A 261820-nucleotide genomic window follows, 5' to 3' on the forward strand; every position below is an offset into this window, starting at 1 on the left:
AATCGCTTAATAGAGAAATTGAGAAAAGGAAAAACCGAAAATTTCGAAACGTCAAAAATTGAAATATTGAAGAATCGAAAAACTGAAATCGTAAAACTGAAATATCGGAAAATCGACAAATCGAAAAATAAAAAACCGAGAAATCGAAAATTCGAAAAATCGAGAATTTGAAGAATCAACAAATTGAAAAATCCTCAAACTAAAACGTTGAAGAATTGAAAAACCGAAAAATTTAAAAGAGAAAATTCGAAAAACGGAGAAATTGAGAAATCGAAATTAAAAAATTGAAACATCTAGAAATCGAAACATCAAAAGATTGTAAAATTGAGAAGCCCAGAAGCTGAACAATCGAAAACAGAAAAATTTGAAATTCAACTTAAAAACCCGATAAATCGAAATATTGAAATCTCGATAAATTGGAAAATCGGAAAACTAAAAACAGAAAAATTTAAAAACCAAAAATTCAACACTTGAAAAATCAAAAATTTTAAAAATCAAAAAATCGAAAAACTGAAAAATCTATAAGCTACAAGTCGAAACATCAAGAGATAGAAATATCTAAAATTTAGAAAAACGAAAAATTAAAATGTCGAAAAATTAAAAAATCTAGAAATCAAAAAATTCGAAAAATAGAAAAATCGAGAAATCGAAAAGTAGAGAAATCAAAAATATTGAAGAAGCGTAAATATGTATGAAATATCGGAAAATCGATAAATCGAAAATTCGAAAAATTGAGAATTTGAATTATCGACAAAATGAAAAATCTTCAAACTCAAATGTCGAAAATTGAAAAACCGAAAAATCTAAAAGCGAGAAGTCGAAAAATCGAAAGATAAAGATATCGAAACATCGAGAAAGTGAAAAATCGAGCATTAAAAAATTCGAAAAATTGAAAATTGAAAACCGAAGTACTGAAAACCCGAAATACCGAAAAATCGAAATATCTAAAATTAAAAAAAAAAAACGAAAAATTGAAGAATCGAAAGATTGAATTAAGTAATCAAAACACCAAAAAATCAAAACATTGAAAAATTGAAATATCGAAAAATCGCAAAATTGAAAAATCCAACAACCGAAACATCGACAACTTTGAGAAATCGAAAACTCAAAAAATGAAAAAGTCGAAAAGTCGGGAAATCGAAAATTTCGAAATGCCAAAAGTTTATCCGACGGAATTTTGAGGTAACGCCATCAATTTTTTGGGAGGGGATAAACGAATAAATTTTACCCAACGATTTTCCATGATTACGATAACCTTAAAATGTTTACAAGATTTCAGAGCAATCGGTTTTGCAGTTTCAAAGTCATAATGCAAAATATTGTTATTCAGTTTTGAGTTTTTTCCAAAAATTCTGAATGTTTAATATACATTTTGGAAATGACGTCATCTCATTAGCCAAATTTTAGTTAGCATGTAACCTACATGATACTCCTAATATACACACAAAATGTGACAACAATCGGTCCAGTAGTTTCGGAGATTACTTGTCTAATATAAATGGGTACAAACACTAGACAGACCGACAGACGGAAATGGCAAACCAGTTTTTTCGTACTTTAGAGGTCATGACACGTCGAGAAAATACAAAAGTGGCAAGTCGGCCGATGGACTCGATTACTATACTTCCTTAGCTTACGCTCGGGAAGTAAAAATCGAAAAATTGAGCTGGAAACTCAAAAAAAATGCAAATCAAAATATTGGAGAAAGGAAAATCAAAAAGTTGCCAGTCGAAAAATGGTACGCCACTGCTTCCGATAAGATGATCGGCTAACGGTGGCTGATTCTTTTTATAAATATTATCATCACACTGTTAATGTATGTTTAGCAGTTGCCTCTGTTTAAATTTTAAGTCACACTTAGCCACATAATAATAGGAACTATTGTTGTTACAGTTATTTCCACAACAAACAACTGTCACTTTAATTGATGCAACCGGCTATGGAATATTTTTTAAAATATATACAAATATCTTCTAAAATAAAACTTACAAAAGCGCTAAAATGTTTCGTAAACAAGTTTTAAACAGATAAATATTTTATGACAAATTGTGATTAGCCGGTCAAGGTGAACCGATGTTCGATTGAATCCGGCCCTGTCCAGGGGGATGAACCTGGTACCTGATGACCCACCTTGGAATGCGTCATCGCGCGGGGTGCCCGCTGGTACTGGCGGGAAACAACGAAGGTCATTATGTCTTCGGCTCCCATTATTACATAACTCGAGAACCATCGACCAATATTCCCGGAAATTGGGTCCCTCATTACCGGAAACGCACATGTCTGTACCGCGAGTAATTTACATCGAAAGGAACAGCTAAAGTGCATAGGAAGTACCGTGGGAGAATCCGTAATTGCTTTCCCGTCGCCCATATGGGTCGATGGTAAACAAAGAATGACAGGTGTTTGAAACACGCGCACCGCTGGTGCCAATGTGGCGCCGCGAGCCGCCAAAATCCCCATAAGTTACTAAGTTTTTATTGGTAGGTGTAACTTCACGTTTAGTTGATTCTATATTTATTTTTTTGTCTATTTTTAAATCAGTAGTTGAGTAAGGCCGTCGTAAATTAGTTTTAATTTGAAAATCGAACCGTAAAATGTCCAAAGTAACAGACAGACCGAACAGTTATCAAACTTATAAGTTGGTTATTGTGGGTGGAGGAGGTGTCGGAAAGTCCGCAATAACGTTACAATTTATACAGGTAATTGCATGAATCACGATTATGTTTCCCTTTGTGAGGTCCCGACCGGGAAAAGGCCGTGTTCTGGCGAACAACCAGGTGTTGTTGTCCCTAATTACACTTTTCTTTATATGGAGTGAAGTGCGATTAACCTTGCATTAAATCCCACACCAGCCATCTGACACACTTCAAACGATTTCAGAGTTATTTCGTGACGGACTACGACCCGACAATCGAGGACTCCTACACCAAACAATGTGTCATCGACGACATTTCCGCCAAACTAGACAGTAAGTGCCCCCACAACCAAAACCGCTCCTAACCCCCAAGCGTTACAGTCTTGGACACCGCCGGCCAAGAGGAGTTCTCCGCCATGCGGGAGCAATACATGCGCTCAGGTGAAGGCTTCCTCTTGGTCTTCTCCGTGACCGAACGCTCGAGCTTCGAGGAAATCTACAAATTCCACCGGCAGATCCTTCGAGTCAAAGACCGCGACGAGTTCCCGATGCTCATGGTCGGCAATAAGGTAACACACGACCGGTTCTCGCCCCTCTTTAATCTCGTTCGCACAGGTGGATCTCGAGCACCAACGGGTCGTTTGGCAAGAGGAGGCCCAGCAGCTGGCCAGACAATTAAAAATTCCGTACATTGAATGCAGTGCCAAAATGAGGATGAACGTGGATAATGCCTTTTACGAACTGGTCCGCGTCGTGCGGAAATTCCAGTTGTCGGAAAGGCCGCCTTTGAAACCCGGGTACATCAAAAGAAACAAGAAAAAGTGCTGCATGCTGTGAGCCTGCACAACGCTTATTTTTGTGTACATCACTTAAGGTTTTTATTATGATAATTACACGTAATTAGGACATATCTGCACAGTTTTGCGTTGCGAGGCGGAGGTTGGACAAATGGGGCTGAGGCGGGCTGGTTTTGGGAAATTTAACACTTAGGTTGGCGACAGTGGCTTAGTTTGTTTATTTTTGAGTCTGTGTCTTTAAGGCGAAGTTGGCGCTGGAGAGGTTGACATTTACACGTTTTTATATAGAAAATTTGTTACAAATTTTGCAATAATCAGTTTAGCTGTTGTAGATAGTGGTTGTTATACTTGTGCTAAAGATGCAGTGACACTAATTTATTCCACTGCAGACACAAATTAGGCAAATTAGGTCCTTATGTAATCTGCAGATTAAAACGTTGCGCATTGATTTCAGTTATTAACAATTTATAAACACTTTCTTAAATCATAAATTCAATTCAGTTTTGTCAGAGGTTTGTCCATTTTAGTTCATTCGTTAATTAGTTGGCTTTGACATATAATGGCGCAGTTTACATAACCTTTATTTGCATTGGACTAATAGCTTGTAAGTATTAAACAATTCTTTCTTAATTGATATTTTGAAAAGCTTTTTTGCAATTTTCACTGTTCATACACTATGATAGACAAAATTTTTGTTTAGAGTAGGCCGTGATCATCGCACGTGGGGTATGACAGATGGTGGAAAGAAAAAGGATAAACTTACGTGTACTTATCACAGTCTTTCTTTATCTAAAATTTTGTAGGTCATAGTTATTTTATACAACGAAAATTTGATATTTCTTTTTCAGACAATTATACCATGAGTGACATCCATATTTACGATTAAATGACTTAATTTAAATAAAAATTGGTTTAACATGATGTTTATAATCACATGGAACCATACCGCCCACCTAGAATTTGTATTATTAAAACTATAGTCAAAATATTGCAAGAAGTCGCTCGAAAAAAAAGTCGTGACAACCACGCTGTTTACGGCCACTACGTCAAGCGACTTCTTGCAATATTTTTAGTATAGCAGCTGCCATGAAGAGATTAAAAAGGACTTAATTGCAACAACTCATTTACTCATTTGGTAGTAGTGCCTACATCTACTATATCTGTGATTTATTTCTTTGCAACAATATCAAAAACATAGTTAATACAGATTAATTTTTTTTTGCTTCAGGAAAAGTTTTAATCACTTTTTGATGTTTACATTACATGGATACAATATACAGTGTGTGTCACTTTAAGCAAGCGTTTGTTAGAGGCTTCCAATAACCACTTTTGGAAACTGAAGGTCAGTATTCACCAATTCCTGGTCTCTACTATACCGTCTAACAATAAGTTCGATCTTTGTAAGAGATTTGTTAAACAATGTGGGGAAGTATGAGGTGAAACACGCTGTATATTAATGTTTCTGCAATATTTGTTCATCTATGAGCTGTCATTCACATCACAAGTCAAAGTGAGATCAAAACTAAAAGAGTGAAAATCAGAATAAAAAAATCTGTGATAGCGTTCTTGTGCAGAATTTGATTAAAGTGACCTTGAATCTATTTTCAAAAATGAGTTGGTTGAATGGACCAAACCAAAGTACAGTTGTACGTGTCAGTTAACAGCGAGGGGCCCCATTTGTGCAAATTCCGTACTTTCCGAAACTTATAAATAGTGTAAATAATTTGTATAGCTACAAACGGGCAGACTTATTATTACTTTGTTAGATTGTTTTCTCTGTAAGACGCTGGTCGGTCGGTTAAATTATTAAAATTTAAGCGCTCGCCAGTGCTTCACGACTCGCAATTTTTTAATTTTTTTGTAAATATTTTCCCCGAGAAAATAGAGTGACAAAACACCAATTTTATTTTTATATAAATTATATTTTTCTAGGCGTGTAGCTAGAATAGTTCAGTTGCGTTGAGACAAGGATTGCCTAATGTTGTTCATTTAGAGATCTCTATGAAATTATTTCAATCCCTATTGAAGTAATTTTATGTACAATGTGCATCACATAAGTCGACGATATTTAGAAGATTATGTAATTCCGATGAGGACACTGCCATTTATATGATTAGGCAGATTTAACCCAAGAGTGTCAATTACATCTAAAGCGGTGTTACTAATGATATTTAGTTAGGAGATAATAGACTTGAACTTAATATTTTTTGACAATTTTATGTACCAAACACATTTTAATTTCAACAAAATTGTCTTCCGTTTTATTTGCTTTTTAACCAAGTAACCTTAATTGCAAGTACAGTTAGATGTAATCAACGGTGCTATTTATCACGGGCACACTATCATTTAAACTCTAGAACTGTGTGTTCTGTTAACAATAAATGTTTTAATGTACAAAAATTTATTTAAACAAAAATCAGTGCACTGGAGCTTTTCTCACATGGTACAGTCCCGAGAAGGCGTCCTGCAGCGCCCTCATGCACGCTATATTCGACCTAAAACCGCCCGCTCTCTCCTGCTCGTTCTCTGATCTGACGTGGTTGGTGTAACCTTTAATGATGACGTCTTCGTCATTGGGTAACTTAGGCCCGTCAGTCTGCATAACGAACGGTTTATAGACAAACAAAGGTCCATCTTCTGCAGGCACGGGCAAAAAAGTCGACTGCGACTGTCTCCCAATTTGTATCCCAGAGGAAAAATGGGTTTTCTTCGCCGGGGCGGCTTTAGCCTCCTCTTCTTTCGCTTCTTTGGCTTGCTGGGCGAACGTTTCGACGATGTTTTTGGCGTTTTCAGTCGAAAACATGAGTTCGTCAATGAGCGCCTCCTTCTCTCGAATTTTCTTTTTCTTAGTTTCTGTTTCTTCCATGATGATTTCTTGCTTTCGTAGCTCGGTTTGCTGCTTCTCAAACTCCAGCATCTCCTCCAATTCGTACTCCTCTCGTCCGAGTTTGCCTTTACTTTTAAGTATCTGCTCTCTATTGTCGCGTTTGTATTGTTCTATTTTTTTGTTAGTGTTAACGATGTCTATGTTATTCGCCAAGTTATAAATTATCGTTTCTACTTCCTCTAAATAGTCGTTGTATTCCGCTAAAGAGCCAAAGTCCTCTTCCTTTTTATTAAAATCGCGCAAGACGCGTTTCCGGATGTCCACTTCTTTTTCGACATTCGCGTCTTCAAATAACTGGATACGGAAGTTGTTGCGGCGTAAAGGGATGCGACATTCGGGGCAACTTCCTGAACCTGGAATGAACACGTTTTGTGAATTTGGACAGCCGCAGGGTCGCCGTACCTTTGAGAAAAAGCAAATCCACGCAGCTTTCGCATAACCCATGACCGCATACATTTACCATCATTTTGAGGGATGGGTTTTGGAATTTTGAGGTTTTGCATCGTGGACAAGTAAAATCTTCCATTTTGAGGGCCGACTGAAACGTGGATTTTGATTTCGCACCGTTACATCTCCAAATAACAAAGCAACATAACCTAAAAATTCTTAAATCATTTGACAGGTAAACATGCGGCGGTTGGTGGAAGTGGCCAAGATTCCGCGAACGGGAACGCTGCACGGAAGTATTTCCTCCAATCTTTGAATACCACTAGAATAAATAAAATATATGAACCAGGAAATATTGCACAATGTCAATTATCATTTTTATGATTTTGATGAAAAGACAAACTCAAAAAAATCGTCCATTACGGTAGGTTTTGCTTCTAACATAAAATGTGAAGTTGTTTGCAGTGGTTTTGAAATAGTATTTAAACGATTACATCACTTTGAAATATGCAACTGGAAATGTTTTAGAACTGTAATGGATACTGAAACAAAATTGTACGGTAATTCTGTATACTAAGTGTTGTCTGCTACAAGGTGCACTTTGAGCGTAAACATGGTATTTTTTTATACATTAGTGCATTCATTATTAATAATATTACGCATTTATAAGTGCATGTTTCCGTTGTTGCTACATTTCAAAAAGACTTTTCTATCTTGCTTGCGTGAACAGTTTTCCTAGCGTGTGTGTACGATCCAACATGAGAAGCCTAAGACATCATTTTGAGCACACATTAAACGCGATTCAAAGAGCCTCAGTGTTGGAACCAGGGTTTATATGTTTTGGAATTTTCAGAACGCTACTGACAGTTGCGCACAGCTATCAATCATCCGATGCCGCGTGCTTGGAAACTTTGAAATTCAATATCACAGTGTGTAAATTAATTACAGGACGTCGTATGGACAATATTACCCAAACGAACGAATTCGTCACTATCATACGCGCCTACACCAGTGACGTCTCGTTCTGGAGTAAACCAGTCTCTGTCGTAATAACTTTTGTGGTGGTGTCTACAAGCTGCGCCCTAAGCGACTTATACCAACGGAGAAAACCCTTCATGATGATGGCAGTCGTAGGAGAATTGCTCTCAGAACTTTGTTTGTTCATCTGTTATTGGTATGAAGGATGTTCGCTGCAAATTTTGGTAGCAACCGAGGTAGTTTCTGTGCTTTTTGGGGGCCAACAGTTGTTTTGGACTATGTCTTGGATTTTCGTAATTCAAAATACGCATCCAGAAAATCGAACTCCTCGTTTGTTGTTACTTCAGGCATCAAAAAATATCATCTACACGTTTTGTTTGTGGTTCAGTATAGATGTAGATTTCACTTACTTACAAGTGCACACCATGATTTTAACTTTTTTCTTTCTGACTGTCTTGTACTTCGTTTACGTCGTAAAGGACGAGAGACCCGAGCAAGAGCTGAGATGGGATACATCAGTATTTAAACAAATTCTGATTTGTAGCGTTATTGCAGACGGCATAAGCCACTTGAAGAAAATTTCGGCGAAGAAATTGTTTATTTTGGTAGCAGGATATTTAATTTTTTTCGCAAAGAATTCTTGGTCTGATGGTTTTTCTTGGACGTTTTGTTTAAGGGCAAAAACATGCCGGTTGTGTAAATTTCTGCAACGATACTGAAATTGTCGACATGTTTTTGTCCTTGTGATATTTACTTAATGACGTATTTTAGGAGAATATAGTAATGTCCTCGCTACTTATATTTACGGCATACTAGCTTGGCCATATGAAAAGGTAGCTCATTTAATATACTGTCAACACGGCTCGGCAGCAATAAGTAAGTGAACTAATAACACTGTTACTGAATCCTTTAAATAATCATTTTTTAGTTATGATCATTGTTAGTTTCATATCAAAGAAATTTCAACTGGACGGTTACACGATTCTGATTTTCGTTTATCTCAACAAAGTTTTTGGAAATGTTGTTATAGCGTCCGTTTCAAATCGAGTGATCATATTTATAGGTATGCAGATTCTATATTTGAAGTAAAAGTTCTCGTTTTTAACTTGTAGTGATAAAGTTTCAGCTATTTCTAGTGTAACTACATTTTATATGGAAACTGTTCTTTATGTAGCAATTGTATCAAAAATGGTATCGTCGGGAAACATTGGAAAATTACAGTTGTTGTTTCGCATGAATGACATGCTGGAGCCTTTAAGCCTTGCAATATCCTCATTCATTTTTGATGAACTTCTTAGTGATAAGCATGCCCCCAACACATTTCTTTATATCGGAGCTTTTATTTATTTGGTTTGTCTTGTCGTAGCGACGTAAGTATGTTGTTTCTAAGTAAAAATACTCAAATTTGATTTTTTGTTATTTCAGAATACTTTTGTGGCACAAAAAGCAGCATTCGAATGACGTACAGGTGTTCAGCAAGCCTAAATCTTAGGTTAAATATTTTTTACTATTTCCATTTTTTGATTAGAAGCACTGCACTGTCACACTAAATTCAGTCTGTTGTTTGACATTTTCGCTTTGAAAATGTACACACAGCACGTAATCCCCTGAAAGTTACTTTAAACGCGCTCACTAATTGAAAAATAAAGGTTACGTAGTGTTGCCGTCTATAGTTGTAGAATCACAATTAATCTGTTTCTAACAAAAAAAAAATTGTTTCAAAGTTGCAATAAATGGATCAATCACAAATTTCGGTTTTGATTTATTTACCTACTGTGGACGCTGTCGTCCTCAGTACTCTTTATACTTCACCATATACCATTTATATGGTACTAGAAAAAATGTAGCCAAAAGTATTGTTACGAAATAAACCCATACGCCGCCCCGGTACGACGCTTATGGGTTCTAGTATGTACAGCGATGATGACGCGGAAGTCGCATGGGCAATCCAGAAAAACCTCGAAGCGGCGTTCTCGATCGATCTAGAGGGACGTATAGGGAACGAGGATTATTCAGTTAAGGGGACTCGCTAGACGAGGTATAACATTTTTTTGGTTTGAAAAAATGATATTAATATAGATGTATCATACATAAAACTGCAGCTTTTTTCATATTCTAGAGCGCAGAGACCAGTTCAATCAACTAAAAAAATATGGATGAGAAATATCGTAAAAAAAAGCACCATTGTATGTTTTCTTTTCAAGTTTTTTGAGTCATAACCATCATAGAATCGCTTGAAAATTCGCACATGGATAAAACGTCACTTTTTACAGGGCGCAGAGTCATTAAATCTTTGTTAGTGGTACAATTTGTTTAAATAATAATGTGTTTATTAAAATCAAAATATACCACAAATTAATGCAAAATACGTCGAATAATTTTAACAGGAATATCAGAGAAAAATTAATGATCTATTGGTTAGCAGAGTTTTTAACAAAAACTAACAATTATTGAAAAAAAATGGGTATCAATTCGACAAAGTGCTCGTATATGTTTTCATTTGCCGAGAGATCATTTTCAAAATATATTTATCACAAAAATATGCAAGTCTTGGTGATGAAAAATGTAGGTACTCCTAATAAATTATTAAAGTACATAAAAAATAGAAACAAATTTTATTTATTAAAAAAAAATCTCTCGCAAAGGCAGGTTCCTCTTTCTTCTTGAATCAATTATTTCAGGCAATAAAGCGCCAAAGCAAAATCTGCCAAGTTTATCTGCCATCTTTTTACATATATTTCTTCGTCTTTATAAATTTTTTCTATATTTATTCCTTTGGATGTCCATACAACAAAATAAACTTGTGAAATATCCGTAACAAGCATTTGTCCCTGGACTTGAAAGTAATAATTATGATTCTCTTTTTAGTTTCAATTCTCTGTCTGTCAATGTACAAAATTTGATTATTTTTTTTTCTAACCGCTTCTTCGGGAGACAAATCTTGCGATTTTGAAGGGCATTTATACTTGTCCAAAAGGTATAAGGTTATATGACCATCATAAAATTAGTTGACCGCAAATAAATACCCCCTTTGTGTGGTTCGTACTAAGCTTACCGGTTGGCAATAAATCGTCTTCTAAACATTTCTTGCTCACATTTAACAGGGCCGGCTTTCAAAGCGAGTGGTTATTTCGGAACCCTCAGCGGTTGCAGGTAGTAAAGAAATAGTGGTGTGGTGGATTTTCATATTTATTGAAATCCCCCCCTGAACGAAACCACAACAGCCGGTCGAGCTGCAGTGGACACGTTATTTACAACCCTAAAACCTTTTCTATTTTAAACAACTTAACTTCGACACAATGGGATGATTTTATGATGGCCATATAACCTTATAGCTCTTGGTCCACTATAATTTCGACTAATGCACTCCTATCCTCTAGAACCCTGTCTGGACTAGCAGCCAACTAAGGAAATTGTTTTGAAATAAACAAGCCACACCGTTCAGTTTAAATTTTTATTTATTTCAAAATACTTGACAGCTTTTTCCTCACTTTGCTGTCCATAGTATGACTGTTACTTCTAAATGTACTGTACAACAGAGACTCCACAGTTTTAGCTATTGCTGTAGTCGGTCTAAGTTTGTAAATACGTCCAAAATTTGAAACCGTAACCCTAATTTCTCTTTCTTTTGCCCAAATGTGCCTGTTGCCTAGTGTCTATTTCAATTTGGTATAAATTCAAAGATAATTTTCTCAAAAAAACCTCTTTGGCTGTCACAAATGTTTCTACATTCATAACAGGATTTTCTAAAAAATATTTAAACCATAATCGCAGTCGGGACCAGCATACGTAAATTTTTTTACGACATATTTTTTTACGAATACTTTGTCTAAGACGAACTTGTTTTATAGACGAACAATATTTTTTTGTTATTAAACCAAGACCGTTTTAATCACAATATATTTACTTATCCCCTCTAAAAAATTGATGACGTCACCTCAAAATTTTGCTGTATAAATCCTATCTAAATTGTATAAAATATGATGAGTCTCTTCTTGTGATTTATCATTCCATTCATGTTTTTTGGATTTGCATATACAGGATGACCCCAAAAATTAATGAATGCGTAAATTTATTTTATTGATTTAATCAGGAACTACAGAACCCAATGCTTTGAAATCTTGCAAATGTTTTAAGGTTATAAAGAACATAATACATTTTTAGCCAAAATATATTTGCTTATCCCCTCCAAAAAAATGATGACGTCAGCTCAAAAGTTTGCCGTATAATCCTATTTAAAGTTTACAAAATATGATGAGTGTCTTCTTGTAATTTATCATTCCATTCATATTTTTTGCATTCGGATATACAGGGTGACTCAAAAAATTTAATGAATGCGCAAATTTATTTTATTGATTTAATCAGGAACTACAAAACTGAATGCTTTGAAATCTAATGTGAAAAAAAAAAAACATAATAGGCATGCAGTCGTCACGTTTCCGATAGCGAGGGAAGTACTGTCTAAACTCTTTAGACCAATTTTTTTGATTTTCCCATTTTTCCATTTCTCAGTGTTTCAATGTTTCAGTTTGGGATTTTTTCACTGTTTCGATTCTTTAATTTTCCTTCCATTTTTAGGTTTGTCAATATTTCAGCTTCGGAATTTTGCAATATTTCGTTTCTTCAATTTTCAAATTTTTGATATTGTGTTTTCTCGGTTTTTAAATTTTTCGATATTTTAATTTTTCAGTTTTTAAAGTTTTAGGTTTTTAGATTTCTTACTATCTCGACTTTTCGATTTTTCAGTTCCATGATTTTTCAATTTGTCGAATTTTTAAATTTTAGATTTTTTGTTCTCGATCATTCAATTTTCTGAGTTTTCAGGCTTCAGATTTTTTTTGTTGTTCAATTCTTGAATTTTTAAAATTTTTGTTTTTAAAATTTTCCTATTTATCAACTTACTGGGATTTCAATATTTTGATTTTTTGATTGTTCAATTTATCGATTTTATATCTCAGTTTTACGATTTTAAATTTTTTATTTTTAGTTTTCAATTTTTGACGTTTTTAAATTTTTCGATTTTTCAATTTTTCGATTAACTGATTTTTTGCTTTTCCCATTTCTCTATTTCTTGATTTTTCAATTCTTTCTTCAATTTTTCAATTTTTTCTTCAATTGTGATTTTTCAATTTTTCGATTTTTAAGTAATAAGTAATAAGTAAATTTAAGTAAATTTATTTCCAGCAGACAATTATGTCTCTAGTGGATACAACAACATTACAACACAGCAACTACAATTTTCAGTATCTTATTCCTAATCCCAACGTTACAAAAATTATTAAAGAAAATGTCAATATTTTGATCTCTGCTAATAATATAATTATACAAACGAATACAAGCTATTAGAGGACTATTGAAGTGGTGAAGTGTGTTTGGAATGTTATATGAAAAACTTATCTGGATGCGGCTGCCTAATCTGGGTACATTAAATTTAATTTCATTGAGAAGAGTTTGACTATAAATTTGTCCCGTTACAATTTTTTGTAAAAATATCAAACATGACATATTCCTCCTACTAAGTAGAGAATTTTCACTAACAATGTCAAGTAAACTACTTTGATCACAGTGTCTGACAGGATATCTACCAAACATCTTAAAATATACATACTTCGCAAACTTTCTCAGTACATTCTCTAATAGATCTATATATGTTACATGGTAAGGTTTCCATACTGTACAGCAATATTCTAATTTTGCTCTAACCAATGTATAAAATAATAATTTAATGCATCGAGTATTAGAGAAGTCTTTCGTATTTCTATAAATAAAACCTAATAGTTTCATAGCATGTTTTGCGATATGTATAACATGTGAATGAAAAGAGAGCGTACTATCTATAATGACACCTAAGTCTAATACTTCTTTACAGTTTTCTAGAACGTATCCTCTAATGTTATAATAAAAATTAACTGGATTATGTATTCTGGCAAACGTTATTTTTTTGCACTTAGTTTTATTAACAGTTAGCAAGTTATCATCACACCAGTTAAGTAAACGATCTAAACTATTTTGTAATTCAATGCAATCTTCAACATTCGTTATAACCTTTGCCATTTTTAAATCATCTGCATAAATAAGTGTCTTACAGTTTAAATATTTCACAACATCATTATAAAATATATTAAACAAGAGTGGTCCTAGGTTTGACCCTTGTCCCACACCACTGTTAACACAATACCTATTCGATTTAAATCCACCATAACTCACAAATTGATGTCTGCCTGTTAACAAAGATCTAAAAACAAATATTAAACTATCACATAAACCAAAACTTTTCAGTTTTTTTAATAAAATACAATGATGCACCTTGTCAAATGCCGCACTCAAGTCAGTGTATATGGCATCCACTTGCAAACGATTGTCTAACGCTTCTGATACAAATTGAGTATATTCAAACAAATTAGTCACTGTTGATCGCCCCTTGACGAAGCCATGCTGTTCAGGCGCAATGTTAGGTGCAACATGTGAATAAAGAATATCAGACAGTATACATTCAAATAATTTTGCGATATTTGAAATAAGAACAATAGGTCTGTAATTTTTTACATTTTCTTTATCACCTGACTTGAATATGGGAACTACACGAGAGATTTTCCATACACTCGGACATGCACATGATTGTAGAATTAAATTAAATATGTGACATAATGGCGGCAACAGGTAATTTATGCAGTCGACAATTAGAGATTTCTGGATTTTTCAATGTTTCAGTTTTGGATTTTTTCATTTTTCCGATTCTTCAATTCTCTTTCCATTTTTCAGTTTTTCAAGATTTCAGTTTTGAATTTTTTCACTTTTTCGATTTTTCAATTTTCCTTCCATTTTTCAGATTTTCAGTATTTCAGTTCTGAGATTTGCAATGTTTCAGTTCTTCAATTTTTCCATTTTTTGATGTTTCGGTTTCTCGGTTTTTCAATTTTTCGATAGGTATTTTAATTTTTCAATTTTTAAGTTCTAGATTTTCCGTTAATTTTATTATTTTCCTTGATGTTTTGATTTCTCGATTGTTCGATTTTTCAAGTTCTCGGTTTAGATTTTTCAATTTTTCGGTTTACCGATTTTTTTCATTTAAAATGTTTCAATTTTTCAATTATTAAGTTTTCGATTTTTCAATTTTGGTGTAATTTGAAAACGGTATTAATAATACATTTAGGCGAATAAACTAATAGACGGGCTTGATAAGCCTTGTTTGCTCTACAGTGTCTAAATTGTGTTTGAATAATATAATAATTATCTCGAATATTAAAATTAATATGTCAAAAGAATACGAGAAATGATTATTCTGTGCTGAAGGTATGTTGTGGGCCGCCTGTCATAAATTATCATTATTCTGCATTATCGGCTTACGACGCTTTTATGACCCACGTCCGGTAGTCGTGGTTGCGTTTAAGGCAACAAATGGCGCCCAATTCAAACTTGTCTCTCGTCTAGCGTTCCCCCTTAACGGATCGAGTTGAGCGAAAATGTGTAAATTTGAGTTACTACTCGTAAGAAATAAATTGTTGAGTTTTACCCACGCCGATTTTTAATCACCGATCATCGTAACACTGGTGTCAGGAGTGAGATCCAAGATTAATAATTGACTTTACGAAATATCTCCGGAGAAGAATTGTGAAGATTTATGCCTATCGAGACTACAGCTCGGACTGCAGCAATTGAGGATAAGATCATGACTGTGCTTGCAAAAATAGGCGAACAAATGAACCCAAAAATAGAAATAATAGACGTGAAAATAAATAAGTAAATCAGCCTAACTGAAAACATTTCAAAAGGAAGTAAAAACAAATTTGGAAAATATGGAAAATATTATCGGACGAAATATGATCTCAATGGAGGATCAGCTAATAAGTGAGTTAGAGAAATCAGTGCATGAATGCATGGAAGATCGAATAAAAAATATAGAAGATAGAACGGAGAACAAAATAAGAAGAATCGAAATGTTAATAAAAAATGAAAATAATAAAATTGTTCTATTCTTACTGCTTGCCCACCCCTTGCCTTAGTTCCCTTATCTTCCGTACTTCTTTCATCCAGGCCAGTCCTCTTCCATCCTCGTTTAGCACTTCTTCCCTACTCCTTCGATTTTTTCAATGCTTCACATCCTTCCAGTATATGGTCTATTGTTTCTCCCTCTCTCCAACATATCCTACACCTTCTGTCAGTTTCATCCATCCAAAAATTGTTCTCTTTCTCTTCATTTCCACACCTAAATCTCGCCATCATTCTTTTCTCCTTTATACTCTCTCTCTCTGTACTTTGGTACTTCATCCTTTACTATTTTTCTATACTCTGCATTATATCTAGACTCCGCTATTCTCGATCTGCGTTCTTGCTTATCCTTATCTCTTACACTCAGTTCTTCTTTCATACTCCTTCCCATTTCTCTCATTCTCTCTATTTCTTCACATGCATATCTTTGTCGTTCATAATACTTGTCTCTTTCGTTCCAAACATGTTTTCCCCCTTCGTTTCTTATTTCTTTCCAACATTCTTGCAATATTTTCCAATCACCTCTCTCACTAAACTTCTCTTCAAATCCAACCGCCCTTTTACCTGCTTCCCTCGCATTTTCTCCCTTTTTGTTTCTTCTCTCACTATATACCCCGCCGTATACTTTTCCAATCCCTCGGTAGTTTTTCACATCACTTTTTTGTCCCTTTTTAAATAATGGGATTATTATACCTTCTCTCCACTGCCGAGGAAACCCTTTACCATTCCAAACTCCATCTACCACTTCCCATATTCTTTCTTTCACTCCTTCTGTCCCGAACATCCACGCTTCGTTCTGGATTCCTCTTTTCAGTCTTTCAATCTGTCTTCCTATTTCATCTTCTCTTATTTCCGAACCTCTCCACCTTTCTTCCGTCGTTGTGATTCCTTTATTTATTTTGCAGCATTTTTCCTCACAACCTCCCAATAATTCCATAAAGTGTCTTTTCCAGTCATGTATTTTGATTTTCCAACTGACTTAAGTCTTCCTTCTCCGTTCCTTGTTTATTTATCTCCATACTTCTTCTTCTGTTTTCAAGGACTTTATTGTCTTCTCTTCTTCTTCTCGTTTTTCTCTTTTTCTTTCCATTTTCTTAATTTTTCCCATGCTTTTCTCTTCAACTCACTACAGTCTCCGTTCCATCCATTATTCTTCCCTCGCCACATGTATATCTTTCTTTTTTCCGTAGCTTCTACAATTAAGTTGATCAGTTCTGATATCATAGCTTCTATATCTTCTTTTACTTCGAATTTATTTTTTTCTAATCTACTTCTGTATCTTTGAATGCCCTCTTCATCTCATATTCTTTTTTCTATTTCTTTTCTTTCGTTTATTCTCTTTTGTTTTTCGTACTCTTGCTCTTTTCCTTTGATTTTTATTTCTAGCGGCATGTGCTCCGATTCTACCCTTTCTCCCGCTTTGAAACTCTATTTCTTCCCACGCCTCTTCGTTGACAATCCCATAGTCTATAATTGATTCTCCCCTACCCTATTCAGTTAAGTAATGAATCGAGTTGAGCGAAGACAGAGTACAGCCAAGTTGCGCCGGAATTATTTTGTACATAATCGCTGTGTAATTAGACGTATAAATTTGACAAAAACTTTTTACAGAATCAAATCTCATATCGTAGTTAATCATATTCTGCAAAATAATTTGCAAAACTTCTGAAAGCTTAAACTGTATTGGTTATTTTAAAACTTGAACAATATATTATAAAACTAATGCAGCGGTTTTGAAATAGTTTTTAAATATCATTACATTACATTACATCATTTTGAAATATAAAACTGATGGAAATGTTTTAAAATTGTAATGGATATTGATACTAAATTGTCTTGCGCCATATATTTGTTCTTGATGTGGATGACCTACATATCAAATGCCTAGCTTAATTTTTGTTTTCTGAACGAATACTCATACACCACTTTATTTTTTAAATGGTTTAACCACTAGGCCTTTAACCAACTACGAATTTATTACTACAGGTTTTGTGTCGCAATTATTTTTGTTTTTTGAAAATATTTCGTTAAGGTTAATGAATGAATCTGTGGCAGAAGTTTGAATTTATTATAACTTGACAGTAACATTTTAATAACGTTTTTGTTACCAACGTCGCTAATTCTAAAGTATTGCTTTGTTACAAATATAAAGTGCACTTTGAGAGTAAACATGGGATTTTTTATACATTACTGCACTCATTAATATTAATAATATTCACATTTATAGGTGCATATTTCCGTAGTTGTTGCATGTCAGAAAGACCTTTATGCTTGCGTGAACAGTTTCCAAAGTGTGTGGGTCTACGATCCAATACGATGGCTATTTTAATGAGAAGCCTAAGAAAGAATTTTGAGCAGACATTAAACACCATTCGAAAATCATTTGTGATAGAACCAGGATTTATATGTTTTTTGGTTAGCATAATGTCACTCGTAACTCTTCAAACTTCTCAATTATACAATGCCGCATGTATGGAAACTTTCAATTTCAATATCACAATGTGTAAATTATTCCTAACACGTCGTGTAGGCAATGTTTCCCAATTGGCAGAATTCGAGATTAAGGTACAGGGCTACGTCGAGGACGTACTGGTCTGGATTAAACCAGTCTCAGTTGTAATAATTTTTACGGCGGTGTCTACAAGCTGTGCCCTGAGCGACTTACTCCAACTGAGAAAACCCTTCATTATTCTGGCAATCTTAGGAGAAATTTTATCAACAGTTCGTTTGTTTATGTGTTATCTGTATGGATGGTGTTCGATGCAATTTGTGGCGATAACTGATACAGTTGTTCTGCTGTTTGGGGGTAAATACTTGGTTTGGGCTATGTCTTTCATTTACATAATCCAAAATACGGGTTTGGAGAACCGAACTTCTCGTTTGTTGTTACTTCAGGCTTTAAGAGTTGCCGTTTTCATGACGAGTTTTAACGTTATGTCAATTGTTGATAGCAGATATGCACCAGCTTACATAGTGACTTTCACTTTATTCCTTGTGACTCTTTTATACTTTGTTTATGTCGTGAAGGAGAAAAGATCCGAGCAAGAGATGAAATGGGATAAATCAGTATTAAGAAAAATTTTGATTTGTAGCGTTATTGCAGAAGCTGTAGGCCACTTGAGGAAAATGTCGGCGAAGAAAGTATTGGTTTTGGTGGTAGTATATTTACTTTTTTTCGCAAAGAATTCTTGGTCTGATGGTTTTTTAACAATTTGTTTAAGGGCGAAAACGTGCTAAATTTCTGTAATGATACAGAAATTGTCGGCATGTTTTGGTCCTTATGATATTTACTCAATATGTATTATATTTTAGAAGAATATGCTACTATCCTTTTTACTTACATTCACGGAATACTATCTTGGTCATCTGAGCAAGCAGTGCAGTTAGTATACTGTGAAGACGGCACTGCATTAATAAGTAAATCAACCAACAGCGCTGTTTTGATTTTTTTATAAATAATCATTTTTTAGTTATGGTCATGGTTAGTTTCATATCGTATAAATTTCAAGTGGATGACTATGCGATTCTGATTTTCATTTATTTCAACAAAGTTTTAGCAAATGTTGTTATTGCTTCTGTTTCAAATGATCTGATGATTTTGATAGGTATGCAAGTTCTATATTTTAAGCAGTGGTTGGAAGTAATTCAATTACAAGTAATTCATTACTGCAATTCAATCAAGTAATTTGGTCGTACAAAGAACTTAGCTTCGTTGTAAAAGTTAACGTACGCAGACTTCTATCTCTAGATCTTGTATGGATCTTGTTTTCCAAAACTGACATCTCGCGGCATTTTATCAAATATCCATAATTGCATTGCAGAATTAAATCTTTTATGTGCACTTAACTGGACGTTAATTAACGTCGCCTTTAATGTGTAGTGATAAAGTTTCAGCTATTGCAAATTCAACTACACTCAACACGGAATTTATTCTATATCTGGCCGTTGTATCGAAAATGGTCTCATCAGGAAACGCTGGAAAATTACAGTTGTTGTTTAGTATGAATGAGTTGCTGCAGCCTTTAAGCCAAGTAATATCTTCAATAATTTTTGATGAACTTCTTAGTGATAAGCATGCCCCCAACACATTTCTTTATTTGGGAGCTTTTATTTATTTTGTTTGTCTTATTGTAGTGACGTAAGTATGATGTATCTAACTGAAAATACACAAATTGATTTTATTTTTGTTTTAGGATTCTTTTGTGGCACAAAAAGAAACATTTAAATGACGTACACGTTTTCAAGTCTGAACCTTAGGTTAAATATTTTTTACCATTTCCACTTTTCATTAGAATCACTGCACTAAATGTAATTTGAGATTTGATGGTTTTTTACACTGTTACGTAAGCCATCTTTAAACTTCAACACATATTCAATCACAACTCACAAGTTTAGTAATTAATGTGTTTCTAACATAAAATTTGTTTCAAAGTTGCAATAAATGTATCAATTACAAATTTCGGTTTTGATTTAATTATCTACTTTGGACGCTGTCGTCCTCATACTCGTTATACTCAATATATTTAGTACCATGTATAGTACTAGAAAAAATGTAGTCAAAAGTTTGACGCTAGGAAGTACTTCTTGATGAAAATAAATTTCTTATTGTTTAATATTTCTACAGAAAAAAAAGCAGACAAAGCTTAAATTGTATTGGTTATTTTAAAACTTGAACAATATTTTATAAAGGTAATGCAGCGGTTTTGAAATAGTTTTTAAACATCATTGCATTATAAAACTGATGGAAATGTTTTAAAATTGTAATGGATATTGATACCAAATTGTTTTTTAAATGTTTTTTTTTAATATTGTGTGTGGCAAATGAAAATAAAAAAGAGGCAACAAAAGAGAGAAATAAATGGTTAGAATGGGATATAAAAAGTTAACTGTAGATGGCAGAAATTTTGAATGGAATCAAGAAGAGGGCAGACTCAAGAAGGTAGAAAATTTTTAGTAAAAAGCCAAAAGAAAAGGAGGAAAAATGGAAGGAAACAATGCAAAGGAAAAAGAAAAGGAATAAAGGATGCAGATAGGGAAATCGGAAAAAAGGAATCTGGTACAAAATTAGGAGAAAAAGGGGTGAAGGTACTGTTTTGGAATGTCCAAGGGTTGCGAAAAAAGGAAAAGGAGTTCTGAGACTACGTGTGAAAATTTGATGTGATGAGGCTAGTACAGACATGGTTACAAAGAGAAAACTGGGAGAAATTTGAAGAGACACTACCACAAGAATATGTGTGGGAGTGTCAAGGGGCGACAAAGCAAAAGAAAAAGGGGAGAGCAAGCGAGGGAATAGTAATGGGAATTCGAAAAGAAATGCAAGAATTGGAAAAGGGAAGTAATAATAAAAACGGGCTAATGAAGAAAGTAATGCAGCTGGATAACAATCGATGGGAAATAATAACCGTTTATAGCAAGAAAATCAAGGAAACCAAGATAAACATAGAAAAGGAAACAAAAGAAAAACGAGATGAAAAAATACTTATAGGTGGGGATTTTAACGCAAGACTGGGCGATAAGGGGACAAGAATAATAGATAAAGAAAAGGGAGAGAAAAGAGGATCAAAAGACAAAGCAAATAACAAAGAATGGAAAATATTGTGGAAGATAATAGAAGAAATGGGATGGGAAATTTTGAATGGAAACAAGGAAGGAGATGAAGAAGGAGAATGGACGTACGTTGGGGCTACGGAAGAATCAATTATAGAGCTTCAAAGTGGAGGAAAGGGTAGAATCAGACCACATGCCACTAGAAATAAAAATCAAAGGAAAAGAACAAGAGTACGAAAAACAAGAGAGAAGAAACGAAAGAAAAGAAATAGAACAAAGAATATGGGATGAAGAGGGAATTCAAAGATACAGAAGTAGACTAGAAAAAAAGAAATTCGAAGTAAAAGAAGATATTGAAGCTATGATAGCAAAACTGATCAACTTAATTGTAGAAGCTACGGAAAAAAGAAAGATATACACATGGCAAGGGAGGAATAATGGATGGAACGAAGAATGTAGTGAGTTGAAGAGAAAAGCAAGGGAAAAATTAAGAAAATGGAAGAATAACAGGGGGAGGAAGGAAGATTACTTAAAAGCAAGAGAGAATTATAGGATAAAATATGAAGAAAGAAAAAGAGAAAAACGAGAAGAAGAAGAGAAGACAGTAAAAAGTCTCTGAAAACAGAAGAAGTATGGAGATATATAAACAAGGAACGGAGAAGGAAGACTGAAGTCAGTAGGAAAATCAAAATAGGTACATGAATGGAAAAGACACTTTATGGAATTATTGGGAGGTTGTGAGGAAAAATGCTAAATAACAGAAGATGAAATAGGAAGACAGATTGAAAGACTGAAAAGACGAAAGACACCAGGAGGGGATGGAATCCAGAACGAAGCGTGGATGTTTGGGACACAAGGAGTAAAAGAAAGAATATGGGAAGGGTAGATGGAGTTTGGAAGGAAAAAGGGTTTCCTCGGCATTATTTAAAAAAGGGGAAAAAAAGTGATGTGGAGAACTACGGAGGGATCACCTTGCTCAATACGGCGTACAAGATATACGTAATGATACTGGATGAGAGGTTACAAAAGGAGATGGAAGCAAATGGTATGTTATCAGACGGTCAGGCAGGGTTTAGGAAAGGAAGAGGTAGGGGAGACCAGTCCAAAACCGTATACCGGGGTAAAACCGTATAGTGCCCTTAGAACTGCTGGTTGTTTGAATTTGCTGCTCAAACTTCTGTCAATGGGATCTACCAATGAGCGCCATTTGTCGACAAAAACTTGTTAATGCTGCCACGCTCGTTACAAAATTAAATAAATTTAATATTTTTCGGGTGCTGTAATCTAATTATTAACTAAATAACCACTGCAAGTGTATACTGTTAACGGAATTCAATGTAAGTACGCAATTTACGATATCATTGTATGTGTTTCTACTATTATTTTCAGTGTTTGTCTTAACCGATTTTTTTTGTGTTTGTTGTGGTGAGCAAAATGTTCATTTGAGCTTACCTTGGGGCAGAACCGTACGGGGTAAAATCGGTTAGTATAAAAACGAGCTTCTAAGTAATTCGCAGTCGAAAATTAAAAAACCAAAGTTGAATCTGTCAGAAACCAAGAAAAAAAAAAGATAAAGTAGAAAGTAAAACTGGAGATAGTAAACATCTTTGTCTGTACTGTCTTGAAAAATATGGTCAAAGTCGCATGGATGAGGGTTGGATACAGTGTACTTCCTGTAATGGTTGGGCCCATGAAGGTTGTACAGGTTACGGTTCCGATGGTCTTGATGATTTTTTGTGCATTAAATGTTTGGTGTGAACGTTGGAGCAAAATCGTATATTGTGTACGGTTTTGGACAGTACACGGGGTAAAACCGTAATTAGAAGTGTTTTTGTTTTAATATTTTTATTTCGTAGATAAGTTATATCTTTCGATTTTTGTTCTTACAATTATGTACCTGATAAGACTGGTCAATAAAAATGTTGATTTGACAATTCTATTGTGTATTATTACAGAGATATATACATTTCCGCTTAGCTATACGGTTTTGGACAGGTCTCCCCTACTATGGACAATGTGTAGGTACATCCTGCGGCATTTAGTGGGAAGAGAAATAAGGAAAGAGAGTGGACGAATGTACGCATTGTTCATAGATTTGAAAGCAGCGTTTGATAGCGTGAATAGAGAGAAAATGTGGGAGTATTTGAGGAGAAAGGGAGTAGATGCGTACCTGGTAACGAAAATGGAAGAAATATAGGAAGAAACAGTAAATAAGGTGAGAGTGAATGAAATAGAGAGCGAGAGTTTCTATACAAATAGAGGAGTGAGACAGGGATGCCCACTCAGCCCCGCATTTTTTTGCAGCTTATCTAGGAGATATAGATGAAATGTTCAGAAAAGCACAGACAGGAGGGATGGTAGTGGGCAAAGAGAAAGTGTGGTCGTTGGTGTACGCAGATGATTTGATGATTGTGGCAAAGAAAAGAAAAGAAATGAAAACAATGATTAAAAGTTTCGAGAAGTACGTACAAAAAAAGGAATTGGAAGTGAATGTGGAAAAAACAGAAATGATGGTGTTTGGGAAGAAAGTAAGAAAGGAGAAGGAAGAGTGGACATGGAGAGGGAAGAAGATTGAACAGCTGAAAGAACTCCAGTACTTAGGATATACATTAAAGAGCAATAACTCAAATAGAGCGCATAAAAAATAATTATGCTAGAAGGAATTAAATTTCTTATTGTTTAATGTTTTTAAAAATTCCAATCCAATGTCGTAATAATCTGAAAAACTGTTGAAAGTTTAAATTTCATTGGTTATTTTAAAGCTTGAATACAAAATTGCAAAGCAGTGGTTTTGAAGTAGGATTTAAACAATTAGATCACTTTAATCTATAAAATTGGAAATGTTTTAGAATTGTAATGGATATTCAAACAAAATTGTCTTGTTAATATTGCCCCATATATTTATTTTGTATTTGATGCAGATGACCTACATATCAAATGTCGGACTTACTATTTGTTTTCTGAGCGTATGTTTATAGATCACTGATTGTTTTTAAATGGTTTCCACTAAGCGTTCAGCCGTATGACAATTTCTCTGAGTGGATAAAATCTTGAGTATACATTTTTTGTTATACTTAATGTCGATTTTTTTACAACTTGCAAAGTGTTGCTTTAGAAACGGCATGCTACAAACATAAAGTGTACTTTGAGAGTAAATATAGAATTTTTAAACATTACTGCATTCATTAATATTAATATTATTCACACTTATAACTACATGTTTCCATCGTTGTTGCATATCAGAAAGACCTTTATGCTTGGTTGAACAATTTCCAAAGTGTGTCGGTGTGCGATCCAGCAATGGCTACTTTAATGAGAAGCCTAAGGAAACATTCTGAGCACACATTAAACGCGATTCAAAGAGCTTCCGTGTTAGAACCAGGGTTTATATGTTTTGGAATTTCCAGGACACTACTGACAATTATTCAGAACTATCAATTATTCGATGCCGGGTGCTTGGAATCTTTGAAATTCAATATCACAATATGTAAATTAATTTCAAGACGTCATATCAACAACATTACCCAAGCGCAAAAATTCGCCAATATCGTACGCGTCTACAACGAAGAGGTATTATTCTGGAGTAAACCAGTGTCTGTTGTAATAACTTTTGGGGTGGTGTCTATAAGCTGTGCCCTCAGCGACTTATACCAACGGAGAAAACCCTTCATGATGATGGCAGTCTTAGGAGAATTGCTGTCAGGAGTATATCCTTTCATTTGTTATTTGTGTGAAGAAAGATGTTCAGTGCAATTTTTGGCAGCAGCCAGGCTGATTGGTGTGTTATTTGGGGGGCAAGAATTGTTCTGGGCTATGTCTTGGATTTACGTAATTCAAAATACGCGTCCAGAAAATCGAACTCCTCGTTTGTTGTTACTTCAGGCATCAAAAAATATCATCCACACGTTTTGTTTGTGGTTCAGTGCAAATGTAGACTTCACTTACTTACAAGTTCACACGATGATTTTTATTTTTTTCTCTCTGACTGTCTTGTACTTCGTTTACGTCGTAAAGGACGAGAGACCCGAGCAAGAGCTGAGATGGAATAAGTCAGTATTTAAACAAATTCTGATTTGTAGCGTTATTGCAGACGTCATAAGCCACCTGAAAAAAATTTCGGCGAAGAAATTGTTTATTTTGCTAGTAGGATATTTAATTTTTTTCGCCAAGAATTCTTGGTCTGATGGTTTTTCTTGAACGTTTTGTTTAAGGGCAAAAACATGCCGATTGTGTAAATTTCTGTAAATATACTCAAATTGTCGACATGTTTTTGTCCTTGTGATATTTAATTAATGCCGTATTTTAGGAGAATATAGTAATGTCCTCGCTACTTATATTCACGGGGTACTATCTTGGCCATATGACAAGTTAGTTCATTTAATATACTATCAACACGGCTCTGCAGCAATAAGTAAGTGAACCAATTACACTGTTACTGAATCCTTTAAATAATCATTTTTTAGTTATGATCATTGTTAGTTTCATATCAAAGAAATATCAACTGGATGGCTACACGATTCTGATTTTCATTTATTTCAACAAAGTTTGTGGAAATGTTGTTATAGCGTCCGTTTCAAATCAAGTGATCATATTTATAGGTATGCAGTTTATATATTTTAAGTGTAAGTTGTCAGTGTGTATGTACAATTGTTTAATTATTATATGTATATATTAATATCGTTTTTAACTTGTAGTGATAAAGTTTCAGCTATTTCTAGTGTAACTACATTTTATGTGGAAATTGTTCTGTATGTAGCAATTGTATCAAATATGGTATCGTCGGCAAACACTGGAAAATTGCAGTTGTTGTTTAGCATGAACGAGATGCTGGAGCCTTTAAGCCATGGAATATCTTCAATAATTTTTGGTGAACTTCTTAGTGATAAACATGCCCCCAACACATTTCTTTATTTGGGAGCTTTCATTTATTTTGTTTGTCTTATTATAGTGTTGTAAGTATGTTGCTTCTCAGTAACTAAAAAATACTCAAATTTGATTTTTTTTTAATTTCAGGATACTTTTGTGGCACAAAAAGAAACATTCGAATGACGTACACGTTTTCAGCAAGTTTAAATCTTAGGTTAAATATTTGTTACTATTTCCATTTTTCGATCAGAAAGATTGCACTGTGACACTAAGTTTAATCTGTTGTTTGACATTTTTGCTTTTAATAAAAAAAAGGCGTAATTTATGTGGACTTATTATCCGTTCACGATCTTTATATAGTAGGGTTGGCCATGAAAATCTAGTGAGTTTGTTGGTATTCGATACAGAAGGATAAAAGTTCCCTGAACTTTTTTCGTTAGGTTATGTTTTATTAAATTAAAGGTTAAAAAATATGCCAGAATTATAAACATTGTTGCGGATACTTTCAGTTTTCAGTAGCAATGACCAAGTTAACGGTGTCCATTTCTTAGAAAGCATAAAACTGTACGCTATTTAAAACAGTTATTCGGCTTTTCGTAAGTGTTTATTTCATATGTAAGGAACAAACACTAAAATTTCACTTAAACATTGTTTTTATATGAATGGGGGTTCAACATACGACTATTGTCGCACGCCACATTTAGCATCTCATCTTTAATTCTCAATCATCAGTTCGTTCTGCTCGCCCACTCTTCTTAGAAATGGAAATTTAGACCTTTGTGAACAGCCTATTTCCATATCTTCCAACTTCTTTTTTCACTTTTCTAAGATTACTAAAAGGGTTGGTAAAAGACAACAACCTTGCTCTAGTGCTTTGATGGGTTTAGCTCTTCTGAAACATTTTTCCGGCCTTAAATTGAATGATTTATCTATATAGCTATTACTAATGCTTACGTAAGTGGTCTTTATTTGCTTTTACTAAGTGCTTCCAAACGCTTATTAATAAGAACGTTACTATACGCCTTCTCCAGGTCCATGAAGAGTTACAAAAAAAAATGAAAAACCTAAAAATTTTCAAAACTTAGACATATCCTTTAATTCCCTATATCTTGTTAAGTACAAATCTATAATTATTAAAGAACTAAAATTTTTTTATATAAATAATAGATAAATAATTAACTCTCAAGTACTCAAAATACGTCATAGTTTCTAGTTTTTGCAAGTTTTGGCAATTTTAGAACTAGCAGAATGTAAAAGTTAAAAAATGGAACATTTGAGGTAGGATTTTGAAAATTTTTATTTTTTCTAAACTGTTGCAGAAAAGTCAGTCTTACCGATAGGTATTTAGCTAATTTTCACATTTGAGCCAGTTTTGTCTATCTTGGTTCAGAATTTGATGAGTTGTTAGAAAATTCGGAATTTTTAAACTTTTAGTGTTCTTTTTTAATTCTCTTTATCTTTTTACTTGCAAATTCAAAGTTATTCTGGAATTCCTTCTTATAGATAATTTTTCACCTGTTCAAGATATATTCCTATTTTTGTCTTCTTGGAAGAAGTTCAAATCAAAACAACGTTGAATTTTTTTCCTTTTTATTCTAGAAGATCTTATATTATAAAAGAATAAATCATCAGAATCGAGATAGGGTGGGTGGGCGGGCTTACATTTTGCCTTTTTGTTTTAACATGTGTAAACTTCTTTTCACAACATTAAACTTAAAACATGTTTGAAATAAAAAAATTGTATCAGGAAATATCGATTTTGCCATTAGGCTCTGCCCCATAGTTGCAAAATCCATATTTCCTTGCAAAAATGTACCATTTAACCATGATTTAAGTTCCTTGTGAAAAGATGGCTACGCATGTTAAGAAAAAAGAGGCAAAATATAAGCCCCGCCCACCCACCCTGTCTCAATTCTGATGGTTTTTTTTATTCGTCATGAGCCAAGAGGGCGGAGCTCAACTGCAAATTCCTTATTTCTCTACACAGTTTTCGATAACTTGATCAGTTTTATTGAATTTGTATCATAATTTCAAAATTTCTAACTAACCTAAAAATTTTCAAAACTTAGACATATCCTTTAATTTCCTATATCTTGTTAAGTACAAATTTATAATTATTAAAGAACTAAAATTTTTTTATATAAATAATAGATAAGTAATTAACTCTCAAGTACTCAAAATACGTCATAGTTTTTAGTTTTTGCAAGTTTTGGCAATTTTAGAACTAGCAGAATGTAAAAGTTAAAAAGTGGAACATTTGAGGTAGGATTTTGAAAATTTTTATTTTTTCTAAACTGTTGCAGAAAAGTCAGTCTTACCGATAGGTATTTAGGTAATTTTCACATTTGAGCCAGTTTTGTCTATCTTGGTTCAGAATTTGATGAGTTGTTAGAAAATTCGGAATTTTTAAACTTTTAGTGTTCTTTTTTAATTCTCTTTATCTTTTTACTTGCAAATTCAAAGTTATGCTGGAATTCCTTCCTATAGATAATTTTCCACCTGTTCAAGATATATTCCTATTTTTGTCTTCTTGGAAGAAGTTCAAAGCAAAACAACGTTGAATTTTTTTCCTTTTTATTCTGGAAGATGTTATATTATAAAAGAATAAATCATCAGAATCGAGATAAGGTGGGTGGGCGGGCTTACTTTTCGCCATTTTTTTTTAATATGTGTAAACTTCTTTTCACAACATTAAACTTAAAACATGTTTGAAATAAAAAATTTGTATCAGGAAATATCGATTTTGCCATTAGGCTGTGCCCCATAGTTGCAAAATCCATATTTCCTTGCAAAAATGTACCATTTAACCATGATTTAAGTTCCTTGTGAAAAGATGGCTACGCATGTTAAGAAAAAAGAGGCAAAATATAAGCCCCGCCCACCCACCCTGTCTCAATTCTGATGATTTTTTTTATTCGTCGTGAGCCAAGAGGGCGAAGCTCAACTGCAAATTCCTTATTTCTCTACACAGTTTTCGATATCTTGATCAGTTTTATTGAATTTGTATCATAAGTTCAAAATTTCTAACTAACCTAAAAATTTTCAAAACCTAGACATATCCTTTAATTCCCTATATCTTGTTAAGTACAAATCTATAATTGTTAAAGAACTAAATTTTTTTTATATAAATAATAGATAAATAATTTAATCTCAAGTACTCAAAATACGTCATAGTTTTTAGTTTTTGCAAGTTTTGGCAATTTTAGAACTAGCAGAATGTAAAAGTTAAATAATGGAACATTTGATGTGGGATTTTGAAAATTTTTATTTTTTCTAAACTGTTGCAGAAAAGTCAGTCTTACCGATAGGTATTTAAGTAATTTTCACATTTGAGCCAGTTTTGTCTATCTTTGTTCAGAATTTGATGAGTTAGAAAATTCGGAATTTTTAAACTTTTAGTGTTCTTTTTTAATTCTCTTTATCTTTTTACTTGCAAATTCAAAGTTATACTGGAATTCCTTCCTATAGATAATTTTTCACCTGTTCAAGATATATTCCTATTTTTGTCTTCTTGGAAGAAGTTCAAAGCAAAACAACGTTGAATTTTTTTCCTTTTTATTCTAGAAGATCTTATATTATAAAAGAATAAATCATCAGAATCGAGATAGGGTGGGTGGGCGGGCTTACTTTTTGCCTTTTTGTTTTAATATGTGTAAACTTCTTTTCACAACATTAAACTTAAAACATGTTTGAAATAAAAAATTTGTATCAGGAAATATCGATTTTGCCATTAGGCTCTGCCCCATAATTGCAAAATCCATATTTCCTTGCAAAAATGTACCATTTAACCATGGTTTAAGTTTCTTGTCAAAAGATGGCTACGCATATTAAGAAAAAAGAGGCAAAATATAAGCCCCGCCCACCCACCCTGTCTCAATTCTGATGATTTTTTTTATTCGTCGTGAGCCAAGAGGGCGGAGCTCAACTGCAAATTCCTTATTTCTCTACACAGTTTTCGATATCTTCATCAGTTTTATTGAATTTGTATCATAATTTCAAAATTTCTATCTAACCTAAAAATTTTCAAAACTTAGACATATCCTTTAATTCCCTATATCTTGTTAAGTACAAATCTATAATTATTAAAGAACTAAAATTTTTTTATATAAATAATAGATAAATAATTAAATCTCAAGTACTCAAAATACGTCATAGTTTTTAGTTTTTGCAAGTTTTGGCAATTTTAGAACTAGCAGAATGTAAAAGTTAAAAAATGGAACATTTGAGGTAGGATTTTGAAAATTTTTATTTTTTCTAAACTGTTGCAGAAAAGTCAGTCTTACCGATAGGTATTTAGGTAATTTTCACATTTGAGCCAGTTTTGTCTATCTTGGTTCAGAATTTGATGAGTTGTTAGAAAATTCGGAATTTTTAAACTTTTAGTGTTCTTTTTTATTTCTCTTTATCTTTTTACTTGCAAATTCAAAGTTATGCTGGAATTCCTTCCTATAGATAATTTTTCACCTGTTCAAGATATATTCCTATTTTTGTCTTCTTGGAAGAAGTTCAAAGCAAAACAACGTTGAATTTTTTTCCTTTTTATTCTAGAAGATCTTATATTATAAAAGAATAAATCATCAGAATCGAGATAGGGTGGGTGGGCGGGCTTACTTTTTGCCTTTTTGTTTTAATATGTGTAAACTTCTTTTCACAACATTAAACTTAAAACATGTTTGAAATAAAAAATTTGTATCAGGAAATATCGATTTTGCCATTAGGCTCTGCCCCATAGTTGCAAAATCCATATTTCCTTGCAAAAATGTACCATTTAACCATGATTTAAGTTCCTTGTGAAAAGATGGCTACGCATATTAAGAAAAAAGAGGCGTGGAGAATAGTAAACCTTGATCCTTTACTTTTAATTTTGGCGAGATTGCCTTTTAGATCAGTATCGTGCACCCAGCGACGAATGGACGAACCATTTTGATAGATCCATGTTTCATCCAAATACACGAAAGTCAAATTTTCACAAGAATTTAGAAACTGTAAATATGTTCTCAAAAAACTAATTTTGGCTGCAACGACATGTTTTTGTTCACATAGAATTTTACGACCATTTACTTCCCTGTGTTTATAACCCATTGACTCAAGAATTTTGCATAATGTGGTCGCCCCCCTTTAAATTCTAACTGTTCCCTAGAATATGCCAAAAGAGTATCTACAGTGAAATATTCATTTTTTTCATTAAGTTGCCAAATTTGTCGTTACAGGTCTTTCCGAAACATATAATTTGTAAATAAATCCGTTGGTTTTCGCTTGCCAAATAGTAATGTTTTTAAATTTTGGTCCCATGTTGATAAAATTTTCGGCACAGTTGATGTTCCCACCTATGAGAAAAAAAAAAAAAAAATTTACAGCGTATTTTTACGTTACAGAAAATATGTTCGAGACCCTCTTAGTTACTTCTTCGAAAGAAAGATCGGGTCTGTCTTTTCGAAACTGCAAAAAACATCTTTTTATTAAATAATATCGCAAAAAAAAAACCGAAATCATCAAATCAGTTTATCCAACTTAAAGAAAAAATATCAAACCCTAGTTTAATATATAAAGATCGTGAATGGATAATACATATCACTAATTGTTTTTTAAATGTTTTTTTTTTGAAAATATTGTGTGTGGCAGAAATTTGATTCTATTATAACTTAACAGTAACATTTTAATAACACTTTTGTTACAAACATCGGTAATTATAAAATTTTAAAGTGTTGCTTTAGAAACCGCACGCTACACATATAAAGTTAGAGTAAACATAGGATTTTTATAGATCACTGCATTTATTAATATTAATATTATTGACACTTATAAGTACACATTTCCGTAGTTGTTGAATGCCAGGAAGACTTCACTAGCGTGAACAATTTCCAAAGTGTGTGTGTGTAATACAGCACGATGGCTGTTTTAATGAGAAGTCTAAGGGAGAATTTTGAGCATACATTAAACGCCGTTCGAAAAGCCTCTGTGATAGAACCAGGATTTGTATGTTTTTTGATTGGCGTATTGTTACTCGTAATTCTTAAAAATTGGCAATTATACGATGCCGCATGTATGGAAACCTTGAATTTCAATATCACAATGTGTACATTAATCCTAGGACGCTATATAGACAATAGTACCCAACTGGCAGAATTCGACATTCAGATACAGGGCTACATCGATGACGTACTTGTCTGGATTAAACCAGTCTCAGTTGTAATAACTTTTGGGGTGGTGTCGACAAGCTGTGCCCTGAGCGACTTACTCCAACTGAGAAAACCCTTCATTATTATAGCAATCTTAGGAGAAATTTTATCAATAGTTCGTTTGTTTATGTGTTATCTGTATGGATGGTGTTCGGTGCAATTGCTGGCAATAACTGACAGAGTTGTTCTGCTGTTTGGGGGTAAAGAATTGTTTTGGGCTATGTCTTTCGTTTACATGATCCAAAATACGACTCTGGAGAACCGAACTTCTCGTTTGTTTTTACTTCAGGCTTCAAAAATTACCGTCTTCATTACGAGTTTTTACGTTACTTCATTGGTTGATAGCAGTTCTGTGCAAGCTTATATGGTGACTTTCATTTTTTTCCTTCTGACTCTTTTATACTTTGTTTATGTCGTGAAGGAGAAAAGACCCGAGCAGGAGATGAAATGGGATAAATCGGTATTAAGAAAAATTTTGATTTGTAGCGTTATTGCAGAAGCCGTAGGCTACTTGAGGAAAATGTCGGCGAAGAAAGTGTTGGTTTTGGTGGTGGTCTATTTAATTTTTTTCGCAAAGAATTCTTGGGCTGATGGTTTTTTAACAATTTGTTTAAGGGCGAAAACATGCTAAATTTTTGTAATGATACTGAAATTGTCGGCATGCTTTGGTCCTTATGACACTTACTTAATATGTATTATATTTTAGAAGAGTATGGTAATATCTTTTTTACTTACATTTACGGAATACTGTCTTGGTCATCTGAGATGTTAGAGGTGTTACTATACTGTCAAGACGGCACTGCATTAATAAGTAAATCAAACAACATCAATGTTACCGATTCCTTTATAAATAATAATTTTTTAGTCATGATCACGGTTAGTTTCATATCGAAAAAATTTCAAGTGGACGACTATGCGATTCTGATTTTCATTTATTTCAACAAAGTTTTAGGAAATGTTGTTATTGCTTCTGTTTCAAATGAACTGATCATATTGATAGGTATGCAGAAAACATTGCAGAATTACAGCTTTTGTCTGCATTTAATTGGACGTCGCTTTTAATGTGTAGTGATAAAGTTTCAGGTATTGCAAATACAACTACACTCAACACTGAAAATATTCTGTATGTAGCAATTGTATCAAAAATGGTGTCGTCGGGAAACGCTGGAAAATTACAGTTGTTGTTTAGTATGAATGAGTTGCTGCAGCCTTTAAGCCAAGTAATATCTTCAATAATTTTTGATGAACTTCTTAGTGATAAGCATGCCCCCAACACATTTCTTTATTTGGGAGCTTTTATTTATTTTGTTTGTTTTATCGTAGTGACGTAAGTATGTTGTATCTAACTGAAAATACACAACTTGATTGTTTTAAATTTTAGGATTCTTTTGTGGCACAAAAAGAAACATTTAAATGACGTACGCGTTTTTAAGCCTAACCCTTAGGATACATATTTTTTACCATTTTCACTTTTCATTGGAAGCACTGCACTGTGATACTAAATGTAAATGGTCGCTTGACGTTGCTACCTACAGTTGTGGAATCACAATTCACAAGTTTTTTAATGAATCTGTTCCAACATAAAATTTGTAATAAATCGATCACAAGCTTTAGTTTTGATTTAATTACCTTGTACTATATATCCTTCCGCCGTGAAGGAAGTTAGAGACAAAGAGGTAATGAGTAGTGAAGGGACAAAAAGAAAGAAAAGGGATAGAAAAGTAGAGTCGCCGAAAGAGAACGAGCAGGTCTGCAATCGATAAACAAGAAAAATCAAGACGATATAGAGATGGAGGAGGTCAAGAAGATGATCAACGACCTTGCGATACAAATCAGAAATCAAAGATGATATGAGAAAAAGTAATAAACAATTATTGAAGGAATGGAATACACAGCTTAAAGAGGAGCTTAAAACAGTAAGAGAAGAATTAAAGCAAGCAAGAGATCAACTACAGCAGCAAAATGAAGAAATTCGAGATAAGCATGAAGAGTGGAAGCAGCTAAGGAAGAAATGGGAAAGAGAGTGGATGAAGTAGAAAGTCAACTAGATCGAATGGAGAGAGAAAAGAGAAGAAACAAAGTAGTGATGATATATAGATATAGAAGCTATGATAGCAGAACTGATCAACTTAAGGGGACTCGCTATACGAGGTATAACATTTTTTTGATTTTTTGTATGAAAAAATGATATTAATATAGATGTATCATACATCAAACTGCAGCTTTTTTCATATTCTAGAGCGCAGAGACCAGTTCAATCAACTAAAAAAATATGCTGAGAAATATCGTAAAAAAAGCACCATTGTATGTTTTCTTTTCAAGTTTTTTGAGTCATAACCATCATAGAATCGCTTGAAAATTCGGACATGGATAAAACATCACTTTTTACAGGGCGCAGAGTCATTAAATGTTTGTTAGTGGTACAATTTGTTTAAATAATAATGTTTTCATTAAAATCAAAATATACCACAAATTAATGCAAAATACGTCGAATAATTTTAACAGTAATATCAGAGGAAAATTAATGATCTATTGGTTAGCAGAGTTTTTAACAAAAACTAACAATTATTGAAAAAAATGGGTATCAATTCGACAGAATTTGAGCAGTTAGTTCAGTACTTTGCCGATAGGAGCGCACTAAAATTTACGGAAGCGACTTTCCAGGTAAAACCCTTATCGCCTGCTCCACCATAAATAAGCTGATTGTTAGAGTTCTCGGCTGATTTTTCTAATTTATCGCAAGGAACTCAGTTTTATAACAAGCCGCCAGGACCGGCCATAGTAATCTGTTGTTAAGGAAATTAACTTTTACGCAATGAGGTACTATCATAAAACCGAATTAAAACTAGGGAACTATAATATTTTTACTCCACTCAGGATCCTGAATTCAATACACATGATTACTAAAAATTCATTCTAATATTATTGTTAATATATATTTTGCTTTGTTAATTAATAAAACTAATAAACATATTTATAATAATAATAAAAAATATATAAAATACAGCTTTTGTTTAACACGTATAAGTAGCTAAGTATATATACTACTTATCCCTGAAAGGAGGTGTTTTAAAAAAGCCCTACGCCCAGTAACTTCTCCCTTCATTGTTTACTCGAAAAAAGTGCTCGTATATGTTTTCATTTGCCGAATTTTCAAAATATATTTATAACTAGCTGTTACCCGCAGCTCCGCTTGCGTGGTTTTCGCAATTAGGACCCATTATTTTTGACCCGCTGATTTATTTTTTGATTTCAATTTTATTACTTTTTAAGTTTGTGCAAGTCTTCATTAATAACAATATATAAAAGTATTTGTCCTTCGGCTAACTGATTCATTAACATAACTACTGGAGCTAGAAACACGAAATTTGGACAGAAGGTTCCTTTCGTTATGTAAGCATCAATTACCCCTAAGTGGGTGAAATAAGGACTGAAAGTTTGGAGTTAGGGTCCCATGAATTTTGTAATTTGGGTTATCTTTTGTCGATTTGATTAAAAGTCATGTTTTAAATTAAAGGATATTTCTTTAAAAAAGTTAAAATATTTGGATAGTTTTGTCGCTAATATTGTAGGCAGCCATGTAAAAACAGACATTTACCTGACCTATCTAAAACTTGGTTGTAAATTTGATATTGTTCTGTATTTAATAAACTTTCGTTGTGCCTATAAAAGTATGTCATAGCTAATCACTCTGAGATAGTCTCTGTTTTGTATGACTTCTTCACGTTTTACAGGCTGAGGCGAACCATAATACTTTAAACTTTGTCTTCCTAAAGACAGCACCGTGTCTTTAAAGGAAATCACACACTTGTACATTTCATTTATAATATGAACACTCTCTTGACACTCTGGCTGAACTTGACAAATCCAAAGCTTTGCATGAGGAGTGATATGCGGGATAAGCGACACCATCAATAGTTTTTAAATCCGAGAATGATGTTGGCCCTCTCATTTCTTGAAGAAGAAGACCAAGGTAGAAACATTCGGCGTTATTAGGGTGAACGGTGTACACTCTGCCCAAAGTTTGATCGCTTTTGACTCCCGGCCAACCATCAACATTTTTTCCACGTTTTTGTCTCTCAAATTTGGTACTTTTCCACACATAGTATGAAGGGACTTCAACATAAAAAAGGATTTTTGCAAAATTATTCGTTTTGTAAAGCTCAAAAAATGCTAGAAAAGTAGTTTTCTGTGAATTATTTACCTTTTCAGTTACATTATTAAAGTCGTTAGGATTAAAACAGACAGCAGGCCATTTTTCAAGTGAACTGTGAGATGAAAAACCGCTGGAAATTGTTCATGTATAGGAAAGGGTCAGGATTCTCCAGACAGTTTCAAAGCTGCTAATATATCGACCACTTTCATATAATTTGACCTCATCATTGTCATTTTCAAGACCAAATAATCCTGGTTGGAGTTTGAGAGTTACAATACTCTATGTTGATGTGAGCAGCAAAAGTTCAAGATAAAAGTGGATTGTACGGTACCACCCATCTGTTATATAGGGTTACAACATGGAATTCAATCGTGAATCCACCATCCGCGGAACCTCTTCGCCGGTATTGAGGGTAGCTGTCTTCGCCTGTTTGGGTTTCTTTCAGGAGAATTCGAGGATATTTTTTGCTACAGCTACATCCTTTCATTTCATTTCCACCCAAATTATATTCCGTTGGGGATGAATTTCAAAAAAGAATTAAAATCAGTCAGTCAAGACAAACAATTTTACATGATTACCAATTTTCAAGTAACAAATGTTAACAACATTTCAACTAAATATCGCCATACAAATATTTTTTCTCATATAAACTTTGTCACCTCATTTGATCTTCTTAGGGGTAGAATCTCAAAAACAGCTGAAATACGCGTTACATTGTTTGTGTTGAAAAGCATTAATATCAAGTTCCAAGCAAAAATTTACAATAGAAATATTTTCCCATACACAATTAGTTACCACTTTTTACCCCCTTAGGGGTTGAATCTCGGAAAATGCTGAAATACGTGTGTCATTATATGTGTTGAAGAGCATTAATACCAAGTTCCACGTGAAAATGTGCAACAGAAGTAGTTTTCCCGTACAAACTTATCCACCACTTTTTACCCCCTTAGGGGTTGAATTTCGGAAAATGGTGAAATACGTGTTTCGTTATTTGTGTTGAAAAGCATTAATACCAAGTTTCACGTAAATATTTACAACAGAAATAGTTAGGAAATAGTCTTCTTGTACAAACTTTACCACCGCTTTTGACCCTTTTAGGGGTGGAATTTCCCAAGTTCCTTTCTTAGTGGGTGTTTACATCACAAAAGGAAACTATTGTCCAAATTTCATGTTTCTAGCTGCAGTAGTTTAGGCTCTGCGTTGATGAATCAGTCAGTCAGGACAAACAATTTTATATGTATAGATAAAAATATGCAAGTCTTGGTGATGAAAAATGTACTCCTAATAAATTATTAAAGTACATAAAAAAATAGAAACAAATTTTATTTATTTAAAAAAATCTCTCGCAAAGGCAGGTTCCTCTTTCTTCTTGAATCAATTATTTCGGGCAATAATGCGCCAAAGTAAAATCTGCCAAGTTTTTACATATATTTCTTCGTCTTTATAAATTTTTTCTATATTTATTCCTTTGGGTGTCCATACAACAAAATAAACTTGTGAAATACCCGTAACAAGCATTTGTCCCTGGACTTGAAAATAGTAATCATGATTTCTTTTAGTTTCAATTCTCTGTCTGTCAATGTACAAAATTTGATTATTTTTTTTCTAGCCGCTTCTTCGGGAGACAAATCTTGCGATTTTGAAGGGCATTTAATTTCGACTAATGCACTCCTGTCCTCTAGAACCCTGTCTGGACTAGCAGCAAAGTAAGGAAATTATTTTGAAATAAACATGCCACACCGTTCAGTTTTTATATTTTTATTTATTTCAAAACACTTGACATCTTTTTCCTCACTTTGCTGTTCATAGTATGTATGATTATTACCTCTAAATGTACTGTACAACAGAGACTCCACAGTTTTAGCTATTGCTGTAATCGGTCCAAGTTTGTAAATACGTCCAAAATTTGAAGCCGTAACCCTAATTTCTCTTTCTTTTGCCCAAATGTGCCTGTTGCCTAGTGTCTATTTCAATTTGGTCTAAATTCAAAGATAATTTTCTCAATAAACCCTGTTTGGCTGTCACAAATGTTTCTACATCCATGACAGGATTTTCTAAAAAATATTTAAACCATAATCGCAGTCGGGACCAGCATACGTAAATTTTTTACGACCTATTTTTTTTACGAATACTTTGTCTAAGACGAGCTTGTTTTATAGACGAACAATATTTTTTTGCTATTAAACCAGGACCGTTTTAATCACAATATATTTACTTATGCCCTCTAAAAAATTGATGACGTCACCTCAAAATTTTGCTGAATAAATCCTATCTAAATTATATAAAATATGATAAGTCTATTCTTGTGATTTATCATTCCATTCATGTTTTTTGGATTTGCATATACAGGTGACCCCAAAAATAAATGAACGCTCAAATTTATTTTATTGATTTAATCAGGAACTACAAAACCCAATGCTTTGAAATCTTGCAAATGTTTTAAGGTTATAAAGAGCATAATAAATTTTTAGTCAAAATATATTTGCTTATCCCCTCCCAAAAATTGATGACGTCAGCTCAAAAGTTTGCCGTATAATCCTATTTCAAATTTACAAAATATGATGAGTCTCTTCTTGTAATTTATCATTCCATTCATATTTTTTGGATTCAGATATACAGGGTGACTCAAAAAATTTAATGAATGCGCAAATTTATTTTATCGATTTAATCAGGAACTACAAAACCGAATGCTTTAAAATTTAATGTGAAAAAAAAAACATAATAGGCATGCAGTCGTCACGTTTCCGATAGCGAGGGAAGTACTGTCTAAACTCTTTAGACCAATTTTTTTGATTTTCCCATTTTTCCATTTCTCAATTGTTCAATGTTTCAGTTTGGGATTTTTTCACTGTTTCGATTCTTTAATTTTCCTTCCATTTTTAGGTTTTTCAATATTTCAGCTTTGGAATTTTGCAATATTTCGTTTCTTCAATTTTTCAAATTTTTGATATTGTGTTTTCTGTGTTTTTAAATTTTTCGATATTTTAATTTTTCAGTTTTTAAAGTTTTAGGTTTTTAGATTTCTCACTATCTCGACTTTTCGATTTTTCAGTTCCATGATTTTTCAGTTTGTCGAATTTTTAAATTTTAGATTGTTCTCGATCATTCAATTTTCTCAGTTTTTAGGCTTAGATTCTTTTTGTTGTTCAATTCTTGGATTTTTAAAATTTTTGTTTTTTAAATTTTCCTATTTATCAACTTACTGGGATTTCAATGTTTTGATTTTTTGATTGTTCAATTTCTCGATTTTTTGAATTTTTAGTTTTTGATATGATTTTTTTTTTCAAAAATTTTCAGTTTATCAATTTATCAACTTTACGATATTTCAGTTTTACGATTTTTAAATTTTTTAATTTTTCAGTTTTCAATTTTTGACGTTTCTAAATTTTTCGATTTTTCAATTTTTCGATTAACTTATTTTTTGATTTTCCCATTTCTCTATTTCTTGATTTTTCAATTCTTTCTTCAATTGTGATTTTTCAATTTTCCAATTTCTGGATTTTTCAATGTTTCAGTTTTGGATTTTTTCACTTTTCCGATTCTTCAATTTTCTTTCCATTTTTCAGTTTTTCAAGATTTCAGTTCTGAGATATTGCAATGTTTCGGTTCTTCAATTTTTCCATTTTTTGATGTTTCGATTTCTCGGTTTTTCAATTTTTCGATAGGTATTTTAATTTTTCAATTTTTAAGTTCTAGATTTTCCGTTAATTTTTTTGTTTTCCTTGATGCTTTGATTTCTCGATTATTCGATTTTTCAAGTTCTCGGTTTAGATTTTTTGGTTTTCCAATTCTTCGATTTTTAAATTGTTTCATTTTTAGATTGTTCAATTTCTCGATTTATAGATTTTTCAATTTTTCGGTTTACCGATTTTTTTACTTGAGATTAAATTATTTATCTATTATTTATATAAAAAAATTTTAGTTCTTTAATAATTATAGATTTGTACTTAACAAGATATAGGGAATTAAAGGATATGTCTAGGTTTTGAAAATTTTTAGGTTAGTTAGAAATTTTGAACTTATGATACAAATTCAATAAAACTGATGAAGATATCGAAAACTGTGTAGAGAAATAAGGAATTTGCAGTTGAGCTCCGCCCTCTTGGCTCACGACGAATAAAAAAAATCATCAGAATTGAGACAGGGTGGGTGGGCGGGGCTTATATTTTGCCTCTTTTTTTTATATGCGTAGCCATCTTTTCACAAGAAACTTAAGTCATGGTTAAATGGTACATTTTTGCAAAGAAATATGGATTTTGCAATTATGGGGCAGAGCCTAATGACAAAATCGATATTTTCTGATACAAATTTTTTATTTCAAACATGTTTTAAGTTTAATGTTGTGAAAAGAAGTTTACACATATTAAAACAAAAAGGCAAAATGTAAGCCCGCTCACCCACCCTATCTCGATTCTGATGATTTATTCTTTTATAATATAAGATCTTCTAGAACAAAAAGGAAAAAAATTCAACGTTGTTTTGCTTTGAACTTCTTCCAAGAAGACAAAAATAGGAATATATCTTGAACAGGTGAAAAATTATCTGTAGGAAGGAATTCCAGCATAACTTTGAATTTGCAAGTAGAAAGATAAAGAGAATTAAAAAAGAACACTAAAAGTTTAAAAATTCCAAATTTTCTAACAACTCATCAAATTCTGAACCAAGATAGACAAAACTGGCTCAAATGTGAAAATTACCTAAATACCTATCGGTAAGACTGACTTTTCTGCAACAGTTTAGAAAAAATAAAAATTTTCAAAATCCTACCTCAAATGTTCCATTTTTTAACTTTCACATTCTGCTAGTTCTAAAATTGCCAAAACTTGCAAAAACTAAAAACTATGACGTATTTTGAGTACTTGAGATTTAATTATTTATCTATTATTTATATAAAAAAATTTTAGTTCTTTAATAATGATAGATTTGTACTTAACAAGATATAGGGAATTAAAGGATATGTCTAAGTTTTGAAAATTTTTAGGTTAGTTAGAAATTTTTAAATTATGATACAAATTCAATAAAACTGATCAAGATATCGAAAACTGTGTAGAGAAATAAGGAATTTGCAGTTGAGCTCCGCCCTCTTGGCTCACGATGAATAAAAAAAATCATCAGAATTGAGACAGGGCGGGTGGGCGGGGCTTATATTTTGCTTCTTTTTTCTTAATATGCGTAGCCATCTTTTCACAAGAAACTTAAATCATGGTTAAATGGTACATTTTTGCAAGGAAATATGGATTTTGCAATTATGGAGCGGAGCCTAATGGCAAAATTGATATTTCCTGATACGTTGGATGGTTGTACACAATTTTTTAAATTCAAAAAATAACGATAGAGACTATCATAAAACGATGGACGGGACAACTTTTCAAAATTGGGTGGTTAATCAACTCATTCCTGCTTTGGCAAAGTTGAAACAAAAATGTGTGGTGGTTTTAGACAATGCACCGTAGCATTCGGTTCAGTTGGATAAACCACCCACTTTTTCTAGTAAAAAATATGAAATGGCTATTTAAACATAGTGTTGAATTTGACAAAAAATTTTCGAAGAAACAGTTGTGGGATTTAATTAAACCCTTCAGAAACAATAGAAAAAAAAGATATTTGGTAGACAAGACATTAAGATAAAGTGGCCATGAAGTTCTTAGATTACCTCCGTACCACTGTCAATATAATCCAATTGAAATGGCGTGGGGATTTTGTAAGAACTATTACAAGAAGCATATAAATTCTCAACCTTCATTAAAAAATAGGGTGGAGAATTTAGGGCTTGAGATTCTTTCTAAATGTACTCCAAGCATGTGTCAAAATTTTTGTAAACATTGTGAAAAACTTATTTTGGCAAATTGGGAAAAAAATATGGGAAATCTTTCGTACGAATCTATACCTCCTTTCATTATTTCGCTAGGTGAATCTCATTCAGAATCTGAATTTGAAAATGACGATGATGATATAGATTTTCATAGCGAAATAATGGAAATAGAGTGAATTGTAGCTTGTCGGGGGGTGATATTTTTACGCATCTTCCGTTCTAAATTTATCAATGTAGTATGTGGAAAACTACCTGACGTACAACAAAATAAGTATAATTTTAGTTAGACCATCCACGTTGTTACTTTTCACCAAATTTTAATTTTTATAAAAAGCCGAATAACTTAAATAGCGTAAAGTTTTATGATTTCTAAGAAATGGAAACCGTTAACTTGGTCATTGCTACTGAAAACTGAAAGTATAAGTAACAATGTTTATATTTCTGGCATATTTTTTAACCTTTAATTTAATAAAACATAACCTAACGAAAAAAATTCAGGGAATTTTTATTCTTCTGCATCGAATACCAACAAACTCACTAGATTTTCATGGCCAACCCTACTATATAAAGATCGTGAACGGATAATATATGAACATACACTCAGAAAACAAAAATTAAGCCAGGTATTTGATATGTAGGTCTTTCATATCAAGTACAAACGCATGGCAAGACAATTTGGTATCAATATCCATTACAATTTTAAAACATTTACATCAGTTTTATATTTCAAAATGATGTAATGTAATGATGTTTAAAAATTATTTCAAAATCGCTGCATTAGCTGTATAATACTCGTATATTGTTCAAGTTTTGAAATAACCATCAATACAATTTAAGCTTTGTTTTTTTTCTGTAAAAATACTAAACAATAACACTTTATGGAATTATTGGGAGGTTGTGAGAAAAAATACTGCAAAATAAATAAAGGAATCACAACGACGGAAGAAATGTGGAGAGGTTCGGAAATAACAGAAGATGAAATAGGAAGACAGATTGAAAGACTGAAAAGAGGAAAGGCACCAGGAGGGAATGGAATCCAGAACGAAGAGTGGATGTTCGGGACAGAAGGAGTGAAAGAATGAATATGGGAAGTGGTAGATGGAGTTTGGAAGGGAAAAGGGTTTCCTCGGCAGTGGGGAGAAGGTATAATAATCCCATTATTTAAAAAGGGGCAAAAAAGTGATGTGAACAACTACCGAGGGATCACCTTGCTCAATACGGCGTACAAAATATACGCAATGGTACTAGATGAGAGGTTACGAAAGGAGATGGAATAAAGCAAGAAAGGAGAAAGAAGAGTGGACATGGAGAGGGAAGAAGATTGAACAGGTGAAAGAATTCCAGTACTTAGGATATACATTAAAGAGCAATAACTCAAATAGAGCGCATAAAAAATAATTATGCTAGAAAGAATTAAATTTCTTATTGTTTAATATTTTTAAAAATTCCAATCCAATATCGTAATAATTTGAAAAACTGTTGAAAGTTTAAATTTCATTGGTTATTTTAAAGCTTGAATACAAAATAGCAAAGCAGTGGTTTTGAAGTAGGATTTAAACAATTAGATCACTTTAATCTATAAAATTGGAAATGTTTTAGAATTGTTATGAATATTGAAACAAAATTGTCTTGTTAATATTGCGCCATATATTTATTTTGTATTTGATGCAGATGACCTACATATCAAATGTCGGGCTTAGTATTTGTTTTCTGACCACTGATTGTTTTTAAATGGTTTATCCACTAGGCGTTTAACCGAATGACAATTTCTCTGAGTGGATAAAAACTTGAGTATACATTTTTTGTCGTACTTAATGTCGATTTTTTTACAACTTTTAACACTAACTTTTTAAAAACGTTTATATTACCAGCGTCGTTAATTCTATGTACTAAAGTGTTGCTTTAGAAACGGCATGCTACAAACATAAAGTGTACTTTGAAAGTAAATATAGAATTTTTAAACATTACTGCATTCATTAATATTAATATTATTCACATTTATAACTGCATGTTTCCGTTGTTGTCGCATATCAGAAAGACCTTTATGCTTGGATGAACAGTTTGCAAAGTGTGTCGGTGTGCAATCCAGCAATGGCTACTTTAATAAGAAGTCTAAGGAAACATTCTGAGCACACATTAAACGCGATTCGAAAAACTTCCGTGTTGGAACCAGGGTTTATATGTTTTGGAATTTCCAGGATACTACTGACATTTATTCAGAACTATCAATTATTCGATGTCGGGTGCTTGGAAATTTTGAAATTCAATATCACAATGTGTAAATTAATTACAAGACGTCGTATCAACAACATTACCCAAGCGCAAAAATTCGTCAATATCGTACGCGCCTACAACGATGAGGTATTACTTTGGACTAAACCAGTGTCTGTTGTAATAACTTTTGGGGTGGTGTCTACAAGCTGTGCCCTGAGCGATTTATACCAACGCAGAAAACCCTTCATGATGATGGCAGTCTTAGGAGAATTGCTGTCAGGAGTCTATTTGTTCATTTGCTATTTGTATGAAGAAGGATGTTCGGTGCAAGTTTTGGTAGGAGCCGACGTAGTTTCTATGCTGCTTGGGGGCGAAGAATTGTTTTGGACTATGTCTTGGACTTACGTAATTCAAAACACGCATCCAGAAAATCGAATTCCTCGTTTGTTGTTGCTTCAAGCATCAAGAACTGTCATCTATACGTTTAATTTTTGGTTCAGTGCAAATGTAGATTTCTCTTCCTTACAAGTTTACACGATGATTTTAATTTTTTTCTCTCTGACTCTTTTGTACGTTATTTACGTCGTAAAGGAGAAGAGACCCGAGCAAGAGCTGCGATGGGATAAATCAGTATTTAAAAAAATTCTGATTTGTAGCGTTATTGCAGAGGCTATAGGCCACTTGACGAAAATTTCGGCGAAGAAATTGTTTATTTTGGTAGCTGGATATATAATTTTGTTTGCAAAGAATTCTTGGTCTGATGGTTTATCTTGAATGTTTTGTTTAAGGGCAAAAACATACTGATTGTGTAAATTTCCGTAACGATACTGAAATTTTCGGCATGTTTTTGCCCTTACGATATTTATTTAATTTCATATTTTAGGAGAATATGGTAACATCCTCGTTACTTATATTTACGGGATACTAGCTTGGCCATATGAGAAGGTAGTCTATTTAATATACTGTCAATACGGTGCTGCAGCAATAAGTAAGTCAACCAATAACACTGTCACTGAATCCTTTAAATAATCATTTTTAGTTATGATCATTGTTAGTTTCATATCAAAGAAATTTCAACTGGACGGCTACACGATTCTGATTTTCATTTATCTCAACAAAATTTTTGGAAATGTTGTTATAGCGTCCGTTTCAAATCAAGTGATCATATTTATAGGTATGCAGATTCTATATTTTAAGTAGAAGTTCTCATATCCATAAAAACGTCGTTTTTAACTTGTAGTGATAAAGTTTCAGCTATTTCTAGTATAACTACAATTTATATGGAAATTGTTGTATACGTAGCAGTTGTATCAAAAATGGTCTCGTCGGGAAACATTGGAAAATTACAGTTGTTGTTTATTATGAATGAGATGCTGGAGCCTTTAAGCCATGGAATATCTTCAGTAATTTTTAACGAACTTCTTAGTGATAAATATGCCCCCAACACATTTCTTTATTTGGGAGCTTTTATTTATTTTGTTTGTCTTATTGTAGTGACGTAAGTATGTTCTGCGTAATTAAAAATACACAAATTGATTTTTTATTTTAGGATTCTATTATGGCACAAAAAGAAACATTTGAATGACGTACACATTTTCAAGTTTAAACCTTAAGTTAAATATGGGTTTACAGTTCTACCATTGTTTAAGTATATTATAGTTGGACAACCTATACGGACAATCACTTTCCCATGTAGAAAAGAATGAACATATATTTTCATCTCACTCGCTTCACTATGAAGTGGCGGTACCTTACGAAAGGGAGTAAAAATAGTCTGTAAGCACGTGATGTCGATAAGGTAGTAAACGGACGTATTAGTCAGTACGTTGTACGGGTAGCAGTCACAAAATAAGCAAACCTACGTGTTGAGGACTTTACATATATGTAATATATTGTAATATGTCACGCAGTAAATCCTCGAAATCGAATAATAAAAAAATCAAAAAAATAAAAATTGGAAAATCTAAAATTTAAAAATCGAAAAATTGAACAATCGGTTAATTCAAAAATCCAAACATCGAAAAACTGGAAAATCGAAAAATAAAAAAAATTGGACAATCGAAAATTTAAAAATTCCGAAAATTGAAAAATTGAAATATAGAAGAACTGAAAACTCAAAATATCGAAAAAAACTAATAATTTAAAAATTGAAAAGTTAAAATTGAGAAATCGAAAAACTGAAAAATCACAAAATTGAACGAAATATTCAAAAATTAGGGAATTAAAAAATTGAGAAACAGAAAAGTCAAAAAAGCAGAGTCGAAAAATCGCAAACTTAAAAAATCGAAAAATTGAAAAATCAAAAACCTGAATAATCGAAAAATTGAAGAACTGAAGAACTGAAAAATCGAATCTTTGGGAAATGGAGAAATGGGAGTATAAAAAAATAACATTAATTGAGAAATCCGAAAACTAAAAATTCAGAAACGTCAAAATTTGAAAAATAAAAAAATATTGAAGAACTGAAAAATTGAAAAATCTAAAATTTAAAACATTGAAAAGTTAAAATATCCTAAAACTGAAAAATGGAGAAATCCAAACATCAAAAAATCAAAAAAATAAAAATTCGAAAATATAAAATTTAAAAATCGAAAAAGTGAAAAATCAACGAATCGAGAAGTCGAAAATTGAAAAAAATTGGAAAATTGAAAAATCGGATAAATCAAAAATTGAAAAATCGAGAAACCGAAGAGCAAAAAATCGAAAAAGCGAAACATCGCAAAATTCAAAAATTGAAAAGTTGAAAAATTGAGAAATTGAAATATAAAACAATCGAAAAATTGAAAAAACGAAAGTACAAAAAATGAAAACCTGAAGAATCAAAGAATCGAAGTATTGAAAAATATCAAAACTGAAATAAATGTCCAAAAATTGAGAAATCGAAAAACCAATAAAACGAAGTCGAAAAATCGAAGAATTGAAGAACTGAAAAATCGAGAGAAGTGGGAAAATCAAAAATAGATTCTTTGAGAAATCAGAAAACTGAAAATTTAACGTAAAAATTTGAAAAATTGAAAAATTTAAATCCTGAAGTTAACTGAAAAGTCAAAAAATCGAGAAATCGAAAAATCTAAAATTTAAAACATTGAACAATTAAAATATCGCAAAACTGAACAATCGAGAAATCCAATTCAATTTAAAAAATTAAAAAATTGAAAAATCGGGACATTGAAACATTGGAAAATCCAGAAATTGAAAAGCTCAAAAGCAAAAAATCGAAAAACCGAGAAATCCAAAGATCGAAACATCGAAAAATTCAAAAACTGAGACATCGAGAAATCGAAAAATCGGAGGATCGAGAAATGGAGGAGTCGGAAGCCGAAAAGGAAAGTTAAAAATTGAAAAGTTGATAAATTGAGAAATTGAACAATCAAAACAACGAAACATCTGAATTCGATAAATTGAGAAATTAGAAAATTGAATAATCGAAAAATTTTAAAAAAGAAAAACTGGAAAATCGAAAATTAAAATTAAAAAAATCGAAAAATTGAAATATAGAAGAATTGAAAACTTGAGATATCGAAAAACCTAGAATTTTAAAAAATGAAATATTAAAATATCGAAGAGTTGAAAAATTGAGAAATCGAATATAAAACAGTCGCAGAATTGAAAAATCTAAAGTTTACAATAAATTGAAAATCCAAAAAGTAAAAAATCGAGAAATCAAAAAAAATCCTTCAATTCAAAAATCGAAAAGTCGAAAAATTGAAATATTGATAATCTCGTAACTGAAAGAAATATTCAAAAAATTGAGAAATTAAAAAATTGGAAAATTGAGAAATCGAAAATCAAAAAAAGCAAAATCGAAAAATCGTATGCTTAAAAAAATTGAAGAATTGAAGATGTGAAAAATCGAAAAACCGAAAATTTAGAAACGTGAAAATTTGAAATATTTAAAAACCGTAAAATTGAAGAGGACAAAAATTGAGAAATCGTATCATTGAAACATCGAAAAATAAAAAAATCGAGAAATGGAAAATTTGAAGAATGGAAGAATTGAAAAAGCCCAAAATTGAAATATTGAAAAATTGAGACATTTAAAGTTATACTTAAACAATGGTTCTACACATAATCCCCCGAAAGTCAATTCAAACGCGCATCCTTAACTAATCAAAAAATAGGTCACTTGATGTTGCTAGCTACAGTTGTGGAATCATAATTCACAAGTTTATTAATGGATCTGATCCAACATAAAATGTGTAATAAATCGATCACAAGTTTTTGTTTTGTTTTAATTACCTTGTAGTAAAAAAAATGGCAGGACGAAAAAGTGTCCAAAAATATTGCGCTAGAAAGAATAATCTCTTTGTATTACGGGACAAAGTTTTGAGTAAGATATTATTAAAATTATCTTCCTAGATACCAATGCCACATTACGTATAATTAGAGACAATAAACATGACGTAATTATTTTGTTGATTAAAAATATTTTCAAAACAAAAATAGCCATTAGTTAATGATCCAACATACGCATTTATTATTACCCGTGATGTATTCGCGCGATTAATTTAATTAGTTAATTACTCATTGTCCAACATTTTTTATCTTTGTACTATGTTCATTTATGCGGAAATTTCCCCACAATCATGCTCTTTTTACCACACCATCCAAAGATTCCAAAGTTCAAACAATCACGGCGATCATCACTCGAATCTCATCTCACCTCGCGGAATGTCATCTTTTTTACGTTTCTTCTGCAATATCCTTAAACTTTCAAAGCCGCCAAACAGGTTCTCGTGAGAACCTCTCAGTAATACCGCGCAATCATCAAAAACAGCATGCCCAAACAAAAACAGTGAAGTGACTCCTAAAAATGGCTTCTACGGCCGATCTAGTGACCGAATCCGTGGCGGATTTCCGCCACAAAAACCAAAAAACCTTCAAACAACGCCTTTTGTACGTGAAGGAAGTGATCACAGTCGAGCCGCTGATCGCCGCTTATGTGATGGCGGCGATTATTTGCGCCCCAGCGTTGTACAACCTGGAGTTCGAAAAGGGGTGTAGAGCCGACTTGGGGTTGAACGATAGTGTCTGCGACGCGATTTTGAGCGGGGAAAGCCAGAATTACACCGAGGAGAACGACAAAATACAGATTCTGATTGGAAACATGCATTCTTGGCAGCTGCCTCTTCAGAGTGTGATGCCACTGATTTTGGTGCTGTTTCTAGGGTCATACAGCGATAGACACAAGTTACGCAAACCCTTTTTGCTGATACCGATTTTCGGGGAGTTCTTCGCGGTGGCTGGATGCATTTTGTGTGTTGTGTTTATGAAGGAGTGGCCTCTAGCGGTACAGGGTATAGCTCAGACAGTGGTGCCATCTTTCTTCGGGGGACAAACGATGGTAGTGATGGCTGTTTTTGCGTATATTGCTGACGTGAGTACCCTGGAGATGCGTACACTTAGAGTTGGGGTGGTACAAATAGTTTTGAATATTTGTACGCCAGTGGGGCAATCCGTCAGTGGAATTTTGTTTGATAAGATTGGCTACTATGGCGTTCTGTCAATCGCCGCAGGGTGTTACTTGTTTGCTGTGGTATATGGCATTTTCTGTATCAAAGAACCGAAGAAACCTGACGTCGTTTTGAAGAAGTCGTTCCTTGTGGATGCGTTCGACCCCAAACATGCAATCGACACTTTTGGGTTACTTTTCAAGACGGGTGGTGGCAATAATCGACTGGATCTAGTGGCTGTGTTGGTTATCTTGTTTGTTTATAGTACGGTGGTTACAGGTTGGTACTCCTGTCAAGTTTAATGTAATTTGACTGAAGTGCCGTAGGTGAGGGGGTCGTTTTCTACTTATACGTTCAAAAATTCTTCGCGTGGACGCCACTGGAGTACAGTTATTTCATAACTATTAACACTGTCATCCATTTAGTAGGTACGTAAAAGTCGCGTAAAAATGGCGATCAGTGTCACCAACTTAACTCTTTTACTGACAGGAACATTTATCGGGGTTCCTCTATTCACGAAGTTTCTAGAAATGGGGGACTTGATGATTCTGGTGGCTACGTTCGTCGATAAGATTCTCTCTAATATTGTTTTCGGTTTGGCGCAAACCGTCAGCATGTTATACGTTGGTATTAATTAGTGTTTTTTTATTTGTTGTGTTGTTAATTTAGTGATTTTTAGCTTCTGCTGTTAGTATTATTACTGGTATTTCCCCGATTGCTATCAGGTCGTTGGCTACCAAAATCGTCTCTCCTGATGACTTAGGCAAGGCTCAGTCTTTGTTTGGAATTTGCGAAGCTATAGGTCCTGCAGTTGCCGCTCCTTTGTATAATGAACTCTACTTGAAAACTTATAATACGTTACCGGCAGCTTATTTTTATTTTGGGGCAATTGTATACGCCCTGTGTGTGTTTGCGGTCATGTAAGTACTTACATGTAGCGCTACACTTACAAAATATTAACTGTATTTTGGATAATCTTTTTCAGATGGATGTACTTCGTGAACAAAATGAAGCAAAATAAAGTGCAAACGGAAACGCCAAATGTTATGAATGGAAAATCTGACGAAGTGCAGATGACACATATATAAATATTAATTATTATTGATATTAATAATTAACTGTACATTAAATTGTTCTGTTATTACTAATAAAATGTTACTTTTTATGTTGTGGCATTTATTGTGTAATAAGTGTTGCCTAAATTACGCAATATGACAATTTTGACATGAAATTTTAGTCTGGGGACTTTTCAGTTTACTCCTATTTATTTTTCAATTTTTGGATTTTACAATTTCTCAATTTTTTAATTTCTCGGTTTTCAGTTTTTTTCTTCAATTTTTCGATTTCTCAATTTTTCGATATTTCAATTTTGGGATTTTTCAGTTTTTCAATTCGTCAGTCTTTCTTTCATTTATTAGTTTTTCGATATTTCAGTTCTAGGATTTTTCAATATTTCTGTTATTCGACTTTTCCATTTTTGAGTTCTGGATTTTTCGATGTGTCGACTTTTTTGTTTTTTCGATTTTTAAATTTTAGATTTCTCAATTTTTTGGTATTTAAATTTTTCAATATTTAAAATTTTAGATTTTTCGATTTCTCGTTTTTTCGTTTCAGCTCTTCAATTTTTCAAATGTTTCGATTTCTTGATCTTTCGAGTTTTCGACTTCCCGGTTTTAGATTTTCTGTTTTTCAATTGTCGTTTTTTCAATTTTTCGATTTTTAAATTTTAGATTTTTCGATTTCTCAATTTTTCATTTCAGTTTTTCGATATTTCAGTTTTTTAAGTTTTCGAATTTTTCAAATGTTTCGATTTTTCAATTAATCGATGTTTTGATTTTCCCATTTCTTGACTTTCGAGGGTTTCGATTTTTCAGCTTTTTGATTTTTGATTTTTTAATTTTTTTAAGGTTTCAATTTTTCGACTTCACGTTTTGGATTTTTCTATTGCTCAATTTTTCGACTTTTTAGGTTCTCAGTTTTTGGATATTTCAGTTTTCGGATTTTTCAGGTTTTCCATTTTTCAGTTTTTCGATATTTCAGTTTTGGAATGTTTCAATATTTCGATTCTTCGACTTTTTGATTTTTGGCTTCTGGAGTTTTCGATATTTTTTTACATTTTCAATTTTTCAATTTTTCGATTGCTTAATCTTTCGATTTTTCGACTTCCCGGTTTTAGATTTTCTGTTTTCAATTGTCGTTTTAAATTTTTCGATTTTTCAATGTTTTGATTTCCCGATTTAGTTTCCCATTTTCAGTTTTTCTTTCATTTTTCAGTTTTTCGATATTTCAGTTTTGGGACTTGTCAATATTTCGATTCTTCGACTTTTCGATTTTTGACTCCTGGATTTTACTTTTTCGATTTTTCAATTTTTCGATTTTTAAATTTTAGATTTTTTAATTTTTAAAATTTTAGATTTTTCTATATTTCAATTTTTCAAGTTTTCAAATTTTTCAAATGTTTCGATTTCTTAATCTTTTGATTTTTCGACTTCCCGGTTTTAGATTTTCTGTTTTTCAATTGTCATTTTGTCAAATTTTCGATTTTTTAATTTTTCAAATTTGACTTTTATAAACTCTCAGTTTTTCGATTTTTCAATTAATCGATATTTTGATTTTCCCGTTTCTTGACCCTCGAGTGTTTCGATTTTCCTGTTCTTCAATTCTTCAATTTTTTGATTTTTCAGGTTTTTGATTTTTCAATTTTTAAGGTTCCTAATTTTCGACTTCACTTTTTTGATTTTTCGATTTTTCAGTTTTTAGATATTTCAGTTTTAGGATTTTTCAATATTTCAGTTCTTCGGCTTTTCTATTTTGACTTCTGGGTTTTTCGATGTGTTTACCTTTTTACTTTTTCGATTTTTCAATTTTTGGATTTTTAAATTTTAGACTTTTCAATCTTTTGATATTTTAATTTTTCAATATTCCTTAATCTTTTTGTTTTTGACTTCCTGGTTTTAGATGTTCTGTTTTTCAATTTTTCGATTTGTTAATGTTTCATTCCCGATTTATCGTGATTTGATTGTTCAGGTTTTCGATTTGTCATTTTTTCAATTTTTTATTTTGGCCTATTTCGGTTTCTCAGTTTTTCCAGTTTTCCATTTTTTCGTTTTTTGATTTTTTCGCTTTTCCAATTTTTCAACTTTTAACTTTTTGTTTGTCGATTTCTCTATTGTTCGATTTTTCGACTTCATTACTTTTCGATTTCTCGTTCTTTGGACCTTTCAGTCTTTCAATTTTTCAATTTTTCGAATTTTTAAGTTTTTTGGTTTAATTGTCAATTTCTCAATTTATAAATTGTTCAATTTTTTAAATTTTCGATTTTTCGTTTTTAACCAATTTAGGTTTCTCAATTGTTCGACTTTTCGACTCCACGATTTCTCGATTTTTCCTTATTCGGTTTTTAAATTGTAGATTTTTAAATTTTACATTTTTTGGATTTTCAGTTCTTCGATATTTCGATTTTTCAATGTTTCGGTTTTACGACTTTTTAGGTTTCGAGTTTTCGATTATTAGATTTCTAGATTTTTCGAATTTTGTATTATTTTAATTGTTCATTTTTTCTCACTGTTAATATCATACAGTGTATCGAAAACAACCACAAAAATTGTCACTAAAAACATTAAAAAAAAAATCATACAAAATAGAACACAGTGTTTCCAAAACGTTTTCCCGAAAAAAATCCATTGGGTTATTGCGATTTCAACAGTATTCTTTGTTTAATTCACTTATTAGTCGTTATAAAAACCGACCAAACAACTATTTCCCGCCAAATTTACGATTAAAAAGTGGTGTTTCAATAGAAATGGCAAAGACTACAGTTATGATTGTTACCCTACTACGCAAAAAGTTAAATCCGCCCCTGGTCCTGATTTTATTAAAATGAACAACAAGTAGGCTATCAATTGTTGACAACTTTGACATTACAGCCAACGCCTACTCCGGGCAATCTTTCGCACAAGCGAAAAACCAGTTATTCCGTTAAAACCCATGTACCAAAAAAACGAACCCGATCGATCGGGTACATTTTTTGATCTTTTTAAATTTTTGCGTCATCTGGGCATGCTCCCTGGCGCCTGCCACCACGTATCCGCCCCGAATCCGCCATATTGCAGCTGTCACCGGCAGCTGTCACTGCCTGTAGTCGGTCTTGTGAAGTAATTCTGTGTTTTATCGTGTGATTTTATTTGTACCCCCATGGGGGACTCTTTGGAAGGGAGTGAGTCCACTCCCGAGCCTCAAAATGTGACCATTGTCGATTTTAACGCCTTTACGAATTTTTTAACAAAAGCCGCAACGGTGCTCCTCCCTGAAGACAACCAATGGGAATTAACGAATCTTCGGGCAGCCCTCGACGACAAAGTCAATCAAGAAATAATCCGGAAGTTCCTGGCGGATTCCCAGGTGTCCATTCTTTATTTACAGAGGAGTCCTTCGAAAGGTATGAGTAATAACTGACCTTGAACTCGTTCGAGATGACTGATCATGTATGTACAGTGTGTGCCTAAAGTGTTGAACACATTCAGATCTCTGATTTTAAATTCTTGCAGATGATGACAGCGACCAGCCTCCAGAGGGCGAGGAGGAGAAGGAACCCGTCACCTTCTACATCAGCAACGAAGTGCACTACTCCAGCTCGAAGATGTCCAGCCTCGTCTGCATCAAGCGCGGTGCCGTCATCGAGGCCGACAAGAGCATCCGAGCCCAGGTGCGCCTGATGAACTTCAGCGACGGCTCCCCGTACGAAATCCTCCACTCCTACATCAGTAAAACCGTGGCTCCGTTTTTCAAATCCTACGTTAAAGAATCGGGTCGTGCCGACCGCGACGGCGACAAGATGGCGCCCTCGGTCGAGAAGACCATCGCCGAGCTGGAGATGGGGCTGTTGCACCTCCAGCAGAACATCGACATCCCGGAAATCACGCTCCAGGTGCACCCCTACGTGGCGAGCTTGATAAAGCAGTGCGCCGACGAGGGCAGGAAGCCCAAAGTGGCCGATTTCAGCGACAAGGTGGAGGATTCGAACTTTTTGAACCAGCTGCAGCACGGCGTCAATCGCTGGATCAAGGAGATCCAGAAGGTGACGAAATTGGATAGGGACCCGTCGTCGGGGACGGCGTTACAAGAGATTAGTTTCTGGTTGAATTTGGAGAGGGCGCTGCATAGGATACAGGAGAAGCGGGAGAGTATGGAGGTGGCTTTGACCCTGGATATCTTGAAACATGGGAAGAGGTTCCATGCGACGGTGTCGTTCGATACGGACACGGGGCTCAAACAGGCGATTGCGACGGTCAATGATTATAACCCCTTAATGAAGGTGAGATAATTAATAATAATAATAATAATAATAATAATTTATTGTCTGTAAGGGCTGCGTACAATTGCAATCATTAGACTTGTCAAATTTAATAATTAATAATATAAAAAATACAAAAAACAGAGATGCACATATAAACGTACAATCGCACGCAAATGTTTTGAGCCTATGGGCGGATCGTTTTTGTCTGCCCTCACCGAAGAAGGCGGTCCAAATCCTTCAAGGGCAGAATTTGTAGGTAGGCTCAAACTACAACGAAATTCACATTTTACCCTATAAAATTTTATTGACAATAACGGGACGGACAGTAGTTCTATATATATTTGGTAAGAAATATTTATGGCTTACACCAGTTCTCTCGAATTTGTCGGAGAAGATTTAGCAGGTAGTTGTTCCCATAAAATAATGGTCACTTTCGTTCGTGAGTAACGATGGTCCGGACATGAATTATTTTGCTTTCTAACATCTTTCGACCAATTGTTCCGTATAAAAAATTTCATCACTTTTTCAAATAAAATACTCTTAAAAAAAAAACGATATTGTCGTTGAGTGACATGTAACTGGCATAATAATAAAAACGTGCCATTTTTGTTAACTGATATTTTTTTCATAAATGTCGCAAAATTATTAAATTTGTCTAATCATCCCCACCAATGTGATGACGTCACTTCAAATTTATGCATAGTAAATGGGTTTTAAATTGTATACAGTAACATAGTCCTACACATGTAGTTTATGACTCCGTGTTGAGTTTTTATCCAAAACGTCCAGATTTTTGGAAAAAAAATCAAAATTATAAAACAATATTTTGCAATTTAATTTTGAATTTGCAAAATCGAATACTTTGAAATCTTGCAGATGTTTTAAAATCATGATAAACATGATACATTTTTAATTAAAATATATTTGTGTATCCCCTCTAAAAAATTTATGACGTCACCTCAAAATTTTGCAGAATAAATCCTATCTTAAATGTATAAAATATGATGAGTTTTATACTTGTTATATCACTGCATTCATATTTTATAGATTTGGTTATACAGGGTGTCTCAAAAAAGTTAATGACTGAGTCAATTTATTTTATTGAAGAAATCAAGAATAGCAAAACTGAATACTTTGAAATATTGTATATGTTTTGAAGTTTTTGTAAGCATGGTAACTCTTTCGAAAATTTGATTAATCAAATATGCGCAAAATCAAAAATCGGAAAAACTGAAATTCACTAATGCAAAAAACAGAAAATCGAAAAATACAAATCGTAAAAATCGAAAATCTAAAAATGGCTAATCAAAAAATCGAAAATTCAATGAATCAAATACCTAGGTCGATCGAAAAGTGGAAATTCACAAACCTCAAAAATCGAAAAATCGAAAATTGAAAAACGGGAAAATCAAAAAACCGAAAAGTCAAAAATTTGTAATATTGAAAATTAAAAAAATCGAAAACAAAAATAAAAAAATCGGAAATTAAAATAATCAAAATATATAAAGTAAAAACAATTGCAATGCCTAAAAACTGAAACGAACAGAAAAATCGAAAAAGCAAAAAATTGGAAAAACAAAAATTCGAAAAATCTAAAATCGAAAAAGTGGAAAATGGAAAATCTGAATAAAGAAACTTGAAAATTCTGAAAATTGGTAAATCGAAAACCAAAAAATCGGAAAGTAACAAAATCTAGTCTAACAGTTGCGAATGGAAAAATTGAAAAACCGAAAATTCTAAAAGTCGACAATGGACAAATTGAAAATCGCAAAATTTAAATTAAAAAATTGAACATAGAAAAATTGATGAATTGAAAAATCGAAAACTCGACTACTCAAATTTTTTAAAAATCGAAAAATCATAAAACTGAAAAATCCAAAATTCTAATCATCGAAAGTCTGAAAACTGAAAATCGAAAATTCTGAAAAGCGGAAAATAGAATATCGAAAAATTTAAAAGAAAGAAAATTGAAGTCTAAAACCCGAAGAATGGAAAAATTAAAAATCAAAAATTCGGAAAATCAAAACCGAAAAATTCAAAGATTTAAAAAGAAAATCGAAAAATCAAAAATCTGAAAATTGAAACTCGAAAATTTGGAAAATCGAAAAGTAAAAAAATTGAAGTCTAAAAGCTGACGAACAGAAAAATCGAAAAATCGTAAATTCAAAAAGTGGAAAATCGAAAACTGGAAATTGAAAAATCGAAGATTGGAAAATCGAAAATCGGAATATCGATAATCGACAAATTAAAAAACCGAAAAATCGAAAAATTAAAAAATCGGAAATCGAAAAATGAAAAAAAAACGAAAATTCAAAAATCAAATAATCCGAAACTAAAATAATAGAAAAGTGGAAAAGTAAAAATTGCAAAGTCTCAAAACTGACGAACAGAACAATCGAAAAATAAAAAAAAATCGAAAATTCGAAAAATCGAAAATTCGATGAAACAAATACTCGAAAAAGCGAAAAGTTAAAAAATTGCAAGGCCTAAAAATTGAAAAATCAAAAAATCGAAAAAATGAAAATCGAAAAAACGACGATGGAAAAAAAATAAAAAAAACGAAAAGTGGAAAATCGGAAAGTAACAAAATTGAAATCTAAAAGCTGCAAATTGCAGAACCATAAAAACTGAAACAAACAGAAAAATCGAAAAACCACAAAAGCGGAAAAACGAAAATCGAAAAATCGCAAATCGAAAAATCGTAAAATCAGAAAATAGAAAATCGAATAATCGAAAGTTGAAAAATCGAAGGTCGAAAAATAAAACAACCGAAAAAAATTTTATGATTAATGGAAAATGGAAAAATCGAGATAAGAAGAATTAAAAAACCGGAAAATTGAAAAATCGGAAATCGAAGAATTAAAAACGTAAAATCGAGAATTCAAAAATCATAAAAATCGGAAAGTAAAATATAATCGAAAAATGCAAAAAAATTGCAAAGTCTAGAAATTGACGAACAGAAAAATCAAAAAATCTAAAAATGGAAAGACGAAAAATCGAAAATTGAAAGAATGGCAAATTAAAAAATCGAAACACCGAAAAATCAAAAAACGAAAAATTAAAAAATCGAAAAACGAAAAAACTGAAAACTCGAAAAATCAAAATACCGCAAATTTGAAAAATCAGAAAATTAGAAAGCGTCGTCTTCGTTGATTCACTATTAAAGTCTCTCCAATCCCCCACTTTTTGACACAATTTGACATCATGTATTACAGTTTTTACTTGAAAAAGAGGAAAAATTTCGGTACCGGTGCCAAAGTCACAACGCCATGGGCGTGGATGGTCTGCAAAGGGATATGCAGTAGGAAAGTTTTTCTTTGAGGTGTTTACATTGTTATCGGAATGTGTCTCAGGAATTATGAAGCTGCATTCTGGATCACGTTTAGTACTTGCTGGGGAGCTTGAAGAAGTAGGCACAGGTAGCGGTGACTTAGAACCATGGAGGAACAAAGTAGGAACAGAGCCGGGTTTAAGTCTTTTATTTGTATAATAACAACTTCTCTCAAAGTGTTTACCACAAATGTATAAATTATTTGCAATATTATCACCTGAAATGGTTTTAATGGCTACACATTCCCTTAGGTAAAAGATTCATGTGGGGGTACCTACTTGTAGCATTAAAAACCTTTTTGCACCACAACCTTTTGTTCACAGTGTTTGAAGGGAATCTTTGCATTATTTTGTGGTCTCTAGGATCCTTGATTACCCCACAAGCAGACACAGAGCAATATTTTTTGGACATTTTGATAATATCAATTCAAGCACAAACTGTTTTGGCGCGTGATAAAACAGATTCATTGCAGGTTCCTGTAACTCCCGAAGGGAGTGACATCTTTTGATATTTTCCCTTTTGACAAGTCGGACGATTGTAACCAATTGGAGAGACTTTAATAGTGAATCAACGAAGACGACGTTAGAAAGTAATAAAATCGAAAAGTTGATAGAAAAATGGAAACTGAAAAATCTAAAATCGAAGTGACGATATTTCTTAGCCATATTTTTTTGTATGATTGATTGATCTCTGCGCTCTAGAATATGAAAAAAGCTGCAGTTTGATGTATGATACATCTATATTAATGTCATTTTTTCATACAAAAAACCAAAAAAATGTTATACCTCGTCTAGCGAGTCCCCTTAAGGATGCTATATCATTAGATGTAACAATTGCGGATGAATCATCTGCAAATAGTCGTAATGAATAGTTCTTTTGGGAATGTATACAATCATTAATAAAGATTATAAAAAGGAGCGGGCCCAATATGCTGCCCTGAGGTACACCGGTGCTAATGGCTTTTTTATCTGATAAATATGGTCTCTGATTGTAAGTAACTTTTACCACCTGTTGTCCTGTTAAATAATTTTTTACCCATTGTAAAACTACACCTCTGATTCCGTATGCTTCCAGTTTATCACATATGAGGTTACGATTCAAAGTATCAAATGCACGGCTTAGGTCAAAATATATCCCTACTACTTTCTTTTTATCATCTAAAGAATCAAATATCTCCATTAACTTTGACACAATAGCATCTTGTGTTCTTCCTCCTTTTTTAAAACCAAATTGTTTGTCACTTAGAATATTGTGTCTTTCTATGAAGGAATATAATCTACGATAAAAGGCCTTTTCAAAAATTTTTGAAAAAATTGACAACAATGCAACAGGTCTGTAATTATTCATTTTTGATGTATTACCTTTTTTATGTATAGGTACAATTATTGCTGTTTTGAGCTCATCTGGGAAAATTCCCGTACTAAATGAAGTATTTATTAAATTTGTTAACACAGTTATTGTGGTTTCAGGAACATATTTTAATAAATAATACGGTATCCCATCTAGTCCTTTCGATTTTTTATTAGCCACAGATGAAATAACGTAATATACATCTGGTATTACTACAGGATCTAAAAACATTGAGTATCTATCAAATGGAATATTTTGTAGTCTATTTGTGTTATCATTACGGGTATTTTTAAAAGTTTTTGTTATATTCTGTATTGAATTAATAAAAAAGGAATTGCATCTATTTGCTACATTTAAACAACCTGTTATATTTTCATTTTCAGATTTTTATAATGTGTCTGGTAAATTATTTATTTTGTTATTAGGACGATGCGAATTTATTATTTTCCAAGCATCCTTACCTATATTCATCGATGTTTTTAGAATATTGTCATAATAATCTTTTTTTGTTTTTTTTTTTGACTAGAATTTTATGTTGATTTTGAAGGATCTTGTAGTGTTTTAGAACCTCAGGGTAAATTTTTGTGATTTTATGCATATCTTGTAATCTTCGGCTACTGGCAATAATTTCATTATTAAGCCAAGGTTTTGGGTGGATGTTTTTTTTATATTGATTTCTTTTTCTTGGTTGGGAACTCCAAATCAAAATAGTAGTCAAATAGTTGAAACATTTTTTGGAAGTTTTTTGGTCCCGAATTGTTATAAACGTCACTCCATGATTCCGATTATAACAGATTCTTAAATTTTTCTATATTTTTTTTTGAGAAATTTCTTTTATAAACTATGCATTTTTTATTGTCGTTTAATTTATTAATTAAACCATTAATTTGGAGCAACTGCCCGTAATGATCTGTGATATCGTTTTCGATGATATTAGTACTGGCTTTGTTGAAATTGTTCGATCAATGGTTGTTTTTGACTTACCGCAGACTCTGGTCGGTTCAAAGACATATTGTTCTAGACCATATGGTGATAAAGTATCAAAAGTCCCCACACAGGACTGTTTTCGTAGCTGGTTTATGAAGCTTTTTCAACAGGTCCTCAAGTTGCAGCATAGAAGCCCTACAATCTCCTCCAGACCTGTAAATACTTATTATAGTAATTGCACATTTGCTTAAATTTAGTTTGATGCAACAAACTTCAAACAATTTCTCACGTGCAAATTTTTTTACGTCAATCTCCTCAAAGAATAAATCCTTACGTACTAAAATAATAACACCTCCCCCCTGTTGTCCAGAACGGCAGAAATGAGCTCCGACCTTATATCCGTCAAATCGAAGTTCGTTTACTTCTTCTGTTGACAGCCATGACTCAGTGAAGCACAACACTTCAGGAAAATCCAACTCGTACACATATATATTTAGTTCGTCAACTTTGTTGCGTAAACTCCTTACATTAAAGTTCAATATTCTCAAGCGCTGGCTCGAGTCGTCATTGTCTTCTCGATGGTTTGGGGTACGATCTTTTATCCTGTCTGGTTTATGATTTTTCTCGGATGAAAAAACCGGGATATTTGAGCTCCTTTAAAATCCCACTAGACATTTTGTGACTCCTTTTCATACTTTCTAGGACTTCCCAATCAACGACCTTCTGTCCGCCACCGAATTGGAACGAATCCGCGCCGCAGTCCAGCTGATCTTCGCCCATCTGCGCAAAATCCGCTCCACCAAATACCCAATCCAGCGTTGTCTCCGTCTGGTCGAAGCTATTTCCCGCGATTTAGGCGCTCAGCTGCTAAAAGTCCTCGGAACACGAAGACTAATGCACATCCCGTTCGACGAATTCGAGAAAGTCATGACCCAGTGCTTCGACGTCTTCACCATCTGGGAGGACGAGTACGAAAAACTGCAGGCTTTGCTGAGGTACTAAGTGCGAATCAGTGACCGTTTACCCACACTTGCTTGAATCTGACTTTTTCCGCAGAGACATAATCAAGAAGAAGCGCGACGAACAGATGAAAATGGTCTGGCGCATTTCTGCTCAGCACAAGAAACTGCAGAACCGCATGGAGCACATGCGTAAGTTCCGTCGTCAACATGAGCAGCTGCGCACTGTCATCGTGCGCGTGCTGAGGCCGTCGGTGCGCGACACTAGCGCCCCGGTCGAAGGAGAGGACCTGGAGCAGTCCAAGCCGACGTTGTCGCTGGACGCGGCCGACGCCAACGCCATCGAGGAGGTCAATCTGGCGTACGAGAACGTGAAAGAGGTGGATTGTCTGGACATCACGAAGGAAGGCCAGGACGCGTGGGATGCGGCGGTCCAGCGGTACGAAGAGCGAATCGATAGGGTGGAGACCAGGATCACGGCGCACTTGAGGGATCAGTTGGGTACTGCAAAGAACGCGAACGAGATGTTCAGGATTTTTTCGCGCTTCAATGCGCTGTTCGTGCGGCCGCATATCAGAGGGGCGATCAGGGAGTACCAGACGCACTTGATTCAAAGGGTGAAGGACGATATTGAGGCCCTGCATGAGAAGTTTAAGGTAAATTCAAAATTAGTGTCCTGGATTCAAAAATGACTTTAAATTGTTTGATAGGTCCAGTACCCCCAGAGTAATAGTGCGAGGATTAGTAAGGTAAGGGACTTGCCTCCGGTCGCCGGGTCGATTATATGGGCACGACAGATCGATCACCAGCTAACGACTTACCTCAGGAGGGTCGAAGATGTGTTAGGTGAGTGACATTACTATTATTCAACTTAAATTTAAAAACTATTTTTACAATGTAACGTAGGTAAGGGCTGGGAGAACCACATCGAGGGTCAAAAACTGAAAGCCGACGGTGACAGTTTCCGTATCAAGCTCAACACGCAAGAGATCTTCGACGATTGGGCTCGCAACGTCCAGCAGCGCAATCTAGGGGTGACGGGACGCATTTTCACTATCGAAGCCGTGCGTTCGAAGAGCGGGCGCGGCAACGTGCTGAAATTGCGGGTCAACTTCTTGCCCGAAATTATCACCCTGGCTAAGGAAGTGCGCAATTTGAAGTGTCTAGGGTTCCGAGTACCACTGGCCATTGTTAATAAGGCTCACCAGGCAAATCAGCTTTATCCGTTTGCCATTTCGTTGATCGAGAGTGTGCGCACTTACGAGATGACTCTGGAGAAGGTAGGTGGGGGAAATCGCGTGTGCTATAGTTGTTTGAATCATCAATAGGCCAGTCTTCAGAGAGTTTCACTTTCGAGCGTAAGCGTCTATTTTACGTAAACGCTAAATTTTTCTGGTCATCCCATCAGAAATCTGATGACGTCACCTCAAAGTTTTGGTGTGCTAACTAAACTCTAAGAAATAGTGAGGTTTTGCCTACGGTTGTATCATTATTCACATGATCATGTTTCAGAGGAAAAAAAAATTGTCGAAAGTTGTTTCGACAGAACTTCCCTCGCATCGAAAGTATAATGAGTACGTTGTGAGTTGAGTTTTTACTTTACACAATTTTGTAATGACCTCATCAACGGGGACACGTATATGAACTTGGATTGGTGCAGCGTAGACTCCTTCTGGCCAATTACATACCTAAGGAAATAGAGGGCGGGTGGGCGTAGCTAGTATTTTTTAAAATGAAATTGATTTTGGTAAATGACTGAACAATATTAAGAGTATTAATCACTGGAATGTAGAGGGGGTGGATGGGCGGGGCTATTGCTCGGTTATAAAGGATTCTGTAGGAAAAAGTTAGACTTAACCCCGCCCACCCAACCGTTCTCTCATTTTTTTCTTGAAGTAAGAAATAGTTGCAAATAATTTTTAACAGTTCTATTAGTTCGCATTCTTATTTTACGAAAGAACATGTATGTATTTCACCCCGCCCACCCTCTCAGTGATTCATTTTGTCTAGTCCGAATGAAAGGTTGATCTCAATTGAAGAGAGATAAAATCGTTACAATGAGAGCAGCGTGTGTGGGCGGGGCCAATTTCTGCTAAGAGAAGATTGATTTTAGTAAATGAGATCCTCTAAGAAAATAAAGGGTGGGTGGGAGGGGCTGCTACTTGCTAAGATAAGACTGATTGTGGCAAACGACATATCCTTTAAGAAAATAGAGGGCGGGTGGGTGGGGCTAGTACGTATTAAGATAAGATTGATTTTGGTAAATGACATATCCTCCAAGAAAAAAAAAGGGGGCGGGGTAAAACTTGGTAAGATAGTAATGAACAATATCAAGAGTAGTCACTGGAACGAAGAGGGGGTGGGTGGGAGGGGCTATTGCTTGCTTATAAAAGATTCTGTAGGAAAAAAATAAACTAAGCCCCGCCCACCCGCCCGTTTTTTTCTTCAGAAATAAGACATAAATGTTATAACAAATAAGTAGTATAACAAAAAATTACGAACATCTCTTTTTTTTTAACAGCCTACGTTCTATTAGTTCCCATTCACATTTTACAAAAAAATAATATTCACCCCGCGCACTCACCCCGCCTCCATTTCAGTGATTCATTTTGTGTAGTCCGAATGAAAGATGGATCTCAATTGAAGAGAGATAAAATTGTTAGAATGAGAACAACGTGTGTGGACAGGACTGCTATTTGCTAAGATAAGACTGATTGTGGCAGACGACATACCTTCTAAGAAAATAGAGGGCGGGTGGGTGGGGCTAATACTTATTAAGATACGATTGATTTTGGTAAATGACGTATCCTGCAAGAAAAAAAAAGGGTTGGTGGGCGGGGATAAAACTTGGTAAGGTAGTAATGAACAATATTAAGAGTAGTCACTGGAATGAAGAAAGGGTGGGTGGGCGGGGCTACTGCTTTATCTTAAAACTATAAACAAGCTAAATTTACCCCCCTCCCCCCACTTCCTTTCTTATTTTCATTGATTTATTTTATTTAGTGTAAAATGGAAATTGAAAAATAACAGTATTGTATTCCCAAATTTTTTTCGGAAAATGGAGTGATTTTTTTGAGCCACCTTTTTAAGCAAATTAAAAAAAATCACAAGTAAAAATACATCATATTTAGCACATTTTTGCAAGGACATGTATATAACCTTGGATTTGTCCAGTGTAGTACTTACTAAGATAAGACTGCTTGTGACAAATTAGATACCCCTTCAGAAAATAGACAGCGGGTGGGCATAGCTAGTATTTATTAAAATAAGTTTGATTTTAACGAAATGACTGGACAATATTAAGAAGGTGGAATGAAGAGAAGGTGGTTGGGGGGGCGCTAAAATTTAGCCCCGCCCACCCACCCGTTCTTTCATTTTTTTCTTCAGAAATAAATACAGAGAAATCGAAAAAGAAATTAGTCAAAGTTAGCCATGCACGAAAAGCCGTTTGTCTTAGTTTAAAATAATTTTTTATTAAACGTCACGTTGACAGAAGGTTGACAAGAGTAATTTGCAAAGTTATGAAACGAAATTAAAGCTTTTTTGTTAGAATCTTACTTCAGAAATGGGACAAAATTGGAAAACGGTGATTTTGATTCCTTTTTATGTGTTTTACAAGTAGGTATCATAATTCTAATTTTAAACTGTCAATTTGACATTTAATAAAAAACTTTGACTAATTTCTTTTTTGATCTGGCGGTATTACAGCAAATAAGTAGTATAACAAAAAAAAATACGATTAACTTTTTTTTTTTAACAGTCTACGTTCTATTAGTTCCCATTCTCAATTTACAAAAGAATATATAATTTACCCCGCCCACCCACCCCTGTTGCATATCAGTGATAAAACTTGCTAAGATAGGAATCAGTATTAAGAGTAATCACTGGAACGAAGAGGGGGTGGGTGGGAGGGGCTATTGCTTGCTTATAAAAGATTCTCTAGGAAGGAGTTAAACTAAGCCCCGCCCACCCACCCGTTTTTTTCTTCAGAAATAAGAAATAAATGTTATAAGAAATAAGTATAACAAAAAACTACGGTTAACTCTTTTTTTAACAACCTACGTTCTATTAGTTCTCATTCTTATTTTACAAAAGAACATAATTCACCCCGCCCACCCACCCCGCCTCCATTTCATTGATTCATTTTGTGTAGTCCGAATGAAAGATGGATCTCAATTGAAGAGAGATAAAATTGTTAGAATGAGAACAACGTGTGTGGACGGGGCTAGTATTTGCTAAGATAAGATTGATTTTGGTAAATGACATATCCTCTAAGAAAATAAAGGGTGGGTGGGAGGGGCTGCTATTTGCTAAGATAAGACTGATTGTGGCAGACGACATACCTTCTAAGAAATAGAGGGCGGGTGGGCGGGGCTAATACTTATTGAGATAAGATTGATTTTGGTAAATAACGTAAGAAAAAAAAAGGGTGGGCGGGCGGGGATAAAACTTGCTAAAATAGGAATCAATATTAAGAGTAATCACTGGAACGAAGAGGGAGTGAGTGGGAGGGGCTACTGCTTGCTTATAAAAGATTCTGTAGGAAAAAGTTAAACTAAGCCCCGCCCACCCACCCACCCGTTTTTTTCTTCATTGCAAAAATGTGCAAAATATGATGCGTTTTTATTTGTGATTTTTTTATAAAGATGGCTAACAAAAAATTAATGAATGAGTCAATTTATTTCATTGATTAAACCAGGAATGCCTCACTCCATTTTCCGAGAAAATTTTAGGATTGTAATACTGTCAGTTTTCAATTTCCATTTTACACTAAATAAAATAAGTCAATGAAATGGAGAAAGGAAGTGGACTTTGAGTAATTTTAAGAGAAAGCAGTAGCCCCGCCCACCCACCCTTTCTTGGTTTCAGTGATTACTTCTAATATTGTTCATTCGTATCTTAGCAAGTTTTAGCCCCGCCCACCCACCCTTTTTTTTTGAAGGATATGTCATTTACCAAAATCAATCTTATTTTAATAAGCACCATGTATATGACCTTGGATTGATGCAGTGTAGTACTTGCTAAGATAAGACTGCTTGTGGCAAATTACATACTCCTTAAGAAAATGACTGAACAATATTAAGAGTAATCACTGGAATGAAAAGGGGGTGGGTGGGCGGGGCTACTGCTTGCTTATAAAAGATTCTCTAGGTAAAAGTTAAACTAAGCCCCGCCCACCCACCCGTTTTTTCCTCAGAAATAAGAAATAAATATAACAAATAAGTAGTATAACAAAAAACTACGCTTAACTCTTTTTTTAACAATCTACGTTCTATTCGTTCCCATTCACATTTTACAAAAAAATAATATTCACCCCGCCCACCCACCCCGACTCCATTTCATTGATTCATTTTGTGTAGTCCGAATGAAAGATGGATTTCAATTGAAGAGAGATAAAATTGTTAGAATGAGAACAACGTGTGTGAACGGGGCTAGTATCTGCTAAGATAAGATTGATTTTGGTAAATGACATATCCTCTAAGAAAATAAAGGGTGGGTGGGTGGGAGGTGCTGCTATTTGCTAAGATAAGACTGATTGTGGCAGACGACATACCCTCTAAGAAAATAGAGGGCGGGTGGGCGGGGCTAATACTTATTAAGATAAGATTGATTTTGGTAAATAACATATCCTCCAAGAAAAAAAAGGTGGGCGGGCGGGGATAAAACTTGCTAAGATAGGAATCAATATTAAGGGTAATCACTGGAACGAAGAGGGGGTGGGTGGGAGGGGCTATTGCTTGCTTATAAAAGATTCTCTAGGAAAAACTTAAACTAAGCCCCGCCCACCCACCCGTTTTTTTCTTCAGAAATAAGAAATAAATGTTATAACAAATTAGTAGTATAAGAAAAAATTACGATTATCTCTTTTTTTTAACAGCCTACGTTCTATTAGTTCCCATTCACAATTTACAGAAAAAACATATAATTCACCCCGCCTCCATTTCAGTGATTCATTTCGTCTAGTCCGAATTAAAGGTGGGTCTCAATTGAAAAGAGATAAAATCGTTAAAATGTGGACGGAGCTGCTACTTGCTAAAATAAGACTGATTGTGGCAGACGACATATCCTCTAAGAAAATAGAGGGCGGGTGGGCGGGGCTAGTACTTATTAAATAAGATTGATTTTGGTAAATGACATCCTCCAAAAAAAGGGTGGGTGGGCGGGGCTAAAACTTGCTAAGATAGGACTGAACAATATTAAGAGTAGTCACTGGAACGAAGAAGGGGTGGGAGGGTGGGGGTACTGCTTTCTCTTAAAATTACTTAAAGTCCAGTTCTTTTCTCCATTTCATTGACTTATTTTATTTAGTGTAAAAAAATGGAAATGGAAAAACAACAGTATTGCATTCCCAAAATTTTGTAAGAAAATGGAGTGAGGCATTCCTGGTTTAATCATTAAAATAAACAGCCATTCATTAATTTTTTTGGGCCACCTCTATAAAAAAATCACTTGTAAAAACGCATCATATTTTGCACATTTTTGCAAAATGATCGAAAATGTCAAAAGTGCCAAAATCAGTTTTACCCTATCAAATACTAGCCCCACCCACCCTATATTTTCTTAGAAGGTTTGTCATTTGCCAAAATCAGTCTTATCTTATCAAATACTAGCCCCGCCCACCCGCCCTCTATTTTCTTGCAAGGTATGTCATGTGCCAAATCAGTCTTATCTTAGCAAGTACTAGCTCCGCCCACCCCCTCTCTTCTTATTCTAACGACTAATTTTATTTCTGTTCAATTTCCGCAGAAACGAAGCCGAAAATGACTTCTGGATATCGAAATCTACAAAAAAATGTTTTCAGCTAATTTTTGAAAATAGTTGAAAAATGGCAGGAATTGCCGAAAGTGCCAAAATAAGTCTTATCTTATCAAATACTAGCCTTCCCCAACCCACCCTCTTCAAGTAATTTTTGAAAATAGTTGAAAAATTGTCGAAAATGGCGAAGTGCCCAAAATCAGTCCTTTCTAATAAAATATTAGCCCCGCCCACCCACCCTTTATTTTCTTACAGGGTATGTCATATGCCAAAATCAGTCTCATCTTAGCAAGTACTATGACCTTATTGCTTGCTTATAAAGATTCTATAGGAAAAAGTTGAACTTAGCCCCGCCCACCCACCCGTTCTCTCATTTTTTTTCTTAAAAAAAATAAATACAGAGAGATCGAAAAAGAAATTAGTCAAAGTTGGCCATGCACGAAAAGCCGTTTGTTTTAGTTTAAAATATTTTTCTATTAAACGTCACGTTGACACAAGTAATTTACAATGTTATCAAACGAAATTAAAGCTTTTTTGTTAGAATCTTACTTCAGAAGTGGGACAAAATTGGAAAACGGTGATTTTGATTCATTTTTGTGTGTTTTAAAAGTAGGTATCATAATTCTAATTTTAAACTGTCAATTTGACATTCAATAAAAAAATTTAAATTTCGACACGGCTTGTCGTGCATGGCCAACTTTGACTGATTTATTTTTCGATCTCGCGGTATTATAGCAAATAAGTAGTCTAACAAAAAAATTACGATTAACGTTTTTTTTACAGCCTATGTTCTATTATTAGTTCACATTCTCAATTTACAAAAGAACACAATTCAACCCGCCCACCCACCCCTCCTCTATTTCAGCGATTCATTTATCTGGTCCGAAAGAAAGGTGGATCTCAATTGAAGAGAGATAAAATCGCTAGAATGAGAACAGCGTGTGTGGGCGGGGCTAGTACCTGCTAAAATTTTTGGCTGATTCATTTTGAGTCATCCTGTATAAGGAAATCTAAAAAATATGAATGCAGTGATAAATTACAAGTTTAGACTGATCACATTTTGCACATTTTGGATATGATTTATTCGGCAAAATCTTGCGCTGACATCATCAATTGTTTGTTGAGCAAATATATTTTGACTAAAAATTCATTATGCTTATTATAACTTTAAAATATGTGCAAGATTTCAAAGCATTCGGTTTTGCAGATTCAAAATTAAATTGTAAAATGTGTAGGACTATGTTATTTCATACAATTTAAAACCCATTTACTATGTACAATTTTGAAGTGACGTCATCACATTATTGGTGGGGATGATTAGACAAATTTTGGTCAGCGTTTTAATGATTATTCCTAATATAAATACAAAATTTGAAAAAAATCGGCCCAGTACTTTCCGAGATTATCTTTTTCGTACTACAGGGGTCATGAAAGGTCGAGAAAACGAAAAAATGGAGAGTCGGCCGACAGATTCGCTTACGCTCGGAAAGTAAAAACCTTCCATTTTCTCTATACAATATATGTGCGCAACTCGCTTCGCTCGCGTAACCCGAAGACTGGTCTATTGTCAGTGTAGAACCAACAAGATAAAGCGACCAAATACAAGCAGTGTGTTTTATTACGTAGCTGTCGAACAGGATTAGTGCTCAAAGCGGTACTAAGGTAGCGTTTAGCTTGCCTCAGTTTCGGCATGTTAAGTGTACTTCTTTCTCGGTCCATAAACGCATGCCTGTAACCGTCAACCCATTCTTCCCCCTTTTCACGATCATTCTCTTCGCATGATCGTCCCAACCACCTTTGCGACTCTCTACATCCATTTTTCTTCACACAGATCGAAGACAAAGCCAGCATTATCCCCCTAGTGGCGGCCATGCGCAAAGAGGTCCAGCAACTCATAGCCGAAGGCATACAGCTCGTCTGGGAGAGCTACAAACTTGACCCTTACGTTCAGCGTCTCTCCGACGCCGTGGTAAGCTTCCAGGAACGGGTCGAAGAACTGGTGATCGTTGGCGAACAACTAGAAGTGGATGTGCGTTCCTTGGAAACTTGTCCTTACTCGGCTAACACTTTCGCGGATATTTTGTCCAAAATCCAGCATGCTGTGGATGACTTGTCGTTAAAGCAGTACTCGAATTTGCATATTTGGGTTAATCGATTGGACGAAGAAGTGGAGAAGAATCTGGCGAGACGGTTACAAGCTGGTATTGAAGCGTGGACGGATGCTTTGAACGGACAGAAGAAGGAAATCGATCATAGTATGGATACGGATGCGCCGGCGCAGCCTACGCATAAACCGGGTGGTGACCCGCAGATTCAAGTGGTGGTTCATGAAGTGAGAATCACCAATCAGACGATGTATTTGTACCCGAGCATCGAAGAGGCAAGGTTCCAGATCATGCAACAGTTATTCGCATGGGAGGCTATAGTTATGAGCCAGCAGAGACTGCAGAGCAGTCGGTACCAAGTCGGTGTGGACAAACCCGTCGCGGAAACATACAGGAACATCTTGACGAAGTTGCCGAACAAATCGGAACCACTGGAGAGTGCGTACCGAGCTATAGCTTCTAAGATCAAAGAGATACAGAATTACGTCAACGAGTGGTTGACCTATCAGAGTTTGTGGGATTTGCAAGCCGACAATTTGTACGGAAAGTTAGGCGATGACATCAGCAAGTGGATGGAGTGTCTCAACGATATTAAGAAAACTCGTACCACGTTTGATACTTCGGATACCCGTCGCGAGTTTGGTCCAGTCGTCATCGACTTCGCCAAAGTCCAGAGTAAAGTATCTCTGAAGTACGACTCTTGGCATAAGGAGACCCTAAGTAAATTCGGTACTTTGCTCGGAAACGAAATGGTGACCTTCCATAGTACCGTCTCGAAATCTCGAAGCGACCTAGAACTACAAAGCATCGAAGCAGCTAGTACCTCAGACGCCGTTTGCTTCATCACCTACGTCCAGCAGCTCAAACGCAACATGAAAGCCTGGGAGAAGCAAGTCGAGATCTACCGCGAAGGCCAGAGGATTCTCGAACGACAAAGATTCCAATTCCCGACGAGCTGGCTCCACGTGGAGAACCTCGAAGGCGAATGGGGCGCCTTCAACGAGATCATCAAACGCAAAGACTCGTCAATCCAAACCCAAGTGGCGAGCCTCCAGCAGAAGATCGTCTCCGAAGACAAAGCCGTCGAGAGTCGTACCAACGACTTCTTGAACGACTGGGAGCGAAGCAAACCAGTTGAAGGCCACCTCAAGCCCGACGACGCTCTCACCCAACTCCAACTCTTCGAGAGCAAGTTCGCTCGTTTGAAAGAAGAACGCGACAACGTCGCGAAAGCCAAAGAAGCTTTGGAGTTGCAAGAGCCAGGCGGTGTTAGTACCAGCGAAGACCGCATGCAAGTGGTTTACGAAGAGTTGCAAGATTTGAGAGGAGTGTGGTCCGAGTTGGCTAGAATTTGGACCCAGATTGATGAAACTAGAGAGAAACCGTGGTTGTCGGTACAACCCAGGAAGTTGCGTCAGCAACTGGACGCGATGAGTGCGCAGTTGAAGGAACTCCCGGCTAGGTTGAGACAGTACGCGTCGTACGAGTACGTCAAGAAGACGTTGCAGAACTATACTAAAGTCAACATGTTGATAGTGGAGTTGAAGTCCGACGCGTTGAAAGAGAGACACTGGAAGCAACTGATGAAGCAGTTGAGGGTGAATTGGGTACTGTCGGATTTGACTTTGGGACAAGTCTGGGACGTCAATCTTCAGAAGAACGAGTCGATTGTTAAAGATATTATTTTGATCGCGCAAGGAGAGATGGCGTTGGAAGAGTTCTTGAAACAAGTGAGGGAGTCGTGGCAGACGTACGAGCTCGATTTGATCAACTATCAGAACAAGTGTAAGTTGATTCGCGGCTGGGACGATCTTTTCAATAAAGTCAAGGAACATATTAATTCGGTGGCCGCCATGAAGTTGTCTCCGTATTACAAAGTCTTTGAAGAGGAAGCCCTCACTTGGGAGGAGAAGTTGAATCGCATTAACGCCCTCTTTGATGTTTGGATTGACGTGCAAAGACGCTGGGTTTACTTGGAAGGGATCTTCTCCGGGAGCGCCGACATCAAGACCTTGCTTCCCGTTGAAACGTCGCGCTTCCAAAGTATTAGTTCTGAATTCTTAGGTCTGATGAAGAAAGTAAGCAAATCCCCGATGGTCATGGACGTTTTGAATATTCCCGGGGTGCAACGAGCCCTCGAGCGTTTGGCTGATCTCCTTGGCAAGATCCAAAAGGCTTTGGGCGAGTACTTGGAACGTGAACGTACTTCTTTCCCCCGGTTTTACTTCGTCGGAGACGAGGATCTCCTCGAAATCATCGGTAACAGCAAAAACGTGGCACGTCTGCAGAAACACTTCAAGAAGATGTTCGCTGGAGTCGCTTCCATCATCCTGAACGAAGATAACACAGTCATCACTGGAATAGCATCGCGCGAAGGCGAAGAAGTCGTCTTCGGTTCACCCGTCTCAACTATTGAACACCCGAAAATCAACGAATGGTTGACCCTAGTTGAGAAAGAAATGAGAGTGACGTTAGCCTCAAGTTTGGCACAATCCGTGCAAGACGGGAAACAGTTCAAAGACGGAATCGACCCGAAACAGTACATGACGTGGGTCGACAAGTACCAAGCCCAGATTGTGGTACTAGCCGCCCAGATTCTATGGAGCGAAGACGTGGAAGCCGCACTCGTCAAAATGAACGGAGAAGCCCAGAAAGGACCCCTGGAGAAGGTGTTGCAGCAAGTGGAGAACACCTTGAACGTCTTGGCTGACTCAGTACTACAAGAGCAACCACTCTTGAGACGCAAGAAACTCGAGCACTTGATTAACGAGTTCGTGCATAAGAGAACTGTGACTAGACGCTTGATGGCCAATGGGGTGTCGAGCAACAAGGCGTTCGAGTGGTTGTGCGAGATGCGGTACTACTTCGACCCTCGCCAGACCGAAGTCCTGAAACAACTGACGATTCATATGGCCAACGCCAAGTTTTACTACGGTTTTGAGTACTTAGGGGTACAGGATCGGTTAGTGCAGACGCCGCTGACGGATCGGTGCTACTTAACTATGACGCAGGCGCTGGAAGCCAGATTGGGTGGTTCTCCGTTCGGGCCTGCCGGTACCGGTAAAACCGAGTCAGTCAAAGCTTTGGGTAACCAATTAGGTCGTTTCGTTCTCGTGTTCAACTGCGACGAAACGTTCGATTTTCAAGCGATGGGGAGGATCTTCGTTGGGTTGTGTCAAGTGGGAGCGTGGGGGTGCTTCGATGAGTTCAATCGTTTGGAGGAGAGGATGTTGTCGGCGGTGTCGCAGCAAATACAGACGATTCAAGAGGCGCTGAAGTCGCAGAAAGAGAGGGAGAGTTCGGATTCGGTGTCCACAGGAAGTGAGTAGGGTGGGTGGAGTGGATAGTGTGACAGAGGTGTGTTTTAGGTATCACAGTCGAGCTGGTGGGAAAGCAAGTCCGGGTTTCGCCGGATATGGCGATTTTCATTACGATGAATCCGGGTTATGCGGGACGTTCGAATTTGCCTGATAATTTGAAGAAGTTGTTTAGGTCTTTGGCGATGACTACACCCGATAGGCAACTGATTGCGGAAGTTATGTTGTTCTCGCAAGGATTCCGTACGGCTGAGAAGTTAGCTTGCAAGATAGTACCATTCTTCAAGTAGGTATTAGTCGACGGGGTTGTACCTTTTTTACTTCCCGAGCGTAAGCAAAGGAAGTATTGTAATCGAGTCCGTCGGCCGACTCTCTACTTTTACGTTTTCTCGATCTTTCATGACCCCTAGAAGACGAAGAAATAGGTCTCCCATTTCCGTCTGTCTGTCTGTCCGTCCGTCTGTCCGTCTGTCTGCCGTCCCGGATTTTTTTTAGACAGATAATCTCCGAAAGTACTGGACCGATTGTTGTGAAATTTTGTACTTATATTAGGAATATCATGTAGATGGTAAAACGCTAACCAAAATTTGTCTAATCATCCCCACCACTAATGCGATGACGTCACTTCAAAATTGTACATAGTAAATGGGTCTTAAATTGTATAAACTAACATAGTCCTACACTTGTAGTTTACGACCCCGAATTGAGTTTTTACCCGAAATGTCCAGATTTTTGGGAAAAAATCAAAGTTATAAAACAACATTTTGCAATTTAATTTTGAATCCGCTAACCCGAATGTTTCGAAATGTTGCAGATGTTTTAAGGCTCTAAAGAGCATCATAAATCTTTAGTCAAAATATATTTGGTTATCCCCTCCAAAAACTTGATGACGTCAGCTCAAAAGTTTGCCGAATAAATCCTATCTAAAATGTACAAAATATGATGCGTCTGTACTTGTGGTATATCACTCCATTCATATTTTTTGGATTTGCATATACAGGGTGACTCAAAAAAATTAATGAATGCGCAAAATTTATTTTACTGATTTACTCAGGAATTACAAAACCGAATGCTTTAAAATCTTGAAGCATGGTAAATTTTTTATCAAAATGTATTTGGTCCTCCCCCCTAAAAAGTTTATGACGTCACCACAAAATTTTGCTGAATAAATCCTATCTAAAATGTACAAAATATGGTGAGTCTCTTCTTGTGATTTATCATTCCATTCAAATTTTTTGGATTTGCATATACAGGGTGACTGAAAAAAATTAATGAATGCGTCAATTTATTTTATTGATTTAATCAGGAATTACAGAACCGAATGCTTTGAAATCTTGGAGATGTTTTAAAGTTATTATAAGCATGGTAAATTTTTTATCAAAATGTATTTGCTCATCCCCCCTAAAAAATTGATGACGTCACCCCAAAATTTTGCTGAATAAATCGTATCTAAAATGTACAAAATATGATGAGTCTGTACTTGTGATTTATCATTCCATTCATATTTTTGGATTTGCATATGCAGGGTGACTCAAAAAAATTAATGAATGCGTGAATTTATTTTATCGATTTAATCAGGAATTACAAAACCGAATGCTTTGATATCTTGGAGATATTTTAAAGTTATTATAAGCATGGTACACTTTTGTTCAAAATGTATTTGTTCATCCCTCCTAAAAAAATTGATGACGTCACCCTTAAATTTTGCTGAATAAATCCTATCTAAAATGCAAAAAATATGATGAGTTGATTTATCATTCCATTCATATTTTTTAGATTTTCTTAAGAGGTGGCTCAAAAAAATTAATGAAGTCAATTTATTTTATTGATTAAATTAAAGGCAACACTTATTATTAGTATTACATTGGACCAACCCAATTTGGTAGACACAAAATTTTTTAAAGTAAAAACTCGGTTGAAACATAAGGGTAGCACGCTTATTTACATCGACTTTAACATTTCAGACGTGCATTTGTTTTATGCGCTGACTAGGTTCCGCGAATGTGGAATAGACATGTTTATAATCAACCAATCGTGAATTCCACCGTCAAAAATTAAAATAAAACCCAATGTTTTATATAATAAGCGGAAGTCGAAGCAATAAAACCGATGGTCGTTTTGTTTAGAGTTTCTCTGTTTGACTCTCACGTATGCTGTTACGCTTGTCATCTTAAATTAAGAATGTTTATACATAAACGTTTTTCAGTTGCCTCTCGTTATTTTATTGATTATAACAAATCAATATTCAAAACGACCCAATTCATTTTCCCGAAAATTTGGGAATACATACAATAATTTTATTCTTAGTATTACACTGATATACTTGTCCTTGCAAAAATGTTGATGACGTCATCGCAATTTTTTTTAAATTCCCACTACAAAAATGTAATGAGAAAAAAACACAATAGGCATGCAGTCGTCAAGTTTCCGACAGCGAGGGAAGTACTGTCTAAACTCTTTGGACCAATTTTTTAATTTTAAAATGATACGATTTTTCAGTGCTGCAATTTTTTTTTGAGATTTCCGTTTTAGATTTTTTACAATTTTTCGATTTCTCAATTGTCCAGTTTTTAGTGAATCAGTTCTTCAATATTTAATTTTTCAGTTATCAAATTTTCCAATTTTTCAATTTTTCCGTTTTGGAATCATTAGATTTCTCAATTTTCCGATTTTTCATTTTTCAATTGTTCGTCATTTTTACTGCCTAATAATTTTCGATTTTACAATTATCCAATTTTTCAATTTAAAATTGCACAATTTTTCAAGTTTTTGATTTTTAACTGTTCAAAATTTCGACTTTAATTTTTCAGCTTGTTGATTTACCAGTGTAATTATTTTACAATTTTCCGTTTTTGAAGGTATCAGACTTTTCAGTTTTTGATTTTTCCATTACCCAAATTTCATTGTTTCGGTTTCCTAATTTTTTGATTTTTAATTTTTCAAAATCTCGATTTTGAATTTTCAATTTCACGATCTTACAAATTTTCGATTTTCCAATTTGTAATTTTTGTGATTTACAATTGTCTGAATTTTCAATTTAAAAATTATACGATTTTTCAATGCTGTAATTTTGCAATTTTTTTTGTTGTCAATTTTATATTTCTGCAATTTTTCGATTTTTCAATTGTCCAGTTTTTAATAAATTAGTTCGTCAATTTTTGATTTATCAATCATCAAATTTTCTAATTCTTCGATTTTTCAATTTTGAAATCCTTAGATGTTCTATTTTTCAGTTTTATAATTACGCAATTTTTCGATTTTACAATTATCCAATTTTTCAGTTTTAAAATTGTACAATTTTTCAAGTTTTTGATTTTTAATTGATCAACATTTCGATTTTGATATTGATTTTCCAGGGTAATTATTTTGCATTCTTCCGTTTTTGAAGGTATCCGATTTTTCAATTTTTGATTTTTCTATTACCCGAATTTCATTATTTCGATTTCCAATTTTCAGTGTTGTAATTTTGCAATTTTTTTGAGTTTTCAGTTTTATGTTTTTACAATTTTTCGGTTTCTCAATTATCCAGTTTTCAATGAATCAGTTGTTCAGTTATTGATTTTTCAATTTTTGGAATCCTTAGATTTTTGAATTTTCCAATTTTTCATTTTTCAATTGTTCTACATATTTTTCAATTTAGTAATTATGCAATTTGTCATTTTTAGAGTTTAATAATTTTCGAATTTACAATCATCCAAAATTTCAAATTTGAGATTGTACAATTTTTCAAGTTTTTGATTTTCAATTGTTCAAAATTGCGATTTTAATTTTTCAACATATTGATTTCCGAGTGTAATTATTTTGCAATTTTCCGTTTTTGAAGGTATCCGATTTTTCAATTTTTGATTTTTTTATAACCCGAATTTCATTGTTTCGATGTCATAATTTTTTCATTTTTAATATTTCAAAATTTTGATTTCCAGTTTTTTGAGTTTTTGATTTCTCAATTTCATGATCTCACAGTTTTTTGATTTTCCAATTTTAAAATTGTGTTGTAATTTTGCATTTTTTTTTTGAGTTTTCAGTTTTATATTTTTACAATTTTTCCATCTCGCAATTTTTGAATTTTCAGATTTTCCAACTTTTCGGTTTTTCATTTTTCAGTTGTTATATTTTTCAATTCAATAATAATGAAATTTGTCATTTTCACAATTCAATAATTTTCGATTTTACAATTATCCAATTTTTTTAATGGTGGTTTGTAGGTTGTGCGACGAGCAACTATCGAATCAGTCTCACTACGATTTTGGGCTGCGTGCCCTCAAGTCGGTTTTGGTTTCGGCTGGTAACGTCAAGCGCGACCGAATCCAGAGAATCAAAGAAGGGTTGAAGCAGAGGGGCGAAACCAACATAGATGAAGCCAGCATTGCCGAAAATCTACCCGAACAAGGAATATTGATACAGTCGGTGTGCGAAACGATGGTACCGAAACTGGTAGCCGAAGACATACCTTTGTTGTCAAGTTTGTTGAACGACGTATTCCCGAACGTCCAATACACTCGAGCAGAAATGAAAGGTTTGAAGGACGAAATCCGCAAGGTTTGCCAAGAAGAGTTCTTGGTTTGTGGTGAAGGGGACGAGCAAGGATCACACTGGATGGAGAAGGTAGGTACTTCCGAACACTAGTCGTAGTTGTTTTTTCGAATGCAAAGATTGTGACGTTGTGTGCACTTCATTCCATGCTGCACAGAGAACGTACGTAGGAGAGACTTGGATTCAGAAGGTACTACTTCACCTAGTTCCATCCGTAGCTGTAACTTTGGTACCAATCATGTCTTAACTTGTCTTTGTGTTAGGTTCTCCAACTGTACCAAATCTCCAACCTCAACCACGGTCTGATGATGGTAGGCCCGAGTGGTTCCGGTAAGAGTACCGCCTGGCGAGTACTCCTCAAAGCTTTGGAAAGATTCGAAGGTACCGAAGGTGTCGCTCACGTCATCGACCCCAAAGCCATCAGCAAAGAAGCTCTTTACGGTGTCCTGGACCCCAACACCCGCGAATGGACCGACGGCCTCTTCACCCACATTCTCCGTAAAATCATCGACAACGTCCGCGGCGAAATCAACAAGCGCCAATGGATTATTTTCGACGGCGACGTCGATCCAGAGTGGGTCGAGAACTTGAACTCGGTCCTCGACGACAATAAACTCCTGACTCTACCGAACGGCGAACGTTTATCGCTACCTCCGAACGTCCGCGTCATGTTCGAAGTCCAGGACTTGAAGTACGCAACTCTGGCTACCGTCTCCCGGTGCGGCATGGTCTGGTTCTCCGAAGACGTCCTCTCAACTGAGATGATCTTCGAAAATTATATGTTGCGGTTGAAGAGTATTCCTTTGGAGGAGGGCGAAGACGATAGTTTTGGGAAGAAATCCGAGAATAAGGAGGATTTGTTGTCGCCGACGCTTCAAGTTCAAGTGGACGTCGCGAATATTTTGCAGAGTCATTTAGCCCCGGATGGTTTAGTCGTGCGGTGCTTGGAGTACGCGATGGAGCAGGAGCACATCATGGATTTCACCCGATTGAGGGCGTTGAGTTCGTTGTTCTCGATGTTGAATCAGTGTGTGAGGAACGTGCTCCAGTACAACCATTCGCATGTCGATTTTCCGTTGTCGAACGAACAACTGGAGAAGTATATACCGAAGTGCCTGGTGTATTCTTTGTTGTGGAGTTTTGCTGGGGATGCGAAATTGAAGGTGCGGTCGGACTTGGGTGACTTTATTCGATCGGTGACGACCGTGCCGCTGCCACCGTCGAACAACATGCCCATAATCGACTACGAGGTCAACATAGAGGGAGAATGGTCACCGTGGTCTAACAAAGTACCACAGATTGAAGTGGAGACGCACAAAGTCGCGTCGCCGGATATAGTAGTACCGACGCTGGATACAGTACGGCATGAGTCGTTACTGTACACGTGGCTGGCGGAGCACAAACCAATAGGTGGGTATAGTGATCCGGCTCAAACCACAAAAAACAATTTCAAATTAATCAGTTACCGATTTTGTGAAAAATGTTTGCTCAAAGAGCAGCACCTTTGTAGGAAAAATGTAGAGAAGAAAGAAGTAGTGAATAAAAAACTCGGCACAATTGAGAGAGGGTGGGTGGGCGGGGATTTTATTTAGTGTATTATTTTTAATATACGAAATGCTCTTTTCCCAACCAGAAACTAAAAACATTTAACTATCGTGTTGTTTAAAGAAAACTATATGTTACTAAAAAAAGTCCCGATCTCAATTGCGATTAATTTTTTATTCGTTGTCAGACCGAGGGGCGCAGCATAATTGCAAAATACATATTTCTCTACAAAAATTTTGAACACTTTAAGTTTCTTGTTGTGAAAATGAGACTGTGTATATTAAGAAAAAAGGGCAAAATATAAGCATCAACCAACCACCCACCCTATCTCAATTGTAATGATTTTTTTTATTCGTTGTCAGACCGAGCGGTTGAGTTTAATTCCAAATTCGCGTTTCTCTACAAGATTTTACTCGTTGAAGAACATATTTCGCATGGTAATTTCTTATAGAAGTATGAGGATTTTGCAACTAAGCCTCGCCGTCGGCTCACAATGAATAAAAAAATCATCACAATTGAGAGGGGGTGGGTGGGCGGGGCTTATATTTTGTACGTTTTTTCTTAATATACGAAGTCTTATTTTCGCAACAAGAACTAAAAACATATTTAACTATCGTGTTGATCAAAAAAAACTATATGTAATAAAAAAAAAGTTCTGACTTCAATTCTGATAAATTTTTATTCGTTGTCGAACCGAGGGGCGGAACTTAATTGCAAAATACGTATTTCCCTACAAAAGTTTTGAACACTTTAAGTTTCTTGTTGTGAAAATGAGACTGTATATTAAGAAAAAAGGGCAAAATATAAGCATCACCCACCGACCCACCCTATCTCAATTGTAATGATTTTTTTTATTCGTTGTCAGACCGAGCGGTTGAGTTTAATTCCAAATTCGCGTTTCTCTACAAAATTTTACTCCTTTAAAAACATATTTCGCATGGTAATTTCTTGTAGAGATATGAGGTTTTTGAAGCTAAACTCCGCCCTTGAGCTCACGATGAATAAAATATTCATCACAAGCGAGAAGGGGTGGGTGGGCGGGGCTGTACATTTTTTCTTAATATACGAAGTCTTATTTTCGGAACAAGAACTAAAAACATATTTAAGTATCATGTTGTTCAAAGAAAACTATGTGTAACTAACGAAAGTCCCGATCTCAATTGTGATGAATTTTTTATTCGTTGTCAGACCGAGGGGCGGTGCATAATTGCAAAATACATATTTTCATATACAAATTTTGAACATGTTTTAAGTTTCTTGTTATGAAAAGAAGACTAAGTATATTAAGAAAAAAGGGCAAAATATAAGCCCCGCCCACCCACCCTATCCGAATTGTAATGATTTTTTTTATTTGTTGTCAGATCGAGCGGCGGAGTTTAACTGCAAAATCCAGATTTCTTTACAAAATTTTACTGTTTTAAGAACATATTTCACATTGTAATTTCTTTTAGAAAAAGGAGTATTTTGCAACTAAGCTTCGCCCTCAGCTAATGATGAATAAAAAAATCATTACAAATGAGAGGGGGTGGGTGGGCGGGCTCATATTTTGCACATTTTCTCTTAATATAAGAAATCTTCTTTTCGCAACAAGAACTAAAAACATATTTAACTGTTGTGTTGTTCAAAGAAAACTATATGTAACTAAGAAAGTCCCGATCTCAATTGTGATGAGTTTTTTGTCAGACCGAGGGGCGGAGCCTAATTGCAAAATACATATTTCCCTATAAAAATTTTGAACATGTTTTAAGTTTCTTGTTGTGAAAAGAAGAGGAAGACTGCGTATAATAAGAAGAAATAGTAAAATATATTTTGTATTGTAGTGCTATGTGGACCTCCCGGCTCCGGTAAAACCATGACACTCTTTTCGGCTTTGCGGGCCCTACCGGACATGGAAGTAGTCGGTTTGAATTTCTCCTCGGCCACGACTCCCGAGTTACTATTGAAGACATTCGACCACTATTGTGAGTACCGGAAGACACCCAACGGCGTTATCTTAGCTCCAGTACAGGTGAGTACTACCACCACATCGCGTGACCCATCACTAACCCCTATTTGGTAGTTGGGCAAATGGTTGGTACTCTTCTGCGACGAAATCAACTTACCCGATATGGATAACTACGGTACTCAGCGAGTGATCATGTTCCTGCGCCAAATCGTCGAACAGCGAGGTTTCTACAGAGCGTCTGATCAAACCTGGGTTACTTTGGAACGCATTCAGTTCGTGGGAGCGTGTAACCCACCTACTGATCCCGGCCGAAAACCTCTATCCCACAGGTTCTTGAGACACGTCCCTGTGATTTACGTCGATTACCCTGGTGAGACCTCCTTGAAACAGATTTATGGTACCTTCACCCGAGCTATGTTGAGACTGACTTTGGGTTTGAGAGGGTTCGCCGAGCCTTTGACCAACGCAATGGTCGAATTTTACCTGGCGTCACAAGATCGGTTCACCCAGGATATGCAACCCCACTATGTGTACTCACCACGTGAGATGACCCGATGGGTCCGTGGTATTTGTGAAGCGATTAGACCTTTAGACCACCTTAATGTGGAAGGGTTGGTGAGGTTGTGGGCCCACGAAGCGTTGAGGTTGTTCCAAGACCGGTTAGTAGAGGATTCGGAAAGGCGATGGACCAATGAAAACATCGACGCTGTAGCTTTGAAACATTTCCCGTCGGCGAATTGCGACAAGGCTTTGGAACGACCTATACTTTATAGCAATTGGTTGAGTAAGGACTACGTTCCGGTGGACCGCGAACAACTAAGAGAGTACGTGAAAGCGCGGCTTAAGGTGTTCTACGAAGAGGAATTGGACGTACCGTTGGTACTTTTCGATGAGGTACTCGACCACGTGTTGCGAATCGACCGTATCTTCAGACAACCACAAGGTCACTTATTACTAATCGGGGTTTCGGGTGCTGGTAAAACTACTCTGTCGCGCTTTGTGGCCTGGATGAACGGGCTGTCAATTTTCCAAATCAAGGTTCACAATAAGTATACCGCTGAGGACTTCGACGAGGACCTACGTTCGGTTTTGAGACGCAGCGGTTGCAAGGATGAGAAAATCGCCTTCATTTTGGACGAATCAAACATGTTGGATTCTAGTTTCTTGGAACGGATGAACACGCTATTGGCCAATGGTGAAGTACCTGGGTTGTTTGAAGGTGACGAGTACACCACTCTCATGACTCAGTGTAAAGAGGGTGCACAACGTGAAGGTTTAATGCTGGATTCCAGCGACGAGTTGTACAAGTGGTTTACTCAGCAAGTCATGCGTAACTTACACGTGGTGTTCACTATGAATCCGTCGACGGATGGTTTGAAGGACCGTGCCGCCACGTCTCCCGCTTTGTTCAATCGCTGCGTCTTGAACTGGTTCGGTGATTGGTCGGATGGCGCCTTATTCCAAGTAGGCAAGGAGTTCACGAACAGAGTCGACTTAGATAAACCGACTTGGAAAGCACCTGACTTTTTCCCGGCGGCTTGTACTTTGATTTCTGCCACCCCCACGCACCGAGAGGCGGTGATAAATGGATGTGTGTACGTCCACCAAACGTTGCATAAAGCCAACGCACGATTGGCGAAACGGGGTAGTCGCACGATGGCCATCACACCTCGACACTACCTGGACTTCATCCACCACTTCGTCAAGTTGTACAAGGAGAAGAGATCGGACTTGGAAGAGCAGCAGCTGCATTTGAACGTCGGTTTGAGCAAGATTGCAGAAACCGTGGAACAGGTGGAGGAGATGCAGAAGAGTCTTGCGGTGAAATCTCAGGTAATTGTTTTGGTAACGATAAAATATCGGTACCGATAAAATGTGGTCGTCTTTTTCTTTCGCATCTGGAATTTATAATTTCGTCCTTGTCATTTATCGCTTCGTTATCGTTATCGTTGGGGTCAATTTTTTTTTTATTATCGAATTACGCTTTGTGTTAGGAACTGCAAGCCAAGAACGAAGCTGCCAATGCCAAGCTGCGCCAGATGGTCAAAGACCAGCAAGAAGCCGAAAAGAAGAAGGTCCAGAGCCAAGAGATCCAGCTGCAGCTGAGCGAGCAGACCATCCACATCGAGCAGAAGCGGCAGGAGGTCATGGCCGACCTCGCCCAGGTCGAGCCCGCCGTCATCGACGCCCAGAACGGTGAGTTTGCGTGTCGTCTTAGTTCTGATGATTGTAGGTAATGATTATCGCTAGCCGTTAAGTCTATAAAGAAGCAGCATTTGGTCGAAGTACGTTCGATGGGGAACCCACCAAACAGCGTAAAGATGGCGCTGGAATCGGTGTGTTTGTTGCTGCACGAGAACGCCAGCGAGTGGCGTTCTATAAGATCGGTTATCATGAGAGACAACTTTATCGCTACTATTGTTAACTTCAGCAGTGAAAATTTGACGTAAGGCTCGTCGCAGCCGATAGATGTGTATTGTAAATGTAAATTTGTGCCTGATCATGGCTTTGTCCCGTAGACGTATTCGCTTCTATTGTTATCTTTTTTGGTTCTCTCTCTATCCTGCATTATTGTTTTTTTGTTTTTGCACAGCCGTAAAGTCTATCAAAAAACAACAGTTGGTCGAAATCCGTACGATGGCAAATCCCCCTGCGGTGGTAAAATTGGCCTTAGAATCCATTTGCTTGTTACTCGGTGAAAACGCAAGCGACTGGAAGTCTATTCGAGCGGTCATCATGCGTGATAACTTCATCAATACTGTAGTCAACAATTTCAATACCGAGGATATTAGGTATGCATGTGCTTCACCTTCAAGATGGTGGCTTCAGCAACACTTTGTGTATTATAACCATTATAGATTTACTATACCAAAGCCTTATAGTTCCTGAAGACACCATCCCAGGACTGTAGATGCTAGCATGCACCCTTATCTCTAGACTCTTACTATTGTTTAAGTATATTATAGTTGGACAACCAAATACAAATTTTACGCGCATTTTCACTACAGTGAGCCAATGTATTAGGTTTATTTTACTCTCCATCAGATGGCGCCATCAAACATTAGCAAAGGCAAACACCCTTCACTCTGCTCTTATACGAGGAGTTATCCATAAATCCATAATTAACATTGTTCCGTAAACAGTAATGTGTATAAACATATATGTACAAAATATGAAAATATACTTGACATTAAAAATATGAAGCAACGCGTTGTAACGTGGTACGAAAGAATTGTATTTAAATGAATTTGACGCCTATTTTTATTTGACTATATCTGAAGACTGACAGAAACTTTCCAAAGGTTTTTAAACTGGTATAATTGTTTAGTTTTACAAGATTTAGTAAAATTTAGATTTGTGGTGTTACAAAAATATTAACACAAAATGAAAATATATGTTCAAAGTAAATAACAGAATGACATAAACTTTGGGCGTTGACATTACAAATAATTACAAGACAGAAAAACAAGCATTAAAAACTTAAGAGGCATGTTTGTAATATCGAGTTGTTAAAGGCTGCTTTGAAGACTGTTTGTTTCTATGAAAAACAATTGCTGTTATCCGACGTTTTGGTAGATTTTGTCCCAAAAATACGAGATAACTAATTGTTTCTTGAACTAGTTTCCGTAACTTCTAAAATTTAAAAAGGATACGCCGTTCTGCTGTAGTAAAATCTAGAATAAAGGTTCATTCACAATGACAAAATTAGTAATTAGAATTAACATTAGAATTAAGCTCAAAACCTTGCAAGGTGAAATATCATACAAACATTCACAATGAAATAAATTAGTAATTACTCTTAGCAATTAACGCAGAAGCTTGCAAGCTCCAAAGTTTTGCGTTAATTTCTGTATTAATTTTAATTTTGCGCCTGCGCACGAATGTTAACTAGTGTCCTAACCTACAATAAAATTGAAGAAACTCGGGAAAGAGTCAATTGTCAATAATGGTTTCAAGACGCAAAACATTACGACTTGCTGTGGCAGTGTTGTCAGATTAATTACTTACTATACGCAAAAAACAACGAAGATGGTGGGTAAGTAAAGCCAACAACCAAAAATACAGAATGCGATAGAGAATCTGCGTGCTACGATATTTGTATCATAGAGGGCGCTACAAAAATTAGTTTATTAATTTTATCATTGTGAATGTATGTTTTTGGAGATTTTCTGAGCTTAATTCTAATACTAATTCTAATTACTAATTTTGTCATTGTGAATGAAGCTTAAGGTCAAAATCAGACTAATATTACATCTAATTTTGTCAACCACATGAATATAATTTACATTAAAATAAGTTACAGACATTGTTTGAAATATTTATTATATTTGGAAAACAAGATAAAATAAATAAATAAATAAAATGTGCAGTTTATAAACTTCAGAATATTGAGATTTTTCGAGTTTTCGATTTCTCGATTTTTCAACTTTAAATGTCTCAATTTTTCAATATTTTAATTTTGGGCTTTTCCAATTCTTCCATTCTTCAAATTTTCCATTTCTCGATTTTTTTTATTTTTCGATGTTTCAATGATACGATTTCTCAATTTTTGTCCTCTTCAATTTTACGGTTTTTAAATATTTCAAATTTTCACGTTTCTAAATTTTCGGTTTTTCGATTTTTCACATCTTCAATTCTTCAATTTTTCGATTTTTTAAGCTTACGATTTTTCGATTTTGCTTTTTTTGATTTTCGATTTCTCAATTTTCCAATTTTTTAATTTCTCAATTTTTTGAATATTTCTTTCAGTTACGAGATATCAATATTTCAGTTTTTCGACTTTTCGATTTTTGAATTGATGGATTTTTTTTGATTACTCGATTTTTTACTTTTTGGATTTTCAATTTATTGTAAACTTTAGATTTTTCAATTCTGCGACTGTTTTATACTTCGATTTCTCAAATTTTCGATTTTTTTAATTTTAATTTTCGATTTTCCAGTTTTTCTATTTTAAAATTTTTCGATTATTCAATTTTATAATTCCTCAATTTATCGAATTCAGATGTTTCGTTGTTTTGATTGTTCAATTTCTCAATTTATCAATTTTTCAATTTTTAACTTTCCTTTTCGGCTTCCGACTCCTCCATTTCTCGATCCTCCGATTTTTCGATTTCTCGATGTCTCAGTTTTTGAATTTTTCGAGGTTTCGATTTTTGGATTTCTCGGTTTTTCGATTTTTTTCTTTTGAGCTTTTCAGTTTCTGGATTTTCCAATGTTTCAATGTCCCGATTTTTCAATTTTTTAATTTTTTAAATTGAATTGGATGTCTGGATTCTTCAGTTTTGCGATATTTTAATTGTTCAATGTTTTAAATTTTAGATTTTTCGATTTCTCGATTTTTTGACTTTTCAGTTCTTCAGTATTTAAATTTTTCAATTTTTCAAATTTTTACGTTAAATTTTCAGTTTTCTGATTTCTCAAAGAATCTATTTTTTTTTCCCAGTTCTTCAATTCTTCGATTTTTCGACTTCGTTTTATTGGTTTTTCGATTTCTCAATTTTTGGACAATTATTTCAGTTTTGATATTTTTCAATACTTCGATTCTTTGATTTTTCAGTTTTTCATTTTTTGTACTTTCGATTTTTCAATTTTTCGATTATTTTATATTTCAATTTCTCAATTTTTCAGCTTTTCCATATTTTAATTTTTAAATTTCTGGATTTTTCGGTTTCTCTAGTTTCCAGTTCTATATTTTAATTTTTCAAATTTCCGAATTTTTAAATTTTTTGAGATCTCAATTTATTGAAATTCGGATGTTTCGATGTTTTGATTGTTCAATCTCTCGCTTTATCAATTTTTCCATATATTTGCCCTATTTCGGTTTCCCAATTTTTCGATTTTTGCACTCCTAGATTTTTTGGTCTTTTGATTTTTCGATTTGTTGATTTTTCGATTTTTTGCTTTTCGGTTTTTCGATTTTTCGATGTTTCAATTTATCCGCTTTTTCAATTTTCCAATTTTTTAAATTTTCGACTTCTCGATTCGTTGATTTTTCAGTTTTTCGATTTTTAAATTTTATATTTTCGAATTTTAATTTTTTTGATGTTTTGATGTTTGGATTTCTCCATTTTTCAGTTTTAGGATATTTTAACTTTTCAATGTTTTAAATTTTAGATTTTTCGATTTCTCTTTTTTTTTTGACTTTTCAGTTCTTCAGTATTTAAATTTTTCTATTTTTGATTTTCCCACTTCTCTCGATTTTTCAGTTCTTCAATTCTTCGATTTTTCGACTTCGCTTTATTGGTTTTTTGATTTCTCAATTTTTGGATTTTCTTTCAGTTTTGATACTTTTCAATACTTCGATTCTTTGATTTTTCGACTTCTAGATTTTCGATTTTTTATTTTTGGATTTTCAGTTTTTCATTTTTTATACTTTCGATTTTTCAATTTTTCGATTGTTTTATATTTCAATTTCTCAATTTTTCAACTTTTCCTTATTTTAATTTTTCAAATTTCCGAATTTTTAAATTTTTTGAGATCTCAATTTATTGAAATTCGGATGTTTCGATGTTTTGATTGTTCAATCTCTCGCTTTATCAATTTTTCCATATATTTGGCCTATTTCGGTTTCCCAATTTTTCGATTTTTCCGCTCCTAGATTTTTTGGTTTTTTGATTTTTCGATTTCTCGATGTCTCAATTTTTGAATTTTGCGAAGTTTCGCTTTTTCGATTTGTTGGTTTTTCGATTTTTTGCTTTTCGGTTTTTCGATTTTTCGATGTTTCGATTTATCCGCTTTTTCAATTTTCCAATTTTTTAAATTTTCGACTTCTCGATTCGTTGATTTTTCAGTTTTTCGATTTTTAAATTTTATATTTTCGAATTTTTATTTTTTTGATTTTTTGATGTTGGGATTTCCCCATTTTTCAGTTTTAGGATATTTTAACTTTTCAATGTTTTAAATTTTAGATTTTTCAATTTTTCAGTTCTTCAATATTTTTTTATTTTTCAAATTTTGACGTTTCTGAATTTTTAGTTTTCGGATTTCTCAATTAATCATATTTTTTTTATACTCCGACTTCTCCATTTCCCAAAGTTTCGATTTTTCAGTTCTTCAGTTCTTCAATTTTTCGATTATTCAGGTTTTTGATTTTTCAAGTTTTCGATTTTTAAAGTTTGCGATTTTTCGACTCTGCTTTTTTGACTTTTCTGTTTCTCAATTTTTTAATTTCCTAATTTTTGGATATTTCGTTCAATTTTGTGATTTTTCAGTTTTTCGATTTCTCAATTTTAACTTTTCAATTTTTAAATTATTAGTTTTTTTCGATATTTTGAGTTTTCAGTTTTTCAATTTTTCAATTTTCGGAATTTTTAAATTTTCGATTGTCCAATTTTTTTTATTTTTCGATTTTCCAGTTTTTCGATGTATGGATTTTTGAATTAACCGATTGTTCAATTTCTCGATTTTTAAATTTTAGATTTTCCAATTTTTATTTTTTTGATTTTTTTATTATTCGATTTCGAGGATTTACGTACGTTTGCTTATTTTGTGACTGCTACCCGTACAACGTACTGACTAGTACGTCCGTTTACTACCTTATCGACATCACGTGCTTACAGACTATTTTTACTCCCTTTCGTAAGGTATCGCCACTTCATAGTGAAGCGAGTGAGATGTAAAATATATGTTCATTCTTTTCTACATGGGAAAGTGATTGTCCGTATAGGTTGTCCAACTATAATTACTTGAACAATGCTCTTACGCTTCATGTCAAACACTACCAATGGTGGTACTACCATTGGTTCTCAAAGTTTTAACGTTGTTAATTTTCCATTGTTTGACATGAACCGTACCACTCGGTACCACCCTAACATCGCCTACTTCTAGCGACGACGTCCGCGAAAAGATGAAAACCCGCTACCTCAACAACCCCGACTACAACTTCGAGAAGGTCAACCACGCCAGTAACGCCTGCGGACCGCTAGTCAAGTGGGCGATGGCCCAAATCCTCTACGCCGACATGCTAAAGAAAGTCGAACCCTTGCGCCAAGAACTCAGCTCCCTGGAAAAACAAGCCGAAACCAACCAGAAACGCGGCGAAGAAGTCAAGAACTTGATCAGCCAACTGGAACTAAGCATAGCCTCGTACAAGGAAGAGTACGCCCAGTTGATCGCGCAAGCGCAAGCCATCAAAACCGACCTAGAGAACGTCCAAGCTAAAGTCGACCGCTCGATCGCTCTCCTCAAGAGCTTGGTGATCGAAAGAGAGCGCTGGGAGGCCACGAGCGAGACCTTCAGGTCACAGATGTCCACAATCATCGGCGACGTACTCCTATCAGCCGCGTTCATAGCGTACGGCGGGTACTTCGACCAGCACTACCGCCAGAATCTCTTCAGTACGTGGTGCCAGCACTTAACACAAGCCGCGATTCAGTACAGGCCGGATATAGCAAGAACTGAGTACTTGTCGAATCCGGACGAAAGGTTGAGGTGGCAAGCGAACGCGCTACCTTCGGATGACTTGTGTACCGAAAACGCAATCATGTTGAAGAGGTTCAACCGGTACCCGCTTATCATTGACCCATCCGGACAAGCCACCGAGTACATCATGAACGAATTCAAAGACAAGAAGATCACGAAAACGAGTTTCTTGGATGACTCGTTTAGGAAGAATTTGGAGTCGGCTTTGCGGTTCGGTAACCCGCTTTTGGTACAAGACGTGGAGAATTACGACCCGATTTTGAACCCGGTGTTGAATAGGGAGTTGAGACGTACAGGGGGACGGGTTTTGATCACTTTGGGTGACCAAGATATTGATTTGTCGCCTTCGTTTGTCATTTTCTTGTCGACGAGGGACCCCACTGTGGAGTTTCCACCGGATATTTGTTCTAGGGTCACTTTTGTTAACTTCACGGTGACGAGGAGTTCTTTGCAGAGTCAGTGTCTCAACCAGGTACTGAAAGCGGAACGACCTGACATTGACGCGAAGCGGTCGGACTTGTTGAAGTTGCAAGGGGAGTTCCACTTGAGGTTGAGACAGTTGGAGAAGTCGCTGCTACAGGCGTTGAACGACGCTAAAGGAAAGATCCTGGATGATGATAGTGTGATTACCACGTTAGAAACGCTGAAGCAAGAGGCAGCTGAGATTGGTCAGAAGGTGGAAGAGACTGATAAGGTTATCTCGGAGATTGAGACGGTGTCCCAACAGTACTTGCCGTTGTCACAGGCTTGCAGCAACACGTACTTCACCATGGACAGTCTCAACCAAGTACACTTCTTGTATCAGTACTCACTCCAGATGTTCCTCGATATGTTCAGTAGCGTCCTCATGAGTAACCCCCATCTGGACAACATATCCGACTATCAAGCGAGACTTAACATCATCACTACTGACCTCTTCTCCGTGTGTTACGAAAGAGTGGCCCGGGGAATGTTACACAACGATCGTCTTACTTTTGCGATTTTACTGTGTCGCATACACTTGAAAGGAGTACCCAATGAACCTAACCTGGATCAAGAATTCAGCTTCTTCCTACGCGGTAAAGAGGGAGTGTTTAGTACTTCGACGGCCCCTCTAATCGACGGTTTAAATAGTGAGCAACAGGAAGCTATGATGCGGCTCGCCGCCCGTCTCCCCACTTTCAAGAAACTATCAGAGAAGATCAAAGAAATGCCGGAGTTTGGGGCTTGGTTGCAACAAAGTACCCCTGAACAGTGTGTCCCGAGATTATGGATCGAAGAACGCCAACTTAGTCCTATTGGTACTTCCATGTACCAGTTACTGGTGATCCAGGCGTTCCGCCCGGATCGAGTGATCGCGGCAGCTCAACTTTTCGTCTCAGCGGTACTGGGCGAGAACTTCATGCCGAGTGCCGAAAAGGAGTTAGATTTGGCCGACTGCGTCGAGAAAGAAATTCGTTCGAACGTCCCGGCACTACTTTGTTCGGTACCAGGTTTTGACGCGTCGGGACGCGTTGATGACTTAGCAGCAGAACTGAATAAGCAGATTTCGAGCATCGCCATTGGTTCAGCCGAAGGTTTCAACCAGGCGGATCGGGCTATCAACATGGCGTGTAAAACCGGGCGCTGGGTGATGTTGAAGAACGTACATTTGGCACCGCAGTGGTTAGTCCAACTGGAAAAGAAGTTGCATTCGTTGCAACCGCACGCCAACTTTAGGTTGTTCCTAACCATGGAGATAAATCCGAAGCTTCCGGTGAACCTATTGAGAGCTGGAAGGATCTTCGTGTTTGAGCCACCTCCAGGTATTAGAGCGAATTTGTTGCGGACGTTTAGTACGGTTCCGGCTAGTCGGATGATGAAACCACCGAACGAGAGAGCGCGGTTGTACTTCTTGTTGGCTTGGTTCCACGCCATCGTCCAGGAAAGATTGCGGTACTCGCCTTTGGGATGGGCCAAGTACTACGAGTTCAACGAGTCGGATTTGAGAGTGGCGTGCGATACTTTGGACACCTGGATTGAAACTACTGCGATGGGTCGTACTAATTTACCACCGGAGAAAGTACCGTGGGACGCGTTGGTCACTTTGCTATCTCAATCGATTTATGGTGGTAAAATCGACAACGACTTCGACCAGCGATTGCTACACTCGTTCCTAAACAAGTTGTTTACCCCGAAGAGTTTCGAAAGCGATTTTGCGCTAGTGGCGAATATTGATAATGGTCCGAATGGGAATAGGCACATCACCATGCCCGATGGTACTAGAAGGGACCACTTCTTGAAGTGGATTGAAGGTTTAGCGGATCGGCAAACCCCGGCTTGGTTAGGCTTGCCGAACAACGCCGAGAAGGTACTACTCACGACGCGAGGTACCGATCTTGTCAGTAAGTTGTTGAAGATGCAACAACTGGAAGACGACGATGAGTTGGCTTACTCAGTTGACGAAAACTCTCCAACGGACGCCGCGCAAATTGATGGTAGACCATCATGGATGAAGACTTTGCACAATTCGGCCATCACTTGGTTGCAATTGTTGCCGAAGTCGCTGCAAACCCTCAAACGTACGGTGGAGAATATCAAAGATCCGTTGTATCGGTACTTCGAACGGGAGGTCAATTCGGGGGCTAAATTGCTCCAGGATGTTATTCACGACTTGAAGGACGTGGTTCTGATTTGTCAAGGCGAGAAGAAACAGACAAACTACCATAGGATGATGCTTGGAGAGTTAGTAAGAGGGATTCTACCGGTGAATTGGCGCCGCTATACGGTACCAAGGGGTTGCACGGTCATTCAGTGGATCACTGATTTCAGTCAAAGGGTGAAGCAGCTGCAGCAGGTGTCCAAACTTGTATCAACATCTGGTGCCAAAGAACTACAGGTACCATCAATGGAATTTAATTTCGTGTAGTTGAATTTGGTTGTTGCAGAGCTTCCCAGTCTGGTTAGGAGGGTTGTTAAATCCAGAGGCTTACATCACGGCAACTAGGCAATGCGTGGCTCAGGCTAACAGTTGGTCGCTGGAGGAGCTCTATCTTGAGGTTACCATCACGGATTCCAATGATCATGCCTCCGTTCCACACGACTGTTTCGCTGTCACAGGTAAAGTCCGGATTACAATAATTTAACGAGTACTTAAGGCTCCGCCACACAGTCATTAAAAGATGCCAAAATAAGGCAAAACGTCAACCCATTTTGCGCCTTTATTTTAACAGTTGAAGAGCAGGGCGATACATGTGCGTGCTCATGACATAAAAATCTTTAAGGAAGAGTCTTGTATTTTTTAAAAAACGTAGCAGTTTTTAAAATAAAAAATAAAGTGCGTAAAACCCCAGCGGATTTTTAGCGAAAACTATAACTCGGTGTGCTTTTAAAAAATATCGAGGTGATAGAGAATTTTTTTCTACTTTAGGCGCCATTCTTCGTTTTCTGTTAAAATTTTAGTTCTTTTAGTTATTGTAAAAAAACTGCAAAACATTTTGGGCAAATTTTGGTAAGTTAGGCAACCCAAAATATTAGCTGAGGCGGTAAGCTGTAATTTATGGCCCACACTATTGTGTGAGCACCTTTTAAATACCTTAAGTTTATTTGACCACCCTTTGAAGTACCTGACAATAGCATTAAGAAGGATATGCACTGGACCCTGTTATACCTGATACATACCTATAGTTGTGGTTCGGGTTCAAACTAGGTAATTGTAATAACTGCCTTTACTGAACAATAAATTAATGATTTTATTTTTAATAGCTTTTTAATATTTTTACTACAAGCCGCATATGAACATTTAATCTCTGCAATTGAATTAGAATTTATTAACCCATCTGGAGAAGCTCCTAAAATTTTTTTTCAAATTTGTTAGAGCTTCAAATTTTTTTTTGGCCTTTTCTTCATTGTCAATAGCAAATTGTATAGACTTGGACAATTTTTTCATAAAGTTTTATCGGAATGCACAATACTTTTAACGGTATTTGCGATGTTAATTCCGTCTCTCATTTTGTCCTTTCTTTACTCCATTCTCTACACATTCGCTGACCACAAGTACCTTTTTCAATAGCGTTTACGTTACTCTGTGACAGCTTTATTAATAAATCCGATTTTTTTCTTTCATACACTTCAGGTAATATATCTGCAGTTTTCGTTTGTTCATCGTTGACGATATTATTTTTACCGGAATCCAGACTTCGGATACGCAATTTTTTAATAGAGGTTTCAGTTTTATTAATCGTTTTTGTTTTTTTCAATTTTTGTTCCACAAACGCCTTCGTATACTAACATTGGCCTCCCCATTTTTTTTTTTTTTTTAATAACGGAATTAGGAACGTACCCTTATTATTATAACTTATTGCCGCAGCAAAGCATCACCCTTGATACGATCCTCGTGCAGAAAAACTTAAAAACTTATTCTTTTTCCTCCCACAAATTTATTAACGACAGAATTGTAGCATTCCACAGCATTGTTCTCAATATCAAAAAGTAAACTAGACGACAAAGTTGCAATTCTATTTAAAACTTGTTTGTAAGGTTCGTATAAAACACCATTTGCGAAAGTAGAAAATAAAATATCATTTGACTGTCTACTTTTATAACAAAAATAACTTGCACATTGTTCATGATTGCCAAATATATGCTGGAAAAGAAGGAAGAGGTCTCATTTTTGCTAAATTTAATAGCTGTTCTAAATTTATTCTAAAATTATTTTTAAAAACATTTTTAATAGTGATATCTGCTTTCGTTGTTTTAACTATTTCTCTAATTTTGGAACAATAATTACGAAGTATGTGATTTCTACATTCAATTTTTTCTATAAAATAATATGCATCATTTGGTTTTGCAGCCCGAACTTTTTTTAATACGCTACTATCCTCGTCGCCTATAATTCTCCTATAAAGTATCTGAAGTAAATCCCTCTGAAACTTCCATGGACATAGATGTTTGCTCCTAGTTTTTAAAACAGTTATGTGTTGGAATTTCTTTTTTCTGTTTCATATAGATTTTACAGAAACTACAAAGTTTGCTTTTGACTCCTACATAAAGTATTTTTTTAGTTCTGGCACCAATTATACGTCCTACCCCAGACAGTGCATTGTAACGGTAGTATATGGGACGCAATCATTATCTACCTCCCTCGCCTTCACAGCTAATCGGTACTCTTCTTTACCTGCGTTTTGGTTTGTTCTTCGAAAAGTGCTTGGATGCTCTTTAGAACTCTAGCCTCGGCTTTACGATATGTCGCCTGGGGTATTTGAGGGATATCTAGAGCTGAACAAAATTCTGAAATTTGAGAATAACCTACGACCGTTGATCTAGCTCCACAAATAGGTGCATAATTGACTTTGTATATATGATTTTCAGGTTCAGTACAAAGATTACCGAATATTCCGTACATATGAAATTTGTAGTAGAAAACAATTTTTAAAGGATAACAATTTTCATGAGTTATTTCAATATTATCTAAAGTACTGATTGATTTCAGTGTTGGTAATAAGTGGCCTATGTCAACAATTCTACGTCCAGTACTACTTCCCGACGTGTCATGACTTCTAGAGTACGAAAAAAGTAGTCTCCCGTTTTCGTATGTCCGTCTGTCTATCTGTCTGTCTGGTGTCTGTATCCATTTTTTATTAGACAAGTGTTCTCCGAAACTACTGGATCGATTATTGCCATATTTTATATGTATATTAGAAATATCATGTAGATGGTTAAACGCTAACTAAAATTTGGCAAATCATCTCCACCACCAATGCTATGACGTCATCTCCAAAATTTATAATACAAAGTTTTTTAAATTTGATAAAATTAGATACTCCTGCACTTGTGGTGTGTAAATCCGTGTAGAATTTTCACCCTAGACATCTAGAATTTTTTGACAAAATTTTAACATATCCGGGTTCTCATAAAAAAATAAAATTCGCATAATCAAATTTTATAATTTTTCGAAAAAGCTGGGTTTGTTTTATTCTGTCGAAATAACCTTCCACCAATTTGCTTCATTCAAAATACATTCCGAGAGGTAACTAGGTATGTACCTACCTAAATTTCTAAGATTTCGGGTTGAAAAATTCCAAGATTACTAAGAAATACTCACAATAACGAACCTTCGTACCTACAATAAAATATTCTTGGGAATTTAATTTTACTTTTCTACCTACTTACAGAATATGCCCAACACGTACGAATTTTTATGGAAACAGGAATTTAAAAATAAGAGGAAGAATTATGGTCGGAATTATATATATGAACAAGCATTTTTTTGTTGTGTGTATTGCGAGTAAAGATCTCAACAGTCTCTGACAATGATTTTATTAATTTATTTTAAAACACACATTTGGCTTTTTTCTTTTCTTATGATAGTAAATTAGGTTAAACCGCATATCAAAAATTCTCTTTCAAGGGACTTTATGCTAAAAAAAGGTAGGAGGTGCCATTTAAAATATTATCGATGACGTCATACACCTGTCAAATATCGCTCAAAACTTTTGAAACTAATATTACAAAATGGCAATTTTTATATACCAGTAGACGTGTTTTTGCGTTTTTACTTCTCGAACGTAAGCTAAGAAATATTGTTTGTTTTCTTTCATAGTAGATAAATATTTTAGTTAGTTCCTTACTCTGCTCTACCCGTTGACAATAGCAGTAATAAAACTAGTTACTTATTGTAAACGAAGTAAACGATTTTAAGCCTTAGAGATGAGTAGCAGCTGTCATAACGAGGTAGCATGGGTGTTTTACAAGTTGCATATCTTTTAAAATAGAAATTTTCTTGAGGTGTGGTAGAGCCTTAAGTCGGTGTTTGGGAGTATTTTGTCTGTTTACTGAACAGATGGAGCGATGACGATGTTAATATTTTTACAGGAATTAAGCTACAGGGCGCTCAATGCCGCAACAATCAGTTGCTTCTAACGTCTAGCATCATGATGGAGTTACCTATAACTCTGATGCGCTGGATTCGGGTTTCTGGCGACGAAAAATTATCCACCAGCAAACTATCGTTGCCCATCTACTTGAATTCCACGCGCACTGAGCTGTTGTATACCGTGGACCTCAATATCGCACCTGGTCAGGACCCCCACAGCTTCTACGAAAGAGGCGTCGCTTTACTTACATCTACCGCACTCAACTAAGTTTTAATCTATGCTACATTTACATTAAAAATATATTCTTAATTTTAATAACCACCAAATGAGCGTTTCGTTCCCCCTAAAAATAAGACCACATTCATCTACTGCGATTTATTGAATAATGCAGGTACTGAACATCGAATAAAAAGTACAAACTTTGAGAGATTTATTGCAATAACTTAATAAAAAAAATATAGTGTCCCTTAACAAATAAAAAAAATATCACAATGTCGAAGTGAATCACTAATGAAAAAGCAACGCACGAACGGTATACAAGTAGAGTATTTAAGCCTAGCCTTAACAATAAATTGGTAATCAGTATATCACAATGTCGTTATTATTATAATATACAACAGTGACAGCTACTTATCTAAAAGCCGCGTACGGTAGGTAATGGACATCGAAAGCACAACAATAAATACTGAATCGATAAATGCAGACGAATCGCCATTTTACGCGACTTCCGGTAGTTCGTCGACCACCGGAAGTGGGTCGCGCCAGTACGCGAACTGCGAGTAATCATTGGCCGCTTCGATGAGGGGCGGGAACAACTGGTCGACGTAGTACGTCATGGTGGAATATCTGCAACAAGAGAACCAATCAGAGGGCGCCACGAGTCCACGCACGGAAACAATAGCCAAAGCGACATACGCACACACCGACACACTCTCTCAAAGCTTACCATGTGAATACAACCATGGTGCAGCGACGAAGATCAAGACAATAACATTTAACAAAACACAATAAGTAAACTTTGTATTTTATCATGTCAAGTGTTCCTGGGGATGGTTATAAAGCGCTATCACCGTTAGTTGCAGCGTGAATCATGATTTGTATGGGTATAAAATACAAAGTTTAATAGCTATCGCTCAAATCTGACTCTATTTCATCACTGCTACTGTCATTGTCTTTTAGTTTATTTACTAGCGGAGGAAATACGTCATTGACGACCAGTGACTGACCCGTGTAACTGTAAAAATTAAACGCAAACTTAAAAATGCTGTCCTAACTAACTGGGTAAAATAAAGCACGCCCGTTGTAGTTTTTTTTACGAAAATGGGGATACTTACGTCGATTGGAAGGTTTGAGTTAGTTCGTGTTTGAGCTCTCCTTTTGGATTAATGGTGAAGATCCTAACTATTGGAATACCCACGGCTCTATACGCCCATACGTCCTATAAACCGACAACGTGAAACGTTAGTCGTAAAAATGCGTATTACTTACATTGATCCTATTTCCATATCCTGCGTAAAACGGATTGGATGAGGCCGGAAATAGCGCCTTGATATCACTCATACACGAAATTTTGAACAACTCTGGCTTCTTCTCGATCACTTCTCGATGGAACGCGGTGATCAGCGACGTCGGATTGAGGAGAATGGGCCCATCGGGCATCGTCAGATTACCCTGTTTGATGCTCTTCAAATACTCCCGCGTAATCCGGGCCTGGCCTATCGCCCTCGCACTCAAATACAACAACTTATACCCATTATCCTTTATCTTGTTGAACAGCTGGGCCACCCCAGACTGCGCCCAATCTTTACCAACGATGGGCAAAATGTGCCCCAGGACGTCCGACTTCGTGATGGTCCCATCGATGTCCGAAATAACGATCTTATCGTCCCACTTCCACTTATACAAGTGACAAGTGCACCTGGTGGTCCCTTGGTACGCCGTCGTCACGCTGAAGACTATCTCGTTCATGCCCTCCCTCAGATTCAGCGACGCCTAACCCCCAAACAAACATTACTCAGTCAGTGCTAAGTTTGCAACACTTACGATCTGTTTCGAGCTTAACCGCAACGTCTTCTTGCACTTTTCGTTGAGCGCCTTCGGCGACAGCTCAATAGTGACCTCCTTTTCCTCGTGCGACTGCGTAACCACAACCAGCTCGTCGTCGCCGATCTCTATCGAAGTCTCTTTGGTTTCTTCGGTTTTCCGCGCTTCCACGGCAGGCGTGGTCTCCCGCGACGTTTTGGACCGCCGCCAGTGCCACCACGACGTTTTGGCTTCCGTCTTCGTCACGTCTTTGATCGACTGGTTCGACGGCATGTGCATGTTGCACAGCTGGTCGACCGAGGCCTGGAGGAGAGGTCGGTTGAACACCATCAGACTCGAGATTATGGGGGCGGCGACTTTCCAGTTGTAGTACTTCCCGCGGAAATTCACCACCAAATTCGAGTTCTCCAAGAGCATGGGGTTGTTGCAGAAGTCGCTGAAGGTGACTGCGTGCTCCTCGAAACGTGCCGCATCCGGTTCTGGGTCCCAGCCGCATAGGGACAACGTCACGTCGTTGCGCCCTCTATTGATAACAATATAAACCGAATTAAACTCAATTTATTTGATAAGCTTGAGGAAAAATCTCGACCGTATTTGTATTTATGGGTCTCGGATGGTTGAAAAACTCGGCACAAATTGCATTCTCTAAATTGCCGCCTCCGGCTAGCTTTCCAAGTCGGAATTTCCACAAAGCGATCTGTTGCTAGCTCGAGGCGACTCAGAAACTTCCCGACCCGAAACGCTCGGTTTTACTCACCCTTTGATGTGCTCGTCGAAGTCGGAATCGATCGACTTGCAACCTTCGGCACTGTTGGGGCTCTGCGCCAGTGAGGGACCATTCCCTGATTCACAATCCATGTCGGCATCTGAATGTTTACACGACAAAGACACTTAATAAAAGTAACAGAAAAAAGAAAAACTCTAGGATCTACTGAATCAAAGGAAGACGGCTAACCTGCGTTTGTCTTGTCTTTGGATTTGGAGAAGTAGAGCGCCTGGACCTCGGGTTCGACGGAATTGATCTCCGATAAGTAGATGCCATCGCTCTGGTGGGCGTGCGATTTTTTCATGAACGAGAAGACGTTGCTGAGGGCGAACTGGTCGTTCTTGGTGATGGCCTGCTCGCTGGTGGGGGAGTTGGTCTGGGAGACGTTGGGGAAGCCGCCCCACTCCCAGCTTTGGCCGTTGTTTACGTTGTTGTCTGCAGATTGTTATGTATTACATAGTCGCGGTCGCAACGCCATGGGAAAAATTATTATTTGATTTGGTAAAAACAACACACTATTAATAAGTATTTGGTTAGTAGTACCTTTACGATTTTTCACTTCGAACTCCGAATCTGACTGCACCGCTTCCACCTGAATGGGGGAGTCCGCCCGAGAGTCCACGACGTTGGTTGTAAGCTCAGTATCGCTGAAGAAGTGGAAGTCCGGGTCCCGGATCTTTCTGTTGTTGGTGGATGGGCTTGGTGCTGGTCGGTCATGGTTCCTAAAAGCATTACCAACACAATTTAAAAACAATCAATTTTAAAAATTAGGTTAAAGAAACATGAAAAAAAGAAGAGAAAAAGAATCATAGAGGGAGGAGGAAAAAGTGAAACCAATAGAACATGGAGATAAATTCCTTTCAGATTCGTGCAGATTCTTCTAGATTCTTTTAGAGTTTTCTATATTCTTCGAAATTCTCCTAGATTCTCTCAAGTTCTCTGAGATTCTATCAGTCCTACAGCTTCCCTTAGATTCCTTCAAATTTTTCCGAATCTCTCTGATTGTTCCAAATCTTCTAGTTTCTTTCAGATTCTCGCAGATTCACCTTTCAGATCGTTTCAAAATCTTTGTAGAACCTTTTCAATTTTTCTGGTACTCTTCCAGATTCGTCCAGATTTTTCTAGATTCTTCTCGATTCCTCTGGATTCATCACTCCTCCATTTTAAGAATCTTTCAGATCCTTACAGATCGTTTCAAATTTTTTCAAATTTTTCCAGATCGCTTTGGATCCTTTCAGATCCTTGCAGACGGTTCCAGATTCTTCCAATTTTTTCTAGATTCTTCTAGATTCGTCTAGAAGCCTGAAAGTTTCGCGACCCTTTCTGATTCTTTTTGATTCTTTGTTTCATGTTCCTTTAGATTCTTTCAGATTCCATGAAAGTAATGAGATTTTTCCAAATCTCCTAGTTTCTTTCAGATTTTCACACATTCTTTTTGACTCTTTCGGATTCCCTTAGATTCTCTCAGATTTTTTCAGATTTCTTTGGATTTTTGTCAATTCTCTCAGATTCCCTCTGATTTTCTCAGAATTTTTCACATTTCATATCGTTTCAAAATCCTTTCAAATTTTTCCAGATGGCTGCATTTTCTTACACTCTTCCAAATCATCTAGATTTTTTAGATTCTTCTCGATTTTTCTGGATTCTTCACTCCTTCATCTTAAGAATCCTTCAGATCCTTACAGATCGTTTCAAAATTTTCCAGATCGCTTTAGATCCTTTCAGATCGTTGTAGACTGTTCCAGATTCTTCCAAATTTATCTAGATTCTTCTAGATTCATCCAGAAGCCTGAAGTCTCTCGACCCCTCCTGATTTTTTCTGATTGTTTCATGTTCCATTAGATTCTTTCAGATTCCATCAAAGTAATGAGATTTTTCCAGATCTCCTAGTTTCTTTCAGATTTACACACATTCTTTTTGACTCTTTCGGATTCTCTCGAATTCCCTTAGGTTTTCTCGGACTTTTTCAGATTCCTTCAGATTTTTGCCGATTCTCTCAGATTCCCTCTGATTTTGTCAGAATTTTTCACCTTTCAGATCCTTTTAGAATCCTTTCAATTTTTTCCAGATGGCTTCAATTAATTGCACTATTTCAGATTCGTCCAGTTTGTTCTAAATTTTTCTAGATTCTTTTGGATTCATCCTCAGAATCTTCCAAATCTTACAGATCTTTTCAAATCTTTTCAAATTTTTCCAGATTACTTTAGATCCTTTCAGATTCCTGCAGATAGTTTCAAATTCTTACAGTTTTTTCTAGATTCTTTTAGATACGTCTAGATTCCCTGAGACTCTCAGATTTCTTCCAATTCCTTCTGATTCTTTGTGATTCTTCCCGATTCTTTGTTTTATATTCCTTCAGATTCTATCGGATGCTTTCAGTTTCATTCCTCCTTTCGGATTCTTTCTAATTCTCTCTTCGAGAGTCTTCCAAATTTTTTTAGATTCTTTCAAAGACATAGCCAGGAATCCTCAAAATTCTTAAAAAAATTTCAGTTCTGTACAGATTGTTGCAGATACTTTCAAATTCTCACAGGTTCCCTCAGATTTTCTCAGATTCCTTCAGAATTCTTCAGAGTCCTTCAAATTCTTTCCGATTCTCTCGGATTCTCGCAGATTCCCTCAGATTTTCAGAATGTTTCTTGTTCAGATCGTGTCAGATCACTGCAGAGTTGTCCAGATTCTTGCCAATTTTTCTAGATTTTTCTAGATCCTTCCAAATTATTCTTGATGCGTATAGATTCTTCTAAATTCTTCTAGATTCCTCTAGATTCTTGTATTTTCTTCTAGACTCTTCTAAATTCTTCGAGATTCTCAGATTCCCTTGGATTATCTCAGATTACCTTAGATTCTTTCAGACTCCTTCAATTTTTTTCTGGTTCTCTCAGATTCTCTCCGAATCTCCCAGAAAGAAAAGGAGAGAAGACAGAGGAAAAAGACAATAGAAGAGGGGAGAAGAGAAACGAGAGAGGAATGACAATAGAGGAAGGGAGAAGCGAGAAGAGAAAAGAAGAAGAGAAAGCAAAAAAAGCGAAGAGAGTAGACAGAATAGACAGGATAGAATTGAGAATATGAAATAAAGAACAGATAATAGAGAGGAATGGACAGAAGAGAGAGGAAGCAGAGAGAAGGGAAAGAAAGAGAAGACAGAAGAGTGGGGAAAGAAGAGAAACAAAGAAGATATGAAAGAAGGAAAACAAGAAGTAGAGAAAGGAAAGAAGAGGGATGATCGAGGAAACATGGAGAAGAAAAAGAAAAGGAGCGAGAAGAGGAAGAAAAAAATAAAAGAGAGGAAAGAAGAAGAGCTTGAAGAAAAAAAGAAAGGGGAAGCAAGAGCGAAGAGAGAAAAAAAGAACGCAGTGGGAGGAAACAAGAGTTAAGAAAGAAGAAATAGGAAAGGAGGGAAATGAGAGAGAAGGGAGGAGAAAGAGAAAGCAAAGAAGAAAAAAATAAAAACAGCAGAAACAGACGAGAGTAAAGGAAAAAAAGAGGAAAGGAGAGGAGAGAAAGGGAGCAAATGGGCAGAAGGTAGACGAGACAGGAATGACTATAGAAGAGGGGAGAAGAGAAAGAGAAAAGAGAGACAAAAGAAGGGAGAGGAAAAAATTGAGAGGAAAGAAAAAAGAGAGAGAATGAGAGTAGAAAATTGAGAAGTAAACGGAAAAGAGGCGAAAAAATATAGAATAGGCAGGAAAGAATTAAGAATATGGAGTAAAGAACAGATAATAGAGAGGAAAGGACAGAAAAGAGAGGAAAGATTAGAAAATATAGAAGAAAGAAGACAAAAAAGTGGGGAAAGGAAAGAAGAGGGATGATCGAGGAAACATGGAGAAAAAAAGAAAAGGAAAGAGATGAGATACGAAAAAGAGTAGATAATAGGGAATAAAGAAGAGAGAATACAGAGGAAAGAAAAAATAAGAGAGAGGAAAGAAGAAGAGCTTGAACGAAAAAAGAGAGAAGAAGCAAGAGCGAAGAGAGAGTAAAGAAGAGCTGAGTGGGAAGAAACAAGAGCTAAGAAAGACAGAGGAAAGACGAAAAGAGGGTGATGGGAGGAAAAAGAAAAGAAAGAAGGGTAGAGAAAGAGAAAACAAAGGAGAAAAAATGAAAAAGAACGGAGACAGACGAGAATAAAGGAAAAAAGAAGACGAGAGCAAAGCAAAGGAAGCAAATGTGAGACCACAAAGACGAAAAAATAGAAGAACGAAAAGAGACTTTTCTCGCAAATGAGAGAGCACGAGTAGGGGAGAAAAGGGGACAGAAGTGAAACGAGAGAGGAATGACTATAGGAGAGGGGAGAATGGAGAGAAAATAGAGACAAAAGAAAAGGGAAGGAAAAATAGAGAATATGGAGAAAAGAAAAATAGAGAGGAAAAGGAAAAGAAGGGAGAAGAAATACAAAAGCAAAGAGAAGAGGAAAGAAGAGAGAAGGAGAATGGAAAGAATAGAAAATACGGAGGAAATAATAAACGAGAGAAAGAGAGAAGAGAGTACAAAATGGAGAAGTGAACGGAAAAGAGGAGAAAAAAATACAGCATAGACAGGAAAGAATTAAGAATATGGAAGGGACGAAAGAGAGAGGAAAGAAAATTAAGAGAGAGGGGAACTGAGGAGAGAGGAGAAAAGAGAGAAAAGAATAGAAAATATAGAAGAAAGTAGAGAGAAGACAAAATAGTGGGGAAAGTAGAGAAAGAAAGAAGAGAGAAAAGGAGGCAAACAAGAAGTAGAGAAAGGAAAGAACAGCGCAGTAGGAGGAAACAAGAGCCAAGAGAGAGGAAAGAGGAAAGGAGGGAGATGGGAGAAAAAGGAAGAAAGGCAGAGGAATAAATAAAAAAGAACAGAGACAGACGAGAATAAAGGAAAAACGAAGAGGAGAGGAGAGGAAGGAAGGAAGGAAGAAATGAGAGACCACAAAGACGAAAAAACAGAAGAATGAACAGAAACTTTTCTCTTCTCATAGATGGGAGAGCACAAGTAGGGGATTAGAGGGGGCAGAAGAGAGAAGAGGAAAAGGGAGGGGGGAATCGAAAGAGGGTTGGAAAGAGGGATGTGTGAAGAAGACGAGGGGATACAGAAGTAGATTGCAGACAAGGAAGGGGAGGGGGGGATCAAAGGGAAAAGGGGGAAGAAGAGGGAGATTAAAGAGAACGGGGAAATTAGAGTAGAAAGGGAAAATAACCCAAAAAAAAACGATTAAAGGGAGAGAGGAGAGGAAGGTTAACGCGAAGGGGGAGAAAATAAACAGGAGAGATTATAAAGAAAAGGCAAAAGGCAGTAGAGAGAAAAGTGAAAAGTAGACAAGAGGGAGAAACAAGAAAGAAGAAGAGTTAAGAACGAAGAATCAGGACACAGGGAGAAAAGAGAAGCTAAGGAGAAGGAAGGGAGACACAAAGACAGAGGAGGAAAAAAGAGTAAGACAAAAAAGAAAGAAAACTAAGACATAAAAAGAAGAGAAGAAATAAAAGCGAGAACGGCGAAAGAAGGAAAAGGAAGAGCAGGCAGAAAACAGATACGTAAATGGAATCAAACGTGAGTAACAAGTGACAAGAGGAAAGATAGATAAAGGAGAATATTATAAGAAACGGCAAAAGAGAAACGAAGATTATATAAAAAAACAACAACAAACGATGAAAAAGAGAGACATTGTTTGTGTCTGTTGTTTCAAAACATCATGTTTTAATGTTAAACACAGATGTTGAACTGTTATAGTAATTTTTGCTATAGGCAACCAATAATACTGCTATGTATAATCATTAAAGTTGATACATAAACTTTTTTGAATATTTGTAAAGCAGAGTGGTTTAAATTAGAATATAATGCGCTTTTTTGAGTGATGGCAAGTCACCAAAGTTTAAACTAGTTTAAACTACATTAATATCTCGTTTCCAACTTCAATTCTACACTTCATCATATATTTTAAAATATAATAGAGAATTTTGAAACAGCAGACGTCTTAAATGAATAAAACTAAACAAAACTCACTGCAAATCCTTCAGCTCCGGATCGGACGCGTTGCTCTCAATCGAGCTCGGCTCCGTCGTCGCCGAATCATTATTCTTGTCCACCTGCTCCACCGAGATCTGGTTCACGCTCGAGCTCTTCCTCGGCGCGTTCTTCTTCTTAGTTTTCCGCCTCTTCTTCTTACTGCCCCTGCTCTCCCCGCTCACGTCCTCCTTCACGCTGCCCTCCTCCTTCGGCACGCACTCCGACCGACTCGTGTCCATCTCCAACGAGTCCATCTTGAAGATCGTGTCCGAAATATCCGCGCTCTTGCTCAAATCCTCGACGCTCTCCTTCGTGTTGCTCTGCATCGACCTGGACATCTCCTGCTCCGACATCTCGCCGATGCCGATGTTGCCCAAGACGATCTGCCGCTTGAGGAAGTCGCGCTCGCGGTCCTTGGCGTTCTCGTTGTCGGCGGTGTTGCGGCGCTTCGTGTAGTCGTTGACCTGGTTCTCGAAGGCGGCGGGCAGCTGCTCGGTAAAGCTGCGGCGGCGCGTCTGCGACGTGAAGATGTTCTCGAACTCGCTGACCGGAATGGGGGAGGTGGCGAGGTGCTCGGGGATCTCGTTCTCGTCGTCCTCGAGCTCCTCGACGAAGAAGGCCTCGCCGCTCTCGCCGAGCTTCATGTGGATGTCTTGGGGTTCGCCGTTGATCTCGATGTCCACCTGGGGGCCACATTTAATTAAAATTGAAAAATTAGAGGAAGTTATACACCCACCACTTTCTCGCGACTCCTGAGCACCCCCAGCTTGCCGAAGCGGACGTGGAACGGCGAACAATTGTAATTTCCATCTTCTTGTTCCACCACGATCACGTCTATAGCGCCCGTCAGCGTCGCCGTGTTGATTTCATTGTAAAACTCTTTCACATTACTGAACAGTTTTCCAATATTGTACGTCATCGAATACATGATGAAGTGACCACTCTGACTCGTCTCACTACAATGATCGCGCGAAACAAAAGCGCGTTTTTTATATCTGTCGTCGTTATCCTGGCGCACGTGTCCTGCGCCGCCCGATCTAAAAAAGAAATATCTGATTATGCACAGATAAAAAATCATCTGACGTACGTTTCATGTATTTTTGTGACGATCGATAAATTTCGTAATAGGTGGGGAACGACTGGACGCCCTGCATGACACCGGCTACGAACGATTTTTCGTGTCACGCAAGGTACAAGTGGAGTGCAAAGTCTAGGTACACAACGTACAATTGATCGTTTATTAGACTCAGTGTCGCATGATCTTTGTTATCTTAGCAACAATGATACTTCCTGCAGGCGGCCGAATAAGGAAATCGAAATCGTGTGTCAATAGAGAACGCTGACGTTTGCGACGGAGATGAGGTCAAAGAGTCATTTGCATTATGCAAATTTTACGTAATGATCGATTGAAAATGAGTTTTGATTTGTTTGTGGTTGGTTACATTTAGTTATCCGACGCCGGTTTTGCGATGATAGTTGATTTCGGTCCAAGGTCAAGGATGTAGTGCAAAATAAAGTCGACATAATTTAATACAGAGTGTTTTCACACATTTGATTACTTTTTCTGGCAGCTGAAAGGCAAGACGGCTCGCTTAATAAGTTTATTGTTTACAAGTTGTATTTCGGTGACGTATAATATTATCTCTTGAATATTTAGAATGGTTGTTTTTGTACGAAAATCTTGCTGTTTACGTTGTTGGTGGTTTTTTCTAGCTTATCGGTGAATTATCACCTTTAACACATTCCGATTTAGAGCCGCCGTTGGCGAAACCAAATTACGCGAATTTACAATGGAACTTTTCGCTGCGGAAAAAGTGCTAATAGTGAGTGGTAATTACGTAATTAAATGGTGTGATTAGTGAACCTAAAAAAACATCAACTACGCTTTGTATTGTTACAACTAAAGTACTTGGACATTTTAACACACCTGGCAACTTAGCACCTGTACATCACCTGCCCTGTTTTTTTTTTAAACACAAAACCTCTAAACTTTCTTTTTAATCGAAACTTTTGCCACTTAAGCTTGCTCAAACTTCGAACATTATTTTTTTTAAGTCGAAGTCGTTGGAAACAACAAGCCTATTTTTTATTTTTAAATGACAGAATTCAAAGTCTACTAAAAGCCATAATTTTTACAGTGCAATCACACGTTGCGTTATTATTATTGTTACTAACGTAAGTACTCGTACGTCACGACTTGATTGGCGCAGATACAAATTTATAAAATATTTAGTTATTTACACAACTTCCCTGCCTCTGACAAACAGCACCTACGTCAGGGCGCATTTTGCGATAAGATTTATTTAATAATTTTTCGGGATTGCGTCACTAAGTCAGTTGGGAGGGGTAAATATTTAATAAATTTTAGTTTATTTGCGGCTTATCAAAATTTCAACGAAGTCCTCTGTAACTGTACAAGTTTTACTGTATTTTACTGTATTTTGGGCATTGGATTTACCAAGGTCGGCGAGTACAACGGTTTTGCCATAAATATTCAATGCATGGAAACAATCAAGCTAACCTTTTATGCATTTTTAAAGCTTTCCGCAAACCTTTCAAATGATCGTTGAAATGAAATTTGCTCAATTCTTAATTAATTTCGCCAAGTATTGTTTGAGGTTACGTCATCGACGTTTCGGAGGAGATGCACGACAAATTTTGTAGATAGACGAAGAAATAGAAAGCCTACATTTTTGTATTCTACCAAAACGGAAGTGGCGAGAAACCAGAAACTAGTATTTCTTCATTTTTAGGAATGAAAGTAACTTTCGATTTTCATAGTAAAGCCAAGGTGGAAAGCTTCACCTCAGATGGGATATTAATAGTAGGCTAACTCAATTTTAAAAATAGTCAGGTGAATGAAGTTGCTTACATTATTAATTCCCGAATAGTTATTTTTCTTTGAGTAACAAATTTTCTTTAATCGAGAAAGGTGCTTTAAATTTTTCAGTGTAGTTTAAAAAAAGTCGCTGATAATGGAAGCAAATAAAAAACTTAACCCTTGTTTTGGTCTTTTGTCACAGTCCTGTATATTTTAAAACAAAACAAAAAATGTAGTGATTTTCGCACTTATTGTTGTCCGCGTTTTCTTAACCCCTGCATGATCGATGAAACACTCTGTACATTTTTTAGATTTGTTTGTCAATATTCGTTTATTATAGTGCTATTAGTTTGTTTAAGAAGTATATCACCCGACTACAAAAAATTCAAAAATTACTTTTTTTTCAAAATTTAGAAGCAAATGGTAAAAAATTTTGAAAAATCGAGATTTTTGAAAAGCTACCTAAAAATCCCCAAAAAATTTTGGTAAATAAACAGATCTCGACCAGCTGATTCGAAAAAGAAAAAATGTCATTAGTTCCGGTTCCACATATAGATTTTCCAGTAGTATCTACTAAAATAAGACCGATTTTGGCAAATGAGATAGCCTCTAAGAAAAGAGAGGGCGGGTGGGCGGGGCTAGTACCTGCTAAAATAAGACTGATTTTGGCCAATGAGATACCGATTCGATGAATCGAGAACTTGAGAAATCAAAAAAATTGAAAAGTCCAAAAACTGGAAAATGGAAAAGTTGAAAATTCAACAAATCGAAAAGTAAAAAAAACTGAAAAGTCTAAAAATTGAAGAATGTCATTGTAAAATCGAATAATCACAAACCGAAAAGTTTAAAGATTGAAAATTCGAGTAACGAAAATCGAAAACTCCAGAAATCAAAAAATAAAAAAGTTGAAAAGTCTAACAAGAACTGAAGAACGGAAAATTGAAAAATCGGGACATCGAAAGGGAAATAAATTGTGAAAATTCGAATATAGAAAACTCGATGAGTCAAATATTCGAAAAGTGAAAATCGCCATTTTTCGTTTTATCGATTCTAGAAAAATTTTTGGAATTTTCGAGGAAATGAAGCCGGAAATAACATCTACAAGTCGAAATCTATAAGAGAACGTCTTTCAGTAATTTTTGAAAACCGATAAAAAATTCGCAGAAAATTTGATATTTTTGAAAATACCTAAAAATCTTCGAAACATTCTTCATCTCGACGAGTTGATTTGAAATATACAAAATGTTATTAGTTCCGGATCAAGATTTTCCAAAATTTTGGTTCGAAAATGAATTTTTTTTCATTTCGAAAATTGTCATTATTCATTTTCCCAATTCTGAAAAAATTGCTGGAATTTTCGATGAGATGAAGCCGAACGAAAGTCCCACAAGTCGAAATCAACAAGAAAATGTCTATAGCCAATTTTCGAAGGCTGTTCAAAAAATTCATACACTGAAATACAGAAACTTTTGAAAAGTTGCATAAAAATTCTCAAAAAATTTGAGATATAGATCTCGGCGAGCTCATTCGAAAAATATAAAATGGTAATAGTTCTGGAGCAAGATTTTCCAAAAATTCGGTTTCAAAACGATTTTTTTTAATCTCAGAAATTTTCATTTTCGTTTTACTGATAGTTCTGGAGCAAGATTTTCAAAGATGTGGTTTCAAAATGAATTTTTTTTTTTCAAAATTCTCATTTTTCATTTTACCGATTCTGAAAAAATTGTTGGAATTTTCGAAGAAATGAAGTTGAAAATAACTTCTACAACTTTTGGTAAATTTCGAAGGGTGCTCGAAAAACAGTCAACAATTTTGAAAAATTGGGATTTTTGAAAAGTTGCATAAAAATCCACAAAGAATTCTGGCATGTAGATATCGACGAGCTGATTCGAAGAACGTGAAATGTTAATAGTTCTGGAGCAAAATTTTCCAAAAATTCGGTTTCAAAATGTCTCGAAAATTCTCATTTTTCGCTTTACCGATTCTGAAAAAATTGTTAGTTTTCGAAGAATGAAGTCGCAAATAACTTGTACAACTCGAAATCTACACGAAATTGTCTTTCGGTAATTTTCGAATAATACTCGAAAAACAATAAAAAATTTTGAAAAATTGAGATTTTTGAAAAGTTGCATAAAAATCCATAAAAAATTCTGGCATACAGATATTGGCGAACTGATTCCAAAAACATAAAATGTTAACAGTTCTGGAGCCAGAATTTTCAAAAATTTGGTTTCACATTGATTTTTTTTATCTGGAAAATTCACATTTTTCGTTTTACCGATTCTGGAAAAATCGTTGGTATTTTCGAAGAAATCTAGCCAAAAATAACTCCTGAAACTCGAAATCTGCAAGAAATTGTCTTTCCATAGTTTTTTAAAGATGCTCGAAAAACAGTCAAAAAATTTGAAAAACTGAGACTTTTGAAAAGTTGTATAAAAATCCACAAAAAAAATTGGCATATAGATCCTGGCGAACTAATTCAAAAATCAAAATGTTAATGATTTTGGAGCAAGATTTCCCAAAAATTCGGTTTCAAAATGATTTTTTTATCTCGGAAATTCTCATTTTTTGTTTTACCGATTCTGGAAAAATCCTTGGAATTTTCGTGGAAATCAAGCCGGAAATTTGAAATCTACAAGATGTTGTCTTTCGGTAGTTTTTCAAAAAGCAGTCAAAAATTTTATAAAATTTGTCACGAAATGTCAATTGTTCTACACCGAAATTTTCCAAAAATTCGATCTGAAAATAACTTTTTTTTGACTTCGAAAATAGTCATTTTTTTAAATTACCGATTCTGGAAAAACTGTTCGAAGAAATAAAACCGAAAATATCTTCTACAAGACTAAATTTACATAAAATGTAATTTTGGGAAGTGTTCGAAGGGTCCTGGAAAAACGGTGAAATTTTTTTTAAATTCGATATTTTCGAAAAATTGCCCAAAAATTCTCAAAAAATTCCTGCACATAGATGTCGACCAGCTAATTCGATAAATAGAACATGTTATTGGTTCCGGAAAAAGAATTTCCAAAAATTCGGCTTAAAAATGAAATTGTCAATTTTGATTTTATCAAGCCCGAAAAAATTGTTGAAATTTTCGGAGAAATGAAGCCGAAAATAACTCCTAAAACTCGAAATCTACAAGAAATTATCTTTCCACAATTTTCCAAAGATGCTCGAAAAACAGTCAAAAATTTTGAAAAACTCAGCTTTTTGATGTATTGCATAAAAATCTACAAAAATTCTGGGATACAGATATCGACGAGCTAATTGAAAACACAAAATGTCAATTGTTCAAGACTGAGATTTTCCAAAAATTCGGTCTGACAATAAAATTTTTTTCATCTCGAAAATTGTCATTTCTAAAATTATCGATTCTGGAAAAACTGTTGGAATTTTCGAAGAAATGAAGAAAATAACTCTTAAAACTCCAAACCTACAAGAAATTATCTTTCCACAATTTTCCAAAGATGCTCGAAAGACAAAAAAATTTTGAAAAACTGAGACTTTTGAAAAGTTGCATAAAAATCCACAAAAAATTTTGGTATATAGATACTGGCGAAGTAATTCAAAAAACAAAATGTTAATGATTCTGGAGCAAGATTTTCCAAAAATTGGGCTTCAAAATGATTTTTTTTATCTCGGAAATCCTCATTTTTGGTTTTTCCGATTTTGGAATTTTCGTAGAAATCAAGCCGAACAGTAATCTACAAGAAGTTGTCTTTCGGTAATTTTCCAAAGCTGGTCGAAAAACAGTCAAAAATTTTGTAGAATTGAAATTTTTTATGCATTGTATAAAAATCCACAAAAAATTCTGACATACAGATATTGACGAGGTAATTGAAAAAACAAAATATCAATGGTTCCACACCGAAATTCCAAAAATTCGGTCTGACAATAAAATTTTTTTCATCTCAAAAATTGTCATTTTTCAAATTATCGATTCTGGAAAAACTGTTGGAATTTTCGAAGAAATGAAGCCCAAAACACTTTCGACAAGACTAAATTTACATCGTCTTTGGAAAGTTTTCGAAGGGTGCTTGAAAAACGGTAAAAAATTTTGAAAATTCGAGATTTTCGAAAAGTTGCTTAAAAATTCTTAAAAAATGTCTGCACATAGACGTCGACCAGGCGATTTGGTAAATATAAAATGTTATTGGTTCCGGTACAAGATTGGGATTTTGGAAGTGTTACATAAAAATCCACAAAAATTTCTTGCATGTAAGATAATCATATCGACGAACTGATTTGAAAAAACGAAATGTCAATTGTTCTAGACCGAGATTTTCCAAAAATTCGGTCTGACAATACATTTTTTTTTCATCTCAAAAACTGTCATTTTTCAAATGATCGATTCTAGAAACTGTTGGAACTTTCGAAGAAATGCGGCCAAAAATACCTTCTACAAGACTAAATTTACGAGGAAGGATCTTCGAAAAAAGGTCAAAAATTTATAAAATTCAAGATTTTCGAAAAATTGCGTAAACATTCTCAAAAAATTCCTGCACGTAGATGTCGACTAGTTGATATGATAAATATAAAATGTTATTGGTTCTGAAAAAAAAATCCAAAAATTCGGCTTGAAAATGCAATTTTTTCACCTAGAAAGTTGTCAGTTTTGATTTTATCAGATCCGAAAAAATTGCTGGATTTTTCGAAGAAATGAAGCCGAAAATAACTTCTACAACTCGAAATTTATAAGGAATTGTCTTTCCGTAATTTTCCAAAGATGCTTGAAAAACAGTCAAAAATTTTGAAGAATTGAGCTTTTCAAATGTTGCATAAAAATCCACAAAAATCTGGCAGGGTCCTTGAAAAACGGTCAATTTTTTTTAAAATTCGAAATTTTCGAAAAGCTCCCAAAAATTCTCAAAAAATTCCAGCACAAAAATGCCGACCAGCTGATTTGATAAATATTACATTAAAATTCGATTTGAAAATGAAATTTTTTCATCTCGAAAATTGTCAGTTGATTGATTTTATCAAGTCCGAAAAAAATTGTTGGAATTTCCTAACATTCTAAAATACATTTTAAGGATGCCTTAAAAGAATTTGGAGCCGAAAATACTTTTCATAAGTCTAAGTTTACAAGAAAATGTCTTTAAGAACTTTTCGAATGGTACTCGAAAAAAGGTAAAAAAAAAAAAATTCAAAAATTGAAATTTTTTAAAAGTTGACAAAAAATCCCCAAAAAATTATGTCATATAGATCTCGATGCGCTGATTCGAAAAACATAACGTCTTAATGGTTCGGGACCAAGATTTAAAAAAAAATCGGCTTGGTATTCGAATTTTTGAATATTTCGAAAAATTTTCATTAGATCATCAAGGGTTTAATAATCGATTTGTCCATTTTTGGAGGACAAACACACATTTTAAGGAAGGAAGGCTTTGAATTAAATATATCTTATTTAAAATGTGCAAAAAATGTAGGTGTAAAAAAATAAAAAAATAAAAAATAAAATTCACAAAAGCAATTTTTTTATCTAAGAAACTAGGACTTGTCAAACTAATTTTGCATCAGAGAAAGTTCTGCATCAACATTTTAAGACCAATTTTTATTTAATTTTATTGCATTCTTATTTTGGAACAAAACAAGTTTATCAAGAAGGTTTCCAAAACTATGCTACTGCATAGTTTTGGTAATCTAGGCCGGAGGTTAAACATTTTCAAGCCAATTTCAAGCACTTTTTCGATGTAATTATTAGTTTGGTTCTACAGAAATCCAGTATTCAGAGACCGGGGCATCATCTGGGAGGAAAAGAACTTGAAATTTAAAGCTGGAAGGTGTTTTACTATTTATATATTTACATACGTGGAAATTACCAGTATTCAGGCAACACATATATTTTGAATCAATTTTCAAAAATACACGATTTTATTTAGATTAAAATTGTACATAAATTTCAAACACTTTTTTTAACGTTGTTTACTGGCTTCGCAAGAAATTCAAAACATAGGTAGACTCATAGCCTCAAGGACACACAAGTCAAAAATACCCCGGCCTTCTTGACCAGACCATCGCAAAAATAATAACCCATTATTGTTTACTACGATCGAGTACACGTGCCACACTAATAATAATAAAACGCACTTCCAACCTATAAACAAACAACTTAACTCTTATTACAATTAAAATTTTTATTATCTCCTATTACGCTCCAACAAACCATCGCGAATTCCACCTCCAGCCCACCGCTAATCGTCCAAACAACCTATTTTAAGCCGTTCCCAGAAAAAAAAATCAACAATTCAAGTGCCCGCACGCGCTGCACTTTTGTTTTTGGTCCTTGAGTCTGTTTTGCGTACCGGACACACCTCCAGTTTACCGTATGATCAATGGACCCACGTGGTACGACTGATGTTGTGGTGTCACTCCGCGCGTCCAATGGCGAAGTCGGACGACCTTATCGTTCGATGACGTCACGGACTTTCACGTGTCGCGTGGCCTGATTGCGGCGGCCGAATCCGGGCGGGGATGGGTTTTTTGGCGAGGATCGGCGTTTTTCCGGGATGTCGGGATGATGGATCGGGATTTGGGCTGGCGCCTAGGAGAGTCCACGATTTCGGGATGGAGAGGTCCTGCCACACGTGCTGCGTTTGTTTTTCGCATGCCGTTTTGATGTGTTTGTTTTGGCGAGGCGGCCTTGGATGCTGCGAATATTGTTTTGTTTACTTTTGCGCCTGATTGGTGACAATGGAAATGCGTTTGTTGGATGAGGTTTAGATGAAAAGTTGATTGGGGGATCGGGGAACGGGGTCTTGGGTTATGAGGAAGAATAAAACCAAAACAATATCTTTTAAGACAGTCGGTTTTGGGGAAAGATTCGACAAAATTTTAAAAATTCAAAAAAATTTTGTGTAATAATAAGTAATTAGCAAATCAGTTATTAATTAGCAACAATTACATGTACGTAAACGTAACTAAATAAAACCATATAGGAGTAATTAGCAGCGTATTAACTTTTATTAGCGCCATTATAATCGTAATCAAACTGATCGTGATTAGTTACCATAATTAATTGCAAATAATTGTAAATAACCCCAAGTACGCATAATTAATAAAAATTAAGATCTAATTACTTAGTAATTCGATGTAATTAACAATAATTCTATCATGAATATAAAGATTCTAATTTGAAAATCCCGAAACTGGAGTTTGAGTAATTGAATAATGGGGGTTCTGAATCACTTTTGGCGGGAAAATATGAATTCGTGCGCATGCTCGATTTGCACCCAGCCAAAAATTGAACCAGAACCCCCAATATCTAACTCCTAGGAGCATTTTCTTGAGTTTTCGAAAATTAATAATCTAATAAATGATTAACCTTGAAATACTTTGAGATTTACTGATTTTTACACTAATGATAACTGATGGCTATTTTAAAAAATTTTATCACTTATCTACTCATCAAAATTTTCTTTATTAAAATGTTTAAAAATATTTTTGAGTTAAGCTCTCTTAAGTGTGTTTCTTATTTTTTATTATATACAAAAGCATTAAAGTATTATCAACACATCGAACTGATTACTTTGAAATTTCGAGTGCATTTAAAAATTATCGTGCAGATTGTAAAAGATTTTCACTATTCATCCTCTCCAAAAACTGCCAGATCAACTTTTTGAATTTATCTCTGAGATTATATATTACCAAACTCTTATGTAATACTTTACTTAATGAGTATTTTTTTCTTGACGTTTCATAGCTGTTACAATATGAAAAAGTGGGTCTCCCGTTTCCGTCTGTCTGTCGTCTGATTTGATTTTATTACGAACACTAGGCCCGCCCACCCGTCCCCTATTTTCTCAGATGATATGTCATTTGTCAAAATCAACTTTATCTCACCAAATACTAGCCCCACCCACCCACCCCTATTTTTCCAGGGGATATGGCATTTGCCAAAATCAGCTTTATCTTACCAAGTACTAGCCCCACCCACCCACCCCTATTTTTTCGGAGGATATGGCATTTGCCAAAATCAGCTTTATCTTACCAAGTACTAGCCCCACCCACCCACCCCTATTTTCTCAGAGGATATGGCATTTGCCAAAATCAGCTTTATCTTACCAAGTACTAGCCCCACCCACCCACCCCTATTTTTTCAGAGGATATGGCATTTGCCAAAATCAGCTTTATCTTACCAAGTATTAGCCCCACCCACCCACCCCTATTTTCTCAGAGGATATGGCATTTGCCAAAATCAGCTTTATCTTACCAAGTACTAGCCCCACCCACCCACCCCTATTTTTTCAGAGGATATGGCATTTGCCAAAATCAGCTTTATCTTACCAAGTACTAGCCCCACCCACCCACCCCTATTTTCTCAGAGGATATGGCATTTGCCAAAATCAGCTTTATCTTACCAAGTACTAGCCCCACCCACCCACCCCTATTTTTTCAGAGGATATGGCATTTGCCAAAATCAGCTTTATCTTACCAAGTACTAGCCCCACCCACCCACCCCTATTTTTTCAGAGGATATGTCATTTGCCAAAATCAGTCTTATCTTACCAAGTACTACACCCTCCTACTCGCGCTTTATTTTCTCAAAGGGTAGTAAATACTAGTACTTACTAAAATAAGTCTTCTTTTGGCAACTGACTTATCCTCTGAGAAAATAGCGGGCGGGTGGGTGGGGCTAGTACTTGATAAGATAAGACTGATTTTGGCAAATAACATATCCTCTGAACAAATAGGGGTGGGTGGGCGGGGCTAGCACTTTCTATGAAAATACTGATTTTGACTCTATTAAACTTGTAAAAAAGATTTAGCAATTTAACTCGTTCTATGGAAATTTGCAGGCATAATCCCTGAAAGTATCGGACCGATTGTTGATGTCAAATTTTACATGTAGGCAATGACTTCACCTTAAAATTTTGCATAGCGAACGACATTTCAATTTGATAAAATATTATACTCCTGTAGTTGTGCTTTATGAATCCGCCTTGTTTTTGTTTATTATTAATGTACTTATATTTTGGGGCATTTACTAATTTTATTATTAATCGAGTCTCCGCTTCTTAGCATTCGTGGAGAAGTGCTTATTGACAGTTTCAGTTAACAGTGTGTTTTCGTAACATAATGCGTTCGAATCAGAGCCAGTGGCGGAGTATGGGTAAGGCCGAATTGCCGCTTAAATGTTTTGTCGACGTGTGATGACCTCTAGAACACAAAAAAAATGGTCTCCCGTTTCCGTCCGTTTGTCTGTCTAGTGTCTGTATCCATTTTAATTAGACAAGTAATCTCCGAAACTACTGGACCGATTGTTGTCACATTTTGAACGTATATTAAGAATATCATGTAGATGGTTAAGCGCTAACTAAAATTTATCTAATCATTCCCACCACCCATATGATGACGTCATCTCTAAAATTTATAATAGTAAATTATAATTTTTAAATTTTATAAAATAATAAATAAGACACTTTTGAACTTGTAGTGTGTGAATATTTTTAAATTATTCGATTTCTCAATTGTTTTATTCTTCAGTTCTTCGATTTTTTTATTTTTCCATTTTTCGAATTTTGCGTTTTAGAATTTTCAAATTGTCGTGGTTTCGGACTTTTCGATTACTCAACTTTCGGTTTTTAAATTTCTCGATTTTTCGTATTTTCAATTCCTGGATTTCTATTTCCCGATTGTTCCATTTATGGATTTATAAATTTTTCAATTTTTCGATTTTTAGATAAAAAGTTGTGTCGATTTCTCGATTTGGTTTTGTCTTTCAGTTTGTTATTTTTATTTTTTAACTTTTTTTGATTTTACGATTCGATTTTTATATTTTTTAGTTTTTCGGATTTTTTCAACTTTTTAAATTTTAGAATATTGGGTTTCTCAATTTTTTTTCAATTCTCTGGTTTTTCAATTTTTTGAATTTGCCGATTTTTAACATTTCAATTTTAAGATTGTTCGTTTTGTCGATTTCTCGTATTTTTTTGTTGTTTTTCAATTTTTCCATTTTTAGATGCGTGGATTTTTCAATTTTTTAATTATTTCCCGCTTTTCAGCATTTGTTGGTTGTGTCGGTTTCTCGATTTGATTTTGTCTTTCAGTTTTTTGTTTTTATTTTTTAACTTTTTGATTTTTACATTTTTAGATTTTACGATTCGATTTTTATATTTTTTAGTTTTTCGGATTTTTTCAACTTTTTAAATTTTAGATTATTGGGTTTCTCAATTTTTTTCAATTCTCTGGTTTTTCAATTTTTTGAATTTCCCGATTTTTAACACTTCAATTTTAAGATTGTTCGTTTTGTCGATTTCTCGTATTTTTTTGTTGTTTTTCAATTTTTCCATTTTTAGATGCTTGGATTTTTCAATTTTTGAATGATTTCCCGCTTTTTCAGCATTTGTTGGTTGTGTCGGTTTCTCGATTTGGTTTTGTCTTTCAGTTTTTTGTTTTTATTTTTTAACTTTTTGATTTTTAGATTTTTCGATTTTACGATTCGATTTTTATATTTTTAAATTTTTCGGATTTTTCAACTTTTTAAATTTTAGATTATTGGGTTTCTCAATTTTTTTCAATTCTCTGGTTTTTCAATTTTTTGAATTTCCCGATTTTTAACACTTCAATTTTAAGATTGTTCGTTTTGTCGATTTCTCGTATTTTTTTGTTGTTTTTCAATTTTTCCATTTTTAGATGCTTGGATTTTTCAATTTTTGAATGATTTCCCGCTTTTTCAGCATTTGTTGGTTGTGTCGGTTTCTCGATTTGGTTTTGTCTTTCAGTTTTTTGTTTTTATTTTTTAACTTTTTGATTTTTAGATTTTTCGATTTTACGATTCGATTTTTATATTTTTAAATTTTTCGGATTTTTCAACTTTTTAAATTTTAGATTATTGGGTTTCTCAATTTTTTTCAATTCTCTGGTTTTTCAATTTTTTGAATTTCCCGATTTTTAACACTTCAATTTTAAGATTGTTCGTTTTGTCGATTTCTCGTATTTTTTTGTTGTTTTTCAATTTTTCCATTTTTAGATGCTTGGATTTTTAAATTTTTGAATGATTTCCCGCTTTTTCAGCATTTGTTGGTTGTGTAGGCTTCTCGATTTGGTTTTGTCTTTCAGTTTTTTGTTTTTATTTTTTAACTTTTTGATTTTTACATTTTTCGATTTTACGATTCGATTTTTATATTTTTTAGTTTTTCGGATTTTTTCAACTTCTTAAATTTTAGATTATTGGGTTTCTCAATTTTTTCAATTCTCTGGTTTTTCAATTTTTTGAATTTCCCGATTTTTAACACTTCAATTTTAAGATTGTTCGTTTTGTCGATTTCTCGTATTTTTTTGTTGTTTTTCAATTTTTCCATTTTTAGATGCTTGGATTTTTCAATTTTTGAATGATTTCCCGCTTTTTCAGCATTTGTTGGTTGTGTCGGTTTCTCGATTTGGTTTTGTCTTTCAGTTTTTTGTTTTTATTTTTTAACTTTTTGATTTTTAGATTTTTCGATTTTACGATTCGATTTTTATATTTTTAAATTTTTCGGATTTTTTCAACTTTTTAAATTTTAGATTATCGGGTTTCTCAATTTTTTTTCAATTCTCTGGTTTTTCAATTTTTTGGATTTCCAGATTTTTAACATTTCAATTTTAAGATTGTTCGTTTTGTCGATTTCTCGATTTGGTTTTGTCTTTCAATTTTTTGTTTTTATTTTTTAACTTTTTGATTTTTACATTTTTCGATTTTACGATTCGATTTTTATATTTTTTAGTTTTTTGGATTTTTTCAACTTTTTAAATTTTAGATTATTGGGTTTCTCAATTTTTTTTTCAATTCTCTGGTTTTTCAATTTTTTGGATTTCCCGATTTTTAACACTTCAATTTTAAGATTGTTCGTTTTGTCGATTTCTCGTATTTCTTTGTTTTCAATTTTTCCATTTTTAGATGCTTGGATTTTTCAATTTTTGAATGATTTCCCGCTTTTTCAGCATTTGTTCGTTGTGTCGATTTCTCGATTTGGTTTTATCTTTCAGTTTTTTGTTTTTATTTTTTAACTTTTTGATTTTTACATTTTTCGATTTTACGATTCGATTTTTATATTTTTTAATTTTTCGGATTTTTTCAACTTTTTAAATTTCATTTTTCACGATTTCTCGTATTTTTTTGTTGTTTTTCAGTTTTTTGGTTTTTATTTTTTGAATTTTTGATTTTTGCATTTTTCGATTTTTTGATTCGAATTTTTTATTTCTCGATTTTTATATTTTCTAGTTTTTCGGAATTTTTCGACTTTTTCTTTTTCGACTTTTTAAATTTCAGATTATTCGATTTCTCAATTTGTTTATTTTTCCGTTCTTCGATTTTTCAATTTTTCGATAATTTAATTTTTATATTTTTTGATTTTTCGATTTTTCAAGGGATAAATTTTATCATACTTATGATAGGCGTAAAACGTGTCCAAGATTTCTGACCACTAGATTTTGCAGTTTCAAAACTAATTACAAAATGTTTCATACGTGTTTTTTTTAATTTGTAATCAAGACGGATTCATAAACTACACGTGTAGGAGTATATTATTTTATAAATTTAAAATTTGAATCCGTGTCGAATTTTCACCGTAGACGCATAAAATTTTTGGAAAAAATGCAGAATTGGATAACAATATATATTTTGGATTATTAATTAAATTTCTTAGAGAGTATCTAATTTGCCAAAATCACTCTTATCTTACCAGGTACTAGCCCCGCCCACCCACCCTCTTTTTTCTTAGAGGATATGTCATTTGCGAAAATCGGTTCTATCTTAGCAGGTACTAACACCGCCCACTCGCCTGCTATTTTCTTAGAGGGATCTCATTAGCCAAAATCAGTCTTATCTTAGCAGGTTCTAGTCCTCTAAGAAAATAAAGGGCGAGTGGGCGGGGCTAGTGCTTGCCAAAATAAGGCTGATATTGCCAAATAACATACCCTTTAAGAAAATAAAGGACGGGCGGGTGGGGCAAATACTTGCCAAGATAAGACTAATTTTGCGAAATGATAAACCCTCTACTCTGTTATTTTAACAGGTACTAGCCCCGCCCACCCACCCTCTTTTTCTTAGAGGATATGTCATTTACGAAAATCAGTTTTATCTTAGCAGGTATTAGACCCGCCCACCCACCCTCTCTTTTCTTAAGGGTATGTCACTGCCAAAATCAGTTTTATCTTAGCAAATACTGTAAAGTAAGTCGGAGGTATTCACGCAAAATTTATTTGTTTATCCCATCCCAAAAAATCGATTACGTCATCCCAAAATTTTGCCGAATAAAGTCTATCTAAAATGTGTTTTTTGTACAGGGTGACTCATAAAAATTAATGAATGAGTCAATTTATTTTATTGATTAAATCGGTAACGGCTGACTCCATTTTCGCGAAAATTTGGGAATACATCTCTATTTTAACTTATAAGTTATACGAGTTTTCATACATAAAATTCAAATAATCATAATTATTATAAATTATTATTATTATCATAATAAAAATTTGATAATTTTTTGACAAACTGGATTCGTTTTATTGTATTCGAAAAACTTAATGACGTCATCTAAAAATTTTGTTAAGTAATTCTCGACTGGGATTTTTTGAATTGTTTATACAGGATGTCTCAAAAATACTCCCAAAAACCGGTTTATTTAATTTTTCTGGAGTCGTTGCACTATATAGTTGGCGGTATTCAACTATAGGTATTAAAACTCACATTTGTCTCCAGTAACAAAATTGATGGCGTCACTAGATTTTTTTTTAAATTGATTTGAGGAAACTTCCGGCTAAGTAATTTTATACCTTTTTTTAGATGCAATAAGCTTACTTAAAATAATAATGAAAAAATTGATCTAACGAAATTTAGACAGAACTTCCCTCGCTCTTTAACAAATAGACATTCTTGAAAAAATTATGAAATTAAATTTTGCGAATTTTATTTTATCAAGATATGTATGTGTGGACGTTTAAGCATGCAATGCATATGTTACAAGTGAGTTTTTCCATAACAAAATTTTGTGAAGACGTCATCCCATTCTACATATATATCAATTTGAATAGATGCAGTAACACTAATAATAACGGTACTGTATATCCAAATTTTTTTGAATCACCCTGTATAAGTAATTCGAAAAATGTGAATGCACTGATAGACCACAAGTATAAATTCATAATATTTTTCATATTTGAAATAGGACTCATTCGGCAAAATTTTGAGATGACGTCATCACTTTTTTGGGAGGTTGTTACGTTATATGTTGTTATATAATTTTGATTTTTTAAAAACGTAAAATTCGTAGCTAGTCGCCCGATGGACCCGATTACTATACTTCCTTAGTTTACGCTCTAGAACTAAAAAAACAAAAATGTTAATGACTACGAAATTTCGCAATACTTGATTAAAAATTATAATTAGAATATAGAACTATGCATGGAATAAATTTAAATAATTTTAAACCAATAACATTTTAAATTATAATTAGTTTTAACGAATTCATGCACGGAATATGTCAATAACAATACGTTTATTAACCACTTTATTGGCAACAATGTTTCGAATATTTTTTTATAGAATTAAGCATTTTTAATACTTTTTAAAGTGCAATTTAAAAAAAATTATAATACTGTCACCTATATAATAAATAATAGTGTATGAGTCAGTTTATTTATAAACGTATAAATCTTCACAATGACCACTTTACTTTTATCTTATCAAAACTGTTTAAAGATAAACTGAAGTATTTTCCGACAAATACAATTTAAACTCTTGACAAACAATTTAATTTAAAATTTTTATTTAACCACTATTGTTTTCATTAATTTTATTATAGTCAGATATACTTTGCTTGAGTACATTAAATCCAAGTTTATTGAAAAAACTCAAAGCGGATTCATAAACCACAAGTACAGATGTATGCCATTTTGTAAAATTTAAATGGTATTTGCCAACAATTGGTCCCGTAGTCTCCGAGATTCTTTTTTTTTAGAAATTCTCACCCATCGAAATCTTCAAGCCTTGAACTTGGCGACCCAGCAACAACCAAACGGACCCATGACCCCACCAGAACCCATAAAAATCCCCCAAAACCGCTTCATCATTCCACTAAATCGCCTTTTTCCGTGCGTACGTAATCACCGCACCACCACACGTCCTGTTGCCAAGCCTTTAAAAGCCAACATCTCGCAAAAATCACGCTATTGTTAGAACCACAAACCGTCACCTTTTGGCAAAATCCCCCACGATTTCCACTTATTTATAAACCTGAACTTAATTGGTCAAATTAGCGCATCCTGCTCCAACGCGTGCCACCCTCCCCTACCTCGCCAAAAGCGAAAATCGCCAATTAATCCATCCATTGAGCGAGCAAGCAGCGAAAGTGCGGTTTTCTAGCACCGACGTGCCACTTCTGGCCAAGGCCGCGTCAAATCCTCGAACAAGAGCAGGTATTAGATAATTCCAGAGACGGCTTATTGGGAGTTCGAATTCAGCCGACCGCATCGCTGTCCTGAATTTTTTTTCGTTTGGGTGAAAGTGTGCCGGTTATATAATTGTCTTCAGTGGCGCGGATTTGGTATGATAATGGGAAGGTCAAAGCTACCATAAAATTCGTGCTTTTGAACTTTCAACCGATTTTTTGTCACTCATTCGCGTGATATGCGCCAGGAGGAGGTTAGCTTTTTATAGATGCAGGCGGAATTTTTCCGCATATTTTTTTTTTGGAATTTTTGCGAACGGTATTAGTAATTGGCAGCCGACGCGAGAATCTAGTGGAATTAGTCACGCAGTTGAAGGGTACGAAATTTGAAAACAATCGGTTCAAGAAATTTTTTAAATGTGAACACACGCACAGTGATAACAATAACAATAAACGCGTTCTGTAAATATCGCTCACAAGGCCGCTAGGTATATTGAATGCAAATTGTTTACCTGTTCATGTCGAACTATGCAAATCTGTAATTATAAATGGAAAGTCCGGCACTGCAAATCACTCGTAAGTGTCTTTTACGATTTTACTTATCAGCAGAGATAAATTAGAAAATCGACGACGAGTCTCATACATTTGAAAACTTCGACGTTTTCCTTGATTCGCGAAATAGGTCAAGTGTAGAGCGATTTCCTGTTCCATTTGTGTTTTATTTTTTTAGGATTTGAAGGCGCATTTTAGCTCTAAAAACACAAAGAGGCTGATTGTAACTTTGGTTGAATGCCAAAGTATTTATTTGTTTAACATTCATAGCATTTAGCATTTACGGCATCTGCTGCAACGAGACGAAAATAATCTTATTTTATTGATCATTTTTAATTTCATGAATAATGAGGCGTTTTTCTAATATTATACTGAAAGTGGCGTCTATTGTATGTGTATTTTGAACAGTAATCCAAAAAACCTTCACCGGGTCTTAAATTTTCATTTTAATGTCGCTGCGCACACTCATAAAAAACACCTTCTCCAAAATACTTGATTTTATTAAAAATAAAGTGTTTTGAAATTTTCAAAAATCACTATTTTTAGCGTTTTGAGTTGTATGTTTATGCTTCACAAAATACTGTACAGAGAATGTAATTTTTAATAGTATATTGTAGCGTCAATCTTTTTTTATCTCGGTAGCCTACATTTTACGTTCACAGAAATATCGTTGTGAGACAGTTGAAGAACACTACATTTATAACTGGAATGTCCGACATCTGTTAATAAGTGGAGCAGAGTTGAGCATTCGTTGTTAAATAATCAACTTACTTAAACAGGTATCTTAATGTGTCCGTAAGTTTATTTACTTAAGAACATTGTAAAATTTATCAAAGTAAAAACTGGCTTGGTTGAAATTGCGGTCTTTGGTGTTGGAATCCTTTTTGGCACAATAATAAACAAATTGTTTAAGTAGTCGATGTTCGTCGGGATTGTTTAGACGTTTAAATCGTGCGAAAATTAACACGTCGAAACTCACCGTAACATCTTCCAGAACGATTACTCACCCCTTCCGAGAGCTTTGTGACGTCTTTTCATATTTTTTTAGTTAAATTTAGTTTTAAAATTATTGGAGGGTTTTTAATTATACATTCCTTATAAAAAGTTTATGAATAATGCGACTCTGGATCCCCGTATTTTTCTTAATTGCTTAACCAGGATGTGCTAAAAATGTAAATATATTGCTTAACCCAGGGCCAGCTCACGTAATTTCGTTATAATTTTTCCATTTGATCCGCACCCAAAAAAATTACGGTCTTTGGACGAATTATTACATAATTTTGTTTTTGAAATATTGCATTGGCAGTTTGACGGTGTTTGAGGGGCGATGAATGTTCGATTTTACAATTTAAAATTTTTCAATTTTACATTTTTCCGTTTTTAAATTTTTCGATTATTTAATTTTTAAAAACTTTTGATTGTGTTTCTCGATTTTTAATTTTTCGTTTCTTCAGTCACTCAAGTTCCTATTTTATTTTTTTATGATTCAGTTTATTTTTTGGTTTTTCAATTTTACAATTTTTCGATTTAGATTTTTTCATTTTGTGTTTTCAGTTTTTGATTTTTAATTTCCCTTTACTTAATTTTTCGATTTTTCATTTTTGCGTTTCTGAAATTTTTCGAATTTTTCGATGTGCATTTTTTCATTTCTTCAATTCTCCAGTTTTGCAGTGTTTCGGTTTTAAATTCTCTTGTTTTAATTTTCGATTTTTCAATTTTTCGAATTTACAATTTAAATTTGGAATTTTTCGACTTTTCAATCTTTGAGTTTTTAGATTTCTAGATAATTTAAATAATTTAATTTTTCGTTTTTAAAATTTTTCAATTTCTCAGTTTCTAAATTTTAATTTTTCATTACCTACTTCAATTATTCAAGTTCCAATTTTAAATTTTTAAATTTTTCAAGATTTAAATTTTTTCATTTATTTATTTTTTCAATTTTGCAAATTTTCAATTTTTTGAGATTTCAATTTCAAGTTTTTCAATTTTTCGATTTTTGAAGTCATGAATTTTTCGATTTCTACACATTTTAATTCCTTTTTTCAATTCTTTTATTTTTCCGTTCATCGATTTTTCCATTTTTTTATTTATTGAAATTTTGACATTTCTCAATTTAGCAATTTTCGATTTTTCAGTGTTAAAAATTTAACACTGAAACTTGAATATTCACTTATAAATTTTTAAATTTTTCAATACATATGTACATATATTTCAATTTTTCAATTTTTCGTTTCTTCAATTTTACGATTTATCAAGATTTTCCGTTTTTTATTTTTCGGTTATTCAATTCTACAATTTTTCGATTTAGACTTTTCATTTTAAAATATTTTAATTTTGGGTTTTTTTAGTTTTGGATTTTTAATTTCTCTTTTCTTAATTTTTCGAATTTTAATTTTTGCGTTTCTTCAGTTTTTTGATCTGCAATTTTTGAAATTTTCAATTTTTAAGTATTTCAACGTTTCAATTTTCAACCTCGAATTTTCTACTAATGAATTTTTCGTTTGTTCAATTTTTCGATTTTGCAATTTTTCACTGTTTCGTTTGTCCAATTTCCAAATTTTCGTTTGTTCGATTCTCTAGTTTTACAATTTTTCGGTTTTAAATTCTGGTTTTAATTTTCGATTTTTCAATTTTTCAAGTCTTCAATTTAAAGTTCCTAAATGTTCCGATTTTTCAACTTTTGCATTTGTCAATTTCTGGAAATTCTAATTTTTCATTTTTTCAATTTTTCAATTTATCAATTTTTAATTTTTCATTACTCCATTTATTCATGTTTCAATTTTAAATTGTAAAATTTTTCAAAATTTGTATTTTCCATTGTTTTGTTTGTTCATTTTTTGAACTTTTGAATTTTTCTATTTCTAGACATTTTAATTTCTTTTTTCAATTTGTTCAGTGTTAAAATTGGAACTTGAATATCCAATTTTAAAATTTTATATTTTTCAATTTCCAATTTCCCAATTTTTCGTTTGTTTCATTGTTTTGGTTGTTGCAATTTTTCAATTTTTCGGTTTTAATTTCTCTTGTTTTTAATTTTCGATTTTTCAATTTAAAGTTGTTAAATGTTTCAATTTTTCAACTTTTGAATTTTTAGATTTCTAGATGTTTTAATTTTTCGTTTCTTCAGTTTTTTGATGTGCAATTTTTCGAGTTTTCAATTTGAAGTTTTTGATTTTTCAACTTTTGGATTTTTCAGTTTCTTGGTGTTTGACTTTTTCATTTTTTCACTTTCTCAATTTTTAATTTTTCATTACTTCAATTATTCAAGTTCCAGTTTTAAATTTAAAAATTTTTCAAGATTTGAATTTTTTATTTTTTCGTTTGTGCATTTTTCCAGTTTTGCAAATTTTTCATTTTTCGGGATTTCAAGTTGAAGTTTTAAAATTTTTCCATTTTTGAATTTATGAATTTTTCAATTTTCACACATTTTAATTTCTTTTTTCAATTTTGATTTTTCAGTTCCCCGATTTTTCACTTTTTTATTTATTCAATTTAACAATTTTTAACATTTCTCAATTTAGCAATTTTCGATTTTTCAGAGTTAAAAATTTAAAATTGGAACTTGAATACCCAATTTTAAATTTTTAAATTTTTCAAAATTCAAAAATTTTCAATTTCTCGTTTGTTCAATTTAACGATTTTTGAAGATTTTCTGGTTTTTTATTTTTCGATGTAGACTTTTCCATTTTTAAGTATGTATTTTAATTTTTAATTTCTCTTTTCTTAATTTTTTGTTTTCATTTTTGCGTTTTTTCCAATTTTCTAGTTTTTTACTTTTTCGTTTGTCCAGTTTCCAATTTTCCAATTTTTCGTTTGTTGAATTCTCCAGTTTTGCAATCTTTCAATTTTTCGCTTTTAATTTCTCTTGTTTTAATTTTCAATTTATCAAGTTTTCGTTCTGCAATTTTTCGAGTTTTCAATTTAAAGTTTCTAAATTTTCGATTATTCAACTTTTGAGTTTTTGATATGCAATTTTTCGAGTTTTCAATTTGAGGTTTTTCGATTTTTCAAATTTTGAATTTTTCAATTTCTGGATATTTTAATTTTTCGTTTTTTCGATTTTTCAGTTTCTCAACTTTTAATTTCTCATTACTTAAATTATTCAAGTTCCAATTTTTAAATTCTACGATTTTCCAAGACTTTTTGTTTTTTATTTTTCGGTTTTGCAATTTTACAATTTTTCGATTAAGACTTCTTCATTTTTAAATATTTTAATTTCTGTTTTTTTAGTTTTTGATTTTTAATTTTTTCTTTTATTAATCTTTCGATTTTTCATTTTTGCGTTTCTTCAGTTTTTCGATTTGCAATTTTTCGATTTTTTAATTTCTCGATTTTTAAATTTTTCGACGTTTCAGTTTACAACATCGAATTTTCAACTTTTGAATTTTTAGATTTTTCGTTTGTTCAATTTTCCAATTTTGCGATTTTTCATTTGTCGAATTTCCAATTTTCTAATTTTTGTTTAGTTCTCCAGCTTTTCAATTTTTCAATTTTTGAGTTTTTAGATTTCTACATACATATTTTAATTTTTCTTTTTTCATTTTTTTTTTTATTTTTCAATCCTCGATTTTTCAATTTGAGGTTTTTCGATTTTTCAACTTTTAATTGTTCGATTTCTGGATATTTTAATTTTTCGTTTCTTCAATTATTCAAGTTCCAATATTAAATTTTTAAAGATTTGGATTTTTTAATTTTTCGTTTGTTCAATTTTACGATTTTTCAAATTTCGATTTTTTAGTTTTCAATTTGTTATTTCTCGGTTTTTCAAGTGTGTATTTTTTCGATTTAAATTGTTTAACTTTCAAATGTTGTAATTTTTGTTTAACCAATTTTTCATTTTTAATTATTTCTCTTTTCTTAATTTTTCGATTTTTCAATTTTTCCTTACGCCAGTTTTTCGATGTACAATTTTTTGTTTTCAGTTTCAGATTTTTCAATTTATCTATTATTCAACATTTAAATTTTTCGATTTCTAAACATTTGTTTTTCGTTTTTCAATTGTTCGATTTTTCAGCTTCTCCAATTTTTGAGTTTTTTTAATTTTCCGGTCTTGCAAATTTTCAATTTTTCATTTATTCAATTTTACGATTTTCCAATTTTTGAGATTTCATTCGGTTTTTTGAATTTTTAATTTTTAAATACATATTTATTTTTTTCTATTTAAAATTTTTCTGTTTTTATTTTTTTTTTCGATTTGCGATTTTTCGTTTCTTCAATTTTTCCACTGGCGATTTTTCGAGTTTTTTATTTGGTATTTTTTCGATTTCTAAATATTTTAATTTTTTGTTTTTTCAAATTTTCGATTTTTCGGTTTTTCCATTTTTTCAACGTTTTCGATTTTTCGTTTGTTCAATTTTCCGCTCTTACAAATTTTCAACTTTTCGGTTTTTAATTTTTCTTGTTTTAATTTTCAATTTAATTTTGTTTTAATTTTCCGTTCCTCGATCTTTCAATTTTAATTTTTAATTTTCAGTTTGTTCTGTTTTTTGATCTGTAATTTTTCGAATTTTCGATTTGAAATTTTTAAGTTTACGATTTTTCAGTTTCTATAATGTTTCAATTTTGCAATTTTTCTTGTTTTCAGTTGTACCATTTTACAAGTTTTAAATATTTTGATTTTTTGTTTTTTCAATTTTTTGTTTCTTTAGTTTTTCGATTGTCAATTTTTCAGTTTAGAGTTTTTTAATTTCTAGATTTTTGTTTTGAATAATCTCTAGATCTTTACCCTTTTTTCCCACATCTCCATTTTTCAGTTTCTCGATTTTTCAATTTCGAATTTTCAGCTACTGAATTTTTCAATTTTTCGTTTGTTCAATTTTATAATTTTAAGATTTTTTCCAATTTTTTATTTTTCAATTTTGCATGTTTTGATTCGACAAATTGCGAATAGATCCATATTTTGATTTTTCTTTTTTCAATTTTTCGTTTCTTTAATAATTCTACGATTTTGCAATTTTTCGATTTTTTTTTAATTATGCAATTTTGGGGCTTTTATTATTATTATTACTATTTTTTTGTAAAAATTTAAAACTTCTAATAGCTGATATTTTCAAAACTGTGTACAAACTTTTGATGACATGCTACATTACTTTTCGAATTTTAGCATTTAAAATGAAAGAATCTGGAGTAAACTTACAATTTTGGAAAACTGTTAAAGGTTTTTAATTTCTGCAAAACCCAACTCTCTCCGGTAACAGTCATAACTTCCTGATTTGCATAATCTAAGGTGCAGATATTTATAGTTTTCACAGTACAGTTCATTCTGTGGCAGACTTTCATAATTAAAGTTTCCAAAATTAGTTAAGATGAAGATCAGCAATTAACATTTCCTTGATCTGTGGAACAAAACTGACTTCGAAACTTGTAAAACTAGGTTTCAAATAATCATACTGCAAACACGATTCTAATTAACTCGGTGTAATAAATTAAAACGAATGTACCAAAAAATTTAATTCCTAATTAAGTTATCTTGTAAACTTGAGTCCATCACTAACGCATTTTTACAAAATAATTACGAAACCACCTTGCCACCGTATCGTACGTCCTCATTATGCAAATATATTCGCAAATATATTGACAAATCCTTCAATATTAAAAAAAAAACTAAACATTTCCACCACTCGATTGCACAATATTGTGGGCGCAGTCTCACCAACTTCACGTTCGCCTCAATTTACAAACTTCGCCTCACTCGATCCAAATTACAATCCCATATTGCCTCAAATCGGATTTCTCAATTCTTTGTAGGTCGACGCTCTATAATGAAAAAACTCTGTTTCTTTCCACAACTAGAGGCACGATTAATGTGCACTGATTCCATTCACTACCAAACTTAATAAAATAATTAATCCTGTCATAATCTCTTTTCACAGTTTCTAATTTCTCTCAAAAACTGTCTCACCACATAACAATCCAAAACACCGATCTCGATCAGTGACGCAAATCGTAAATCACCGACAAACCATACAATATAAATCATAAGAAGCCTCATTTCCGCCTCTTTGTTTATCAAAGAAGTAAACAACCTTCGCTTGAACTGTCGAAGTTGTTTTTAGGGTGAGCCGCTGTTATCGCTCGCAAAATTGAAAAACAAAGCAGATAAGCGAAGACAATGGCAAAATTCGGACCAGAACGCAAACAATTTGGCACATTTTCAAAACGCATGCAGGTTTATTTAGCTTGAGCAAGTACAAGGACGTAGTACCGCATAATAAAAATAAATAAATCTGGCGAACCTTTGCCATGAAATCGATGCTGATAATAATGAGTCATAAGTCTTTGTTTGTTGAACCGGCTTTGATAATGACCAAAGGTTAACGATGTTGTAAAAACCTGACTCGGGAGACTGCTGTTACTAAAAGGGTTTTTTAATGAGATTCGTTGGGCTGCAAACAGAGTATTGATTGATCAGCTGACAGCCCTTGAAAATTTCGGGGAAGAAAGGGACTGACAACGCGTAAAAAACTCGGTGGTGGCTACAGAACGATAGAGAGTGTCGAGACTTACCTAATTTAATTGAATTTACTTTGTATGTTTCCCCTTAAATTAAAAACGGCACTAGAAAACGAACACGAACAAACACCACCGACACCGACTAGCAACTGACAGATAAAATATTGACAAGTGGGATTGTTCAAATGTTTGAGGAGGGGCAGGATAGGCAACCGGTGAAAGTCCCTAGAAAAGTAGGCAACCAGTAATACACACGTGCTAATTTATTTTTGATAATAATACAATAGTTTTTAGTCAAGAATCCTTCGATCCGGAATGATAACGTAGTCGTCGGTCTCCCAGTCCTCCTCCTTCGGACTGTTAGTTTCGTGGGGGCGCAAAACCGTCTTCAGGGGCTTACCGTCAGGGCTTAGCGAAAAGTACGATTTGATAGCGGGGGGAATAGCCGACAAAGGTCCCGCGTTTTGCGAAAAAGGAAAATCTTCCAAAGTGTCTAAGAAGTCGACTTTTGAAAACTGGAAGTTCTGAAACAATAAGTAAATATGGTGTGTAATGAATTTGAGTTGGCGAAATTTTGGATAAATGTTCATACCTCTGGTAAACAATGATGATGCAAACAGTAGTAATTTAAATTCTTTTCACGATGGCACCACGTCCCGTCTGGAAAGTACGGAGAAACCCCTAAGTCATTCAGTTCCATCCGAGGGGTGTAGAAACCACCAGAGTCGGCTCGTCTACAAAATATGGCGCAACCCATCCAAACCCGTCCTACAATAAATATATAAATACGTTATTTGTGTTTTTTTTTATTGCTACCTTCTTCATGTGGTGCTTGCAAACCTCCACCTTGTGGGTCTAGTTCTGGTAACAATTTTGAAAATTCTTGACACTTCTGAGAAGCGTAGTCGGTTACGCTGATTCGTTTATTTTTGCATAGCTGTCAATAAAAATATAGATAAATGGTTATTTATTGATAAGTAGTACCTTTTCGTCTTTACAAATTCCAAACTCTATACTGGACCCCTGGCACCCCGAATCCGTGCTAACAGGTCTTGGATTATTACACTCCCTCTTCTTCGTCTGGAACCCCCTTGATTTCTCAATACACCCTGAACTACATTTAGTTTCCTTCCACGGTCCCCACCCCCCGGGCACCACTTTAATCGGTTTAGGAGGCGACTTCTTCACACACTCACCCCCATAACAATACTACAAACACCCATCCATTACAATCCCCCAAAAACCCCCACAAATACTAACCCTCTTACTACCACACTCCGTCCCATCTAAAGCCGGTCCTGCAAAATAATACCCGCTCCTGTGCGGCGTCTTACACTGCAAATTAAAACAAATCGAGGACAACTCTTGATTAGGAGCCACCACGGCATGCTTATCCCTCAACAAAATCTCACACTGCCTTTTAGCGGTGTAAACCTGGCCTGGGCTATCCAAAAAATGCGAATGATCTAGGTTTTTGGGTGGCCTTGCCGAGTCCTGTAAACATTTAGCCCATCCCAGTTTCGACACGACTTCTGCACTGCAGTGTGACCACTGGGTTTCGCCGTTGGTGCCCCTGGATGGCGACATAACGTAGCCTTCTTTGGGACAGGTGTTGCCTACGCTGTCGTGGTGCATGCCTAGGCTGTACTAGGTGTTATCTAGGTTTGAGGAGAGGGGGAAACGTACTTGTGGCCGATTTCGTGAGCTAAAATGTAGACGCTGGTGAAGCCTGCGCTTGGGTAAGGTTTGCCGAAGACGTTGGTGGTGCCCAGTTCGGCGATCAGGCAGTTGTATTTGTCCAGGCAGACGCCGCCTACGGTGGCCAGGCCCATGGTGACGCCGCTTTTGCGGCCGTTTTCGTAGGCGTAGAAATCAAGGCTGAATTAATAAAAAAACCTAAAGATTGTCTAGGCGTTTTAGAACTGCATACCCAGAAACGTAGAGTGCCATATCCCAGTGGTTCGGATCTTCATCATCTTTCTGATTTAAGCCACTTTGGTAGGCACAGAATGAGTCCAGGAGTTTAGATCGCTCACCATTGTAGTGAGGCATATTTGAATGTTGTTTTTTCATGATATCTAGACGCACAAGGACGAGTTCTATGGAAGTGCCGAGACTCGGGTGGTGGTATAGCGCTTGGACCTGTACTCAGGGTATTATACAAGGTTAGTACAGGGCTTTTTAAATGATTCTAAGGGTGTAGTTGGCCATGTATTTCAAAAATCCCGCTTCGCTGAAATTATGCCTCAATATACCCCCCCCCCCCCCCCCACCTTATCTCAATTGTGATTATTTTTTTGTAATCGTCGAGAGCCAAAGGAGCGGAATTTAATTGCAAAATCCATATTTCCTTACACAAATTTACCATTTTAAACGTATTTTGAGTTTCTAAGAATAAAAAAATCATCGCAATTGCGGTGGGGTTGGTGGGCGGGGTTTAAATTTTGCTTTTTTTTTCTTAATATACACAGTATTCTTCGAACAACACGATATTCAAAAATATGTTTTTAATTTATTGGAAAGAAATACGTATTTTGCAGTTACGCTTCGCCCTCTTGGTTCACGGCGAAAAAAAAATTATTACAATTGAGATTGGGCGGGTGGGCGGGCTTACATTTTGGCGTTAGGTATCCCTTATGAAAATTTCGACCCATTTTCGACGATTTACGAAATTTAACTAAATACATTTCGGGCCACAAGAGTCATTTCTGGCCTCATTTCTTCGATAACTTAAACAGTTTTTCCAGGATTGTTCATTGAAATATCGCAATTTAAATACAAAGTATTCTTATTAAGCTAGAATGGATAATAGATATTCAAAAATATTACTCCGTTATCATCAACACGCTATATTTTTGGAATCAGCATGTCGAGCTCTACGTGCATGAATTTTTTCACAATTTTTAGACGACTTCTTTAAAAGTGAAATTTTTTCAATTTTGACATTTTCGAAACTCAACTAAATACATTTTCGTGTAGATTTCGAGCTCTAGAACTCAAATTCGGCTTCGGTTTTTTGATACCTGCAACCGTTTTTCCAGAATTTAGCGTTGAAATTTCGAAATTTTTGAAATTTTCAAAAATTCGCATTTCGCAGCGATTTTTTCGAAAATGTTGCTTCGTGACCATTAACATGCTATATTTTTGGAACCAGCGTGTCGAGATCTACGTCCCAGAATTTTTTCATAATTTTCAGACCACTTTTTTAAAATTGAAATTTTTTAATGGTCCCCCCTTCTTCAAATTTCGCAAAAATTTTGGCATTTTCGAAACTCAACTAAATACATTTTCTTGTAGATTTCGAGCTCTAAAACTCAAATCCGGAATCGGTTTTTTGATACCTGCAACCGTTTTCCCAGAATCGACCGTTGAAATTTCGAAAATTTTTGAAATTTTTAAAAATATGCATTTCGCAGCGATTTTTTGGAAAATGATGCTTCGTGACGATCAACATGCTATATTTTTGGAATCAGCGTGTCGAGATCTACGTCCCAGAATTTTTTCATAATTTTCAGACCACTTTTTTAAAATTGAAATTTTTTAATGGTCCCCCCTTCTTCAAATTTCGCAAAAATTTTGGCATTTTCGAAACTCAACTAAATACATTTTCGTGTAGATTTCGAGCTCTAGAACTCAAATTCGGCTTCGGCTTTTTGATACCTGCAAACGTTTTTCCAGAATCGACCTTTGAAATAACGAAATTTTTTGAAATTTTCAAAAATTCTCATTTCGTACCGATTTTTTCGAAAATATTGCTCGGTGACCATCAATATGGTACATTTTTGGAATCAGCATGTCGAGATCTACGTCCCTGGATTTTTCCGCAATTTTTAAACAACTGTTTTATTAGTGAAATTTTTTCATAATATAATCTACATATATGTGGTTAATTTTTATTTATAATAAGACTGATTTTGACAAATGGTGTAGTTTCCAAGAAAATAAAGGGTGGGTGGGCGGGGCCAATGCTTGCCAAGGTAAGACTGATTTCGGAAAATGAGATACTCTGTAAGAAAAGAGAGGGTGGGTGGGCGGGGCTAGTACCTGCTAAGATAAAACTAATTTTGGCAGATGACAAACCTTCCAAGAAAAGAGAGGGTGGGTGGGCGGGGCTAGTACCTGCTAAGATAAAACTAATTTTGGCAGATGACATACCTTCCAAGAAAAGAGAGGGTGGGTGGGCGGGGCTAATACCTGCTAAGATAAAACTAATTTTGGCAGATGACATACCTTCCAAGAAAAGAGAGGGTGGGTGGGCGGGGCTAGTACTTGCCAAAATAAGACTGATATTGGTAAATGACCTAATGTCTAAGAAAATGAAGGGTAGAGGGTATATCATTCGGCAAAATCAGTCTTACCTTAGCATCTACTGGCGAAGGAAGTATTGTAATCGAGACCGTCGGTCGACTCTCTTCTACTTTTATGTTTTCTCGACCTTCCATGATCCCTAGAGTACGAATAGGTCTCCCGTTTCCGTCTGTCTGTCTGTCTGTCTGTTTGTCTGCCGTCCCGATTTTTATTAGACAGATCATTTCCGAAAGTACTGGACCGATTTTTGTCAAATTTTGTACTTATATTAGAAACATCATGTAAACGGTAAACCGCTAACCAAAATTTGTCAAATCATCCCCACCAATGATGTGATGACGTCACTTCAAAAATCCAAATTTATAAAACAACATTTTGGAATTTTGCGGGATAAATCCTATCTAAAATGTCCAGAATATGATGAGTCTGTACTTGTCATTTATTATTCCATTAATATTTTTGGGAGTTGCTTATACACGATGACTCAAAAAAATTAATGAATGAGTCAATTTATTTTATTGATTAAATCAGGAACGGTTCACTCCATTTTCCCAGAAAATTTTCGGAATACAATAGTTATTTTATACAAATTATTTTTCAATTTCCATTTTACACTGAATAAATTAGTCACTGAAATGGAGACAAGAAGTGAGCGAAGATGAGTTTAGGTTTTTCTAAAGAATTTTATAAGCACCTAGTAGCCCCGCCCACCTACCACCTCTTCATTCCAGTAACAACTCTTAATATTATTCAATCTTATCTTGGCAAGTACTAGCCCCGCCCACCCACCCTCTATTTTCTTAGAAGGTATATGATTTGCCAAAATTAGTTTTATCTTAGCATGTACTAGGCCCGCCCACCCACCCTCTCTTTTCTTAGAGGGAATGTGATTTGCCAAAATCAGTCTTATCTTAGCATGTACTAGGCCCGCCCACCCACCCTCTCTTTTCTTAGAGGGTCTGTGATTTGCCAGAATTGGTTTTATCTTAGCAAATATTATCTTATTCTTCAAATTTCGGCCATCGACACACCACATTTTTGGAATCAGCATTTCGAGCTCTACATCTCTGAATTTTTTCACAATTTTTAGACAACTTTTTAAAAGTGAAATTTTTAGAAATTTTCAAAAATTCGCATTTCATACCGATTCCTTCGAAAATTTTGATCCGTGACAATCAAATTAAAAAAAAAAGCTTTTCAAATAACAAAATTGTTCAATTGTTCCGCGACTTTATACAAACACTGTATATTTATACATAATTTATAGGTAATTATTTGTAAATAATTCCAAGACTGTTTACGAGTGACTTTCTATGCAATTTGCAATAAGTTATTTAGACCGGAACACAACTACATCATGTAAATAAGTAAATTCTAGTAAATAACAAATGTTACACTTTTCGCATTTATTTATAGCATTGTACTTTTTCCTACACAGCGGCACACTGCAGTTATAACTCCGCTCTTTGTTGAAGCGAGCGGCAAATCAGACTTACACAATCGTCCATAAAACTTACCCCGTTCATATACGCCAACAACATGTCTTGCAACTTCCTGTCATCATTACCCAAAAACGGTGAAAAAATTTTGTATGCAGCTTCGTCGAAAAACATGGCTACTTCTACAGTCAAAGCACTGGCCGGTCTATGACTTGCCGCTTCTCTAATATAGGGCATAATTTCCCCGGCTATGGGAAAGGGGTAAACGTCATCGTTATGTGAAATCATATTGGCCCGTTTGATAATGTGGGGGGTTGAACTATCGAGAGAATTTTCCAAAAGGGGCTCTCTTACAAGGGCTTGCAGGCGTTCGGTTAGAGGGTGAATTTCGAGGGTGGAGTCTTCCAACAAGATGAGTCCTTGCTGGAAAGATATAGTTAGGGATCTTGATCAACGGGGTTGGAAAACCTACCATGGTTCTAGGTTCACACGAGCTAATGGCCGCCACTGCGTCGCCATTTTGACTAATAAAGTGGCAACTTTTGGGGGGTTCAGGAAGAAGGGTCTGGAAATCGTCTTCTATTAAGAAGGTTTGGAGGTCTGGAGAAGCCAGGTGGTTGTTTTTTTGTAATTGTAAGCGAATTGGTCTGAAAAATTATTATTTTTATTTTTATTTTTTAAATAGATTTCTATATTTACCTTTGAAAAGCGTCAAACTCATAGTGGAAAGTGTCTTCATCTGAACTCAGTTCCACATTTGGTAAATTTACTACTTCATACTCAGGTATAGCGTTTTTGTCCCCAGTTTGAAAATAATACGCTAGTTCAGACTCAGTCATGTGATCATGCAAAGCCTCAATTACAAACCCCTGACCCAAACCCACGCAAAGCCCCACCAAACACAAACCCACCAACATCTTAATTTACTCTAAACCCCCAATTAGCCCGCCTAATTTTATATAATTTTTGTGTTTGTATTGACCATTCTGCTGGTACTCGGCGTTAAAATTTCAGAATAATTAAGATTAAGGCGCTCGTAATCAAGAACAACGACCTGAACAGGTGAAAAATTTATTAACAATTAGTTTTTTTAATTACAGAACGGATTTGGGGGAAACTTTTTCGTTCCATATCGTGACCCCATCGCAGGCACATATTGTCTTGGGGTTTTCGAAAAGTCCGGCCGATCTGGCGATGATTCCACAAATTATCCTTCTGTCGTTTGAACTGACCACCAAAGCTCGTCCGATTATGTTGGAAAGCTGCAAACGGGAGTTTTCTTTCTTGAACAGGGAACGGCCGGTGTTGGAGACCTGGATAGGGCCTAAATCGCCGCCTTGAGAAGGGTCGTAGACGTCTCCGACGCTCGCACAGCCTATAATTAAAAAATTGTAAGCGTTCTTTGATTTGTTACATTTGCTCCATTGTGGTGCGTGCTTCAGACAATTTTAAGTCTGCCAACATAAAATATAAAAAGTCCCACCTTGTGAAAGGTCCCCACACTCATGCACCGCCAGTTTTAGTTCTTCCCCGGGCTGCAACCCATCGATGGTTCCGTCAATAATGCACGAAGAGGGCGACACTTGTATAAATCTGACGACTCCCTGTATATTGGAAATACCGGTGTCTAAAATGGCAACACCCGCTGAACTTCCGGCGTATCCCCTAACTACCACTTTTCTCCCTGTGGATTCAAGCTTCTCCTGCACTTCCAACGTCGGCAACGTCGTGTTCACCACCACCGACCCTTTCTCCAAATCCACAAAAACATCCTTAATCCCGGGCTCACCCCCTAAAGCCTTCTTCACCGCCTCCACGCAGGACTCGCATGTCATCTGCACCGCAAACTCAATCTGGCTTTCTGGCATCGTGCCACAAACCCTCACAGCATGACAAAGCAAAAAAACGAACTTTGAGTTTAATTTGTTAAACAATTCGAGGTTATGTCGCTCCTAGGGGATTCGGCCGGGCGGTCGCCTACAGATGGCAACACCGCCTGTCACTTGTCCCTTGTCATTCCGCCAAAAATGACGATTTAATATTTAATTCGGAATTCTGTTTTTGAGGATGGAGCACGACGAAATCGTCCTGGAAGAAGGCGAGGTAGTTATTTTTGCGCGTTTTTGTTCATTCGTGAGGGTTTTCTTTGCAGTTGTCTGACGATTCTGATACTTATACCCCTCTGGAGCGACCCGCGGACTACTCAGGAAGCCAGCCAAATCCGCGCTTTCCGGTGGTTCTGCCGGAGTCCGAGAGCGAAGCGGAGTTGCAGTCGAGCGATTCGGACAGCGATTCAGACTGCAACCGGAAAAAAAGCAAAAAACCCAAGATTAAGCTGAAGCCGAAGCTGCAGCAGCCAAAACGCAAAAAGTATGATATTTGGAGCACGAGGGTGCAGGAGGATGTGCTCGCGGAGACGCTAAATAGCTGTGATGTTACCATTAAGGATAGGTCACGGGATGTGGAGAGTTATGATTATTTGAGTCACAGGGTTAGTAATAAGAGGACAAGGGATGATAGGAAGAACCCGCAGATTAGGTCTGTGGGGAGAAGCAGGAGCCATGAACGAACGAAGGGAAATGCCAGGAAAATCCAGGAGCTTGCAGTGGATGGGTCAAATACTCCAGAGGAAATCGCTAGGGATGTAGCTACTAAGTTATCTGAAGAAAAGGAAGAACTGATCTGTACTTAATTAATTATTCATTTAAAAATACAATTAACGGTTTTATTGTTGCAGTACGAGTTATCAACACTTTGGGTGTAGACAAAACATTCAACATCTTCAAAGAGACAAAACGGATAGAAGAGGAAGGTGGTATGCTCATCATGGTAATTTTTTCTCTTGACGTTTCAAATTTTTATCAAAATTTATTTTTAGAATCAAACCAGACGCAGGACCCCCGGCGGCGTCTTCCTCTTCCTAGTTAGGCACGACGATGACATAACCCCTGAGCAAAGAAGCAAGATCTTCGACGACGACCGAGAGAAAGCCAAAGTCATGATGAGAAACAAGCAGAAGAAAAAACTGAAGAAGTTGAAGGACGATATTGCCGCTTCCAAAAACAAACTTCTGCCGGATTTGCTAACAAGGGCTGAATTATTGGCAAAAGAGAATAATCGCGTAAGAAAAGAGACTGATGAAAGGGACGTAATTAACCCACCGCCGACCCCCGAGACAGATGGACACGAAAACAGCGGCGACGGCATGGATGCCAGTAATAACGGGATTGAAGCTCCTGAGAATCGTAGGAAATGTGAGGCGTATGATGATGATTTTCTTGATATCACGTCAAATGATATGGATTTGTTCTGAAGTTATTTATTTAGAGTTATGGAAAATCTAACATCTGCAACAAATAAAGTTATTACTATTTTCATGATGGTTGTTTTGGTGTTACAATTTGGGGGAGCGCGCTCTCGATGTGGTCTAGGGTGACAAGGGTTTTGTTCTGCGAAGAAGCTTGTTTGGCGGCTCGTAAAGACGCTTCCACGACTAGAAAGTTCGCTAGTTCGGTCATTAAGTCAACGGCGTCGTCGGAAATCTTCGTTTTGGGGTTGCTGAAGTGCGACTTCAGGGCTTCTTTGATTATGTCCTAGAAAACGGTGTCAATGGTCGAAATTTGAATTCTGACACTTACGTTACTAAAACGGGCGTTGATTTTGGAAATAAACGCTTCTTTGTCGTCTGTCATTTTCAAACAACAAAAATTTTTTTAAAAAAGTGGGGTTATGTTTACTTGTCGACGCTCCACCAATAGGCGAGCAGCTTTTCAGTCACCTGATGCTAGTTTAAATTTGCCGCGCAAACTGCAAACAAACTTAAGGGTGTTTCTACAGTCTACACCGAAATAAAACTCTTATCCTCTCGTAGGATGATATGTGTATATCATTTATTTAAAGGAGTTCAACTTGGAAGTAAGTCACATACAAATTTGATCTGATTGTACTACCAATTACCCTTCGCAGGCAAGTCGCTTATAAAATATAGAAAAAAGACCGACCAAAAATAAAGTTGTTCGCGTAAAAAACCTAAATAACCAAATATGTACATTAAATTTAAATTAAAAAACAATACTTGAACTTATATACATAGCTTCATCACGAAAATAAACGCTGTCCGGCAGCTGTATAATACTAAAATTTTACAATACGTACACTTTTCATGATAATATATCACAGTTCACTATAATAATCCTGAAAAAATAATTATTCAGACAAGAAAGTTCATAGAATAGTTCGGAAAAGCACATTAGTAATCATAAGACAGACCATTTCGTATTCAAGTGTTCGATGTTTGCAGTAGCCTTTGCTTCAGCGGCCTGATGTACATCCAACCGTCTTCTGAATATTTTTGGAACAACTGGAAATAAAGTCGGTGAGTGCGGTTAAAGATACTCGGTGTTTTTGTACCCTTGTTTTCCATTCTACTCCTGTGTCTTTTCTTTCTTTCGCTTCGTCGCGCTGTTTCTGTTCTAACATTTGCTTAGCATTGGTAGCCTTATCTATATCGTTAAACTTAAGTCCTGCTGTTACTTCTTTCCAGAGTCTCCTAGATTCGTTCTCCTCCTGCTGACTAATGGGTTTCACTTGTTTCTTATTTATATCTAGGGCGTTAACGTCGATGAATAATTCATTGTCCTGAACAAAAAAAGCCGGTGTTAACACTAGTTATTTACCATTTTAGACATGTTTTAAGTTTTTTGTTGTCGAAATAAGTATATGTGTAAAGAAAAAAAAAGGGAAAATGTAGCCCCACCCACCCGCCCTCTCTCAATTGTGACGATTTTTTCTTATTCGTCGAGAGCCGAGAAGGCGGAGCTTAACTGCAAAATCCCTATTTCTCCACGAGAAATTAAAAACATGTTTTAAGTATCGTGTTGTTCAAATAATACTATGTATATTAAGAAAAAAATAAAGCCAAAGATTAGGCCCCACTTATACCCGCCCCGATTTCAATTCTCAATTATGATGAATTTTTCATTCGTTGTCAGTTCGAGGGGCGGGGCTTAATTACAAGATCCATATTTGTCTACAAGAAATTACCATTTTAAACATGTTTTAAGTGTCTTGTTCTGAAAAGACGACGGCGTATATTAAGAAAAAAGGTAAAATATAAGTTTTAGATTTTACGATTTTTCAATTATTCCATTTTTTGCTTTGTTAGTTCTCCGATTTTACAATTTTTTGAGTTTTAAAGTTTTAGATTTTTAATTTTTCAATTTCGTGTTTTTTATTTTTTGGCAAAAGAACAAATTTAGGTGTCCAAACTAAAATATTGGAAAATTGTATCATTGAAACAATGAAGAATACAAAAATCTTAAAATGAAAATTCCAAAAATTTCAAAATGAAAAGCGAGAAACTAAAAAATCGAGACTCCAAAAAATTGTAAAAACATAGAAAAATTAAAAATAAAACTGCAAAATCGGTAATTGAAAAATTGGAAAAACGAAAAAATCAAAAATCCCGAAATTGAAACATCAAAAAATCGAAAAACGACACAATTTTGCAATTTTAGTTTTCAAGTTCTTTGCAAAAAAAAAAAAATTTTGCAAAATCGAATACTGTAACAGCGAAACATTAAAAAATGCAACAATTAAAAATCGAGAAATTGAAAAAATCAACAAAAAGAAAAAATTTTGCAGTTTTCGATATAAAATCTTTCAAATTATTTTTCCGATTTTTCATTTTTTAATTGTTCAACAAAAGGACAAATTTATTCAAATCGAAATTTTGAACTGAATTGAAAAATGAAAAAATTGGCAAATTGAAGAATTGAAAAAATAAAGAACTTGAAACCGAAAAAATGAGACAAAAAAACTGAAAAATGAAAAAATTGAACAATGGGATAATTGAAAAAGCAATTGGAAAATCGAAAAATTGTAATATTGAAACCTGAAAACCCTGATTAATTAAAAATCGAGAAAGTGAAAAATTGAAAAAACGGAAAACAAAAACTTCTATAAATTGAACAATGAAAATAAAAAAAATTAAAATGAAAACCGGAAAATTAAAAAACTAAGAAATTGTAAAAACGAAACATGGAAAAATTAAAAAATTGTAACATCGAAAAAACGAAACACTGAAAAAACGAAAAATTTAAAAGTTGAGAAATCCAAGAATTGAAAAAATACAGAAACTGAAAAATCGGAAAATGGAAAAGTCAAAAAGTGAATAATAAACCCTTAATACTTATTTGAAAAAAGTGAAAAATTAAAAATCGGCAAATTCATAAATGGAAAAATTGAAAAAATTGGCAAACTGAAAATTGGGTAAAGAAAAAACAATTAAAAAATGGAACAATTGAGAAAAATATAGAAACTGTAAAATCGAAAATTTGTAACACTGAAACATGAAAAGTGATAAATTAAAAATCTAGGAACTGAAAAATCGAAAAAACGAAAAATTGTAAAATTCAACAGATAGAAAATCGAAATATTAAAATATCTACAGGTTAAAAAATCGAAAAATACAAAAATTTCAATTTCATAATGAAAATCGAAAAATATAAAAATCTCGAATTGAGAAATCAAAAAATCGAAGAAACAAAATAATTTGGAATTACCCACTTGAATGTACTTTATTTTTAATTTATTTTCTCAATTTTTAGTTTTTTAATTTTTCAACAAAAGGACAAATTTATTCAAACTGAAATTTTAAAAAATCAAAAAATCGGAAAATTGGTACACTGAAAAATTGAAAAACCGAACAATTTAAAGGTCTACAATTGGAAAAGAAAAATTGTAACCTTAAAAATGAAAAAACTGAAAATTTAAAAAACAGAAAAATCGAACAATTGCAAAATTGAAAATCAAAAATAGAAAAAACTGAAACTTCGATAATTGAAAAAACAACTGAAAATTTGAAAAATTGACAAAAAAAGAAACTGTAAAATAGAAAAACTGATTAACTAAAAATCGAGAAGTAGAAAAATACGGAAAACAAAATCGACAAATTGTAAAATTTAAAAAATCGAAAACTGGAAAATTGAAAAAATAGCGAAAGTTAAAAATCGGATAACGAAAAAATCAACAATTGAAAAATCAAAAAATTGAGAAATCGAAGAACTGAAAAAATAAAGAAAACTTGAAAAAACCGAAAAACCGGAAAACTAAAAAATTGTAACATCGAAAAAACGAAACACTGAAAAACCGAAAAATTTTAAAGTTGAGAAATCCAAGAATTGAAAAAATACAGAAACTGAAAAATCGGAAAATGGAAAAGCCAAAGATTAAAAATTGGCAAATTTAAAAATGAAAAATTGAAAAACCAAACTTGAAATACCTACAAAAAAATTTAAAAAGATAGCAAACTGAAAATCGGGTAAAGAAAAAACAATTAAAAAATGGAACAACTGAGAAAAAGATAGAAACTGTAAAACCGAAAATTTGTAACATTAAAACCTGAAAATGTGATAAATTAAAAATCTAGGAATTGATAAATCGAAAAATTATAATTCAACAGGTAGAAAATCGAAAGATTAAAAAATTGAAAAATACTGAAAAATGAAACTGAAAAATTTCATAATGAAAATCGAAAAACTAAAAAATGGAGAAATCGAAACACGGAAAAATTGAAAAATGATCAATTAAAAGAACGAAAAATATAAAAATCTCAAATTTTGAATTACCTACTTGGAAGTACTTTATTTTTAATTTTTTATTTTCTTAATTTTTCGTTTTTTAATTTTTTAACAAAAGGACAAATTTATTCAAACTGAAATTTGAAAAAATCAAAAAATCGGAAAACCGAACAATTAAAAAATTGAGAAATCGAAGAACTGCAAAAATAAAGACACTCAAAATCGAATAATCAAGAGGTCCACAATTGGAAAAGGAAAAATTGTAACCTTAAAAATGAACAAACTGAAAATTTAAAAAACAAAAAAATCGAACAATTGCAAAACTGAAAATCAAAAATAGAAAAAACGAAACTTGAAACACCGAGAAATTTAAAAATTGTAATCTTAAAACTAGAGAAACTGAAACTTCGATAATTGAAAAAACAACTGAAAATTTGAAAAACTGAAAAAAGAAACTGTAAAAAAATCGAGAAATAGAAAAATATGGAAAACAAAATTTTCTAGAAATAGAAAACTCGACAAATTGTAAAATTAAAAAATAGAAATGTAAAAATTGAAAAAAATGAAACATTGAACAAATAAAAAAAAATCGAATAATTAGGAGGTCCACAATTGGAAAAGGAAAAATTGTAACCTTAAAAATGAAAAAACTGAAAATTTAAAAAACAGAAAAGCGAACAATTGCAAAACTGAAAATCAAAAATAGAAAAAACGAAACTTGAAACACCGAGAAATTTAAAAATTGTAATCTTAAAACTAGAGAAACTGAAACTTCGATAATTGAAAAAACAACTGAAAATTTGAAAAACTGAAAAAAAGAAACTGTAAAAAAATCGAGAAATAGAAAAATATGGAAAACAAAATTTTCTCGAAATAGAAAAATCGACAAATTGTAAAATTAAAAAATCGAAATGTAAAAATTGAAAAAAATGAAACATTGAACAAATAAAAAAAAATCGAATAATTAGGAGGTCCACAATTGGAAAAGGAAAAATTGTAACCTTAAAAATGAAAAAACTGAAAATTTAAAAAACAGAAAAGCGAACAATTGCAAAACTGAAAATCAAAAATAGAAAAAACGAAACTTGAAACACCGAGAAATTTAAAAATTGTAATCTTAAAACTAGAGAAACTGAAACTTCGATAATTGAAAAAACAACTGAAAATTTGAAAAACTGAAAAAAAGAAGTTGTAAAAAAATCGAGAAATAGAAAAATATGGAAAACAAAATTTTCTAGAAACAGAAAAATCGACAAATTGTAAAATTAAAAAATCTAAAACTGAAAAATTGAAAAAAATGAAACATTGAACAATAAAAAAAAATTCAAATACCGAAATCTTGAAAAAATAGCGAACGTAAAAAATCAGATAACGAAAAAATCAACAATTGAAAAATCAAAAAATAAAAATATCTTAAAAAATCGAAAAAACGAGAAACTGTCAAATCTAAAAATTATAACATTGAAACTGACGAAATAAAAATCGAGAAACTGAAAAATTGACAACAAAAAATTAAAAAATGCAAGAACTCCAAAATAAAAATCGAAAAGCTAAGAATCTTAAAAACATCAAAAATCGATGCGAATTAAGAAACATGACAGACCACACAGATGAAAGCAATAATATTCGACTTTGGGCCAGTTTGAATTTAGCGCCGATGTACTTTGTTGTGATTGGTCCGCACGGCTGCGGAAATTAATGTATGCTTGAAAAGATGACTATGTTTATTAAGAAAAAAAAAAAGGCAAAATATAAGCCCCACCCACCCGCCCTGCCTCAATTCTGATGATTGTTTTTATTCGTCGTAAGCCGAGGGGCGGAGCTTAATTATAAAATCCTTATTTTTCTACGAGAAATTACCATGTGAAATATGTTCTTAAGTCATCGTGTAATACAAAGAAAATCAAAAGAGAAGCCCCACCCATCCGTCTCGATCTCAATCGTGATGAATTTTCCATTCGTTGTCAGATCGAAAGGCAGAGCGTAATTGCAAAATCGATATTTCCCTATACAATTTTAAACAAGTTCTAAGTTTTTTGTTGTGAAAAAATGACTACATATATTAATAAAAAAAGGCAAAATGTAAGTCCTTGTAGTTGTAATACCTAATCTATTTTTGAGACGAATAGCAATAAATCGTGTTGATTTAAACGTCGAGAACTATCTTTAACATGCGAACAGGTGATTAAATGGCTTAATATTAGTGGACCTCATTATCTCTATCAAAATTTCATTTTCGTGGAATTATAGCTGTCAACCAGCCTTATTTTAGGGGATTTTGCTTCAAGTTGGTAGCACTGCATACTACTACAACGTAACGACGAACAGCAACGCCAGCAGCAGTTTATAAATCGACCTTCAACATTATTCTCGTGTTTCTTAATTTATTTTGTATACCATTGATTATTTTTTTTATGAAAAGCGAAGAATAAGAAACTAGGTCAACAGAATCGTAGAGACCAAGTTATGTAAAACACACACATAAGAAGCCTCTCACTAAGATAAGCTTTCAATACAAAGCTAACTTTTTACTAGCACGATTATTTCTAAAAGGCGGCACAATAGTAGCCGTGCGCATTTTTGAAGCGGCACAAGCGTTATACAGCAAACCCCGTCCTTACCCTATCGTTCCACTTCGCCTCCATCACCCCATTCCACTCCCCCATTATGGTCAAAAACGACTTCTTGTCGTCCGGCCCGTACACCTCGGCGACTATCTTGTGCTTCTTATTTCCATAGAACGGTTTCGTCAGAAACTCGATAGTGCTGTAGTACCCCGTCTTCTGGCACGTGATCGTAACCGTACCCCCCAACTCGATCCAAGGAACTGTCAATATCGAACGACCGTAGCCGTTCGGGAATGTAACTGTATACTCTTCGTCGTGATCCAGAACCGAAACTATACCCTGTCCTATATTATACACGCATACGGAGAGCCCCAAGAACTTGGACTTGGTGTAAACGTGGGCATTAAAGCTGATGCGCTTGTTGTAGTGTTCAGCGTAGAAGGCTGAAACTGGAAAAGCGTATTAAGTCGAAGCACGTAGCCAGCGTGCGGTTTTAGAATACGTGACCAAAAATTATCATCGTAATTTACAATCGATTGTCGGTGTTGATTAGTTTAGAGCAGTCGCGGGTAAACGTCACTTACTGGGCGGATGGTGCGACACCTGCTCCGCGATGAACGACAGTTGGTCCTTCCTGCACCAAGGCACGGGTCCGTCCTGGACGGCCGCCTCCTCCTCCCTGCTCTCTGGGAACTCCCAGTGGCACCTGAAGATCTCGCCCAGGATGGGGTTGTACGGTTTCTTCGCGACCGCGCTCTTCCGGCCGGCGTGGTACGACGACAGGTACCACTTGACCACCTGGACGATGCGGTCGCGGGGGTCCTTCAGCTCGGCGATCCGGATGAAGAGGTCGGGGTGGGCGAAGTAGTCGGCGTACATCTCGAGGAGGGAGCGTCGTTCGAGGATGAAGGTGGGGAGGACGACCTTGGTCAGGTCCATGCCGATCTTCACTTGCGAGAGGAGGTGGCGGATGACCGAGCCCTGGCTCTCCATTTCGACGTCGTACTCGTCGTCGTCGTCGTAGAGGGCTGATTAAAAATAGTCGGTTGATTAATAAGTGAGAGGGGATCGATACGGATCGGGGTGGTGCTGTGTGTTATTTATTTAAGGGGTCTTAAATATGCCACGGTGGAAATGAAGAGAGGATGATGAATGTCGAGAGAGGGGGGCGACGGTATCCGAGTAGCATTACAATGGGATCCGAAAATTTCAATTTGGGTTGAGTCCTTGACGGAATTCAATTCGGTTATTTGAGTGTGTCGAGTGGACTCGGGCTCGAAGCGCGTGATTTATTTAGCTGCGTAAACTTGGATTCGTACTTTGTTTTTTGTATTTGCTTACCAGCCATTTAGAAAACAATTGTACAGACTAAGTGGTGAGGCGACACAGTGACGTCAGCCGCCATCTACACAAGCACGTGCTCCAACTGACCTCGAGTTTTCCATAAATGTTGGATGTCGTTTCACACTTGTAATTTTTCGTCGGTTCTTGATGGGATTAACAGAAATGGGTTTCGGAGGCCCGGCTTAAATATAGCGTCAGTCAACGTGTCACTGTCGATTTCGTTTCAATCAAAGTAATGAAATTTCATCTGCTAGTCGATAATCAATACCGATAAAAAAGTGTGGGGTCAGTGATGGCGAAAACGTATCATTTCTTAAATTATCTTTAGTACGATTATTCAACATTTCGGTATTAAAAATAAAACAGTAACTGCTTCTGAGCAAATAAAAACTGCACTCAAACTTTTGAAGCACTCTTTAGATAAGATAAGGGACAAAAACGTGCATTTTTTAATTCTCATTATCATTGGTTTAGTTTTAATTCCTGCAGTAGCTGGTGTTAAGTCAACGGATAAATACAGGTGCACCAAAAACAGAAAAAATTTGGCTGAAAAATATTTTGGTAGATAAATAGATTTTATTGTTTTTGTTTACTCAATATTGGCCCAAGTTAAACACACACTGATTTTAAACAAAAAAGGTCGAAGTTTACGCTTGATTCATAGTTTTAGAGATAATGAAGATAAATTTCGATTACGAAAAAACGCTGCTTGGAAACAACTCGAACAAAAAACAACCGAGGCGTCTTTATTACATTTGTATGTTAATGAAACCTCTCCTCTTCACTCACCGTTCCCAAATTTTGTCGAATATAAATTTTATGTAGTTATAAGTGTGTTGACAATGTGATTTTACATTCATATCACAATTTAAATAAAATCCTAAAATATTCCAATCCAGCGTATTATAATTAAATCATTTTTGAATAATTTGAATTTGAAAAAAAATTCAATCAAGAAAATCGTTAAACCTAGGCAACCAGGTGCATGTTTAGTTATTTTTCTGGTAGTTCGTAGTTCTGCTAGGGAATTTTAGTCAGAGGGTTGGTAGTGAGAGGATTGGTAGCGAGAAGTTGGCTTTGCTTGGTAGTTGGTAGCTCCTCTGGGGGATTCTCTGTTGAGAGGGTTGGTAGAAGTTGATTTGGTGGCTAGAGGGGCGAGAGGGTCACTTTTGGTTTGTTGTTGTGGTAGTATAACACTTATGTATAAGCATCCAGAAACTTATTCACGACTTAACAAACAAAGGACGTTAGGTCGTGTTAAACTCAGTTAATGATTAAAATCCTAACATGAACTGTGAATTTACAAACGTGTATGCCAAAATTGTTGTCAAATTTATCATGAACGTTCGTCTCAAAGGGTTTTCCAGTTTCCTAAAAAAAATTGCACGATCGACTTGAGTGTGTTTTTTCTAATTTGTCATTTTTTGAAGTAAAAAGTCGAACATTGAAAATATTTTCTGAAAATGCACTCTGTATTTTTAAAATTATTAAAGTTACAGGAAAACGTTTTCCCTAAATCTTTTGATGTTCAAGATTTTAAAGATAAAGCATTTAAAATTGTTATTCCGGAACAAACAATTAATGAGCAAAATATCAAAATTCAAAATTTAATAGCCACTGCAAATGAACTATTAGCGCAAATCAAGTTCTGATTCTTATTCTAATTAACAATAAAATTAACAATAGTAAATGTGATGAAGAAGGATACATAAAAAATTCTTACATAAATATAGCAATTTAGTTTTTGTCTTAGCAGAAGTGAAATTATCATAAAATATATCAATCTTGTGAGCTGAAGAGGGGGTGGTTGGAGGGGCTATTGCTTCCTTATGAAAGATTCTGTTGGAAAAAATTAAACTTAGCCCCGCCCACCCACCCGTTCTCTCATTTTCTTCTTCAGAAATAAGAAATAAATGCTATAACAAATAAGTAGTATAACAAAAAATTAACGCCGTTTTTAACAGCCTACGTTCTAATAGTTCCCATTTTCATTTTACAAAAGAAAATATAATTCAACGGGCCCACCCACCCCGCCTCCATTTCATTGATTCATTTTGTCTATTCCGATCTCAATTTAAGAGAGATAAAATAGTTAGAATGAGATTGGGGGCTAGTATCTGCTAACATAAGGTTGATTGTGGCAAACGACATATTGTCTAAGAAAATAAAGGACGGGTGGGTGGGCGGGGCTAAAACTTGCTCAGATAGGACTGAACAGTATTAAGAGTGGCTACTGGTACATAGAAGTACTGCTTACTCATAAAACTAGAAGAAAACTAAATTTACCTCCATCCACTTCCTTTCGCTATTTCATTGACGTATTTTATTTAGCGTAAAATGAAAATTGAAAAAATAACTGCATCCATATAATTTAAAGTAAACAAATTTAGAAAATCTACGTGAAACAGATTCCAGGAGATTTCTGTAAATCTGAAAATGCAGTCTCCAGATCACACAGCAATATTCCAGTTTAGACCTTATAAGGGTATTAAATAAAAGTTTAATGCCTGTGATATCATTAAATTCGGATGTGTTTCTAATTATAAAATCCGCATAGGAGGCGTTGTAGCACGAATTTGAGGCTCCTGGTCGTGGCTGTTCTCCTACCCACGACTGTGATTCTATCTATCGTAAACAAAGCCGCACAGCACATCTCCATGACGAACATGCCGTACGAGCAGGCCGTTACGGCCGCAACATCGTGGTTGGGTGCCGGCTATGAACTAAATCCCGCCAGCTGGACAAGGAACCGCGCCCTCCGCTTCTGCCACGTATTTCAGTGTTGTTTAACCTAAATTCTATTTAAATGTTCAATTCTGATAACTCTGATATTAACGACAACTGAACAAGTTAAACTAAGGTTAAAATTGTGAGATAGAGAAAAATTGTATGAGGTAAAAAATTGCAAATCTAAAAAAAAATACATGAGTTTAAAATTTTATGTCCATTCGAGTTATAACATAGCAGGCAATCTGGAGGTTCAAAATGGCGTCGGACGAATTCGTCGTTCAAAAAAATGCGTCAAATATGTCGCCCAGAAATGTGACCAATCCTGTGGCGCTGTGCAAATGATGGTCTAACTCAAAGGAATAAAATGCACGTCCCGCATGAGCCACAATGTTGTTAATATATTCAATGAGATTTTACAGTTCAAACATGTGCTCGGTTTGAAAATACTCTTTCAACATGGCCGCTGCCAAAACAAAGAATTTACCTGATGTTAAATTATGCCACACTTTATCAATGATTCAAGCAAGAAGTGCACGATATTATGAATTCTACCGCACTTTCACGGTCTTTTCCCAGAGTGAGCAACGTTAAATTGATTTAACTGCCGTAAACTAACTATTAGCAATCTTGCGTGAGGAATTAAGAAGTATAACACTTAAGTATAAGCATTCAGAAACTTATTCACGACTTAACAAACAAAGGACGTTAGGTTGTGTTAAACTCAGTTAATGATTAAAATCCTAACATGAACTGTGAATTTACAAACGTGTATGCCAAAATTGTTGTCAAATTTATCATGAACGTTCGTCTCAAAGAGTTTTCCAGTTTCCTAAAAAAAATTGCACGGTCGACTTAACTGTGATTTTTTATAATTTGTCATTTTTTGAAGTAAAAAGTCGAACATTGAAAATATTTTCTGAAAATGCACTCTGTATTTTTAAAATTATGTTTTAAGGTGCACTTTGATCAAGAAGATTTCGTCTGCGACTTAAAGTTACACGAAAACATTTTACCTAAATATTTTCATGTTCAAGATTTTAAAGATGAAGCACCATTTAAAATTGTTATTCCGGAACAAACAATTAATGAGCAAAATATCAAAATTCAAAATTTAATAGCCACTGAAAAAGAATTATTAGCGCAAATCGAGTTCTGATTCTTATTCTAATTAACAATAAAATTAACAATAGTAAATGTGATGAAGAAGGATACATAAAAAATTCTTACATAAATATAGGAATTTAATTTTTGTCTTAGCAGAAGTGAAATTATCATAAAATATATCAATGTTGTGAGCTGAAGAGGGGGTGGTTGGAGGAGCTATTGCTTCCTTATGAAAGATTCTGTTGGAAAAAATTAAACTTAGCCCCGCCCACCCACCCGTTCTCTCATTTTCTTCTTCAGAAGTAAGAAATAAATGCTATAACAAACAAGTAGTATAACAAAAAATTAACGCTGTTTTTAACAGCCTACGTTCTAATAGTTCCCATTCCCATTTTACAAAAGAAAATATAATTCACCGCGTCCACCCACCCCGCCTCCATTTCATTGATTCATTTTGTCTATTCCGATCTCAATTTAATAGAGATAAAATCGTTAGAATGAGATTGAGGGCTAGTATCTGCTAACATAAGGTTGAATGTGGCAAACGACATATCCTCTAAGAAAATAAAGGACGGGTGGGTGGGCGGGGCTAAAACTAGCTCAGATAGGACTGAACAGTATTAAGAGTGGCTACTGGTACATAGAAGTACTGCTTACTCATAAAACTACAAGAAAACTAAATTTACCTCCATCCACTTCCTTTCTCTATTTCATTGACGTATTTTATTTAGCGTAAAATGAAAATTGAAAAAATAACTGCATCCATATAATTTAAAGTAAACAAATTTAGAAAATCTACGTAAAACAGATTCCAGGAGATTTCTGTAAATCTGAAAATGCAGTCTCCAGATCACACAGCAATATTCCAGTTTAGACCTTATAAGGGTATTAAATAAAAGTACAAATGCATGTGATATCATTAAATTCGGATGTGTTTCTAATTATAAACTGAGTCGTAAATGCACGATTTAAAATATGTTCAATATACGAGCTGAAAGACAGAGCACAACAAAAATACGCATAGGGGGCGTGGTAGCACGAGTTTGGGGCTCCTGGTCGTGGCTGTTCTCCTATCCACGACGGTGATTCTATCTATCGCAAATTCGCGGTTGAATGCCGGCTATGGACAGAAACCGACAGCGTCACGTCATCTCGACCGCCCCTGACTTATATTCAAACTTGCATCTGTTGTGCAGATGGCGCGATAAATCCCGCCCGCTCGACTAGGAACCGTGCCCTCCGTTTCTGCCACGTATTTCAGTGTTATTTAACCTCAATTCCATTTAAATGTTCAATTGTTATAACTCTGATATTAACGATAACTGAACAAGTGTGAAAGTTTCAAAAAGAGCAGTAAACAACATTTAAATTCGCCAGGCACTCTCGTGAAGTTTTAAACAACAAAGAATTGTTATCTGAGATTAAGATCAGACATCAGACGATTTATATGATGCAAAGATTTATAAAACAAAAGATCTGGTGTGAAGTAAAACTTGTGCAGACAAGATCATTACTAAGGTTAAAATTGTGAGATAGAGAAAAATTGTATGAGGTGCAAAATTGCAAAACTAAAAAAAAGTCCACGGTATTATGAATTCTAGCGCACTTTCACGGTCTTTTCCCAGAGTGGGGCAACGTTAGATTGATTTAACTATCGTAAACGAACTATTATCTTACGTATAAGCATACACTTATTCACGACTGAACAAAGAACGGGTCCTGACTCCTAGCAAGTACTTCAGCTAAACAAATTTCGGGACCGTTAAATTGTGTTAGACTTAGTTAACGATTAAAATCCTAACATGAACTGTAAATATACAAACAATAAAACAAATTCACACACGTATTGGCCTTGAAAAAACCGCAAGAATTAGCTACGCGTATTAGGGAGACTGCCAAACCAAGTAAACTTAACCTAGCTAAGTCACCACGTGGTACTTACTTCTTAATTCCTCACGCAAGATTGCTAATAGTTAGTTTACGGCAGTTAAATCAATCTAACGTTGCCCCACTCTGGGAAGACCGTGAAAGTGCGGGAGAATTCATAATATCGTGGACTTCTTGCTTGAATCATTGATAAAGTGTGGCATAATTTAACGTCAGGTAAATTCTTTGCTTTGGCAGCGGCCATGTTGAAAGAGTATTTTCAAACCGAGCACATGTTTGAACTGTAAAATCTCATTGAACAAATTAACAACATTGATATATTTTATGATAATGATAAAGTGGATTGCTGCAATTTTTTTTAGGAAACTGGAAAACCCTTGGAGACGAACGTTTATGATAAATTTGACAATTTTGGCGTACACGTGTTTCTGACAACCAATCATATAACCTAAAATATTTTAAAGTTGAAACTGTCATTTCGTGTTCACACTCTTATTAAAAACGATATATTCTGTCAAGGCACTCTAGTTTTTTTCGTAATAAAAGAATTTTTTGCGCATATTTTGTTTTGATGCATATATTATCCATAAAAGTACAAAAGTAATTAATCTGATGCACCATGTAAAAAAAAAAATGTATAATTCGAGTTCGTCCTGGCAAACGAACTCTCGGAACGCCAACTTTGTTACGCGTGTATTGTATTAAAAAAATAGGTCACGAAGAAGTATGAATACACATATCCGCATACCGATCCAACGACAGTGAGTTGAAGAAACTACAATGTTAACACAATGTTGTGTATGCATAAAAAAAACAACAACAAAGTTGTTTTCCCTTACTACTTACCATCGTAGTCAATATTGCGGACATCCGTCGACAACCCACTCTCCTGCCTAACGGACGGCGTCTTACCAATAATCGCTTGAGAAGTCGTTTGTTTATTGCCAATAGCTAGCGCCGTTTGTGCCTCTTCGTCGAAGGACCTCAGACTACTAAAAAAAAAAAAAACCACTTCAAACTCATTTCAACTTTCGAAACACGACTTTACCTCCTACGCCTAAAATTCAAGCGGCTATTCAAAAGCCTAATCATGCTTATACTATTATTATTATTATTATTATTATCCTATTGGTGTTCACTAATAAGGCCCGCGTTCGGCCAGGCTAAGAAACTTTTCTCCTCGTGCGCTTTACGCGGAAAACCACAAACATACCGTCCATTTCGAAAGGGAGATCAATAGAACGATGTCCGCATCGATTCGCGGTCAAAGGGCACGTCGGATTTGTGCATTGTGATTATTGTCGGCGGATTATTAGGGATTATTTACGGATCACGTGCAAGGTGGTGTGTTTGGCGATTATTGCGGAATGGGAGGGATGAAATTCGGGGGTCGGATCGACGGCGGCGCCGCGGCGCCCACGCACGGCGCATACTCTCAAGGTCAATAGCACGGGCGAAACTGCCACGGGGAAACGATCGGGTGGAAATCGGAGATTAAGCAGATAAAAAATAAATATAGGAAAAATCTGGTTTTTGTCAACAAAAAAAAAAAAATGATTAATTGTAAATACATAAAGTCAGAAATCAGATATCAAAGCTAAAAATATTCTCTCAAATTAGCCGAAGGCACTACAAATTAATTTCAGTTTCGATATCTCGACCCTGAATTATAAATCGCTTTTAGAATTCGTGTATAGCAATTCTAAAAAAAGAGCGCCGTATTTTCCTGCGAAGAATTCAATGTGTTTTCGGTGCCGCCTTCAACTTGATGCGGAAGTGTCCCGGTGGTGGTTAGCGGCGAAAATTCCGCATTCTCGGTGAATTATTGAAACAACTCTTGATGCAGCTGATAGGGCTACGTTCTGGCTTAAAAACTGATGATGACTATTTAAAAGTCGGGATGATCAAATTTTACGAGATACGCGTCTTTGTGACGTCAGTAATTAAATCGGATTACAGCGTAACTGTTTTGTTTAATTAAGTTCTCGAGTCGGGCAGACAGGATGTCTCGAGGTTATTGTTTAAAATCGTCAGATTTCCTCATGAGCTACTAGAGTAATAGGTTTATATGAAGGGAATTTTAGCAGATTAAAATGAATTAATCGCAGTGTGTTAGTTGAGATGAAATAGGATATACTTAAAAGCTTTCTCTAAATTAAACAAAGGAGGAATTAGGTGATAAGTATCCCCATTAAAAAAATATTCCTACACAAAATTTCCATCGTGCAATGATTAGTTTTATGTTAGGTCTCCCGTTTCCGTCTGTCTGTCTGTCGTCTGACCGGATTTTTATTAGACTGACGACTTTACAAATTAGTGGATCGATTGTTGTTAAATTTTATATGTGTAGGATTATAGTGTAGATGGTAAAACGCTAATCAAAATTTGGCTAATTATTCGTACCAAAAATAGGATAACGTCATCTCCAAAATTTATATTGGTAAATATGTACTTGTGACGTCCAGATTTTTTGGGAAAAAAGTGAAATTGTATAACATTCAACCATTTAACTTTGATGTTGGAAAACCGACTGCTCTGAAATCGTGAACGCTTTAAGGTTACAGGAAGGATTTTTCGATTTTCCGAGTTTTTGTGTTTTCGATTTTTCTATTTTCGGAATTACTGATTCTCAGATTTTTCGAATTTTCTATTTGTCCCTTTTTTGACATTGGAATTTTCGTTTTTTTGAATATGTGTTTGATTCATCGAGTTTTAGATTTTTCCATTTTTCGACTTTCCTAATTTTCGACTTTCCGAGTTTCCTATTTTAGAATTTTCGATTTTTTGGGAACATCTGAATCATCGACTTTTTCATGTTTCGAGTTTTCAATTTTTTCACTTTTTGTTTTCTCGATTTTTCGACTTGCCGATTTTTCAATTTTCGAATTTTTTCGATTTTCAATTTTTCGATCAATTTTCAATATTTAGACTTTTCTATATTTCATTTCTTTATTTTCCAAAGTCGCGATTTTCAAATTTTCGTTTTTCCGAATATTTGATAAATCGAATTTTCCATTCTTCGATTTTTCAATTTTTCCATTCTTCAGTTTGTCGACTTTTCTATTTTTACATTCTTCAGCTCTTAGAATTTCATTTTTTTACTTTTCGATTTTTGATTTCTCGAGTTTTCGACTTAAGATATTTCGAATTTTTCGAATATTTGATTCATTGAATTTTCCATTCTTCGATTTCTTTAATTTTCGATTTTTCAATGTTGTTATTTTTACATTTTTTGAGTATTCGATTTTCGATCTTGGATTTTTCAATTTTTACAGTCTTCAGTTTCTAGACTTCACAATTTTTTTTACTTTTCGATTTTTCGAATGTTCAATTTTTCCATTCTTTAGTTTTCCGATTTTCCAGTTTCACGACTTTTCGAATTTTTTATTTTTCGAATTTTAGATATTCGAATTTTCAATTTTTCCATTTTTCGACTTATAATGTTTCGGTTTTTCGATTTTTGAATATTCGCTTTTTCAATATCGAATTTTCAATTTGTTCGATTTTTATTTTTAGATTTTTCAGTTTTTCTATTTTTTGATTTTCCGATTTTTCTTTTCAATTTTCAGAATACATATTTGAATCATTGATTTTTCCTTCTTTTCTAGTTTTTTTTTACTTTCTGATTTCTCGATTTTTCTACGTACCGATTTTTCAATTATCGAATTTTGTCGACTTTCAATTCTTCGATATTTCAAAATTACGGCTTTTCGAATATTTGTGATATAGAATTTTCACATTTCCGATATTTTGAAATTTCGATTTTTTTGTTTTTTGACTTCCCGATTTTAGAATTTTGGATTTTTCGACTTAAGATATTTCGAATTTTTAGGATATTTGATTCATTGAATTTTCCATTCTTGGATTTCTTTAATTTTCGATTTTGGTTTTTTCAATTTTTACAGTCTTCAGTTTCTAGACTTCACAATTTTTTTTTACTTTTCGATTTTTCGAATGTTCAATTTTTCCATTCTTTAGTTTTCTGGTTTTCCAGTTTCACGACTTCTCGAATTTTTTATTTTTCGAATTTTAGATATTCGAATTTTCAATTTTTCCATTTTTCGACTTTAATGTTTCGGTTTTTCGATTTTTGAATATTCGCTTTTTCAATATCGAATTTTCAATTAGTTAGATTTTTATTTCTCGATTTTTCAGTTTTTCTATTTTTTGACTTTCCGCTTTTTTTTTCAATTTTCAGAATATTTGAATAATTGATTTTTCCTAGTTTTTTTACTTTTCGATTTCTCGATTTTTCTACGTACCGATTTTTCAATTATCGAATTTTTTCGACTTTCAATTCTTCGATATTTCAAAAGTACGGCATTTCGAATATTTGTGACATATAATTTTCACGTTTTCGATATGTATTTTGAAATTTCGATTTTTTGTTTTTTGACTTCACGATTTTAGAATTTTGGATTTTTCGACTTACGATATTTCGATTTCTAGATATTTCATTTCTTGAATTTTTCAGTCTCGATTTTCGTTTTCGAATTTTCTATTCTTTAGTATTTGGGCGGCAATTTTTTTACTTTCCGATTTTCGAATTTTTAATAATTCTATTCATCAGTTTTTCGATTTTTCAATGTTTGTATTTCTCGATTTTTTGATTTCTCGAGTATTCGATTTTTCATTTTTCAATTTTTACATTTTTAGTTTTTACACTAACTTTTCAATTTTTTTATTTTTTGATCTTTCAAATGTTCAATTTTCCATTCTTTAATTTATGGATTTTTAAAATTTTCGTTTTTTCGAATACTTATGTAATTGATTCATCGAATTTTCGATCTCCGGTTTTTTAATATCGAATTTTGTTGTTTTTTCTTTCGATTTTTCGATTTATCAATTTTTCCATTTTTTGACTTTCCGATTTTTCTATTTTAGAATTTTCAGATTTTTCAATATTTTGATTCTTGGATTTTTCAATTTTCGGAATATTTGAATCATCGATTTTTCCATGTTTTTAAATTTTTTTTACTTTTCGATTTCTCGATTTTTCAAATTTTTTTCCTTTTCGTTTTGTCAGTTTTTCGATTTTCAAATTTTCGGTTTTCCGAATATGTAATAATTGATTCATCGAATTTTCGATTTTTCTATTTTTCGACTTTTAGATATTCGAATTTTCAATTTTTCCATTTTTCGACTTACGATGTTTTGGTTTTTGGAATCTCCGGTTTTTCAGTTTTTCCATTCTTTGACTTTCCAATTTTTCTATTTTAGAATTTTCGGCTTTTTCAATATTTCGGTTCTTGGATTTTTCAACTTTCGGAATATTTGAATCATCGATTTTTCCATGTTTTTCAATTTTTTTACTTTTCGATTTCTCGATTTTTCAATTTTCGAATTTTTCGACTTTCAATTCTTCGATAGTTCAAAATTTCGGCTTTTCTAATATTTGTTACATCGAATTTTCAAGTTTTCGATATTTTTAAATTTCGATTTCTCTGTTTTTCGCCTTCTCGATTTACGAATTTTTCGAATATATGAATCTTGGATTTTATTTAATTTTCGAATATTTTTTTCATGGAATTTTAGTTTTTTCGAATATTTGATTCATCGAATTCTTCATTTTTTCGATTTTTCAATGTTTTTATTTTTCGATTTTTGATTTTTCAATTTTTACATTCTTCAGTTTCTAGTTTTCATTTTTTTTTACTTTTTATTTTATCGATTTTTCAAAATTTTTTCCTTTTCGTTTTGTCAGTTTTTCGATTTTCAAATTTTCGGTTTTTCGAATATGCAATAATTGATTCATCGAATTTTCGATTTTTCTATTTTTCGACTTTTAGATATTCGAATTTCCAATTTTTCTATTTTAGAATTTTCGGCTTTTTCAATATTTCGATTCTTGGATTTTTCAACTTTCGGAATATTTGAATGATCGATTTTTCCATGTTTTTCAATTTTTTTACTTTTCGATTTCCCGATTTTTCAATTTTCGAATTTTTCGACTTTCAATTCTTCGCTACTTTGAAATTTCGATTTTTCTGTTTTTCGACTTCCCGATTTTAGAATGTTGAATTTTTCCAAGTCTTGATATTCGAATTTTCCATTCTTCGATTTTTTGAATTTTCAGTTTTTCCATTCTTCAGTTTTTCGATTTTTGATTTTTCAATTTTTACATTCCTCAGTTTTTAGATTTTCGATTCATGGATTTTTCAGTTTTTACTTTTAGATTTATCGATTTTTCGACTTGCTGATTTCAAAATTCGGTTTTTCTAATATTTGTTACATTGGATTTTCAATTTTTCGATATTCTGGAGTTTTCGACTACGATATTTTTTTTCTATATTTTATTTCTTAAATGTTCGATTTTTCAGTTTTTTCATTTCTCAGTTTTTCGATTTTTCAATGATTTTACTTTTCAATTTTTTGACTTGCTGGGAGATATTTGTATTTTTTCGATTTTCGAACTTTCGATCTTCCGAATTTTGGTTTTTCCATTTTTCGATTTTTTTCGGAGTTATTTGACGTCACTGGTTTTTACTTCATGGAGGTTATCACAAAATAAAAATCGCAAAATCAAATTCTATAATTTTTCAAACAAGCGGAATTTATTTGCCTTTGCTTCAAGAACAAGCGAAAATCTAACGAAAGAACCTTCTACAATTTTTTTTTCATTTCCATTAAACTTGGAACGATTTTTTTTTGTGACGAAAACCGCATTGCAACAAGAAATTTTATTTATGCATACATTCTCGACATCCGTCTCCGAATATCCCTCTCTTTTAATACACATCCCCCAGAAAACTGATAACCGTCATTTCAAAAACTTATCCACTAAACCCCGTTGTTCGCTGTAGCGTTTGCCTTACTCTCCACCGAACTCCAAGATTAAATCTAGACCCAATCGCCGATTTAGTTCAATTTGTTCGAGCGAGAATAGATTTATGGCACCTGCGAGGGTCAACTCAGGCCATTATTGCAGAAACTCACAACATCTTAATTTAAAAATAAAACCCCCTGAGCAGATACTGACCCGTTCATCACTCAATCCTTTTCATAAAACGGAGATTTAGGAGTTCGTGTTCAATCACTCCTCACCACCTCCCTTTAAATTTGCACGTCGTAAATTCGCCTTACCTCGCGCCGACTAACAACTTTGTTTGCAACATTTTAAATAACTAACTTAAGTTGATTTTTAAAATTATTTCCGGTGCCGTAACGAGAGCAAATTTGCTCTCGTTTAATATTCTGAAATTTAAAAACGCTGACTGCGAAGAAAATGTATATTGGACAAAGAAAATCGAAGCTGGAAATACTTGTTGCTTTCAATATCTTTAAAGTGGGATTTATAAAATTGTTGTTGACGTTGATAGTAACTTTGATGTTCAACTTTTACCGGATTTAAAGGGGTTGTAGAAGAAAAGTGGCGGATTTAAGTTGATTACTACAAAAATTTACCATTTTAGATATGTTTTAAGTTTCTTGTTGTCGAAATAAGTCTACACATTAAGAAAAAAAGGGAAAATGTAGCCCCGCCCACCCGCCCTATCTCAATTGTGATGAAATTTTTTTATTGGTCGTGTGCCAAGGGGCGAGGGAGTTTAAATGCAAAATCCTTATTTCTCTGCGAGAAATTAAAACATGTTTGTGAGTATCGTGTTGTTCAAAGACTACTATGTATATTAAAAAAAATTAAAGCCAAAGATTAAGCCCCACCCATATCTGCCCTGATCTAAATAGTAATGGAGTTTTCATTAGTTGGCAGACCTAGGGGCCATTTACCATTTTTAACGTGTTTTAAGTGTTTAAGAAAAAAAATATATCACAATTGAGATAGGGTGGGTAGGGGGGGTTATATTTTTCTTTTTTTCTTAATACACGTAGTATTCTTTTAACAACACGATACTCAAAACATGTTTTCAATTTCTTGTAAAGAGATAAGTATTTTGCAGGTAAGCTCCGCCCCCTTGGTTCACGGTGAATAAAAAAAATGATCACATTTGCGATGGGCGGGTGGGCGGGCTTACTTTTTGACTTTTTCTTTGAATATCTGTAGAGTTCTTTCCACAACATGAAACCTAAAACATGTTTAAAATGAAAAATTTGTATAAGAAACTGCAATTAGACTCCGCCTCGCAACTGCAAAATTAATATTTCCTTGCAAAAATGTACTATTTTAACTGTGTTCTAAGTTTCTTGTTGTGAAATGAATGGCCATGTAAGTTAAGAAAAAAAAGGCAAAATACAAACCCCGCCCACCCGCCCTATCTCAATTCTGATGATTTTTTTTATTCGTCGTAAGCCCAGGGGCGGAGTTTAATTTTAAAATCCTTATTTTTCTACCAGAAATTTTGCCATGTGAGATATGTTCTTAAGTAATCGTATTATACAAAGAAAATTAAATCTATTAATTAACAAAGAAAACCAAAAGAGAAGCCCCGCCCATTCGTCTCGCTTTCAATCGTGATTAATTTTTCATTCATTGTCACACTGAGGGGCGGAGCGTAATTGCAAAATCGATATGTCCCTATATAAATTTAAAATACATATATCGAAAATTAAAAATGTCAAAATACAGAAAAATTGAAAAATGGAGATGAATTGAAACATTCCAAAATCGAAAAACCGAAAAATAAAAAACACGAGAAATCGAAAAACCTAAAATAAAAAAAAATCGAAATTGAAAAGTTGAAAAATTTAAAAAATGGAAAAACCGAGATGTGGAATCGGAAATTCGAAAAATCAAAAATATAAAATTTTAAAGTCGAATAGTCTAAAGGAAAAATTAAAATTTAGAAAATTTACAATTTGGAGAAATCGAAAAATTGAAAACTTGAATCGAGAAATTGAAACACCAAAAAAATTGGAAAATTTCAAAACCGAAAAATCCAAAACTTAAAAATGGAGAAACTGAAAAATCTAAAACAGAGGAGTCGAAAAATCGAAATATTTAAAAATTCACTTTTTGATTTCTCGATTTTTCGACTTTCCGATTTTTGTTTTTTCGAGTATTTGATATGTCGAATTTTCAATATTTAGAATTTTTGATTTTTATTTATTTATTTATTTTAATTTGTTTTCCTTTTCGATTTTTTATTTCTCGAAGTTTCGATTTTTCAATTTTTACATCCTTCAGCTTTTAGACTTTCCATTTTTTTTTAATTTTTCATTTCTCGAGAAATCGAAATATCAATAAATTGAAAAATCTAAAATTAACAAATCCAAAAATATAAAAATCGAAGAACTGAAAATTCGAGAAATCGAAAAATCTAAAATACATACTTACCGAAAATTTAAAATGTCAAAAAACAGAAAAATCAAAAATCGAGAAATTGAAACATTCCAAAATCGAAAAACCGAAAAATAAAAAACACGAGAAAGCAAAAAACAAAATAAAAAATATTGAAATTGAAAAGTTGAAAATTTTTCCATAATCGAGATGTGAAATCGGAAATTCGAAAAATCGAAATATTAAAAAAATTTTAAGTTGAACAGGCCACAGGAAAAATTAAAATTTAGAAAAATCAAAAACACGAGAAATCGAAAACCCTAAAATAAAAAATAAAATAAAATTGAAAAGTCGAAAAATTTTAACAATAGAAAAACCGAGATGTGGAATGGGAAATTCGAAAAATCGAAAAAGTCAAATGTTAAATAAATTTTAAAGTCGAATAGCATAAAGGAAAAATTAAAATTTAGAAAATTTACAATTTAAAAAAATCGAAAAATCGGAAAATTTAAAAACCGAAAAATCCAAAATTTTAAAAATGGGGAAACTGAAAAATCTAAAACAGGAGTCGAAAAATCGAAAGATCGGGATATCGAAACATCAAAAAATTCACTTTTCGATTACTCGATTTTTCGACTTTCCAATTTTTGATTTTTCGAGTATTTGATATGTCAAATTTCCAATATTTAGAAATTTTGATTTTTCTTTATTTATTTATTTTAATTTGTTTTCCTTTTCGATTTCTTTATTTCTCGAATTTTCGATTTTTCAATTTTTACACCCTTCAGCTTTTAGACTTTCCATTTTTTTTTAGTTTTTCATTTCTCGAGAAATCGAAATATCAAAAAATTGAAAAATGTAAAATTAACAAATCCAAAAATAGAAAAATCGAAGAACGGAAAATTCTAGAAATCGAAAAATCTAAAATACATATACTTATCGAAAATTTAAAATGTCAAAAAACAGAAAAATAAAAAACACGAAAAATCGAGAAACCTAAAATAAAAAAAAAAAAAAAAATCGAAATTGAAAAGTTGAAAAATTTAAAAAATGGAAGCACCGAGATGTGAAATCGGAAATTCGAAAAATCTAAATATTAAAAAAGTTTAAAGTTGAAGAGCCCACAGGAAAAATTAAAATTTAGAATATTTACAATTTAAAAAAAATTGAAAAATCGTGAAATCGAAATAGCAAAAAAATTGGAAAATTTAAAATCCGAAAAATCCAAAATTCTAAAAATGGAAAAACTGAAAAATTTAAAATAGAAGAGTCGAAAAATCGAAAGATCCAGAAATCGAAATATCAAAAAATTTACTTATCGATTTCTCGACTTTCCGATTTTTGATTTTTCGAATTTTCAATATTTAGAATTTTTTATTTTTCTATTATATGTGAGATTTTTAGATTTTCGAATTTGCGATTTTTTGATATTCGAATTTTCAATTTATATATTTCCTTTCTAATTTCTCGATTTTTTAGTTTTCAGTTTTTTTCCTTTTCGATTTTTCAATTTTTTTACTTTTCGAGTTTTCGATTCTCGAATTTTTAATCTTTCTATCTGTCGAATTTCCAAATTTTCAATTTTTACATTCCTTAGCTTAAAAATTGAAAAAGAGCAAAATTGAAGAACTGTTACGTCGAGAAATCGAAAAATCTAAAATTTAAAAAATCGAAATATTAAAATATTGAGAAATGACGATTCAAAGAATAAAGAATCATTTAATTGGGAAGGGGTGGGTCGGCGGGGTTTATATTTTGTCTTTTTTTTAATATACATAGCAACATCAGCGACAAGTTTATAAATCGACCCGAAGTTTTTCACCACGTTTTGTTACATCGAAAATTTAAAATATTAAAAAACAGAAAAATCGAAAAATTGGAAAATAGAGAAATTGAAACATTAAAAAATGGAACAATTGAAAAATTTAAAATAGAAAAATTTTAAATTTTAAAAATCAAAAAATGGAAACACTTGGAAATCGAAAAATTGAAAGCCCAAAACAAATTTAAAAATTCGAAAAACTGGAAAACAGAAAACTCAAAGTACTGCAACAGCGAGAATTCTAAAAATTCAAAATTAAAAAAAAAATGGAAAAGTTAAAATATACAGAAACTGAAGAATCAAAAAATTGAAAAATCTCGAGAAATTCAAACATTAAAAAATAAAAAAATTCAATCCATCAGTCAAAAGATTAAAAACCTGCAAATACGTAAAACTGAAGAATTGAAAAAGCACCGAAAAGTGGAGAAATCGAGAAATGGGAAAAAATCGAGAAATCGAAAATTCGAATAATCGAGGAATCAAAAATTCGAAAAATCGACAAACTGAAACTTAGAAAGGACAATTGAAATTTGGAAAATCGAAAAAAAAATTGAAGAATTGAAAAAATCTAAAACTGAAATAATGAAACGAGAAATTGAAACATTAAAAAATTGAAAAATTGAAAGTACAAAAAATTTAAAAATTCGAAAAAATGAAAAATCTCGAGAAATCGAAACATCAAAAAATAAAAAAAATGAGAAAAAAAAAAAAAACAAAACAAATTGGAATGTCGAAAAATCGAAAATTTAAAAAATGTCGTAAGCATTTTATCTTAAAACACGCACAATCCCCAAATTCACCTTCAAAATAACACGTATTACTGAATAACATTTTATAAAAATTAGAAATAAAAGCTTGTCGCACACATTTAAATAATATTATGTGGCGAGCGCAGCGAGCCAACCGCAGCTCCTTGTCATTGACTAATAACAATAATAAAAAAAACTACCCCAAGCGGCTACAAATTCATTCAACTTCACCCCACTCTAACCTTACCTCTTCTCGCACGAATACCCAAATGAGCAACCCCTATTTTCCGGATGGCGCCACGAAAAAGGGCAATTAAAACTCGCGAAGACAAGATAAGACGGCACGAGGAAAATCACCACCAGCCAGTGAGCATACAGAAAGCGTTTCGTCCCCATTTAACTTCCTTCGAGTAACGAGCTTTGCGTGTTCCGAATCATTGAAGAGGACAGGGGTTGAACCGACTGTTCTTTTATTTGGCCTGGACACGAGAAGGTTTAAGGTCGGGATTCGGCAAAAGCAGCACCTACGCAGTAAGCGGGTCGAGAACGACCAGTCATCACTTGCCATAATTCACCTGTGTATCCGTCGTGTCAATATTTACAAATTTATTACGTTAAGCGTGCTTTTAACTTCGTTATTTACACGGGCCGGGGCAGAGTCGAGACTGCAGGAAATGGCGGGGCGGCTCAAGGCTCCGGAATAGGGCTGAACGCTAAATAACTAAATTACGCCGTCTTCAATTAAGAAATAACGTAAAATAAGAAAGCAAACAACTTTTAACTATTTAAGTCGCTGCGAACTATTCTTTTACGATATTGATTCGTGTGGAGTGTGGGCTGCGATATTTTGTTCGTTTTGCCAAAACAAGGGCTTTAAGGTCATGAATTGCAGATCAGCCGACCGTTTTTCATTAAGGGTTGCTTTGGTCGGGTCGTAGATGGCGCTGCGTTTGTGTGTTAATATGCTTAGACGCGGTTGGCACACACATTATCAGGTTATTAATTTAATCGACGGTTAATTAATCACGGGATCAAATTCGACCAATCAAAAGCTCACATTCACGGGTTAATCGCAAGTTAAATTTTAATTCAAATTAAGTGCTAAACGCACGGACCCTTAATTTAAAATTGTAATTTCGTGCTCGCACTGAGGGAATTTGGTTTCTGAACACATTAATATTTCAAGTAACAGTAAATATTTCAAAGGGACGTTTTAATTAAAGGGTCGAAGGTTATTTCGATGGAATTTCGGCCTGGAAGTGTAGGCCAACAAATTTCGCTTCTTTGGGAAATTATACAATTCGAAAAATCAAAAATACAAGAAATCGAAAAACAAAATAAAAAAAAACGAAATTGAAAGGTCGAAAAATTTTAAAAATTAAATATTAAAAAATTTTGAACTCAAACATCCCAAAGGAAAAATTAAAAAATTGCGAAATTGAAGAATCGAAAACTCGAAACATCGAAATCTCGATAATTCAAGAAATCGAAAAATTAAAAAAAAAAAATAAATAAATAATGGGAAAACTTATTAATCTAAAACAGAGGAGTCGAAAAATAGGAAGATCGAGAAAACGACTTTCCAATTTTTTTATATTTCGATTTTTAGAATTTCGAAGTTCGGTTTTTCAATTTATTTCCTTTTCAATTTCCCGATTTTTCAGTTTTTAATTTGTTATTCTTTTCGATCTTCAATTTTTAATCTTTCTATTTGTCGCATTTCCGATTTTTCATTTTTTACATTCTTCAGCTTTTAGACGTTCCAATTTTTTTACTTTTTGATTCCCCGAATTTTCGATTTTCGGTTTTTCTATTTTTCGGAGTAGTTATTCACGCCATGTAATATCAAACTACAGAAGAATCGAAAAACTGAAAAGTCAAAAACATGAGGAATTGAAAAGCCTAAAATTATAAAAATATATCGAAATTAAAGTTAAAAAATTTTAAAAATGGAAAAACCGAGATGTGAAATCGGAAATTCGAAAAATCGAAAAAGTGAAATATTAAAAAAATCGAAACACCAAAAAAACGAGAAATTTAAAAACCGAATAATCCAAAATTTTAGAATTGGAAAAATTGAAAGATCTAAAACAAGAGTCGAGAAATCGAAACTAAAAAATTTACTTTTCGATTTTTCGATTCGACTTTCCGATTTTTGATTTTTAGAATATTTGATATGTCGAATTTTCAATATTTAGAATTTTCAATTTTTTTTGTTTCCGACTTTTCGATTTTCCATACTAGAAATTTTAATCTTTCTACTTGTCGAATTTCCGAATTTTCAATGTTTACATTCCTCATCTTTTAGACTTTTTTGATTTTTTGATTTCTCGGGTTTTCGATTTTTTGACTTTCCAGAAGATTTTTCTACTTTTTCAATTGTTTTTTTTTTCGGAGCATTATTTACGGCACTTGTATTTACTTTATAGAGGTTATCACAAAATAAAAATAAAAATTAAAAAATCTAATTTTACATTTTCTCAAAATTCTAAAAATGGAAAAATTGAACACTGAAAAATCTAAAGCAGTGGAGTCGAAAAATTGAAAGATCGAAAAATTGAAAAATCTAAGATTGGCAAATCCAAAAATAGAAAAATTGAAGAACTAAAAAATCGAGAAATCGAAAACTTTAAAATTTAAAATACATACATAGAAAATTTAAAATATTAAAAAACAGAAAATTCGAAAAATTGGAAAATAGAGAAATTGAAACATTAAAAAATGACAATAGAAAAATTTACAATACAAAATTTTTTTAAATATCAAAAATGGAAACATCTAGAAATCGAAAAATTGAAAGCCCAAAATAAATTAAAAAATTCGAAAAACCGGAAAACAGAAAAATCAAAGTACTGCAACAGCGAGAATTCGAAAAATTCAAAACAATAAAAAAAATTAGAAAAATTAAAATATACAGAAACTGAAGAATCAAAAAATTGAAAAATCTCGAGAAATCCAAACATTAAAAAAATCGAAAAATTGAAAATTCGAGAAATCGAAATGTCCAAAAATCGAAAATTTTAAAAATCAAAAATTCAATCCATCAGTCAAAGATTAAAAACCTGAAAATACGTAAAATTGAAGAACTGAAAAAGTACCGAAAAGTGGAGAAATCGAGAAATGGGAAAAAAATCGAGAAAATGAAATTCGAATAATCGAGAAATCAAAAATTCGAAAAATCGGCAAATCTAAAACTTAGAAACGACAATAACTGAAATTTTGAAAAACAGAAAAACAAAAATTGAAGAACTGAAAAAATTTAAAACTGAAATAATGAAAGAACGAGAAATTGAAACATTAAAAAATTGAAAAATTTAAAATTTTAAAAATCAAAAAATGGAAATATCTAGAATCGAAAAATTGAAAGCCCCAAAATAATTTCAAAATTCGAAAAACTGGAAAACAGAAAAATCAAAGTCTGCAACAGCGAGAATTCGAAAAATTCAAAATTAAAAAAAAAAATAGAAAAATAAAAATATACAGAAACTGAAGAATCAAAAAATTGAAAAATCTCGAGAAATCCAAACATTAAAAAATCGAAAAATTGAAAAATCAAGAAATCGAAATGTCGAAAAATCGAAAATTTAAAAAATCAATCCATAAGTTAAAGATTAAAAACCTGAAAATACGTAAAATTGAAGAACTGAAAAAGCAACGAAAAGTGGAGAAATCGAAAAATGGGAAAAAAAATCGAGAAATCGATAAATCTAAAACTTAGAAACGACAATAACTGAAATTTTGAAAAATAGAAAAACAAAAATTGAAGAATTGAAAAAATCTAAAACTGAAATAATGAAACAATGAGAAATTGAAACATATAAAAATTGAAAAATTGAAAGTACAAAAAAATTTAAAAATTCGAAAAATTAAAAAAAAAATCGAAGAACTGCAACATCGAGAAACTGGAGAATAAAAAAACTGAAAAATCTCGAGAAATCGAAACATTAAAAAATAAAAAAAGTGAAAAAAAAAACAGAAATCGAAATGTCGAAAAATCGAAAATTTAAACAATCAAAAAATTCAATCCATCAGTCAAAGATTAAAAACCTAAAAATACGTAAAACTGAAGAATTGAAAAAGCACCGAAAAGTGGAGAAATCGAGAAATGGGAAAAAATCGAGAAATCGAAAATTGGAAAAATCGGCAAATCTAAAACTTAGAAACGACAATAACCGAAATTTTGAAAAATAGAAAAATTGGAAAATCAAAAAAATAAAAAAACTGAGAAATCAAAAATTTGAAAAATCGAAAAACAAAAATTGAAGATTTGCAAAAATCTAAAACTGAAATAATGGAAGAATTGAAATTGAAACATTAAAAAATTGAAAAATTGAGTGTACAAAAAAATTTAAAAGTTCGAAAAATTCAAAAATAAAAAAATCTCGAGAAATCCACACATCAAAAAATAAAAAAAATTGAAAAAAACAGAAACCGAAATGTCGAAAAGTTGAAAATTTAAAAAATCAAAAAATTCAATAAAAGATTAAAACCTAAAAATATGTAAAATTAAAGAATTGAAAACCATCGGAAAAGTCGTAAAAATCGAGAAATGGGAAAATAAAAAAAATCGAAAAATCGAAAACTTAAAAACCAGAATAATTGAAATTTTGAATGGAAAAATTGAAGAATTAAAACATCAATCGTAATACTGAAATATACGAAAATCGAGAATCGAAAAAAAACATTGAGAAATCGAAAATTTTTGAAAGATCGAAAAGAAAAAATCCAAAACTGAAATACTGAAAGAAGGAGAAACTGAAACATTAAAAAACCGAAAAATAGAAAAATTAAAAAAAAAGGAAAAATTAAAATATTGAGAAACTGAAAAATCAAAAAATGGAAAAAAAAACAAATCGAAATGTCGAAAAATTAAAATTAAAAAAATATAAAATTTCAAACAGTCAATTTAAAATCCTGAAGATCCGTAAAATTGAAGTGTTGAAAAACCATGGAAAAGTCGAGAAATCGAGAAATGGGAAAATAAAAAAAACAGAAATTGAAAATCCGAAAAATCGGGAAATCGAGAAACGGGAAAAATCGGAAAATCAGGAATTCGAAAAATTGAAGAATAAAAAAATTGAGTAAGTAACCGAAAATGTGAAAAATCGAAAAAAAAAATGAAGAATTGAAAAAATCCAACACTGAAATATTGACAGAACGAGAAAGAGAAAATTTTAAAAATAAAAAAATCGAAACATCTAGAAATCGAAAAAATGGAAAGTCCAAAAAAATTTAAAAATTCTAAAGATGGAAAAACAAAAAAATCGAAGAACTGCAACATCGAAAAATCGAAAATAAAAAAAAAAGAAAAATTAAAATATCGAGAAACCGAAGAATCGAAAATCGAAAACTTAGAAACGGCAGAAATTGAAATTTTGAAAAAGGAAAAATTGGAAAACCAAAAAATTGAAGAATTGTAAAATGAAATATCCGGAAATCATGAATCGAAAAATAAAAAATTGAGACATTGAAAATTTGAAAAATTGAAGAACTGAAAAAATGCAAAACTGAAATATTGAAAGACCAAAAAATTGAAAAATAAAAAAACCGGTAAATCGAGAAATACGAAAATTGTTATAAAAATTTCGATGTCTAGGATACTCGTACTCTAGGGGTCATGAAACGTCGAGAAATCATAAGAGTAGCCAGTCGGTCAATGGACTCGATTACAATACTTCCTTAACATAACGGGAAGTATTTTAGAAACCACAATTATATTTTGGTATATTTTTCTTCCGGTGTTCTACAAGGATGCGTCTTTGACTGTTGCTATTTTTAATAAACGCAACTGATCTAAAATTTATTAAATGTTGTCTTCGCACGTTATTTCAAACTTAATTTCAACCATACTCTACTAATGTGGCGTAATTCAATGAAACAAATGTGTTCACTCAATATTTCCTTCCCGTTTAGCACAATTAGCGGATATTTGTTTCTCACCTAATTATGTTATAACACGTTTTGCGTCTATAACGTTTTGATACTTATTTTATGAATGTTTCTACTACTATTGCTTAATCTAAGACACATATAGTTGGCTATCACTTACGTGGGTGTTGGTTGTTGACTTCCAGGCGTGAAAGGTGAATCATTAGCGTCGTAGAAGTCGTCTTCTCCCTCCGAACTCGAATATGACATGGGCGGCACGACAAGACCGGTCGCCGCCGCAGGATGCACCAATTCTAGAATTTCGACTCGCTTTTACACCACCTAATGACTACACCACCGCAATTCGTTTTACTTTTAGAACTCTGGCACGAAATTGCATCACTTTCGGTAAAATGATGTCAGTAGACTTAATCGCGAATAAATTCGGACCCGACGTCCCTCCCTGCGTCACACCCACCGAATCAACGGAACGAAACATCAATAATTAACCCAACTTGACACAACCGTCAACTGACTGAACTGTCACACGTGTGAAAAATTTCGCTTACCCAGGCTGTGGCTGTGCCGCCTCGATTCCACGCATTCCGAGCCCAATTCGATGCCTTGCTGGACGACAGTTCCCACGGGACCCGAGTCTGGGAAAAAATTACTCATCTGTCAATCTCGAGCACCCACTTACCTCCTAAATTAGGTGATATGTTTGACGAAGCGGGTATTGGTCGTGCTTGGTAGATGCCGTTGATTGGATGCGCCGTATTCTGGAAGCAAACCCGTGAAGAAGGCGTCCACACAACCCACGACTTACCTTCGCTATCTGGAGAAGCACGATCGAGTGCTTGATGTTGTCGAGCATCACCTGCAAACCCAGCGTTAATCCCCACTCCAAATCCCCACCACTTTACCGCAGTATAAAACTCACGTTCGCGTGGTCAGCTATCACTTGGCACTTGGCTTTCTCGTCGACGTCGGTCATCGCTTTGATCCGCTCCTCCAGATTCTGCAACCGCGCTATTGACACTCAATACGCAATGAGAACCCTTCACTTACCTTCGTTTGGTCGATCATGATCTGCAAGTAGGCGTCGGCTTCCGATACTTTGTTGTCGAAGTCTTTGATGGTGGGCGGCGGTCGGTGGTTATCCCACAACGTCTGCACAAACTTTTAGAACCACGACTACTCAACTAGGGTTAATCTTACGCGGTTTCCGTGCCTGAAGATCGTGTCCTCCAGAGCTCGCACCCACTTCTCGCGCTCCTCGGCGTCGCGTGCTTGGAAGTGGAAGGTTTTGTGGTCGACGGTGATGGTGAAGGTGCTGTCGTCTTCGTCGTCGATGCCGATGACTGCTCCTTTGAGCCGGACGCAGCCGCGGCGGGCGCCTCGCATCATTTTCTCCTTGGACTGCAAGAGGGAGCGGTTACAATGAAAGCGTCGCGGGTACTAACCTCGAAAATTTTTTTCAGGAAATTGAGGGGCTTCTGGTGGGTGGGTTTTGGGGGCGGCATGGTGGTGGTGGTTTGTTTATATGATGACGAAAATTTTGACCGATGACAACGAAAATGACAGGTGAATGAAGTTTTGAAGAGGTTGTGTGGCGACTGGGTTGGTGGCTTGACGGTTTGAGTTTTGGAAGTGGAAGGGTTATCTGAGAAAAGTAGTTCTGTGGTAAATGACGTAGAATTGACGTTTGGGTTCTGTTTCTGCAGTAACGCGAAATGAAAGTCAAACTTTGGTCTACATCAGGTCAGGTCATCAGAAAGAAGGTCAAATCAAGCCACTTGATGAGACAAGATCATCATAAAGAAGAGTCAGTCGTTAGATTTAAGCTCTGACTCTTTTAAGGGAACGTGGGTGCGAATCCCACACCTGACAGTTTTTTTTTTTGCGTTTAAGAGGCAGGACATACTCAACGCCCAGAGGCAGGGTGGGAATCCCTTAAGAAGGAACGCTAGACGAGAGACAAGTTTGAATTGGGCGCCATTTGTTGCCTTAAACGCAACCAGCAATTCTTCTTTAAATTTACCTGACGCGCTGGGATAGACGACTACCGGACGTGGGTCATAAAAGTATCGTAAGCCGATAATGCAGAATAATGATAATTTATGACACAACATACCTTCAGCACAGAATAATCATTTCTCGTATTCTTTTGACATATTAATTTTAATATTCGAGATAATTATTGTATTATTCAAACACAACTTAGACACTGTAGAGCAAACAAGGCTTATCAAGCCCGTCTATTAGTTTATTCGCCTAAATGTATTATTAATACCGTTTTCAAATTACACCAAAATTGAAAAATCGAAAACTTAATAATTGAAAAATTGAAACATTTTAAATGAAAAAAATCGGTAAACCGAAAAATTGAAAAATCTATAAATCGAGAAATTGAACAATCTAAAAATTAAACAATTTAAAAATCGAAGAATTGGAAAACCAAAAAATCTAAACCGAGAACTTGAAAAATCGAATAATCGAGAAATCAAAACATCAAGGAAAACAAAAAAATTAACGGAAAATCTAGAACTTAAAAATCGAAAAATTAAAATACCTATCGAAAAATTGAAAAACGAGAAATCGAAATGTCAAAAAATGGAAAAATTGAAGAACCGAAACATTGCAAAATCGCAGAACTGAAATACTGAAAAACTGAAAAATGGAAGGAAAATTGAAAAATCGAAAAAGTGAAAAAATTCAAAACTGAAATCTTGAAAAACTGAAAAATGGAAAGAAAATTGAAGAATCGGAAAAGTGAAACAATCCAAAACTGAAACATTGACAAATCCAGAAATCGAAAAATTGAAAAATCACAATTGAAGAAAGAATTGAAAAATCAATAAATAGAGAAATGGGAAAATCAAAAAATCAGTTAATCGAAAAATTGAAAGATCAAAAAAATTAGAAACGTCAAAAATTGAAACCTGGAAAATAAAAAAAATTAAAAATCGTAAAACTGAAATATCGTAAAATTAATAAATTGAAAAACCGAAAATTTTTGAAAAAAAAAAAATCGTATCAAAAACTAAAAATTCAAAAAATCGAGAAATTGAACAATCAAAAAATCAAAACATTGAAATCCCAGTAAGTTGATAAATAGGAAAATTTAAAAAATCCAAGAATTGAACAACAAAAAAATCTAAAATTTAAAAATTAGAAAAATTGAAAAATCATGGAACTGAAAAATCGAAAAGTCCAGATAGTGAGAAATCTAAAAACCTAAAACTTTAAAAACTGAAAAATTAAAATATCGAAAAATTTAAAAACCGAGAAAACACAATGTCAAAAATTTGAAAAATTGAAGAAACGAAATATTGCAAAATTCCAAAGCTGAAAAATTGAAAAACCTAAAAATGGAAGGAAAATTAAAGAATCGAAACAGTGAAAAAACCCAAACTGAAACATTGAAAAATTGAGAAATGGAAAAATGGGAAAATCAAAAAAATTGGTCCAAAGAGTTTAGACAGTACTTCCCTCGCTATCGGAAACGTGACGACTGCATGCCTATTATGTTTTTTTTTCACATTAGATTTCAAAGCATTCGGTTTTGTAGTTCCTGATTAAATCAATAAAAGAAATTTTCGCATTCATTAAATTTTTTGAGTCACCCTGTATATGCATATCCACAAAATATGAATGGAATGACAAATTACAAAAAGAGACTCATCATATTTTGTAAATTTTAAATATAATATAATTTTTAATATACGGCAAACTTTTGAGCTGACGTCATCAATTTTTTGGAAGGGATACGCAAATATATTTTGACCAAAAATTTATTATGCGCTTTATAACCTTAAAACATTTGCGAAATTTCATTAATTGATGATGATTAAATCAATAAAATAAATTTACGCGTTCATTAATTTTTGGGGTCATCCTGTATATGCAAATCCAAAAAACATGAATGGAATGATAAATCACAAGAAGCGACTCATCATATTTTATACAATTTAGATAGGATTTATTCAGCAAAATTTTGAGGTGACGTCATCAATTTTTTATAGGGGATAAGTAAATATATTGTGATTAAAACGGTCCTGGTTTAATAACAAAAAAATATTGTTCGTCTATAAAACAAGCTCGTCTTAAACAAAGTATTCGTAAAAAAAATATGTCGTAAAAAAATTTACGTATGCTGGTCCCGACTGCGATTATGGTTTAAATATTTTTTAGAAAATCCTATCATGGATGTAGAAACATTTGTGACAGCCAAAGAGGTTTTTTTGCGAAAATTATCTCTGAATTTAGACCAAATTGAAATAGACACTAGACAACAGGCACATTTGGGCAAAAGAAAGAGGCTTCAAATTTTGGACGTATTTACAAACTTAGACCGACTACAGCAATAGCTAAAACTATGGAGTCTCTGTTTTACAGTACATTTAGAGGTAATAGTCGTACATGCTATGGACAACAAAGTGAGGAAAAAGCTGTCAAGTGTTTTGAAATAAATAAAAATATAAAAACTGAACGGTGTGTCTTGTTTATTTCAAAACAATTTCCTTACTTGGCTGCTAGTCCAGACAGGGTCCTAGAGGATAGGAGTGCATTAGTCGAAATTCAAAATCGCAAGATTTGTCTCCCGAAGAAGCGGTTAGAAAAAAAATAATCAATTTTGTACATTGACAGAGAATTGAAACTAAAAAAAATCATGATTACTACTTTCAAGTCCAGGGACAAATGCTTGTTACGGGTATTTCACAAGTTTATTTTGTTGTAAGGACACCCAAAGGACAAAATATAGAAAAAATGTATAAAGACGAAGAAATATATGTAAAAAGATGGCAGATAAACTTGGCAGATTTTACTTTGGCGCATTATTGCCCGAAATAATTGATTCAAGAAGAAAGAGGAACCTGCCTTTGCGAGAGATTTTTTTAAAATAAATAAAATTTGTTTCTATTTTTTTATGTACTTTAATAATTTATTAGGAGTACATTTTTCACCACCAAGACTTGCATATTTTTACTACAAATATATTTTGAAAATGATCTCTCGGCAAATGAAAACATATACGAGCACTTTCTTCGAGTAAACAATGAAGGGAGAAGTTACTGGATGTAAGGCTTTTTTAAAACACCTCCTTTTTGGGATAAGTAGTAGATACACTTAGGGCCGGTTGCATAAACGCAAATCAAAAATTTGATTATTGTTAAATCCAGTTAACAATCATCAAGTCACATAATGCGTTGCTCAAACGCCAATCAGTTGATGTTCATCAAATTTTTTGATGACAATCAAATCCATACGTCAAATACAGAAATCACCAATCATCCGTTGCATAAACGCCAATCAAGGACTTGATTAGCATCAAAACGCATTTTGATTAACGATTAGTTAATTATCCGAAAAGCAGTAATTAAAGTTTGACAGCTGGCGGTTTTACAGCAATTCGACTCCTAAAAACCGAAAATAAATACAAAAAAGGTTCAATTAAATTTTATTCAGGTAATTTTAAATACATGTGAAATATACTTTTTGTTGTAACAGCTGTAAATTGTAGTTTACCTCAAAATGTCCGTGTCCTTAACGTTAACGTCCTCCAGTTCCTCTGACGATTCCGATGTTCCTGTTCCTAGAAGACCTCGAATTTTTCGAGACAGGTCCGACCCTTTCGATAGGTACGACGATATCGACTTTAAGCAAAGGTATCGGTTTTCAAAAAATAGCGTGGTGGAAATTTTAAATCAGATTGGAGACCGGTTAGATCCCTTGACAAACCGTAACAAGGCTCTAAACAGTAGAGAACAACTCTTGATTTGTCTCAGATTCTATGCAACAGGAGCGTTTCAACAATTAATTGGGGACTCTGTTTTGGTACATAAATCAACAATTTCAAGAATAATCTACAAGGTCTCCAAGGAAATACTGCGATTGAAGGGCGACGTGTTGAAAATGCCTACCTTGCAGGAAATACCAACAATACATAGAAAATTCTTCGAAATCCGGGGTTTTCCGTGTGTCATAGGGGCAATAGACGGTACGCATATACCAATCCAATCGCCAGGTGGACACTTGGCTGAAACTTATAGATGCCGAAAAGGTTTTTTTTCGCTCAATGTCCAAGTAGTTTGTGACGCGGAGCTTCAAATACGACATATCATAGCTCGCTGGCCAGGATCTGTCCACGATTCCACCATTTTTAATGACTGTCCGTTACCTCCTGAATTAGAACGAGGCATGTATGGCGCTGGATATCTTCTTGGAGACAGTGGCTACGCATGCAAAAGATATCTTTTGACGCCCTTCATTAATCCAAGAAACAGGGCTGAGGAAGCATATAATGCTTCCCACAAAGCGACCAGAAACACAGTTGAAAGGTGTTTTGGAGTTTTGAAACGTCGCTTTCCAGCTTTGTCTATGGGATTGCGACTAAAAATGAAAACTAATATGATGGCAATCGTCGCCTGTGCAATTTTGCATAACCTGGCAATTATTTTTAAAGATGACTGGCCAGAAGATCACCTTGAAATTGAGGAAGACGATGAAGTCATAGGTGGTGACCCCATGGAAGGAAATTTTGCTATGAGAACTCACCTTGTAAATACTATATTTGCAGAAAGAGTTTAACAAAAATGTTTAATAATGATTATTATAAAACTAAAAAAAAACTCTTCGATTTCCAATTATTGAATTTGAATTTTCCAATTCGATTTCTACTTTTTTAATCTGCAAATATTTTAATTGTAAGCCTTTTTGAAAGTTTTTGTTTGTGTTTATTTTGCAAATTCACTAAAAATTATTTTCATTTGTATATTTTTTATTTTTTATTACACTGTTTTTCTTGGAAAGGGGGATTTTATTTTTCTCGTTCGGAATGGAGGAGGCAGGGCTATGAGGTTCAGGATTTCCTGGAAAAAAAATGCGTTAAAAACAAGTAAAGTTATTGAAAATATATCTCGTTATGAGAGGTCAGATTTATAAGATCATGTATGCATGACGATTTGTCCTAGTATACAAACCGAAGTATTGTGCTGTATCTGTTTTTTTTCACCTTTTTTTTGTAAAAAATCAAATCTTCATCTATTATATTTATTTGTCATTTCCAGCTCACCATCACCCACGTCTGCACTCATACCTTCATCCCTGTTGTCTGTTTTAATAGAAATAAACGCTTCCTTCTAAAAATTAATAACCACATTGTATAAAAATATTGTAGATCCAGCTTGTAACTTAATTTTTTCAGCCCTTTCCTTTTTTAAGTTTTGTGTCGAATTTTGATAGTCTGAACATCCCTAGGCCCCTCAATGATGGTAACATTGAATTCGTCTTACATGATCTCTCAGCAACATTCTCTTCTTGTACAGAAACTGCATCTGTTTTCTAATATATGGGCATATCTACAAAAGAGGAAACCGGATAAGAACAGGCAGGCACGAGAGAAAAGATTTTCCGTTGATAAAAGTGAAATTTATGCTTTGATAACGCGGTCTAACCAATTTTACTAGTAACTTATGTGTTTTTAAACGTACTTAAAAACTTACCTCAGAATTATTTGTACTGAGTTTTTTGATGGGCTGTGAAATTTTTCGACCTTTCCATAACTTTGGTACTATCCATCGTGAACAATTTTCAGAGGAACAATAGCCCAAGAACAACAACAAACTTTAACTTCCACCATTAACGATCACAAATATTTAACATAATCTCAAGATGTGACGCAAATATTTCGCCACATGCTAGTCCGTTGGCCAGGATCTGTCCATGATGAATTAAAACAGGATATCTTCTTGGAGATAGTGGTTACACCTGCAAGAGATACCTTCTCACATCTTTCGTTAACTCTAGAAATCGAGCTGAGGAAACATCACAAAGTTATCAGAAACACAATTGAAAGGTGCTATTGAGTTTTAAACTGGCGATTTCCAACATTGTCGATAGTAACCAATATGATGATCTGCATTTGATGATGGTGAGTGCGCGGAATTATATCTTACTGCTGCAGTCCCCCAGTTGAAGTAAGGTGTGTTTTACGGCGAGCAGTGGGGACTCTTTGATGTGGTCCATCACCAGTGCGTCGCGTAAGGAGTATTCACAGCTGATAATAATACTACTTTTGCAGTACTATATTACTTCAAATAATAATACTCGGTGTCCTTTTTAATTTTTCAACCACAGTTATCTTGAAATGTTATATTATGTTGATATAGTCCAAAAGGAAAATATATTTGTCGACGCGGCAGCACTGGGTCGAGCGCCTGAGACTTTATTCCGCGCCTGGATGATGATGAAAATATCATGGCGACCTGGAAAACAAATTTACGATGAAAACTAATCTTGTAAATACGGTATTTTCTGAAAGTTTAATGAAGAAGTTTAATAAGTATTGATTCTAAGAATTTATATTTAAACTAAAATTAAAACTAAAAACACCCTATCTATTGATTAATTACTATTAACAAGTTTTTCTAATTCTAATTCTGCCTTCCTAATTTGTAAATTTTTTAATTTTAAATCCTTCTGAAAAAGTCTTTGCTTCTGACGAATTTCTAAATTGACCAAAAATAATTTTCGTTCGTAAATTTTCTGTTTAATATTTGAACCGCTTCTCTTTGGAACTCGGAATTTTTTTCGGCGGATTGGAATGGAGGAGGAAGGATTTTGGGGTTCGCTGTTGTTAACGTTTCCTGGAAAAAAATCTGTTGTAAAACTAAATGATTTTTTTTAAATCAATCTCAATATCATAAAAGATCATATTAAAAAGATGCATGACCATTTGTTCCAGTATACAAACCAAAATATTGTGCCCCATCATCAAAACTGTTTTCTAACGGCTGGAGTTGATCCGCCAACAACTCTCCCAAAATTGCGTCAGCTCCTGTTGGCAAAATGGGGCTGTAACTTCCACCTCCTGTTTTTTTTGTCTTTTTCTGTAATATTTCGAGTGTCATCTATACTCTAGATATACCTACAATATGGTAACCCATACCTTTTCTATTGTTTCCAGGACCTGTAAAGCTTCCGTAATTTCCATTTCTGGTTCACCTGTGTCCTGGGAGGTTCCCTCACCTCTGTTGTCCAGCTTATTTTCCAGGATTGAAATATATGTTTCTTTCTAGAAATTATTAATTGTGTTGTAAATACTAAAATATTGTACATTCCATTTGTATTTTACATTCTTTTCAGCCCGTTCCTTTTTCAAACTTCTCTTGGTATTCTGGTAAAAAGTCTTGAGCGACTGAACATCCCTAGGTCCCTCTGTAGTGACTGCGTTAAATTCGGTTTTTATTTCCTCCCAACAATTCAGTTTTTGTTTGACGGAAACGGCGTCGGTCTTCTTGTTTTCTATTATATGGGCATATCTATAATAGATGAAACGGGATAGGACCAGGTACGGGAGAACGGAGTTTTCGTAGCTTTATTAATAAAAGTGGAAGAGGTTTAATAAAGGAATATATGTATAAATGGGATCGGGAAACCTCATTGTTTGAGATCCATTATAAAAATAACTTCAAAGACTTTTCAGTATAAAAAATGAATGCAAGACACTGTTTGCTAACTGTTTAATAATAATCAAACTCATTTGCTATTAACTAACCGCTGTTAACCACTTTTACTAGAAACTTCGGTGTTTTTTAACATACCTACCTAAAAACTTACCTTTGAATTATTTGGGTTAATTCGCTTTTCTCGTGCCCGGTGAAATTTTTCGATCTCTTAGGTGCTTTTGAACTGGAGCTGCTCATCTTGAATGTTTTTAAGAGATAACACACCTCAAAAACACCGACGAAGGCCGCACCAATTCACCACAAAACAACGAATCAAAACGTAAATTTTTAACATAACCTCAAAATATCACGCAAATGCCATTTTATGCTGCGTTGCCGGTTGGTGCGCGCTATCAAATAGCGACTTGATGATAATCAGTTAACAAAGGCTTAATTATTGTTTCAGCAACCCAATCAAAGTTGATGATAATTAAATATTTGATGACAATCAGTTGATTGGAGATTTGATTTGCGTTTATGCAACCGGCCCTTAGCTACTTATACGTGTTAAACAAAAGCTGTATTTTATATATTTTTTATTATTATTATAAATATGTGTATTAGTTTTATTAATTAACAAAGCAAAATATATATTAACAATAATATTACAATGAGTTTTTAGTAATCATGTGTATTGAATTCAGGATCCTGAGTGGAGTAAAAATATTATAGTTCCCCAGTTTTAATTCGGTTTTATGATAATACCTCATTGCGTAATAGTATATTAAAGAACGAGTTTCATAAGGCAAATATTGAGGCACGAATCCAAGTTTATAGAACGAGCGGCGAAGCCGCGAGTTATATAAAGGATGAGTGCCTCAATGGCCTTATGAACGAGTTATTTATACTATTTTTTCTACCGCACGCGTTTTTTCCCAAAATTTAATTGAAATTTGCATTTTTTTTAATCTGGGGACTTTTGTCGTGGTTGGTGATGGGTCGGTCTGACACTAACCACGAAATATTTGAGGTTCGAATTTTCACAACAACAATTGTAATTCGAACCAATCCGAGTTTTTGTAATTTAAAATTGGTTAAAATGTCTTGCGAAGAAGTTACGCGTCCGGAAACATGGGAAATTTTAAGTTTAGATTTGCCACTGACATTCACCTGACATTTCTCGTCATTGCTACCAATCTTACCGATCTAAATTACACCAGATCTATTAAAGAACGCCTTTCCGCTATTAACGAACTGCTGTGACGTCATTTGCGTGCGTTAATAGCTCTATTAGAAAACCAAAAAACGTGGGCGGTAGAAAAAAGTTAATTTCCTTAACAACAGATTACTATGGCCGGTCCTGGCGGCTTGTTATAAAACTGAGTTCCTTGCCATAAATTAGAAAAATCAGCCGAGAACTCTAACAATTAGTTTATGGTAGAGCAGGCAATAAGGGTTTTACCTGGAAAGCCGCTTCCGTAAATTTTAGTGGCGCTCCTATCGGCAAAGTACTGAACTAACTGCTCAAATTCTGTCTAATTGATACCCATTTTTATCAATAATTGTTAGTTTTTGTTAAAAACTCTGCTAACCAATAGATCATTAATTTTCCGCTGATATTCCTGTTAAAATTATTCGACGTATTTTGCATTAATTTGTGGTATATTTTGATTTTAATAAACACATTATTATTTAAACAAATTGTACCACTAACAAACATTTAATGACTCTGCGTCCTGTAAAAAGTGATGTTTTATCCATGTGCGAATTTTCAAGCGATTCTATGATGGTTATGACTTAAAAAACTTGAAAAGAAAACATACAATGGTGCTTTTTTTACGATATTTCTCATCCATATTTTTTTAGTTGATTGAACTGGTCTCTGCGCTCTAGAATATGAAAAAATCTGCAGTTTGATGTATGATACATCTATATTAATATCATTTTTTCATACAAAAAACCAAAAAAATGTTATACCTCGTCTAGCGAGTCCCCTTAATGCGTGAATACCTTGGGCTTACTTTTTGATTTCTTAGTTATGATGGTGACTGAAATCCACATGTTGTAAGTTCCTTATTGTGAAAATATGACTATTTAAATTAAGAAAAGACGCAAAATATAAACCCCGCCCACCCGCCCTATCTCAATTGTGATGAAATTTTTTTATTCGTCGTAACCCGGGGGCAGAGCTTAATTGCAAAATTTTTATTTTTCTAACATATGGAACATGTTCTTAAGTAATCGTGTTGTACAAAAGAAACTAAATGTATTTAGTAAAAAACAAAGCTAAAAGATATTTTCATAGAACTTCCCCCGTCCCTGAAGTGCAGTACAACATACCTGAGTACGTTCTAAAACACTTCTGGTAACCTTTGGGTTCACTTAAAATGACAAGACAATAAAACACCATCACGCTAATTTGCACACAAAGCCCACCTGACGTAAAAAGGACAAAAATTTATGTAAAAGACATATAGCTATATAGAACTGAATAATTGAAAAATATTCAGTATTAAGTGTAACTTCGCTAAAATGACTACTTTCATAACTGAAAACTACCACTACCTCTTGGACACCGTTGGTGGTAAGTTTTATCTTTTTCGTAGTCACTTCATTCTTATTCTTCTTATCAAATACCAAATTTCAGACCCTCGAGTCAAAGATTGGTCCGGCGTAACTAGTCCCACCTTGGCCGTCAACATAATCGTCCTCTACCTTCTCTCCATCTACGTCTTCCTGCCCGCTCATATGAAAAACCGGGAGCCTTACAACCTCAAGATCTTCCTCTACTTCTACAACATCTTCCAAATCGTCTACTGTCTAGCACTCATCTATGGTATAGTATCTTCCGGTGTATCTTTATTCTGCCAACCCATAGATTACTCCACCAACAAGCAAGCCATGCGAACTCTAACCTGCCTCTACTACACTTATATCCTCAAAGGTATCGAACTGACCGAAACTGTCGTCTTCGTTCTTCGCAAAAAATACAACCAAGTTTCGTCGCTCCACGTGTACCATCATGTTTCGACTTTTGCTTTAAGCTGGATCATGGTCAAGTTTGTGGGAGGTGGAATGGTCGCTTTTCCGGTGGCAGTTAATAGTGGTGTTCATGCCCTTATGTACTTGTACTATTTTTTGGCAAGTTTGGGAGAAGAGTGGCAGAAGAAGCTGGAGAATTGGAAGCGCAGATTGACCATCTTCCAGATGATCCAGTTTTGTGTGCTGATCGTGCATTCGCTGCAGTCGCTGCATCCAGAGTGTCATGTACCGAAGCAGCTTCTGGCGATTTATCTTCCGGATGTGATTGTGGTGTTCTACATGTTTTGGGAGTTCTACCAGAAGAATTATAGTGAGCAGAAGAGGGACTGAGTGATTATGTATTGTGAATTTGTAAATATACGAGTATGTTTAAAAAAAAATTGGCCGAAGGTTATTTCGACAGAGCTTCCCTCGCCCCTGAAGTTTAGCCCAACAAATCCCGTAAAACCAGTGACAATATGAAATATATGTATATATTCAAAGCGGATAACCAACGTGGTTTAATTAATACAATAAAATGCCTCATTAATTTTTTTTTTTAGTCACCCGGTGACACTATGTATATTTAATAATAATATTTTGCATATTGAAGAGAGGATTTATTCGGCAAAATTATGGATGACGTCACCGACTTTTTAGGAGGGGTTAAACGAATAATTTTTGATTAACGGTTTACCATGATTACGATAACCTTAAAACGTTTGCTAGATTTCGGAGCATTCGGTTTTGCAATTTTGCAGATTTGACGTCATCCCATTGGTGGTGGGGATGATTAGCCAAATTTTGGTTAATACTTTACCATCTAGTAAACAACAGTCTTAACACACACAAAATTTGACGGACAGACGGCCGACAGATGGAAACGGAGGACCACTTTTTTCGTACTCTAGGCGTTTTGAAACGTCAAGAAAACATGAAAGTGGTACGTTGCTCGAAGGACTCGATTACTAACCTCTTTAGTTTACGCTTAAAAATTAAAATGTTTTTCTAAAATCGAAAAATTGAAAAAGCGAAATCTGAAAAGTCGAATAATCGAAAGTTTTTTGGAGATAAACCGGAACATCAAAAAATCGAAAAAGAAAAATTTCCAAAAATTTAAAAACCCAGAAATTCCCAAAAATGAAATGTTGAAAAAATGAGACGTCGAAAACTTGAAAAACGAGAAATCTAAAAATAGAAAACTTTCTAAAATTAAAAAATCGGGAAATCGAAACGTCAAAAAATCGTAAAATCAAAAATTTGAAAAATCGAGAACTCAAAAATTTTCAAAACTGAAATGTCGAAAAATTGGAAGATCGAAAAAAAAAACACCAATCAAACGAAATCGAAAAGTTAAAATCGAAATATTTAAATTAAAAAATTAAACATTTTAAAAATCGAAAAATTGGAAAACCGAAAAATCTAAAGCCTAGAAGTCGCAAAAACAAAAGAGTGAGAAATCAAAACATTAAAAAATCGAAAAATTTGAAAAATTGAAATGTCGAGTAACTAAAAAATCGAGAAACCGAAAAATCTACAAAAATCGAGAAATGGAAAAGTCGAAAAATCGAAATATTGAAAAATCCCAAAAAATCTAAACTCCAAAAATCGATTCATCGAGAAATCGAAACATCAATTCAAAGCAATCAATCAAACGAAATATTCCAAAATCGAAAAATTTATAAAAAAAAGAAAATCGGAAAGTTGAACAATCGAAAAATTGACACATCGAAATCTCGTTAAATCGCGAATAATGAAAAATTGAAAAATCAAAAAACTGAAAACGGAAAAATGGAAAAATCAAAAATTTTTAAAATCGACAAATTGAAGAACCGCAAAATCTAAAGCCTAGAAGTCGCAAAACCAAAAGAGCGAAAAATCTAAACATTAAACAATCGAAAAATTTGAAAAATTGAAATATCGAACAACTGAAAAATCGATAATCGAGAAACCGAAAGATCTAAAATTTAAAAAATTGAAAAACGAAATATTAAAAAATTATAGAATTGAAAAATTGAAACATCTAAAATTTAAAAATCAGAAATATAAAAAATCGAGAAATGGAAAAGTCGAAAAATCGAAATATTGAAAAGTCACAGAACTGAACGAGAAAATAAAAAAATCTGAAAGACGAAAAGAATCTAGGAACGTCAAAAATTGGAACATTGAAAAATCGGAAAATAGAAGAATTGCGAAATCGAAACATCAAAAAATCGAAAAACTGCAAAATGCAAAATTGAAAAATTGGTCTAAAGAGTTTAGACAGTACTTCCCTCGCTGTCGGAAACTTGACGACTGCATGCCTATTGTGTTTTTTTTCTCATTACATTTTTGTAGTGGGAATTTAAAAAAAAATTGCGATGACGTCATCAACATTTTTGCAAGGACACGTATATCAGTTGGGATAGATGTAGTGTAATACTAAGAATAAAATTATTATATTCTCAAATTTTCGGGAAAATGAATTGGGTCGTTTGAATATTGATTTGTAATAATCAATAAAATAACGAAACAATTTACTCACGTATACCTACGTATCAGAGGCAACTGAAAATCGTGTATGTATAAACATTGTTAATTTAAGATGACAGGCGTAACAGCATACGTGAGAGCCAAACACAGAAACTGTAAACAAAACGACCGTCGGTTTTATTGCTTCGACTTCCGCTTATTATATAAAACATTGGGTTTTATTTTAATTCTTGACGGTGAAATTCACAATTGGTTGATTATAAACATGTCTATTTCACATTCGCGGAATCAAGTGAACGCATAAAACAAATGCAGGTCTGTAATGTTAAAGTCGATGTAAATAAGCGTGCTACCCTTATGTTTCAACCGAGTTTTTCCTTTAACAAATTTTGTGTCTACCAAATTGGGTTGGTTGGGGTGTAATACTAATAATAAGTGTTGCCTTTAATTTAATCAATAAAATAAATTGACTTCATTAATTTTTTTGAACCACCTCTTAAGAAAATCTAAAAAATATGAATGGAATGATAAATCACAAGTACAAACTCATCATATTTTTTGCATTTTAGATAAGATTTATTCAGCAAAATTTAAGGGTGACGTCATCAATTTTTTTAGGAGGGATGAACAAATACATTTTGAACAAAAGTTTACCATGCTTATAATAACTTTAAAATATTCCCAAGATTTCAAAGCATTCGGTTTTGTAATTCCTGATTAAATCGATAAAATAAATTCACGCCTTCATTAATTTTTTTGAGTCACCCTGCATATGCAAATCCAAAAATATGAATGGAATGATAAATCACAAGTACAGACTCATCATATTTTGTACATTTTAGATACGATTTATTCGGAAAACTTTTGAGCTGACGTCATCAGTTTTTTGTAGAAGATAACCAAATATATTTTGACTAAAAATTTATTATGCTCTTTATAACCTTAAAACATCTGCAAGATTTCAAAGCATTCGGTTTTGTAGTTCCTGATTAAATCAATAAAATAAATTTACGCATTCATTATTTTTTTTGAGTCACTCTGTATATGCAAATCCAAAAAATATGAATGGAGTGATAAATGACAAGTACAGGCTCATCATATTTTGTACATTTTAGATATGATTTATTCGGCAAACTTTCGAGCTGACGTCATCAAGTTTTTGGAGGGGATAAGCAAATATATTTTGACTAAACATTTATTATGCTCTTTATGACCTTAAAACATCTGCAAGATTTCAGAGCATTCGGTTTTGTAGTTCCTGATTAAATCAATAAAATATATTTACGCATTCATTAATTTTTTTGAGTCACCCTGTATATGCAAATCCAAAAAATATTAATGGAGTGATAGTTCACAAGTACAGACTCATCATATTTTGTACATTTTAGATATGATTTATTCCACAAACTTTTGAGCTGACGTCATCAAGTTTTTGGAGGGGATAAGCAAATATTTTTTGACTAAAGATTTATGATGCTCTTTATAGCCTTAAAACATCTGCAACATTTCAAAGCATTCTGGTTAGCAGATTAAAAATTAAATTTCAAAATGTTGTTTTATAATTTTGATTTTTTTTCCAAAAATCTGGACGTTTCGGGTGAAAAGTCGATTCAGAGTTGTAAACTACATGTGTAGGACTATGTTATTTTATACAATTGAAAACCCATTTACTATGTACAATTTTGAAGTGACGTCATCGCTTTAGTGGTGGGGATGATTCGACAAATTTTGGTTAGCGTTTTACCATCTACATGATATTCTTAATATAAGTACAAAATTTCACAACAATCGGTCGAGTACTTTCGGAGATTATCTGTCTAATAAAAATCCGTGACAACAGACGGACAGACGGACAGACGGACAGACGGACAGACGGACAGACAGACGGAAATGGGAGACCTATTTCTTCGTCTTCCAGGGGTCATGAAAGATCGAGAAAACGTAAAAGTAGAGAGTCGGCCGACGGACTCGATTACAATACTTCCTTTGCTTACGCTCGGGAAGTAAAAATCAAAAATTTTAAAAATCCAAAAATTTAAAAACCGAAAAATCTAAAACCTAGAAGTCGCAAAACCAAATGAGTAAGAAATTGAGAAATCAAAAAATCGAAAAATCTAAAATTTCAAAAGTTGAAAAATCTGGAAACCGAAACATTAAAAATCGAAAAGTCGAAAAATCGAAGAATCGATATATTGGATCTCAAAACTGGATGACAAAATCAAAAAATCCAAAGTTCAAAAATTGATCAATTGAGAAATTGAAAATTTAGAAACGTCAAAAATCGAAACATCAATAAACCGTAAAATTGAAAAATCAAAATATAAAAACCGAAAAATTAAGGAAAAGTCGAAAAATCGAGAAATCGAGAAATGGACAAATAAAAAAAATTGAAGAGTCCAAAATTAAGCAATTAAAAAATCGATTAATCGAGAAATCCAAAAATTGAAACGTTGAAAAATTTACAATTTAAAAATCGAAAAACTGAAAAGTCGGGAAATCGAAACGTCAAAAAAAATCGAAAAATTGAATTATTGAAAAACCCCAAAACTGAAACACAGGAAAATTGATAAATCGAGAAATGGGAAAAACAAAAAATCGAAAGGCTGAAAAAACAAAAAAATTGTTTAACCGAAAATTTCTAAAAGTCAAAAATTGAAACAGTGTAAAATCAAAACTGAAATATCGAAAAACTGAAGAACCAAAAACCTGAAAAAATTGTAGAACTAATTAAATTAAATTAAACATTAAAAATCGAAAAATTGAAAAATCGAAAATCTAAAATTCGGAAAAATAAAAAATCCAGAAATGTTTGAAGAGGTCAAAAAATCGAATCGAAATATTGAAAAATCCCAAAACTGAATGAGAAAATCAAAAATGCTAAAAGTCCAAAAATCGATCAATCAAGAAATCGAAAGTCGAAAAATCAAAAAATGGAGTAATCGAGAAATTGAGAAATCGAAAAGTCGAAAATTTAGAAACGTCAAAAATTGTAACATTGAAAAATCGGAAAATTTAAAAATCGAAAAATTAAAAAACTGAGACAGTAAAAATTTCAGAAATCGAGAAATGGGAAAGTCAAAAAATGGCATAATCGAGAAGTCCAGAAATCGAAACAATGAACAGTAGAAAAATCAAGAAATGGGAAAATTCCAAAATTGAGCTATCAAAAAGTCAAAAATCGATTAACTGAGATTGAAAAAATAAAGAGAGAAATTGAGAAATGGAAAAGTCGAAAAATCGAAAGGCCGAATAATCAAAAAAATAATTAAACGAGAAAGTGAGAAATCGAAAAATCGAAAATTTCTAAAAAGCAAAAACTGAAAGTGCAAAATCAAAACTGAAATATAAAAAAATTCAGAAATCGAAAAATCAGAAAATCGAAAAAGTTCAAAACACCGAAATATAGGAAAATTATTAAGAAATTGAAAAATAAAAAAATCGGAAATTCGAAAATATGTAGAATCGAGAAATTGAAGAATCGACAAATTGAAAAATTTCAAAACTGAAATATCGAAATATTGAGTATTCCAAAAATTGAAAATCGAGAAATTGAAAAATTGAAGAGCAAAAAAATTTTAAAATCCCAAGAACGAAATATCGAAATATCTCAAAATGGAGAACAACGAAAAATTGAAAAATCGAAAATTGAAAAACGGAAAATTTTAAAAATTGAAAAACCGAAAAATCGAAAGCCTAGAAGTCGCAAAACCAAAAGAGCGAGAAATTGAAAACTCTAAAATCTAAAAATTTGAAAAATAGAAATATCGAAGGACAAAAAAATCTAAAAATCAAAAATTTAAATAATTGATAAATTAAAATATCAAAAATTGTAGAATCGAACAATCGATAAACCGAAGCATTAAAAAAACTGAAAAAATCAAAAATCCCAAAACTGAATGAGAAAATAAAAAAATCTAAGAGTCCAAAAATCGATTAATCGAAAAATCGAATGCTGAAAAATAAAAAATGGATTAATCGAGAAATCGAAAAATTGAAGAATGGCGAAATCGAAACATAAAAAAATCGAAGAAATGAAAAATCTAAAACTTAAAAATCGAAAAATTAAAAAACTGAAAAAGTAAGAATTCCAGAATCCACAAATGGTAAAAGTAAAAAAAATCTAATAATCGCGAAGTCGAGAAATCGAAACATTGAAAAGTCGGGAAATAAGAAAATTCCAAAATTGAGCAACCAAAAATACAAAAATCGAGTAATTGAGAAATCGAAAATTTAGAAACGCCAAAAATGGAAAAATTGAGAAATGGAAATGTTGAAAAATTCCAAAAGTGAAACAGAAAAATTGAGAAATCAAGAAATGGGAAAAACAAAAAATCGAGAAATTGAGAAATCGAAAATTTCTAAAAGTCAAAAATTGAAACAGTGTAAAATCAAAACAAAAATATCTGAAAATTGAAGGACCAAAACCCGAAAGGTAGAAAAATTAAAACTGAAAAATCGAGAAATCGAAACATTGGAAAATTAAGAAATCGAGAAATGGGAAAATCAAGAAACCGAAAAGTCGAAAAATCGAAAAAGTTCATAAGACTGAAATATCGGCAAATTAAGAAATCGAAAAATTGAAAAATCTCAACACTGAAATATCGAAAATTACAAAAATTGAGAAGTTCAGGACTGTATTACTTTTTAACATTTAAATAAACATTATTCGGCAAAATTGTAAGATAACATCGTCAATTTCTGAGGGGTGCACGAACGAACACATTTTAGTTAACGATTTCAAAATGTGTCGTTATACAATTTTGGTCGCCTAGGACAAAATTCAACACTTAGTTTCGCAGATTACCTGTCTAATAAAAATCCGGACAGACTGCAGACAGACAGACGTAAACGGGAGATCTATGTATTCCATTACAACACTTCTTTAGTTTAGACTCGGAAAGTGAAAATATATTTACAACGACCAGATCGGCATCCAGATTTGACGCCACTTGATTTTTTATAGTAAGAACACATGTTATATGGGCTACTACATTACTTGCGCCCGTTCAAACGAAGAATAAAGAAGTGTAGAGAATTTTGATACCCCATTCTGTTATTGACGTATCTTCTAGGCCTAGGGCATTATAAACACTACTCAAAATGTAACATTTCAGCCGAATAAGTGTTGAAAAAGTGTACACAAAGAAAGTACCAATTTGCATACAAAGAGCGTCCAATGTCACAACCTATATAGAATTTCGTGGGGTACTGTTATATAACCCAGTTTGATTGTCAAGGATTCAGTAAAATGGCAAGCTTCCTAGTTGAAAAGTATTTCTACGTTTTGGACGAATTGGGCGGTAAGTTGTGGCTACTTTACACTTTTACAGCCAGTATACTGAATATTGTCACTAAAACCCAGACATTTAAACTTGTTGTATCCAATGTTTACTTTTAGATCCTCGTCTTAAGGACTGGATCACCGTCTCCAGCCCAGGTCCCACTTTAACCATAATCGCCATCTACATCCTCTTGACCTACGTCTGTTTGCCGGCCTACATGAAACACCGAGCACCTTACAACCTCAAGACTTTCCTCTATTTCTACAACATCTTCCAAATCGTCTACTGTCTAGGTATCCTCTACGTTGGACTAACTTCCAATTTGACTATATTTTGTCAACCCGTGGATTACTCCACCAACTCAGTGGCATTACAAGCGTTACACTGCACTTACTACACCTTCGTTCTCAAAGCTATAGAACTAATCGAAACTCCTATTTTCGTGCTTCGCAAAAAGTACCAGCAAGTTAGCAAGCTCCACGTGTACCACCACATTTCGACTTTTGTTATAGGATGGGTTGGTGTGAGATTCGTGGCTGGGGGGATGGTTCTTTTTCCAATTATGATTAACACTTTCCTTCATGTTTTGATGTATACTTACTACCTATTGTCAAGTTTGGGGAAAGAGTGGCAGATGAAGCTGGAGAAATGGAAACCCAGGCTGACCATGCTTCAGATGGTTCAGTTTATGGTGATGATTGTTCATTCGATGCAGTCACTGCATCCAGAATGTCATATACCGAAGCCGATGCTGCTGATTTATCTTCCGAACGTATTTGTGGTGTTCTATATGTTTTGGGAGTTTTATCAGAAGAATTATATTGACCGGAAGAAGGACTGAGGGGTTTCTGTTTGTGTACTTATTTGATTGAATGTAATATTTATTTGTATGAAACTAAATCTAATTAAACTGAGTTTTTAGTTGTTTACTTAAATTTCAAAAATGCGTAACTCCAACACAGGTCACAGCAGATGACCAAGAGAACGCTAAATAATGTTAAACAATCTTTTTTTGCTGTTGTTTTAAAAAATTTGATGATTTTTTAAAATAACAGTCATCTGTGTTGTCCCCTAAACTAAGAATAAAAGCGTTTACAAAATTATGATACCTCAATTTCTTTTTGAGACATAAAATTTCACCAAGGAAACTAAAACCATTATTGAAAACGTCAGATTTTAGTGCAACAATTGTGTAAAAACTGCATACAATGCATGCACTAATTTGCACACAAAGAGCGTCTAACGTCATAATCATAACCGATATGAATTTTGGGGTGTGAAAAATTTAAACATCGAAAAAAATCGAGATATGGAAATGTCAAGAAATCGAAAAATAAAAATTTGGAAGCCTCAAAAATTGAAATACTTACAAAAAAAAAAGAAAATTTGAATTTGTATATAATATTATTCTGGGGTATGTAAACTTTTTTTTAAATAATAATAAAGGTTCTATCTATCAAATCGAAAAATTGAAAAAGTAAAAACTCGAGAATTCGAGATCTGGAAAAGTCGAAAAATCCAAAAATTAATGAATTGGAAACCTCAAAAACTGAAAAATCGAAAATCAAGAAGTCGAAAAATTGAAACAGTGACAATTCGACAAATCGAGAAATAGGAAAATCAAAAAAGCGAAAAGTTGAAAAAATGAAGCCAAAAAATCAAAAGATCGATTAATCGAGAAATCGAAAATTTAGGAACCTCAAAAATTGAAATATTGAAAAATCCTAAAAATTAAAACATCGAAGAATTGAAGAATCGAAATAATGAAAAATCAAGAACCTGAAAAATCCAAAAATTGAGAAACCGAGAAATGGAAAAGACAAAAAACCGAAAAATTGAAAAATCAAAATACTAAATATGGAAAAATTAAAGACACGAAAAACTGAAAAAGCAAAAAATCGAGAAACCGAAATATTGAGAAGACGAGAAATCGAGAAATGGGAAAACCAAAAAATCGATTAATCGAGAAATTGAGAAATCGAAAAATCGAACATTTAGAAACTCCAAAAATTCAACGAGTTTTCCTTAAAAATGCATTCTATTGACGAATTTAGACATAAGAAATGAAACTTTTAGTTAATATTTTTACGAAATAAATCCATACGACGCCTATGGGCCGTCGAGAACTTTCTGGTCTGTACGGCGATGATGACTCATCGTCAATGACAGCGACTGAGCGGCGGACCGCTAGAAAAAAGCCTGGAAGCGGAAAGATCCCGATCGCCGGTAAATAGAGGACCCCTTGGGGAAAGAGGATTTATTCAATCAATCGAGTCCACGAGAGTACAGTCAAGTTCCAGCCGGAATTATTTTGTACATAATCGCTGTGTAATAATCAGTCGTGTAATTCGAGTTATTAAGAAATAAATTATTGAGTTTTACCCACGTCTATTTTATTCACCGATCAATGTAACAATATTATTTTTAAATTTTATGTTATTTATATTTATTACACTTTGTGAACTTTTTTTAAGTAATACCAATAAAGTTTCTATCTATCAAATTGAAAAATTAAAAAAGTAAAAACTCGAGAAATCGAGATATGGAAGTCAAAATCAAAAAATTAAAGAATCGAAAATCGGAAAAACTGAAAAATCGAAAATCGAGAAGTCGAGGCATTTCCTATTCGACAAATCGAGGACTAGAATAATAAAGAAATTGAAAAGTCAAAAAATCAAAAAATCGATTAATCGAGAAATCGAAAAATCAAAAATTTAGAAACCTCAAAAATCGAAACATTGAAAAATCCAAAAATTTAAGAATTGAAAAATGAAAAATCGAAACATTAATAAATCGAAAAACTGAAGAATCGAAAGATTGAAAAATCCCAAAACTAAAACATCGAAAAATTGAAAAATCAAAGAAAAAGTGAAGAATGAAAGTATTGAAAAATCCCAAAATTGAAAAAATCAAGTACCTGAAAAATCGCAAAATTGAAAAATCGAAAAATTTAAAAATGAAAAACCTGAAAAATTGGAGAATCGAAAAACTGAAAAGTCGAAAAATCTAGAAATCCAGAAGTTGAAACATTGAAAAGTCGAGAAATCGAGAAATAAGGAAATAGAAAAAATCGAAGTTAAAAAATAAAAAAATTGATTAATCGAAAAAACGAAAATTCGAATATTTAGAAACCTCAAAAACTGAAATAATTAAAAAAAGAAGAATTTAAAAAACGAATCATTTCAGAAATTGAAAAAGTAAAAATCGAAACATTGAAAAATCGCAAAAATGAAATATCGAATAATTCAAAAATCAAGAACCTGAAAAATCGAAAAGTTGAAAAGTGGTGAAACTGAGAAATCGAAAAATCGAAAATTTAGGAACGTCAAAAACTGAAATATTGAAAAATCGCAAAATTTAAAAATAAAAATAAAAAAATGAAGAATAGAAAAACTGAAAATTCGAAAAATCTAGAAATCCGGAAGTTGTAACATGGAAAGTCGACAAATCGAGAAATAAGAAAATAAAAAAATCGAAGTCGAAAAATGGAGAAATGGAAGTTGAAAAATCAGAAAATTGAAATAATTAAAAAAGAAAAATTGAATCGAAAAATTGAAAAAGCGAGAAATCGAAATACCAAAAAATCGAAAAATTTAAAAAACGAATAATTTGAAAAATCGAAAAAGTGAAAATCGAAACATTGAAAAATCCCAAAAATGAAATATTGAATAGTTCATACATCAAGAACCTGAAAAATTTAAAAATCGAAAAATGAGAAAATCAAAAAATCAAAAAGTTGAAAAGTGGAGTAATTGAGAAATCGAAAAACCGAAAATTTAGAAACGTCAAAAACTGCAATATTGAAAAACCGCAAAATCGAAAAATCGTAAAAATTAAATATAGGAGAAATTGAGAAATCGAAAAATTGAAAATTTAAAATTCAAAAACGAATAATCTGAAAAATTGAAAAATCGAAGAAAAATTGAAGAAATGAATAACTGAAAAATCAAAAAATTGAGAAATGGAAGTCGAGAAACGAGAAATGGGAAAATCAACATATTGAAAAGTCGGAAAATCAAAATAATTGAAGAAATTGTCCTTGAAAATGCCTTCTATTGACGGATTCAGAAATAAGAAAATTTTAGTTGAAGTGAATATTATTATTATATTTTATAATGTTAATTATGTTTATTACACTTATTGCATATAATATTATTCTGGACGTTTGTAAACTTTATTTTAGGAATAACAATAAAGCTTCTATGCATCAAATCGAAAAATTAAAGAATCGAAAATCTGAAAAACTGAAAAATCGAGAAGTCGAGAAATTGAAACATTTCCAATTCGACAAATAGAGGATTAGGAAAATCAAAAAATTGAAAAGACAAAAAATAAAAAAGGATTAGTCGATTAATCGAGAAATCCAAAATTTAGAAACCTCAAAATCTGAAACATTGAAAAATGGCAAAAATCGAAATATTGAAAAACTGAAGAATCGAAATATTGAAACATCTCAGAATTGAAATATCGAAAAATTGAAAAATCAAAAACCTGAAAAATCGAAAATTTGAAGAATTAAAAAGTCAAAAAATCGAAACATTGGACAATCAAAAAATCGAAAAGTGGAGAAATTGAGAAGCTGAAAATTTAGAAACTTCTGAAACTGAAATATTGAAAAACGGTAAAAATGAAATATCGGAAGATTGAGAAATCGAAAATTTGAAACATTTCAAAACTCAAAAATCGAAAAATTATTATTACGTTTTTGATTTTTTCCCCAAAAATCTCAATGTCTAGGATAACAACACGGATTCATAACCACAAGTTCAAGACTATATTATCTTTTTAACATTTAAATAAACTTTATTCGCCAAAATTGTAGGATGACCATATGCTAATCCCTATGTTTCGGGAGTTTTGAGTTTAACCAGAAGAATTATGTTGACCAGAAGATAAATTAATACGTTATGATAGATAAAATCATCCAACAATCGTAGTTTTAAAAATTTTGGTTATTTTTTAATAACATGAAGGATATCAAATTAATAAATTTAAGTCTGCACCTTCAAGCTAAGAATAAAAGCGTTTACCGAATTTTAAAACATCAATCTACTTTTGAGATATAAAGTTTCAACCGGGGAACTGCAAGTATTATTGAAAACGCTTCGTTTTAGTCCGACAAGTGTGAAAAAAGTGCACTAATTTGCATACAAAGAGCGTCTAGTGTCATAACCTATATAGAATTTTGTGGTGGATGGTTATATACAACAGGTTGAACGACAAGGGGTCAGTAAAATGGCGAGTTTCCTAGCTGAAAAATATGTCTACGTCATGGACGACTTGGGCGGTAAGTTGAACGGTTGAACCATTGAACATTTTTTCTAAAATATTGTTTTTAGATCCTCGTGTCAAAGACTGGATCAGCGTTTCCAGCCCCGCTCTCGCTTTAACCACAATCTTCATCTACCTCCTCTCGATCTACATCTTCTTGCCCGCCTACATGGAAAACCGGACGCCTTACAACCTCAAGACTTTCCTCTACTTCTACAACATCTTCCAAATCGTCTATTGTCTTTCACTCATCTACGGAATCGCAACTTCCGGTTTGACTTTATTTTGTCAACCCGTGGATTATTCCACTGACAAACAAGCAATGAGAACTCTAATCTGCCTCTACTACACTTACGTCCTCAAAGGCATCGAATTTATCGAAACCGTCGTCTTCATTCTTCGCAAAAAATACAACCAAGTTTCGCCGCTCCATGTGTACCATCACGTCTCGACTTTTGTTTTACTGTGGATCATGGTCAAGTTCGTGGGTGGTGGAATGGTCGCTTTTCAAATTGCAGTTAACAGTGTTGTTCACACCCTCATGTACTCTTACTACTTTTTGGCAAGTTTGGGGGAAGAGTGGCAAAAGAAACTGGAGAAATGGAAGCCCAGACTGACTGTTTGTCAGATGGTACAGTTTGCTGTACTGATTGTGCATTCGCTGCAGCTCCTGTACCCGGATTGTCATATGCCGACGGAGCTTCTGGTGATTTATCTTCCGGATGTGTTTGTGGTGTTCTACATGTTTTGGGAGTTTTATAGGAAGAACTATCATGACGAGAAGAAGGATTGAGTTTTTTTTTGTACGAATACCTGTATACCTAACAAAATTCTGATATGACGTCGCACATTTTTATTTCCAGTCATCATGACCTTGTTCGACGCCAAACTTGAATGAACATCCGATACGACTGGTTTTATTATTTCTTTTGTTACTATATTTATCGATGGCATAAGTTACAAAAAAAAACAAAAACTTTGGGATGGTCAGGTTTGCGGAAGATTAAATTGTTACGGTGTCTACTGCGATTAACAGTACATTTCACGGTTTGATGTACATTTATTACGTTGATTTTTTTTTACGTGACTTGCAAAAATTGCAGTGTAAACTATGAACTTATGTGGGTGATTTTTTTCAAATTAGAATACCTGAACAAAGCATTCCATTGTGTAAAATTAACTACTGCTATTGTTATTAGAGTGACAGGTACTATATGACCATGATAAATTATTAATCGGATTGCAGTGACGTTACTAGCTCGAAACATTTTTGGCGATGTTTGCGCAGGTGTGGCTCATTGTTGAAATTTTTATGTATTGTCAGTTAAAATTTTTTTTATGATATTTAAAACTCAATGACTTAATTCTGTCGCATGTAATTATGCAGGCGATCAAGAAAAAACGTCTTCAAGTTGGCCCTAGACGCTGGAAAGAACTAAATAATAATAATAATAATAATTTTATTTCCAGCAGACTACAAGTCTATAGTGGAACATAATACTAACAAACAATATAAATGAAAAAAACTCATTCTTATTCTAATTAACAATAAAATTGGCAATAGTAAAGAATAAAATGAAAATAAATAAGAGACATATATCAAAAATGTAGTAAATAACATACCATCTAAGATAAAAAGGGGTGGGTGGGCGGGGCTAGTACCTGCTAAGAAGAGAAAGATCCCGATCGCCGCGATTTATTCAGTCAATCGAGTTCACGAGAGTACAGTCAAGTTGCGCCAGAATTATTTTGTACATAATCGCTGTGTAATAATCAGTTTTGTAAATCGAGTTATTAAGAAATAATTGTTGAGTTTTACCCACGTCGATTTTATTCACCGATCAACGTAACAATATTATTTTTAAATTTTATAATGTTATTTACCTTTACTACACTTATTGCATATAACATTATTCTGGACATTTGTGAACTTTTTTTAGGTGGTAACAATAAAGCTTCTATTTATCAAATCGGAAAATTGAAAAGACAAAAACTCGAAAAATCGAAGATAGAAAAATAAAAAAAATTGAAAAGTCAAAAAATCAAAAAAATGGTTAATCGAGAAATCGAAAAATCAAAAATTGAAACATTGAAAAATTCAAAAACTTAAGAAGTGAAAAATGAACAATCGAGAAATCGAAACAATAATAAATTTAAAAACGAAAATACTGAAAAATTCCAAAATTGAAAAATCAAGTACCTGAAAAATTGAGAAATCGAAAAATCGAAAATTTAAACACGTCAAAAACTGAAATATTGAAAAATCGCAAAATTGAAAAATCGAAAAATTTAAAAATGAAAAACCTGAAAAATTAAAGAATCGAAAAACTGAAAAATCGAAAAATCTAGAAATTCAGAGTTGAAACATTGAAAATCGAAAAAGCGAAAATTCTAAAATTTAGAAGCCTCAAGGATTGAAATAATTAAATGACGAAAAATTGAAGAATCGAAATTCCAAAAAATTGAAAAATTTAAAAAGCGAATAATGTGAGAAATTGAAAAAGTTAAAATCAAAATACTGAAAAATCCCAAAAATGAAATACATCGAACATGAAAAATCGAAAAATTGAGGAATTAAAAAATCGAGAAATCGAAAATTTAGAAACGACAAAAACTGAAATATTGAAAAATCGCAAAATTTTAAAATGAAAAACCTGAAAAATTGAAGAATCGAAAAACTGAAAAGTCGAAAAATCTACAAATCCAGAAGTTGAAACATTGAAACGTCGACAAATCGAGAAATAAGAAAATAAAAAATCGAAGTCGAAAAATGGAGAAATCGAAGTTAAAAAATCAAAAAATTGATTAATCGAAAAAACGAAAATTCGAAAATTAAGAAGCCTCAAAAATTGAAATAATTAAAAAAAGAAAAATTTTATCGAAAAATTGAAAAATCGAGATATCGAAATACCAAAAAATTTGAAAAAGTAAAAAAAACGAATAATTTGAAAAATTGAAAAAGTAAAAATCGAAATATTGAAAAATCCCAGAAATGAAATACCTACATCAAATACTTCAAAAATCGAAAAATCGAAAATTTAGAAACGAAAAAAACTGAAATATTGAAAAATCGCAAAACTTTAAAATGAAAAACCTGAAAAATTGAAGAATCGAAAAACTGAAAAGTCGAAAAATCTAGAAAACCAGAAGTTGAAACATTGAAAAGTCGACAAATCGAGAAATAAGAAAATAAAAAAATCGAAGTCGAAAAATGGAGAAATCGAAGTTAAAAAATCAAAAAATTGATTAATCGAAAAAATGAAAATTTGAAAATTTAGAAGCCTCAAAGATTGAAATAATTAAATAATGAAAAATTGAAGAACCGAAAAATTGAAAAATCGAGAAATCGAAACATCAATAAATCTAAAAACTGAAGACATGAAATATTGAAAAATCCCGGAACTAATACATCGAAAAATTGAAAAATCAAAGAAAAAATGGAGAATAAAAATATTGAAAAATCCCAAAATTGAAAAACGTCAAAAACTGAAATATTGAAAAATTGCAAAATTGAACAATCGAAAAATTTAAAAATGAAAAACCTGAAAAATTAAAGAATCGAAAAACATTGAAAAGTCGAGAAATTGAGAAATAAGAAAATAAAAAAAATCGAAGTCGAAAAATGGAGAAACCGAAGTTAAAAAATCAAAAAATCGATTAATCGAAAGAGCGAAAATTTAGAAGCCTCAAAAATTGAAACAATTAAATTATGAAAAACTGTAGAATCGAAAAATTGAGAAATTGAAATACCAAAAAAATTGAAAAATTTAAAAAACGAATAATTTGAGAAATTGAAAAAGTAAAAATCGAAATACCGAAAAATCTCAAAAATGAAATACATAGAATAATTCAAAAATCAAGAACTTGAACAATCGAAAAATTGAGGAATTAAAAAATCGAAAAGTTGAAAAGTGGTGAAATTGAGAAATCAAAAATTCCAAAATTTAGGAACGACAAAAACTGAAATATTGAAAAATCACAAAATTTAAAAATGAACAACCTGAAAAATTGAAGAATCAAAAAACTTAAAATTCGAAAAATCTAGAAATCCAGAAGTAGAAACATTGAAAAGTCGACAAATCGAGAAATAAGCAAATAAAAAAATCGAAGTCGAAAAATGGAGAAATCGAAGTTAAAAATTCAAAAAATCGATTAATCGAAAAAGCGAAAATTCGAAAATTTAGAAGCCTCAAAAATTGAAATAATTAAATAATGAAAAATTGAAAAATTTTAAAATCGAATAATTTGAGAAATTGAAAAAGTAAAAATCGAAATATTGAAAAATCTCAAAAATGAAATTCATAGAATAATTCAAAAATCAAGAACCTGAAAAATCGAAAAATTGAGGAACTAAAAAATCGAAAAGTTGAAAAGTGGTGAAATTGAAAAATCAAAAAATTTAAAATTTAGAAACGACAAAAACTGAAATATTGAAAAATCGCAAAAATTTAAAAGTGAAAAACCTGAAAAATTGAAGAATCAAAAAACTGAAAAGTCGAAAAATCTAGAAATCCAGAAGTTGAAACATTGAAACGTCGAGAAATCGAGAAATAAGAAAATAAAAAAAATCGAACTCGAAAAATGGAGAAATCGAAGTTAAAAAATCAAAAAATCGATTAATCGAAAAAGCGAAAATTCGAAAATTTAGAAGCCTCAAACAATCAAATAATTAAATAATGAAAAATTGAAGCATCGAAAGATTGAGAAATCGAAATACCAAAAAATTGAAAAATTTAAAAAACCAATAATTTGAGAAATTGAAAAAGTAAAAATCTAAATATGTACTGAAAAATCCCAAAAATGAAATACATAGAATAATTAAAAAATCAAGAACCTGAAAAATCGAAAAATTGAGGAACTAAAAAATCTAAAAGTTGAAAAGTGGTGAAAATGAGAAATCAAAAAATCTAAAATTTAGAAACGACAAAAACTGAAATATTGAAAAATCGCAAAATTTAAAAATGAAAAACCTGAAAAATTGAAGAATCGAAAAACTTAAAAGTCGAAAAATCTAGAAATCCAGAAGTTGAAACACTGAAAAGTCGACAAATCGAGAAATAAGAAAATAAAAAAAAAATCAAAAAATTGGTTAATCGAAAAAGCGAAAACTCGAGAAATTTAGAAGCCTCAAAAATTGAAATAATTAAATAATGAAAAATTGAAAAATTTGAAAAACGAATAATTTGAGAAATTGAAAAAGTAAAAGTCGAAATACTGAAAAATCCCAAAAATGAAATACATAGAATAATTCAAAAATCAAGAACCTGAAAAATCGAAAAATTGAGGAACTAAAAAATCGAAAAGTTGAAAAGTGGTGAAATTGAGAAATCAAAAAATCGAAAATTTAGAAACGACAAAAACTGAAATATGTATTGAAAAATCGCAAAATTTAAAAATGAAAGACCTAAAAATTGAAGAATCGAAAAACCTAAAAGTCGAAAAATCTAGAAATCCAGAAGTTGAAACATTGAAAAGTCGACAAATCGAGAAATATTTAAGAAAACAAAAAATCGAAGTCGAAAAAATTGATTAATCGAAAAAACGAAAATTCGAAAATTTAGAAGCCTAAAAAATTGAAATAATTAAAAAAAGAAAACTTGAATCGAAAAATTGAAAAATCGAGAAATCGGAATACCAAAAAGTGAAAAATTTAAAAAACGAATAATTAACTAAAAATCGAAATATTGAAAAATCCCAAAAATGAAATATTGAATAATTCAAAAATCAAGAACTGAAAAATATAAAAATCGAAACATGAGAAAATCAAAAAATCGAAAAGTTGAAAAGTGGAGTATTTGAGAAATCGAAAAATCGAAAATTAAGAAACGTCAAAAATTGAAATATTGAAAAATCGCAAAATTGAAAAAACGTAAAAATTAAATATACGAGAAAATGAAAAATCGAAAAATTAAAAAATTTCCAAACTCAAAAATCGAAAACTTGAGTAATATAAAAACTGAAAATTTAAAATTCAAAGAACGAATAATCTGAAAAATTGAAAAATCGAAATACATATTGAAAAATTTCAAAACTAAATATGGAAAAACTGAAAAATTGAAGAAATGAAAAACTGAAAAATCAAAAAATTGAGAAATCGAAGTCGCGAAATCGAGAAATGGGAAAATCAATATATTGAGAAGTCGGAAAATCAAAAAATCAATTAATCGAGAAATTGAGAAATCGAATACATAATTGAAAATTTAGAAACGCCAAAAATTGAAGAAATCGTCCTTGAAAATGCATTCTATTGACGAACTCAGAAATAAGAAAATTTTAGTTAAAGTGAATATTATTATTATATTGTATAATGTTAATTATGTTTATTACACTAATTGCATATAATATTATTCTGGACATTTGTAAACTTTTTTTAAGAATAACAATAAAGCTTCTATGTATCAAATCGAAAAATTAGAGAATCGAAAATCTGAAAAACTAAAAAATCGAGAAGTCGAGAAATTGAATTAAACCATAGCCAATTAAACACGCTTTTGACAGAATTACCATTTACGATACACTATATCACAATTTTTACACTCTCGATGCACAAGATTTACTCCAATTGACAAAAAAAACTCAAACTTTTTTTTTAATTAAATGCTATTTCGAATTTGTTATACTTTGTTGGAAAACGTCATGATTTAAAAGAATTGAAACATTTTTATCGCACTATAAAAAAGTAAGTTTTTCCAAATTTTAAAATTGGTAATAATTTTGAATAAATTACAAATACGTAAACAGAAAGAAGCTTCTTTGAGAAAATTTTTATTTCGTTGAAAGTTGTATTAATCGGGCGAAAAAAGATGTATTTTTCATTCGTCATCAAACCTAGGGGCGGAGCTTATTTGCAAAATATATATTTTCCTACAAAAATGTACGATTATGCCATTTTTAACATGATTTCAGTTTCTTGTTGGGACAAAAAGATTGCGTGCTTTAAACAAAGGCAAAATATAGTCTGGATACGGCCCTGTTCGGCTGGGGGCAGTCGTTCAGGAAAGCTAGGCCTTCAGTAATTACATTATCACAGCATCCGTACTTTCTTAATTGATTAAGCAGAATACAGTGGTTTATTCTGTCAAACGCTTTAGTGAAGTCGGTATATATAAAATCAGCTTGTAAGTGTTTATCCATAGCCAACTAAGACCCGACTTTTGTTCAATGCGCGTTATTTCAAAGCGGCTATCACAAGTTTGTGAATTATTTGCCCGATTATGCAATGATTTTATTTATACGTGTATACATTTACATAGATTCTGCCACCTTTATTTGCACATCAAATAACTTCCGCGCACTTTTCTATTTGTTGTGCGTTTATTTCGTGATAAATCACGGCGACGCTGTTGAATAAAGTCGGGTCAATAAACTTTTTTTTTAGTTGCTATTTTCGTGTTCCAGTTCGAGAGCATTTTTCTAAAATTGTAGGTGCTAGATGCAAACAACTATTTATATAAAAATATATTTTAAAATAATTTGAATCTAACCGTCACGTCGCTCTGGCGCTTAATTGACCGAATAATGCTTGCAGGTGTAGCGAAGCTTCGGCAGCTGCCAAGTATTGACGTTTATGTTTTATAATTTATATGTATATTGTGTTCGAAGTTTCATAATTTTGGACCTTTTCCTAGCCAAATCTTGACGAAAACTTAGATATTAAACGAAACAACACGGTATCCTAGTTTACATAAACAAAATATGTTACTATAAGTGCTAAGTCATACTTTCCTGACTTTAACACACTTGGTATATGCTGCCGTAGCACTCAACTTCTAGTTCACGACAATCAGTGTTCAAAACGGTGGATGATTCAATCACACAACTTAACAAACTACAAACAGTAAAATACTTAAATAATTGCAGTGATCTTTTTGAAAAAACCAAAATATTGTCGATCTACAATTACCACTGAAGTAAAAAAATGTAAAATTTTGGGCAACATCGTCTATTAACCACGGAAATGCTACAGATTTCTTGTCGTTTATTTATTCCTGATTCTAAACATAGTGTAGGTGGTTTGATGGAGAGCAGCCGCCATGTTTGTTTAGTCTACAGTTGCATTTCTAACCTATTTTTCAAAAAAGAAAAAGATAAGTCGACGACGACCTGCTCGAATTTTTTAGAATGATAAAAACGAGATAACATTATCAAGTTTACTCCAACTATAGGAACACCACACCAAGGATAACCTTAGAAAAAAAAGTACTTACGATGAACTGAGGCGAGTTTTGCTATTCACGTGTCGATAAAATAAGTGGTTAAAGTGCCGATATCTTATCGGTCATCGATTAATTAAAGTGTGCTTATGATGAAAGGGCTCATAGAATTTTCCGCCAATAAAACAAAACAGGCTATAATCAACGCTTGGATGGGAGAATCAATAGTGCATACGATAAATGCAAGTGAGTCATGTCATGCAACTTATGATCCTTGGTGAGGGTTCAAGGTAATTGCAGGCAGCGCAGTGTTGTCTACTGAACGAATTGATAAATTATTTTACCGTCAAGTGCATCTATTCGGTAATAATAAATGATCAAGAGTCAAGACGATTAAAATACTTTCAGAATTTTATGTTCACCGTCGTTGTTTGTAAATGTTAGTACAGGCCTTTGCCAATTTGTTTCAGGCTGTAACATGTATTAAATTTAAGTGTCAATAAAAATGTTGATAATATCAAGTTTTTATATGGTAATAGGAATAACCTCAATGTTCATGAGGTTATCAACAGTTTAGTCACCGCAGGAACTTAAAACAGGTGTGCTTATTTATTTAGTTTTTGAGTGACTAATGGGGAATACATTCACAAGTTACTTAAAAACCCTCCCAAAATACAAAAGTGGGTAGAAAGTGCCTTTCTCCAAAAGACTGCAAAAATCAGAATATGTTAAAAACTACCGAGTAATAATATTATTACGGTTTTAAGGTTAATTAATTTTGGACGTCAATGTGGCATTTGTTAAAATATTGTCGCAAAAGTTCCACTTACAGACCAAAAAAACCTATTTTTTGGCTATTTAAGTTAAAAAATAACACTAAGTACTATTTTCACGCTGAATACAAGAATTGCAAATAAGATACGTAAACCAGCGTAAATAATTTCAATATTGTTTTTCAAACCGTTGCGGTGCACAACAAAGAGTGCCACAATGAATAAATACACTTTATTACCATTAATAATTTTCTCATATTTATTCAAGCTGTTAGATCGTTCGCTCTATTGCAAATAATACTATTTGTTGACTTTTTCGATTCAAATAATTGTTGGCGCACTAATAATGTCGTGGACCATAACAACACGGTTTTATTTGTTTCGTAAGAAAACAAGCAGAGTTGTGTACGTTCTACCGAATACAAACTGCGTCAATGCAGTTTTAAACGATAGTTTTTTGCTTTTTCTACAGCCATTTTTATAACATGTACACGTTTCATGACCGCTAGATTACGGAAAAATAGGTCCCCGTTTCCGTCTGTCTGTCTGTCCGTCTGTCGTCGGTTCGGATTTTTTTTAGACAGATAAATCTCCGTTTCAGTTCTGAGGATTTTTAATTTTGTCGATTCTTATTTTTTTTATTTTTGAATTTTTCGATAATTCAATTTGGGGACTTTTCAGTATTGAGATTCTTCAATTTAATAATAATAATAATACTAATTTATTAATGCATACCATGAACATATAATTTTTTTGTTATTCGACTTTACGATTTTTTACCTTTTTTAAATTTTTTGAATTTTTATGTTTCGATTTCTCGATTTTTTGACATCTCGGTTTTAGATTTTCCGCTTTGTCAATTTTTCGATTTTTAAAATGTTTGATTTCTCGATTTTTCAGTTTTTCAATTTTTCTATATTTCTCCTATTATCGAGATTGAATGTTTCGATTTTTTTATTGTTCAATTCTTGTCAATTATTCGATATTTTTTTTAATTTTAAATTTCTCAATTTTTTTTATTTTTCACTTTTCGATTTTGACAATTTCGATTTCTTGATCTCTTGACGTTTCGTTTCTCGATAGTTGTTTTTCAGTTTTTCGATTTTTCCACTTCTGGCTTTTCGATTTTCCAATTTTTCGATGTTCCTATTTTTCCATTTCCCGATTTTTTAGTTTTTCGATTCTTCTTTTCTATTTCTCGATTTTTAAATTTGAGTTTTTCAATTTTTCGATTTTTAAAATTTTATATTTTTCAGTTGTTCGATATTTCTGTTTTTCAATTTTTTGAATTTTTTACTTTTCAGTTGATTGATTTTTCAATTTTTCGATAATTTAAATTTAACATTTTCGATTTTACGATTTTTTACTTTTTCGATTTTTAAATTTTAAATTTTTCAATTTTTTGAATTTTTGTGTTTTGATTTTTCGATAACTCGGTTTCAGATTTTTTGGGTTTTCAATTTTTGGATTTTTAAAATTTTGGATTTTTCGATTTTTCAGTTTTTCGATTTTTCAATTTTTCTATTTCTCCATTTATCGAGATTGAAATGTTTCGAATTCTCAATTGTTCAATTCTTTTCAATTTTGAGTTTTTTTACATTTTAAATTTCTCAATTTTTCACAATTCGATTTTAAGCAATTTCGATTTCTCAATTTTTCGATGATTCGACTTTTCGATTTCTTGATCTCTTGATGTTTCGTTTCTCCATATTTCAGTTTTTCAATTTTTCGATATTTCCATTTTTCCACTTCTCAGATTTTCGATTTTCCAATTTTTCGATGCTCGATTTTTCAGTTATTTCGATTCTTCAATTTTTCGATTTTTTTAAATTTTGGATTTTTCAGTTTTTCGTTCAGTTGATTTATTTTCCATGTTTCGATATTATAATTTAACATTTTTCGATTTTACGTGTTTTTGAATCGTCATTTTAGTTAAAATTTAAATCGAAAAACCGAGTTCGTATTTTTAAAAATTTTCAAATTTTACATTTTAATTTTGGGGATTTTTCAATTTCTGGAATTTTCAATTTTTTGATATTTTCATTTTTAGATTTATTGATGTTTGTCCATTGCTCCAACTTTCAACTTTTCGGATATCGATTTATACGTTTTTCGATTTTTGGATTTCTAAAATTATTGATTTTTCGATTTCTAAAATGTTTTGATTTCTCAATTTTTCGATATTTGAATTTTTCAATTTTTCTTAAATTTTAGATTTTTTAGTTTTTCAGTTCTTTGTTCAGTTGATTTATTTTCCAATACTTCGACATTATAATTTTACATTTTTCGATTTTTGTGTTTTTGGTTCGATTTTTTAATGAAAATCAAAATTTTAAAAATCGAAAAACCTAGTTGTCAAGTTTTTGTATATTTAAAATTTTTCAAATTTTAGATTTTTACATTTTACTTTTGGGGATTTTCCAATTTCTGGAATTTTCAATTTTTTGATATTTTCATTTTTAGATTTTTTTGATATTTATCTTTCAACTTTTCGGATTTCGATTTATCCGTTTTTTAATTTTATTTACTATTCGATTTATAAAATTTTTTGATTACTCAATTTTTCAATATTTGAATTTTTTAATTTTATTTTAAATTTTAGATTTTTCATTTTTTGTTCTCCGTTTAGTTGATTTATTTTCCAAAGCTTCGATATTATAATTTCACATTTTTGGATTTTACGTGTTTTTAATTCAATTTTTTAAATTAAAATTTGAATTGTAATAATCGAAAAACTGAGGTGTCAAGTTTTTGTATTTTAACAATTTTTTAGATTTTTAGATTTTTACATTTTAATTTTAAGGATTTTTCAATTTCTGGATTTTCAATTTTTTGATATTTCAATTTTTCCATTTTTTAAATTTTATATTTTTCAGTTGTTCGATATTTCCGTTTTTCAATTTTTTGAATTTTTGACTTTTCAGTTGATTGATTTTTCAATTTTTCGATATTTGAAATTTAACATTTTCGATTTTACGATTTTTTTACTTTTTCGATTTTTAAATTTTAAATTTTTTCAATTTTTGTGTTTCGATTTTGAAAATTTTTGATTTTTCGATATTTCAGTTTTTCAGTTTTTCGATTTTTCAATTTTTCTATTTTTCGATTTATCGAGATTGAAATGTTTCGACTTCTGGATTGTTCAATTCGTTTCAATTTTGAGTTTTTTTAAATTTTAAATTTCTCAATTTTTCGATTCTTCCACTTTTCGGATTTTCTTTTTTCCAATTCTTCGATGTTTCTTTCGACTTTTCAATTTCTCGACTTTTCAGTTATTTCTCTTCTTAAATTTTTCGATTTTTTTAAATTTTGGATTTTAGATTTCTTTGTTTTTAGATTTTTCGACTTTTCAGCTTTTCGATATCTGAATTTTTCAATTTTTTAAATTTTAGATTTTTCAGTTTTTCAGTTCTTCGTTCAGTTGATTTATTTTCCATGTTTCGATATTATAAAAGTAACATTTTTCGATTTTACGTGTTTTTGAATCGTCTTTTTAGTTAAAATTTAAATCGAAAAACCGAGTTGTCAAGTTTTCGTATTTTTAAAAATTTTCAAATTTTACATTTTTACATTTTAATTTTGGGAATTTTCCAATTTCTGGAATTTTCAATTTTTTGATATTTTCATTTTTAGATTTTTTTGATGTTTCGATTGCTCGATCTTTCGACTTTTCGGATTTTGATTTATCCGTTTTTCAATATCGATTTGCAAAATTATTGATTTTTCGATTTCTCAATTTTTCGATATTTGAATTTTTCAATTTTTTTAAAATTTTACATTTTTGAGTTTTTCGATTATTCGTTTAGTTGATTTATTTTCCAATGTTTCGATATTATAATTTAACATTTTTCGATTTTACTTGTTTTAATTCGATTTTTTTAATTAAATTAAAATTTTAAAATTACGAAAACCGAGTTGCCAAGGTTTTGTACTTTTAAAAATTTTCCAATTTTAGATTTTTACATTTTAATTTGGGGGCTTTTCAATTTCGGGAATTTTCATTTTTTTTGACATTTTAATTTTTCAATTTTTAGATGTTTCGATTGCTCGATCTTTCAACTTTTCGAATTTCGATTTATACCATACGTTTTTCAATATTCCGATTTCTAAAATTACTAATTTTTCGATTTCTCAATTTTTCGATATGTAAATTTTTATTTATTTTTTAATTTTAGATTTTTCAGTTTTTCAGTTCGTTCAGTTGATTAATTTTCCAATGTTTCGATATTATAAAAGTAACATTTTTTGATTTTACGTGTTTTTGATTCGATTTTCTAGTTAAAATTTAAATTTTAAAGCTCCTAAAACCGAGTAGTCAAGTTTTTGTATTTTTAAAATTTTTCAAATTCAGATTTTTACATTTTAATTTTGAAGATTTTTCAATTTCTGGAATTTTCAATTTTTTGATATTTTAATTTCTTGATTTGTTGATGTTTCGATTGCTCGATCTTTTCGGATTTCGATTTATCCGTTTTTCAATTTTTCGATTTCTAAAATTATTGACTTTTCGAATTCTAAAATTTTTTGTTACCCAATTTTTCAATATCTGAATTTTTCAATTTTATTTTCAATTTTAGATTTTTCATTTTTTCAGTTCTTCGTTCAGTAGATTTATTTTCCAAAGCTTCGATATTATAATTTCACATTTTTGGATTTAACGTGTTTTTATTCGATTTTCTAAATTAAAATTTGAATTGTAATAATCGAAAAACTGAGTTGTAAAGTTTTTGTATTTTAACAATTTTTTAGATTTTAGATTTTTACATTTTAATTTTTCGATTTATCCGTTTATCAATTTTTCGATTTCGAAAATTTTTTGATTTATGAATTTTTCCATATTTGAATTTTCATATATTTTTTTAATTTTAGATTTTTCAGTTTTTCAATTCTTCGTTTAGTTGATTTAATTCGCAATTTTTCGATATGTAATTTCGCATTTTTCGAATTTTGGTATTTTTGATTCGATTTTGTAAATTAAAATTCAGATATTAAAAGTTGAAAAACCAAGTTGTCAAGTTTTTGTGTGTTAAAAATTTTTCAAAATTTCAATTTTTTGATATTTTAATTTTTCGATTGCTCGATCTTTCAAGTTTTCGGATTTCAATTTATCCATTTTTCAATTTTTCGATTTCGAAAGCTTTTGATTTCTCAATTTTTCGATATTTCAGTTTTTCAGTTCTTCGTTTACTTGATTTATTTTCCAATGTTAGAATTTAACACTTTTCGATTTTATGAGTTTTTGATTCGATTTTTTTTTTAATTTAAATTTTAAAAATCGAAAAACCGAGTTGTCAAGTTTTTGTATTTTTTTAATTTTTCAAATTTTATATTTTTAATATCCTAATTTTTCGATTTTTTGATGTTTCGATTACTCGATCTTTAAACTTTTCGGATTTCGATTTATCCGTTTTTTCTCCATTTGTAAAATTTTTTGATTTCTCAATTTCTTGATTGATCGATATTTCTGTTTTAAATATATTTATTTATTGATTGGTTAGGCTGTAGGTACTCAAGGGTAAGAAAACTTCTGTCAAAATAACCTTCGACCAATTTTTTAGTCAAGGCAAATTCTAAGGAAAGTTCTACGAAGCAATGAAAGAGTTTCCTGAGATTTATTTAAAGGCGAAAATATATGTATAGAGAAACAGTGACTTCTATAAAAATCAATCATAAATTAATTATTGTGGAAATTTCATATAGAAGGCTAAATCGACCGTATCCGAAACTGATAGAAGTTAGTTGCTATGGAGCATTGATCAATAATAGCAATATAATATACACCGAGTGGGAGAAAACAATTAAGGTTAATAATTTATGAAACCGTTTAACTGTCATTTAACGACTACCATTTTCTGTAAACATTATGTAAATTTAACTATACTTATAAACCAAAGGATTTGTTAAAAATTCCATTTTATTGTGCACATTTTACACATAAGCACATGTACGGTGTGCAATATAAAATGGCGGAATGTGTTCTCAGCTCAAGAACGCAGACAAAAATAGGTATAGATACTGTCTGAAAGTTGCAAACAATAAACCGGACACTGGTTACTTTGGAAACTTGCAAGTAGTTGTACTGGAATGTTGATACTTTGTTTTTAAAAACATAAAACAAATTACTACTGCTAACTGCTAAGTAATTACGTTGTTGTTGTTTTTAAAGTATTTTGAACTTTCGCCCAACTTATCACACACGATCAAGATCTTCCGATATTTTAAGATATGCGCCACAGTGTCTAATTTCGCGTTGTATCAACAAATCTAACAAATCACATACAGGGGCCCTAGCTGGGTCCGACACATCTACAGAGACCCTATTCTTACACGACAACAATACGTCAACAATTAGAAAACAAACGACCACAGCCGCCTTTAAACCTCTGCTTCAATTACCCCTTCCGCTTTAATCGTAGTTAATCTCAATTCTCGATCCTCGAAGCGGAATCAAACCCAAAACTACCCTTGACCCTCGACCCCGGCCCGCCACCGCTCAACCCCCAGATCCGAAATCCAATTATTCCGGCACTGACGCATCCGTTGGCGTTTTAACGAGAGCTGCTTTTATTAACAGGTCCGAGCGCCAATTCCCAATTCTGTAATTGGCTTAATTGCCAGTTACACCCACCGAATTGTTTACAAACTATGGTTGATCGAATGGCATCGAGCGGCTTTTCGTGGTTATGTTATCGTAAGTGACAGGTGGGGTTTACTCACTGTGTAGTAGGTCAAGAGGCCCGAGTTGTCATCCAAGACGAACCACCGGTACTGCCAGCCCTTCATCACGTTGGTCCACTTGCTCAAGGAGCCCTCCATCACGACCATTTTACGATTTTTTAAGTTACACCTCTAAACTACTCACATCAAGCCGTTTGGTTACGAATTTGACGTTTGTGGCATTCCATGTCCCTAGGACTGACCGGTTGGCAGCGCGCAGGCGCTGCGCTGTTTTGTTGGTTGCATAAGTCGCTACTGTTTAAATACGAAATTTTTAAACTAGTTATACTTAATACCTAAAAATAAATAGATGAAAAATAATTTAGAATTTTTATAAATATTGTTACCCATGTCAAGCTAAATTTGTTTAACTTTTACTGAAGTTATTAGTTCTGAATTTCAAAAAGATACCTAGACTTTCAAGTTATGGGGACTCGCTAGACGAGGTATAACATTTTTTTGGTTTTTTGTATGAAAAAATGATGTTAATATAGATGTGTCATACATCAAACTGCAGCTTTTTTCATATTCTAGAGCGCAGAGACCAGTTCAATCATCTAAAAAAATATGGCTGAGAAATATCGTAAAAAAAGCACCATTGTATGTTTTCTTTTCTAGTTTTTTGTGTCATAACCATCACTGAATCGCTTGAAAATTCGTACATGGATAAAACATCACTTTTTACAGTGCGCAGAGTCATTAAATGTTTGTTAGTGGTACAATTTGTTTAAATAATAATGTGTTTATTAAAATCAAAATATACCACAAATTAATGCAAAATACGTCGAATAACTTTAACAGGAATATCAGAGGAAAATTAATGATCTATTGGTTTGCAGAGTTTTTAACAAAAACTAACAATTATTGAAAAAAATGGGTATCAATTCGACAGAATTTGAGCAGTTAGTTCAGTACTTTGCCGATAGGAGCGCCACTAAAATTTACGGAAGCGACTTTCCAGGTAAAACCCTTATCGCCTGCTCTACCATAAGCTGATTGTTAGAGTTCTCGGCTGATTTTTCTAATTTATGGAAAGGAACTCAGTTTTATAACAAGCCGCCAGGACCGGGCGTAGTAATATATTGTTAAGGAAATTAACTTTTACGCAATGAGGTACTATCATAAAACCGAATTAAAACTGGGGAACTATAATATTTTTACTCCACTCAGGATCCTAATTTCAATACACATGACTACTAAAAATTCATTGTAATATTATTGTTAATATATATTTTGCTTTGTTAATTAGTAAAACTAATAAACATATTTATAATAATAATAAAAAATATATAAAATACAGCTTTTGTTTAAGACGTATAAGTAGCTAAGTGTATCTACTACTTATCCCAGAAAGGAGGTGTTTTAAAAAAGCCCTACGCCCAATAACTTCCCCCTTCATTGTTTACTCGAAAAAAGTGCTCGTATGTTTTCATTTGCCAAGAGATCATTTTCAAAATATATTTATAATAAAAATGTGCAAGTCTTGGTGATGAAAAATGTACTCCTAATAAATTATTAAAGTACATAAAAAAATAGAAACAAATTTTATTTATTTTAAAAAAATCTCTCGCAAAGGTAGGTTCCTCTTTCTTCTTGAATTAATTATTTCGGGCAATAATGCCCCAAAGTAAAATCTGCCAAGTTTATCTGCCATCTTTTTACATATATTTCTTCGTCTTTATAAACTTTTTCTATATTTATTCCTTTGGGTGTCCATACAACAAAATAAACTTGTGAAATACCCGTAACAAGCATTTGTCCCTGGACTTGAAAGTAGTAATCATGATTTTTTTTAGTTTCAATTCTCTATCTGTCAATGTACAAAATTTGATTATTTTTTTTCTAACCGCTTCTTCGGGAGACAAATCTTGCGATTTTGAAGGGCATTTAATTTCGACTAATGCACTCCTATCCTCTAGAACCCTGTCTGGACTAGCAGCCAAGTAAGGAAACTGTTTTGAAATAAACAAGACACACCGTTCAGTTTTTATATTTTTATTTATTTAAAAACACTTGACAGCTTTTTCTTCACTTTGCTGTCCATAGTGTGTAAGACTATTACCTCTAAATGTACTGTACAACAGAGACTCCACAGTTTTAGCTATTGCTGTAGTCGGTCTAAGTTTGTAAATACGTTCAAAATTTGAAGCCGTAATCCTAATTTCTCTTTCTTTTGCCCAAATGTGCCTGTTGCCTAGTGTTTATTTCAATTTGGTCTAAATTCAAAGATAATTTTCTCAAAAAAACCTCTTTGGCTGTCACAAATGTTTCTACATCCATGACAGGATTTTCTAAAAAATATTTAAACCATAATCGCAGTCGGGACCAGCATACGTAAATTTTTTTACGAAATATTTTTTTACGAATACTTTGTCTAAGACGAGCTTGTTTTATAGACGAACAATATTTTTTTGTTATTAAACCAGGACCGTTTTAATCACAATATATTTACTTATCCCCTCTAAAAAATTGATGACGTCACCTCAAAATTTTGCTGAATAAATCCTATCTAAATTGTATAAAATATATTTCTTGTGATTTATCATTCCGTTCATGTTTTTTGGATTTGCATATACAGGGACACCCAAAAAATTAATGAATGCGTAAATTTATTTTATTGATTTAATCAGGAACTACAGAACCCAATTCTTTGAAATCTTGCAAATGTTTTAAGGTTATAAAGAGCATAATAAATTTTTAGTCAAAAAATATATTTGCTTATCACCTCCAAAAAATTGATGACGTCAGCTCAAAAGTTTGCCGCATAATCCTATTTAAAATTTACAAAGTATGATGAGTCTCTTCTTGTAATTCATCATTCCATTCATATTTTTTGGATTCGGATATACAGGGTGACTCAAAAAATTTAATGAATGCGCAAATTTATTTTATTGATTTAATCAGGAACTACAAAACCGAATGCTTTGAAATCTAATGTGAAAAAAAAACATAATAGGCATGCAGTCGTTCAATTTTTTTTTATTTTCCCATTTTTCCATTTCTCAATTTTTCAATGTTTCAGTTTGGGATTTTTTCACTGTTTCGATTCTTTAATTTTTTGGAATTTTGCAATATTTCGTTTGTTCAATTTTTCAAATTATTGATATTGTGTTTTCTCGGTTTTTAAATTTTTCGATATTTTAATTTTTCAGTTTTTAAAGTTTTAGGTTTTTAGATTTCTCACTATCTCGACTTTTCGATTTTTCAGTTCCATGATTTTTCAATTTGTCGAATTTTTAAATTTTAGATTTTTTGTTCTCGATCATTCAATTTTCTGAGTTTTCAGGCTTAGATTTTTTTTGTTGTTCAATTCTGGGATTTTTAGAATCTTTGTTTTTTAAATTTTCCTATTTATCAACTTACTGGGATTTCAATGTTTTGATTTTTTGATTGTTCAATTTCTCGATTTTTTGAATTTTTAGTTTTTGATACGATTTTTTTTCAAAAATTTTCAGTTTTTCATTTTATTTACTTTACGATATTTCAGTTTTACGATTTTTAATTTTTTTTATTTTTCAGTTTTCAATTTTTGACGTTTCTAAATTTTTCGATTTTTCAATTTTTCGATTATCTGATTTTTTGATTTTCCCATTTCTCTATTTCTTGATTTTTCAATTCTTTCTTCAACTGTGATTTTTCAATTTTTCGTTTTCTGGATTTTTCAATGTTTCACTTTTGGATTTTTTCACTTTTCCGCTTCTTCAATTTTCTTTCCATTTTTCAGTTTTTCAAGATTTCAGTTTCGAATTTTTTCACTTTTTCGATTTTTCAATTTTCCTTCCATTTTTCAGTTTTTCAGTATTTCAGTTCTGAGATTTTGCAATGTTTCGGTTCTTCAATTTTTCCATTTTTTGATGTTTCGGTTTCTCGGTTTTTCAATTTTTCGATAGGTATTTTAATTTTTCAATTTTTAAGTTCTAGATTTTTTTGTTTTCCTTGATGTTTTGATTTCGCGATTATTCGATTTTTCAAGTTCTCGGTTTCGATTTTTTGGTTTTCCAATTCTTCGATTTTTAAATTGTTTAATTTTTAGATTGTTCAATTTCTCCATTTTTAGATGTTTCAATTTTTCAATTTTGGTGTAATTTGAAAACGGTATTAATAATACATTTACGCGAATAAACTAATAGACGGGCTTGATAATATATAAGTTTGAATAATATAATAATTATCTCGAATATTAAAATTAATATGTCAAAAGAATATGAGAAATGATTATTCTGTGCTGAAGGTATGTTGTGGGCCGCCTGTCATAAATTATCTTTATTCTGCATTATCGGCTTACAATGCTTTTATGACCCACTTCCGGTAGTCGTCTATCCCAGCGCGTCAGGTAGATTTAAAGAAGAATTGCTGGTTGCGTTTAAGGCAACAAATGGCGCCCAATTCAAACTTGTCTCTCGTCTAGCGTTCCCCCTTATTGACAAATATTTATGCTCAGAAAGCAAAATTAATTAACGAAAATTATCAGTCTAATAAAAATCCGTAGACAGACAGACAGACAGATAAACGGAAACGGAAGACCTATTTTTTCCTACTCTAGTAGTAGTAGTAGCAGTCATGAAAGGTCGAGAAAGTTACACAGCCACAAAATATAAGTAACAGTTTATTCACAAACCTACAAACTACTCATATAAAACACATTACCCCTTCCGTTCCCCCCACCCTAATAATACTTCCCGTGCCCCTTGGCACTCGACGCCACGGCATTAGCAGCTTCATCGGCATTCGCTTGTGCAACCTTCGCAGCGGTAGCGGCTTTTTCCGCGGCGCTTTCAGTCTCTTCCAAATCGGCAATAGCCGCTTCCAACTTGGCGGTCAATTCCGCAATTTGGCTCTTGGCTCCAGATACCATGGCTTGCTGGGAAGCCGCTGCGCCGGCAGCGCCCGCTGCGGCTTGCGAGGCGTGCGCAGCGGTGGCCTGCGCAGCCGCTAAGGCGGCACTCAGGGTGTTCACGTGCTGCTGCGCCTGTTGACTGGCCTGCTGCGCAGCGTTGGCGGCTTGCTGGGCGGAGTTGTCTTGGGCGATTTCGGCCTGGAGCTGCTGCTGGGCGGCTTGGATTTGGTAGTGGAGGTCTTGGACCAGAACTTGCTTGCCCACGACGGCGGCTTGGGCGGCGGAGGCGGCGTTTTTAGCGGCCTGAGCTAAAGAGCTTTTGACGCCGTGAGCCGCTTGGTTTCCGGCGGTGTTCTGGTTTTGGGCGGCGCTGTTGGCTTGCTGGGCGGAGGTGTGGGCCAGGCTGGTGAGCTCGGCGGAGGAGGCGTAGCTGTGGGGGGCATGGTGGGAGTGGTGGGTGGAGGCGGGGGCGGAGTCGTCGTGAGAGGGGTAGGCAGAGGCGACAATCACTAGAAAAATACAAAATACACAAAATAGGACTGATAAATGTAGCCATTTTTGTACTTACGACTACAGGCGATGGTGAAGAAGAGCAACATTGTTGTTAATCTGGAAATCAAAATAGAAATTATTAGGTGTGGTTGAAAAATATTTTCGAAATTTGTACTCACTGTTTGGCTTCGGAGCTGTTCGCTTGGTTGAGGTCAGGTCGACACTGTCCACACTCCAAGAACTACGATTATTTATACCAAAGTTGCTAAACGTTCAAGAGTGCAAAAACTGAACAGTTATTTACCATGTTCTTATTACCGGCAATTCTTGGAAATTTTGTATGATAGGAGCGCGTACTTTCATCTTTTTGTCTCACTAAATGATTAATTGTTTTGATTTTATGGTGTCTTACGTTTCGAAATTATCACGTTTGCTAAAAACACATACCTGCATGTGGCACTAATATCTTATTAGCCAATTTCTTTAAATCGTGCTCACTGCACAATTTTGCGCTTTTTAATTGTGTTTTTGAGAACTTTCTCCGGGTTATTGTTGTGAGGCACTGCGGTGCTCCAGATAGACAGTAAAGACAATGACCTTTTCGAAATTTAGACTCTGACAATTTTTGAAATTGGATTTTGTGCCAACTTTCGAAATATTTAAGTTAAACTGAGTTTTTATGTTAAAAGTTGTAACGTATAAAACGCAGTTGAACATTTGTTGTGATGAAAAAAACTTTTTTAATTATCATGATTTTTTTAGGTTTAATTAATTACTGATTTTATGAATTTTTTTACGAGAAAATTTACATTTCTTAGTAAGACAAAAATTTGCAAAATTTATAGGATTCTTAGTTGATTGTGTGTATATATATTTATATTTTTTTTATTTTCAGTTACCAAATAATTGTAAAATATTCCTCGGTTTTTAATTTTTCAATTCCTTGATTTTCAATTTTTTGACTTCTAGTTTTTAGATTTTAATTTTTTGTCTCTTAATTTTTTGACTTTTAGTTTCTCGATTTTTAATTTTTAGATTTTCCAATTTTCTTTATCCCTATTTTTCATTTTTCAGTTTCTCGATTTTAATTTTTAGATTTTCTAAATAACAATAATTTATTTACGGAAAGTGTTGATTCCGTAAATCTAACCAAACAAATTAATAATTCACTGAAAATAGTGAAAATAAAAGTTAATTGAATTAACTGTTCGATTTTAATTTCGCAATTTTTCGTTTTCACGATTTTTATGTTCACCTTATTGTTGTCTATTTTAATTTTTCATTTTTTAGTGTTACGTTTTTTAATCTTTCAAGTGGTAGTTTTTTCAATTTACGACGTTGCAATTTTTCAATTTTTCAATTATTCAATCTTTTGATTCTTCAGTTTTTCAATTTTTTGATTTTTGTTTCACGATTTAATATTTTTCGATTTTTCAATTTTTAAATGTCTTAATTTTTCGTTGTTTTTAATTTCGCGATTTTTCCTCTCCCAATTTTTAATTTTTATGTTATTCAGTTTTTCTATTTTCAATTTCTCGAATTCTTAATGTTTTCGATGTTTCAATTTTTCGTTTTTTCGATTTTTTTCGATTTTTAAAGTATTTTTTAATTTTTCAATTAGTACTAGTTTTAATCTTTGGGTTTTCAACTTCTTAATTTTGCGATGTTCAATTTCTCGAATTCCACTGCTTAAACTTTTTGATGTTTCATTGTCACAATTTTTCGGTTTCCAATTTTTCAATTATTTATCGATTTTTGAATTATTTTTCACTTTTACTTTCCCGAATCAAAATTTTTCGATTTTCAATTTTGAAATATTTTAATTTTTCGTTGTTATCGATTTTGAGATTTTTCATGTCCCATTTTTAATTTTCGATTTTATGTTTTTCATTTTTTGAGTTTTTATTTAATTTATTTTTTACTTTTTCAACATTGATTTTGATTTTTTTTGTATTTTTATTCGTACTTTTATCGATTTTTAATTGGTCACTTCGGAATTTTTGGAATTCTCAGTATCAAATTTTGGAATTTTTCAATTTTTCGTTTTTTATTTTTTCGATTTTTCATTTTCCCTATTTTTAATTTGTTGATTTGCGATTTTCCGAGTTTTTAAGTGTAAATTTTCACTTTTTCAACTTTGGATTTTTTCAGTTTTTCGATTTTCACTGTCAAGGTATTTTAACTTTTCATTTTTCGATTTTCAATTATTTATCGATTTTTGAATAATTTTTTTCACATTTACTTTCCCGAATTAAAATTTTTCGATTTTCAATTTTGAAATATTTTAATGTTTCGTTGTTATCGATTTTGAGATTTTTCATGTACAGATTTTAATTTTCGATTTTATATTTTTCATTTTTTGAGTTTTTAATTTATTTTTCACTTTTACAATATTGATTTTGATTTTTTTTTGTATTTGTATTGGTACTTTTCTCGATTTTTAATTGGTCAATTCGGAATTTTTCGAATTCTCAGTATCAAATTTTAGAATTTTTCAATTTTTCGTTTATTTTCTCGATTTTTCATTTTCCCAATTTTTAGTTTTTTGATTTGCGGTTTTTCGAGTTTTTAAGTGTAAATTTTTCACTTTTTCAACTTTGGTTTTTTTCAATTTTTCTATTTTAATTGTCAAGGTATTTTAACTTTTCATTTTTTCGATTTTTCAGTATCTCGATTTTTAATTATTCAATTTTTCAACAGTTTTTCAATTCGAAATTTGTCGAATTCTTAATACTTATTAAATTATTCGAGTCTTCAATTTTGGATTTTTTTAATTTTTCGATTTGCAATTTTTGGAATTTCAGATTATTTTTGGTCATTCTCGGTAATTTTCACTTTCTCCACTTTCAAATTTTTCGATTTTTACTTTTTGGGTTTTCTTCTATATTACAATTTTTACTGGTTTTTGGTTTTCGTAATCTCACCTTTCGCTATTTGAGTTTCTAATTTTCAATTATTCAGTTTTTCTTTTCATCAGTTTTTCAGTTCGGAATTTTTGAAATTTTTAGTATCAAATTTTGTAGTTTCGGAATTTTTCAGATTTTCGTGTCTCCAATTTTTCAGTTTTTAGTTATTACTCCTATAGTTTTTTGTTTCCCGTTATTTTAGTTTCTCTATTTTCAGTTTTTTGATTGTGCAATTTTTCGATTTTTATGTTCTCGATTAATATTTTTCAATTTTTCATTTTTAAATATTTTAATTTTTCGTTGTTTTCAATTTTGCTATTTTACTTCTCCCAAGTTTTAGATTTTAAGTTTTTCAGTTTTTCTATTTTCCATTTCTCGAATATTTTTGATTTTTCAATTTCTCATTTTTCGATTTTTTCCGATTTTTCAACTACTCGATTTTTCAATTAATATAGTTTTCATTTTTTTTGGTTTTTCAATTTCTCAATTTTTCGATGTTCAATTTCTCAAATTTCACTACTTAAACTCTTCGATGTTTCATTGTTACAATTTTTCGATTTCCAATTTTTCAATTATTGACCGATTTTTGAATTATTTTTCCACATTTACTTTCCCGAATTAATATTTTTCGATTTTCAATTTTGAAATATTTTAATTTTTCGTTGTTATCGATTTTGAGATTTTTCGTGTCCCATTTTTAATTTTCGATTTTATATTTTTCATTTTTTGAGTTTTTATTTAATTTATTTTTTACTTTTTCAACATTGATTTTGATTTTTTTTGTATTTTTATTCGTACCTTTCTCGATTTTTAATTGGTCAATTCGGAATTTTTCGAATTCTCAGTATCAAATTTTGGAATTTTTCAATTTTTCCTTTATTTTCTCGATTTTTCATTTTCCCAATTTTTAATTTTTTGATTTGCGGTTTTTCGAGTTTTTAAGTGTAAATTTTCACTTTTTCAACTTTGGTTTTTTTCAATTTTTCGATTTTTACTGTCAAGGTATTTTAACTTTTCATTTTTTCGATTTTTCAGTATCCCGATTTTTAATTATTCAATTTTTTAACAGGTTTTCAATTCGGAATTTGTCGAATTCTTAATATTAAATTATTCGAGTCTTCAATTTTGGACTTTTAAATTTTTTTCGATTTGCAATTTTTGGAATTTCAGATTATTTTTGGTCATTCTCGGTATTTTTCACTTTCTCCACTTTCAAATTTTTCGATTTTTACTTTCTGGGTTTTCTTCTATATTACAATTCTTACTGGCTTTTGTTTTTCGTATATTTACTTTTGAGTTTCTAATTTTTAATTATTCAATTTTTCTTTTCATCAGTTTTTCAGTTTGGACTTTTTGAAATTTTCAGTATCAAATTTTGTAATTTCGGAATTTTTCAGTTTTTCGTGTCTCCAATTTTTCAGTTTTTAGTTATTACTCCTATAATTTTTCGTTTCCCGATATTTTAGTTTATCTATTTTCAGTTTTTGGATTGTGCAATTTTTCGATTTTTATTTTCTCGATTAATATTTTTTAATTTTTCAATTTTAAATATTTTAATTTTTCGTTTTTTGCTATTTTACTTCTCCCAAGTTTTAGATTTTAAGTTTTTCAGTTTTTCTAATTTCCATTTCTCGAATATTTTTGATTTTTCAATTTTTCATTTTTCGATTTTTTCCGATGTTTGAACTACTTCTCGATTTTTCAGTTAATATTCATTTTTTTTGGTTTTTCAATTTCTCAATTTTTCGATGTTCAATTTCTCAAATTTCACTACTTAAACTCTTCGATGTTTCTTTGTTACAATTTTTTAATTTCCAGTTATTCAATTTATCGATTTTCCGATTTTTGATTTAAGTATTTTTGTACTTTTACTTTCCCGAATTCAAATTTTTCGATTTTTAGTTTTTAAATATTTTAATTTTTCGGTGTTTTCCATTTTGAGATTTTTCGCCTAACAATCTGAATTTCCAATTTTTCAATTTATCGATTTTTTGATTTTCGAATTATTTTTCTACTTTTCAGTTTTTAAATATTTTAATATTTCGTTATTTCCAATTTTGAGATTTTTTGTCTTGCAATTTTAATTTTCGATTTTTCAATTTTTGTTCCTCAATTTTACGTTTTTGCAATTATTTGTTGTTTAACTAATCTAATAATTAAAGATTTTTACATTTTTCAATTTTTCGCTTTTATATTTCTCATTTTTTGTTTTTAATTTAAATTTTTTAATTTTTTCTACTTCGATTTTGGCTTTTTTATGTTTTTTTTGTTCGTACTTTTATGAGATTTTCAGTTCGAAATTTTTGAAATTTTCAGTATCACATTTTTTAATTTCGGAATTTTTCAGTTTTTCGTGCCTCCGATTTTTCAGGTTTTAGTTATTATAATTTTTCGTTTTCCAATGTTTTATTTTCTCTATTTTTAGTTTTTTGATCGTGTAATTTTTCGATTTTACTTCTCTCAATTTTTAGTTTTTCAGTTTTTCTATTTTCCATTTCTCGAATTCTTAATCTTTTTGATGTTTCAATTTTTCATTTTTTCGATTTTTTCCTATTCTTGAACTATTTCTCGATCTTTCAATTACTGTATAGTTTTAATTTTTTGGTTTTTCAAATTCTCAATTTTTCCATGTTCAATTTCTCGAATTTCACTCTTCGATCTTTCATTGTTACAATTTTCCTATTTCCAAATTTTCAATTTATCGATTTTTCGATTTTTGAATTAAGTATTATTGTAGTTTTACTTTCACGAATTCAAATTTTTCGATTTTAAGTTTTTAAATATTTTAATTTTCGTTGTTTTTCGTTTTAAGATTTTCCGTCTCTCAATCTTAATTTCCAATTTTTTAATTTATCTTCAATTTTACGTTTTTGTAGTTTTTTCTTGTTTATCTAATCCAATAATTAAAGATGTTTCCATTGGCCAATTTTTCGATTTTATATTTTTGATTTTTTGAGTTTTTAATCTAAAAATTTTCAGTTTTTCAACTTTAATTTTTATTTTTTTGTTTTTTTTATTCGTGCTTTTTAGATATTTTACCTTTTCGTTTTTTCGATGGTTCAGTTTCTCGATTTTTAATTGTTCTGTTCGGAATTTTTCGAATTCTCAGTATCAAATATTTCGATTTTGGAATTTTACAAATTTTCGTGTCTTAAATTTTTCGGTTTTTAAATATTATAATTTTTTGTTTTTTAGATGTTACAGTACCTCTATTGTTAGTTTTGGATTTTGCAGTCTTTCAATCTCACAATTTTGCATCGTTTGAGGTTTTTAGTTTTTCTTTTTCTCGACTTTTCATTTTCCCAGTTTTTAATTTTATGGTTTGTAAATTTTTCGATTTGCGATTTTTCGAGGTTTTAAGTGTAAATTTTTCACTTTTTCAACTTTGGATTTTATCAATTTTTGGATTTTCACTGTCAAGTCGGTGCCTTTGTCTGCTCTAATTCACTTTTTTTTAACTCACACATATTTAATCTTAACGTATATACTTGATTTGTAAATAATTAGAATAAAGAAGCTTTATTTTATGTTTAAAATACCTAGTGATTATTAATGTTTGTGATTTTTTTTGTCAGGTTGGCAGAATATTTAGAATTTGATGACGGCGTACCTGATTAGGAGCACTAATGTCAAAATTGACAACTGTGAATTGACATCCTAACATTGCTGCCAATAATCTAGAATTGCCAACCCAAAAATTTGCTTCAAGCATTAATAAATAAAAGAAAAACAAAGAAAATCTCTACAAATAATTTTTATTAACACCTTTATATCTTTACATAACTATTAATATAAAAAACATCAACCCAATCCATCACCTCCACCTTAATGATACTTCGATCCTCCCCTGTGCGCTTTGGCGCTCGAGGCCACAGCGTGAGCAGCGGCAGCGGCGTTGGCTTGCGCTTCATGCGCAGCGGCAGCGGCTTTCTCCGCCGCCCTTTCAGTCTCTTCTAAATCGGCGGCAGCCACATCCAGCTGCGCAGTCAATTGCGCAATTTGCTGCTTAGCGTCGGACACCATGGCGTGTTGAGACGCAGCGGCGCTCGCAGCGCCCGCTGCCGCTTGCGAAGCGTGCGCAGCAGTGGCCTGCGCAGCGGCCAACGCAGCACTCAGGGTGTTGACCTGCTGCTGCGCCTGCTGACTGGCTTCTTGCGCAGCGTTGGCGGCCTGTTGGGCGGAGTGGTCCTGGGCGATTTCGGCCTGGAGCTGCTGCTGGGCTGTTTGGACCTGGTGGTGGAGGTCCTGGACCAGAACCTGCTTGCCCACGACGGCGGCTTGGGCGGCGGCGGCGGCGTTCTGGGCGGCTTGAGCTAGGGAGGTCTTCACGCTGAAAGCGGCGTGGTGGCCTGCGGTGTGCTGGTTGTGGGCGGCGTTGTTGGCTTGCTGGGCGGAGGAATGGGCTAAGCTTGTGAGCTCGGCGGCGGAGGCGTAGCCGTGGGCGGGGGTGTGGTGGGAGTAGGAGTGGTGGGAAGGCTCGGGGACGGAGTCATCGAGGGAGGGGTAGGAGGAGGCGACAGCAACTGGAATTTCAATGATAACAATACTAGTAATAAGGGTGGGTTCATTTTTACTTACGAGTACAGGCAAGAGCGAAAAAGTGCAACATTTTTGGCAACCTGAAAGTCAAATTGGGTCAATATTTTTGAAAAATGGGTACAATTTGTACTCACTGTTTGGCTTTGGAGCTGTTTGCTTCGTTGAGGTCGGGTTGACACTGACTACACTCCTCCAACTATCACTATTTATACCAAAGTTGCCAATAATGTTCAAGAATATAAAAAGAAACTTATGTCGTATTTTTACTGGCACGTTTCAGGTTCGAGTTTGTGAACATTTTGTATGATAAAGCGCGTACTTACTTTCTTAGTGTTGCTTTAGTAAGTAAGTAATTGGTTTTTGGTTTTAAGGTGTCGTTTTTCGTGTTTAGGTTATCACGTTCGCTAAAAAGATATAGTTGCAAGTTTTATTAAACTGCAGTCCCGTTCAATCAAGTCGTGATCAGTGCAGCAGAATTTTGTGTTTTTTGAATATTTTTTGAGAGCTTTCTCTGTGTAGTTGTTGCGACGGAATTTTTTGTTAAGTTAATGGAAACGCTTCTTAGTGTAGAGCTTTTTAATTGAAAGTTAATTACATTGTCATCGAAACTATTAATTTTCAGGTAAGCGTATGAACAATCATTGCGACCTACATTACGATGCTGGTACTGAACATTTTGAAAGTTGTGGTAGGTTATGTGTTGACTTTTGAAGCATTTAAATTGAATTAAAGTTTTAAGTAACAAATTTTGAATGTCACTTTTTATGGATGATAATTGAGTCCATCGGGCGACTAGCCACTCTTATTTTTCTTGACGTTTCATGACCTTTAGAGTATGAAATGTTGTCAAATTTTGTATGTAAGTACATTAGGAATATTAGGACTATCGTGTAGATGGTAAAACGATTTCAAAATTTGGTTAACAAATAATGAACTTTTTAAAATTTTATGAAATAAGATACTTTTGTCTTTGTGATTTATGAATCGTATTGAGTTTTCAGACTAAACATCCAGATATTTGAAAAAAAAATCAAAATTGTATTTTGCATATTATTTTTAATTTTGAAACTGCAAAACGAAATGCTCTGAAATCTAGCAAACGTTTTAAGGTAATCGTAATCATGGTAAATCGTTAATCAAAATGTATTCGTTTATCCCCTCTCAAAAAAATGATGACGTCATTTCAAAATTTTGCCGAATAAATCGTCTCTGAAATATGCAAAATATTATGACTGTGGTTTATCACTAATAGGTTTTAGAATTATTTGTATAGGGTGACTTAAAAATATTAATAGATGAGGCCAAGTTATTTATTTTTATTTACCTTCAACTATTTTTTTGAAATCACATTTTTTTACTTCGATTTTACAATCCTTCATTAGCACAATTTTACGTTTCTTCAATTATTCGATTTGCAATTTCTCGATTTTGCTAACTTTTTTTCGATATTACAATTTTGTGTTATATTAATTTTTCAAGTTCATGATTTTAATTTTTCATTTTCCCAATTTTTTAATATCATTTTCTCGATTTTATATAATACAATTTTTCGCTTTTTCATTTCCTTTATTTCTTCGATGTTTCTTTTAAATTTACAATTTTTCATTTATTCAATTTTTCAAATTTTCAATCTATGATTTTTGGGTTCCTCGTTTTCTAAATTCGAAAATTTTTCAATTTTGCAATGTTTGGATTTTCAATTTTCCGATTTTCGATTTCTTTATTTTCAATATTAGGATTTTAAAATGCTTTTTCGATTTTGTAATGTTTTATTTAATTTTGTGTCTCAATGTTGAATCCTTCGATTTTTCAATTTTCGTTTCTTCAATTTTTCAAGTTCTTGATATCTGATTTTTAAAATTTTCGAAGTTTTCATTTTATACTTTTTCAATTCTTTTTATTCCAAAAATTGAAAAATTAAATATCGAAAAATGGAAAAATTCTAAATTCGTAAAATTGAAAAAGTGAAAAATGTTTTAAATTATTATCATTATTATTATTATAACTACATATGTAAAATGACAATTACAAAAATTGGAAATCAAAAATTGAAGAAACGAAAAACTGAAAACTCATGAAACTGAAACAACGAAAATTGAAAAAACAAAAAATCAAGAAGTTGAAAAATTGAAAAATTGAAAACCGAAAAAGTGCAAATTCAAAAATTCAAAATTTGAAAAATAATAAAATGATAAAATGAGAACACTGAGAAACCGAAAAATTGAAAAGATTAAGAAAATGAAGAGCCGAAACGAAAAGTTTCGAATCGAAAAATCGAAGACATGAAAAACTGGAAAATTGAAAAAGTAAAACTGAAAACTCCTGAAACTGGAAATCGAAAATTTGAAGAAATGAAAAACTAAAGAAACTAAATATTGAAAAATAAAAATTCAAAACTCGAGAAATTTTGAATCGAAAAATTGCTAAATCGAAAATTTGAAGCACAAGAAAAATGAGAAATTGAAAAATAACAAATCGAAAAACTGAAGAAACGAAAAACTGAAAAAAGTTTAAAATGAAAAAACAAATAATTATCAAATCGAAGCATTGAATAACCGAACAATGAAAAAATAAAGAAAATAAAAAAACAAAAGAAAAAATTGCAAATTGAAAAATCGAAGACATGAAAAATTGGAAAACTGGAAAACTAAAAATTGAAAACTCGTGAAACTGCAAATCGAAAAATTGGAAAATCTAAAACGTGGAACATTCAAAAGTTGGAAAATCTAAAAACTGAAAAATTTAAAAACGAAAACTGCATGGTTGCATATCGTAAAATTGAAGAAACAAAAACAGTGAAGAATTAAAAAATTGAAGAAACAAAAAAGTGAAAAATCAAAAAATTTCAAAAACAGAAAATAGAACACCGAAACGATTGGAGAAATGAAAAATGAAAGAATTTAAATATTGAAAAATTAAAATTTGAAAACTCGAGAAATTTTGAATCGAAAAATTGCTAAATCGAAAATTTGAAGCACAAGAAAAATGAGAAATTGAAAAATAACAAATCGAAAAATTGAAGAAACGAAAAATAAAAAAAATTCAAAATGAAAAAATAAATATCAATTCGAAACATTGAATAATCGAATGATCGAAAAAATAAAGAAAATAAAAAACCAAAAAGAAAAATTGAAAATTGAAAAATCGAAGACATAAAAAATTGGAAAACTGGAAAACTAAAAATTGAAAACTCGTAAACTGCAAATTGCAATTGGAAAATCTAAATAGTGGAACATTCAAAATTTAAAATATGAAAACTGCAGGGATGCATATCGTAAAATTAAAGAAACAAAAAAAAAGTGAAAAATTGAAAAATTGAAGAAACGAAAAAGTGAAAAAACAAAAAATTAAAAAATTGTAACATTGAAAAATCGAAAAATTTCAAACATGAAGAAAATAAGACACCGAAACGAAAAATTGCAAATCGAAAATTTGGAAAAATGAAAAATGAAAGAATTTAAATATTGAAAAATTAAAATTTGAAAACTAGAGAAATTTTAAATCGAAAAATTGCAAAATCCAAAATTTGACGAAACAAGAAAAATGAAAAATTGAAAAATTACAGATCGAAAAATTGAAGAAACGAAAAATAAAAAAAATTCAAAATGAAAAAATAAATATCAATTCGAAACATTGAATAATCGAATGATCGAAAAAATAAAGAAAATAAAAAACCAAAAAGAAAAATTGCAAATTGAAAAATCGAAGACATAAAAAATTGGAAAACTGGAAAACTAAAAATTGAAAACTCGTAAACTGCAAATTGCAATTGGAAAATCTAAATAGTGCAACATTCAAAATTTAAAATATAAAAACTGCAGGGATGCATATCGTAAAATTAAAGAAACAAAAAAAAGTGAAAAATTGAAAAATTGAAGAAACGAAAAAGTGAAAAAAGAAAAAATTAAAAAATTGTAACATTGAAAAATCGAAAAATTTCAAACAGAAAGAAAATAAAACACCGAAACGAAAATTGCAAATCGAAAATTTGGAAAAATGAAAAATTAAAGAATTTAAATATTGAAAAATTAAAATTTGAAAACTAGAGAAATTTTAAATCGAAAAACTGCAAAATACAAAATTTGACGAAACAAGAAAAATGAAAAATTCAAAAATTACAAATCGAAAAATTGAAGAAACGAAAAATAAAAAAAATTCAAAATGAAAAAATAAATATCAAATCGAAACATTGAATAATTGAATAATCGAAAAAATAAAGAAAATAAAACACCGAAACGAAAAATTGCAAATCGAAAAATCGAAGACTTGAAAAATTTGGAAAACTGAAAAATTAAAAATTGAAAACACGCGAAACTGCAAATCGAAAAATTGGGAAATCTAAAAGTGAAACATCCAAAAGTTCGAAAATCGAAAAACTGAAATATTTAAAAATGAAAACTCCAAGGTAAAACTGAAGAAACAAAAAAATGAAACATTGAAAAATCGAAAATCGAAAAATTGAAGAAACGAAAAATTGAAAAAACAAAAAATTTTAAAATCGGAACATTGAAAACCGGAAAAATTGCAAAAATAAGGAAAATAAAACACGGAAACGAAAAATTGCAAATCGTAAATTTCGAGAAATGAAAAATTAAAGAATGTAAATATTGAAAAATTAAAATTTGAAAAGTAGACAAATTTTAAATCGAAAAATTCCAAAATCCAAAATTTGAAGAAACAAAACAAATAAGAAACTGAAAAATCGCAGATCGAAAAACTGGAGAAACGAAAAATTTAAAATGGAAATCAAAAAATTAGCAAATCGAAATATTGAATAATCGAATAATCGAAACAATAAAGAAAATAAAAAATTGAAAAATTAAAATCGAAAAGTCGAGAAACTTAAATCGAAAAATTTAAAGATTTAAAATTTGGAAAATAGAAAAATTGAAAAATATAAACTTGAAAACTTAGAAAATTAAGTGGAAAAACTGAAGAAATAATTTTTTTAAAATAATTTTTCAATGAAACGGGATTTATTGGGCTGAATTTCATGGGCGAGAGAAGTTCTGTCGAAATAATTTTCGACCAATTTTTAAATGCCAAAACAGTTTGAATTTCAATGAAGTTAAATTTCCCAATTTTTTTAAAATAAAGTAAGGAAACAAGAGAATCCTGAATCTAACTAAGTACTTTAACGGGGTTATAAAATATATTCAAATTTTCTAAAATTTTAATTAAAGGTCTTTTGCAAATTTCTTCACGCTTCAGAAGTTTAAATTTTCACGTTAAAACAAACGACTCAATAAAAGTAACTTTTTATTTAAATCAGATTTCTACAATACTAGTCATATAAAATACATGAACCCACTCCATTAGCCCCACCCTAATGAAACTTCCCGTACCCCTTGGCGCTCGACGCCACAGCGTTCGCAGCGGCGGCGGCGTTCGCTTGCGCTGCGTGCGCAGCGGCCGCTGCCTTGTGCGCCGCCCCTTCAGTCTCCTGGAGATCGGCGACGGCGGCGTCCAACTGCGACGTCAACTGCGCAATGCGCTGCTTGGCGTCGGTGACCATGGCGTGCTGCGACGCAGCGGCGCCCGCCGCGCCAGCTGCCGCTTGCGACGCGTGCGCAGAGGTGGCCTGCGCAGCGGCCAGCGCAGCACTCAGGGTATTCACCTGCTGCTGCGCTTGCTGGCTGGCCTCCTGCGCGGCGTGGGCGGCTTGCTGGGCGGCGTTGTACTGGGCGATTTCGGCCTGGAGTTGCTGCTGGGCGTTCTGGACCTGGTGGTGGAGGTCCTGAACTAACACTTGCTTGCCGACGACGGCGGCCTGCGCCGTGGCGGCGGCGCCTTGGGCGGCTTGTGCTAGCGAGCTTTTCACGCCGAAAGCGGCTTGGTTGCCTGCCGTGTGTTGGCTCTGGGCGGCGCTGTTGGCTTGTTGGGCGGAGCTGTGGGCCAGGCTGGTGAGCTCGGCGGCCGATGCGTAGCCGTGGGCGGGGCCATGGTGGGAGTAGGAGGTGCCGTAGCCGGAACCGCCGCCTCCGAAGTGGTGCGAGTGGTCGGCGGATGAGTCGTCGTGGGAGGGATAGGAGAAGGCGACAGCGACTGGAAAGGTGCACAGTCACAATCGCGATAGTCGTGGTGATAATCTAATAAAGTGGTACTTACGAGAACAAGCGAGGGTGATGAAGCGCAACATGGCTGATAAGCTGAAAATTCGAATTACGGTTTTTGGTGATTTTGGGTTTGAATGTTGGTACTTACTGTTTATCTTCGGAGGTGTTTGCTTGGTTGAGGTCCGGCTGACACTGTCTGCACTCCCACGACTACGATTATTTATACCAAAGTTGCTAATAACGTTCTAAGAGTGTAAAAACGAGGCAATTATTGACAGCATGAATTTATTGTCACGCTTGAGGTTCGATTTTGTGGACATTCTGTATCACAGAGGCTCGTACTTTCTTCTTTTTGTTGCTGTAAGTGATTAATTGGTTTGATTTTATGGTGTTTTACCATTTTTACTACTATCACGTTCGCTAAAAAGACATACAAGTGTTACTAAAATGCAGTCCCGTTTACTCAAGTCGTGACCATGCACCGAAATTTTGCAATTTTCAAGAATTTTTTCCAGAACTTTCTCTATATTATTGTTGTAAGGTATTGTGGTGTTAAATTAAGACATTTTTTAATGTGGCGTTTTTGCGCAAACGATAATTAGTATTTTCAATAATTTTCAAAGCGAACTGACGCCGGCTTTTAGATATTTTAGAGGAATTTCTCACTTTATAAAAGTGGCAACTAGAAGCCACGGTAATGTAAATTCATTTTATTATTATTTTTATTATTATGATTGTAATAAGTTACATTTAAATATGCGAAATATAAGTAACACTTGTGATTTATCAGTGTATTAATATTTTTAAAATTTTGTATAGTATAGAGTGACTAAAAAAAATGAATGAAATAATTTCTATCTGAAGGTTAGTCTGAATAATGTAATAATGACGTTTCGTTATCGATATTAAGTTAGTGTTTTGTGACATTACGTTGGAACTATTTATTTTATCATCTTCTTTTTCGCCTTTTGGAGAAAATTTTCATTACTGTCATTATTTTTAAAAATCGATATTTGGATTACTTGTGAAAATTTCGAAATGCGGATTTCACCACTGTTTTCAGCTTACAGAACTTTAGACACCACCCAAGAAAGATTATCGACTTTTTTTTATCGGAAATGAGATACAGTAGAATCAGATTTTGTCCAAAAAAATGCTTTTACGGGACTTCATTTCCGACAAAAAAGTCAACAATGTTTAGATTTTTCAAAGTTTTTATTTTATACTTTTTCGTCTTTTAATTTTTGAATTTTCAATTTTACAGTTTTGCAATTTTTCCATTTTTTTTAATTTGAAAAGATGAAGATTCAAAAAATTGAAAAATCGAAAAACCAAAAAATCGGAAAAAATTGAAAAATCGAAAAACTGAAAAAAAAAACAGAAATTGCAAAATCGTAAAAGTGAAGACCTAACAACTGAAAATTGAAGAATTGAAGTAACGAAAAACTGAAACTTTGAAAACCAAAAATCGATGAACTTAAAAATCGAAAAAACTATTCAATCGAAAAATTGGAAAGAAGAAAAAACGATTCAAATCGAAAAATTAGAAATCCAAAAATTGTAAAATCAAAAAATTATCGTAAAATTGAAGAATAAAAATGAAAAATTTCATATTGAAAAAAGAAAAATTACAAAATCAGAAAACTGAAAAAAAAATGAAAAAACAAAGAAAATAAAAAGCTGAAACGAACAATTGCAAATTGAAAAATTGAAGAAGAGAAAAATTGGAAAATTTAAAAAATGCAAAATTAAAAATTGTAAACTCGTGAAACTAAATCGAAAAATTGCAAAAAATATAAACTGAAACATTCAAAAGAGGGAAAATCGGAATACTGAAAAATTTTGAAATGAAAACTCGAAGAGATGCATATCGATCACAAAATTGAAAAACCAAAAAAATGAAAATTTGACAAATTGCAAACGATAAATTGAAAAATCGAAAAATTTAATGAATGAAAAGTAGGAAAATAGAAAAACTGAAAAAATGTTCATCACTTTCATTATTTTTAAAAATCGATATTTGAATTACTTGTTAAAATTTCGGAAAGCGGATTTCGCCACTGTTTTCAGATTATAGAACTCTAGAGTCTAGACACTACCCAAGAAAGGTTATCGACTTTTTTTATCGGAAATGAGATACAGTAGAATCAACGACAAAAAAGTCGACAGTGCAGTGTTTAGATTTTTCAAAGTTTTCATTTTATACTTTTCCGTCTTGTAATTTTTGAATTTTCAATTTTACAGTTTTGCAATTTTTCCATTTTTTTTTAATTTGAAAAGAAGAATAAAAAATTGGAAAATCGAAAAACTAAATAATCGAAGAAATAGAAAAATTGAAAACCTGAAAAACACGAAAAATCGCGAATTCGAAAAAGTGAAAACCGAACAACTAAAAATTGAAGAACTGAAATAACGAAAAACTGAAACTTTGAAAACCAAAAATCAATGAACTTAAAAATCGAAAAAACTAATGAATCGAAAAATTGGAAAGAAGAAAAAACAAATCGATTCGAAGAATTACAAAATCCAAATATTGTAGAATCAAAAAATTACAAAAGCGTTAAAATTGTAAAGCCGAAAAACTAACATTTAAAGACCGAAAAATTGGAAAATTGAATAAATAAATATTTTAAATTCCAATATATGTAATTGAAAAATAAAAAATTTTAAAATCGTAAAATTGAAGAATAAAAATGAAAAATTTCATATGGAAAAAAGAAAAATTACAAAATCAGAACAGTGAAAACCCGAAAAAATGAAAAAACAAATAAAATAAAAAACTGAAACGAACAATTGCAAATCGAAAAATTGAAAAATCTAAATATGCAAAATTAAAAATTGTAAACTCGTGAAACTAAATCGGAAAATTACAAAATATAAAAACTGAAACATTCAAAAGAGGGAAAATCGGAAAACTGAAAAATTTTGAAATGAAAACTCGAAGAGATGCATATCTATCGCAAAATTAAAGAAACAAAAAACAGAAAAATTGAAAAATCGCAAACGAAAAATTGAGAAATCGAAAAAGTGAAAACCGAACAACTGAAAATGGAAGAACTCAAGGGACGGAAAACGGAAACTTTGAAAACCAAAAATCGATGTACTTAAAAATCCAAAAAAATTAATGAATCGAAAAATTGAAAAGAAGAAAAAACGAATCGAATCGAACAAATAGAAAATCCAAAAATCGTAAAATCAGAAAGAATATAGAATCGTTAAAATAGTAAAGTAGAAAAACTAGCATTTAAAGACCAAAAAATTAGAAAATTAATTATCACGAAATTAAAATTTAAAAATCGAAAAACTGAAAAATGAAAAATTACAAAATCAGAACAGTGAAAAACCAAAAAAGTAAAAGAAAACAAAGAAAATAAAAAACTGAAGCGAACAATTGCAAATCGAAAAATTGAAGAAGACAAAAATTGAAAAATCTAAAAAATGCAGAATTAAAAATTGTACACTCGTGAAACTAAATCGAAAAATTGCAAAATATAAAAACTGAAACATTCAAAAGAGGGAAAATCGGAAAACTAAAAAATTTTGAAATAAAAATTTGAAGAGATCATATCTATCGTAAAATTCAGGAAGCAAAAAAATGAAAAATTGAAAAATCGCGAACGAAAAATTGAAAAATCGAAAAATTCTAAAAACAAAAGGAAACAAAAACTAAAACGAAAAATTGCAAAATGAAAAATTTCAAAATCGAAAAAGTGAAAACCGAACAACTGAAAATTGAAGAATTGAAGTAACGGAAAACGGAAACTTTGAAAACCAAAACTCGATGGACTTAAAAATCCCAAAAACTATTGAATCGAAAAATTGGAAAGAAGAAAAAACGAATCGAATCGAACAAATAGAAAATCAAAAAATCTTAAAATCAGAAGGAATATAGAATCGTTAAAATAGTAAAGTCGAAAGACTATAGCATTTAAAGACCAAAAAATTAGAAAATTAAATATAGAGAAATTAAAATTTAAAAATCAAAAAATTGAAAAATGAAAAATTACAAAATCAGAACAGTGAAAAATGAAAAAAATAAAAAAAAAACAAAGAAAATAAAAAACTGAAACGAACAATTGCAAATCGAAAAATTGAAGAGAAAAATATAAAAATCTAAAAAATTCAAAATTAAAAATTGTAAATTCGTGAAACTAAATCTAAAAATTGCAAAATATAAAAACTGAAATATTCAAACGAGGGAAAATCGGAAAACTGAAAAAATTTGAAATGAAAACTCTATGAGATGGATATCTATCACAAAATTCAAGAAACAAAAAATGAAAACTTGAAAAATTGCAAACGAAAAATTGAAAAATCGAAAAATTGTAAAAACAAAGAAAACAAAAAACCGAAACGAAAAATTGCAAAATCGAAAAACTAAAAACCAAACAATTGAAAATTGAAGAACTGAAGTAACGGAAAACGGAAACTTTGAAAACCAAAACTCGATGGACTTAAAAATCCCAAAAACTAGTGAATCGAAAAATTGGAAAGAAGAAAAAACGAATCGAATCGAACAAATAGAAAATTCAAAAATCATAAAATCAGAAAGAATCGTTAAAATAGTAAAGTCGTAAGACTGTAGCATTTAAAGACCAAAAAATTATAAAATTAAATATCGAGAAATTAAAATTTAAAAATCGAAAAATTGAAAAATGAAAAATTTTAAAATCGTAAAATTGAAGAATCGAAACATGAAAAATTTCATATGGAAAACGAAAAATTACAAAATCAGAACAGTGATAAACCGAAAAAATGAAAAAACAAAGAAAATAAAAAACTGAAACGAACCGTTGCAAATCGAAAAATTGAAGAAGAGAAAAACTGAAAAATCTAAAAAATTCAAAATTAAAAATTTTAAATTCGTGAAACTAAATCGAAAAATTGCAAAAAATATAAACTGAAACATTCAAAAGAAGGAAAATCGGAATACTGAAAAATTTTGAAATGAAAACTCGAAGAGATGCATATCAATCACAAAATTCAAGAAACAAAAAAATGTAAACTTGAAAAATTGCAAACGAAAAACAGAAAAATCGAACAATTGTAAAAACAAAGAAAACAAAAAACCGAAACGAAAAATTGCAAACTGAAAAATCACTTTCATTATTTTTAAAAATCGATATTTGAATTACTTGTTAAAATTTCGGAAAGCGGATTTCGCCACTGTTTTTAGCTTATAGAACTCTGACACTACCCAAAAAGATTATCGACTTTTTTGTCCGAAATGAGACATGGTAGAGTGAGATTTTGCCACTTTCATATTTTCTCGACATGTAATGACCTCTATAACACGAAAAAAGTGATCCCCCGTTTCCGTCTGTCCGTCTATCTGGCGTGTGTCCATTAATATTATTAGACACGTATTCTCCGAAACTACCGAACCGATTGCTCTCTAATTTTGTACCTATGCTAGCAATATCATGTGGATGATCAAACGCTAACTAAAATTTAGTTAATCATCCCTACCACCAATGGAATGACGCCATCTCAAAATTTTGCCAAATATTTTATTAAGAAAAAGAAATGTGTGGACAAGTTATTCTTATTTAAAATTTCATAACAATAAAATTGTTTATAATGGAGATATTACTTTCCGAAAATATTTTCAACAACCCACAATAGAAAAATAGGGACTTATCTCAACACTGATGAAAAATTAGTTGGTAGAATAGTTGACGATTTCGGCCAAGAAAAAATATAGAGATTTATAATTTTATAATAGTAGGAGGACCGTGAACATTACTGGACAAAAAATCAACTTTCGAAAAATACAGTTTTTTGCCGGCAGAAATTTAACATTTCCATTTATCCATTTATCTTCTAGATTCTACATTTTCCGTGTTCTTTTGATTTAAAGAAATAAATGTTAAAATTTAATTCAAAGTTTGGCAATTAATTTACCAGACAATCAAATGAAGCGGCACATTAATGGATTAATTTCATAGCCCACTAGACGTAAAATATTTATTATTATTATTATTATTAGTTTTGCGTTCGGGCAGAGGCCTAGCCTGTTATGCCCGCGCTACCTAGCTACCTAACTAACAAACGAATCCAATTAATTTTATCCATTATAATTATCAAATTTAATTTTGAAATTTGTCACTGTATCAGCTTCAACAATACTGGCTGGTCTAGTAGCACCCTAGATGTGTACAAGTAGAAAGTATATTAAAAAATTCAAGGCTGGCTCTCCCTGAAAAAAGTTTGTATGGGCGCGCATATACCTACTCTAATCGAGTCCATCGGACGACTGGTTACTTTCATGTTTTCTCGACGTTTCATGATCTTTAGAGTACGAAAAATAGGTCTGCCGTTTCCGTTCGTCTGTCTGTTTGTCCGTCAGCCTGTCTGCTGTCTATCCGGATTTTTATTATACAGATCAGTTTTATAATTTTTCAAAGAAGCAGGATTTGTAGGACTATACTTCACAATTTTTTTTCCTTACTTTGGTGGTATTTGGCACTAAATTAATATGCAAACATGTCTGAGCACAGTTTATCTTCTTTCCTGCAAACCGGTCTGGTTCGATGCACCGGCAAAACGGAGTATATGATGATCCTACCTTTTAGTAGTTGTCTTTGACTCGTGGCTGCATGAAATCAGTTACATTATTGTCGTTTTCAAATTTTTTGGGATAAAACTATAAGTGACAAAAGTAATTAAGACTACACGGATATTCTTCGTCATTTAAGTACATTTAATTGTCTCAAATTTTAGAATGTTTATCCTTCAATCAATAGGGTAAGTACCTGTACATAATCAAAATCAGCCCTAATAACACAACATACAATTTTCAGTTTTTGGTTTCTGCTGACCTCACTATGTATCAAATTCGTAACACCATCAGTCCCCACTGGACAATACTTCGTCCTCAAAAATCCTCACTCAGGATATGTCCTAGACGCTAGTCAGGAATGGGTGACCCTTCAACAGTTCACAGGGTTCACCACACAACACTGGAGACTCGAAGCTGCCACAGGTGGCCAGTTTTACATAGTTAATAAATTCCAAGGGTAAACGTTAAGAAGTTGTCACAAACGTGTTTTCATTTTTTTAATTTTTTTTTACAGAAAAGTTCTGGATCTTGATTACAGATATCCGATTAAAAATAGTTGGGTTGTGGTGAGCAACAAAATTGATGATTGCAAAAACGAATGTTCTCCAATAAATATGAAAACGAAGGCGTCCATGAATATAGGGGCTTGTCAGAAGTGGTACGTGCATTACGGGGGCTTTATCGTTAATTCCTGTGGAAAATATGCTGTAGAAATCAGAAAAGACAATTACACGGCAGGTGTGTATTTGGAAACTTGGGATTTAAGTGAAAAGGACAACCAGAAGTTCACTTTCTTATATGTATGAAGTTTTCGTTTATTTAAATTTCTGCTCACAGAAATGCTCTACTTATTTTGCTTTTATCTACTACTTAATTCTCAAAAAAAAAAAAAAAACGAAAAAGGTATCAATAAGCGTAATCTAGTATTTACTCAAAGACAGGTTAACTGGATTAATTTGTGTTGTGGGATGTAATTTTCTTAGAATATTTGTCTGTTGTGTGCAATATAAATAAACATAAAAATTATCAGTCTAAAGTTATTCACACAAAACCTTAATGTCTCCGAGGCACTAACATATCGGTAATAGTTACGCTTGAGAGGCGAGGGAAGTTTAGGTAAATAACTTCCACTATTTTTTGAGTTTTTAATCATAGCTAAGTGGTCAAATGTGGTCTAAGGTCACTTCCAAAAAAGAGCTTTTATTTAATTATATTGAACAAATTCTTGCAAGCTCCAAATTTTCTACGTATAAGTACTAAGTGGACCAATCAGAAAAAACATTGCAAGCATGCGCACTGTTATGTTGCAAATGTACCATGTATTGCTGGTTGCATGGGGTGGTAAAATTGGCTTCAATGAAAGTTTGTAATTAATCACATACCTGTATTAGCAGGGTTTTTAGACCTGTTACATTTATTTAATTATTATTTATAATATAATAAAATAAAGTAAGCATAAATAAGGCTAAATTCTAGGTTAGGTAACAACTTGACAGATAATGTGTTCGGTGCTCGCAACAGAGCTGTCAAACGCCTCGTTTTTGGTTAGGGAGGGAAGCGCAACATTTCGATTGGTTAAGTATAGTTTCTTAAGTTTTAATTCTTAATATAATAATTTCATAATTGGTTGGAAACAAATCTTAAAAGTACTAGGTATATTTGTACTGTCAAGTCGTTTTAGTTTCATTTTGATATTTAAGTCGACCTAAAATATTCGTAAAAATCCGAAATAGGTCGCCGTAAATGGTTTATTAGGGGGCAATTAGTGGGGTAAATAAACACTCCGAAAAACTGAAAAATCAAAAGTTCAAAAATCGAAGAAATAGAAAAATCTTCCGAAAAGTCATTGAAAAATCGAAAAATCGAGAACTCGTGAAATCAGAAAATCGGACAATAAAAAAAATGAAAATTCGAAAAACGAAAATCAAAGAGTAAAAAACTGAAGAATGGAGAAATTGAAAAACCGAAGTCAAAAAATCAAAAATCGTAAAATTGAAAATTTGAAAAATCGAGAAATCGAGAAGGAGGCAACTCGAAAATTCAGATATCAAAAATTTAAAAATTCGATGAATTTTTAAAACCGAAAATTAGAAAACTGAGATTTCGAAAAATCGAATAGCCGGAAAATTGAAAAATGGAGAAATCGAAATTTAAAAAATTGAAAATCCGACTGTCAAAGGATCGACAATTCGAAAAATGGCAAAAATCGAAAATCTGAAATTTTGAAAATTAGAAATACGAAAAATCGTAAATTCGAAATATCGGAAAATTGAAAGTCGAAAAGTAGAAATTGCAATGAATTAAATATGTAAAAAATCTAAAATTGGAACAGCGAACATTCAAAAAATCGAAAAGTCGAAAAATTGCTTGAAAAAGCGAAAAGTAAAAAATCCTAATTTCGATAAATGGCCGAAAACTCGAAAATCAAAAAACCGAAAGTTAGAAAATCGGAAATTCCAAAAATCGACAATGAAACAAAAAGTCGAAAGTAGGAAAAAATCCAAATTTCGATGGAACAAATATTTGAGAAATTAAAAAACGAAAAAGCTAAAATTCGAAAAATCGAAAAGTCAACTACTGAAATTTCGAGAAATTGGAAACGTGGAAGTAAAGAATCGAAAATTCGAATTTCGAGAAATGAACAAATCGAAAATTAAAAATTCCGAAAATTCAATGAGTCAAATACCCGGAAGACCAAAAATTGAAAAAATGAAAAATCGGAAAGTCGGTAAGTTGAGAAATCGAGAAATTGAAAACATTGAAAATTCGAATTTCGAAAAATGTATAAGTCAAAAATTCGGATCGAAAAATCAACAAGTGAGAAAACGAAAAATCGGAAATTCGAAATGTGTCGAAAATTCAAAATATCGAAAAATCGAAAGTGGAAAAGTCGAATATTCGATGAATCAAACTGAAAAATTGCAAATTCGAAAAATGGAGAAATAGAAAACCTGAAATTTCGAAAGTTGACAATTTGAAGAATCGCAAATTTGAAATATGGAATAAACTAAAGTCGAAAAATCGAAAATTGAGGAAACGAAACTTTCTTAAATTTGAAATATCGAAAATACGATGAATTAAATAGAAAAAGTCTGAAAAATTGTAGAAGCGAAAATTAAAAAAATTGAAAATTCGAATTTCGAAAAATGATCAAAACGAAAATTGAAAACCTGAAAATCAAAAAATCGAAAGTTGGAAATTCGGAAATTCTAAAAATCGAAAAATCGACAAATCGAAAATCGAAGAAACAATAAGTTGAGAAAAGGAAATTGAGTGTTCTAAAATTCGAAAAGTAGAAATATCGAAAATCGAAAAACTGAAAATCGTAAATTCAAAAATCGAAAAATTAAAAATTTGAAAATCTGATAAATTGAAGAATTGAAAAATCGAGAAATCCAAAAAGAAGCAAATCAAAAATTCAAATATCAAAAACTTGAAAATTCGATTAACCAAATATTTGAAAAATAAAAAATCCGAAAAGTCTAAAAACCGAGAAATCAAAAATTAGAAAATAGAGACTTCGAAAAATCGAAAAATCTACGAATTGAAATATACAAAAAACGAAATTTCGAAAGTCGAAACGTCGAAAAATTGAACATTCCATATCCAAAGTTGAAAATTCGAAAAATGGAACAAACGAAAACTTGAAATTTCGAAAGTTAGCAATTTGAGAAATCCCAAATTCGAAATATGGAAAAAACCAAAATCGAAAAATCGAAAGTTGAAAAATCGAAATTTCGATGAATCAAACAGCAAAATCGAAAATTGAAAAAACGGAAATTCGAAAAAGCGGAAAGTCGAAAAATTGAAAAACTGAGAAATTGTAAAAGCGAAAATGACTAAATCGAAAATCGAAAACTCGAAAATCAAAACACCGAAAGTCTGAAAATGGGAAATTCCAAAAATTGAAAAATCGAAAATCTAAAATTTCGAAAGTTGGCAATTTGACAAGTCGAAAAATCGATTGTTGAAACATCGAATCTTCGATGAATCAAACAGAAAAAACGGAGATTGTAAAAACGAAAATTCGGAAATTTGAAATATCGAAATATGAATCAAATAGAAAAAAACTGAGAAATTGTAAAAGCGGAAATTAAAAAAATTGAAAATTCGAATTTTGAAAAATGACCAAATCGAAAATTGAAGACCTGAAAATCAAAAAACCGAAAGTAGGAAAATCGGAAATTCTAAAAATCGAAAAATCGACAAATCGAAAATCGAAGAAACAAAAAGTTGAGAAAAGGAAATTGAGTGTTCTAAAATTCGAAAAGTAGAAATATCGAAAATCGAAAAACTGAAAATCGTAAATTCAAAAATTGAAAATTTGAGAAACTGAGAAATTGAAAAATTGAAAAATCGAGAAATCGAAACGGAAACAAATCGAAAATTCAAATATCAAAAACTTGAAAATTCGATTAACCAAAAATCTAAAAAATTAAAAATCCGAAAAGTCTAAAAACCGAAAAATAAAAAATTAGAAAATAGAGACTTCGAAAAATCGAAAAATCTACGAATTGAAGTATACAAAAAATGAAATTTCGAAAGTCGAAACGTCGAAAAATTGAACATTCCATATCCAAAGTTGAAAATTCGAAAAATGGAACAAACGAAAACTTGAAATTTCGAAAGTTGACAATTTGAGAAATCGCAAATTCGAAATATGGAAAAAACCAAAGTCGAAAAATCGAAAGTTGAAAAATCGAAATTTCGATGAATCAAACAGTAAAATCGAAAATTAAAAAAATGGAAATTCGAAAAAGCGGAAAGTCGAAAAATTGAAAAACGGAGAAATTGTAAAAGCGAAAATGACTAAATCGAAAATCGAAAACTCGAAAATCAAAACACCGAAAGTCTGAAAATGGGAAATTCCAAAAATTGAAAAATCGAAAATCTAAAATTTCGAAAGTTGGCAATTTGACAAGTCGAAAAATCGATTGTTGAAACATCGAATCTTTGATGAATCAAACAAAAAAATCGGAGATTGTAAAAACGAAAATTCGGAAATTTGAAATATCGAAATATGAATCAAATAGAAAAAAATTGAGAAATTGTAAAAGCGGAAATTAAAAAAATTGAAAATTCGAATTTTGAAAAATGACCAAATAGAAAATTGAAAACCTGAAAATCAAAAAACCGAAAGTTGGAAAATCGGAAATTCCAAAAATCCAAAAATCGACAAATCCAAAAACCGAAGAAAGAAAAAGTTAAGAAAAGGAAATCGAGTATTCTAAAATTCCAAAAGTAGAAATATCGAAAATCGAAAAACCGAAAATCGTAAATTCAAAAATCGAAAAATTGAAAATTTGAAAAACTGAGAAATTGAAGAATTGAAAAATCGAGAAATCGAAAAGGAAGCAAATCGAATATTCGAATATCAAAAAATTGAAAATTCGATGAATCAAACATTTGAAACATCAAATCCGAGTAGTTTAAAAACCGAAAAATCAAAAACTAGAAAACTAAGACTTGGAAAAATCGAAAAATCCAAGGATTGAAACATACAAAAAATAAAATTTTGAAAGTCGAAACGTGAAAAAATTGGACATTCGAATATCGAAAGATCGAAAATTCGAAAAATAGAAAATCTGTAATTTTAAAAATTAGGACCCCAAAAAGTAGTAAATTGGAAATTTCGAAAAATTGAAAGTCGAAATTTCGTTGAATTAAAATATTTGAAAAATCAAAAATTGAAAAGCTGAAATTCGAAAAATCAAAAAGTCCATAGGAAGTTTGAAATATGTATCGAAACTTGGAAAAGTGGAAAAATCGAATACCTGAAATTTCGAAAGTTGGAAATTTGAAAAATCGCAAATTCGAAATATCTTAAAATCGAAAGTCCAAAAATCGAAAGTTGAAACATCGAAATTTCGATGAATGAAATATTCGAAAAATCAAAAATTGAAAATCGAAATTTCGAAAAATCGAAAAGTAAAAAATTGAAAAATCAAAAAATTCAAAAAGCAAAAAGTAAAGTCGAGAAATGAAAAAATCGAACAATAAAAAAAGTGAAAACTAGAAAAACGGAATAATGGGAAAATTGAAAATCGAAAAGTAAAAACTGAAGATTGGAAAAATTTTAAAATCGAACATTCAAACAATCAAAAATCGAAAAATTGGAAATTTAAAATGCTGCGAAATTGAAAAATTGTAAAATCGAGAAATTAAAAGGGAAACAAATCGAAAATTCGTATATGAAAAAACTGAAGATCCGATTAATCAAATATTCGAAAAGACGAAAATCAGAAAAATCTAAAAATCGAGAAATTGAAGAAGCAAAAATAAAAAATTGAAAATTAGAATTTCAAGAAATGAACAAATCGAAAATGTGGAATATGGAAAAATCGAAAATCGAGAAACCGAAAATTCGATGAATCAAATATGTATTTGAAAAATCAAAAGTGAGAAAACGAAAACTCGGAAATTTGAAATATGTATCAAAAATTCGAAATATCGAAAAATCGAAAGTAAACAAAACCAAAATTCGATGAATTAAAAGTTCGAGAAATCGATAATTGAAAAAACGAGAAATAGAAAATTTGAAACATCGAAAATTCCATAAATCAAACAAAAAAAAACGAAAATTGTAAAAACGAAAATTCGGAAATAGGATGAACCAAATAAAAAAATCGAAAATCGAAAAAATGGGAATTCGAAAGATCGGAAAGTTGAAAAGTTGAAAATTCGAATTTCGAAAATCAAAAATCCGAAAACTGGAAAATAGTAATTTCCAAAAATGGAAAAATCGACAAACGAAAAACAAAATGTAGAGAATAGGAAATTGATAGATCTAAAATTCGAAAAAAAAGTGAAAAATCCTTCAAAACCCTAAAGCGTTCATGATTTCAGAGTGTAAAATTTCGCCAAAATTATAAAACGGCGTAAATATTTTTTGGGAATAGTATAAATGAAGTAGTTTTGATTAACGATTTACCTTATATTTAAAACCTTAAAACTTTTGCAAGATTTCAGATCACTCGGTGTCACAGTTTCAAAATAAAATTGGAAAATATCGAAATATTTAGAATTTTGTTTTTTTCCAAAAATCTGAATGTCTAGGGTCAAAATATCAAACACGGATTCATAAACCACAAGTGCAAAAACAAAAACTGTGCGCATTTCGAACAGTGTAGTATTGTAACAACACTAATTGAACATCAGTAAGTATTGTCAGCTGGCACTCAGGAAAATCGACGACAAATATGCACCTGCAATTTATTTTACATCATTAGCGTTCCTAATAATTGAGACAGGTTTCGCTGCACCGCTAGTTAATAAAGAAAGTAAAAACCAAAAAATACAAAACTTTGTTTGCAGTTACTCGTAAAACACGAAATGTTTACAACCGCCGAAGCGTAATTCTATTTTTACTTTCATACTTTTTTAAAGCTTATTTACAGTAAAAGTGGTGTTTATTAGTACTCTTACAACGTACTTAATTACATTACACCCTAATAAACAATCTATAACTTTAATTACCTTAACATCGTCACATATTGACTAAATTCATACGAAAACTAGACAAAACGACTAACAATAACAAATTATTTGCGAACAGGCGTGACACAAAGAAAATAACTAGCTCAGTCACGCCTTAATAATGCTTTTGTAGGGAAACTACCAATTAATAACGAGAATAAAATGGTAATATTAGTGAGAGCAGGAACCGGTGAGCACTTCCATAGCACGATAAGTGTTATAAAGTCGTGATTATGACATATAAAACACCCATTCACAGTTTAAACATCAGATCTCTTTATTTGTAACACCAAATATAGTAGCAAAGACCTGACTATAAAATGTAAATGAGAAGTAATAATCCGTGACGAAATTAAATAGCACGCTTGTCATACTAAGTATACATTTTCAATAAACCCCCATACCACAGGAAGCTCTTCCAATTAATGTTATGCATTTAATGATAGCCACCTTTCTCCTCTCTCGTTATAAAATTCTGCATTCTCGCCCCTTTATTCACCGACAATCTATACTAATTATCATAATTAACCAACAATTCAATGAAAACCAGTACCAAAACTAATCCAACCATCAGAATTCAAGTCTTCATTCTTGCACGTATTATTCTTCACAAATTCCAAAATTCTCTGAATCGTGTCGGCTTGACTTTGCGATTCTTCAGCCGCCTTGGAAAAAGTAGCTTCCACGTCTTTCAAATATTCGTATTGTTCGATTTCCGCTTCTAACACTTGTTCCGCTTCTTTCAACCTCTCCTGAAGAGCCAAAATGTGCAGTTTTTTCCCGGTGACGGCGGCCCGAGCCGCTGCAGCTGCCTAAAATTTTCCAAAATTACAAAACAATTTTGACTTTTGTGTTCATTGTACGGTCAGAGCGGTTTGGGCCAAATCGTTCTTAATGGTGAAGGCGGCATGGTTGGCGGCCACCTGCTGGTTAACGACGAGATTCTGGGCATGCAGGGCCGAACTCTGGGCTAAACTGCCCAGTTTTGCCGCCTCGATGAACGGGTTCTTGGTGGTGCGCACTTGAGCTGAAACATTGTATGCTACTTCTGGTGTCATTTATTTCGAACTCACCTGCACATCCTAATAGCACTATCAAAGCCTCCAGCAGCATTCCCAGATCTTTATTACTGTATCCACTTTTCCGCTTCATGTTTATTTAAGTGTGTGGAGGTTTAAAAATCGCGAAGAAACTTCCAGAAGTGAGCTGGGCGGAACGAGTGGAACGAATGGAGTGATTAAAACGGTGATGGTCACATTATAAACTTGCACTTGTTTGCAGATGGCGGATGGGTATGAAATCGTATTATCTACTCGACATGGGTGCATTAGAAAGTGACGATTCGTTTTATTCTTGCTGGGTTTTGTATTATGTGTGGTTTGGTTTTTGATCGGTCGTTAGACTCGATCGAGCGTGAAAATGTTGTTTGACGAGGTATGGGTTTTTGGAGGCAAGAAATGGCTAAGTGGTTGTTAGGTGGAGGAAGATAAGTAACTGGTGCAAGCGCTGAAGAAGTGAGATGATTTATGGCGGCTTGTCGGCAGGATGTCGGGTTTAATTTGGTTTAGTGAGGCGGTTTCATGTTGCACTAATTAATGAGGATGTTGCAGAATGGTAAATGAGAATAATGAAGTTGGTGGAGTTTTTATAACTTTTATTTCCTATATGAAATCATCAATGAATAAGAATTTATGCTTCAGAAAGTTTGTGAAGAGGCTAAAATTTTGACGATGAGAAAAAATTTGCTATTGGCGAGGTACCAAAATGGATATTTTAATGTTCCACTTAGAGTCTCACTATCAACACTTTCCTAAAATTTTTCTATTTTTTAGCAGGGTGTTGGTGGTTTATACAATTTTTGAGATGTCTTGTCTAAATAAATATAAAAAATTAGTGCGGACAATATGAAATCTACTTAAATCAGACAACCAACTAGAAAAAATGCTTTTCGAAAAATTGATAAATTGAGTAATAGAAAAATCAAAATTTTTAAAAATCGGAAGATTGAAAAACCGAAAAATAGAAATCCGAAAAGCGAAAAATTGAAAGATCTAGCACTCGAGACATTAACGAAAAATTAAAATATCGAAAAACTGAGAAATTTTCCAAAATTGAAATGTTGAAAAGCTGAGAAATCCAAAAGGTGAAAAAACGAGAAATATAAAAATCGAACAACCGGGATGTCAAGAAATCGAAAAATCGAGACATCACAACATCTAAAAATCAAAAATCTGAAATTTAAAAATTTGAACCATCGAAAAATAGAAATATCGAACAACTTTTAAAAACTGGAAAATTATAATATTGAAAAACTGAAGAATCGGAAAATCGATCCATCAAAAAATTGGAAATTAAAAAATCTAAAATTTAAAAATTGAAATATTGAAAAAATCCCAAAACTGGAATACCGAAAAACTGGAAAATCGAAGAAAAATTAGAGAACCGAAAAATTGAAAAATCTCGAAACAGAAACACGGATAAATTGAGATCTCGAAAAATTGAAAAATCGAGAAATCGAAAGGTAGAAAATTAAAAAACCAAAAGTTGGAAAACTGGAAATTCCAAACATCCAAAAATCGACAAATCCAAAAACCGAAGAAACATAAAGTTGAGAAAAGGAAATCGAGTGTTCTAAAATTCGAAAAGTAGAAATATGGAAAATCGAAAAACCGAAAATCGTAAATTCAAAAATTGAAAAATTGAAAATTAGAAAAACTAAGAAATTGAAAAATTGAAAAATCAAGAAATCGAAAAGGAAGCAAATCGAAAATTCGAATATAAAAAAATTGAATATTTGAAAAATCACAAATCCGAGAAGTCTAAAAACCGAAAAATCAAAAATTAAAAAACTCAGACTTCGAAAAATCGAAAAATCTAAGAATTGAGACATACAAAAAAAGAAATTTCAAAAAATTGAACATTCGAATATCGAAAGATCGAAAATTCGAAAAATAGAAAAACGGAAAAATTGAAATTTTGAAAATTAGAAATTCGAAAAATAGTAAATTCGAAATATCGAAAAGTCGAAAGTCGGGAAACCGAAAATTCGATGAATCAGATGTTCGAAAAATTAAAAAGTCCATAGGAAGTTTGAAGTATGAATCGAAACTTGGAAAAATGGAAAAATCGGATATTTTTTTGAATGAAATATTCGAAAAATCAAAAATTGAAGAATCGAAATTTCGAAAAATCGGAAAGTAAAAAATTGAAAAATCGAAAAATTCAAAAAGCGGAAAGTAAAAAAAAATGAAAACTCGAAATATCGAAAGTCGAGAAATCAAAAAATCGAACAATGAAAAAATTGAAAATTCGAAAAACGAATAATGGGAAAATTGAAAATCGAAAAGTAAAAACTGAAGATTGGAAAAATTTAAAAATCGAACATTCAAATAATTAAAAATCGAAAAATTGGAAATTCGAATGACTGAGAAATTGAAAAATTGTAAAATCGAGAAATCCAAAAGTAAACAAATCGAAAATTCGTGTGGGAAAAAACTGAAAATTCGATTAAGTCAATATTCGAAAAGACGAAAATCAGAAAAATCTAAAAATCGAGAAATTGGAGAAGCAAAAACTAATTTAGAATTTCGAGAAATGAACAAATCGAAAGTGTGGAATACGGAAAAATCGAAAATCGAGAAACCGAAAATTCGATCAATCAAATGTGTATTCGAAAAATCAAAAAGTGAGAAAACGAAACAATCGGAAATTTGAAATATGTATCGAAAAATCGAAAGTAAAAAAAGCAGACAACCAACGAGAAAAAATGCTTTTCGAAAAATTGATAAATTGAGTAACCGAAAAATCAAAATTTTTAAAAATCGGAAGATTGAAGAACCGAAAAATAGAAAACCGAAAATCGAAAAATCGAAAGACTCGAGACATTAACAAAAAATTAAAATATCGAAAAACTGAGAAATTTTCCAAAATTGAAATGTTGAAAGGTTGAAAAATCGAAAAATCTAAAAATCGAAAAACCGGGATGTCAAGAAATCGAAAAATCGAGAAATCGGAACATCTAAAAACCAAAAATCTGAAATTTAAAATTTTGAACCATCCAAGAATAGAAATATCGAAGATCTGGAGAACTGGAAAATTAAAATATTGGAAAATTGAAGAATAGGAAAATCGATTCATCAAAAAATCGGAAAATCGAAAAATCTAAAAGTTAAAAATTGAAATATTGAAAAAATCCCAAAATTGAAATATCGAAAGACTGGAAAATCGAAGAAAAATTAAAGAACCGAAAAATTGAAAAAGCTCGAAACAGAAACATCGATAAATTGAGATCTCGAAAAATTGAAAAATCGAGAAATCGAAAGTTCGAAAATCGAAAATTTAAAAAATTGAAAAACTGCAATAACCAAAAACACGCAAAATTGAAGAATTGAAAAACTAAAATATCGATACATCCAGAAATTGAGAAATCGTAAATTTGAAAATTTTGAAACGTCAAAAATTGAACAATTGATAAATCGAAAAATTGAAAAATCGTAAAACTGAAAAAAACGGGAAATTGACAAACTGAAATATCGAGAAACAAAACAACGAAAGATCGAGAAATCGGAGAGGAAAAATTGAAAAATTAAAAAATTGAAAAAAAAATCTCAAACTGAAAAATCAAAAAATTAAAACAATCGAAAAATCGAAACATGGAAATGTCTATAAATCGAGTAATCGAAAAATTGAAAAATCGAAAAATGTAAAAACTGAAATATCAGAAATTTGAAAAAATGGAAAATTGGAGAACCGAAAAATCTGAAACAGAAAGATTAAGAAATCTGAGCAACAAAAAACTGGAAAATCTGAAAATTAAAAATTTAAAACATTGAACATTAGAAATATCGTTGAACTTAAAAATAGAAATCAAAAAATCTCAACTTTTAAAATTTGAACAATTAAAATATCGAAAAACTGAAGTTTCGAAAAATTGAAAAATCGAGAAATAGAATCACCAAAATATCGAAAAATTAAAAAATCTAAAATTTGAATACTGAAATATTAAAAAAATCCCAAAACTGAAATATTGAAAAATCGAAAAATTTAAAAATCTCAAAACAGAAATGTAAAAATTGAGAAATCGAAAAGTAGAAAAATTGAAGTCAGAAAATCGAAGATTTAAAAAATTGAAAATCTGAAAAATTAAAAACTTGAAAAATCGATAAAATTGAAGAATTGGAAAACTAAAAAAATCGATTAATCGAGGAATTGAGAAACCGAAAAATCCAACAATTAGAAACGTCAAAAATTGAAAAATTAATAAATCGAAAAATTGGAAAACCGAAAAATTGAAAAATCGTAAAACTGTAGTTTCTCCGAAAATTGACAAACTGAAATATTGAGAAACAACACATCAAAAGAGCGAGTAATCAAAAAGTCGAAAAATTGAAAAATCGAAATTGCCGAAAATCGAAAAATCGCAAAGCTAAAAATCGGAAAATATTGAAAAATTCAAATTTTAGAATAAACGTCAAATCGAAAAATCAAAACAATGGAAAAATCGATACATCGAAATCTTGAAAAATTGAAAAATCGGAAAATTTAATATCCAAAAAATCAGCAATTGTCAAAAATCGGAAAATCGGAAAACCGAAAAATCTAACACAGAAATCGAAAAATCGAAAGATCAAGAAATCGGAACATCAGAAACCGAAAAATGTGAAATTTAAACCTTTTAAACATTAAAAATTAGAAATTTGAAGAACTAAAAATAGAAATTGAAAGTTCTAAAATTTAAAAAATTGAAATTTCGAATAGGTGAAGAATCGAAAAGTTGAAAAATCGAGAAATCAAAACATCAAAAAATCAAAAACTTTAAAAATTGAAGAATCGAAAATTGGAGAATCAAACAACTGAAAAGAGAAAGTGAAAAAATCCAAAATTGCAATAACGAAAAATCTGTAAATCGAAAACTCATAAACTGAGAAATTGAAAAATCAGAATATCGAAAAATTGTAAAACTCAAGTTTCGGGGAACGAAACATCAAAAGATGGAGAAACCAAAACATCGAAAATTTTGAGAAGTTGAAAAATCCAAATAAGTCAAAAATTGAAATTTGAGAAATTAAAAAAAAATCGAAATACTTATTTATTGAAAAATTGAAAAATCACAGAAAAATTGAAAAATCAAAAAATTGTGAAATCCCAAAACAGTAAATTGAAAAATCGAAAAATTGACGAAACTTCGAAAATTAAAAAAATTGAAAAATCAAAAAAAACAAAAAGCTGAAAATTGAAAAGTCGAAAATTTGAAAAATTGTATAATTGAAGCACTGAAAAACTCGGAAAATTGAAAAATCAAATATTTGATGAATGGAGAAATTTGAAAAAAAAAAACTAAAAATTCCAAAACTGAAATATCGAAAAATTGAGGAATTGAAAGTTGAAAAATCGGAAAAACGAGAACTCGAAAAATTGAGCAGTTGAAAACATGTTATATATCTACAATTTTGATTTTTTTCTACAAGTCTCTCTGTCTAGGATACAAATTCAACAAGGATTTATCAACCACAATTTCAGGACTACGTTAATTTTTGACATTCAAATAACATTTATTTGACAAAATTGTAAGATGACATCATCAATTCCTGAGGAGGGGGCATGGATGGATAAATTTTAATTCATAAGTAATCATGCTTCCCATAACGGGAATACGTTTGGAAGATTTAAAAATTAAGTTGCAAAATGTTACAAACATCTAGATGGCTACGGTAAAAACTCAACACGGATTCATAAACCACAAATGGAGTAGTACGTGATTTTATAAAATTTAAATAACATTTTTACGAGCAGACAAATTTTGGTTAGCGTCTTACCATCTACTGATATTCCTAACATGTACATACATACAAAATTTGCCAAAATCGATCTGGTAGTTTCGGATATCATTTGTCTAGTATCCGGACACACGGAAGACTGATAGACAGACAAACAGAAGTATTGCAATCAAGTCCATCGGGGAATGGATACTTTCATGTTTTCTCCACGTTTCATGATTCCTAGAGCACGGAGCAATAGCCTTTCCGTTTCTGTGTGCCTGTCTGTCATCTATCAATTGTGTCTCTCTCTGCGCTCAACGCCTAGCACACTGAATCTGTCGCTCACTCACTTCAAGTAAAAATAAAGTCCTTCCAACGCTTGCTAACTTTCCAATTCACCCAAATTTTTGCAACTCCATAAACATTTTTACGTTTCCGGCCACTAAAGAACGCGAATTACATCATCTCCGACGGCATGGTCTGCTTCCTCCATATCAGGTCTAATTATAATAACATAATTATGAAACCCGAAGAGTGTAATCATTTATTGCAACCACCACATTTTTGGAATTCTTCACACAGGATCACGCCAACAACCACGGGAATAACCCAGAACCTTTTTTTTTCCGGTGCATTACAATCGAAGCCCCATTAGAATGTAAATTAAAGCAAATTAAATTAATCGCGAGCATCACTACCATGCTCACAGTAATTGAACTGCTTTTGGTATAAATACAGAAATTAACTCCAGAAAGTCAGTTATTTCTCGGCCTTCTTTACAACAACATCATCCTCCACACACATACAGTAAGCCACAAGAATAACACTGATAATAATAATAATGATAACAATGTTGCAGGCAATCATGTCTAGAGTTTTTGTTGCTTTAGTCGCCCTTCTCGGTAAGTCTGTTTCCCGTTTTCGCCGCCTCACGTCTCATCGATGTCTCTTTAGCGACAGCCGCCGCCGCCACCATCAAGCAGCAAAAATTGAGCGTGGTTGCTGAACCCCAGGCCCAATCCACCGACGCCATCGGCGTCATCGAGTTCGCAGGCGACTACGGGTCTCACGGGGGCAAGAAGTACTCTTCAAGCGCCGAACTTACCAGCTTGGCACACTCCTCAGCCCTCCAGGCCAAAACCGCAGTCCGCAACCAACAGGCCGCCGGCATCCAGGCCGCGTTAGGCGCTCAAACCGGATACGCTCGCGCCGCCCTCGAAGCCGCCTCTGCCGCCCAAGTGGCCCTCGTCGCTAAGCAAGTCATCGTGCAGAATCTGCAGAGGCACATCGAGGACGCCGAGCACCAGCTCCACGCTGAAGAAGCTCAGGTATAGTACTTGTCTCCGCTTACCAATCGATAACGTAGATAATCCCCAGTACCAACAATCTCTGCAAGCCGCCAACGCCGCCCAGAACGCCGTCCAGCAAAGCCAGCAACAGTTGCAAGCCGCCACCGCGGCCATCGCCGCCGTCCAGCAGTCGGTCAGCCACTCCGAGCGCGCCGCCGCCGCCGCGTCTCAAGCCGCCGCCGCTCAACACCAGATGATCCAAGACGCCCAACAGAGACTCGGCCGCTTGCACGAGAAGTTGCACGAGGCTTTGTCCGGGCTCCAGGAGACCGAGCTGTCTGCTCAGAGGGCCGCCGCCGCCGCGCAGGTGGCACAAAGCAACGCCGCCGCCTCCGCCCAGTTGGCGGTAGCGAACAGTGCGAGTAATCAGATCGATGAGCATGATGTTGTTGGTGATTACCATCACTAGGGGCTAAGAGGTGTCACGGCGCTCATTCTGTAAATATTCATCGCATCGAGAATAAATTCTGTTGAAACTAAAAATGTGGAGTTTGATTATTGCGAATTGCGGGGGTTGAGGCGGTTTATGTAATTGGAGTAAATGGTGTGTTGAAGATCGCCAGAAGCGGGTTTCTTGATCTAGATTCAAAGAAAAAAATGAAGTAATGGTATCTTTGACGTTTCCTTTTAGTTAGATAAGTGAAGTGATGAGATTTTTCAAAAATTCTGCATATATTGATAGTTAGCAATTTTGCGCTTCAGTTATTGGCTGATTGAAGGAGGAAGAAATCCACGCAACAGCTGTGGTGAATGGCAGACATCAGACGGAATTTACATGTAAATGTGGTTTAGTTTCGCCACGATTCGTTGAATTTTAATAATGGATTAAACGATTTTATGGCGTGCGTGCTAATTTTGCATGGTTGAGGAGGTACCAGACCGAGGTGGAACGTTACCTCTACTTTTGGTTTTTACGTTATCAAAAAGCATCCGTTCAAAAAATTAAAGAGTAATTAAATTACAAAAGGAAAACTAATATTTAATTGAAAGGTTTACAAATCGTGTTCGCATAAGGAAGATAATTAAGAAATTGCAATCTTTAGATCGACCTAAAATTCTATTTTTATAGGTATTTAGCTTACAAGAATCTATAAAACCATAAATTACAAGTGACGAAATCAGCAGTTACCTACTTTTTTTTTGTTTTCCATAGTTCAAGTGTTGCTTTGTAAGTACTTAAGTATTTACGAATTCAACAAGTTATAAATTACAAAGTCCAAAATTTATATTGTTTGTTTGTATATTATCTGGACATTTAGCGCTTGACCTGAACGTTAATCTTCCGAAAAACAAACAAAACAAGATAGATTGCGAAATATCTAGATAGAATTTGATTCATTTTATTCGTGACTAATTGTTTTCTTGAGAGTATACTCTAATCTTATCTCTCAGCACAAAAAAACATGTTGGAAAGGAAGCCATTAAATGGAATTCGGGAAAAACGTTTCGTCTTGTAAACTGATGAAGAACTGATTCTTCAATACTAGACTCGTAGAAACCCATTGGCTTTCATTTTTGAAGTAATTTGAAGGAATCACGTAGACTCTTGGTGTTTTGTTTTTGAAGAAGTCTGAAAGAATCTCGGGTACGCCTTTTGTTTTATTTTTGAACTACACAATTTGAAAGAATTTTGGGAACCCTTGTCTCGTTTTTGAAGTAATTTGGAAGAATCTCGGGACCTTCTTGTGTTTTATTTTTCAAGTAGTTTGAAAGAATCTCGGGAACCTCATGTGGGTCTAGTTCTTGAAGTAATTTGAAAGAATCTCAAGGACTCCTTTTGGTTCATTTTTGAAGTGATTTGAAACAAACGTGTGAATCCGTTGTGTGTGGCTTTTGAAATAGTTTGAAAGAATCTCGGGGATCCCTTTTCTTGTTTTTGAAGAAATATGAAAGAATCTCGGGGACAACCTGTGTTTGGTTTCTGAAGTAGTTTGAAAGAATTTCGGGGACCCCTTCTGTTTTGTTGTTGAAGTAGTTTTAAAGAAGCTCGGAGACCCCTTGCGTTTTATTTTTGAAATATGCAGTTTGAAAGAATCTTGGGATCCCTTGTCTTGTTTTTGAAGTAGTTTGAAAGAATCGCGGGGACCCCTTTTGAAATAGTTTGAAAGAATCTCGGGGATCTCATGTGGGTCTAGTTCTTGAAGTAATTTGAAAGAATCTCGGGGATCTAATGTGGGTCTAGTTCTTGAAGTAATTTGAAAGAATCTTAAGGATTCTTTTTGTTTCATTTTTGAAGTGGTTTGAAAGAATCGTGGGGACCCCTTGTGTGTGGTTTTTGAAATAGTTTGAAAGAATCTCGGGTATCCTTTGCGTTTTATTTTTGAGGTATGCAGTTTGAAAGAAACTTGGGGTCCGTTGTCTTATTTTTTGAAGTACTTTGAAAGAATCTTGGGAATTCCATGCGGGTCTAGTTCTTGAAGTCATTTGAAAGAATCTCAAGGACTCCTTTTGTTTCATTTTTGCAGAGGTTTGAAAGAATCGTGGGGAGTCTTTGTGTGTGGTTTTTGAAATAGTTTGAAAAAATCTAGGGGTCCCTTTGTGTTTTTTTCTTGAAGTAGTTTGAAAGAATCTCGGAAATCCCTTTTCTTGTTTTTAAAGTAAATTGAAAGAATCTCCTGGATCCCTTGCGTTTTATTTTTGAAGTATGCAGTTTGAAAGAAACTTGGGATCCGTTGTCTTGTTTTTGAAGTACTTTGAAAGAATCTTGGGAATTCCATGCGGGTCTAGTTCTTGAAGTCATTTGAAAGAATCTCAAGGACTCCTTTTGTTTCATTTTTGAAGAGGTTTGAAAGAATCGTGGGGAGTCTTTGTGTGTGGTTTTTGAAATAGTTTGAAAAAATCTAGGGGACCCTTTGTATTTTTTTCTTGAAGTAGTTTGAAAGAATCTCGGAAATCCCTTTTCTTGTTTTTAAAGTAAATTGAAAGAATCTCCTGGATCCCTTGCGTTTTATTTTTGAAGTATGCAGTTTGAAAGAAACTTGGGATCCGTTGTCTTGTTTTTGAAGTACTTTGAAAGAATCTTGGGGACCCCATGTGGGTCTAGTTCTTGAAGTAATTTGAAAGAATCTCAAAGACTCATTTTGTTTCATTCTTGAAGTGGTTTGAAAGAATCGCGGGGAATCTTTGTGTGTGTTTTTTGAAATAGATTGAATCTCGGGGACTCCTTGTGTTTTTTTCTTGAAGTGGTTTGAAAGAATCTCAGGGATCCCTTTTCTTGTTTTTGAAGTAAATGGAAAAAATCTCAGGGACCACTTCTGTTTTGCTTCTGAAGTAGTTTGAAAAAATCTGGAGGACCCCTTCTGTTTTATTGTTGAAGCAGTTTTAAAGAATCTCAGGAACCCCTTGCGTTTTTTCTTGAAGTAGTTTGAAAGAATCTCGGGAATCCCTTTTCATGTTTCTGAAGTAGTTTGAAAGAATCTCGGGGACCCCTTCTGTTGTGTTGTTGAAGTAGTTTTTAAGAATCTCGGGGGACCCTTGCATTTTTTCTTGAAGTAGTTTGAAAGAATCTCGAGAATCCCTTTTCATGTTTTTGAAGTACATAAATTGAAAGAATCTCGGGGACCACTTGTATTTTGTTTCTGAAGTAGTTTGAAAGAATCTCGGGGACCCCTTTTGTTGTGTTGTTGAAGTAGTTTTAAAGAATCTCGGGGACCCCTTACGTTTTATTTTTGAAGTATGCAGTTTGAAAAACTTGGGATCCGTTGTCTTGTTTTTGAAGTACTTTGAAAGAATCTTGAAGACCCCATGCGGGTCTAGTTCTTGAAGTAATTTATAGAATCTCAAGGACTCATTTTGTTTAATTTTTAAAGTGGTTTGAAAGAATCGCGGAGAATCTTTGTATGTGTTTTTTTAAATAGTTTGAAAGAATCTCGGGGACCCCTTGTGCTTTTTTTTGAAGTAGTTTGAAAAAATCTCGGGATCATTTTTCTTGTTTCTGAAGTAGATTGAAAGAATCTCGGGGACTACTTTTGTTTTGTTTCTGAAGTAGTTTGAAAGCATCTCGGGGACCCCTTCTGTTTTGTTGTAGAAGTAGTTTTAAAGACTCTCGGGGACCCCTTGCGTTTTATTTTTGAAGTATGCAGTTTGAAACAAACTTGGGATCGGTTGTCTTGCTTTTGAAGTACTTTGAAAGAATCTTGAAGACCCCATGTGAGTCTAGTTCTTGAAGTAATTTAAAGAATTTGAAGGACTCATTTTGTTTAATTTTTAAAGTGGTTTGAAAGAATCGCGGAGAATCTTTGTGTGTGTTTTTTTATTTTATTTATTTTTATTTTATTTATTTTATTTTTTTCCAACGGGGTTTTAAATAGTTTGAAAGAATCTCTGGGACCCCTTGCGTTTTATTTTTGAAGTATGCAGTTTGAAAGAAACTTGGGATCCGTTGTGTTGTTTTTGAAGTAGTTTGAAAGAATCTTGGGGATCCCATGTGGGTCCTATTCTTAAAGTAATTTGAAAGAATCTCCTTTTGTTTCATTTTTGTGTGAGTGGTTTGAAAGAATTTCGGGGACCCCTTGTGTTTTTTTCTTGAAGTAGTTTGAAAGAATCTCGAGAACCCTTTTTATTGTTTTTGAAGTAAATGGAAAGAATCTCGGGGACCACTTGTAATTTGTTTCTGAAGTTGTCTGAAAGAATCTCGGTGCCCCCTTGCGTTTAGTTTGTGAACTGGTTTGAAAGAATCTTGGACACCCCTGTGGGTCTAGTTCCTAAAGTAATTTGAAAGAATCTTGGGAACCGCTTGTGTATTGTTGTTGAAGTAGTTTGAAAGAATCTTGGGAACCCCTTGTGTGTGGTTTTTGAAATAGTTTGAAAGAATCTCGGAGACCTTTAGTATTTTGTTTTTGAAGTAGTTTGAAAGACTCTCCGGATCCCTTTGTGTTTTGATATTGGAATAGTTTCAAAGAATGTCGAGGAGCCCTTTTGTTCCATTTTTGAAGTAATTTGAAAGTATCTCGGAGACCACTTGGGTTTTGTTTCTGAAGTAGTTTGAAACAATCTCGGGGACCCCTTGTGTTTTGTTGTAGAAGTAGTTTTAAAGGATCTCAGGGACCCCTTGCGTTTTATTTTTGAAGTGGTTTTTTCGAAGAATCTTGGGCACCCCTTGTGGCTATAGTTCTTGAAGTAATTTGAAACAATCTTGAAAACATGTTGTGTATTGTTGTTAAAGTAGTTTGAAAGAATCTCGGGGATCCCTTTTCTTGCTTTTGAAGTAATTTGAAAGAATCTCAGGGACCCCTTGTATGTGGTTTTTGAAATAGTTTGAAAGAATCTCTGGGAGCCTTTGTGATTTTTCTTGAAGTGGTTTGAAAGAATTTAGGGGACCTCTTCTGTTTTGTTGTTGAAGTAGTTTTCTCGCGGACCCCTTGCCTTTTATTTTTGAAGTATATAGTTTGAAAGAAACTTGTGATCCGTTGTATTGTTTTTTGAAGTAGTTTGAAAGAATCTTGGGATCCCATGTGGGTCTAGTTCTTGAAGTAATTTGAAAGAATCTCAAGGACTCATTTTGTTTCATTTTTGAGTGGTTTGAAAGAATCACGAGGACCCTTTGTATATGGTTTTTGAAATAGTTTGAAAGAATCTCTGGGAGCCCTTTTGATTTTTCTTGAAGTGGTTTGAAAGAATCTCGGAGACAACTTGTGTGTTGCTTCTGAAGTAGTTTGAAAGAATCTAGTAGACCTCTTCTGTTTTGTTGTTGAAGTAGTTTTTAAGAATCTCGGGGACCCCTTGCCTTTTATTTTTGAAGTATGTAGTTTGAAAGAAACTTGGGATCCGTTGTGTTGTTTTTGAAGTAGTTTGAAAGAATCTTGGGGATCCCATGTGGGTCTAGTTCTTGAAGTAATTTGAAAGAATCTCAAGGGCTCATTTTGTTTCATTTTTGAAGTGGTTTGAAAGAATCGCGGGGATCTCTTGTATGTGGCTATTGAAATACTTAGTTTGAAAGAATCTCTGGGACTCCTTGTGTTTTTTTCTTGAAGTAGTTTGAAAGAATCTCGGGGATCTTTTTTCTTGCTTTTGAAGTAATTTGAAAGAATCTCAGGGACCCCTTTGCGTTTTATTTTTGAAGTATGCAGTTTGAAAGAAACTTGGGATCCGTTGTCTTGTTTTTGAAGTACTTTGAAAGAATCTTGGGAATCCCATGTGGGTCTAGTTCTTGAAGTAATTTGAAAGAATCTGAAGGACTCCTTTTGTTTCATTTTTGAGTGGTTTGAAAGAATCACGAGGACCCCTTGTGTGTGGTTTTAAAATAGTTTGAAATGATCTCTGGGACCCCTTGTGTTCTTTTGTTGAAGTAGTTTGAAAGAATCTCGGGGATCCCTTTTCTTGTTTTTGAAGTAATTTGAAAGAATCTCGGGGACCACTTGTGTTTTGTTTCTGAAGTAGTTTGAAAGAATCTCGGAGACCTCTTCTGTTTTGTCGTTGAAGTAGTTTGAAGGATCTCCGAAACCCTTTGTGTTTTGATGTTGGAATAGTTTCAAAGAATGTCGAGGACCCCCTTTGTTCCATTTTTGAAGTAATTTGAAAGAATCTCGAGGATTCCTTTTGTTTCATTTTTGAAGTAGTTTGAAAGAATATCAGCGACTCCTTTTGTATCATTTTTGAAGTGGTTTGAAAGAATCGCGGGGATCCCTTGTGTGTGGCTTTTGAAATACTTAGTTTGAAAGAATCTCGGGGACCCTTTGTATTTTTTTCTTGAAGTAGTTTGAAAGAATCTCGGGGATCCCTTTTCTTGCTTTTGAAGTAATTTGAAAGAATCCCAGGGACCTCTTGCGTTTTATTTTTGAAGTATGCAGTTTGAAAGAAACTTGGGATCCGTTGTCTTGTTTTTGAAGTACTTTGAAAGAATCTTATGGACCCCATGTGTGTTTAGTTCTTGAAGTAATTTGAAAGCATCTCAAGGACTCCTTTTGTTTCATTTTTGAGTGGTTTGAAAGAATCACGGG

The 261820-nt window shown here is 33.1% G+C and overlaps 21 protein-coding genes and 1 long non-coding RNA gene across 32 annotated transcripts; 10 read left to right on the forward strand and 12 right to left on the reverse strand.

Moving 5' to 3' along the window:
- Positions 1 to 2466: 2466 nt before the first annotated feature.
- Positions 2467 to 3545, forward strand: LOC135124238 (ras-like protein 2). The gene is made up of 4 exons (XM_064049166.1): positions 2467 to 2699; positions 2881 to 2968; positions 3017 to 3204; positions 3251 to 3545. Exons 1-4 carry the CDS (start codon positions 2595 to 2597, stop codon positions 3470 to 3472), a joined length of 603 nt encoding a protein of 200 aa, XP_063905236.1. The 5' UTR covers positions 2467 to 2594; the 3' UTR covers positions 3473 to 3545.
- On the forward strand, positions 3466 to 9433 carry LOC135124236 (uncharacterized). 2 transcript variants are annotated; one of them, XM_064049163.1, is made up of 7 exons: positions 3466 to 3509; positions 6942 to 7130; positions 7655 to 8335; positions 8456 to 8560; positions 8613 to 8747; positions 8805 to 9058; positions 9110 to 9433. In XM_064049163.1, the coding sequence occupies exons 3-6, from the start codon at positions 7663 to 7665 to the stop codon at positions 9056 to 9058; spliced, it is 1167 nt and encodes a 388-aa protein (XP_063905233.1). In that variant the 5' UTR covers positions 3466 to 3509; positions 6942 to 7130; positions 7655 to 7662; the 3' UTR covers positions 9110 to 9433. The 2 variants fall into 2 exon arrangements, with proteins under 2 accessions (XP_063905233.1, XP_063905232.1); XM_064049162.1 differs by having other exon boundaries at positions 8805 to 9054.
- On the reverse strand, positions 5793 to 6945 carry LOC135124237 (CDK-activating kinase assembly factor MAT1). Its single transcript, XM_064049165.1, has 2 exons — positions 6722 to 6945; positions 5793 to 6672 (listed from the first exon to the last, which is right to left on the reverse strand). Exons 1-2 carry the CDS (start codon positions 6843 to 6845, stop codon positions 5849 to 5851), a joined length of 948 nt encoding a protein of 315 aa, XP_063905235.1. The 5' UTR covers positions 6846 to 6945; the 3' UTR covers positions 5793 to 5848.
- Positions 9434 to 49045: 39612 nt separating the features above from the next.
- LOC135124239 (proton-coupled folate transporter-like) lies at positions 49046 to 51065 on the forward strand. The gene is made up of 5 exons (XM_064049167.1): positions 49046 to 50179; positions 50227 to 50328; positions 50390 to 50527; positions 50580 to 50820; positions 50886 to 51065. The coding sequence occupies exons 1-5, from the start codon at positions 49261 to 49263 to the stop codon at positions 50986 to 50988; spliced, it is 1503 nt and encodes a 500-aa protein (XP_063905237.1). The 5' UTR covers positions 49046 to 49260; the 3' UTR covers positions 50989 to 51065.
- A 2934-nt stretch (positions 51066 to 53999) lies between these two features.
- Dhc64c (Dynein heavy chain 64C) lies at positions 54000 to 97544 on the forward strand. 5 transcript variants are annotated; one of them, XM_064049169.1, is made up of 19 exons: positions 54000 to 54338; positions 54448 to 55214; positions 61507 to 61799; positions 61861 to 62419; positions 62474 to 62609; positions 62670 to 63043; positions 70146 to 70181; positions 70351 to 73945; positions 73993 to 74227; positions 78147 to 78546; positions 78632 to 78664; positions 78738 to 79884; positions 81840 to 82027; positions 82079 to 83797; positions 83959 to 84160; positions 84215 to 84410; positions 89792 to 93242; positions 93292 to 93463; positions 97217 to 97544. In XM_064049169.1, the coding sequence occupies exons 1-19, from the start codon at positions 54095 to 54097 to the stop codon at positions 97483 to 97485; spliced, it is 14016 nt and encodes a 4671-aa protein (XP_063905239.1). In that variant the 5' UTR covers positions 54000 to 54094; the 3' UTR covers positions 97486 to 97544. The 5 variants fall into 5 exon arrangements, with proteins under 5 accessions (XP_063905239.1, XP_063905238.1, XP_063905240.1 ...); XM_064049168.1 differs by lacking the exon at positions 84215 to 84410 and adding an exon at positions 84558 to 84756 and having other exon boundaries at positions 54001 to 54338; XM_064049170.1 differs by lacking the exons at positions 78632 to 78664; positions 84215 to 84410 and adding an exon at positions 84558 to 84756 and having other exon boundaries at positions 54001 to 54338.
- Positions 97545 to 97634: 90 nt separating this feature from the next.
- Lpin (Lipin) lies at positions 97635 to 132357 on the reverse strand. Of its 2 annotated transcripts, XR_010279771.1 has the most exons (11): positions 132251 to 132357; positions 106743 to 107043; positions 106004 to 106689; positions 100571 to 100749; positions 100217 to 100462; positions 100019 to 100127; positions 99262 to 99784; positions 98707 to 99210; positions 98553 to 98656; positions 98165 to 98452; positions 97974 to 98064 (listed from the first exon to the last, which is right to left on the reverse strand). XR_010279771.1 is itself a non-coding variant. In XM_064049174.1 (10 exons), the coding sequence occupies exons 2-10, from the start codon at positions 106932 to 106934 to the stop codon at positions 97935 to 97937; spliced, it is 2673 nt and encodes an 890-aa protein (XP_063905244.1). In that variant the 5' UTR covers positions 106935 to 107043; positions 132251 to 132357; the 3' UTR covers positions 97635 to 97934. The 2 variants fall into 2 exon arrangements, 1 of the variants encoding a protein (XP_063905244.1); XM_064049174.1 differs by lacking the exon at positions 98165 to 98452 and having other exon boundaries at positions 97635 to 98064.
- A 95-nt stretch (positions 132358 to 132452) lies between these two features.
- On the reverse strand, positions 132453 to 138849 carry LOC135124243 (A disintegrin and metalloproteinase with thrombospondin motifs adt-2-like). The gene is made up of 10 exons (XM_064049175.1): positions 138643 to 138849; positions 138416 to 138590; positions 138022 to 138366; positions 134127 to 134338; positions 133883 to 134074; positions 133457 to 133838; positions 133181 to 133405; positions 133013 to 133133; positions 132789 to 132964; positions 132453 to 132720 (listed from the first exon to the last, which is right to left on the reverse strand). Exons 1-10 carry the CDS (start codon positions 138780 to 138782, stop codon positions 132487 to 132489), a joined length of 2202 nt encoding a protein of 733 aa, XP_063905245.1. The 5' UTR covers positions 138783 to 138849; the 3' UTR covers positions 132453 to 132486.
- Positions 138850 to 138998: 149 nt separating this feature from the next.
- Positions 138999 to 139910, reverse strand: LOC135124247 (copper chaperone for superoxide dismutase-like). The gene is made up of 2 exons (XM_064049181.1): positions 139427 to 139910; positions 138999 to 139318 (listed from the first exon to the last, which is right to left on the reverse strand). Exons 1-2 carry the CDS (start codon positions 139809 to 139811, stop codon positions 139038 to 139040), a joined length of 666 nt encoding a protein of 221 aa, XP_063905251.1. The 5' UTR covers positions 139812 to 139910; the 3' UTR covers positions 138999 to 139037.
- A 22-nt stretch (positions 139911 to 139932) lies between these two features.
- Positions 139933 to 141320, forward strand: LOC135124246 (phosphorylated adapter RNA export protein). Its single transcript, XM_064049179.1, has 4 exons — positions 139933 to 140046; positions 140096 to 140627; positions 140681 to 140772; positions 140822 to 141320. The coding sequence occupies exons 1-4, from the start codon at positions 140011 to 140013 to the stop codon at positions 141254 to 141256; spliced, it is 1095 nt and encodes a 364-aa protein (XP_063905249.1). The 5' UTR covers positions 139933 to 140010; the 3' UTR covers positions 141257 to 141320.
- On the reverse strand, positions 141247 to 141687 carry LOC135124248 (centromere protein X-like). The gene is made up of 3 exons (XM_064049182.1): positions 141582 to 141687; positions 141342 to 141536; positions 141247 to 141290 (listed from the first exon to the last, which is right to left on the reverse strand). The coding sequence occupies exons 1-3, from the start codon at positions 141633 to 141635 to the stop codon at positions 141273 to 141275; spliced, it is 267 nt and encodes an 88-aa protein (XP_063905252.1). The 5' UTR covers positions 141636 to 141687; the 3' UTR covers positions 141247 to 141272.
- A 113-nt stretch (positions 141688 to 141800) lies between these two features.
- Positions 141801 to 214092, reverse strand: LOC135124245 (oxysterol-binding protein-related protein 9). Of its 3 annotated transcripts, XM_064049177.1 has the most exons (14): positions 213908 to 214092; positions 173988 to 174188; positions 173838 to 173939; positions 173710 to 173787; positions 173596 to 173646; positions 173470 to 173548; positions 173339 to 173425; positions 172951 to 173083; positions 156002 to 156147; positions 148675 to 149118; positions 148145 to 148539; positions 142354 to 142581; positions 142192 to 142303; positions 141801 to 142137 (listed from the first exon to the last, which is right to left on the reverse strand). In XM_064049177.1, the coding sequence occupies exons 1-13, from the start codon at positions 214013 to 214015 to the stop codon at positions 142223 to 142225; spliced, it is 2133 nt and encodes a 710-aa protein (XP_063905247.1). In that variant the 5' UTR covers positions 214016 to 214092; the 3' UTR covers positions 141801 to 142137; positions 142192 to 142222. The 3 variants fall into 3 exon arrangements, with proteins under 3 accessions (XP_063905247.1, XP_063905246.1, XP_063905248.1); XM_064049176.1 differs by having other exon boundaries at positions 141801 to 142303; XM_064049178.1 differs by lacking the exon at positions 213908 to 214092 and adding an exon at positions 174233 to 174377 and having other exon boundaries at positions 141801 to 142303.
- On the reverse strand, positions 178215 to 182624 carry LOC135124244 (uncharacterized). Of its 3 annotated transcripts, none has more exons than XR_010279773.1 (4): positions 182391 to 182624; positions 180275 to 181036; positions 178694 to 180130; positions 178215 to 178426 (listed from the first exon to the last, which is right to left on the reverse strand). It is a non-coding gene; the product is annotated as an uncharacterized LOC135124244 (long non-coding RNA). The 3 variants fall into 3 exon arrangements; XR_010279774.1 differs by having other exon boundaries at positions 178215 to 179162; positions 179217 to 180130; positions 182391 to 182618; XR_010279772.1 differs by having other exon boundaries at positions 178215 to 180130; positions 182391 to 182612.
- LOC135124471 (uncharacterized) lies at positions 181176 to 182174 on the reverse strand. The gene is made up of 4 exons (XM_064049540.1): positions 181906 to 182174; positions 181720 to 181845; positions 181525 to 181660; positions 181176 to 181417 (listed from the first exon to the last, which is right to left on the reverse strand). Exons 2-4 carry the CDS (start codon positions 181762 to 181764, stop codon positions 181176 to 181178), a joined length of 423 nt encoding a protein of 140 aa, XP_063905610.1. The 5' UTR covers positions 181765 to 181845; positions 181906 to 182174.
- On the forward strand, positions 184714 to 185663 carry LOC135123987 (very long chain fatty acid elongase 4-like). The gene is made up of 2 exons (XM_064048848.1): positions 184714 to 184802; positions 184866 to 185663. Exons 1-2 carry the CDS (start codon positions 184751 to 184753, stop codon positions 185588 to 185590), a joined length of 777 nt encoding a protein of 258 aa, XP_063904918.1. The 5' UTR covers positions 184714 to 184750; the 3' UTR covers positions 185591 to 185663.
- LOC135123988 (very long chain fatty acid elongase AAEL008004-like) lies at positions 192960 to 193834 on the forward strand. Its single transcript, XM_064048849.1, has 2 exons — positions 192960 to 193011; positions 193110 to 193834. The coding sequence occupies exons 1-2, from the start codon at positions 192960 to 192962 to the stop codon at positions 193832 to 193834; spliced, it is 777 nt and encodes a 258-aa protein (XP_063904919.1).
- LOC135123989 (very long chain fatty acid elongase AAEL008004-like) lies at positions 198210 to 199101 on the forward strand. Its single transcript, XM_064048850.1, has 2 exons — positions 198210 to 198280; positions 198333 to 199101. The coding sequence occupies exons 1-2, from the start codon at positions 198229 to 198231 to the stop codon at positions 199055 to 199057; spliced, it is 777 nt and encodes a 258-aa protein (XP_063904920.1). The 5' UTR covers positions 198210 to 198228; the 3' UTR covers positions 199058 to 199101.
- A 4408-nt stretch (positions 214093 to 218500) lies between the features above and the next one.
- LOC135123990 (coiled-coil domain-containing protein 8-like) lies at positions 218501 to 219483 on the reverse strand. Its single transcript, XM_064048851.1, has 3 exons — positions 219416 to 219483; positions 219313 to 219353; positions 218501 to 219253 (listed from the first exon to the last, which is right to left on the reverse strand). The coding sequence occupies exons 2-3, from the start codon at positions 219341 to 219343 to the stop codon at positions 218574 to 218576; spliced, it is 711 nt and encodes a 236-aa protein (XP_063904921.1). The 5' UTR covers positions 219344 to 219353; positions 219416 to 219483; the 3' UTR covers positions 218501 to 218573.
- A 6398-nt stretch (positions 219484 to 225881) lies between these two features.
- Positions 225882 to 226884, reverse strand: LOC135123991 (antifreeze protein Maxi-like). The gene is made up of 3 exons (XM_064048852.1): positions 226816 to 226884; positions 226721 to 226761; positions 225882 to 226665 (listed from the first exon to the last, which is right to left on the reverse strand). The coding sequence occupies exons 2-3, from the start codon at positions 226749 to 226751 to the stop codon at positions 225968 to 225970; spliced, it is 729 nt and encodes a 242-aa protein (XP_063904922.1). The 5' UTR covers positions 226752 to 226761; positions 226816 to 226884; the 3' UTR covers positions 225882 to 225967.
- Positions 226885 to 231927: 5043 nt separating this feature from the next.
- Positions 231928 to 232955, reverse strand: LOC135123992 (antifreeze protein Maxi-like). Its single transcript, XM_064048853.1, has 3 exons — positions 232886 to 232955; positions 232790 to 232830; positions 231928 to 232726 (listed from the first exon to the last, which is right to left on the reverse strand). The coding sequence occupies exons 2-3, from the start codon at positions 232818 to 232820 to the stop codon at positions 232008 to 232010; spliced, it is 750 nt and encodes a 249-aa protein (XP_063904923.1). The 5' UTR covers positions 232821 to 232830; positions 232886 to 232955; the 3' UTR covers positions 231928 to 232007.
- Positions 232956 to 239248: 6293 nt separating this feature from the next.
- Positions 239249 to 240321, forward strand: LOC135123993 (uncharacterized). Its single transcript, XM_064048855.1, has 3 exons — positions 239249 to 239484; positions 239541 to 239756; positions 239814 to 240321. The coding sequence occupies exons 1-3, from the start codon at positions 239462 to 239464 to the stop codon at positions 240103 to 240105; spliced, it is 531 nt and encodes a 176-aa protein (XP_063904925.1). The 5' UTR covers positions 239249 to 239461; the 3' UTR covers positions 240106 to 240321.
- A 6311-nt stretch (positions 240322 to 246632) lies between these two features.
- On the reverse strand, positions 246633 to 248244 carry LOC135123994 (uncharacterized). The gene is made up of 3 exons (XM_064048856.1): positions 247849 to 248244; positions 247639 to 247802; positions 246633 to 247587 (listed from the first exon to the last, which is right to left on the reverse strand). Exons 1-3 carry the CDS (start codon positions 247925 to 247927, stop codon positions 247312 to 247314), a joined length of 519 nt encoding a protein of 172 aa, XP_063904926.1. The 5' UTR covers positions 247928 to 248244; the 3' UTR covers positions 246633 to 247311.
- A 6030-nt stretch (positions 248245 to 254274) lies between these two features.
- Positions 254275 to 255365, forward strand: LOC135123995 (uncharacterized). The gene is made up of 4 exons (XM_064048857.1): positions 254275 to 254340; positions 254393 to 254435; positions 254488 to 254861; positions 254911 to 255365. Exons 2-4 carry the CDS (start codon positions 254399 to 254401, stop codon positions 255289 to 255291), a joined length of 792 nt encoding a protein of 263 aa, XP_063904927.1. The 5' UTR covers positions 254275 to 254340; positions 254393 to 254398; the 3' UTR covers positions 255292 to 255365.
- Positions 255366 to 261820: the final 6455 nt, after the last annotated feature.

Source organism: Zophobas morio, unplaced genomic scaffold, assembly GCF_036711695.1.
Source record: "Zophobas morio isolate AGI-343-1 ecotype UQ-CSIRO unplaced genomic scaffold, CSIRO_AGI_Zmor_V1 ptg000007l, whole genome shotgun sequence".
Classification (NCBI taxonomy): domain Eukaryota; kingdom Metazoa; phylum Arthropoda; class Insecta; order Coleoptera; family Tenebrionidae; genus Zophobas; species Zophobas morio.

Bases quoted from the DNA above. Each gene is read 5' to 3' on its own strand.
- LOC135124238 (XM_064049166.1), top strand. From the start codon at position 2,595: ATGTCCAAAGTAACAGACAGACCGAACAGTTATCAAACTTATAAGTTG. The intron at 2,700-2,880 runs GTAATTGCATGA...AAACGATTTCAG, and splicing joins TAACGTTACAATTTATACAG to AGTTATTTCGTGACGGACTA. The intron at 3,205-3,250 runs GTAACACACGAC...TCGTTCGCACAG, and splicing joins TGCTCATGGTCGGCAATAAG to GTGGATCTCGAGCACCAACG.
- LOC135123993 (XM_064048855.1), top strand. From the start codon at position 239,462: ATGTTTATCCTTCAATCAATAGG. The intron at 239,485-239,540 runs GTAAGTACCTGT...TACAATTTTCAG, and splicing joins TTTATCCTTCAATCAATAGG to TTTTTGGTTTCTGCTGACCT. The intron at 239,757-239,813 runs GTAAACGTTAAG...TTTTTTTTACAG, and splicing joins ATAGTTAATAAATTCCAAGG to AAAAGTTCTGGATCTTGATT.
- LOC135124245 (XM_064049177.1), bottom strand. From the start codon at position 214,015: ATGGTCGTGATGGAGGGCTCCTTGAGCAAGTGGACCAACGTGATGAAG. The intron at 173,084-173,338 runs GTAAGCGAAATT...TCGAAATTCTAG, and splicing joins GCGGCACAGCCACAGCCTGG to AATTGGTGCATCCTGCGGCG. The intron at 148,540-148,674 runs GTAAGTGACGTT...ACGCTTTTCCAG, and splicing joins GGTGTCGCACCATCCGCCCA to TTTCAGCCTTCTACGCTGAA.
- LOC135123989 (XM_064048850.1), top strand. From the start codon at position 198,229: ATGGCGAGTTTCCTAGCTGAAAAATATGTCTACGTCATGGACGACTTG. The intron at 198,281-198,332 runs GTAAGTTGAACG...TATTGTTTTTAG, and splicing joins CGTCATGGACGACTTGGGCG to ATCCTCGTGTCAAAGACTGG.
- LOC135124243 (XM_064049175.1), bottom strand. From the start codon at position 138,782: ATGACTGAGTCTGAACTAGCGTATTATTTTCAAACTGGGGACAAAAAC. The intron at 134,339-138,021 runs GTAAGTTTTATG...CCCTGAGTACAG, and splicing joins TGTTGGCGTATATGAACGGG to GTCCAAGCGCTATACCACCA. The intron at 132,965-133,012 runs GTAGCAATAAAA...TATTTATTGTAG, and splicing joins GCAAGCACCACATGAAGAAG to GACGGGTTTGGATGGGTTGC.
- LOC135123987 (XM_064048848.1), top strand. From the start codon at position 184,751: ATGACTACTTTCATAACTGAAAACTACCACTACCTCTTGGACACCGTT. The intron at 184,803-184,865 runs GTAAGTTTTATC...ACCAAATTTCAG, and splicing joins CCTCTTGGACACCGTTGGTG to ACCCTCGAGTCAAAGATTGG.
- LOC135124239 (XM_064049167.1), top strand. From the start codon at position 49,261: ATGGCTTCTACGGCCGATCTAGTGACCGAATCCGTGGCGGATTTCCGC. The intron at 50,180-50,226 runs GTTGGTACTCCT...GAAGTGCCGTAG, and splicing joins TTATAGTACGGTGGTTACAG to GTGAGGGGGTCGTTTTCTAC. The intron at 50,329-50,389 runs GTACGTAAAAGT...TTTTACTGACAG, and splicing joins CACTGTCATCCATTTAGTAG to GAACATTTATCGGGGTTCCT.
- LOC135123988 (XM_064048849.1), top strand. From the start codon at position 192,960: ATGGCAAGCTTCCTAGTTGAAAAGTATTTCTACGTTTTGGACGAATTG. The intron at 193,012-193,109 runs GTAAGTTGTGGC...GTTTACTTTTAG, and splicing joins CGTTTTGGACGAATTGGGCG to ATCCTCGTCTTAAGGACTGG.
- LOC135124247 (XM_064049181.1), bottom strand. From the start codon at position 139,811: ATGCCAGAAAGCCAGATTGAGTTTGCGGTGCAGATGACATGCGAGTCC. The intron at 139,319-139,426 runs GTGGGACTTTTT...TTTTAATTATAG, and splicing joins GTGTGGGGACCTTTCACAAG to GCTGTGCGAGCGTCGGAGAC.
- LOC135124471 (XM_064049540.1), bottom strand. From the start codon at position 181,764: ATGGAAATTACGGAAGCTTTACAGGTCCTGGAAACAATAGAAAAG. The intron at 181,661-181,719 runs GTATGGGTTACC...GAAATATTACAG, and splicing joins TCCTGGAAACAATAGAAAAG to AAAAAGACAAAAAAAACAGG. The intron at 181,418-181,524 runs GTTTGTATACTG...ATTTTTTTCCAG, and splicing joins TGATGGGGCACAATATTTTG to GAAACGTTAACAACAGCGAA.
- LOC135123990 (XM_064048851.1), bottom strand. From the start codon at position 219,343: ATGTTGCTCTTCTTCACCATCGCCTGTAGTC. The intron at 219,254-219,312 runs GTAAGTACAAAA...GTATTTTTCTAG, and splicing joins CTTCACCATCGCCTGTAGTC to TGATTGTCGCCTCTGCCTAC.
- LOC135124237 (XM_064049165.1), bottom strand. From the start codon at position 6,845: ATGGAAGATTTTACTTGTCCACGATGCAAAACCTCAAAATTCCAAAAC. The intron at 6,673-6,721 runs GTACGGCGACCC...TGTTCATTCCAG, and splicing joins GGATTTGCTTTTTCTCAAAG to GTTCAGGAAGTTGCCCCGAA.
- LOC135123995 (XM_064048857.1), top strand. From the start codon at position 254,399: ATGTCTAGAGTTTTTGTTGCTTTAGTCGCCCTTCTCG. The intron at 254,436-254,487 runs GTAAGTCTGTTT...ATGTCTCTTTAG, and splicing joins TGCTTTAGTCGCCCTTCTCG to CGACAGCCGCCGCCGCCACC. The intron at 254,862-254,910 runs GTATAGTACTTG...GATAATCCCCAG, and splicing joins TCCACGCTGAAGAAGCTCAG to TACCAACAATCTCTGCAAGC.
- LOC135124236 (XM_064049162.1), top strand. From the start codon at position 7,663: ATGGACAATATTACCCAAACGAACGAATTCGTCACTATCATACGCGCC. The intron at 8,336-8,455 runs GTTTTTCTTGGA...GACGTATTTTAG, and splicing joins AAAGAATTCTTGGTCTGATG to GAGAATATAGTAATGTCCTC. The intron at 8,561-8,612 runs GTAAGTGAACTA...ATCATTTTTTAG, and splicing joins ACACGGCTCGGCAGCAATAA to TTATGATCATTGTTAGTTTC.
- LOC135123991 (XM_064048852.1), bottom strand. From the start codon at position 226,751: ATGTTGCACTTTTTCGCTCTTGCCTGTACTC. The intron at 226,666-226,720 runs GTAAGTAAAAAT...TTGAAATTCCAG, and splicing joins TTTCGCTCTTGCCTGTACTC to TTGCTGTCGCCTCCTCCTAC.
- Lpin (XM_064049174.1), bottom strand. From the start codon at position 106,934: ATGTATTCGATGACGTACAATATTGGAAAACTGTTCAGTAATGTGAAA. The intron at 100,128-100,216 runs GTTAGCCGTCTT...GTAAACATTCAG, and splicing joins CAAAGACAAGACAAACGCAG to ATGCCGACATGGATTGTGAA. The intron at 99,211-99,261 runs GTAAGTGTTGCA...TTTGGGGGTTAG, and splicing joins GGTTAAGCTCGAAACAGATC to GCGTCGCTGAATCTGAGGGA.
- LOC135123992 (XM_064048853.1), bottom strand. From the start codon at position 232,820: ATGTTGCGCTTCATCACCCTCGCTTGTTCTC. The intron at 232,727-232,789 runs GTAAGTACCACT...GCACCTTTCCAG, and splicing joins CATCACCCTCGCTTGTTCTC to TCGCTGTCGCCTTCTCCTAT.
- LOC135123994 (XM_064048856.1), bottom strand. From the start codon at position 247,927: ATGAAGCGGAAAAGTGGATACAGTAATAAAGATCTGGGAATGCTGCTG. The intron at 247,803-247,848 runs GTGAGTTCGAAA...ACAATGTTTCAG, and splicing joins AGTGCTATTAGGATGTGCAG to CTCAAGTGCGCACCACCAAG. The intron at 247,588-247,638 runs GTACAATGAACA...GGAAAATTTTAG, and splicing joins TGGCCCAAACCGCTCTGACC to GCAGCTGCAGCGGCTCGGGC.
- LOC135124246 (XM_064049179.1), top strand. From the start codon at position 140,011: ATGGAGCACGACGAAATCGTCCTGGAAGAAGGCGAG. The intron at 140,047-140,095 runs GTAGTTATTTTT...TTTTCTTTGCAG, and splicing joins TCGTCCTGGAAGAAGGCGAG to TTGTCTGACGATTCTGATAC. The intron at 140,628-140,680 runs GTACTTAATTAA...TTATTGTTGCAG, and splicing joins AGAAAAGGAAGAACTGATCT to TACGAGTTATCAACACTTTG.
- Dhc64c (XM_064049168.1), top strand. From the start codon at position 54,095: ATGGGGGACTCTTTGGAAGGGAGTGAGTCCACTCCCGAGCCTCAAAAT. The intron at 63,044-70,145 runs GTAGGTGGGGGA...TTTATTACGTAG, and splicing joins ACGAGATGACTCTGGAGAAG to CTGTCGAACAGGATTAGTGC. The intron at 70,182-70,350 runs GTAGCGTTTAGC...TTCTTCACACAG, and splicing joins GTGCTCAAAGCGGTACTAAG to ATCGAAGACAAAGCCAGCAT.
- LOC135124248 (XM_064049182.1), bottom strand. From the start codon at position 141,635: ATGACAGACGACAAAGAAGCGTTTATTTCCAAAATCAACGCCCGTTTT. The intron at 141,537-141,581 runs GTAAGTGTCAGA...ACCGTTTTCTAG, and splicing joins TCAACGCCCGTTTTAGTAAC to GACATAATCAAAGAAGCCCT.